We start from the raw sequence: 263,455 nt of genomic DNA on the forward strand, positions 1-263,455 counted from the left end.
TAAGCTTGTGATTCTTATGAACACGTCTTGTTTTAATTATTAGTGAAGCGCTGATGTACTTTATCACTTCACTTGAATTAATTCTGCTATACGTCAGCAAAGTAAGTCTTGTCTGTCGCCTCACTTGCCCTGGTCCATTTCAGACATGACAATCAGATGTCCCAAATCAGGAGTAGTTTGTGTTGGTCCTTTATTCCCTTAAAAAGCCAATCCATTTTCGCTCATGTCAATGTACGGCTACACTTCTTACGCCACCTCACAGAACAGAGCAGAGCAGAACTCCATCTGAGCCAGCGGTTTGCACTTAACACAATCAGTTAAGGCAGCCATCTTTACCACTTTTGAGGCTACTATTGAATAGATGTTACAGGTAAATGTTGAAATACTGAATTGCCGTGTATACTCGTGTTTAAGTTCTCCCGCGGATAAGCTGGGACTTGATTTTACCGTATAATTTCCAGTATTTTATAATGTCGGTCGTATAAGTCGAATGCAGAAAATTCATGCTATTTGTCCAAGAGATTACGATATGCCAACACCCACTTGAGAGAGTAACCACAGAGCACGTGGCCTTTTTTTTTATGGATTGTGCCTACATGACAACACAGTAATACCCGAACTATTCCGAAGCGACGTTTGCACGGTTTTGTGTATCTCACACCCTCATACACCTTTATTGTAAGAACTTCACTTATCTACGATGGAGCGTTCGATCAAAAGAAAATATAAAGCTGGTTTTAAATTAAACGCCATTGAAGTAGTAAAAGAAATTGGTAACTGCGCTGCTCCTACAAAATTTGATGCGTCTTGAGAAACCGATGAGAGACTGGAGGAGGCAAGAAGATGTAAAAAAAAAAAATAAATAAATTAAGTGTTGCATTTTTGAATGGGCGTATAAGTCGGGGTCTGATTTTATGATTGAGTTTTTGGATTTCAAGACCCGACTTGTACATAAGTATATACAGTAGGTTTGGAGAAATGGGTGCATATTATTCTTGGACATGCGTGGCTGCTGGAAGATGTAGTCATGGAGTATTACTGCCACCTAGTGGATTCAAATTATATGTTTCAGTCTAATGTTTATGAGATCCTTATTGTGTGTACAAACTACAGTGAAATTCCTACTTGCATGTGCGTGCGAGTGTCAAATCAGGTTACGCGTGTCTGTGACGTGTCAAACTGTGGCCTGCAAATTCTCTTACCCTCAGTACTGCTGGGGCAGCCTCCGGACTCTGACCTGGCTTGACAAATGAATGAAGGAGTGCTTTTTTTGTCAGTGTGGTTCACTTACTCTCTGCTCGTTCTCCACAGTGTAAACGCCATGCTTGATCTCGCCTCGTACTCCGGTGCTGACCTCCACGCTCCTGATATCCCGCTGCAGTTTGCCCAAGTCTCTCCGGTACATGCGCATTTTAGACATCATGGGGTTGCGGAAGGAAGAAGGGGCCGTCCGTAACTCCTGCTCCATGCCGTCAACCTGAGACAAACAAAACCATGGTCATTCAAGGCAGACACCATTTGTTATCCTCTCTTTAGGATTTACTAGTTCATACCTTCAATTATGAATTCATCACTTATCTACTGCTGTGCATCTCATTATTCTTTGCAGGACTGTGAGCCAAGCTACATTGACGAGGGCCCAAATTTTAACAGAAAGTGAAGTTTGCAAGATGGTGACCAAGGTAAGTGCAGCATTACACAGATGAACAAATCAAAAACTCGGCACCTGTAGTTTTCAAATTCAGTCCCGGAGGACATCATTTTGTTACAACCAGTTTCAGAATCACAGTGTCTTTCTTCATTTTAATTGATCTCGTGGTGTTGTTATCTGGCCTACAAACAGTTGTAAGAAATCCATAAATATTGATGTTCTTTGCATAATGTTAAATGCTTGCTGTAAGGATGCTAGGGGTCACTGTCACCTCTTTAAACCCAACAAACAGACACAGGTTAAAACCACTCTTAAGTATTTTAATTCTTCTTTTAAGCAGTGCCTCCAAAGCACCCCAGCCACAATAAACAGGCAATTGAATACACAATAATACTATCAAGTATTCTCTCCTCCACACCTCCCAGCAAACTCTGTCCTACACCTCCCAGCTCTGGCTCCCTTGCTGGGTCTCCAGCTGTCCTTTAAATAGTCCTTGACCCGGAAGTGCTTCTGTCCTTCTGCCCACGTGACTTGCTAGTACTTCTGGGTCAGATGGAGAATTGGCTTTTTCTTCAGCCCGGAAGTACTTTGGGGCTCCCGTCCTCTTGACTCGCGAGTACTTCCGAGCTGTGGATGAGGTATGGCTCCTCCGGTCCTCTCACAGTTCCTCCTGCCGGCACCCATGGTACCCAACAGGGTTGAAATACCTAACTCCAATTCCCAGGATGCCCTGCAGGAATCCAGGGCAACGTTACACTCCAGGGGAGCTGCCATCTAGCGTTTTGGGGGAGGCAGTGTCCTGGAAAAGCTGCCTTCCCCCATCCTTTCATCTCAGAGGTGTCCCAGCTGGGATGAGCTGCCAGCCATCCGCACCATTACATTTCTTTGGCTGTTTTCTTTTTAAAATTTTTACATTTCAGGAGTCACTATTTAACCTTTGTTGTAGATGTTAAGAGTTGTATTTAAATGCTGATGATTAGCAATGGGCAGTACAGACACGGGTGCAAACAACTCTGAGTGCTAAAGGGAAGCAAAGACTTGATTGTTCATTAAGAACCAATTCTTACAAATGAGCTGACAAGTGAATGTGGCACTGATATCATCACTGCCCATCAACATTCAGTGTTTTCAAAGAAGAGAGGAAAAAAAAAAGTACTTAAAACGCTGCCAAAAATGGCCAAAGGTTTTTGGACGAATGACCATTACAGCTCTATGAGCTTGTTGGACATCCTATTCTAAAACCAATGACATTAATTTGGATTTGGTCCCCACTCTTCCATTTCCACAAGATTTTGGAGTGTGTTTGTGGGAATTTGGGCCCATTCAGCCAAAAGAGCATTTGTGCAGTCAGATTCTAATGTTGGCTCAGAACTGGTGATCCATTTCATCCCAAAGATGTCAGGTAGGGTTGATATTAAGGATCGGTGTAGACCACTCGAGTTCCTCCATGTCTTTATGGATGTGGCTTTGTGCACAGGGGGCACACTCATAATGGAACACAAAAGGGCCTTCACAGACTGAGGTGCATAAATGTCAGCTTCACTAAAACCAAGGGTCCTAGCCCAAACCCTGCCATAACCCATCCTTCACGAACTTTAGAGTTGGCACCATGCAGTATACCACGAAGGTAGTGTTCTCCTGGAATCTGCCAAACCAGATTCATCCATCAGACTTCCAGATAGCAAAGTGTGACCCACTGCTCCAGAGTCCATTGGAGGTCACCGTGGTTTATACCACTCCAGCTGGCACATAATGACCTTCGGCTGGGCCACGGAAACCCATTTCATGCACAGTTCATGAGCTGATGTTGCTTCCATAAGCACTTCAGGAATGTTCACAGTGATGCGACCTAAACATGGCCTATCCTCTGTGATTCAGCATCTGGCGGTTTGTGTGGTGGTTGTCTTTGCAAAAGCTAATCTAATGGGAAACTGTTAACATTTTAATACGAATGGCATATCAAGATCTCCTTTGTTGTCTAATGTTATCCCCTGAAGATGTACTACATTACCTTTCCTGGATACATCCTTCTTAATACAGTAAATCAGCCGGTGGAAGACCAGACAGTGTTAATGGTTGTAAATATTCTACGGGATATTGTAAGTTGATGTTTTCATCTTCTGCACGATCACCACCAACTGTTTCAGCACAGTTTATTGATATGCATTTAACCAATTTGCCGTGCAACCGATCATTTTTGGTGTTAATTCATTTGACTTCATCATTTCTCAGTGCTAGGATTGCCCATGTACTCATTTCTTCTGTTGATAAGCCTTCATCATAAAATTCTTCAATAAGATTTGGACATAATAAGTCTTCTTTAATTGGGAACTTAAAGTGAGGAAAACGTGAAAAATTATAAGAACTGAAGGAGCAAGAACTGTGCCTGTCAAAAGCATTCACACCAATGAAAGGTGAGAGGACTGTGTGTGTAGTTGAATATGGTTGAGAGGAGGGCGGGACTTGAAAAAATCTCATGGCCAAAGTCTTGCCTCGTCTCAGGATATTTTTTTTATATAATAGAGAGACATACTGGTCTTGTGAGTTGGGCTGCTTGAGGACTACAACTAGGCCAGGACACACTTAACATTGGGCAGCATTCAGCCGTGTTTAATAAAGTCTCAGTGGACACTTTGTTTGTCAACCTTTTGGTTTGGTTTAGGTTTATTTGTCATATATAGGTTAACACAGGGTCATCATACAATGAAATGTGTATGACGAGAAAAACAAGTCACTCAGCCTAACTTTTTGCTGAGATGATTCGGAGCTCTCGTCGGTACAGCCATCTTACAGCGCAGCCAGGTGTTTGACTGCCTTACATATACAATTTAAAGTTTGTTTTGTATTTTGCTAAATGTTTGCGTGTTAAGTGTAGAAACAACCAGAAAAGTGAACTCAAATCACAGTCAGTTGCCACTTACCATCTCCACCGCTTCGTCTGCTTTCTCATCAAACTCTCGAATCAGCCTCTTCCTTTCCTCTGTAAGAAATGAAATCAGCACAGAATTTAGTGATTGGCACACTTGACACACAAATCCACACCCAAATACGTCCATCCACTGTTTCCATTGTAGGATCTGCTGCTTGATTTCATTATGAAAATTGTGGATATTGTCTACGCTTAGTTGACATTGCTTTTGTCTGCCGTGTCTCTCTGATGAGTACTGAAGGAGCACTGAATGATGGGATCAAACAGTCATAACCGTGACAGGACCATTCAGGCTATAACTTCATACTGCTGTCTTTTGTCTCAGAATTGGACCAGAGCAGTGGCTAAACAATCTGCTTAGCTTCTCCATTTTGTATACAGGGCATCAGCCTTCGTTCTTGTTTTAAATTAGCTGTAACTGTTTTGTATCTCTAACAGAGTCATCTTGAATCTATGTTTATTCAAGTACAACTTGAATAAACATAGACTGCTGTTCTCAACTGTGGATTTGTGAATCACCTCCACACTACGAGAGAGTGCACCAATGGCTTGGATGGACTGCCTGTGTAATGCAGGGTCACCCACTCTTCAGGCCAAGTTCACCTCTCTGACTGCACAATGAATGCCTGCATATCGCTTCAGAGCTCTTTGTGCAGCACTCAGGCCAAAAATAACAAGTAGAGTTTTCAGGTTTGTCAGATCAGGTTGTTTTGGAGATGCACACCTCTGGGGCTCCATCTGAACAGCCAATTGGATGGCACTTTATCATCACCTGGTGTACTGGAGGGTCGCCGTTATTCCAGTCAGGTAATGCTGCAGATGTCGGTGGTTGTCAGTACTCTCTTCTATGCTCTGGTGTGCCGGGGGGTTATCTTCAAGAAGAAGGATGCTGATTGTATTGATATACTGATCAGGCGAGCAAGATTTGTGGTTGGAATGGAAATGGACTCTCTGGTGACAGTTGCAGAGAGGAGGACACTATGCAGGCTGCTATCCATGATAGACAGGGAACATCACCCACTATACACCCCCACAATTATGCAGAGTTTGTTTAGAAGTATGCTGCTATCACAGAACTGCAATGTAAACAGATACAAGAGATCCTTTGTCCCCAGAGCCATTAGACTGTACAACAGGGGCCGGAGGTGGTGAAGCTCTGAACCTGATACTCCTCTGCTCATAAGCTATATGAGATGTACTAGCTATACACTACATACATCTGAGATCTCATGGCTTGGCCATTACTAGATAACCCTTGTTTTGTTCATTACTACGCTATCAGCATAAGCCTAGTCACTTTATTTTATTTTACTTTGACATTAAGTCACTTTAGTAGTAATATTATTTGCACAATTCTCACAGCACTGACATGTACCATCTAGGTACTGTGATTGTATTATTTGTACAGTATTTGTTACTTGTATAGCAAGTGTACTTAAACATTTGTATTTAACTTTTTATAACTAATTCTTGGCTACTGGTACTTCAAAGTATTTATCCATCTTCCCAAAACTCTAATCTTAATCATAGTGGAACAGGGCGTACCGCATAGCATCACTGACGTATCATTGAAAGCGACAACCGCATCAACGGAGCGGACCTCTACGGGTCAACAGCTCGAATCTGTATCTTGGGACTCGCAGGGCTGCCAGGTACCGGAAATATTTCCAGCCCAATAACAGCTGAAAATTCGCCTAACGGTGCTGCTGATGACCTGGGGACTGTTTTGTCGAAATCCAAGTCGCTAATATATCACCCCTGGAGTTTTATTCTCTATCTTAGTATTTGGTGTTCCCTAACTTTACTAATAAAAAAAACACCGCCGAATTAAACATTTAACAAAAACCGTACATTTCTGACGATCGTTTAAAAACTTCGTTTAGCGCTCTACCGTAAAAGTAAAGAGGAACTGAGAGTGCGACCAGAATGTGTGTCAACCCGAACTGTTTTTAGCTTTGGACCCAGTGTTACACAAATATCGGTTCTTGTATATATCGGAATTAAGTAAAGGGCAAATTTAATCTGTCTAAAAAGAAAGAAAGTTGCAAATCCTGAAGATTTTACTTATATGGCAATTTCAAAACTAATGCGGGTCGAACATTTCTTTAAATTAATAAACAGAGAATAAACCCTGATGCTTTCGTAATTGCACTTCCTTATGCCGTAGGTGCTAATCCTTTTACAATATGTTATTGCAGATGATTTGGGCAGATTAGATCAGCGGCGCACACGCCAAATGCGCCGGTGAATCCTGAGCCGCACGTACGGGCATCGGTGACACCGGAGCCGCGGTTTGGGGCGATTAACACTCACCTCCGTGACAGCGCGACGTGCGCTCCGGCAGTGATTTGAGCTCCTCGTACAAGCATGTGTACATTTCGTGCATTCTCTCAAACTCTTCCGATGACATCTTTATGGAAACGCCGATACTCCAACTCCGGCTTGGATTACCTCAGGTTATTTTATGAACGTTGACCTGTTTACTGCGCCAGTCCTTACATCCGAGTGAATCAAGGTAGTGTCCTTTTATTCCGTCTTTAATTCCAGTAAAAACAGACTTGGCGGAATAATCAGATTTAGATCAGGTTGCACTCCGAATTGAAATTCAAGTAGAAGTAGTTCAATATTGCACAGGCATTATATTAAGTGTGAGGCAGAGCGAGGACTGGCTAGGTTTGCGCCGCGGTGCACGATGGGAACTGAAGTCCTAGCGACGCAGCATACAAGAGAAAGACGGGCCAAGCCACAGCGGAGGCGACATGACAGCCGATTGTGACTTGCGGGAGACACAGTGACGCAGTAGTTGGTGCTACTGTTGTACAACTACCACTTCAAACCTGGATTTGCATGTACTTTCTGTGCTCAGGTATTTGAAATATAAAATTAAATGTAATCCAACCTGATAACTATCTTGAATGCAACACATTTTCAAATGGGCTATTTAATAGTTACTACGGTTTTATTGCACCTTATAGGCACAGCCGTCAGCAGTGTGCCTGTCTGCAAAGAGAGAGGTTTACTTACTCGTGACTCTTCCTATTAAGTCAGTAAACAGATTGGGAGAGCATGGGGGGTCATGAGGTCGCTTGAAAGGGTGGTGGGGCGCTCCTGATATCTTCTGTTATTGGACGAAGGCCCAAGTCTTTAGATTCCTTGTGCTCCTGTTTTGCTACTTGGTTGTGAGACATGGACGCTATACAGTGACCTGAGATGAAGACTGGACTCCTCTGGTATTTATTATGTCTCTTTGGAGAATCCATGAGTGCCGCTGGTTTGACTTTGTGTTGCTCACAGAGTCCTGAAAGAGGCACATTACCTGCATTGTGAGGGAACATTAGTTACAACACTATGGCCATGTGGCGTAATTCCCCAAGGGTGATCCGGCTTGTAGGACCCTCATTGTTAAAGACCCGAGTTGCTGGACCAGGCCAGGGGTTCGCCCATGGAACACCTGGCTGCAGCAGATAGACAGTCATTTCCAAAGGGTGGGACTGGACTGTGTGCCTGCCTGATGCCAACCAGGACCCTGAGGTGTTTTGTCGTGTGATGGGTGCGGCAATATGCTGTACCAGTACAAGCTCCCCAACCTGACCTGACCAGATAATTAAAACCAAATGAGCGATTGCTTTTCACTACAGCATGCAACCTTTGTGTCAGTTTAGAATTTGACTTTTAACTCCTGTCTATAGGTCGCATGTCATAGCTAAAAGAAGAGCAGATGTATTGTATTGCGCTTAGCGGTAGCTCTGCTGGGTCCTATCTCATGTCAGGTTGTATAGAAATGAAAGAGCTGATGTCATTTCAAAAAAGCACTTAAAATATTGAAGATGGGTATGGCAGTTGACTTGAGTAAAGAAGAGGTCAAATTCATAATTAAGAAGGTAGGAACTAGAAAATGACAGGATAAGTACACTTGGAAGGTGGCATTATAGGCTCTGTAAGTCTATTCAGGTTAGACACTTTACAAGAAGATCCAGAAAGCAAGAAGTGTGGATGGCACGACTCAGGTTTGGCCACACTGGTTTAATTTCTACAGTGAAAATAATTGGGAAACATGTGGATGGTGTCAGCGACCAGTGTATGGCTCCAGAGACAGCAGAATATATGTGATAGTGGAACATGTTAAGTAGGATGTTTAGGAAAATAAACCAGGAACACCAGGATCCAGGAGATGTTAATATTAGAGATATTCCAGAAGCAGAAAAGGGAAATCCTGTATAGCAATAGTTCAGTACAGTATATAATTAGCATGGTTTTTGATGGAAGAATCAAGATGTTTCCACCTGCAGAGCCACACCACCATCCATTATTGTCTACACCAGTAGTTCTAGGTCAGCAGTTTCAGGACAGAAGTTGCGTCACCACATGTCTACAGTACGTGATAATAATTAACCCCTAAGCATAAGTTACCCCTAATCTTAACCGTTTATACTTAATGCAAATTACACTAACCCCTATGCTTACCAACCATTCTAAAACTGCTGGTCTAGAATTGCTGGCCAAGATCTGTTGCTGTGGGGTTACGTATTATTGGAAGAATCTGATACTGTCTGGTCAGCTTCAAAGTCCTATGCAGTAGGGGAAATTTGCCATTAAATTGAAGAATTACAATCTATGATTGTTTGGAGTGAAGTTCAGTTTACTGTTCCATTGTCCGTGCCTGCTTGATCCGTACATGTGCACTATGTCTGCTACACTCGCGGATTGGACCGGAAGCATGAATCGAGTAGTGAACATAGACATATATAGATAGACGCCGCATTCATTGTGTTGCCCAGTCGACATGATAAGTCAGCACATATGCCATATTGCGAGTGGCAAAAGTGCCATTTAAACTAATACAGGTAGATGTCAAAACTGGGTTTTCTAATGAAAAAACAATAACGTTTAAAATGGTATTGTTTACATACAAGAGATTTTGGCAAATCTTTTAAATGCAATCAATTATTTATATCCATTTATACACTAATAATGGCAATTATTAAATAATAATAATAATTATTATTATTATTCAATAATTCCTCCCATATAGGTAACATTTCTCGGACTGCCTTCTTCCATCTCCAAAACATTTCTAGACTTCGTCCTGTTCTTAAACAACACAGTACTGAAGTATCGGTTAATGCCTGAGTCACCTCACGTATAGATTATTGTAATGCTATTCTATCTGGAATCCCACAGAAACGTATCCATTGCTTACAACATCTTCAAAATTCTGCTGCCAGGATAATAACCTGTTGTTCTAAATCCACTGAACATATTACACCTACTCTCTTTCAACTTCACTGGCTCCCTGTTAACTACAGAATACAATACAAAATACCGCTCTTAACATTTAAAGCTCTCCACATCCTCACTGATCTCCTCCAGACTTGCACTCTTCTCACTCACTCAGATCCTCATCTGCAGCTCGACTTTCTGTACCACACGTCAGACTCAGTGCTCTGGGAGCTCGAGCGTCTCTCCTAGTGCTCCTCAACTCGGGAATTCTCTTCCCTCTCATATTCGTCAGCTCAATTCAATAACACATTTTAAAACTGCCCTCAAAACTTATCTTTTCAAACTGGCATACCAATTGTGAATTTTGCACTGTTATTGCCAGTTATCTTTGTTTGTTTGCTAATTATTGATATTGATTTATCATTCGCTTGTTTTAATTTTACTAATGTTGTTTAATTTTATTGTAACCTTGTGACCTTCAGTGCTAAGAAACGTGCCTATTAAATAAAATGTATTATTATTATTATTAATTATTGAGACAAAAACTTGACCAATGTCTGAAAATCAAAATAGTAAGACTGCAACTGGCAGTCTGGTCTTTCTTTTAACAGTGAAATGATACACTCAATGACAAAAATAGACATTTTATTGTATACAGATTGGCTAATAATTTCTGAAAACATTTCACTCATTCCTCTCTCAATCTCTCTCTCACACACACGCACACACACACAATGTGGTTACTTAAATATATACAGGATAGGATCTAAAATCCTTGAAACAGAACTGTCTTACATAGCTTTTGTTGCCACTTTGTAATTTGGGAGTATTCAGTCTGGCAATATGGTGCAGCCTTAGTTTATGGAAGACAGACACAACTAAAGACATGAGCATAAAATGATGGTTGTCAATTTCAAACTGTGTTTCCTCAATGTGCTTCTTGAGAAAAAACACATCGTCTGAAACCAATCTCAGCCCGAACAAACTGATTGATCAAAGATACACTGACAGCTTGTCCTAATATCGACTGTCGGATAATATGCTCAGCTACTTTGACCACCTTGACTGTACCCTCAGAAGGAATCATCAAACCTCCTTTGTTTTTTAATGTGAGCAAGTGGTAGCTTTGATCATATGATGCTGGTAGAGCATCTGTTACCAAACTAGCACGGCACACATCACAAAATCCCGTCTAAGGGCTACCTCCCACTGGTGGATTTCTTTGGGAAACCTTCAAAGTTTGAGAAATGTTAACAGCTAACAACAATCTACATAGTTAGTGACTAAATATATTTAGCCAAAATGTTGTTTTGAGGCTCACTTGAGCACATAAATGCATAGCTTTGCTAGCTTAGCCTGCCTTAGCTAGAGTTAAGATTATAAAACGGGATTTTCTAATGGCCAAATATAAGCAAAATAATTGTTCAGCCTTAACTATGAAATGTAATCCCCCGTGATCTGGTTTGGATCGTACAGCGGTTTGTATAATCTCAAGCAGCACATGCGTCAGCCATCTTTATCCATTACTTCCCTCCACGGCAGTGCCACTCGCAATATGGCGGCGATGTTGACGTACGATGCTGCTGGTCATACGGCGTCTAGTAATTCTATGTCTATGGTAGTGACACTCTCTCGTCAGTATTACTCCAAATCCCAAGAGCCTTTGCGACACACCGCGGTTCACTCGCAGGAGTTTCGTCACCACCTACTCTAAATCCCACAGATCTTTGCGAGACTCCGTTGCTCGGCTCCTTTTTTTTTTCTTCATACTGAAGATGCCAGTGAGTGCTTCGCTGAGTATAGCCGCCGCATGCTCGCGGAGAAGAAGATGGACTTGGGCACGGTAGCCTTGGCAGCTGGTGTCATCGGTTTCCTGCGATACTGGATACTACCGCAAATCAGGTGTGTATGCAAAAAAACCAAAACAATATTTGTTATTTTTCACCCATACTCGTATGATTTAAGAACATTGTATAAGAATGTCATGGTAATTGAAAGAAGTAGTGTTTCAGCCTTCGTGTGTCGTTATGAAGTTGGGGGTTTATGCTGTTAGAGGTGATCGTGCGCATTTTTTGTAAGTTCGAGGAAAGGGCAGCAGCCACAAGCTTAGCATGTTAGAACTATACAGATTCATAACTCCGTTGTGCAGTATTTCACTTTTAGCCGTTGACAGACGTTGCACATAGGACTACGGCTCAGTGTGGCGTAATAACCGAAGCGGCGCATGAAAGGCTTCATCAGAGATCAAGGTTTGCGTGACAGGAGCTGACAGCGCAAAAGCGGGTGCATGAGTGGCTTTCTTCACTTTTGGTCGAGATAACCCGTTATGTTTCTGATTTATAATATTTATATCTAGTCAAATGTTCTCTGTGGGAAATTACAGACCTCAAAAGTATTACCAGCCTTGTGGTACCCGCTCTCAGCACGGTAGTTTATTTACTATGCTTACTGTATAAGTGGTGAGTCAGGTCATGGGGCGTGGCCAAGACGTACGCTTACTTTTATTGGTTCCCCACAGTTGCGGTGATCTCGAAACCCCTCCCATTTCAAGTCTTCCCACATTACATTATAGGTACAGTTTTTATGCAATTCGACAAGGAAAAAAAATTACTTATTTTGCTCACTCGTGCATTCCTCAACGTGATTGTTCCAAGTTAAGCTCTTTGAAATAAAGTCACATTCGTAAAATATAACACAAGATTCTGGGGTACCTTTGATCCGATTTAAGATGTTCATTGCGTGCTAGTTAGAAACCAGACCTAGATAGGAAGCCAGGCTCATGCAATATCCTCTCATGCACCCCGAATCTCTGGTTTAGCTCATCAAGTTGGCACTGGGTAGTTTGGTTTTTGCACTTTCTAGTATTTTTTACAGATATAGCTGTTTGATACTGACTATAGCAACTTTCCACACTCTACATAGTTGAAGCTCTATAGGGTGTACAGTAGTCTTAAAAGTGGTATATCTTAATCAAAAATGTAATTATAATAGCAATTTTTTATGAATTGAATCAAACAAATACTTCAAAATATCGCCATTCAAAGTCAAGGGGAGCTACATGCTGAAAAAAGTATGTTAAGTAAATGAATGGATATGTCCACAGTTGAGCAATAAATACTGGTTGGAGTCAACTGTACCTTTCTTAGCCACACGGCGCCCAGTTACACTCCCACACCCGCACATGCAGTGCAAGAATAAAGACAGTATTTTGCCTGTCCCATGTAGGATCAAACAGATAACCACAACAATATGGCATTGTTTAGCACTTTTACATACCAAGAGTACAGCAGAATGTGTTTTACAGCTAGTTGGAGACAAAGTATTATCTCTATATTATAAAAGGAAATCCTGAAACAAGACTTTTTCAAAGAGATCATTTCAAGTCCTGCGAGACAAGACTTTGGCCATGAGATTTTTCTATCCACATTCAACCACAATAATCTCGCCTCTCATGTGAATGCTTTTGACGGACACAGTTCCTGTGCTCTCAGCTCTTATAAATTTGATTTTTACATTTTCCTCACTTTAAGTTCCCAATAAAAGAAGACTTGTTATGTCCAAATCTTATTGAAGAATTTCATCACGAAGGGTTATCAACAGAAGAAATGAGTACAAGGGCAATCCTAGCACCGAAAAACGATGACGTCAAATGAATTAACGTGAAAGTTGTCGATCGGTTGCATGGCAAATTGGTTAAATGCGTATCAATAAACTATGCTGAAGCGGTTGGTGGTGATGGCACGGAAGAGGAAAACAACAACTTACAATATCACAAAGAATATCTACAACTGATAACACCATACAGTCTTCCACCAGCCGAATTGCTGTTGAAAGAAGGATGTATCCAAGAAAGTTATTGTAGTACATCTTCAGGGGATAACATTAGACAACAAAGGAGATCTTGACATGCCATTCATAATAAAATGTTAACAGTTTCCCGTTAGAATAGCTTTTGGAAAGACAATTAACAAATCTCAGAGCCAAACATTCGAAAAAGTAATTTAATTTATTAGAGAGAAAGAAATGAAATTCAATCACAGGCAGTTATATGTTGCGTTGTCACAATGAAAGTCCAAACACTGATTCAAAATTCAATGCGACATTGATGAAAATTTAATTAAAAAAATATTTTTTTCTTAAGTTTCACAGTAAAAGTGTAAGTTTAAAAAGTATTTGCGTGTTAATTGCAAACAATACCTCTAACACAACATGAGACCTAATTTACTCTCAAATTATTACGTTTTACTTTTTTAATATCATTAATTATTCCCTGTAATGTAAAATAGGTCTGTTATGCATATGTAACAATTCCCATGAAAATAATCTGTTTAAATTGTACAGCCACTTCACATACACGAGTGGCAGAACCGCAAAGAGGCTAGCGGGTAGGGAAGGCTCAGGGGTTAGCAAGCGAAGTGAGCAGGGGACAAAGCCCCCTAGTCTAGTTAAAAGAAAAACTACAACGACAAAAGTAAACAGAAAAATGGTCCTAACATATTATGAAATGAATTAAATTATCAGTGGATTTAGCCAGAAGCTTCTTCCAAGTGTTGACCATACTTTAGAAACACAGAAAAGTTACCACGAGTGGAATGTCTCAGTACAAGTCTAGTCCTTTTTTCTTTTTTTTTTTTGGTGCATAGAGGTGCCAGCCAGGATAACTTAGTATGTACCGGTGCTCCATAGGCTCATTTCAAATAGTTTTTTATGATATTTTTCATCTAAAAGGATTTAGGTAATTATGTTGACACACCACCCTCATCATCTAAGCAATGTGCAGAAGTGCACATTAAAAGTGCGCATTAAAAAGGCAAATAAAATGTTAGGTTATTGTAAAAACTGTTGAATATAAATCAAGGGATGTTATGCTCAGACTATATAAAGCACTAGTGAGACCACATCTGGAGTACTGTGTGCAGTTAAGGCCACCATGGCACAAGAAAGACTTAGCAGCACTTGAAGCTGTGCAGAGGAGAGCAACCAAGTGCATCATGGGACTTAAAAGACATGTCCTACTCTGACAGACTCAGAGAATCATACCTGTTTGGTCCTGAACAGAGGAGACTGTGTGGGGATCTAATTTAAGTCTTTAAAATTCATAAAGGCATTGATAAAGTAGAGCCACAAGAATTATTCCAGCTCAACTGTGAATCACGTACTTGAGGACATCAGTGGAAATTAAAGGAATTCTCCACCCAAAAAAAATATATATATATATATGTATATGTATATATATGTATATGTATATATATATATATATATATATATATATATGTGTGTGTGTTCTAATGTATGATCTCTAATATTATGGTTTTGTGGCATTGAAAATTAAACTGTTAATGGCTCATTCTTTGCATTAGAAGATAACATTTGCTACCAAATTAGCCTGATAATCTGTATAATTTGAGGACTGTAATAAACAATTATTATAACATTTTGTCTCTGTAGGAAATATGTTGCTGGGGGTGTGTGTAAATCGACAGCTAGACTCGATGGGAAAACTGTGGTGATTACTGGAGCAAACACCGGCATCGGCAAGGAGACGGCAAAAGACCTGGCATTGAGAGGTAAAACAAGGACGGGGTGCCAGGCGGTATAAAGAACAAAGGAGCCATTTACCGCTGCAGAGCTGCTGTTCCCACTGTTCGGCTTCTCTCATTTCCTAGGGTTTGTCTGTTCTGGTTTTTGCAACAGTAATAAAAATGCATCAAGGATCTTTATATTAAGATGTGTTAAGTTTAGTAACCCAGTGCCTGTAGTGCTCAGCCTATATTAGGGGTTTATATGTGAAGGCCGTACACTTCGGTAACATCTGTGAGTGATGTCATGTGTCCAGTCTTTTCAAAGTCGGTGCCATGATCTTCCCAGTGTCCAAGGTTGTGGATAATTCTTTATTTTTTTCCATTGTCAATACTCCATAGTTTTAGGGTTAATGGCTTTATGCTAGTTTTTCATGACTTAAGATTTGTGGTTTGTGATTAGGGTGTGGTGCATTAGTTTTGCTGATTTTTAACTGTGTATTCTCAGTAATGATTTATTCTGCCAATCATTTTTATAACCTGCCATTTGCTTTCATTTTTATTTTTGCCAAAGAGTCAGTTGTTTGTCTCCAGTTCTTCATCCTCACCGCATTACAGTCTCAGTCTATAAATTTAGAATAGGAATAATCTTGTGAAGGCGAATACCTAATCCAAAGCTGAGAACAGCAACTCAGACTTTAATTAGATTGTATATACAGCAGAGGGCTTTCAGAAATCTCAAAGGACACGAGAAAATAAAAGATCCTCCTTCACTTAGGCAACAGGAAATAGTTTGCTTATCTAATGGCTGAGGTCATTTTAATAAATGACTGCAAAATAAGAAGACAGTTCAGACTAATCTGACAGCCTCCAGGTCATATGAAGTTCGTAGTGCAGTGAAGTGGGTGTGTGGTGCGTTTAAGGACAGGCAGGCAGACAAAGGCCAGGGGCTCATGTATAACGCCGTGCGTAGAACTCGCACTATAACATGGCGTAAGCACAAAAGCCAAAATGTGCTTACGCACAGAAAAATCCAGATGCAGGAATCTGTGCGCACTCCAACTTCCACGTTCTTCTGCTACATAAATCCCGATCAGCGTGAAAACTAACGCTCGTTACCGCGCATTATGTAACGCCCCTACTCCTCCCAGAATTACGCCTCTTTGAATATGCAAATCAATATAAATCGCCCTTAAGCACAGCCTTCTGTGAAAAGACAATGGGAAAAGCACGGGGGAAAATATAAGAATTTCAGCGAATACCAAGTGGAGGCAAAGGAAAAACATATTATTTGTTCAAATAAACCGTAGTATAATCAACAAAAGGAAGTTGATCGAGTGACTTAGCATGTTGGAGAAACTTGAAAGCTCACATTCACAAAATCGCACAGTGCCGGAAATAAAAAAGAAGTCACATATAAAAGTCGCCGTGAAAAGCCGAGTTGTAGCCCACTGTCTGAGTGTCATATGAAAGCTTATTAGGGTACAGGGAAAAAAGTACGAAATGTCAACTTCAATCTCGACATTTCCACATTAATCACGTAGTTTATTTTGTCATTAAAGTAGAACATCATAAACTTCATCTTAAAATCGTTTAATTAACCAGTTTCTCAAATCACATCGTAATTAAAGTAACACGTTAAATGCTTTGTTTTGTATTTGATCTTCTACTCGTATGTGCTCTATGTGTGGGAATCACTACTTGCTTCTTAAACCGGCTCTCTTCCTCCAACTGGACACAGAGTCCATTACATTTGTGATATTACAGCTCTCTGAATAACTAAAATACTGAGATGTATACGTGATGTCATTTTCATGATGATAGGAGTTAAAGCACGTTATTAAACATGTGTTTCATGGCGCAGTGATTGTGCGCGACCTTCGATGAAATAATTTATTGCAGCAGTACTCAGGGGCGGCTCTAGGCTTGTGGTGGCACTGGGCAGAGGAAGATCGGTGGCTCCTTCCCGCCGTCAGTAAGGTAGCTTATGCACGGTGGATGGCCACGTCCATTGCAGACACTGCATAGCCGCCTCGTGCTCATGACACAAGCATTCAACTTTTGCCGAAATTTGTCGCTGCGTTTTAGCTGTGTTGTTATTTTCTCTTTCTGTTTTATATTCAATATATATTGGCGTAGCTGTCACTGCAGTCAGTGCTTTTCTTTCCCCAAGTAACCGATCGCCATACAATCAGCTCTGTAATAGACGTTAAGCCATCTGTAAGCTTAGCGCCGATTCTTCAAAACGTTTAAAGAACATTGAAATATCTTTGTAGTACATGTTTAATTATTCTATCCTTAACGACACTCCCAGTGAAGAATATAGATTATTTAAATGAAGTTAAAGTTTTATCTGTATAATTTAATAAACATATTTTGCTGCATTTCATATTAAAAATGATATTGTCATCATATGTAAATACACGCTTTATAAAGTGGCTCAGGTTGTGAGATATTATAACTGTAGTGCAAGTTTACAGTGGGGTGATTGTACTTATAAGTACAAACAGTTCTACAAGGTGCAATTGATTGAGTGCGTTTAAAGTTCTTGGGATGAAACTGTTTCTGAACCGCGAGGTCCGTACAGGAAATGCTTTAAAACGTTTTGCAGTGGCTGAGACAGCGTGTCCATGAAGCTGTATACCGATAATTCTCTTTCCGATCAGTTGCTGCTGTGATTCACACTCAGATACAGTGATATAAATACTCCGAGTCGTGCAGTGAGAGTAATATGGAAAAAGATGATCAGCTGTGGCAACTCCTAAAGGGAGCAGCTGAAAGAAGAAGAAGAAAAATAAGAAGAAGAGGAAGGTGCAGTGAGAGTAACAACGCTAAAGCAGTTATGGTATTTGGAATACTATGGCTGTTCCCTGGACCATTATATTGTTACAAGTTAATTACAATCAGATGCATTACACTAATAAACAATATGCAGTTAGTTTCGGTGTATTTATAAAGCCGCGTCATGAAAATAAAAAGTAACCACACAGGAACAGTAGCAGTGCTTTGACGCTGGGTGCCGCCAGTTTGCAAAACCGAGCGGAGAACTTGCGTACGACAAGGCATGAGGTACCGTGGAAAAGTGCGTGGCTTTACGCCAAGTGTAGGTTTTATACATCGCGACTTGAACGTGGAAAAGTTCTTACGCAACATTTCTGTGCGTACGCACCGTTTATACATGAGGCCCCAGGTCAGGTAACACTGGTAGTGACCACCTTTTCAAAATGTCATCAAAATTTATATTAAATTCAAGTGAAAAACAGGAAATGAAATAATGTAACCTGCTGACCATACCGGTCTGTGTTTCTCAATGACACTTCCCAGTCTTATATCGAGGAGGGCCTGAGAAGTTTCATTTCATATTTGGTTACCTTCCAAACCAAATATTCATGTGGAATATCATTTTCTAGATAGTGTTAAAAGTTTACTAGTAGACAGTCATTGGCATTTCATCAAGTATCAATTCCTTTTTTACATCTGATACTGCCAGATGGGTGCCAGCCATTGAGATGCTGCACTGAATTAGGCAGTTTTGTTACTTGATGGAAAGTTGTTTCTTTTTTCATACTCTGTAGTCGCACCCTTATCCTATGAAAGGCCAGGTGTGTCCGACTTTGGTAGGGTATCTGGTGGGCACAGTGCTTCACAAATGGTAAGCCTTAAAGTGCGAGTGGTTCATTTGAAGACACTGTTTAATCAAAAATGTGTGCTCCTTTTAAATAGGTCACACTCGATCTCAATGAACATGAAGCCAACAACAGGCACATGTCTGGTGCAGTGGGAGTTGGAGGGGATTTCAAACAAACCTCTAATTGTAGTGTTGGCACGCTGTGTAAACCCATGATCAAGCCATGCTTTAGCAGAAGGCATCAGGCATTTATTTGATGGGAGCTTTTTTCATACCAGATTCTTTTTTGGTTCACATATACTAATTGAAAATTTTACCAATATGCATCCAACCATGGATAAGAAGGTTTTGAGGGCCCAGACATTAAAATGAGTAATGAAAAGATTGAAGCTAAAAAGCACTTAGCACTCCATAGAGTTACTGTGGAAGATTAACAGGAAAATAAAATGACCTCTGGAATTTGAAAAAGCTGAATACACCTTATTTTTTATTAATTCTATTTAACATTTTAATTATATTGTTATGTGTAGAAGTGAAACAGGACAGTGAGGAGGGCCCAGCCCGGCTCCCTACTCCTAACGTCACGCTTCCCACTCCCCTCGGCCTGCAGCTTCTGTCTCAGATTTGCGTAAATAAATCGCTCCTGCAACTGATCTATGAGAGAAGTTGCAAAATTAATCCGAATGTTCCAGCAAGTTATAGAAAAAAAACCCCAATCTAAATCTGTTAAGTAGTTCTTTCGTTCATTATCTAAGTGGAGGTAAGGTACTCTCTGAAGCTAGTGTGTGAGTGAGGAGGGCTCCCCTCTCCTTGGTCCGCTGAGTCTCTCTCGGATTTGAGCAAATAAATTAGAACCGCAACCAAACTATGATACTTGGCACAATGACCGAAGTCGCAAAATCAATCGGAATGTTCACACAAATTATAGGAAAAAAACCCAATCTAAATCCGTTAAGTAGTCTACTCATGAAAGTGGACAGACAGACAGATGCTGGATTTTATATATTGTTTATATTAGAGATAATAATTTTTGAATTTATTTTCATGTAACACATAACACTTCTTCTGAAATCTCAGATCTTACAAAGCTATATATCATGTACGTATTTATAAAGTGTGGTGGAAGGCTGGGGTCCATGTCCTCCCACTGGACGCTAGATGGCCACCCCCCTGGGTTGGAGCGGTGTCTCGGTTTCCCGCAGGGCTCCATGGGAATTGGAGTTGGGTACAGCCCTGTTGGGTCCCACAGGTGTCGCCAGGGGGTGCCGCAGCTGGAATTCCTGAGCCCTTATGTGCAGCGTATTCACTACACCCGGAAATGCAGCCGGAACTCGGCAATCAAGCACCAGGAGTACTTCTGGGTGAACTATAAAAGGGGCCAGTAGCCACCACTCCTGGAGCCAGAATTGGGAGGAGGAGGACAAGGTTGCCTGAGAGGAGTGGTGGAGGAAGAAAAGAGTGCTTTGCGGTGCGTTTTACTTGGCGTGTTGTGCTTGGGACTGTGTACTGCCTGTGGGACACCGGGAAGACGTGCACCCACAGGCGAAGCAAAATAAAATAGTTTATTTATTTTACATGTGCCTCTGTGTCCAGTCTGTGTTGGGTCGGACGCCTATATAGCGCCTTTTCACAAAAGTGAAATATCAAACAATAACATAAAGATTAATGAATTAACAGAATTGTTTGATTCACTGCAAATCTAGGTAGTTAAAACTCTTTGGACAAACCCCGGCCTGTTATTGGAGGTTATATGTGCCATGAAATCCTCTCCTTATCTTTAAGTACATTGACTATAATATACTGTAGGTGGGTGCCAGTGGGTGGTTACCAATGAAAAACCAGTAAACAGTAATTTGTACAGTAGCTAAATTTTGCCATTTAGTTGCCACTCACCCTTGAATGACATCTTAGCCAATGCCACTGGTAGGTATGTTCATGCTAATGTTGGGTGATTGAACTTGTTGGGCATTCGTGTGTAAGAATGAAGCAATGAACAGTGCTTGGGTTTCATTGATTGGTGCCTCGGTTTCTTTGTGTTTTAGGCAGCACCATAATAGGCTGTGCTTTCAATTAATTGTGTGCTCAGAAAATAAAGTTATGCAAAGAGCTTTAAATATTATATTCCGATTTGGATAAGTGCTTAGAATTTTTTTAGAATTCAAAAATGTGCCTGACTTTATGTATTATCATTCCCAGGGGCCCGTGTCATTATTGCCTGCCGTGACTTTGCCAAGGGAGAAGCAGCTGCCAATGAGATTCGCCTGGAGACGGGAAACCAAGCTGTTTTGGTGAGAGGACTGGACCTTGCAAACACAGCATCCATTCGGCAGTTTGCAGAAGCGTTTTTGAAAGGTAAGCCATAAAGCAGACTAGAAATTGATACTTCTTTATTTTAAGCATTTGTTATAGCACCCTGTGACTCTGCATTGCATTAAGCAGGTCTGAGATTGTTATGTTTCATTTAAATTCAGTTTCAAGTGTTATTACATTGTTATATATAACAAAATGGTCCTAACCCGCTCTAAAATCTCACAGTAACATAAATACAGTGTGGTACTACTCTTGGGAATAGGAGTAATAGCATTTTATCAGTTTTCCTAAATTAGGAATCTACTCCTAACTTCACCTAGACTTGGGTGTGTTACAGGACCCTCCTAACTCACTAGAAAATACAAGCAAAGATCGGTATGTATATTCCAGGAAAGGTGGAATGTTATGGAAATTCTGGACAACAATGAATTTGTATGAAGGTATCAGTTTGACAGAGATCCTGGACATCAACGTGATCGCTTCTTCTATGCAGAGAAGCCATGTGTTGTCAGCCAAACATGAGGAAGATGTAGCCTTGCAGTAGCAATGATGTGGGTATGTCACAACCACATATTTTTTGAAGTTTGCACCAAACTTTGAATGCACTTACAATGCATGTGGTAATACAAGGTGAACCAAAAGGAAGTGCCACATTTCAAACATTTATTCTACAAAAACGCTACAAGATAAAATAAATTTCATTACAAGAAAGGGTATACAAAATGGAATTTTTTCACTGTGTTTTAAAAATGATGTCTTCAAGGTGTTGGCCATCATTAGCGATACACTCTATGAGACAGTTTCTGAATGCTTGCGTGACTCATTTGGCCATTTCAAGGGGAATATTGGCGATTTTGTGGCAAATAGCGTCCTTGAGGGCTTCAAGGTTTTGAGGTTGGTGTGTGTATACCTTTGACTTGAGATAGCCCCAACAAGAAGAACTTGCATAGAGCAAGATCAGGCGAATGTGAAGGCCACCTGACATCAGCTTCCCTGGAAACATCTCCTGTAAAACTTGCATGGGTCTCCGTGCCATATGAGCTGTTGCTCCATCCTGTTGACACCAGGCATCCACCACATCCATTTCTTCCAGTTAGGGCTGCAAAAAGTTCTCTAGCATTTCAATGTAACATTCTGAAGTGACAGTGACTGTTGCTTCCCCCCCTCCTCAAAAAAGTAAAGGCCTACAATGCCAAATTCTGCAACGGCACCCCAAACTGTAACACGCTAACTTTGCAGGGGTCTCTGATGAAGTTCATGAGGGTGGGTTTCAGCCCATTTCTGAAAGTTTTGCTTATTTATGCAACCATTCAAATGGAAATGTGCCTTGTTGTTGCACATGATGATGGCATCTCGATGAAGGTTGGCACACAACTCTCTACAGCTTTCCCAGTCTCTCTCAGTGAGTTCCTGCACTACCTTCATTTTGTATAAATGGAAATTAAGGTCCTCATGCAAAATCCTCCTCAAAGATGTGGCTGGAAATGCCTAAGGCAGAAGCACGATGAACGTCTAGGAGACAGGTTCTATTTAAGTGATCTCTTGATTCAACAGGCCTGGGTGTGGCTAGAGAAATTTCAAAAAATGTGATTAACCATAGTTACTTCATGGTTTAACTTTTTTACACAGGGGCTTGTAGGTTTGGATAATTTTTTTCCTTAATAAATAAAATCATCACTTAAAAACTGCATGTTGTGTACATGAGTAATCTTTGTCTAATATGTAAAGTTGTTTGATGATCTGAAACATTTAAGTGCCACAAACATACAAAAAAATAAGAAATCAGGAAAGGGGTAATTCTTTTTCATAGCACTGTATATATATATATATATATATTGTATATGTAAGCCACTTTCTATCCATCCTCCAGTTACATTCAATTGAGCACATTCATCATTAGTGTTTGTGATGCTCCATCTGTTGTGTCAATGTGTTTTGTAATTCACATAGCAATAATGAGCATTGCTTTTTTCATTCCAACAGATTTTGCACTGCTGAGAAGAATCATGTTGTAAATCGAACACTATAACTGAATAAAGAAACAATTAAATAGAAAACATAGGAAATAAAAAGAATGACATAATAAGTCACTCAAGTCCATTAAACATTATGGTCATCTGTCCTCATTAATAAAGCAAAAAGTAATACGGAATACATTGTGTAAATAAATAACTAATTCCATTGAAATCTATAAAGAGGGAATGCTGGCCTCCCAGGAGTTTAAGATCCTCGTGGTCACACCAAGAGCTACTTACAATATTGTGTGAAGTCAGTGGGCTCCAGTTAAAATGGCTCTACCTCTGTCAACCTTTTTTATTTTCTAATTATTTTTCAACTATGTAAAATTCCCTTTATTAGGCTATTATGTTTCAATATATGTGCCATCACTTGGAATGAAAATTGCAAAGCATTTTGGTATTACACACTACTAATGACTTGGAATTGACATGTAGAGGCTAATGCCATTTCAATTAAATGATGTTTCTGCACTTAGTTTTAGTTGTGAAACCAATAGTCCATGATTTATCATAGACTGATTCAGCTAATGAGGTAATGAATTAAATAGTTATCTAAGCTTTTTATTTATCATAACTAGGGGGCTTTGCCCTCTGCTTGCTTTGCTCGCCAACACCCCGGGCCGGCACTATGCACTAGCCTCTTTGCGTTTCTGCCATTTGTGTGTGGGGAAGTGGATGTACAATTTAAACAGTGTAACAATGTGCCTTCTTGCACCCGACCTGACACAGAATCACACAGAGGCACGTATAAAAATAACACAAATAGTTTATTCTTCTTCCCCGTGAGCCCCACAGGCACAACAAAATCCAAAATAAAGCACAAACCTCACAAGCACGCCCTTCTGGCACCACCACTCTTCTCTTGAAGCTTCGTCCTCTCCTCCCAACTCTGGCCTCTGCGGAGTGGGTGCTGGCCCATTTTATAGCCCACCCGGAAGTGCTCCAGGTGCTCGATCACTTTTTTCCGACTGCACTTCCGGGCGGGGCTGCAGAGTCATCCATGCAGGCTCAGGGACCCATGTAGTACCCCCTGGCGGCCACTCCAGATCCCAACAGGGCTGTGGAGAACTCCATCTCCCATAGAGCCCTGCGGGAAACTGAGGCACCCTTGTCAGCCAGGGAGGCTGCCACCAAGCGTCCCGGGGGAGGTACTGAGTAGCCCATGGTTGCTCCCCCGGAACATACGTTGAAGGGGCGGACCCGGCCACCTGCCACAAGAGATTGGTATTTTCATGGGAATTATTACATATGCATAATAGAACTAACTATTTTACATTACAGCAAGTAATTAACCTTATTAAAATATAGTAAAACATAATAATTTGAAAGTGAATTATGTTTCATCTTGTGTTAGAGTTTTTAGTTGCGTTACACAATTTCGTTCTGTTTGGCTTTGAAATTAATACACAAATATTTTTTAAACTTGCACTTTTACTGTAAAAACTATTTTTTTAATACATTTTTTGTGAATTTCACATTGAATTTTGATTCTGTGTTTGGACTTACATCGTGACAATGCAACGTATAACTGCCCGTGAGAGATGTTTGTTTCTCTCTCTAATAAATAAAATGACTTTTTCAAATCTTTGTTTCTGTGATTTGTTAATTGTCATATCAAAAGCTATTTTAATGGGAAACTGTTAACGTTTTAATACGAATGGTATATCAAGATCTCCTTTGTTGTCTAATGTTACCCCCGAAGATGTACTACATTACATTGAATATGGTTGTGAGGTGGGCGTAACCAGAAAACATCTCATGGCCAAAGTCTCGACTCACAGGACTTGAAAAAATCTTTTCAAAAAGTCTTGTTTCATCGCAGGATTTTTTTATTATAATGGAGAGGTGTGCAATAACTAGGTACTATTATTTAAAAGTGTATTTAGAGCCATGCCTAATGTGATGGCTGCCTCCAGTTTGGTAACTGCTGACTTTTCAGTTGTTTTAAGACATACTAAGTAGTTCTAAATCTATTATTCAATTTTTTTCTTCTTTAAACTGACAGAAGAGAAGAATCTCCATATTTTGATTAACAATGCTGGTGTGATGATGTGCCCCTACTCTAAGACAGCGGATGGCTTCGAGCTGCAGTTTGGTGTGAACCACTTAGGTATGTGCAGTGGCAGCAGATTGTGGGATTTTATTCAGCAATGTGCAGACCTGCATAAGAGAGAAGGCCATTTCGTCTAGCAACCTCGTTTGGTAACATCCTCCAAACATTTAAGCAAGTGTAACAATATACAACTTTTCCCATCAATTTTAGGTTGTAGCCCTCATTTTCTTAAACTTAGTCATGGAAAGTTGTAGTGCATGCTTATAAAAAGTAGTGTGACATCCCCAAGGACTCCATTATAGCTTATTAATGAGCTACGACAAAATCAACCCTAATTTATGGACTGACTTCTATGTGTGTCATTGCACAACTTGTGCTAAAGTACATACAATGCAATAGTAAAGAAGGAAGAACAGCAAGTGCTCTGAAATGCATAAATAGAAGAGAGCCTAATGCGCTCAGTGACTCATGTTTATTGGACCACGACAGAACTGAAAAACCAAAAAGATTAGGGCTGAACTCACCATAGCAGGAGAATGTTTGTGCAGCCGTCAGCACTACCAGGTTGTATATGAAATGGCTGTCAAAATGAGGCGAGCTTGGGGCACTTTGGAAATTTGAAACTCTGCTGAGAAGTCATGAGCAAGTCTCTGACTCTCCATGATAAGTCAAACAGGATTTTGTTTTTAGGCGCAGGGGTGTTCTCGTGTGTGCGTGAGTAGACAGTCAACAAGTGTTTACCTGGAAATAGAGTGGAGAAGACGCGCCAAGCAGGGCTTCTCTCTTTGGTGCCTAGATTGCTGCTGAACTTACCATATGTATCTGATGGCACGTTATTGGATGTCAGACTGTACCGAGCCTGGGATACTCTGGAAGTTTAAAGTTGTGCTGACAAGTGACACAGTTGTGTAATTTGTCATCCTCTGTGATTCACCTTCAAGGCCACAGAATCCAGCAACTGCAATTGTGTATTGCAGCATGCTGTCCAACTCAAAGTCATGTAGTGTGCTGTCAGTCTTAGATGTGGTGGGACAAAAAACAGGCATAAAAAAAGAATTACTGCAAACCTCCTGAAAATCGAAGCGGCAGAGTGTAAAAGCCCCACACAGCGAGCAAATGTCATTAACCTCAAGACACAAAACTGCAAGGACAGGCTATAAGAGGATCCATAATTTTTGTTTTGGGTAATTTTACTTGTAAGTTTGCACATTTTTTTATGGATTGTAGTGTAAAATTTAAATAAGGGAACTTATTGTGAAACAAAGCAATATTGTCTATAAATACAGTAACAGCAGATGTTTTACTTCTATTAGCTCTGGAAGATCGGGTCTAAGTCATGTTGTGTGGAATTCACACATTCTCATCTGTGTTGTGTTTTTATTCAAGTGTTCCCTTTTGTACCCCAGATATGTTAGAGTCAAGCTAATTAATAACTCTAAATTGGGAGTGCGTGATTTTGCATGTAGTGTGTTGACTTCTGCCTTATGTACGGTACTCCCAGGGTGGGTAGTAGATTGCAAACATTAATTCGACTGAAAATAAATGGATAGATGATTGGTTGTAAAGAAAACAAAAAAATAATCAAACAACGCAAAAATTGCTGTGACCTGATGTACTACCTCCTATCTTCCCCCATATTACTTTCACTAAATGATGGTTTAGGGATGTCCGCTTTCCAGGCCAAGACCTGGACAAACCTCTAACTCTTCAGCCGCTGAAGCCACAGACTCTTACAGTTGGTCGAGTACAACGATCTTCAGTTGGAATGGAGCCCTGATTAGACAAGAAGACCACCTCTGTCTGTCACCATGTCAAAGTATTGAAGCCCAGAGAAGTGAGATACATGAAAATGAAGGATGACCTTTTTTTTTTTCCTCTGTACCTTGATAAGTCTGAACATGAACTCTGTTCATAACTGCTCCGTTTCTCTTCCCATCCTGTCTGTGGTTCCCCTGGTGTGATTACTAAAAGCTCTGGCGACACTCTTTTATTTAAACAGCATAATCTGAGGTTTGTTAAACCAACTTAACTGAAATGTGGCCAGTGTTGCAACAGTCATATATGAGGCTTGTTTGGCATTCTTTAGCAAAAGGGTTACTTCAGTTTTAAGTACAGAATGCAGCTGAATGGGGGATGAAGTACAGAATTGCTGGCAGGATGGAGGACACACATTACATTGATTGCAAGTGTTGATATATTTATTAATTGTGTTTCCTGCAGGTCATTTCCTTCTCACATACCTACTCATTGAAGCCCTCAAAGAAGCTGCTCCCTCCCGGATAATCAATGTCTCCTCACTTGCTCATGTCTTTGGACGTATAAAATTCCATGATCTTCAGAGTGAACAGAGCTATGATGGAGGGCTGGCCTACTGCCAGAGCAAACTGGCTAATGTTCTTTGTACGCGAGAGATGGCAAAGCGCTTACAAGGTATTTTCAAATCTAAGTGCACCAGTTCTGCCAGTGCTGCTGGGCGCCGTAGAGTAAGCACGGACTGGGCCTTTCATGTTGTTGCCCAGAAGTGCAGAGGGTTGTTGTGTTTTCAAAGTAGATTGACATGCTGTACTAATTATACAATCAGGTATTGTTAAAGACTCAGAAATACTCTAGGACCTTGGTTAGACTTCCTCCTTTAAATAGCATACAGTATCATAGAGGCCATGTTGCTTTTGTCAAAAAGGAATATATTCAGTCAGTTAGTACTACTCAAAGCCTAAAGGTGATGACACAGCATGGAATTAAACAAATATCTCCTCTAGCAATCAAATCAGGAAAAGGCAGGTGCAGAAACTGGACAGCTGGATTGATAGGTGGTGTAGTTTAGTGGTTCCCAAGTTCAATCCTGAGGGCTCCCCCTATGGCTGCATATTTGTTCTGTTTCACATCTACTCATCCAGTTGTTTTCTCTCAATTTATAATCTCATTATTTAATTAGCAGTTTTTTGTTTCTCTTTTCTAATTCTGCATTCTTTTTTGTCGTTTTCCTATTTATTCACATTTTCTGCTGTCTTAATTATCTCATATATAAACGTCTAAGTGTGGAAGTGTGTGTGTGTGTCTGTCTGTCCGGCACAGAAGCTGAAAGAAAGCGACTCAGTCGCCAAAGTGAAACCACTGAGGAGAGAGATACTCGCTTAGCTTCTAATACACAAGTGAGGTGAGCACATCAGCAAAACGAAACCTCTGAGGAGAGAGGAACTCGCTTAGCTGCTAATACACAAGCGAGGCGAGCACATCAGCAAAATGAAACCGGCTAAGAAAGAGAAATGTGCTTAGCCGCTGATAGACAAGGGAGGCAAGCACATCGGCAAAACGAAACCAGCGAGAAATGAGAAACTCGCTTAGCTGCTAATACGCAAGCGAGGCAAGCACATCGGCAAAACGAAACCATCGAGGAAGGAGAAACTAACTTAGCCTTTAATGCACAAGCGATGTGAGTGTCTAGGAGCCCAGGCTTTTTATAGCACAGGCTTACACAGCTAGTAGCCTAATAATGATGATGACGAGTAAAGAAAAATGAAGACAAACGACACTGAATACTGATAGGCTGCAGCTCTCAGAGAGTTAGACACAGTTATTAGTAAATAACTTAAATAACCAGAACTCATGGAAAAGTGGAACGAACATGATGAAAACCTAAAAAATGAACATATAAAAAAATTGTCTCCATTGTGCCAGATGACTGGGGCAGTTACCCAGGCGGGACGCCTGGAGAAGGGAAGAACCAGGAGAGAAACAATATCTCTCCCGGGACACAAGAGGGCAGCCGCCCTGGTTTGCATCAAGGCCACAGAATCAGAGCTTGGAAGCTGAACCCTGTTAGGGCCCATGGCCACTGCCAGGAGGCACCTGGACATTTGTGGAGCCCAGGATGGCACTACTAACATCACACTGGGGAGTGCTGCCAGAAGGAGATCCTTCCAGGTGCCCATGCAGCATTTCCGCCAAACTCGGGAGTACAGCCAGAGGTTAATGGGGCAGCACTTGGACCACTAAGATGGCCGCCTCACTCCATTCGGAGAGCTAGAGTCAGGAGGTGGAGGACAGAGCTTGGGTGGAGGAGTGGAAGTGGTGAAGATAGAGAGAAAAGGAAAGGGACTGAGTCCTTGGCGATTTATGCACTGTATGCTAAAGAAAAAGAAAATAAAAAGTGTGCTTTTGAGACTTGTGTGGCACTGAGCCTGTCTGTGTCCAGGTTAGGGGGCTGCCCGACCCCTGATCTTCCACACCATGTAACATCCCATCAAAAAATGAGCCAACCCAGTTTTGTCAATTCAGAATTGACACCCAGGCAGACAAACTGTAAACTAACTGATTGCTTTCTTAAGGTACAGTGTGACTCCAGTTAAAAGCAGCAGCTGCTTGGGATGGAAAAACTGTAGCCACAGCGAGATTAATTTGGGCACGACTGATGTAGTTTATTGAAGTGAAGCCTATGCATTCACATGTTCAAGAGTAAATGTGAATTTTGGCACATTAAGATTTGTCACCATCCTCGTCAGCACCACTTCCTGCAGGTAGAAGGTCGGTAGCTTTTGTCCTGGCCCTCCATGCAGTCTTATCCCTAGATGTGTCCTCTAATTAGTCTGTTTTTGTCTGATCATTTCTGATGACTTCCCACCATGTCTTCTCTTTTGCTTACCTTCAGCCTTTAAACTAAACACATTCTTTATTCCAGAAATGTCATCTGTTCTCATAGGCCATATAACCCTAGTTCTTGGTACTTATCTATACTAATAAAAGGCAAAGCCCTCACTCACTCACTCACTCATCACTAATTCTCCAACTTCCCGTGTGGGTGGAAGGCTGAAATTTGGCAGGTTCATTCCTTACAGCTTCCTTACAAAAGTTGGGCAGGTTTTATATCGAAATTCTACGCGTAATGGTCATAACTGGAAGCTGTTTTTCTCCATTTACTGTAATGGAGATGAGCTTGAACGCCGTGGGGGCGGAGTTTCGTGTGACATCATCACGCCTCCCACGTAATCACGCAGTACATAGAAAACCAGGAAGACCTCCAAAAAGCGCTGAAGAAAACATGCATTATATAATTGAGAAGGCAGCGAAACAATAAGAAGCGAGCGAGTGACATATACAACCATGTTCATGAGTTCTGCTACTTCGGAAACAAAGCACGATGTAAACCTACACTTTAAATTAAGTTCATAGACAGGCTGCGCTGGCGCTTGTAATTTAGTGCCTGCCCATATAAGGCCGTCCGTCAGCGCAATCCAATAGCAAACTCCACTAAATATTCACGGGTGAAGGACTGTGTTTATGGAGAGGAAGATGAGATGGTCAGGGTGGTGTTTGACACAAACTCAGCGAAACTGCGAGAGAAAGTTTTAAGTGCCAGGACTAAGGTAACATTAAACACAGCCACGGACATAGCACGAGATGGCACCAGCACAGCTGGGAACCTTTGATGCATGTACACCGAGTGGCTCACGTGAACTGACGCAGTGCACAGATAAAAGCAACAGTTCCAAAGAGCTGAACAAAACCGAATTACACAATTGAAAAGGCAGCAAAAAATATGAAGCGTCTCATACATACAAGCATATTCATAAATCCAGCTACTGCGGAAACAAAGCACACGGTGGAAAAAGTCAATGTCCCACTAAAGGAAGACAGTGTTAAAAAAAAAACCTGTGCATGCAGTGTGTCACGTCTCAGATAAAGAGGAAGACGAGCTGTTTATTGATGCAGTAAGAAACGAATCAATGAATGAAACCTGTTATCTTTACAACGATTGACAAACACGGAATGTAACTTGAACACAACACATCCTACAAATACGAGCCTGATTGAAAGAAATAATGATAATCAAATCCTTGATGACAGCAACACTCAGTAACACTCACAAAACAAATACTGTATATTGACAGTCATGTTACGTTATTTTTAAAATGTTCCCTTTTCTTTTTCTAGCTTTTTTAACACACTACTTTTCTGCTGCGATACGCGGGTATATATATATGTATATATATATTCCGATCTACATACTCGAATAATGGATACTTTATTCGCCATCAATGATTGTTTTGGTAAAGCCATACTCAGTGCATTCATTAGATGAACGGTAAAAAAGTAAGAGTGAGGGGAGGATGACTCATTGAGGCATGCAGGCTGTAGTGCGCGTCAACTCTATCTGAATTGTGCGATCACATCTGAAAAAATATATCTTTTCAAGTTCTATTTAGTCCATATGTGTCAAACTCAAGGCCCACGGGCCACATCCAGCCCGGTCTGTAATTATATCCGGCCCGCGAGATCATTTTATATACTGTATTATTGTTATTAATGGCCCGGGGATATGAAGCGCTGGTAACACAATAAACTACAGATCCCATAATACAGCGCTTCAGCTGCCTTGCCGAACACTTGCCATGTCAATCAAGTCTAGCTTATGATGCTGCAAGTTATTGCGAAGCTAGCCCACACGATGCCAAAGAGAAAAGTTGATTCTGAAAATAGAGCCTTTAAAAACCGATGGGAGGCTGAGTATATGTTTCCTGACATATATTCCATCCTATATATATGACAGCAACACTCATCACTCACAACAGTGACAAAACAATTACATTGACAGTCATGTTACGTTATTTTCAAAATGTTTCCTTTTCTTTTTCATTACTTCTTTAACACACTACTTCTCCGCTGCAAAGCGCGGGTATTTTGCTAGTTATTTAGTAAATGTGAATCAGGTAGTGCTACTGGGGCTCCTTTAACACCAAGGTCTTCTTCTTTCGGCTGCTTAGGGGTTGCCATAGCAGATCATCTTTTTCCATATGTTTCTGTCCTCTGCATCTTGTTCTGTTACACCCGTCACCTGCATGTCCTCTCTCACCGCATCCATAAACCTTTTCTTGGGCCTTCCTTTTTTTCTCTTCCCTGGCAGCTCTATCCTTAGCATCCTTCTCCCAATATACTCAGCATCTTTCCTCTACACATGTCCAAACCAACACAATCTTGCCTCTCTTTGTCTCCCAATCGTCCAACTTGAGCTGACCCTCTAATGTCTTCATTTCTAATCTTATCCATCCTCGTCACACCCAATGTAAATCTTAGCATCTTTAACTCTGCTATTCCAGCTCTGTCTCCTGCTTTCTGGTCAGTGCCACCATCTCCAATTCATATAACAAAGCTGGTCTCACTACCGTCCTGTAGACCTTCCCTTTCACTCTTGCTGATATCCGTCTGTCACAAATCACTCCTGACACTCTTCTTCACCGATTCCACCCTGCCTGCAGTCTCTTTTCCACCTCTCTTCCACACTCCCTGTTACTCTGAATTGTTGATCACAAGTATTTAAACTCATCCACCTGAAGCAACTTAACTCTGTGCATCCTCACCATTTCACTGGAGACTTCAGAACAGACAGAAGAATTAAGTTTTATTGTGTGGCACACATACAGACTCATCTCAGATGGAACAATGAGCAAACAACTGAAAGCAATTCTTACATTTATTACAATTATTATCACACAAGTCATTATTCATCGTCATCTTACTCCTAGCACTCCATTGTGCTAGCCCTCCCTCTAATTGATTTCACCAGTAATTCTTAGTTGAGGGGGAGTCAGACCCCACTCTGTCTTATCTGTTTGATGAGGACCATTCCTGCTTGCTACTATAATTTCACATTCCCTCTCTGAGCGAGGGGCCCATCCTTCTCCAGTTCTCCTGCACGTCTAACCTTTGGCCTAATGAACTATTAGTGATTTCCACATTCTCTGCCTTGACACATTATGGAACCCGATTACTTAAATTCATATATTTGATTACGCTGCTTTCCAGTTCTGTTATTGATCACCATCATCTCTTGTCTGCCATCATTTTTCAGAGTTTTGGTTTCTTAGTCCAGCTACTGAGTTCCCCCTTTTCTAAACAGTTATGCTGTTTAATTATGTTCTGCAGCAATTTTCCTACCATCTTTGACATTATGACCAACTGCTTCACCCCAGTTGATGACACAGAATGTAATTAGAGCTGTACACATATGAATCTGGATTGTGTGTGCAAAATTAGATGTAAACCTGCATGCTATATACATTTGTGTCATGCATTTCATTTTAGTGTAAATTTGTTTCATGCCATAATTAAAATGAAAGCAATCAGATGATTAATTGCTTCTTAGTATGGCACACATTTCTTTCTATGACCATGCATCAGTCATGCCCAAAATTAAATCGAATCAAATAGCCAGTTATCATCAAGAAGTGGAGTAATGGGCATCAACAATAGGGGCAGGAGGTGTTCTGTTCATGACTATATGTTCCCAATCAGCATCAACAAACGAACTGAAATCAGAAAATGTTATCTCTCATACAGCACTGATAACAAAGCAGTTTGCTCCTGATGATGTGGGACTCCTGAATGCATTAGTACACAAGGCCAGCGCTTGAGCTTCATTTGCTGCTGGACTGCTGTCATCAGGTCCTCTGCTGCTCAACAACAACAACATTTATTTATATAGCACATTTTCATACAAATAATGTAGCTCAAAGTGCTTTACATGATGAAAAAAAGAGAAATCAAAGACAAAATAAGAATTAAAATAAGACAACACTAATTAACATAGAATGACAGTAAGGTCCAATGGCCAGGGAGGACAGAAAAAACAAAAAAAAAAACTCCAGATGGCTGGAGAGAAAAAATAAAATCTGCAGGGGTTCCAGGCCATGAGACCGACCAGCCCCCACTGGATATTCTACCTAACATAAATGAAACAGGACTTGATGATGATGGTCATGTAGACTTCTGGCTTTTAATCCATAAATGTAGGATCATCACGGTGCTTTGATTAGGTGGTGATGGTGCAGGTCGCCACCACAGAAAACTGGGGAAAGAAACAGAAGAGAGAGATGGGGTTAGTACAGATTTTAGAGCCACCATAAATAGTTATGATAATAAATTGAATATACAGAGTATCAGTATTAAATTAAAGTGAAGTTATGAAAAGGCCATGTTAAAGTAATGTGTTTTCAGCAGTGTTTTAAAGTGCTCTACTGTATCAGCCTGGCGAATTCCTATTGGCAGGCTATTCCAGATTTTAGGTGCATAGCAGCAGAAGGCCGCCTCACCACTTCTTTTAAGTTTCGCTCTTGGAATTCTAAGGAGACACTCATTTGAGGATCTAAGGTTATGATTTGGAATATAAGGTGTCAGACATTCCGATATATAAGATGCACCAGATTATTTAAGGCTTTATAAACCATAAGCAGTATTTTAAAGTCAATCCTGAATGACACAGGCAACCAGTGTAGTGACATCAAAACTGGAGAGATGTGCTCGGATTTTCTTTTGCTAGTTAGGATTCTAGCAGCTGCATTCTGCACTCGTTGCAAATGATTTATGTCTTTTTTGGGCAGTCCTGAGAGGAGTGCGCTACAGTAATCTAGTTGACTGAAAACAAAAGCGTGAATTAATTTCTCAGCATCTTTCAGTGATATAAGAGGTCTAACTTTTGCTATGTTTCTTAAGTGAAAAAATGCTGTCCTAGTGGTCTGATGAATATGCGATTTAAAATTCAGATTACAGTCAACGGTTACCCCTAAGTTTTTTACTTCCGTCTTAACCTTTAATCCTAATGCATCAAGTTTATTTCTGATAACCTCATTGAATCCATTATTGCCAATTACTAAAATTTCAGTTTTCTCTTTATTTAGTTTGAGAAAATTACTATTCATCCATTCAGAAATACCAGTAAGACATTGTGTTAGTGATTCGAGAGAGTCAGTGTCATAAGGTGCTATTGATAAGTACAGCTGTGTGTCATCAGCATAGCTGTGGTAGCTCACGTTGTAACTTGAGATAATCTGACCTAACGGAAGCATGTAGATTGAGAACAGCAGCAGACCCAGGATAGAGCCTTGTGGAACACCATATCGGATATCATGTGTCTTTGAGTTATGATTACCACGACTCACATAGAATTTTCTACCTGCAAGGTAGGATTCAAACCAATTTAAGACAGTGCCAGAGAGGCCCTCCCATTGACTACAGAGACTTCTAAGAATATTGTGATCAATGGTGTCAAATGCAGCACTCAGATCTAGGAGGATGAGAACAGATAAATGGCCTCTGTCTGCATTTATCCGCAAGTCATTTACTATTTTAATGAGTGCAGTTTCTGTCCTGTGATTTGTTATGAAACCTGACTGAAATTTATCAAGAATAGCAGGTTTATTGAGGTGGTCATTTAACTGCATAATGACTGCCTTCTCTAGAATTTTACTTAAGAAGGGGAGGTTAGAGATGGGTCTAAAATTTTCAAGAGCAGTGGGGTCGAGATTATTTTTCAAATTTCAAGGTCAGGTTGTTCTAATTACTACTGAAGGTGACGGAGTGTTGTTGCATGTTGATAAGCATATGCAAGTTAGAATTTCACTGTACTGTGCTCATGTGACAGTAATGACCCTCTAAACCTATAAACCTGTTTCATTTTGGTATGACTGACACATAGCTGTGGAAAGAAATGCAGTGCGGCTGAGCAGACTCTCAGTTCAATGTAATGAGTTGGCTTTGCTTTTAGTAAATGCATGTTTAATGCCTAATTGAATGGGCATGAATTAAAAGGCAATGTATTTTTTTATTTAATTATTGTATTGACTGATTTTTTAATTACTTATTCATTATTATTCGTGCCTAACTTAACTTGTTTTTCTTTTCTTGTAACTGTTTCCTTGTCATCTTGTAAAGCACTCTCAGCTACATTCTTTGTGTAAGAATGTGCTATTGAAATAAATGTTGTTCCAGTTGGCATAAATATTATGTGCCATATTGAAGAGCAATGAATATTTTAATTAATTTTACTTTTAATGATAACACAAAAAAAATCCGAACAAAATAAAAAACACCAAACACAAATATTCATTGGTTTTCGGATTGCATTTCATTTTGGCACAGCACATTCTCTATTCATGTAATTCTCAATAGTTAATTCAGTGTAAAGGAACTGAAATTATTTTCAGTTAGGGTGCACTTTATGTCGAAACCTATTATAATTATATAAGCATACAGCCTGTTGATCATATGACTCTCTCTCACTCCACAGGAACCAGAGTGACTGTGAATGCAGTGCACCCGGGCTCAGTCCGCTCAGAGCTGGTGAGACACTCCACTCTCCTGTCCCTCGTCTGGCGACTCTTTTCTTTCTTTATTAAGACCCCCAAAGAAGGAGCACAAACCAGCATCTTCTGTGCGGTGGCTGAGGAGCTGGATTCTGTCTCTGGGGTCTACTTCAGGTATAAGTCAATTTCTCCCTCCACAGTTTTTTTTTCGTGACCCATTTCTCAGTTTTATGTTGAACAAAGGTGACTAAAAATGTGATACGTGAGCATTTTGGACCCTTCATCCCAGCTGTACATGCTACAAACATCTGACATAAACTGGCCACTTTATTTATTAAAAATAATGGGAAACCCTAGTCTTTTACTAACTGAATGGGATTTGCGCCAATATCTTAAAGACCTAGGCACCTGTGAATCTTTAATGTGTTGTAAGTCAGACCTTTTTACATGTTAGGTATTCTAAATGGCACCATAAGTCGCTGACGGTGAGAAGCATCAACCTTTATTGCAGGTTTAAGGTGATGGAACTGCATCACTTCAGTCCCCACCTGTGTCTCTTGGTGAAGGAGACTGAGCTAGACAGACCTGGCCTTCCTATCCTCTACATCATTGTCTAGATAATTTTGGGGGATTCACCATTAACTTCTTCTCAGCTAAGAGATGAAATTCCTACAACAAATTTCCCCAGTGGGCCATGTATAGTCTGATACTCCTAATCTGTTTTCCAATAGTCTACTTTTAGAGCAGCACTGAGCACACACTTTCAGTTGTTACAGGTAACTCTTCATATAAAGTATTTATCTCTGCTGTCACCCAAAAATGCCTCAGATGACCACATTAAAACAGAATTGACTTCTCCTAACACTGTCCTAACCTGATCTGTGATTTTTTATGCAGTGACTGCCATCCAGCTTTTGTCGCACCTCAAGGACGAAATGACAAGACAGCAAGAGAGCTTTGGGACGTGAGTTGCAAGCTCCTGGGAATCCAGTGGACCTGAGTTTTTGTTAATGATGAGTTCTTGGACTGGATATGGAAAGGTTGCCAGTTCAAGACAGTTGCACAATTAAGATTTGTGATCTGTCCATTGTTTTGGATAAAGTGTTAGCTACATTCAGAAATGTAAATGCTACCCCTGTTTAATAAACATATTTGGTTTCTAATACTTCTTTTTGCTCCAACTGTTAATAGGTTTATATGCTAACCAATGGAAGATTGTGTGAAAGATTGTGCGTTCCATTATAGGTTTATAGGGCATTATTGTTTAGTCCATAGAGTGCAGTGAAATTGTAATTGTGTTTCATCTTCATTAAATCCAAGTTCATTACCGTATATACTCACGTATAAGTCGGGTCTTGAAACCCGAAAAATCCAACATAAAATCAGACCCCAACTCATATGCCGTTCAAAAATTACATCTTCTTGCCTCCTCCAATCTCACACCAGTTTCTCAGACACATTGAATTTTATTGCAGCAGTGCAGTTACCAATTTCTTTCGCTACTTCAACGACGTTTCATTTAAAACCAGCTTCATATTTTCTTCTGATCGAACGCTCCCTCGTAGATAAGGGATGCTCTTATGATAAAGGTGTATGAGGGTGTGAGATAGAAAAAACACAAATATGTGCAAACGTAGCTTCGGAATAGTTCAGGTATTACTGTGTGGTCACGTAGGGACAATACATAAAAAAAACGCCGTGTGCTCCATGGTTTCTCTCTCAGGTGGGCGTTAGCATATCACAATCTGTTGGACCAATATCGTGAGTGTTCCACATTCGACTTATACGAGCAACATTATGAAATACCAGAAATTATACAGTAAAATAAGTCCCGACTTATCCACGGAGAGAACATAAATGCGAGTATATACGGTATATATAAAGAAAAGTAGCAGTACTTAATGATTTGGTTTTGTGTTGCTTTAAGGAATTTGAATGCTGGGTGGTCAACCACAAAAGAAGTAATTACACCTTTTTTGGTAGTGGACTTTTTTTTTTTTTAAAGGAGAGTTCAACATGTCAGTTGAAAGATTGTATGCAGCTGAACAGTCTTGGGGTGCCAGATATTCCGTCTAGATGGCACTGTGCTGAATGTATGGATTTCACTTCCATTTTCTATTGTTCCTGCTAGGAATTGTCTAGGTGTGAAGGAGTGTGCACTGCAGCCAACTAGCATCCCTTCTAAGGATGAATTTTCTTAGGTGGTCAGGATCAGTTACATGGCAGCATTGCCAGTATTAAATGAACTCTAATAGCACTAAGGTTTAGAAACATTGTTTATCAAATAAACACTTCATGTTAAATTATCAGTGGTGGGCATTAATGATATATGTGGTAAGGCTTTGTATGTCATTCCTTACAGACACACCCTTTAGTTTTTCCATCAGTTGTAATGAAATAAATTGACTCAGAAGAACTCAAAAAGAGTTGAGGAATTGCCCCATATAATGTCCGTCAGATGTTGTAAGATTTGGATGAAAAAAATGATCAAAAAACCAAAGCATTTGACAAAATGCAGAGATGACATGAGGATTTATATACAAAATGGCTACAGGAAATGAGTTGGCAGGAAATGGCATCAATACAGTGAGACGGGAGTGATTTCATTTTGGCTTGGCCAGAATTGACGTCATCTATGGGAGCCGGAAGTGACATCATCATGATGGGAACAAAAAGTAGCATCGTCCTGGGGAGACAGAGTGGCCATTTTGTGAAACCACAAGTATTGGAGGTAAGTGTGTGTTTTCTTCTTTTGCTGTGTTGGAAGAGAGAGAGGCTTTAGTACTCAAAATCAACCTTTCATCTCATGCTATATCACTCACTTTAGGGCTTGTTGGTTGCCTCCTAAGCGCACGTGTGTGACACAGTGTTAATTCATCTGTTGTTGAAAGTTATTCATTTAATTGAAGGTCATGAAGGCCTGACCATGTCAAAGCAAATTTTGGTGCGATGTGTGGAGGAACTTTGACTCGGGTGTCTGTCCACCACAGAGTACACTCTCTCTTGAGTCTCCAGGTAAACTAGCTATACATCTAAGGCCTAACAGAATTAGGCTACAGAAAAGACGTAGTCCAGACAGTAGTGGCTCGGCTGATACCAGGGCTACAGGGGATGAATTATGAGGAAAGGTTAAAAGCCATATTAGGTTTAAGCAAAAGGAGCTTATTTAAGTGGAGATTTATTTGAAGTGTTTTAAATTATGAAGGGAATTAGTCCAGTGCAGTGGATCGAGACTCTGACGTTAAAATGAGTTCATCAACAACACAGGGACACAGTTGGAAACTTGTTAAAGGTACATTTTACACAAATGTAAAAAACAAAAAAAAGTTTTTCTTCATGCAAAGAAAACAAATTATAAAGTGATGTGGTGGACAGCGGGACTTTAGGGACCTTCAGATCTCGATTTGATGTTATTTTGGCCAATCTAGGTCAAGGATATCCAATCCAAGAGGGCCACAGTGGAAGCAGGTTTTCCTTTATTCCACTCGCTTAATCATTGAGCAGTGTCTGCTGTGAGTTTGTTTCCCTTAATTTTAATTGCCTTGTTTTACATGATTCAGATCTCTGAATTCTTTTTCTTAAATGGTAGCTAAACAAAAATGAGATGTGAAGTGAGATAACAGATGTCCAGCTAAGTTGGAGCCTCACACACCCAATTCTTATTGTTAATTGAACCCATTATTGAATTCCATGGCTTGTTGGTACTCTCATTCTGCCATGGCCGACATTTCCAAAACTGGTCATTTTCGTTTGCCTGAGAACACCATCAAAATGTTTTGTGAACCTGAGCAGGTCGGCAATAGTGAGACCTTCACCTTTTGTATGATGGATGCTGGTTGCAGCTCATGTGTTGGCTCATTTCGTTTCTCGTTATTGTTTGAGTGCTAATAAGAGAATGAAGAAACAAAGGGTCTGTGTCTTAAATAGCAAGTCAATTAAAATTAAGGCAAGAGACATTTAGAAGCAAAAACTGGTGGCTAGTTAGGAATATGGTTAGAATGAAAACCTGCAATCACTGCGGCACTGATGTTGATGAGTAAGATGGAGGAGTTTGTTGGCCGGAACGTAAGGTAAAAATTTAACATCTTATTATAGAAAGAAACCACCTCTAACAGGACAAATCAGTAATCGGGCAGGAGAAAAGCTGTTCGTGGTATCTTTTAATTACTCCTCAGCAAAATGCCTTAGAGCAGGGGTCCCCAACTCCGGTCCTGGAGGGCCACAGTGGCTGTAGGTTATCAATCTAACCCTTTACTTAATTAGTGACCTGTTTTTGCTGCTAATTAACTTCTTTTGAATTAATTATAATTGACTTTTTTAAAGATTTGTTCCCCTGAATTTCTTCATCTTGCCTTAAATGGCACCAAACAGAAATGAAATGTGAAGTGAGTGGGCCAACAGAAGACCAGCCAAGTCAGGGCCTCAAACTCCAACCAATTTCACTTCAACCAGCTACTTAATTAGGCGCCGATTCTTGTTGTTAATTAAACGCGTTCTTTAATTCTGTGGCTTGTTGCTGCTCCCATGTTGCAATAGCGTAAGGGTCGCTAACTCCGGTCCTGGTGGACCACTGTGGCTGCAGGTTTTCATTCTAACCCTTTTTTTAATGAGTGCTCTGTTTTTGCTGCTCATTAACTTCTTTTGAATTCTTCTTGAAGACTCAGACCCCTTAATTGTTTCTTTTTCCTTAATTAGCAGCCAAACAATAATGAGATATAAAATGAGTCAAAACAACGGGTGCCAATATTACAATGTCTGAAAATAAAAAAGGTGAAGGTCTCAGTAATGTAGATCTGCTCAGGTCCCTAAAACATTTTAACAGAGCTCTTAGAAAAGAGAAAATCAAAAGTTTCGGAAATGTCTGCTAATGCACCATGAGAGCAGCAACAAGCCACAGAATTAAAGAACGTGTTTAATTAACAACAAGAATCAGCACCTCATTAAGTAGCTGGTTGGAGTGAAATTGGTTGGAGTTTGAGGCCCTGACTTAGCTGGTCTTCTACTGGCTCCCTCACTTCACATTTCATTTCTCTGTGGGTGCCATTTAAGGAAAGAAATGAAGCAATTCAGAGGAATGAGGAAAAAATTCAGGGGAACAAATCATAAGAAAGCAATTCAATTAAAATGAATTCACAAGAAGTTAATTAGCAGCAAAAGCAGGGCCCTCATTAAAAAAAGGGTCAGAATGAAAATCTGCAGCCACAGTGGTCCTCCAGGACCGGAATTGGTGACCCCGTAATAGCAGACATTTACGAAATTGTTGATTTTCTCCTTTCTAAGAGCAAAGTTGAAATGTTTTGTGGATCTGAGCAGATCAACATTCCTGAGACCTTCACCATTCTTTATTTTCAGATATTGTATGATGGACACAGTTTGATGGTCATGTTTTGGTTCATTTTATATCTCATTTTTGTTCGGCTGTTAGTTAAGGAAAAAGAAACAATTGAGGAGTCTGAGTCTTCAAGAGCAAGTCAATTAAAATGAATGCAAAAGAAGTTAATTGGCAGCAAAAACATGTCACTAATTAAGAAAGGGTTAGAATGAAAACCTGCAGCCTGTGGGTCCCTCCAGGTCCGGATGTGGGAACCCCTGCCTTAGAGGGAGCATTCTTTAAAAGCAGTCTGTTACAGCAGGGTCAAAATGATCAGAATAGCAAAGAATAGAGGTTCGTTTTATAAACTGTTGAATTTACATAGAGTGTCAATCAATGCATACATTTTACTCGGGATGGTTTGTTGGTTTACACCCAAATGACTTATATGAAATACTAGCAAAATACCCGCGCTTCGCAGCGGAGAAGTAGTGTGTTAAAGAAGCAATGAAAAAGAAAAGGAAACATTTTGAAAATAACGTAACCTGATTGTCAATGTAATTGTTTTGTCACTGTTGTGAGTGATGAGTGTTGTTGTCATATATATATATATATATATATATATATATATATACATATATACACATACATATACACACACACACATAAATACATACACACATACATATATACATACACACACATATATACACACAAATACATATATATATACATACACACACACATATATAAACATATATATACATATACATACATATCTACATATATACACACACAGCTATTTCAGATCAGTGCAATACGCTGTTTGTTAAAACGGATGACACCCGCTCTTACGCAAGTCTGCGTGGATATTATGAACTATCGATTTGTTCAAGTTCTATTTAAATTTTAAATAGAAGGAATTTTTATTTAGTCGACAGAAATATCTTTGGTAGGAATGGTAAAACAGACAGGAATATTATTCGTGAATAAATCAACTCAAACCTTAAACAACTTATAATATTTTGCTCTCCATAAAAATATATCCTGTCTAAATTATACAAGTTAGAAATAAAGTAAACGTTAAAAGAACAAACATTCAAATTTCTTTACTCTTATGTAATTTTATATAAAAAATAAACTTAGATTTTAAATATCCCAAAAGATTTTGCTCTCCATAAAAATATATCCTGTCAAAATTATACAAATTCAAATATGAACATGCTGCATAACAAAACCTGGAAATATAAATAAAATGTGTTCCTTTCAGCAATAACAAATCAAATCATTCAGTTGTCTTTGCTCATATGTCATTTTAGAGCTGGACGCCTGGCATCTTTTTGGCAACAAGTTCGTTTTGTTTGTGTGAGGTTCTGTGTTGTGGAGATTCTCAGGATGGATTGCAGGTGCTCATCAGTGAGGCGACTCCTGTGTGCTGTTTTGTTAGTCTTTATCACTGAGAAGAGCTTCTCACACAGATATGTGCTACCAAACATGCACAAGGTTCGAGCCGCATGTAGACGGACTTTTTGTTCTTCAAAGTCACCAAAGCGCCGTGCAAACTCAGTGCGCCAGTTTATCAGCAAAGTGCGATTTGGGAACACCGTAGTGACGACTTGGTTTAACATTACTTGGCAACAGGGAAAGTGGGGCAATTGCACTGGTGCATTTGTGTCTCCCATAAAAGCAGCTTCACTTGAAATCACTTTGTGATTGTGCACGGGTAAAACGTCCGCTGAAGTGTCAGATTCTTATTTAATTCTTCTGCTTTCTGTATCTTCTGCATTGCATTCAGGTTACCCTGATGTTTTGTCTCATAGTGCCGCCTTAGATTAAATTCTGTAATTACAGCCACATTAGCTCCACAAATGAGACACACGGGTTCAGTAAACATATACTCAGCCTCCCATCGGTTTTAAAGGCTCTATTTTCAGAATCAACTTTTCTCTTCAGCATCGTGTGAGCTAGCTTCGCAATAACTTGCAGCATCATAAGCTAGACTTGATTAACGCGTAAGTGTTCGGCAAGGCAGCTGAAGCGCTGCATTATGGGATCTGTAGTTTATTGTGTTACCAGCGCTTCATATACCCGGCCATTAATAACAATAATACAGTATATAAAATGATCTCGGGCCGGATATAATTACACGCCGGCCGGATGTGGCCCGCGCCCTTGAGTTTGACACATATGGACTAAATAGAACTTGAAAAGATATATTTTTTCAAATGTGATCGCAATTCAGATAGAGTTGACGCAAGACTACAGCCTGCATGCCTCAATAAGTCATCCTCCCTCGCTCTTACTTTTTACCGCTCATCTAATGAATACACTGAGTATGGCTTTACCAAAACAATCATTGATGGCTAATAAAGTATCCATTATTCGAGTATGTAGATCGGGATATATATATATATATATATATATATACCCGCGTATAGCAGCGAGAAGTAGTGTGTTAAAAAGCTAGAAAAGAAAAGGGAACATTTTAAAAATAACGTAACATGACTGTCAATATACAGTATTTGTTTTGTGAGTGTTACTGAGTGTTGCTGTCATCAAGGATTTGATTATCATTATTTCTTTCAATCAGGTTCGTATTTGTAGGATGTGTTGTGTTCAAGTTACATTCCGTGTTTGTCAATCGCTGTAAAGATGACAGGTTTCATTCATCGATTCGCTTCTTACTGCATCAATAAACAGCTCGCCTTCTTCTTTATCTGAGACCTGACACACTGCATGCACGGGTTTTTTACACTGTCTTCCTTTAGCGGACATTGACTTTTTCCAACGTGTGCTTTGTTTCCGCAGTAGTTGGATTTATGAATATGCTTGTATGTATCAGACGCTTCATATTTTTGCTGCCTTTTCAATTGTGTAATTCGGTTTTGTTCAGCTTTTGGAACTGTTGCTTTTATCTGTGCACGCGCCAGTTCACGGAGCCGCTCGTGTACATGCATCGAAGGTTCCCAGCTGTGCTGGTGCCATCTCGTGCTATGTCCATGGCTGTATTTAATGTTACCTTAGTCCTGGCACTTAAAACTTTCTCTCGCAGTTTCGCTGAGTTTGTGTCAAACACCACCCTGACCATCTCATCTTCCTCTCAATAAGCACAGTCCTTCACCCGTGAATATTTAGTGGCAGTTTGCTATTGGATTGCCGCTGACGGACGGCCTTATATGGGCAGGCACTAAATTACAAACGCCAGCGGCAGCCTGTCTATGAACTTAATTTAAAGTGTAGGTTTACATCGTGCTTTGTTTCCGAAGTAGCAGAACTCATGAATATGGTTGTATATGTCACTCGCTCGCTTCTTATTGTTTTGCTGCCTTCTCAATTATATAATGCATGTTTTCTTCAGCGCTTTTGAGGTCTTCCTGGTTTTCTATGTACTGCGTGATTACGGGAGGCGTGATGATGTCACACTAAACTCCCCCCACGGCGTTGAAGCTCATCTCCATTACAGTAAATGGAGAAAAACTGCTTCCAGTTATGACCATTACGCGTAGAATTTCGATATAAAACCTGCCCAACTTTTGTAAGGAAGCTGTAAGGAATGAACCTGCCAAATTTCAGCCTTCCACCCACACGGGAAGTTGGAGAATTAGTGATGAGTCAGTGAGTGAGTGAGTCAGTCAGTGAGTGAATGAGTGAGTGAGTGAGTGAGGGCTTTGCCTTTTATTAGTATAGATTTAAATGATGTTAACATTTTATCTGTATAATTTAATAAATATTTTGCTGCATTTCATCTTAAAATGATATCATCATCATATATAAATATGTGCTAAAGGTTGCGCAATATTATAACTATCGCAAGTTTACAGTGAGGTAATTGTACTTATAAATACAAACAGTTCTACAAGGAGCACTTGATGGAGTGTGTTTATAGTTTTTGGGATGAAACTGTTTTTGAAACTGTTTTTGAACCGTGATGTCTGAAAGGCTCTGAAGTGTTTGTCGTATGGGGGTAGCTCACATAGACTGTGTGCATGGCTGAGGCAGTGTTTGCTTGATGCTCTATACCGATAATTCTCTTTCCGATCAGCTGCTGTAGGGCTGTGATTCCACACTTGGATATAGTAGGGTAAATACTCTTATGTGGTTCAGTGAGAGTAATATGGAAAAAGATGATCCGATGTGGCAACCCCTAACAGGAGCAGCTGAAAGAAGAAGAAGAAGAAGAAGGTGCAGTGAGAGTAACAATGCTAAAGCTGCTATGGTTTTTGGAATAGTTTGGCCATGCTTCTGTAACCAATAAGCAATATGCAGTTAATTTCAGTGTATTTGATAAAGCCGCGTCAGGGATGTGGATCTAAAAAAGAAAGGGAAACCACACTGGAACAATAGAACTGCTTTGACGCTGGGTGTCGCCAGTTTGCAAAACCGATCTGAGAATTTGCGTACGCCGGGGATTGAGTTGGCGTGAAAATGTGCGTGGTTTTACGGCAAGTTTAGTTTTTATACATTGTGATGTGAGCATGGAAATGGGCTTACGCAACATTTTTGTGCATATGCACCATTTATACATGAGGCCCCAGGACCAGATAATATTTACCCTCAAGTTTTTAAGGAGGTTAGCGAGTGTTTCATCTTGGTAGAGTAATATATATACAGGGTATATTGCTGTACTTTCCCCTATTGTATTATTAATATGTAGCCAAAGAATGTCTAATCTCACAGATTTACCACTGTTTATAAGGTATTATTCTATATAACATCCCCACCTTCCCTTCTATATCTATAACCTCAGGCAATTAGATGTAGTAAAAAGACCAGCAGGAGTTAAGTTACACATAAAATAATGTATTATTGATAATATTCATAAATAATAACAATATGCAAAGTACATTTGAATATTGGCAACCATACAACCTGATTAAATGGTGATGTGTAGCTCAGGTGGCACACAGACTTGTTAGTTACGTCTCTAGTTAAGGCATCATTGGTGCTCAGCTTTCAGCCAACTTGTCTGTTCAATATGGCTGCCAGGCTGTACTCTTCATTGTGTTGTCTTCTTCATCATATGTTGGTTAGCAAGCAAGAAAGACAGAGTGAGATAAAGCAAGCAAATTTATGGGTTTTCTGTCTGACCCCTACAGCTAATAGGACATCATGTTACTTAAAGGCCTCTGAGACAAGCCAGTTCCAAACAGCCATACCTCAGACCAACTGGTTTAAAACACATCCTCTCCCAACTCTGTCGTAAAATGTAAAGAGATTCACTCATAAAAGGGGGGTTGGGGGGGGGGCACTAAATTATGTTGCTTTGCCTAAATTACAAATAAAGATGTTCAAAATATTTATCAAGTTATATGTAAAATCTCACATCACAACAGCGAGTGCAAATATAAACCCATGTCACATATTTTTAGGAAGTCACTGCAGACTGGGGAGATTCCAAAGGACTGGAAAATGACAACTATCATCCCATTATATAAAAAGGGTGACAGGGCAAATCTAAGAAACTATAGGCCAGTAAGCCTAACATGAATCACAGGAAAGGTAATGGAAGGAATTATTAAGGATAAGATTTAGCAGCACATGGCAAGGAGTTTAACTGAGAAGTCAGCATGGGTTCAGAAGAGGGAGGTCGTGTTTTACGAACATGCTGGAATTGTATGAGGAGGCAACAAAAGGATACGATCAAAGTTGTGCTTACATTATTTATCTTGACTTTCAGAAAGCATTTCATAAGGTGTCACATGAGAGGTTAGGCATCAAACTAAAAGAAGTGGCAGTTCAGGGTGATGTTTTTAGATGGGTGCAGAATTGGCTCAGACACAGTAAGCAGAGGGTGATGTTATTAGGAACCTTATTAGAATTGGCTAATGTTAAGAGTGGTGTCCAGCAGGGGTCAGTGCTGGGGCCTTTGCTATTTTTAATATATATAAATGATTTAGATAGGAATATAAGTAACAAGATGGTTAAGTTTGTAGATGATACCAAGATAGGTGGATTAGCAGATAATCTGGAATCCATTATATCATTACAGGATAGCATACAGGGCTTGGACAGATTTGTGGCAGATGAAATTTAATTTCAGTAAATGTAAAGTATTACACATAGGAAGTAAAAATATTAGGTTTGAATACACAATGGGCGGTCGGAAAATCGAGAGTACACCTTATGAGAAGGATTTAGGATAGTAGTGGACTCTAAGCTATCAACTTTCAGACAGTGTTCAGAGGCCATTAAGAAGGCTAACGGAATGTGAGGTTATATGACACCTTGATATGTGGAGTACAAGTCACAGGAGGTTCTGCTCAATCTTTATGATGCATCCTCTGGAGTATTCTGCGCAGTTTTGGTCTTCAGGCTACAAAAAGGACATAACAGCACTAGAAAAGGTCCAGAGAAGAGCGACTAGGCTGATTCCAGGGCTACAGAGGCTGAATTGTGAAGAAAGATTAAAAGAGCTGAGCCTTTACAGTTTAAGCAAAAGAAAATTAAGAGGTGACCTAACTGAAGTGTTTAAAATTATGAAGGGAATCAGTCCAGTGGATCAAGACTGTTAGTCATCTTTCAGCATATTTGGTTGTTCACCTGACCTTTATCTGTTTTTCTGATGTGCCTGCAAAGGTTTCTGACATTCATTAACCTTTTATGCTATTTCTTTAAGATGAAAGATATGTTACCCTAAAATAATTCTTCCACACACATCCTTTTCTAGTCATAATTTTTCAAATGGCTGGTCCAGCGCAGGTGTTGTGATCAGACTCACTAGCAAACTTGGCACACTCTGAACATGTAAAGCATCTGACTGAATGTGGTATTTAATGGACACCATAAACTGTTACTTTACATTGTGACACCATTTGACAGAATCCTCTGTTGCCACGCCTGCCCATGAATTTTTGGCAAATCTGTTCTGCGATGTAACTGAGTGGCCCAACATGACTTTAGCGCCCATTAAACAGTACAGCTGCATGCATGACATTTGGGAGTGTGCCAAGTGTTCCAGTGAATTAGACCGGTGTACCTCCCTGGGGCCAGCTAAAATGTACATGCCATTAAAATGTGGATTATTTGTTTTTCAGAGTAGTACTCAATATTCAGTTTATATTGTGGTGCCAGTCCACCATAGGGCACACTCGCTCTCAAGTTTCCAAGTACCATATATATTCGCAGATAAGTTCTCCCGTGTATAAGATTAAAAAAATAAATAAATTAAGTGTCGCATTTTTGAACGGGCGATGAACAATTTTTTGAATTTCAAGACACAACTTATACGCGAGTATATACAGCGTACAGAACCTTATCAGTTTACGAAAATGGAGGTGAATAGAGGATAAGATTAAAGTGTTTAAAATTATGAAAGTAATTAACACAGTGGATCGAGCCTGTTGCTTTAAAAGAAATTCTGCAACAAAAACACGGGATAAGACTAGAAACTTGTTAGGAGTTGATTTTACATAAATGCTTAAAACATTTTTTCTCGCACAAAAACTACAGGAATAAATGACCCGGTAGTGTGGTGGAGGACAGGACGTTTGGAACTTTCAAATCTAGACCTGATTTTGTTTTGGACGATTCTGGTCAGCAGGATGGACGTGCTCAGTGAGCTAAATGGTCTGTTTTCGTCACATTTTAATTAATTAATGGGTACTGTAAACTGTTACCGTACATCGTGACACCATTTGACAGAGTCCTCTATTGACAAATTAGATTTTTGGCAAAACTCTCCTGAAGTTCAACAGAGGAATGTCTTGTGTCAAAGTTTGAGTGGTCCAGCATGACTTCAGTGTGGTTCTTTAATAATGCTTTACTGGGTTGTGGGGTTCCTTACAGAAAGATTGCTTGTTAAAGAACTATTTCATTCTGGGAAGGGTTCTTTGGGCTTTGAGAAAGTTCCTAATCCTGTGTGCGGACAGAATTGAGTGTATAGTAGGTGACCTAGTAGGTTACAGCAGATCAAGAAAACCTGATCCTGTGTTTATTGTAAGAAGCAAGAGTCCTTTTAACATTGGCAACTGTTGTCTATTCATGAGTGCTTATGGGAGCTGTTACAGATCTAAATAAACAAAGGACCTTTCTGGAACCTTCATGCAGATGGTTCTTTTGGGAACCATTGGCGTCACTTTGATGAACCAGATTGTGATCTTTATTTTTAAGAGTACAACTGCATGCCAGTGAAATTAACCAGCATGCCCAATTTGGCAGCCTAAAATGACCACACACTTAAAATACGGAATATCGTGTTCATGTCATAGAAAGTGGTGTGCCAGTAGGAACATGGAACTGAACGCAGCCAGGACAGTGGAAATGAGGGTTGATTTCTGTCACAGGCTCCTTAACTGCCTGGTCTTGGAAATCAGTGGCTGTGTTAGAGGTTGTGTCAGAGGTTGTGTCATTTAAATCCCTAGAGATCCCTGTCAGTCGCACGCTAGAATGGGCCATGCAGGTGTGGTCCCCGGCCGGGGCTGGAGTCCGGCTGGGACGCCCAGGAGGACCAGAGGAGGGCTTGTGCCTCCTCCAGACTGCCAGGGGGTGATCACACTGGTTGCATTGGGGGCCACGGGTAGAGGGCTTGGAAGCCCAACCCTGTAGGGGCCCGTGGCCACCACCAGGCGGCGCCCAGGTGCCTGAGGAACCCTGGAGCCCAGCACTTCCGCCACACCAGGAAGTGCTGGGGGGAAGAGAACAGGAGACACCCGGACGGCTCCCGGGTGCACAGCCGGCACTTCCGCCACACAGGGGTGTGTCCAAAGGAGAGTGCCGGGAAGCAGCTGGAGCCCATCCGGGTTCCCATTTAAGGGGCCGCCTCCCTCCAGTCATTAGTGGATGTTGGGTGGAAAAGGACAGAGCTGGAGAGGGGACTGGAGGCGGCCAAGAGAAAGGCACAGAGACTGTGAGGCCTGGACATTTGAGGGAACAGTGCTGGAGGCACGTGGAAGTGCACTGAGTTAAAATATTGTAAATATTGTAAATAAAAGTGTTTGTGGGTGAACTTACGATGTCCGTCTGCCTGTGTCCGGGTCCCAGTTCACACAGGTTACCCCCATCCCCAGAAAACACTGTTCTTCCCATGTCACCTTAAGAAGCTCAGCATCTCGCAAATGCATCATGGTGAACATCCGCTCAGCCATTATCGAGGGTCTTGTGACATCCTTCATCATCATCTGGTTCCCTGCTGCCTTGTCACTTTCCAGTTCCAGGCTGCAGCAAGTGGACTGCACAGCGGAAAAGATCATTGGATGTTCACTGCCAAGACCAAGAGGTGAGCAAGTAAGACTGCTGCTGTTTTCACCCACCAAATGGAGGAGGTACAAGTCCATCACCTCCCAGACCACATGTCATCTCCACAGCTTCTTTCCAGTAGACATCCAGCATCTTAATAAACTCTCATAGCATCTCATATAGACCACCCACACCCCCTACCCCTTGGCCCATCTCTTACCGGCCATGTCTGGACATTTCTCCTGTCTGTTTAGGAAATCTGAACTACAATCTATACTTAGATTTTACAACTAATATTTGCTTCCCATTTGTTATTGGTCTGTCATTTGCACATTTGGACTCTTTATCCAGCTGTCAGATTGCACTGCATCAGTAATGCCATTCCCAGTCAATAACTTGTTCTTTGCACTACACAAGATTTTCAGTCTGCTTTTGCTCTTCTGTATAGTCTTCACATTTCCAGGGCGTCATAGCTGTTTACTCTGTTGAACTGGATACCAGACAACGCTTAGAAATTGTGTGGTTGTCTGAAAATGTTTAGGCCCTGTGTGTCTGTAAACTGCTGATTCCTATTGCCGTTCTTCATTGTGTAGCGGGTGTATTGTCTACACTTTGACCAGTAATAATGTTGTCATTCCTTGTTGGGACGGTACCACAATCACTTTCTGACAGAACCCTTCAAAATCACTTCTGTTTTTTTTTTTTTTTATTGTCCAGCACCTGCTGAATCAGTGGTATGAGAAGACCCCTACATGTGACATACTGTTTGACTGTTTTTTTTTTTACTTCCTATTTTTTGGCTTTCTAGACCCAAAACTCACTCATTTTAGGCCATTTTGGACTAGCGGGAAATTACCCCATATGATAAGTAGTAAACCCCATAAGTGTCTTCGGCAAAAATGATCAGAAGGGCTTCAGGTTGTGCATGCCACATCAACCAACCTTAGGATATTTGAATTGTTAAAGTTACTCCTTTTCAGAAAACTCTGAAAGAATAAGGATCGGTAATATAGACGTGACGAGTGTCACTTTACGCTATTTCTAAGTCACGAATATGATCACATTTTTCATATTCGATTCTTTACTGGTGGTCCTAGCCCTCTAAAAGCCACTCGCAGAAGGTTAAAAATAACAAATTGCAGACATAAGCAAGTGGGGTATTGTTTTAGACGATTTCAAGGTCAGTCAGTCATTGTCCAACCTGCTATATCCTAACTACAGGTTCACGGGGGTCTACTGGAGCCAATCCCAGCCAACACAAGGTGCAAGGCAGGAACAAACCCCGGGCAGGACGCCAGCCCACCGAAGGGCACACACACACACACACACACACCAAGCACACACTAGGGACAATTTAGGATCGTGAATGCACCTAACCTGCATGTCTTTGGACTGTGAGAGGAAACCCACGCAGACACGGGGAGAACATGCAAACTCCACGCAGGGAGGTCCCAGGAATCGAACCCAGGTCTCCTCACAGCGCTACCACTGCGCCACCGTGCTGCTCAATTTCAAGGTCAGTGATTACAAATATGATGTTATTTTGGATTTTTGATTCTTTACCAAGAAAAAAAAAAATCTAAAATAAACTTGAGTGTTCAATAAACATAATTCAATCATGGACAGTGGTTCCAATCAATTATTTCTGAACAGTTTGAAAATGAAACGCTCATTTTAAGTTAATATGATCAGTTTGTATTCAGAACACATGACATAATGAAGGTAATTTAAATAAATGTCTTTGTGTAGAATTAAAGTAACTCAATCCCTGTTATTAAACTTAGATGATATATCTCTCTATTATATAAAAACATCCTGCGATGAGACAAGACTTTCTGGAAGATGTTTTGCGGTCCCGCAAGATGAGACTTTTGCCATGAGATTTTTTCAAGTCGCACCCTCCTCTCAACCCAGTTCAACCACGCCCATGGTCCTCTCACCTTTCATTTGTGTGAATGCTTTTGACAGACACAGTTCTTGCTCGCTCATCTCTTATACATTTTTTTTAAGTTTTCCTCACTTTAAGTTCCCAATTAAAGAAGACTTATTATGTCTAAATCTTATTGAAGAATTTCATCACGAAGGTTTATCAACAGAAAAAATGAGTATCCGAGCACAGAGAAAAGATGAAGTCCAACGAATTAACGCGAAAAATGAAGATCAGTTACACGACAAATTGGTTAAATGTGTATCAATAGACAATGCTGAAACAGTTGGTGGTGATCATGCAGAAGATGAAAACATCAACTTGCAATATCTCAAAGAATATCTACAACCGTTAACACCAACTGGTCTTCCACCGCTGAATTACTGTTAAAAGAAGGATGTATCCAAGAAAGGTAATGTAGTACATCTTCCGCGGATAACATTAGACAACAAAGGAGATCTTGACATGCCATTCATAATAAAATGTTAACAGTTTCCCGTTAGAATAGCTTTTGGAAAGACAATTAACAAATCTCAGAGCCAAACATTCAAAAAAGTAATTTTATTTAATAGAGAGAAAGAAACAAAATTCACTCACGGGAAGTTATACATTGCATTGTCATGATGACAGTCCAAACACAGAATCAAAATTCAATGCGATATTGACAAAATTTTAATTAAAAAAATTGTTTTACTTAAGTTTTACAGTAAAAGTGTTTGTGTGTTAATTTCAAAAGCCAAACAGAACGAAAACGTATAAAGCAACGAATACCCCTAACGCAACATGAAACAATTTACTTTTAATTTATTACGTTTTACTATTTTTTACTATGGTTAATTACTCGCTGTAATGTAAAATAGTTAGTTCTGTTTGCATGTGTAACAATTCCCATGAAAATAACAATCTGTTTAGGGCGACACGGTGGTGCAAGTGGGTAGCACTGCTGCCTCGCAGTAAGGAGACCCGGGTTCGCTTTCTGGGTTCTCACTGTGTGGAGTTTGCATGTTCTCCCCGTGTCTGTGTGGGTTTCCTCCCACAGTCCTAAGACATGCAGGTTAGGTGCATTGGGGATCCTAAATTGTCCCTAGTGTGTGCTTGGTGTGTGAGTGTGTGTGCCCTGCGGTGGGCTGGCGCCCTGCCCAGGGTTTGTTTCCTGCCTTGCACCCTGTATTGGTTGTGATTGGCTCCAGCAGACCACCGTGACCCTGTTGGTTGGATAGCGGGTTGGATAATGAATGAATGGATGGATGGATAATAATTTGTTTAAATTGTACATCCACTTCCCCATACATGAGTGGCAGAACTGCAAAGAGGCTAGCGCGTAGTGCCTGCCCGGGGGTTGGCGAGCGAAGTGTGTGTTGATTATACATAGAATTCTTAAGTCAATCCAATTTAATCTTATTTCAACACATATCGATTTTTTTTTTAAGTGCTTAGTGGTTCACACTTTAGTCCATACAGTAAACAAGTTCTATTGTGGTTGATTGAACATTTCATGTAATGTTAACATCATTACATTGTTGCATCAAAAATCAAGATTAAGCCGCTTTTCTGCTGTAGGTTAAATGATGTGTAGTCAACAAAAAAATGGCATTATGAAAAACAAATAATTTATTAAAAGTCTTTTAACTTTCTTACCGACTTTACAAAGTTGTGCGGGTAGCCTTGTGTTACCAAAGAAGGGGTGGGGCTTTATGAAAAAATAAAACACTTTATGCAAATAGGGGATAGTCCTTTACTGCACGTGAAACTTGATTATTTATGAAGTCAGTTGTGTATAGGGAAAATAACAACACCATGGTTCGAGGATTAAGAAATTGTTAATTCTGAATAATAAATAAAGTGAATAATGACACAATCCCTGAGACTGATTATGTCTTTTGAGAGAAAATAATATGATGGCTTTATTTGAACACAAATAAACTGTGTCAGAGTTGACATCTAACAAATCGAGCAAATTGAAGTCAAGGTAACTAGAAAAAGTTCAATAATGCCAGCAACGTAACTATTTCAAGTTAAAGTAACTTGAACTAATAAAAGTGACCATCCCCGTTGAGTTATCATAAGGTGAAAGTGACACGTATCTTATTACCATTGATAATATTTCAGACTTTAAACATTTAAATTGAAGCATCTATTTTAAAATTTCAAATATCTTCAAAGCTGACTCAACTATTCTTGTTGATTAGGAACTCCTGTTTCATGATATCAATCCTTACATTTCTTATAAACAGCCTTGTCTGTAGATGTCAATGAGGCAGCAGTACCCTCCTTCTTTTTAAGTCGTTTTTGTTATGAAATGCAGACTACTTCCCTCTTCATGTCAGCCCGCCTTCCTGCCGCCCGTGAAGTGCTCTTGTATTTGGCTACCCCTTCTGATTCTGCTACTCGGACAGCTCGGACTTCGGGAGGCTCCGAAACTACGGCGTCAGTGAACGATCTTCGTTAAAGTGACAGGCGCACTAGGCACGCAGCTAATCAGCCTGCTCACGGCGCTGCTTTGTGCCTACGTCTGCGTGCGCGCACATGTGAGACGAATCACGTGATAACAACGGTAGCCAGCTGACCAGAAGGAATACCGACGAGTACACTTTTTCGCCGTCGACACGCTCGTGTCAGGTTTTCCTCCTCCCTCGGCACCTGCTTGGTTATTTGTTTTATTTTATTTTTTTTAACGCTCTTTAGCCCCGTGATGTGAGCGGCGGCCGCCTGTCTCACAGCCACCGCGGCACGGAGCCGAAGAATAGACGCATCGGTTTCCTCAGCTCGGAGTTCCGGCGCTTTATTGACATTTCGGGACTGCAGCGATCGATCTACCGACCTACCGAGCGGCAAGGCCACCCAGCAGAGTGAGAAATGCACGACGCCTTCGAGCCGGTGCCCATCCTGGAGAAGCTCCCTCTGCAGATTGACTGCCTGGCGGCCTGGGGTAAGTGCAGGCGGACTTGACGGTGGGGTCAGGATGTGGCGTGGGCTCCTGAGATGGGCAGTTAGGGATGAAAGAGGGCGTGCTGATAGGAGGAAATGTTACTAGGCGCAGGGGCAGAACGTCAAGTTAAACACCACCGGGTCCATTACAGACAGGGAAAAACTATGGGCGAGCAGGGATTTCTTAGGAAGCTAACGTGGCCGTCATGATGAGGATGTGTCCATCACTTCATCTTTGTGCTTAGTTCTGGGTGAAGGTGACCAAATATTTTTGTGTAGAACACCAAAACCCACTAGTCCAGTTTACTTCATTTTTCCAAAATAACATCCAGTCACCCTTGTATTTACTGGTATTGAGTTGCATTGTTATTTCTATACGTTGCTATATAACCTTAACATTGAGGACACCATCCCCTTAATGTCAAGCCAGTCGATGTCCTTTAGGGCAGCTGAAAGTACGACACCTGATAACAGACTAAAGAAATAATTTTTCACCAGCCATCCATGCATCCATCCATTTTCTGCCGCTTATACTGGTCTGTGTTGTGGGGGCAGAAGTCTAAGCAAAGATCCCCAACATCTGTTTATTAACTGGCCACCTCCTCCAGCTCATTTGTGGTGGATGCCTAATATTTGTCTGCTCCTGGCAGTTTAGGATTTGCAGGGATCAGAGTCTCCGGCTCCTCTTTGATTGTCATGTGCTGTGCTACACATTCTTAATATAAAAGCTGGTGAGCGTTCCCCTTGTTGTTTGACTCAAGTCAAATGTTTATATATATAAAATTGGTGAGATTCCCCTTGGTGTTTCGAGATCATTCTAGTATTAGTAGTATTAAATTGTTCAAGTGATGTTTTGTATAGGATTGTCGAATAGACCAGAGGCTTAAGAGTTATTGATTCTGTGTATCCGGGACTGAAAGATCAGGGTTTGGCACCATAGCTTTGGGGCTTAAACCTCTGAAGTCCCCCTATTCAATCGCTACTGCCACATTGTAGAACATAACCAAACACCTGCCCATGTAGGTGACCATTCGGCATCTTAATCAGATGTCTGAACCACCCCAACTGGCTCTATTCAATGAGGAGGAAGCGCAGACTCCCAAATGTCTGCATTTCTCACCTTGTCTTGAAGGCAAAGCCCAGACATCCTGCGAAGGAAGCTCAATTCAAATGCTTGTATCCATGATCCAGTTCTATTGGCCACTGGCCAGTCCATGTGACTATAGGTGAGGGTAGGAACGTAGATCAACTGGCAAATCAAGAGCTTTTCCTTTGTGCTCTGGTCTCTCTATTCTCCCTAACTGTGGTCACTGCTCCAAACTGCCTGTCGATTTCCTGCACCCTTTTTCCCTCACTCATGAACAAGTTCCTGTGAAATTTAAACTTCTTTCTTTAAGGCGTCACCTCATCCCTAGCTTGGAGAGGGCACTCCACACTTTTCTGGCTGAAAACCATGACCTCAGACTTGGAGATGTTGAACATTCCCAGTGTGCACATTGAGCTCACCTATTGTTGAAGCCAACAGGTATCTACTGTAGTGTTTTGTGACCGAGACAAAGTCCCCATTGTATCTTCTGAATCTGCGGTTTGACGAACAGACAGACCTTCTTTTTTGGCAACCTGACATAGTCTTCCCCAGGAAGGCTGAGTAGTGTAATCCCCCTAAATTTGGTGCGCAACCTCTGGTCCTATCTGCCTGGGTTTATATTTTTTTAGGGTTGTGAAACTAATAATCTGTGGGAATGGGAATAATCTGTGTATAGTGAATAGCAGCAAAGTCCTGTGCTGAAAACACTCCTCCTAAATCATCCATCCCTGATTTCTCCACTCTGTGTTTTACACATTTTAAAGCTCTGCCAGTGTTTCAAAAGAGAGATTAAGCAAAAGGATACTGAACAGAAGACTTGATGCTGATAGAAAAAAAAAAGTAACATGGCTGTCATCCATTCAGGAGCTCAGTAGTGAGAGGTGACTGAAGTATAATAATTAAATTGTACATCGTAATGAGTGGTGTATCAATGGAAACAGACAAACCGCTGGACGCGTGGACCACTGCAGCTCCACATGTTTGAGAAGTGTTTCTGTTTGTTGCGATATCTTTCTTTCATTTTAACTATTTGATGAGCATTGTAGTCTGTGGATACACTATGTGTTAAAACGCTGTGGCTCTTGTTCTCCCGGCGTGTTTTCATTTCCAGTTAGACAGTCATGTTTCATTTCTTCATTTATGTGTTTAGATGTGCAGCCTCATCTGTGCTTCTGCTGTTGTCAGTGGGCTGATTTGTTGATTCCAGTATATATATATATATATATATATATATATATATATATATATATATATATATATATATATACAGTAATCCCTCGCTACTTTGCGCTTCGACTTTCGCGGCTTCACTCCATCGCGGATTTGAAATGTAAGCATATCTAAATATATAATAGATTTTTCGCTGGTTCGCGGATTTCTGCGGACAATGGGTCTTTTAATTTATGGTACTTGCTTCCTCAGTTTGTTTGCCCAGTTGATTTCATACAAGGGACGCTACTGGCGGATGGCTTAGAAGCTACCCAATCAGAGCATGTATTACATATTAACTAAAACTCCTCAATGATATACGATATGCTTTCCGCGCGGTGCTTGATTGTTTGCTTGTCTCTTTCTCTCACTCTCTCTGCCTGACGGAGGAGGTGTGAGCAGAGGGGCTATTTGCACAGAGGTTGTTTGTTTAGAAGATACTGACGATCCTCTAAAAAATGCCGCCTTATCATGGTGCTTCGGCATACTTAAAAGCCCATAAATCACGTATTGATTTTTTGATTGTCTGCTTTTCTGTCGTGCTCTCTCTCTCTCTCTCTGACATTCTCTGCTCCTGACACCCATTCTGTGAAGAAGAAGATATGTTTGCATTCTTTTAATTGTGAGAAAGAGCTCTCATCTCTGTCTTGTCGTGGAGCACAGTTTAAACTTTTGACTAAAATGTGTTATTTCATGTCTAGAGGGCTCTAATAATGTTAACAGTGTGTGAGAGTTTATAAGGGCTTAAAATATATAAAAATAACCATACAAACATATGGTTTCTACTTTGTGGACTTTCATCTATCGTGGGGGGTTCTGGAACTCCTAACTTCTATAATTTGCTTGAACATTCTGGTTGATTTTGCGACTTCTCTCATCGCACTAAGTATCATAGTTCACTTGCAGGAGCGATATATTCGCGCTGTTCTAAGACAGAGTCTGCGGGCCGAGGGGAGGGAAAGCGTGATGTCAAGAGTGGGGAGCCGGGCAGGGCCCTCCTCACTGTCCTGTTTTACTACTAAGTAGCCAGAGCCGCGGGGGACGGCTAGTTTCTAATAAAAACATTTTCCAGATGGCAGTTAGTTTTTAGTCTCTTGGAGCTGAAGTTTCATTCCCATCTGTGTGAAGTTTACCTGTTGCCTGTTCTCCTACATCCCACAGACTTGAATATTCAGTTGCTTTTCTTGGTAATATGATTCTGCAAAGCAAAATCACCTTTGCTAAGTTAGTTTAAATCCATATACACATCAAATGGTTTAAAGGGTGATTTAGACACTGTATGCGTCCAATTATCTTGAATTGCACCTGATCCTGCTTTGGCACCTTGTGTCACCATACTGGAAAATGAATGACTTCATTATCAGGGGATGGTAAATAAACTGTAAATGGCAAATGGTGTTACAGCTTTGGTAATCTCGGGTTTTCTGCAAACAGAGTATCTCTTGTGTCCGCCTAGTGTTTTTCATTCTATTAAGTGATTTGCTGACTTCTTCCACAAGTGTTTTTATTGCCTGGCCTTGGTATTGTGCTACCATCGCTAATCTGTGGGTCACCTGGACTGGACTGTATAGGGCCCTGTTGTCAACATGCCTTGTGGAGTGGGGCTTTGATTGGTTAATTGTGTGTGAAAAGCATGGATCTGTGGTTCTGTGCACTACTGCCCTGGCAAGGTTTGCCCCAGCTCTGTGTTCCTGTGACTCGAAGAAGAATTTCATAGCAACATGTGCTTGTGCTTCTATCTTTTGTTTCAATTTTATGGTCATTTGATTTGATAAGGAAATGGCTTCTAACTTCTTGTCCGTTCTTTTCAGTCCTTCACTTCCATTTTTCCCAAATGTCCCAGTTTGGATTTATAATGAAGAGATTCCATTTTATGGTCCTGCCAGTGTGCTGCAGTGATCCTCCGTAAAGAACACTGTATAGACTTTTATGTCCTAGAGAACTGAATTGCATCCATCCTGCTTGGACTTTTAAGGTTGATCTCCTGATGTTTGCGTGGGGTGTGAAGTGGGAATGTACAGGACTCCAGCACACTTTACAGAGAAACTGTTTTTTTGGGTTTGTTCAGGTGTCATCTCTGGCCCTTTCAGTCTATGATGAGTGTACAGCAAGAATGAAATGTGAAGAAAAGAGGAACCTAATGACGCATGTTTCCTCTTCAGCAACTGTCAGTCGGCTGAGTAGACTGAAAAAATTGAAGTGAGAACAAAATAACTCTTAACCTGTCTCGCACTTGTGATTTGCCAAACTAATTGAAGTTGGACCGTTGTTGTTTGTATATATGGAAGCCTGCTGTGTGTGTGCTGTGTATCTTTGTAAACAGACAGGCAGGGTTCTGCTTTATTTAGCCAAAACCCCCTAATCTCTTTTAAGGTGATGGCGGTGTGCTGTTGTAGCACTTGATAGCACATGGACGTGTATTCAGATTATGTCTGTGCCCCCTCCCTGTACCTGAGGATGCTGTGTGATTTCTTTAATGGGTGTCATTTCTGTCCATGAGCACAAAGGTCTGTAGGGTAAATGCAGGTAGATAGTGGGTTGCTCTTTCCATCTTGGACAGTTGCTGTTGAAAAGAGTGCAAGAGCTGAATGAAGATGGAAAGGTTTCCCCCGTACGTAGAAATGCTATGAGCCTAGCGATGACATGCCTTCTGATTTTCAAAGAGCGTGTGGATCAGGGCTGTCAGAATGAACTTCACCATTTGAATTAAATTTGAGTCTAAATAAAATAACATTTATTCAAAAACAAACAGTTGTAAAACAATGCCCCCATACCCCCCTGTTTTTTTTTGTAAAAGCCTTTCAGTAATTTTAGTATCCTGTTTTTTTACTCCTGAGACAATATTCTGCAATACTTCTGTATTTTGCATGTGTTTGGAACATCGTTCCACAATCAACATTTTTATCATTTTAAATTATCATTTTGTGTTGTCCTTTATAAAACAGACAGAATTTCCTATTGTGCTGCTCAGCGTTTTGGTTAACAAGTGTACTAACAACAGATTCTAAGACCTCTCCAGCACCCTGGGGGTATCGTTTTGCTCCCGATGCTGTTCATTTTCACTCTTGAAACTGAGAACTGTGCTTTACTGTGGTAAAACTGTTAAACCTTCATCAAAGCACATTATATGACATTCACAAATATCTGCATTTTTCTCAACATGCCTGTTTCCAGGTGTACCTCGTGCACCATTTTTTGTAGCACACCCCTTACCACTGTGCGATATTTCATTTAAGCTGGCGATCTTTCAACACACAAATGATAGCATTGCTAAAATTTGCTGTTGTGGAGTTGCTGAATTTTTCAGTGCTAATAACGGACCCCTGGAATGTTTTGAAATTCTGTTTTGGGAGTCAAACCATGTGACATTCATTGGTTGCAGGAAGTTAATGTGAGGAGCAGCCTACAGAAGGAGGACCCCCAGGTTAGATGTGTGGATATACACTCACCTAAAGGATTATTAGGAACACCATACTAATACGGTGTTTGACCCCCTTTCGCCTTCAGAACTGCCTTAATTCTACGTGGCATTGATTCAACAAGGTGCTGAAAGCATTCTTTAGAAATGTTGGTCCATATTGATAGGATAGCATCTTGCAGTTGATGGAGATTTGTGGGATGCTCATCCAGGGCACGAAGCTCCCGTTCCACCACATCCCAAAGATGCTCTATTGGGTTGAAATCTGGTGACTGTGGGGGCCATTTTAGTACAGTGAACTCATTGTCATGTTCAAGAAACCAATTTGAAATGATTCAAGCTTTGTGACATGGTGCATTATCCTGCTGGAAGTAGCCATCAGAGGATGGGTACATGGTGGTCATGAAGGGATGGACATGGTCAGAAACAATGCTCAGGTAGCCCATGGCATTTAAACGATGCCCAACTGGCACTAAGGGGCCTAAAGTGTGCCAAGAAAACATCCCCCACACCATTACACCACCACCACCAGCCTGCACAGTAGTAACAAGGCATGATGAATCCATGTTCTCATTCTGTTTACGCCAAATTCTGACTCTACCATTTGAATGTCTCAACAGAAATCGAGACTCATCAGACCAGGCAACATTTTTCCAGTCTTCAACTGTCCAATTTTGGTGAGCACGTGCAAATTGTAGCCTCTTTTTCCTATTTGTAGTGGAGATGAGTGGTCTTCTGCTGTTGTAGCCCATCCGCCTCAAGGTTGTGCGTGTTGTGGCTTCACAAATGCTTTGCTGCATACCTCGGTTGTAACGAGTGGTAATTTCGGTCAAAGTTGCTCTTCTATCAGCTTGAATCAGTCGGCCCATTCTCCTCTGACCTCTAGCATCAACAAGGCATTTTCACCACAGGACTGCCGCATACTGGATGTTTTTCCCTTTTCACACCATTCTTTGTAAACCCTAGAAATGGTTGTGCGTGAAAATCCCAGTAACTGAGCAGATTGTGAAATACTCAGACCGGCCCGTCTGGCACCAACAATCATGCCACGCTCAAAATTGCTTAAATCACCTTTCTTTCCCATTCTGACATTCAGTTTGGAGTTCAGGAGATTGTCTTGACCAGGACCACACCCCTAAATGCATTGAAGCAACTGCCATGTGATTGGTTGAGCAGATAATTGCATTAATGAGAAATTGAACAGGTGTTCCTAATAATCCTTTAGGTGAGTGTATATGTAGGAGCCAAAATACTGAGTGTGTGGTGAAGCTGCACGAGAAAAGGACAGAGGAGGTCTGAGAAGTCAAGTACAGGAGAGAAAATCTTGATGAGGGGGTCATGAGTTAGCAGGTGCCTGACTGAGTACCCCCCAGTGTTTATTCATGTATTGAGCTCATCATGTTCTGAGGTTTGATGACAATAAAGCGTCTCATCATCCGGTGTATGAGAATATAATACTAGCCGCACAGACCAGATTTAAAAAGTATTTGATGTCATTTGCCCAACATCTAACTTGAGCACTTTTCCTGTGTATCCTTGTGTGCCCAAACCTCTCTTGACTGGCATTCCCTCTGTTTGAGCACATTCCCATAAAGTCTGGTTCTCAGACTCTGTCATTATTTTCACGTTATTTTCCAGGCGCCTTGCTTGCCCCATGTCTGCTTTTATACTTCCTGTCTTTGATGGCAGCTCTCAGGGTGGCTTCTACCACTTTACTTCTCCTTGTGCATCTCACACTTGCACTTCCTTTTTTGATTGTGTTATCAAAGCCAAACTGACCAATCAGATTGCTTGCGAATTGGACACATGCAGAATTTATTGTATTATATGCTGGTCATGGTATCTGTTGAAGACAGATAATAGGGCAAGAGACAGCAAATATTTTTAAATTGTCCTATGTGCACTTTCAGTGCCCTTCCTTTAAATTCTCCTGTGTCTGAACCTCTCTTCACCAGTGCTCCCTTTCTTGAGCGCGTTCCCATAAAGCCTGCTTCTTACACTCTGCCACTTTCTTCAAGGAGTCCTGATCACCTCCTGTCTGCTTTTATACTTGCCATCTTTGAAGGTGACTCTCAGCATGCCTTCTACACCTTTAGGCTGGGTTTATACTTCACGCGACGCATGCTGCAGCGGACGCTCCTGCTACGCAAGTGTTGTACTGTTTATACTTGCGCGCATACTTGACGTAAATCTGGAGGAATCCAGCAAGTGGCAGTACGAGATACCATCACGGTGAGAACAGGTTCGGCTTCGTTGTGTTGTGAGTTGCCTGGAACACCCATTAAATTCCGATGACACCTTACCGCAATATCTCTGAAAAGAATGTTTAATGAGTAAATCCATCAATCCAAGGATGTGTCCATTCCAACAAGCATTGGACATAAGGCAGAAACAATTTCTGGATGGGACCTCAACTCATCGCAAGGTGAATACAAGCACACACATAAACTGTCGTCATTTTAGCGGCACCAAATCCCCAAATCTGCATATCTTTGGAAGGAAACTGGAGCACACTGTGGAAACCCAGCAGGAAAACATGCAAACTCCAGGCAGAGAATACCAGTGATGTGACTCCCTGCGAGACAGTAGTGCTACCGCTCCGCCGCCGTGTCACCTCCATGTGTGTAATTTTTAACAGTATTCATTATTTAAAAGAAATTAACAATTTATCTGTAAAATGTAACATACATACTTTAATGCATTTCATCATGAAAGTGATATCAAGTATAAATCTAAGGATTCTAAATGTGCAGAAAGTTGGAATATCATACATTTAATGTGTTCTGTGTGGTGATCTATTGCTGCTTGCCGCTGCTGTCAGGTCCAAGAAGCTCGTAGCGATTTAAAAACTGGGATGACATTTACGACAGTCTGCTTTAATGATAAAGTAAACTACAAGGTTAAAGTGGACATTTTGAGATTAAAGCCAAAATTTCCACTTTAATCACAAAATACACGATTTCATCATGTCCTTCAATTTTTTTCTCTGTGGCTCAAATACAGCGCTGTGCATTATGTTGCTGTTATGAAGTTGCAAAAAAAAAAAAAAAAAAATGGCACAAAAGATGGTATGTGAGGCTTTTAAAATGTATCGTGTCATTACGATTGGGAATATGCAACGCTTGAATATAAAAGCAACATGAATACATTTGTATGTCAGCATTTTGCTTCACCACATCAAACCATTCATCAAACATCGAAGCACGTACATTGATCCCGTAGGATCCTAAAAGCAGCTTTCTGTCACGTGTAGATAGCAAACAGAGACTCTGACGTCACATTCCAACTTTTAGTACACTGTGCCCCCCGATTTTTTGCTGGTACTGCAACTCGCGCATGTGTTGAGTTAATTTGAGAGGACCTGCTCAGAGGACGTGTCAAATGAATGCTTGGAACGTCTTGGCAGCCATGATGCGGGCGCGTTCACGTTCTGAGCGTGAAGTATAAACGAGTCCTTACTCCTCCTTGTGTCTCACACTCGCGCTTCCTCTTTCAACTGTGTCACCAAAGCCAAAATGACCAATCCTACCAAAGACAAACTGACCAATCGGATTGCTTGCAGGGACTGGACACACACAGACCTTTGTGTTTTATTACACAGTATATTAGATCACCAGATTTGTACTAGTTATTGTGACAAAAATTAATAATACAGTTACATGTTTGGTATTTTGGTTATTACTGTAACATTTACAGAGGCCTGTGAAGCACTGACTTGCATGTGCTGATTAAGATGTCATCTGTTTCCAGTGCCATGATTAGGTATAAACAGATGTGAAAAATACAATATAATAAACAGTAAGATAGACAGATGTGAAAGGTACTACGGTATATAAAATGTTATAGGATCCTTATTGTCGTGTGTACAGAATCCAATGAAATTCTTACTTGCATTTGTTAATCAACATTCAATGCGTCGCCACTCTATGACACCATGGTTTGTGGGTAGAATTGCTTCACCTTCAAAGTTTTGTCTTTTATCTATCCATTATCCAACCCGCTATATCCTAACTACAGAGTAATGGGGGTCTGCTGGATCCAATCCCAGCCAACACAGGGCGCAAGGCAGGAAACAAACCCCGGGCAGAGCTCCAGCCCACCGCAGGGCAAGTTTTGTCTTCCTTACCTGATAAATCTCAGAACACGTTTACATTTACTTATTTGGCCCGACGCCTTTATCCCAAACGACTTACAACATTTGTGATACAATTACTTGCATTTTATTTTGTTTTTCCAATTGGAGCACAGGCAGGTCAAGTGACTTGCTAATGGTCACAGAGTGTCAGTAGCGGAGTTTGAACTCACAACCTCAGGGTTTGAAGTCCAAAAAAAAAAAGAATTTTTGAAATTGTTGCAGATTTATTAAAAAAGAAAAACTGAAATATCACATGGTCCTAAGTATTCAGACCCTTTGCTCAGTATTTGGTAGAAACACCCTTTTGAGCTAATACAGCCATGAGTCGTCTTGGGAAAGATGCAACAAGATTTTCACACCTGGGGCCTCATGTATAACGCTGTGCGTAGAACTCGCACTATAACATGGTGTAAGCACAAAAGTCGAAATGTGCTTACGCACAGAAAAATCCAGATGCAGGAATCTGTGCGCATCCAACTTCCACGCTCTTCCGCTACATAAATCCCGATCAGCGTGAAAACTAACGCCGCACGCCAAGATTATGTAACGCCCAAATCCTCCCAGAATTACGCCTATTTGAATATGCAAATCAATATAAATCGCCCTTAAGCGCAGCCTTCTGTGAAAAGACAATGGGAAAAGCACGGGGGGAAACATAAGAATTTCCGCGAATACCAAGTGGAGGCAAAGGAAAAACATACTATTTGTTCAAATAAGCCGTGGTATAATCAACAAAAGGAAGTTGATCGAGTGATATAGCGTGTTGGAGAAACATGAAAGCTCACATCCACAAAATCGCACAGTGCCGGAAATAAAAAGAAGTCACATATCAAAGTCGCCGTGGAAAGCCGAAGTTGTAAGCCCACTGTCTGAGTGTCATATGAAAGCTTTTTAGGGTACAGAGAAAAAAGGCACACGGTGGGGAAAAAGCATGAAATGTCCACTACAATCTCGACATTTCCACTTTAATCACGTAGTTTATTTGTCATTGAAGTAGAACATCATAAACTTCATCTTAAAATCATTTAATTAACCAGTTTCTCAAATCACATCGTAATTAAAGTAGCACGTTAAATGCTTTGTTTTGTATTTAATTTTCTATTTGCTCTATGTGTGTGTAATTCACTACGTGCTTCTTAAACCGGCTCTCTTCCTCCAACTGGACACAGAATCCATTACATTCGTGATATTACAGCTCTCTGAATAATTAAAATACTGAGATGTATACGTGATGTCATTTTCATGATGATAGGAGTTAAAGCACGTTATTAAACATGTTTCACTTCGATGAAATAATTTATTGCAGCAGTACTCGGGGGCGGCTCTAAGCATGTGGTGGCACTGGGCAGAGGAAGAATTGGTGGCTGGCTCCTTCACCTGCCAATGTCAGTAAAGAATCTTATGCACGGTGGATGGCCACGTATGTTGCAGACACTGCATAGCCGCCTCGTGCTCATGACACAAGCATTTAACTTTTGCGAAATTTGTCGCTGCGTTTTTAGCTGTGTTGTTATTTTATCTTTCTGTTTTATATTCAATATATATTGGCGTAGCTGTCACTGCAGTCCTCGCTTTTTTTTCCCCAAGTAACCGATCGCCACACAATCGGCTCTGTAATAGAAGTTAAGCCATCTGTAAGCTTAGCGCCGATTCTTCAAAACATTTAAAGAACATTGAAATATCTTCGTAGTACATGTTTAATTATTCTATCCTTAAAGACACTCCCAGTGAAGAATATAGATTATTTAAATGAAGTTAAAGTTTTATCTGTATAATTTAACAAACATATTTTGCTGCATTTCACCTTAAAAATGATATCGTCATCATATGTAAATACGCGCTTTATAAAGTGGCTCAGGTTGTGCGATATTATAACTGTAGTGCAAGTTTACAGTGGGGTGATTGTACTTATAAGTACAAACAGTTCTACAAGGAGCACTTGATTGGCTGCATTTAAAGTTCTTGGGATTAAACTGTTTTGAACCGCGAGGTCCGTACAGGAAAGGCTTTGAAACGTTTTGCCGTGGCAGAGACAGTGTGTGCTTAATGCCGTATACCGATAATTCTCTTCCGATCAGCTGCTGCTGTGATTCACACTCAGATACAGTGATATAAATACTCCGAGTCGTGCAGTGAGAGTAATATGGAAAAAGATGATCCGCTGTGGCAACTCCTAACGGGAGGAGCTGAAAGAAGAAGAAGAAGTGAGAGTAACAACGCTAAAGCAGTTATGGTATTTGGAATACTATGGCTGTTCCCTGGACCATTATATTGTTACGAGTTAATTACAATCAGATGCATTACACTAATAAACAATATGCTGTTAGTTTCTGTGTATTTATAAAGCCATGTCATGAAAATAATGAGTAATCACACAAGAACAGTACCATTGCTTTGACGCTGGGTGCCGCCAGTTTGCAAAACCGAGCGGAGAACTTGCGTACGACAAGGCATGAGGTACCGTGGAAAAGTGCGTGGCTTTACGCCAAGTGTAGGTTTTATACATCGCGATTTGAACGTGGAAAAGTTCTTACACAACATTTCTGTGCGTATGCACCGTTTATACATGAGGCCCCTGGATTTGGGTATCCTCTGCCAATGCGTTGATGATGAAACGCATTAAAGTATATATGTTACATTTTACAGATAAAGTGTTAATTTTGTTTAAATAAACAATACTGTTAATAATTACACACATGGGGGTGACACGGTGGCAGAGCGTTAGCACTACTGTCTCGCAGGGAGTCACGTCGCTGGTATTCCCTGCCTGGAGTTTGCATGTTTTCCAGCAGGGTTTCCACAGTGTGCTCCGGTTTCCTTCCAAAGATATACAGATTTGGTGACACTACACTGTGTGCACAATTATTAGGCAAGTGAGTATTTTGACCATATCATCATTTTTAATGGATATATTCCAACTCCAAGCTGTATTAACTTGAATGCTTATTGGATTTAAGCACGTCAGGTGATGTGTATTTGTGTAATGAGGGAGGGTGTGGCCTAAGGAGATTAACACCCTATATCAGGGTGTGCAGAGTTATTAGGCAGCTAGTTTTCCTCAGGCAAAATGGGCCAAAAAAGAGATTTAACTGACTCTGAAAAGTCAAAAATTGTAAAAAGTCTTTCAGAGGGATGCAGCACTTTTGGAATTGCTAAGATATTGGTGTGTGATCACAGAACCATCAAACATTTTGTTGCAAATAGTCAACAGGGTCGCAAGAAACGTGTTGAGAACAAAAGACGCAAATTAGCTGCCAAAGATTTGAGAAGAATCAAACGTGAAGCTACCAGGAACCCATTATCCTCCAGTACTTTCATATTCCAGAGCTGCAACCTACCTGGAGTGCCCAGAAGTACAAGGTGTTCAGTGCTCAAAGACATGGCCAAGGTAAGGAGGGCTGAAACCCAACCACCACTGAACAAGAAACATAAGTTGAAACGTCAAAACTGGGCCAAGAAATATCTGAAGACAGATTTTTTTCAAAGGTTTTATGGACCGATGAGATGAGAGTGACTCTTGATGGACCAGATGGATGGACCTGTGGATCAGTAATGGGCACAGAGCTCCACTCCAATGTGGAGGTGGGGTACTGGTATGAGCTGGTATTTTTAAAGATGAGCTAGTTGGACCTTTTGCATTGAAGATGAACTCAAAATCAACTCCCAAACCTACTGCCAGTTTTTCGAAGACACTTTCTTTAAACAGTGATACAGGAAAAAGACCATGATTTTTATGCAGGCCAATGCTCCATCACTTGCATCGAAGTTCTCACTGCGGCCAGCCAGTAAAGGCCTTAAAGATGAAGGAATAATGACATGGCCCCCCTTCCTCATCTGCCCTAAACCCTATCGAGAACTTGTGGGCACTTCTTAAATGCTAGATTTACGGGGGAGAAAAACAATACACCTCTCTGAAGAGTGTCTGGGAGGCTGTAGTCACTGCTCCACAAAAAGCTGATCGTCAACAGATCAAGAAACTGACAGACTCCATGAATGGAAAGGCTTATGACTGTTATTGGAAAGAAGGGTGGCTATATTGGTCATTGATTGATTGATTGATTTTTTGAAATGTCAGAGATGTTTATTTGTAAATTTTGAGGTGTTTGTTTATTATTCTCACTATAACAGATGAAAATAAACAAGTGAGATGGGAAAATTTTCATTTTTCCTTTAGTTGCATAATAAATCTGCACACTAATAGTTGCCTAATAATTGTGCACATATGTATTCCCCTGATGATGTTCACACTCACATTTCCGCTAGAAACATTCAGGTTTCAGGTTTATTAACATTTTGGATTGACTGATAGCACTGTGTTTGTTCCATATTAAAATTAATCCTCAAAAATACAACTTGCCTAATAATTGTGCATACAGTGTATAATGATGCCAGTGTATGCGAGTGCTTGTATTCACCTTGTGATGAGCTGATGCCTCGTCCAGGAATTGTTTCTGCCTCATGCCCAGTGCTAGCTGGAATAGACACATCCCTGGATTGATGGATTTAATCATTAAACATCCTTTTCAGAGATATTGCAGTAAAGTGTCATCGGAATTTAATGGGTGTTTCAGGTAATTCACAACACAGAGAAGCTGAACCTGTTCTCACTGTGATAATATCTCGCACTGCCACCTGGTGGATTCCCCCAGATTTATGTAAAGTACGCATGCAAGTATAAATAGTATGCTTGTATAGCAGGATCGTCCGCTGCAGCATGCGTCGTGTGAAGTATAAACCCGGCCTTAATCTTTACTTAATTCAAATCTTAACTCAAAACAGCACAGTTATGAATAGGCTGGACATAAATGTCATTTAGCAATAATTTAAAAAAAAAAAAAAAAGTGAGCACATTACAACTAGAATGAAAATATGGGATTCAGACATTGAAATGCAGACTGAAATCGTCTGCATTACAGCCCAGAGAGCTAAGTTGCATCATCCTTGTTAATGCTTATCAACTCGGCAACAGAAATGATTCTATCCATTACCAAATGTCTAATGATGAATCATTCTGACTTAGAATACTGATGACTTTAACTAGGGGAGCTTTGAAAGGAACAAACTTCTGTCAGTATTATCTATTTGGGCACAACAAGCCAGACCTGCTATATTCAAATGTAAATGACTTTTACTGTAAACCTGTGGCACATGTGGGCAGATCGGACACCATGTTTCTGCCACCCGAAGCCTGTTATCGACAGCTGTATTTACACTTACGATCTTGTGTGAATTTTGGAAGGGTTGTGGTGTGCTATGATGTTTATATTTCCTTGAGCTTCTTTAAAGTTTTAATTTCCCCCTGGCAATAACTAAAGTGCGATCTGTCCATCAGTCTGTCCATTCACTCACTTAACTCTGGGTAGCAGGGAGTTGCAATTTACCTTGATGGCTCCAGACAGAGTGTAGTTCTACTACTGGGCACAATCACACAAGTCAGGGGTTTAATGGTTCACCACTACCTTTTTGGGTGATTATTTATGTATTTATTTATTTTTTTGGTTTGCTTCACAAATTTTTTGCATTGTGTACATCTCAGGACATTTTGTGATTTGGTTAGTCCTGTATCGTAACAAAAACAAGAGGAAGATTAGATTACTGTATATGTTCGTGTATAAGTCGGGTCTTGAAACCTGAAAAATCGATCATAAAATCAGACCCCAACTTATACACCCGTTCAAAAATGCGACACTTTATTTATTTTACATCTTCTTGCTTCTGCCAGTCTTGCACCAGTTTCTCAGATGCATTGAATTTTGTTGCAGTTACCAGTTTCTTTAAGTACTGCAACACCATCTAATTTAAAACCAGCTTCATATTTTCTTCTGATCAAACACTCCATCGTAGATAAGGGATGCTCTTAAATTAAAGGTGTATGAGGGTGTGAGATACAAAAACACAAAACCGTGCAAACATCGCTTCGGAATAGTTTGGGTATTACTGTGTGGTCACGTAGGGACAATACATAGAAAAATGGCTGTGTGCTCCATGGTTCCTCTCTCAGGTGGGTGTTAGCATATCATAATCACTTGGACCAATACCGTGAGTTTCCTGCATTCGACTTATATGACTGACATTATAAAATACCAGAATTTATACGGTAAAATCAAGTCCTGACTTATCTGCATGAAAACTTATCCACGATTATATACGGTAGATAGAATTTTTATTTTTTTTATAGAAGGTCATTAAATAAACAGATAAATATATACAAACCCATTATCTTCTGAACACACAACAGAATGACTACAAAGGAAAAGAAAGGAAATTTCAAGGGGGATATTTGGCTTTTTTCAGAAGCTCTTTAAATAAATAAATACATAAAAAGGTAAATAAATAATACACACATTGGTCTGAACATGCACCAGAATGACTACAAAGCAAGAAAATTAAAAGGAAAGAAAAGTTCTGAGATGGCAGACACAGTCTAAGTGAGTCATTACACAGGCACATGGAGTTCATTTAAAGGAGCTCCAGGAGCGTTTCTTGACACACTTCTGCTGAGTAATGTGTTGGCTGAAAGTCCTCAATGTTAGTGTGTCACTTAACGTCTCCTAAAGTGATGTTACCCGCCCAGCACACCACACTGGCCATCACAGAGTTGTAGAAGATATGAAGGACGTCTCTACCCACATTAAAGGAGCATAGTGTCCTAAGGAGGAGAAAAAAAAAAAAATCCCGGTCTGCCCTTTCTTATATACGGTAGCTCCTCTGCATTACGAGACCAGTCCTACCTGTCATTGATGTGGGCCATTAAATACTTGTAGGAGCGGACCACCTCTACATCCACTTCCTGAATAGTGACATTGTGTAGAGGCTGTTTGGTGCAGTGAAAATCAATAATTTTTTTTGGTTTAGCTGATGCAGACAATTCCTGAAGTTCTCCGCCTGAGTATCCCCAATCTCATTCCCCTTATCAACACACACCGTAAATCGTAAAGCGGAATCGTTTGAATATTTCTGCAAGAATTTCTTATATGACAAGAGAGTATATAATATATACTGGCATGAAGATGTGGCCTAACTGTTTACATTGCAGTAATGGAATAGCTCTGTACCAAAAGCTGATTCGCAGGCATTCCTGCATACAATTGGGGCATAAAGTAATAATTTTACTAGACAAACACATAATGTACGAAATGTTCAAATTTGAGGTCATCCTTTATCTACAAGGATGGGAAGATGGATTGTCTCAGTGTTACTGCTTGCCCAGGGAAAACAGATTAGTGGAGTTTTTTTCCTTGGGCTTATTCTCCAAGGCTGTCACTGCCCAAATGGTGCTGAAAAGTGTAAGAAGTATGTCAGGTAAGCTGATTAGTGCATTCTGTTTAATAAAAGAAAGTTCTGTTTCTTAATACATTTTCGTTTACCCTGGCCCTGGAGAGTGAAGATGTGTTCAATGTTGCTTGGGCATACATGAACATGAGAATTTCACTGTGGGGTGTGGTTGGTGTTCTCAGCTCAACTTTAGCATTATTATCCCATACAGTGACATTCATTTGGTTTGTGCATCAACAGTAAACTTACAAAGATACAAGTTTTACATTTAACAAGAGAAGGAAGTAGAAATACACTGTAATGAACCATGTATATCTGAACATCCACATGCATACATTTAATCTGACAATGTAAATGCTGTTTAAAATGTAATTGTAAAGGCCATTAAGAATAAGAAAAGGAAAATCAGAAATATGTCAGTTGTTTCCCATTATGTTTAAAGCATCATACATGCTATTTGTCATTAGGTCCAGACTCAACTGAATATTTCTAAATCTCTATGTTAAATGCCTGATTATAGGAGCAGTGGATCCACTGTCATGCACTTTTTGAACCTTAACAACCAAACAGAGCATCAACTATCACAAAATATGCCATGTTAATGGACTCCACACCCTGACCTGCCAGTGTGTTCACAGACAAATGCATTTCAAAAAATATATCACTGTGTATTGTGAAGTGTCTGCAAGACAGTAATGACTCCCATCATGCCACTTATTTTCTTTGGTTGCTTGCTTCTTGGAGCTGATGAGTAATAAATGAGTTGTTTGTTTAGTGAACTTCTGACTTCTAATGTGTGTAACTCATGACTGCTCATATGACCTGATATTCAGACATAACTTTCATTATTTGGCTTTTATAAGGGCCTCACAAGTAAAGGTCGTTTTTCTTCCTTTTTCAGTCTGTGTTTCTTCATCAGAACTAAACATTTCTCACTGCTCCAGGTCTATTTTCTTTGTATCTTCATGTTTTTTCTTATATTTTGCATAACCTACTATAAACATCAAGTTTTTCAACTTTTGCCCCTAAGTTTATCTATTTCCCTCATATTCAATACTCCTCTTGCATTTGTAGCCAAGGAGGAAGTCCCCATATTTGTGCCTTTATTGAATAGACAAACAAGGGGTGAGCAAGTTCCTTTCTACTGCAGCCACAGCTGCGACGCACATAAAAAACATCAATAATAACTCATAAACTTGCAATATTATTTAGGAAAATCTCAACATTTTACTCACCAAAAATTCGAATTATTTCTAAACAAAATCCATCCTCCTCTCTTTCCTCAAAAACAGTTCAATTACTCTGTCGTACGGATTATCCGTGCACTTCAGTTACATCAAAAAGTCCCTTTCTATCGCCATCGAAGCTAATGCTGGAAGTTGAACCTGCCCTGTTGTATTTTTGGCATAAGTTTGAATTCGCTTTAGGGCTGAAAATGTCCGCTCGACAGAAGCAGTGTACACGGGAATGGTCACCGCCAAATATACCAATGTGAACAGCTGCCCCATGCTCTCATTCAGATTCTTATGATGAAGGAAGTCAAGGAGATCAGTGGGAGATTTTCCTACAAAATCATCCATGGCATACATTACAGTCAGTTCTGTTTTTAGCCGAGACAAATGAAAAAGCGCTCCGTGGCTCTTGTGTTAAACTGGAGAAGGCTGCATGCATGAAATTTTTCTTGTATTCCTGAAACTTCTGGGGCTCGAGGAGCGTGACAAACATCAGGTTTTTGTGGTCTTGAAATCTGGTCTGTGTCTGGCAAATAATATTGTCCAGAATCCTGCCATGGAGTTGGCCGTAGTGCGCGCAAGGATCTTGCGCTTGGTGCGCTTGATGATGCGAGATGCAACTCCGCTTCCCTCGGCCATCGAGCTGCAGTCTATTATAGTATATGGACGAAAATAGGTTCCAGTAATGACCATTATGGGTAGAATTTCGAAATGAAACCTTCCCAACCTTTGTAAGTAAGCTGTAAAGAATGAGCCTGCCAAATTTCAGCCTTCTACCTACACGGGAAGTTGGAGAATTAGTGATGAGTGAGTCCGTCAGTCAGTCAGTGAGGGCTTTGCCTTTTATTAGTATAGATTATAGTATATAACTTACTTAAGTTACACTTTAAATAATGTATTATTGATAATATTCATAAATAATAACAATAAGTAAAGTACAAGTGAACACTGGCAACCATACAACCTAATAAATGGTGATGTGTGGTTTCAGATGGCAAACAGACTTGTTAGTTACTTTAAATATATCTAGTTAAGTCCTCATTTGTGGTCAGCTTTCGTCAGAACAGGCCACATGCTGTCTCAATATGGCTGCTGAGCTGTGCTCTTCATTGTGTTGTCCTTTTCAGGTCATGGTGTGTGAGATGCTCCTTCATGAGATGGGGGAAAAAGAGAGGCAGGGGTAAAACAACTGAATTTATTTATTCTTTGTCTAAACGCTTACACCATTAGGGTGTCGTGCTACAGAATGGCCTCTGATTCAGGCCTATCCCAAACAGCCATACTTCAGACCAATGGAGGCACACAATACCTTCAACACCTGCACCTAAAACCATTTGCTAAACTGATGCTTGCTAGCTAGGTAGTCTGGCTTTCTTGTGGGGGTTGACTGAGAGAGCCCTGCAGAGAATCACTGGGCAAACTGGTTTGATGCACTTCTCCCAACCCTGTGGTAAAATTACAAATACTCAGTCCTTAAAGGGTTTGGGTTGGGTAGTAGTTTGAGTTCTTGAACATCAAACCATTGCTGTTCTTATTAATGATAGACATTAGTGTTATAAGTTACAAATAAAGACATACAAAATGTATATCAACTTATATGCAAAATTTTACACCACAGCAATAGCAAAGCACTTGGCACATTTGTACCCCCCTCTCCTTGTGTGTGTGTCCACGGTATAAAGTCCACCCTCGGTACATGGTTGTCAATGTCCCATGTTCAAGTGTGTTTAATGCTAGCTGTGGCTAACCCAGGCATCACAGTAAGGTCAATGCATTTATAAAGAAATGAGCTCTTAAACAGGAAAGTGGTCTCTTTCTGCCCTCGTTCTCCCCCCCAAACACATTAGCTGACTGCACAGCATGACTGTCTCTCTCATATATTTGGTCCACTGACATTTAAATATTTTTTGCTTTGGTAATCTTTTCTGGAATTCCGTCATTTTAATACAGTGAAGAGCAAAAAGTAATGGTAAAAATTATTTGTAGGTTTATACAGCGATTAGCGGGTTAGAAAATGGATGGATGGATAAAGCCATGTATACAGATAATGATAATAAAATGAGCATAACTGACATTTAATTTAATTGTTCATTAATACTAGGCTGACCCGCCTTTTACGGCGACCGACTTTTAAGTTGACCACTTCTGAAGGCAATTCAATATGTAGATCAATTTGATATTTTATACAAACTCATTAATTTGGTTATATTGCATTTGAGCGGTATTACTTTAATACTCGTAGTTTCTGTTATTTTTGTGATGAAATTTAAACTTTTTTCTATATTGAGGTCGCCTTTTGAACCCCCCTGATATTTACTACGCGGTGAGGCATTTGTACTCCATCAACATTAATTATTTCCAGAGACATAATTTTGTCTATTTTTCCAGCGCATCGCGCACAAAAGCAAGGGAACGATGGGAGCACCAGAACTCTGCTCACATCATGTTGCTTCGTACCGCAAGCTGCAAGTAGTAAGTCTGTGATAAGCGGAATACCGCTACGCTTTCCACTCACGGGATGGAAGGACAATCCCGACCGCTTTTATATAGTAAGAAAAAGAAGAAGATATCGCACAGTCTGGAGTAGAAAATCATCTTTTACCTGGAAAAATGAAACTACAAATCCCATCGCATTGCAAAATGGACGGGCGTAGTGAAACTCCGCGCCTGCATAGCACTCACGGGACGGACGGAAGGACAATCCCGACCGCTTTTATATAGAAGGATTAATCAAGAGCAGATAGTTACTGTACTGCTACCCATTAAAATTGCAATACCAAGAAAGGCATGAAATATTAAAGTGATATTTATACTAGTAGAACACAGTGACTTCAGGTCCTCCAATAATAGGGTGTAAAAAACAGTCCGATTGACATGAGGCCTTAAAATGGATAGGTGTCAGGGTTTGTCTTTGTTGTTTTTTGGAGTGAATGATTATATCTGTTTGTGGTGACATTTGCAGGTTGGTTGTAGTGAAAATAGCAGCAATAGCATTTGATGTTTGAACATTATAATGTTCTTGGTCTTGTGTAAAATTAGTCTGGAAGTTCATTTTTTCTTCTTGAACCTTTCTGCAGTTGTGTGATCATGGAATTTGTGAGATTTACCAGGTGCATTTATTAAGTTCATCTATTCCTGCCCTTGAAAATGAACAGGCACAGATACACACACACACAGCAATCTTATCCAGGCAGTCTTCAGTGGTGCTGATTGCTAGTTGTGTTCCCCAATATTCTGCATAGGATTCTCCACATAGGAGACTCATAATCACCAGCGCTAAAAACACACAGGTGCCTTTGTGACGCACATAAAAAGCGCAACTCTTTAGGTTATATGTCATTTACCAATCAATGTCCTACATTTACTGCAGTCGTTCTAATTATTGAGGAAATGACCTTGCAGCATTAGTAAACCTGTTAAACGAGACAGCAGCAATCTTCCCCACATTTGCTCTCTTGTTCTTTTATCTAAAGTGATTGAAATAATAAGTATGAAAAATATAAAAGTAGCATGGTATTTATTAGCACATAACAATGCCAAATAGAAGAAAAAATAATAGAAAATAAACTAGATCGCTCAGGTCTGGATATAGTCTTTAGAAAGGTTGGGAGCATGCGCTGATTTTACAGCGCGTTGCTGCACCCACCACAAGAGTCTTGAAAAGCTTACTGAAAATCAGACATGTCAAAGAGTGGATGTTATTTTGGTGGGCTTTTGATTTAGAGAGAGGTGTTGTTCATAGATTATTTTCTCTCATATTACCTCTTTGGTCCCTCGGATGAGCTGTATTTATGTTAGAATGCGTGTGTGGGATTCTGGGACATGTGACAATATAAATATTTGATTGGCTATCTTGTCCTTCTTATGAACAACTCTGATTAGAGTGTTTGATCTTTTAAGTGCCATCGTACTTCTTCCATTCTCCAGTTATAAACTCATTCTGTCCTGTGTTCTCCATCCATTCCCAGATTTGTGATGTGTACTTGCCTTCTTTTCTCGCCACCATTTAATTGTAAACCAGTTAACAAAGAGGTGCTAAAATTCTAATTCATTTTTACAATACAGGAAGAATGTATGGGGAAGGATGTCTGTAATCAAAGTCCTGTCCATTCAGATCATCGTGGTTCAGTTGAGGCAAATAATTAAAACTTTTTTTTTTAATTTAACACTAGTTTTTACCAAAGCTTACGAGAATTTTCCATTCTGCATCTTTTGTGTTGTAAATGTGTCCCAAGCAGCCTGCTACACCATAAACCCCCCCCCCAACAGCCGGAGAAACTGCAAAAACCTCTCCCTTGTTTATCAAGGAGTCAGGTAGAGCTGCATAGGCTAAAAAAATAGTTATTTGGGATACATGCATGTCACATGTGTTCCGTGTCTACAAAGATCTATGTAACTGTAGGATGACAGAAATGTTGAACGCATACCTAAAAGACAAACTTTTTCCATGTTTTAGTACTAACGACAAAATGGAGACATGAAGTGTATAAAGTGTGAAGACTGAAGTCCAAATATCAAATAAACACTTTCACAAAAGGTACAAGTCTAACACAACAAGTATACTTTTATTCAAGAATATAACTGCAGAAAAAGGACCCACGTTAGGGTGTGACATTGACACCCCATTGATACGATTGCTTTGGTGGCACAATGGTATTAACTGTTGACTGGTAATCAAAACTTCATGGGTTCGAACCCAGACAAGCCCATTTTGAGAAGTGAGCTACTCTTATTTTTACAATTTTAGAATAAAAACATACATTTCATTTCAGTGTGTAACAGCTGGTGTAAATTTCTGATACTTGGAAAGGTTTTTTTTTTTTATTCAGATTTATGCTGTCAGTAGCGTTCACACTCGCCCTGATCTGACACTGGTGTTTTCAAATAAAGATGAGCTATAACAAAGGTGAACACAGATCGGAGAAAGAGAACACAAGCCCTCTCCGCAAGAAATGTCTTCTTGCATATAAGAACAACGCAGCTGCACCAGGCGTAAAGGTGAAAGATGGGACCATTTGGATAAAGGACGAAATCCGGCGTCATCATGCCAGTCAGTCTGCCTGTAATACTACATTTTTCTTTATGTCACTGTATCTGGACAATACTGTTATGAGTTTTATTCACATGTGCATGTTAACTGTGGCACACAGAGGCTCAGCAGTTAGAATTGCTGACCAAGCATTGGATTAGATAGCCAAAGACAACTGGAGGCTTGTATAGTCAGCTTAAACACAGGTTAGGGTATTTCTGTCCTCTATCAGCACAAACCTTCTTTCCTTCTTGGGAGAATGAGAATCGACATGTAAGCACTATGATATTTCTGTATTTTGTGGGAGAGGAATTCAGCCCTTGTTTGGAAACGAGAAGACCAGCAAATGAAGCAAGAACCATATAAAAGGTCTGGACAGTGGCCAGACCCTTCGAGGCTGTGCCAACAATAGGTGTTGGAAACCCTCCCAGCGTAGGGACGGAAAAAATGGCTGACTGTGTTGATCCAGATTCCCACCTGGATAAAGTCTGTCCATATGCCTCCCGCCTGTAACTGCGTAAAACGCCAGTAAATGTAAGCTAAAAGATATTTTGTCTCATGTGATTCTTGTACCGTAATCACTATGGGAGGGATATCGCCTTTTCTGGTATATTATGATATTGTTTAATTATTTAATAAGCCACAATATTAAAAGAACACATTTCCAAGAGAGCTAATGCCTCTGCAGGAAACATAATGGCGTAGTCGGCAGGATTGTGGCTACATTAATAATTATATTATTATATATTAATTATAATATTTTATATATATATTAAACATATGCTTACACTGATGAATGGGAGGCTCGGTAATAATATTTGATATATATATTTCGATTGGTTAGCGACGGTCATGGACTCCCGGCCGAGAATTAAAAACTGCCTTAACATGCCTGGCCTGATTAATTTATCCCATCAAAAGACAAGAGGCGGACTTGTCAAACTCGCACAGTGCATGAGGCTGGAAAGAAAGCCCGACATCTGTCGGCGAATCGTGGTAGCGTCTGCTACCTACGGTATGAGAGTGAACTTTAAGGTTGGACTTTTAAGTTTAACGCATAAGTGGGACTAAAATTGGACAAAATAAATGGAATACAACAAGATTGAAACTGATGGCACGAGACTGGCTGTCCAGTAAAATGAAACGGCACTCACAGGGGCAGCACAGATTAATTAATGGCCGTCGAAGCCCAAAATCTACCTAGAAAAGTAAATGCCGTGTTGGGAAACACGTATTTACAATAAATTACATCGCTAGCCTTTAGAAAACAATATTGAAGGCTATAAAGAACGGCGCGTTATTGTATATTAGTTGCGGCAGGCAGACAAGACATGCAGGCATTGCACTCACCTTGCCGCTTATGGTAATTCAGCGGAGCTGAAAAAAAAACTTAAAGATGAAATCAAAGCAACAGCGATAGAATCCATAACGTCTCAATCACGATCGCTAAAATAATTTGTAGAAATCTTTAATGGCATCCAAGCAGCTCGATGCAAAAATACAAGCTTCGTCCACGTGTTACAAGCAGTCTAAAAGACGCCAGCTGTTTCTATCAGTCTACCTACAAGGGTAAAGGTTAAAGGTTTTGGCAAAACCCCCACCTATTTTGGTACTTTTAAGAAATTGCCGTGTGTTTAAACACACAGAAATAATTAAATTACCTTTTAAATATAGCTTAAATAACGAACATACTTTATAAGCTAATGTTTAAAAAGAATTTGTAAAACGGTGTACACATATAGCTAAAATGCAAAAGAGCTCGAACAACAAAGTGGAAAAAGAATAAATACATTTGGGGTTAAAACTTACAATAAGAACAATTGGTTTAAAGCAAATCAAAAAGAATGTCTCCACTTTTGTTTAAAACTTATAAACGTAAAACATTTTTTCTTTTAAACCCTGATCAAGTTTAAAGGAAAAATACTCTTTTAATAATACTAAATAATAAGGGAGACAAGTTCTCACGGATATGTAGCATGTGCCCGATTGTGCATGAATGGAGGTTATGTATTTTGGGAACTCTTAAGGGAATGTATGGTGGCGCAGTGGTTAGCACACTTGCCCGGTGATATGAGATAAAGGTTCAAGCATGTATGTTTTCCTTGTTAAGTCAGAATATTCTTTGTGACCGCATAACTTTTTCTGGGAACACTTTCTTGTTGTGGAATTGTGCTGCGTGATTTCCTCGCGTGGATTTTCTTGTTGTCGCAGAATTTACGGATCGCCAACGGGTAATACGTTACCCTCGTTTGACGCTGAGTCGTGATGTTCGCCACGAAAATTCCATGATCTGGAAAATAGCGTATGAAACTGAGGTAAGAAGCATTCCTAATATTTTCAGTAATATCAGCTTGCGGCCTGAGATGTTGTTTGATTAATAATAAGCATGAAGGAAAAGACGTGCTTAAGTATGTTGCATGGTGAAACCCTATAGATAAACAAAAAAGCACAACCTCGAGTGAGTTTATAGCACGTGTGCTAGAAATCGAGAACTTTATTCTGTGAATGAAGTATTGTTGTAAAAGAGAACGTGAGTATGTGAATACATGTGAAAGAATGAAGCAATTGCCAAATACTGTGTGTAGAAATGACTGAAACGAGTGAAGGTTGATTGTCTGTTCTCTAGTGAACGAATTTCTGCTTTAGCTAAGTAATTCTACTTGGACATGAAGCAGAGTTTAGAATCTAGAAAAGAAAATAAAAGACGAATAAATTATTTTTATTCAGAGTCTGGGGTGGCAGATGCGTGTTTATGTCATTTGTACGTCTGTCTTTCTATGTTCGTCAGCTGACTAAGAATGTTAAACTGTAGAAATGGGAGACGTCCCATATAAGAATATTCAAAGTTAAATGTAATACATGTGAATATCAATAGTGATCATGACTGGTGATTGATAACACAATCTGTGCCTGGTCTGTGTTTTGAAGCCTGCAAACAGATGCAGAGTTTAAATAACGCCATGACTTATTGACCTCGACGAATCTCAGAATAGCTTGTAACATGGTCAGTTAAAGAGAAGAATTTTCAAATCTGAATTTCATGAAAAGTGTTATAAGCATAAAAGTTGCATTTAAAATCTATAGATGTTCTTGTTCTCCAGATTCAGCAAATCCAGTGACCAACGGATGGAAAACACAAACTATGTTTTATACAAGTTGCAAAAAATAGCTTAATAGCAAGTTTGGGCATAGCAATTAGAAATAATCTAATCGAAGGATAGTGAATATTTATCAATCATAAATTAATGAATAGCAGCTATTAGAATAATTTTCTTGCATGCTGATTTAGTGCAAGTGTTAAATGTTTTAATGAAAATGCAAACAAATGAACACTAGACTGATTTCATTCTTTGAAAAACAGTATAGAGGGTTTACATATTTTGATGTATGACAAATGATTATTATTATTATCACTTCAGTAATTACAGACTGTATTAGAATTGAAATACATTTATTGATTTGTCTCTGTAAGTGATTAATTTTAGGAAGAGTTGTTATTGCATCAATGTATTAGGTTAATGCTCAGTGATAATGCACATAGCAAAATGGATTATTCAGTTATACATTAGAACCATTGTATATAACATCCTGTTATAAGTTAAGACACTTGGATAACTGAGGCAATGTGTTAATTTTGTGTAATGTATGATCCTACTGAAGAAACATTGTCACTAGCATAGTTTAAATGTATTACTCTATTTCTTGCTGTTATTTTATGAGACTGAACTGCGGGTCTAGAATTGTCATTTATAATGCTGCATTTGTATGATACATATGATTGGGAAATAATTGCTTTATGTTATGTATTTGCTCTACCTTCCACCCTTCGCTAGTTTAGCATAGCAAGTAGCTTAATTAAGTTTAGCCATTAAATTTAGTGGTTAAAGCCTCTCCATTCAGTGGTAAAGTTTATGAATGAAGTAACAGGTGGTGTATATACAAACGAAGATTTACAGAGACTGTACTGCGCTAATGACTTTTAATCTGTTGCACATACCTGAGAATAGCTGGTGAAGAAACACTTGCTTTCCAGAGGGAACGGAGTAAAGAACTAAAGAAAGATTGCAAGTCCAGCTACTCAGATTTGATGCCATGAACTAAGACAAGTTTTATGGACTGTGGCAGGGACAGGCTGTGGCCACTGAGGTGATGTGACAGCTGTTGAAGGCTCCCATGAATGACCACTGAATACAGTGCAAGCTTAGAGGGAAGTGCACCTCTGCTAAAAGGGACAGTCACCATGTGTTCATCTTATGAGCTCCCTAATGGCAAAAGGACTGTTTACTTTCTGTTCCAGTAACAACAAACTTTAGTGCCTTGAAGCAGTCACACTTTGTTCAGACGGATCTGCAAAGTTACCAATCTGCAAAGCCACCAAGAAAGAGACTTTGTTAACAAACCACTGAGTTGGACAAGGCATATATATAGCAAGTCTAGGAATATACTTGAAACTATTATAAGAAGGGCTCAAAGGTATGAGGATATGCATGATTTATCAATGATGTGAACTTGTAAATTGGTAACTTGGAATAGAACATCTGATAGTGAAGTTGGGGAGGATAACAGATAGTGAATGAACAATTATGCAATAATACTAGTTAAGAACAATTAATAATCATAGCAATGAAGCTAGAATAGCATCTGAGTTATGTTACAACTATTGTAACTCATAAAGGGATCAGACATCAAAGGGTGGGCACATCTAGCAACATATTGAAGCTAGAAATGATAGAAGTGCCAAAGAATAGTGTAATCCATCAAGATGCTATATAGGATTGTAATATAATCTGATGCTATGACACCCACTGCATGAATTCAGTAATATGTAGACACAACACAGACTATGTAAGAAATAACAGGGCAAAAATCTCCACTAACACCATTGATGAGATATCACTACTTGATAACAGCATGTTAAATGTAACTGTTTGTCCATGTTTACGCTGGTTTTAGATGAATGGTACAGAAGCTATAGTGATACTACATCTCACATGTCCAAAATGACTTGAAATATTGACACTGTGATGGGGGATCAAGTACCTTTTGTTTTGTGGATATGACTTTCAAATATTGTTTTGTCACAGATCCAGTGACAAAGGGTGGCTTGTAATACTACATTTTTCTTTATGTCACTGTATCTGGACAATACTGTTATGAGTTTTATTCACATGTGCATGTTAACTGTGGCACACAGAGGCTCAGCAGTTAGAATTGCTGACCAAGCATTGGATTAGATAGCCAAAGACAACTGGAGGCTTGTATAGTCAGCTTAAACACAGGTTAGGTATTTCTGTCCTCTATCAGCACAAACCTTCTTTCCTTCTTGGGAGAATGAGAATCGACATGTAAGCACTATGATATTTCTGTATTTTGTGGGAGAGGAATTCAGCCCTTGTTTGGAAACGAGAAGACCAGCAAATGAAGCAAGAACCATATAAAAGGTCTGGACAGTGGCCAGACCCTTCGAGGCTGTGCCAACAATAGGTGTTGGAAACCCTCCCAGCGTAGGGACGGAAAAAATGGCTGACTGTGTTGATCCAGATTCCCACCTGGATAAAGTCTGTCCATATGCCTCCCGTCTGTAACTGCGTAAAACGCCAGTAAATGTAAGCTAAAAGATATTTTGTCTCATGTGATTCTTGTACCGCCGTAATCATTATGGGAGGGATATCGCCTTTTCTGGTATATTTTATGATATTGTCTAATTATTTAATAAGCCACAATATTAAAAGAACACATTTCCAAGAGAGCTAATGCCTCTGCAGGAAACACTGCCTCACACCCGTTCTTCAAAAAAAACAGCACGGCTTACAGAGCTCACCAACGTATTGTGCAAACTCCTGTTTGAGATTATGTTTTGTGATGGTGTTTACATAAAAAGCATTTACAGTGGAACCTCGGTTTGCGAGCATAATTCGTTCTGGAAACGTGCTGTCAATCCAAAGCACTCGTATATCAAAGCGAATTTCCCCATAAGAAATAATGGAAACTCAGATGATTCGTTCCACAACCCAAAACTATTCATATAAAAATGATGAATACAAAATATAAAGTAAAATACATAATACAAATTAACCTGCACTTTACCTTTAAAAAGAATCATGGATGGTGTGAGTTTCTAAACTCATGTGGGATTCCACCCAACAGGATGACACACGGAAGAGCGTCCCAAAGCAATCACAGTCTCCCAGCGCTGTAGCAGTTCGCCTTATAAGCGCATCCAAAAAGATCACAGACATGCTATAAGCACCTGTCGTCAATGGGTCATACAAGGAACATTATAAAGATCCCGCTACAATAAGTAACAGCGCTATTGCTGTTTCAAGCTGAATAAAGCTGGTGTTAAAGTACTGAGACTCAGCTTCGTGTTTTGGGGAACAAGATGGGGACTTGCACTTCACAGCGCACACACACACAGTCACAATGCTGTAGTAAACAGTATACGCTCGTACGGATGTTGACTATATGAGTGAGGCACACAGACTCAGACGTATTGCCAGAGAGAGAGAGAGAGAGACGCGCTGAGCGAGGGAGCGAGATAAGGAGAGAGAGAGAGAGAGAGACGCTGGGCGAGGGAGCGAGATAAGGAGAGAGAGAGACGCGCTGGGCGAGCGAGATAAGGAGGGAGAGAGAGACGCACTGGGCGAGGGAGCGAGATAAGGAGAGAGAGAGAGACGCGCTGGGCGAGCGAGTGAGCGAGATGAGAGAGCGAGAAGAACCATCAGCTCAGTTGTGATCACATGACGCTCAGCAGACAAAGTGTATCCATACTACTCGTATTGCAAGACATTGCTCGTTTATCAAGTCAAAATTTATTAAAAATTTTTGCTCGTCTTGCAAAACACTCGTAAACCAAGTTACTCGTAAACCGAGGTTCCATTGTACAGTAATCCCTCCTCGATCGCGGGGGTTGCGTTCCAGAACCCCCCACGATAGACGAAAATCCGCGAAGTAGAAACCATATGTTTGTGTAGTTATTTTTATGTATTTTAAGCCCTTATAAACTCTCCCACACTGTTAACATTATTAGAGCCCACTAGACATGAAATAACACCCTTTAGTCAAAAGTTTAAACTGTCCTCCATGACAAGACAGAGATGACAGTTCTTTCTCACAATTAAAAGAATGCAAATAGATCTTCTCTTCAGGAGCAGAGAATTTCAGAGAGAGAGAGCGATCGCAAAGAAAAGCAAACAATCAAAAAATCAATACATGTGCTTTTAAGTTTGCCGCGGCATTTTTTAGAGGAGCGTCAGTATCTTCTAAGCAAACAGCCTCTGTGCAAACAGCCCTCTGCTCACATCTCCTCCGTCAGGCGCAGAGAACGTCAGAGAGAGCGAGATTAAAGCAACAATCAAAAAATCAATACGTGTGCTTTTAAATATGCCGAGCACCGCAATAAAGCGGCATTTTTTTAGAGGAGCGTCAGTATCTTTTAAGCAAACAGCCTCTGTGCAAACAGCCCCTCCGTCAGGCGCAGAGAATGTCAGAGAGGGTGAGAGAGAGGCAGAGACAAGCAAACAATAAAGCTCCGCGCGGGATGCATATCTTATAGCATTGAGGAGTTTTAGTTAATATGTAATACATGCTCTGATTGGGTAGCTTCTAAGCCATCCGCCAATAGCGTCCCTTGTATGAAATCAACAGGGCAAACAAACTGAGGAAGCGTGTAGCATAAATTAAAAGACCCATTGTCTGCCGAAATCCGCGAACCAGCAAAAAATCTGTGATATATATTTAGATGTGCTTACATTTAAAATCCGCGATAGAGTGAAACCGCGAAAGTCGAAGCGCGATATAGCGAGGGATTACTTTATATGATACTTATACAAAAGCCAGGTCGAACGTTATCTACCTCGATGTAATTACTTATCTTCCTACTGTGTAAAATCTTAAGTAGACTGCAGAGCTTCCTCTGTTTGATCGGCAAGGGCATGCTCACAAATTACACGTGTAATGCCATGAAAAATGCCTGCTGACACTTTAGTACGCGAGCAATGGTACGAGAATGCAGTTAGACTTTTTTTGGGCACATGCACCGTCCAGATCTAAACACTAGAGAGTTGCTCGCGTTCTCCCGTTGAGCGACTGGGATCTTTTCCTGAATAAGATCAAACATAGCTGTGTAGGGTGAGACAGGAGCTTCCATGATATAGTATTTATAAAAGGTGTCATTTTGCTTGACTTCTCACTCTATACAACTTTAAGCAACTGACACTCAGGTAAACAGACTTTAGCTGAGAAAACTGTGCGGCGGTGGGGGGATGTGATAGCAGGCTGCTTGTAGCTTCTTGCTTATCAACACATTTACAGGACAAAAGACGCTGATAGAGAGGTGCGAAGTGATTTAGGGTGGGACGGATCTACGAATTTTTTCGTAGGCTTTGGTAATTCTAGTGTTAATCAGTCTACAAGTTCTTTCCACTTCAGGATCTCACCTAACCCATTAATTGATCATACATTGGGCTTTCCATATGGATACCAGCACAAGGCAGGAACTTATCCTGCACACGCAGAGCTGACTCTAGTGCAGTTCCTTTCAAACAGTAAACCTAAACTGCATGTCTTTGCACTTTTAAAAGAACCTGGGGAAAATCCATGTGGACACTGGGAGTACAGATAAACACGACATGCTCACGACATCCAAGCATGAGCTGTGAAGTGGGAGTTTTGGCCATAGTGTTATCCTTCAGTCTTTACTTGGTTGCTTTTCAGGTTTGGCCTTTGAGCACCAGCATAAAAATGTGCAATGTGGAGGCTAACACTGCCATCTATACATGAGAATGGACATAATGAGAGTCCTACAGATGCAAATGCCTACTTAAGTCATTTTCAGACCATGAATGTGTCTTAGCAGTTTTTCTTACTTGACTTTTCCTCCTTTCAGATGACTGGCTTCTTGTTGGAACGAAACCTGGACATCTTCTCCTATACAGAATCAAAAAAGATCAAGGTGAGTGTTCAGTCATGTCTGTGTTTCTGTACGTGGTAAGCTTATTTGTAGCTGTTTATTTTTTAATCTTTGTAATTGTTAAAAGTGTTGCCATATATGTTATATACAGTATAAGGATGCACAGTATAATAGTACTGAAGAACCCTATTTTTAAAACAGTACGGTACCAGCATTTCTTTAATTTCAGCACCAGAAGTAAATGGTGGTTCCCAAGCACCTCACACTCGGTCGTTTAGATGATTAGAACTTGGAGGACAAAACCTGCTCTTGGATTGTTTACTTGACTCTGCATATGACAACGTGGTTGAATCACCAAGGAAGGGGGTCATCTGTCATAGCTCTTTAAATGTATATATTAATATAAACGCGCTGGATGCTCAAAAGAAAGGAGCAACTGACAAATGCATCCCAGACTTTATTAAATTGCTATCCTTTATTTACTTTGGAAATAACTTGAAACTGAGTGAAGTAATAGGCCCCCATCCTTGTTTATTCTGTGTTTATGAACAATAAGACTTTGATTTAGAGGTTTGATTCCAGAGAGTTTTTCAAAGAATAACACAAATCAAAATAGCCTGGTCAAAAATAGTGGGACCCTTAACCTAATAGTTTGTTGCACAGCCTTTATAAGCCATCACTGAAAACAATCAATTCCTGGTGCTCTCAGTTAGACTTCTACACCTGTCCACTGGTATTTTGGCCCACTCGTCCTGAACAAACTGTTCACGCTCTGTCACGTTAGAAAGGGGTCTTCTCCAGACTCCATGTTTCAGTTGTTTCCATAGATGTTTGATGGGATTCAAATAAGATCTCACAGATGGCCACATCATAATAGTCCAATGTTGTGTTCTTAGCCACTCTTGGGTGCTTTTAGCTGTGTGTTTTAGGTTGTTATCCTTTTGGAGGATCCATGACCTGTGACTGAGACAGAGCTTTCAGACACTGAGCAAGATGTTTTGCTCCAGAGTATCTTGATATTCTTGAGATTTAATTTTTTCCTTTCACCGACTCCTGGCACCCTGTGCCAGATGCAGTAAACCAGCCCTTAAACATAACCGAGCCTTCTTGCATGCTTCATAGTAGGTATGGTGGGATTTTCTTTGAAAGCTACTATTTTTTTCATCTCTGGTCATAGAGCTGATGCAACTTGTCAGAAAGCTCCAGTTTTGTCTCATGTCCATGGGACATTCTCCAAGAAGCACTGTGGCATTTCAGTATGCATTTGGCTTTTTTATGTGGAGTCTTCCAGGGTCTTCTTCCGTTAAGCCCACTGTCACTCAAAAAGCAATTGATGCTGTGATTAGGCACTAATGCACCTTGACCTTGACATTCAGCTTATATGTCTTTGGAAGCTGTCCTTGGCTTTTTGTCTATCATTCTTGCTGTCCTTCTGGGGCCCATTAGCCTCTTGTGTCTGCCTCCAGTGAGGATTGCTACAGTCCCATAGACCTTAAACTTCTTAATAATATTTGCAGTTGTTGTGTGTCAACATGCTTGTCCATAGTTTTCTTTATAGTCTCCTCAGACAAATCTCTCCTTTGCTTTCTCTGGACCATGTTTGGTGTGGGATACTCGATTATACCAAATAGCAGAGTGAATGATTGCACAATTAGAAACGTGTGATACAAATAAAAGAACTATTTAAAAAGAAGTCACTCTAATCCAATCATTTAGGATCTTTTCTAGGGGTACCAACAAATATGTACAGGCATTTTTATAATCTCTTTGTAGAAAAAGCAATGCTTGATCTCTTTTCACACTTGCTTTGCTTTACTTGATTTACATGTAGTCACTTTTCAGGAGGCATAAACCACCTTTTCAATGAACTGTAAGGGGACCAACACATTTGTCCACATCTGTAAGCATTTTCCACACAAAGTCGCTCTCTAAAATTAAGTGTTTTCTATAAATTTAAAAATAAACACAGCTTTTCCTGGCATTTTATATTGGAACCTATGGGGCACAGGGCTCAACTGGAAATAAAAATAATTATAAAAGCTAATCAAATTTGTCAGTTATTGAGCATTAATTTGTGTTTTAAGATTAAACACACATAAAGTAGCTTATACATGTCATTTTCAAACAAGAAAACACCAAAATTATGAAATTCAGCCATTTTTAAAGAAGACCAGCTACATGCACTACCTCTGTGCTTGTCTTCGTCCACTATATCCTTTCATCCCCTGCATTTTGGTTTCCTCTCAAAAGACAGAATTGCACTATGCTGTTCCTGTCATATGCTTGGTATCGTGTTTGTTCTGTGTTTGTGTAAGATCTCTTCCCACAAAGGCCGCTGCGATCACACAAGCAATTTATTAAACGTACCCTTACCTTGAGAAAAATAGTACAAGGAATAAAATATAAGATAAAATACTTCCAGATCCCTTTTGCTGTCACAAACATTCAAAGGAAACACAGAAGATGCATTTTCTTATATTGAAAATTTTGTCACTTCAACTTGGACATATTCTGTAAGATTTTAGGCTTTTATTTCATAGGTTGCCCCATGGCTTCCATTATAAAATGCCAGGTCAGAAAATGTGTTTTTTTTGTTTTTTTTTTTTCCTAATTTATAGAAAGGACTTATCTTTGTAATGCAGTTTTGCCTGGCAAATACGTATGTACCATGATTGTGTAGAAATAAGTTTGACTTGAAAAATACCAAATTTATTCTTTAAGCTTCACATGTTGGAGAGGAGAGACTATGCAGGCTGCACAATGTCTTTGTCAGTGGTGTCCTCTTACTTTGAGTGACACACACGTCCTCATTCAAAACTTATTTACAATGTTCTTATATGTATCTGACTAGGAGCAGAGTGCAACACACTCCACATTTTATGTAAAAGCACACACTTCATGTCATCCAGACAATTTCTACTTGAGGTAGTGAAATAAATTGTTTACCATCAAAACTGAATTTTTCATTTTCCTCTAAGTCGATTACTGTTTTACACATAATGCTTCCACAATGCTTTGAAAAAGTGGGACCAGAAAATGACTGGATGAGTTATACTGTGTATTGAAGGGTTAGTATAATTGAATTTCTTTTTCCTTAAAGGCAGCAACAAGTTTGAAGTGACTCTGGAAAAGTCCAATAAAAATTTCTCCAAGAAAATTCAGCAGGTGAGCAAGAGCCCAGCTATCCTTCCACTTAGTTCTGTTACATGTATTTTTTTCTTATAACAGACACTAGTTAACTCATTAGTCATTTTTGCAATTAGTTGTAAATGTTAGTGGAAGTTTATTATTTAAAGCTGTTTTACTGTTTTTCATGTGTGGCCTGGTAAATTTTAAGGCCTTGATCACACTTAAGCCATGTTGTAAACACTGATTGTTATAAATCCCTTTACTGTTAGATGGAAATTTGGGAAAGAATGAACAAAATATATCATGAATTGATTTTGTTTGTTCCTGTTCTCTCCCTCTCTGTAGTTGTATGTTGTGTCCCAGTTCAAAATCCTGGTTAGCCTTCTTGGTAAGTAGTCTTGCTAATATATTAATATGTAGTGTGTTTCTGCTATTAGGTGTCACTTATTTAAGAAAACTTGTTTTCTTTGTTTTTTTGACAGAGAACAACATCTACGTCCATGACTTATTTACATTTCAACAGATTACTGTTGTCTCAAAAGCCAAAGGAGCAACTCTTTTTGCGTGTGACTTGCAGGTGTGTTGGTCCAGTTCTGTGTATCGCAAATAAAAAAAGTTTCTGTTCTCGTTATATGTTCAACATTTCTTGCCACTCATTTCCTGTCATCCTACATTTACACAGATTGTTATAGACACGGAACACACATGAAATGTATCTGTTCCAAATAACTATATATTAGTTACCCTATACAGCTGCAGGCACCTCACACCCAGATTAACAGACTTGAGCTGAGAGTTTTTGTCCGACTTGAGCTATGGCAGCTTCTGGGGGTTGGGGGGGATGAAGGTGGGGGTTAGCAGGCTGCTTATGCTGATTGGCACATTTACAAAACAAAGACGCTAATGGAGAGGTGCGAGGGTATTCAAGGTGACCTGGGATTTACGACTTTTTTTTCACAGGCTTCAGGGATTCTAGTGTTAAATGTCCAAAAAAGTTGATAGAGGGAAGATGATTTTAAGAAAGATGTGTGGCAGAATGTAGGATTGTGTCAAGCAGAGAGGTACTATTGTGTTTTGTTTGTAAAGGTAATGTGGCAGTAGTTGTTCCTTGTCATGTTCAGGCCCACATTGGGAATTTCGATTGGTTGCCCCCCCGATTTAGCAGTTTACAGTTCATTCTTAAATTATACCCTACACCTAGGAAACAAGTGTTGCACAATAATTAAGTTAGCAGTAGACCCATTTCAGACTGAATGTGTAAGGAGATTTCGAGTCAAGTAGATGGTCTCGGTGTTAGTGAGATCTTCAGAGCCTGAAATACTTAAGCAATCCATGAATTTGTCTTTAATACTTGTAATACATATGGACCAATCTGTAAGAGTCTTTTGTTGATCAGTGTCAAAAAAGCTGAATTAAATCCATTGGGTGGGTGGGGATTGGTTTGGACTGAATACTCTTTATTGGCACTGAAAGCATGTAGTGCATTTCTACACTTTAATATACAGTAGACTAAAATTAGTTTTGTTTTATCTGCAGTTTCTCTTAAAATAGGTAGAATTAATAGAAAGCTGATGGATGTGTGAATAAATAAAATGTAAATTTAAAGAGTCAAAGTGTTAAAGGTCTAAATTTGAGATAGTTACATATTTTTTATTTCATTACATGCCAAAATATGTGTGTGTTGAGATCTCATTAATTAGGTTAATTAAATAGGTTAGGCTCAGCATATCCACTACTATTGGAGATTTACTTTCCACATCAAACTTCACTACCTCACAACAAGGAGCAGATTCTGATCGAAATTTTTTACCGTATTTTGTAATACAAGTTAGATGCTATCATTAGCATTTGATATTTTTTTTTTTATCATTGTTTATGTGGCTGTTACTTTTCAGTCCAAATATTGAATATATTCATTTGTGTATTCTAGCATATTTTTACAAAACTTACTTCAAAAGTTTTATCTCTGCTTTAGGGTTTTTTTTACAGATTAAAGCTGTACATCAGCCTGTTAGCTTTGCAGGCATCAGTCCCTTATGATTCCAAGGAAAAGACTATTCACATTTCTCAATATCTTCTGCTGCCATCAGTGAAACAGGCAGGTTTCTGTCCTGGAGCATGGAGGCAATCCAAAGTGGATGGCCCAAGGTATTATGATGCTAGTGGTGGGCATTTGCTGGAGTGGTATCGAGTTGCGCCCAGCAGAGGTCTGAGGCCTCCCTGAAGGTGTCCATGGCCCTTTGATTTTTACTTTGAAAGTCATCAAATTGTAAATCTTTAGACTCTGGTTTTAAGCTTTCTAGGAGGTGGTACTTAGTCTCACCTTTATAAGCCCACTTTTTCATCTGTATTAGAAAGTGGCACCATTCTAGTAACATCCCTTTCTTTGAAATTTTCTTGGATGCTTTCTTTATGTAGTGTATGTTTTTATCCAACTCACAAAGATATTGTTTCACTTTCTGTGTTTACTTTATAGGTTACCTTTCTCTTTAGAATTGAATAACTTGCACAATGAACCCTTGGAACTGTCTGCTAATGTTTTAATGAGACATCCAACCAGACCTGGTTGGAATAAGTTTGTTTTTAATCGTGGCACGTTACATATCCCGAAACTATATAGATATGATATTAAAAGGCAGTATCCCTCCCTTAGTGATATGGTAGTAAGAAATCACATAAGAGAAAATAACTTAGCTTTCTTTAATGACAATTTACACGGCATAACAGACGAGGAAGCCATGACAAAACTATTACCGAAGTGGGAGCTCAGTGTATACAGTCTGCCATTTTTGTTGCTGTGCTGGAATAATTTTCAAGTTCGGATGATGTTATCTCCGATCTGTCCGTCAGCTTCAAATGTGTGGGGCAATGTTCTAAGGCTTTATACTCTTTCTCCATGCGCAGGCCCCCACTTCAGTAAATCATGCCATTCCAAACAAGGAAAAGAATATCCAATATCATGCTGACTCTAACACACAGAAATAGTGCACGTTGCCCATTTGCAGTTGTTTTTAACTTGTCTCGTCTTAAGATGGTTGCCTAGCAATTCTAAATGCTGGGCCCCTGTACTAAATATGACTTTGTGTTTTCTGTACATGTGAGAAGAAAAGAAAAGCAGATTTAAAATATTGGCACAGACCAGAGTGGCATATTAAAATTATATTCTGACTAGCAGAATACCCGCGCTTCGCAGCGGAGAAGTAGTGTGTTAAAGAAGTTATGAAAAAGAAAAGCAAACATTTTAAAAATAACGTAAGATGATTGTTAATGTAATTGTTTTGTCATTGATATGAGTGTTGTTGTCATATCTATCTATTTTTATATATATATATATATATATATATAGCAAAATACCTGTGATTGGCAGCGGAGAAGTAAAAAGAAAAGGAAACATTTTAATAATAACATAACATGATTGACAATGTAATTGTTTTATAATTGTCATGAGTGTTGCTGGCATATATATATATATATATATATATATATATATATATATATATATATATATATAGTGTGGCAGTAGGGGCAGTAGTGCACCCTTGAACCCTCAGGTACGACTCCTGACACCAGGTAATAGTCCACGACCTTTTATTATTTCTCGAGTGCACCAAGCACCTCCCACACTCCTCACAAATCTCTTTCCTCTAATAATAAACACACAATAACCTCTCCTCCTCGCCCAGACACTTTGCTCCTCTCCCACCCAGCACAGCTCAGTGTCTGGACTGAGGCAGCGTCCTTTTATAGCCCCTGACCCGGAGGTGTTCCTGTCCCAGCAGTCCACAGTTCCTTATTCCTTCCGGTCAGGGCAATCAGTCTATTACTTCAGCCCGGAGCACGCCATACCTTCCTGTCACGTGACCGTGGCGCACTCCCGGTCATAAGGCAGAACAGAGCCCATAAGTCCCCCACAGCGACTCCTGGTGGCCCAAGGTATCCAGCAGGGCTGTGTATAAACACCACAGAGTCCATAAGGCCCTGCTGGACCTCAGGGCACGATCCCGCTGTCGGGAGAGCTCCTCCTGTCGGCCTGGGGGTGCGGACCGGCCTCGGAAGCCGGCAGTCTTCCACAATATATATATATATATATACACACACACACAGACACATATATAATATATATATATATATATATATATACACATCTATATATATATATATATATATATATATATATATATATATATATATATAATACACATCTATATATATATATATATATATATATATATATATATATATATATACACATCTATATACATATATATATATATATAATACACATCTATACATATATATATATATATATAATACACACACACACACACACAGACACATATATATACATATAAACATATAATATATATATATATTAGGGGTGGGACTCGATTAAAAAAATTAATCCAATTAATTAGAGGCTGTGTAAGAATTAATCTTGATTAATCGTATGTAATCGCACACGTAAATTTGCCCCAAATCGCAAATGTTTTTTTTTTTATTTAAAACGGTTTTAGTGGGCTTACAGAATCAAATAATAGACATGGACATGAATATTGTAAACTGAAGCTGTTTTAATTTCTGAAAAAAGCTTTTAAACTGCATTTGAATTCTAAACAGAAACAAAAATATCATCCCTGGTTAAAATTGGGCAGACTTAAAAATAAAGTGGTAGTTTAAGTACTTTAAGTACATTTTCAGAATAGTATTGTCTTTAAATAATAATAACCAAAATTTCACCATAAAGTGCAGTTTTTCTTCTTAAAAAAATAAGTCAGAAACATAAAAGGTAATTTGACCAGCTTACTCTTTAAACTCTGAGTAACATTAGCCAAATTATTTTGTACATTAGGCTAAAACAGTGTGATCATTGAACATTTTGTAATTAGATGTATTTAGAATTACTAACGGTCACGGAAGTCCAATGATCCCCAGTAAGAGCCACAAAGTCCGCTTTCTGTAATGCATCTAATTTTGCTTGCTTTTCAGTGTGCACAAAACCATGCTTTTATCAAGGCTTCGCGGGTAGTCGAAATGATCAGTCGTAGGAACGCGCTTTATTCCGACTCTAACATTTTTGTAGCTGTGATGTGTGCATCAGTGTAATGGATGTACCAGGAAATCATGCATTGACAAAAGTTCCGTTTGCTTGGAATTGAAAGTGTGATTAAATGCGTTATTTTTAACGCGTTATGGAGTACATGCATCAAGCTTCTCAACTGTGCTTGTGCTAAGAAAGGGAAAATTTTAAAAATAACGTAACATGATTCTGCGTTAACCTAATATTTTTTCATACGTCCCAAACCAAGGAGATGCGAAGGTAAAATGAATCGGTAGCGCATACATAGTCAGTACATCCCTCTCGAATCGAACCTCGAATGTCGGCGTTAGAGGCTAAGACTCTACAATTAGCCACAGCGTGTGGCTTGTCTATGCTAAAGTATGTATTGTAGATCGGGTATATATATACATTTATATATATACCCGTGTATCAGTGGAGAAGTAGAAGTTATGAAAAGAAAAGGGAACATTTTAAAAATAACGTAACATGATTGTCAATATACAGTAATTGTTTTGTGAGTGTTATTGAATGTTGCTGTCATCAAGGATTTGATTATCATTATTTCTTTCAATCAGGCTCATATTTGTAGGATGTGTTCAAGTTACATTCCGTGTTTGTCAATCGTTGTAAAGATAAGAGGTTTCATTCATCGATTAGTTCCTTACTGCATCAATAAACAGCTTTTTTTTACGCTGTCTTCCTTTAGCGGGACATTCACTTTTTCCACCGTGTGCTTTGTTTCCGCAGTAGCTGCACTTATGAATATGATTGTATGTATAAGACGCTTCATATTTTTTTGCTGCCTTCTCAATTGTGTAATTCGGTTTTGTTCAGCACTCTTTGGAACTGTTGCTTTTTGTCTGCGCACTGCGTCAGTTCACGTGAGCCGCTTGGTGTTCTTGCATCGAAGGTTCCCAGCTGTACTGGTGCCATCTCATGTAATGTCAGCTAAGACCCGGCACTTAAAAGTTTCTCTCGCAGTTTCAATGAGTTTGTGCCAAACACCACCCTGACCATCTCATCTTCCTCTGCATAAGCACAGTCCTTCACACGTGAATATTTACCGGCAGTGTTTGTATTGGATTGCCGCTGATGGACGGCCTTATATGGGCAGGCACTAAATTACAAACGCTAGTGGCAGCCTGTCTATGAACTTAATTTAATATAAACTTACGGTTCACGCCGTGCTTTGTTTCCGCAGTAGCTGTACTTATGAATATGCTTGTATGCATCATTTGCTTCATAATGTTTTTCTGCCTTCTCAATTGTGAAATGGCGTTTTGTGCTCATCGCTGGAGTTCTTCCTTGTTCTCTACGTACTTACGTAGGAGGCGTGATGATGTCACATGAAACTCCGCCCCCGCGGCCATCTCCAACTCAAGACTCCATTACATTATATGGGAAAAAATAGCTTCCAGTTATGACCCTTATGCGTAGAATTTCGAAATGAAACCTGCCCAACTTTTGTAAGTAAGCTGTAAGGAATAAGCCTGCCAAATTTCAGCCTTCTACCTACATGGGAAGTTGGAGAATTAGTGATGAGTGAGTGAGTGAGTGAGTGAGGGCTTTGCCTTTTATTAGTATAGATTACACATCTGCATTTAAATCTTTTATGTGCTACTAGCCAACCCGAGGCGTACCATACGCCGCATAATCAGGCCGTTTTTTTAATGATTTTTAAGCACAGGGAGAAAATTTTACATCGGTAATGTAATAAATCAGCAAGAAAAGCAACATTGTAACAATGCACGGAACGAACTAACACACAATCGCCCGTGACTGAAAACTGGCGGACCGTCCTCACGCCTTCTCCTACCAGAAGGAGGGATGGGGGTGCACGGCGCGGAGTGTGGAACGGGAGGAGAGGAGAATGACGTCCATTCAGTTCCGTCCGTCATGCTAGTCTGCTGATTTCTTGTTCAGTATGCACTGCCCGCTCATGTGCCCACCTCCAACTCGTCACTTGAGTCGTCGTCTTTACACAGTCCAGATGTACCTGTGAGTGACGTAGACTTTTTACTGCTCTGTGTGGTTTTGGCTGCTTTTCTATATATAATCCACCAAGACACCCGACCACGGTAGTAGCGAGGTGGGAGGGGGGTGTGTACAAAGTGCAGGGGCATCTAAGAAGACGCATGCTTGTCGCGGATGCGAATCGCTGTATGTAGCATGTAAAACAGTTTGCTATGGTGCACGTGGTCGGTTTGCTATGGTGCACCCAGGGACTAACTGGGTGGTCGGTGAGTTTTTGTGTCCGGGCAAATGGGCAGGCAGTGTGAATGCCTAGAGAGCGAGGGTAGACGTCGGCCGGTGAAAAAGGAGTGTTGGTGGGCAAGAAAACGTCTTCTGTGTTCCTGCAGGAGCATCTATGAAGACGAATGTTTGTCGCGGATGCGAATAGCTGTACGTAGCGTGTAAAACAGTTTGCTACGGTGCATGTGATCGTGCGTCGTAACCGAAAAGTTGGTTTTTAAAGACTGCTTACTTCATTGTGCTTTAACCTCAGTTGTAAAGGATTGTTTTAAGGATCCCATGGGATACCCCTCGCAAACTGTTTCATACGCTGCGTATGGCGATTCACCTACGCGAGAAACATGCCTCTATGAACAGTCACGTAGCTCGGAGGTGCATGACATTAACCTGACCTGCACTGCATGTGGCCTCTACGACAGTCGAATATAAATGACGCCATTTTTTCGGTGTCATCGCGTCCGAGTTGGTGGGCATGGCCCTGCGAGTTGTTGTCGTGTCCAATGGTCTTGGAGTTGGTGGGCGTGGCTCCTTCTTGCGTGCGCCATAGGTGTCTCACTTCTCGGCGGTTTAGTGAATCCACGCCCCTTCCGGTGTGCTTTCCATGGTTGTCTTGCCTTTCCGGCGTGCTTTCCAAGTTTGTCTTGCCTTAGTGAATTATATTTATAGATATTTAATCATTTTGAACACCGTGTCCAATTTCAAATTTACCATAATATGATACTGTTTATATTATACACTAAGAAGATGACAAATTATAAACAGTCAACTTTTTTTTGTTCTGTTCATTATGGTGTTATTCACAGCATCTTGTGTTTTTATTTTTCTGCAACAGTCCAGCTCTGGTGAGGCATCACTGCGCATGTGTGTGGCAGTCAAGAAGAAATTGCAGCTTTATTACTGGAAGGATCGGGAGTTCTATGATCTACAGGTGTGTGTAAAATCAGTGATTCTCTGTGAGGTGTGGCTTTCAGGAGTCATTTACATCACTGGAACTTAAAAAGCAAATGAATTGAACCTCCAAAGGTAATCTGTGTAATTCTATGATCAAGCATGTTCTTTTGAATTACTTTTTGCTGGTCATTCATTCCATTTTCCTGCACTATTTCGAATGCATTTAGCCAAAGTTAAGTTCTTTATATAAATATTACATCTCAAAAATAATAATTCTTCACATCAGTGTTAAAACTTGTTTGTCATTTAGTAAATGTCTCCTGTTTTTGACTTACTCACCAACTGTATAATTGCAGTATTGATGTTTTCCTGGGGGCGGCACGGTGGCGCAGTGGTAGCGCTGCTGCCTCGCAGTTAGGAGACCGGGGTTTGCTTCCCGGGTCCTCCCTACGTGGAGTTTGCATGTTCTCCCTGTGTCTGCGTGGGTTTCCTCCCACAATCCAAAGACATGCAGGTTAGGTGGATTGGCGATTCTAAATTGTCCCTAGTGTGTGCTTGGTTTGTGGGTGTATTTGTGTGTGTGTGTGTCCTGCGGTGGGTTGGCACCCTACCCAGGATTGGTCCCTGCCTTGTGCCCTGTGTTGGCTGGGATTGGCTCCTGCAGACCCCTGTGACCCTGTGTTCGGATTCAGCGGGTTAGAAAATGGATGGATGGGTGGATGTTTTCCGGTGCATGTATTCTTGTCTGTTTTGTTTTTTTTTTTTTTTTACCATTGAGGAATTCCATTTCTTTTATTTTCCTTTTTTAATTTGTCATTTTCTTTAATGTTCTAGTTTTCTGATGACATAAAGGAAGCCACTGTATAATTACAGCAGTGATCGCAGTTTACGTTATCCCTGTGTGGATGGTAAAAACCATTTTGGTCTTCACATAGATGGTTAGCTTTCTTTCCAAGTAGCCCTAGCATTAGGGCTTTTCGTTTTGGCTGTCTGGGCTGTAACCCTCTTTTGTTCCTATTTTTGTTTTGCCCCTTTGTTTCTATGGGTGAAATGGTGATTCTGAGGCTAGCGATCTACACTGGCAATCGGAAGATTGCCGGTTCGAATCCAGTAAACGCCAAAAGTGACTCTATTCTGGCCCTTAACCTGCAATTGCTCTGTCATGGGTATGACATTAATCTGCATTCAGACCTATATGTAGGCCCTCTAACCCGCAGAGTTTTCAAACCAGAACTGGCGCACTAGCCACCATAAAAAAACCTCACACTGTTCCATTCCATCTGAACTAGTGTGGTGCTGAGGTGTCACCCGTTGCATGGCTACATGCGGGTCCTAATCTGGGATCCCGAGATGGTTTGTCATGTGGTGGGTGCGGCAGTGCATTGTATCAGTGCCTGCTCCTAACCTCTCTTTGATTCTAGCTACTGGTTCTTGCTTTGTATCCTCTGATATTCTAAAACTAAATGCCTTTAAAAGCAGTACGCTGTTTGCCATGTCTTCTGACTGTGGAAATTCAGTGAAGATTTTTTTTTTCTTTATTAAATTAAAGAGCCATTCAATTGTTGACCTACTTAATTAACCTGAAGCAGTGGCTACATCAGTGACTTGCAATGGGTTATACAGTGAACTAAAGTCTGAAGTTGCCAAGTCATCTCCTTAAACTTTAGGCTCGAGCAGTGTTTCTGAACTGGTACTGTGAGAGTGGGTTTCTTGTGTGTGACCCTGACTCACTTTGTCTGGTACACCGTTAGGGGACACACTTACATTATTTATGCTTTTTAGTCATGCTGCTTTTCAGAGTCATTGTATCGTTAACAAGCAATGCACTAATGATGTAAAAAATGTTTTTATTATGAAATCTTATGCCTTGTTTTCTTCCAACACAGGGAGATTTTGCAGCTCCTGATGTTCCTAAATCTATGGCGTGGTGTGGAAACTCAATTTGTGTGGGATTTAAACGGGATTACTATTTTATTCGAGTAAGTCCTCTCCATATTTTTCTGTTTTTATGTTCCCGTTGGCACAGAGGTAAGGCTAAAAGCTAAATAATGATTTAGGGGTTTAAGTAAAAACTAAAAAGCCATTGTATAGTGGTATAGAGATGTTATAAACCTGTGAAAGGCCTGAAATCCTGTATCCTGCTTTACAAGAAGTTTTCAGCAAAAAAAAAAGACACATGTACAGCCTGAGCTGCCGTAATAGTTCACATAATGGAGCACTACAACTAAATTACTTTAAAACTTACAATATGCAAGCTTTTGAGACAACTCAGGTCTGTTCTTAAGGCCTGAGTTGCCTCAAAGGCTTGCATATTGTAATCTTTTTAGTTAGCCGATAAAAGGGGCAATTTTTGCTTGACTGCTCACTAAATCCATAATGGCTAACACGGTACAACACCCTATTATTTAAAACTTAGAAAAGTAGATGGTGAAAAAAATACATTTTTTGATGTCTTTTTTGCTCGACGAGTCTTTTGCAGTGAAAATCATCTGATTGAGCATCATTTAGGGTCATTACATGAATGTAAAGTGTAACGTGTTACACTGCTTTATTATTGTGAAATATAATTTAAATGCATTAACATTTTTATTCAGTGTTACATTTAAGTCTGGCCATCACACTCCGCTCCTTAGTTTATGTCTCTCCATCTGTAAATCCCATAAACCAGTCCAACCAGTTTTCTAGATTTCCAGCACCATGTCTATTTATTAAAAAAGCCTTGTAAATGGTTGTTCTGCAACCATGCTAGACATTAAAGGAGAAGTAGCCAGTGGAAAAAGATTATAGGATGATGTGTTGTGTGCTGATAAGGGGACTGGTAGAACAGTAAGGTGTCTTAATTAATTTTGTGTACCCTGTTTTCTCCTTTTCTGGGAAAAGTGGGAAATGGGAATATGGATATCAAATGAAACATTCATGCAGATGGTAGCAAGAACAGCGCTTTAATTCTTTGTCACGTTAAGTTATCCTTTTATACACTAAGTAAGTGTATATTGCTTACCCTCAGCCACAGATTAAAGATGTTTCAGCTTCAATATCATTGAGATGTGTTAATGGTCACTCTAATAAGGATTTTTTTTTTATCAGATGGATGGCAGAGGCAGCTTTAAAGAACTTTTCCCCACTGGGAAACAACTGGAGCCTTTGGTTGCCCCATTGGCTGATGGGAAAGTGGCAGTCGGACAAGATGACTTAACAGTGGTGCTGAATGAAGAAGGCACATGCACGCAAAAGTGTGCCCTAAACTGGACTGATATCCCAATTGCAATGGGTAAGTCTTTTTTTTTTATACTGCTAGTTAAACAAACAGAAAGCAATACTCGTGCAAATGACCAAAGGTATACTTTTAAGTTTTATTTTGTGTAATCGTTTAATAATTGAAATCGGATTTTATCCATTTTTTTTTCTTTTCTATCACTGCGTACTTTGAAAGATACTCATTTTATTGCAGTTCACATCTATGACATTTGTTGTCTTGGAATTGTTTGCATTTATGACATGCACATTGTGGTTGGCCGTGGCAAGGACAGACTCGAAAGAGGTGAATTTTTGGGACACCAACCGTGTCGGCCCCTTAATTCATCCGAAGACGTTAGCAAAAAAACAAAAACAAAAAAAGTTCGTGTTGTGGGGTAAATATCAATTGAGAAGATTCCCGTTGGTAGTGTGCTTGAGTTCCATCTCATGGCTCTCTTGAGATGGGTGCCCTCATTGGGTGGTTTTTGGTACGGTAGAGGGAGACGAAGGAGACAACGTTAGTGGCAACACCCCCTCTCATCCAAGTGGTTTATTATATACCTCGACATAGCCCTAGAGGGAGTCCTCTGACTCACATGTGTGATAACATATACATCGCCATAGGGTAACCAGTCCTGGTAGAATATTTAAAGTGGTGGTCTAACAAGAACCACAAAAGGTTACATGAAGAAGATGAAGAGCAAGACAGTGATGGACACTAACTGGAGTGAGGTGTCACTAGAAAGGGATACAGTCATTTGTGGGTACTGTATAATTTGGAAGTGCCATGAGGAATTGGCCTGGATACTATCTGCGTACCTCTCTGCCTAGCAAAACATACTGGTTTCTGAAACTTTAAAAACTGACAAATGGCAAAAAAGAATCAATGGCTGTCACTTATCCTTGTGGCCTAATGTTTGTAAAACTTCATAATGAAGAGCTTGGTAAACAGTTCCAGGTAGTAAAGCACACATTTGAATACAAATGGCTGTTCTCTACCTTTTGCGAAGATTTATAAGGAAGTTAATAGTGGGCTTATCTTAAGAAGAATTGAGACCATAAGATAGAACTTCACAGTAGTCCTCTGGGCAATCTACCTAACATAAGTCAAACAGTCCTCTTTGTATTTAGGGTTTTCATGGAAGGACCTGATGATGATGGTCATGTAGACTTCTGGCTTTCAGTCCATCAATGTTGGTGCATCATGATGCTTTGAGTAGGTGGTGGTGGCGCAGGCCGTAAGTAATGTGTTTTCAGCAGTGTTTTAAAGTGCTCTACTGTATTTGCCTGGCGAATTCCTATTCACAGGCTATTCCAGATTTTAGGTGCATAACAGCAGAAGGCCGCCTCACCACTTCTTTTAAGTTTAGCTTTTGGAATTATAAGGAGACACTCATTTGAAGATCTAAGGCTATGATTTGGAATATAACGTGTCAGGCATTCCGATATACTGTATAAGATGGAGCGAGATTATTTAAGGCTTTATAAACCATAAGCAGTATTTTAAAGTCAATCCTGAAAGACACAGGCAACCAGTGTAGTGACATCAAAACTGGAGAAATGTGTTCGGATTTTCTTTTCCTAGTTAGGATTCTAGCAGCTGCATTCTGCACTTGTTGCAAACGATTTATGTCTTTTTTGGGTAGACCTGAGAGGAGTGCGTTACAGTAATCTAGTCTACTGAAAACAAAAGCGTGAATTAATTTCTCCGCATCTTTCAATGATATAAGAGGTCTAACTTTAGCTATGTTTCTTAAGTGAAAAAATGATGTCCTAGTGGTCTGATGAATATGCGATTTAAAATTCAGATTACAGTCAACGGTTACCCCTAAATTTTTTACTTCCGTCTTAACTGTTAACCCTAGTGCATCAAGTTTATTTCTGATAACCTCATTGAATCCATTATTGCCAAGTACTAAAATTTCAGTTTTCTGTGCCTGTCGTATCCCATTAGATGATGATTTGACATGCACAACTTCAAATCCATCTTATCGTTTTTGCTGAAAACTTTGCTGATTTTCTGTACCATAAGGGTGTAATTTCCAACACAAAAAATGGTATAAAACTGTCCTAAAACGGGATTTTTCGAGTCTAGAGGGCCAAAAACAGGGGTGATCCTAAAATCCTTGACATCTTACATAACAAGACATCAAGATGAGTCAAGTGGTATATCATATGAGAGGGTTTTCACATATTGGTGAGTCAGGAGGTGTCGGACAAAAAGAAACTGTGGTAATTACTAAATGTTCATAAGTAGTTTTCACAATCTCAATAATGACAAAAAAATGTAAAAAGTTAAGACAGACAATCATAACAGTTAATAGTAAAAAATACCTCCAATGTGCCATCATACCCAAAAGATTTGCTCTTTTGGCAGGGGTAAAAAGAAAATTGCCTGAGCAAAACCTAGGAAAGAAATGCAACCTGGATATTAGGCTCCATTGAGATATAATTTAGGAAGATAGCAGAAGAAAATGAAGGCCATCACAGGCCAGACACCTTAGCGGAAGCTGCACAGGCACCCACCTTTCTCTTACATATGAACCAGATGACTTACTGATCACTGCAGCTGATTTTCAGTGAAAGGCCAAAGGTGCTTTTGCAGCCTGTAGCTGGTCAGATGATGATCGAGAGAAAATTAGCAATAGACATCCAGGAAGAAAAGACTGGGGGGCACTTCCAAAAACGTATGCAAAACGTACCTAAGGAGCTTACCTGTTAGAGGAGGTCACGGGTATCAAAAAACAGACCGATGGCTTTTGGCATGTAAAATAAGTGCAATGAACTAAAATTCCTAAATTGAATGTTTTACAGATTAGGGCTGTAAGATGAATATAAAATATTAGTGGTAAAAACATTTCCAGGCAGTGTCAAGGGATGGACCCTCTGCCAAACAGGGAGATGCCTTGCACAGATGAGCTGTTGTTTTTGTATGGGTGAATAATAGGTGCATCAGCAACTCTGCCTTGCGATGAACTATCACACTGTCCAGATTTGGTTCCTACCAAATGTTGTAGGCGTTGGCAGGCTGATTTCTAAAAACAGATGCAAGTTCTTACTTTTCAAAAGTCTCCATTCTGGGAAACTATCCATAAAATTTGCTTATATTATGTAAACTGTCCTTTTGCATTCTTCTCCTTGTAGTAACCTGACAATGTTTGTGCTGGTTCAGGGCAGCCTGTGAAGTTATGGACTGTCCATGGCAGTGATAATGTCCATCTTAGGGGCTGAATTACAGAGAGAAGTTAAGGCATGTGTGAGATGATAAACTACTATTCAGTAAAAGGGCTGGTTTCTTGCTCCAGTGTTTTGCCATATTGCCATACTAATGTATATTTCATCACCTTTTTTCTGCAGATCACCAGCCACCTTATATAATTGCAGTGTTGCCACGCTACATTGAAATCCGCACATTTGAACCTCGATTGCTGGTCCAGAGTGTGGAGCTGCAGCGACCGCGGTTTATCTGCTCAGCAGGGTAAGGAAGAAGAAGACCATGAGTGTAACATAAGGCTGAAGTCTGTTCTTGAATATAATAGTTGATAGGGTAAGGAAGATTCTGTTAGATTTTAGAGTCAGAACAAGCTTTTTTGTAATTGAAATGACAGAGATGGCATGAGATTAGTAAGTAACCAGCTGCTGAAGTTACAGAGACAAACTGTAAAGTATCCTTTTATTTTTAAACTTTATTATACTGTTAATGTTTAGCACAATTGCATCCAGTATTGTAATTGAAATATTACTTTTAATGAAGAATTATGATTTTAATGAATTATGAATTTTAATGAAGAATTACATTATGAAGAATTAACTTTTATGATAATTTCTTACTTAGACAACTTGCCTTGCAAAAACAACCTTGTCAAGAGGTTTACTTACCTCGGCAGTGACATTCATGAGGTCGCTTGAAAGGGGTGTGTGGTGCTCCTGATATTTAAGCAAAAGGATGAAGGTCCATGTCTTTAGAGTCCTGGTGCTTCTTGTGTTGTGGTTGTGAGACGTGGATGCTATCCAGTGACCTGAAACGAAGACAGCTCCTTTGGTACTGTGTCTCTTTGGAAATCCTAGGTACCGCTGGTTTGACTTTGTGTTGCTAACGGAGTCCCGAATGAGGCACATTACCTGCATTGTGAGGGAGCGTCAGTTACAGCACTACGGCCATGTGGCGCGATTCCCCGAGCTTGACCCGGCTCACAGGATCCCCATTGTTGAGGGCCTGAGCAGCTGGACCAGGCCAAGGGGATGCCTACGTAACATCTGGCTGTGACAGATAGAGGGTCATTTCTGGAGGGTGGGACTGGACTGCGTGGCTGCCTGTGGGGTTACCACCAAGGATCCCAAATGTTGCGCCGTGTGGTGGGTGCACTAACATGCTATACCAGTGCATGCTTCCCAACCTGACCTGACATTGCAAACAGTGTTGTCAGAATAGATTTCAGCCTTCTTGAGGCCCATAGTTGGAATAAGCAGATCTACAAATTGATAACCACATGTTTTGTTACAAAGAAAGGCTTTTTTATTTTAAACTTATTTAATTTTTTAATGTAAATCCTCTTATTTTACTCTCTCCCTTTCAGTCTTAACATTGTGTATGTTGCAAGTAACCATTTTGTGTGGCGGCTGGTTCCTGTATCCATAGCAACCCAAATCCGTCAACTTTTACAGGACAAACAGTTTGAGCTGGCACTTCAGTTGGCGGTAAGTAAAGTGGTCTTTCAGTTGGACACAGAAGAACTTGAGACGTGGTTCATGTGGGTCCTGGATGCACAGTTTTTCAGCCATATCCACATTTTTTTCCCCCCATCAAGTGGTCCTGCATAGTTCACAAATTTCTGGGTGACGTTTATGGAACAATGTGCCTTCAAACATGCATTGTTCCTTTTCCTCATGTGCAGTGCACTGCAGAGCAAACAATTGTGGTTTGAAAAGGCTTATGAGAGACAATGTGGCTGCCTTTAATCAAAACATAATGTCTTCAGTTTATTTACGTGTATTTTAAATTTTATGTTGAAATTCTTTCGAATGCTTGTTTTTTTTTTATGTGTTTTTTTTTTAGTTTTACTACATTAAAATCCTACTCTGATGAATCAAAAACCCTTTTCATTTCAGTATGTAGGATATGTGATGCCATTTACTTTTAAGGCGTACTAATGTAGTAGAAATTTAATTAATGTAAATCATCACTCCAAAGAACCAGACCGGAGGAAGCTTGTCATCCGTTTTTTTTCTTTTTGCAAAAAGGGAGATCCCTGGACAATGCAGTATACAATTCATATATGATATAAAGTGCAAAAGACGGCAATGTATACTAAGAATTCTATTAGAGCTATTATGACTTGGCGTCCCAAGCCCTATAATAGCTTCAAAACACATAGTCCCAAAAATTTGCACTATACCAGGGTACTCTGCCAAATCCGAGCTAATAACAAAAGCAGACACCGTATCTTTTGTATGTATAATTTTATTCTTCACAAAAACTGCTCTGTTTTACTGTGAAGTTCCCAAATGTACAAAGGGCATGAAATGCCTATTCAAGGCAATTCTAAAAGCAAGTAAAGTCCTGATACAGAATCCAACGAGATGTTAAAAAGTCTAATACAGTAATCCCTCTTCCATCGCGGGGGTTGCGTTCCAGACCCCCCCGCGATAGGTGAAAATCCGCGAAGTAGAAACCATATGTTTGTATGGTTATTTTTATAATTTTTAAGCCCTTATAAACTCTCCCACACTGTTTATAAATATTCCCCGCAGAGTTATACAGCATAATCCCTTTGTATTCTCTTAGATATTAGGTAAGATTCATTGAAGTTATGTATATAAACACACTGTTTATATACAGTAAAACCTAAATATTATTTTAAAGATATTGAGTGTCTCCGATATCACATGTTACATCCATTACGATAGACATGCCACCAGCAAAAAATACGTACAATGCAACAAAAATAGTATACAGTAAATGTGTGTACAGTGACACTAAACGTACGTACATGTACTAAGTACTGTAAGTAGAAAATTAATTATGGTTACTCACCAACAATGACACAATGACTTGTCCGATAACAATGAGTTTTATTTTACTGCACAACAAAGGAGAGCGTTACAGTTCTTAAAAAGTAGCCACTTCAGGCGATTGTGTAGCACTGCCGTTGTTCTTCTTCTGGCAGTCTTCAATCCAAATCCCTAAAGCAGATTCCATCCAGACTACTGCCTTATTACATCCACTTACAACTCGTTTTGCACCCTGGTTAAAAGGACACTGCGGCCGTAGATCTTATATTCCTTTCCTACTTTTTAAATAAAAAGAATCGTAGCCTTCAACAAATCCAAAACGCTTTACCTTTTCGGAATCGTTAACATCTTCCGTTTGCGCTTGGGCACGGCCCCTGAAGCAGTAGCAGATCGTTTTGGAGCCATAATGAAGGGCTTGACTATGCACAAATAAAAAAAAAAAGCACAAAAGTTAACTCTTTACACAGCGAAACACGTTAGTGCTGAATGAGCGAGACGAGCCTTCCTGGTTAACACTACATTCAGCAAGCAGGAACTTAACTGCGTGCTCTGATTGGTAGGCTTCTCAGTCATCCGCCAATAGCGTCCCTTGTATGAAATCAACTGGGCAAACCAACTGAGGAAGCATGTACAGGAAGTAAAAAGACGCATCGTCTGCAGAACCCGCGAAAATCCGCGTTATATATTTAGTTATGCTTTCATATAAAATCCGCAATAGAGCGAAACCGCGAAAGTCAAAGCGCGATATAGCGAGGGATTACTGTAATGTTAAAAAAAAGCACTAAGCAGAACAAAACACCAGTAAACTCACCAACCCAGAGTGTTAACACAATGAACCAGGAACTGTAGGAGATCCTCTCTATTTATAGGGTGGAGGGCAGATCCTGGCAGTGATTGGCAGGTGGCCCTGCATCCGGGGGGTGGGGGGGTGAGGTTGGGTCACCCTCAAAATACATGGAAAATAACAAAGGGTTAAATACAGATACATAAAATTTTAAAAATACTGCAGATCATAAATGAAAGAAATAGTAACACACACAAATGAGCTACAAATGTATGACACACTGACACAAAACAATCATTTGAAGGAACCCTGGCTGAGATATAGCAAAAGGTCACTTATCCTTCTAATTAATTTAAACCGTGAGGAATCAAGAGTTAAACGCCATCAAACTGAAAAATGAGAAATAAAATTTTTAGCTGTTTCAATAATGAGCATGTGATACAGTTGCAATAAATGTGTTGTTGAGATTGGTGGACAAGCCTAATACTGAATCAGTTTTTGAAATGTGTTTAACTGTGGTTTTTAAAAACTCTCTTTGACCTCTTTGTGGACACTCAATAAGTAGAATCTAAATTTATGATACTTGCTTTTTACTAATAATGTTTTTGATTGTCCAAATGTAACAGTGAATAAAAGATTTTATAAACCTTAGGGTAGTTTGCTGTGGTTTTCATAAAGTATAAAATGATCTACCTACTTTATCTCTCCATTTGCACAAACTCAAAGTATTCAGTGACACTTCTGCTTGGAAAATGAGAGAGAAGTGTTTGCTTAAGCCAGTTCTATCCAGATCCAAACATTATATTAATGTGACATGTACTATTAAATACATTCAACATTCAGGATTTTTTCACCTACATCATTTCCAGAAATTATTTATAGCTGCTTTTGTAATTACATATTCTTTAAAATTAGATATTTCAGTTAGACATTTTGTCAGATTTATGATTTATATCAGTAGTTGGTTTGTAATTTAAACTTGAATTACAGTAATTCCCATGTGTGCTTTTACTGTGTTCATCACATTTTACTGCACTGACGAATGCTTCATTGTCCTTAAAATTCTTATAAGTGCCACAGCCACTAGAGCCGCTGTCTTAGGGATCAAATTCTGGCCCTGTTGCTGCTCATATAATTTTTTTTCCTCCGCATACTCTTAATTTTTCTACCACTTGCTAGATGCAATTCTAGAAATGCACATAATGGCCGTGTCTATTACCATGCTGGGCCTTGAATGAATGGTTTATAGGGCCCTTCTTGTCACGTGCACATAGTCAGTAAAGTTCTGGGCTGATCAACATAAAATGAGTCTCCACTTTCCTGGTGCTTGATTAGTAAATATAATTACCTTACTTTGAATCTTTTGTCCTTCTCACCTGAATGCAGGACATTCATCTTTTTTACCATGAGCTAGTCCAAAGTCACTTTGTCCATGTGGCTACAGCCATTGTCCTGCTAAAAGATCAACTTTTACACACGCTTTTTAGCAGACTAAAAAAGGCACCACTATTTACATGCACTTCTACCATTCAGCATGCCTTTTGTTTTAATCAGATTCATAGTCCCTTTTAATGAAAAGCAGCTTCACAGCATGAGACTATCACAACCATGGTCCACTGCAGATTTTAAGATTTTGATGGCGTAGCTAGTGTTACAGTTGTGCCAAACCTATCCCTTTGAGCTTTGGCTGGCAAGTGCCATCTGATCACAAAACCTTATCCCTCATCACCACTGGGTCATGCTTTGCTTTTTGAAAAATGCCAGATGTTCTCTTACAAGAAATGGCCTCTTTTGTGCCACCTACTTATGTGGATTACTTAATGTTAGATTGGATAAACTTTATTAATTTTATGGGGAAATTCAGATACATACAGCAGCAGACACATTAAAATCAAGGATGAAGACTCACAGGATAAATAATGCAACCAATCAATCAATCAATCAATCGTTAAATAAAAGATATTTTCAAAATGAACTTAAAAAGTACTTTGGCAGGAAACATAGAATTGCCTGATAGCAGTGGGCAGAAAAGAACCCCAGAGGCACTTCTTAGCACATGATGGTAGAATGAGCCTGTGGCTAAAAGTGCTGCAAAAAAGGACCTCCTGGAGGAGATTTTTTTTTTGATGTCATCCTCTTCTTTTCTATATCAGCTTCCAGTATGTCGAGGGTTCGCCCTGTAGTTGAGCAGGCTGTCCTGATAAGTTTGTTCAGGCATTGTGCTTCTTTTATGCTCCGGCTGTTTCCACAGGGGACTGGTAGAACATTTCCAGCAGCTTGCTGAACCCATTCAATGCCGTGAGTCTCCTTAGGAAGTCTGGTCTGTTCTGGCCCTTCTTGTCCAGTGCCACTGTGTTGTGAGACCAGTCCTGTTTGTTGTTTATGTAAACCTGAGGTTCTTTTGCCCCACTTCGATGTCCTTCCCATGGATGACGGCTGGTCTTAGAAACTTCATATTATGCTGAATGTCCACAACCACCTTTTTTGTCTTGCTGATGTTGAGTTGCAGGTTGTTGTCTCAGCACCACAAGACAGAGTCCTCCACAACCTTCCTGTACTCCAACTCGTCTCCATTATTAATGCATTGTGTGATGAAGGATTACTGTGAAATTTTTTGTAGATGGCAAGTTCTGGTATTGTGTTGAAAGTTTGTTGTGTAGAGGAGAAAACAGGACAGGGGGACAGGACAGTTCCCCGAGGTGCTCTAGTATTACACACCACCATTTCTGACACACAGTCCCTCAGCCTAACAAACTGCTGTCATTTGGTCAGGTAGTCCAAGATCCAGGAGTTAGTGGGAGCATCAAGAAGGAAGGCCATGAGCTTTTTTCTTCATTTGTTAAAGGCACTGGAAAAATTAAAGAACATCCTGATTGTGGTGTTGACTTGGCTTGAGCACACCTGAACACCTCTATGTGTCTATAGGGAAACTGGAAATGATCAGATATTCTGAAAATAGAGTTTGTAGCTGTTTTAGGACCAGTCTGTCAAAGGTCTTCATTATGTATGAAGCCAAAGCAACTGGCCTGAAGTCCTTGGGATCATAGGAATGCCCTTTCTTGGGTACTGAGACCACACGGGATGTTTTCCACAGCTAGGGAACATTCTGTATATTCATGGAAGGGAAGAACAGGTGCTGTAGAACCTAGCAGAGTATGCTTCTTTTTCTATCTGTCTTCCAATGGCCTTTCTGAATGGCCCATACATGGTGGAGATTCACTTAACTTTACTGACTTTAAAGAGAAATACTTTACACATATCCTGTGTTGTAAATCTGTAAACCTCTAGATTCATGGAAGGAGATGAACAGCAATATATTTTCAAGCGGTAGCACTTAGAGAATCGTGACTTGTTGCATGTCGATTACAACATGCAAGTACTTTGCACACATGACAATCAAGATCCTAATAATCTACATACTTCACTAATACACCTTTACTCCAGTCTCAGCTGTTGAACTCTAACTCCTCTGCAAAGTATGCAAAGTGTTTTAAGTTTGAGCCACTTTTGTCTATAAAATGTGGTTTATAATTAAATGTTGTCACTCGGAGCATCTTGAGGTGCTTTTAAGTAACTGCCCTTCAGCATTACATATCTAGCCTTAGGAGTGTGGATTTATCTAGGATGATCTAATCAGTCTTTGTTTAGTAAGGATACTTTAATGAATTTCCACTTTCACCATATTTATACATTTTGCACAAATATGATTTTATTTTATTTTCAGAGTTTTATTAAGGATAAAAAAATTATACAAAGGTAATAAAATAATAAACTTTGTTAAACATCCATTCTAATAGAGTGGGAATCTCCTCTCAAACCCCCCCCCTTTTTACATTACATTTTAAAGGTGGGAACACAGTATGTAATTCAGATAGTGCCAGTGCAGTGACATTGCTCAAACTGATTTTACATCATTCTGTATTTTGTGGTGATAAAAGTTTAAACTTAGAAATAACAAAGGGTTGGACAACTGTTGAATTTGCAGTTCTCCTCACCAATCTAATGGCTAAAACAGTACACTTAAAGCAAACGGGCCACTTAAACATAGTTTCCTGTTTGATTATTTTGCAGAAAATGAAAGACGATTCAGACGGAGACAAAAGACAACAAATACACCACATTCAGAACCTGTACGCATTCAACCTTTTCTGCCAGAAACGCTTTGATGACTCTATGCAGGTGTTTGCCAAATTGGGGACAGGTATGATGGTGGACAGAAGCCCCGGACTTTATTTGTGGGTATACAGAGCCATAAAATACGGCTTGAAAGATCTAGCAAGTGACTGGCAAGGCATTAAAATATACGAACGAGGGGTGCTTTGCTGACATATTAAAGAACACCAAGTCTTTAAAGTCAACATGGGTAGCGAAACAGGAAGCAAATGGATGGTCTTAAAGTGTTTTCATTTAAATGTCATCTGTGTACTCCTCAGACCCTACTCATGTGATCGGGCTGTATCCAGACTTGCTTCCCTCCGACTACAGAAAACAGCTGCATTACCCCAATCCTCTTCCAAGCTTGTCGGGGGCTGAGTTGGAAAGGGCACATTTAGCACTTATAGACTACCTGACACAGGTGAGTTATTTTAATAATAATAAAACTGTAGTAGACTTGGCAGTTAATACTTAAAGAGCTGTATTTTTAGTGACTTATTGTGAACCCTGCATAAGTTTCTGTATCAGTGCTTTCCACCATGTAGAAGTTCACGGGAAGGCAGGTAATCTTTTGGTCCTTGGGCAGACTATTACATGAACTATTAACTACACACATTATCGATGACTGTACTGGGCTGAAATATGCTAGAATGCCGTGTAGTGGTATAGAGTCCTCTGTAATTATGAGTCTTGCTTCTCCTTTGATGCAAATAACCATTTGACTTGGAAGTTGTGAATATACATGCACAATCAATGCAATTCAGACTATATTGTCAAACAGCACCCATCAGCAAAATGGGTGTCCTATTATGGGGCGACACCACCAAAACTAGATCTCCTCTGGTGCATACTTGACTTCATCATGGTTTTGTTTTGGATATATTATGCAATCTTTCTTACGTGGTGGTATATTTCAAACCAATAATGCTTAATCACACATGGCCACCAGGTCCCTAGAAATGCACATATGATCACCGCAGCCTTCCCTATATGTCGGAATGCCATGAAATTGCGCACTACCAGTAAAATTTGAGTCATTAAGTAGGGCAGGATCACCTTTACTAGTAGAGATCATGTCAAATTTAAAAACTGTACTTATTTGATCTTGTCACCTTTTATACTGTCTAATAACACAATAGGTATCCCAGGTGAAGGATTACATGACATCTTCACAACTTCTTCACACTGTTTCAAATTCCCAAAGTACTGTAGGCTTGCTTCATTTTAACAGCCATGTGATTTACTGACTGATGGTGTCATTGCCTGTGGAAGTGTTGTTATTCATGTCTGGTAAGCTCAGTTTTAGTCTTGTCTCATGCTTGTTGTACCATGACAGAAGGAAAAAATATGAGCCATCAGCCTCTCTTCTGTTTGTTTGGTCCAAAACACTAATGTTTCTTCTTTCATTACATCCACAATGTGTGCATTGTACTTTAGCTGAACACTCAGTGGTTGCTAACTCGCACGAAAACACAGGAGCCCACCCAATAATGGTTTGATTTTGTTGTTATAACATGAGACATCAGACATTCAAACCTCTTTTCTGTTTTTGTGAGCCCAGAACATTTGTTTTCGTCATTTCCTTGCTGCTGCATTCTATGAAAAGTGCATTGTGGTTGAGTGCTTACTTAGTGCACCACCCATGACATAAGACAGTATAATTTAATAATATACTGTACTATAATAATATACTATATATAAACATCTACGCGTGGAAGTGTGTGTGTCTGTCCGGCCCGGAAGTGGGAGGTGGAGTTGGGATAAGGTCTCCACCTCCGAGGATACACAAGCGAAGTGAGTACGTCAGCAAAAGGAAACCTCCGAAGAAAGACAGTCAATTAGCTGCTAATGCACAAACGATGCAAGCACATTGGGAACACGAAACCTCCTAGGAGAGAGATGCCCAAAGTAATTTCTTTCAATTACCTGACATCTTTACTTTTAATTTTTTTTCTGTGTTTTCTAATAGTTTCTAGGACCCCATGCTTTTTAGATTAGTGTTTCCTTATGTTAAGGTATCTCTGTTGTTACAATGTATTAAATACCACCCATCAAGTAAACTTAGGTATAGTATATGACTTTGAAGACTAACTTGCAGACTACCTTCCCCCTTTTGCACTCCTTACATGACTCACAGAGCACCATGGTACAGACTTGGATAGTTTTTTTTTTTTGTTTTTTTTTTTATTTAAACAGTAGTGCAGGTAGTCTCTAGAAAGGCCAGATCAGAAATTTGTAAAATGAACTAGGATGTGGATTTTTATGTACATGTTTGCTCTATCTAGTTAAATCTTTCCCTATTGGTTTCAAGGGTGTGGGTGTATATTTACAGCTTTGTTGCTTTAGTAGTAGGGGGCGCTCAACAGTTAACCATATTTGGTTGAATAACAGGTTTTGATGATTCTTAGAAATATGTTGCATCCAAGCCAGACCCCTCTTGATAAAAGTGTTTTAGGAGGTTCAGACATTGCAAGAAGCCAGTGATAGACATGTGATAACTCAAAAGTATCTCTTTTTACAGAAACGCAGCCACCTGGTAAAGCAGCTGAATGATTCGGATCCCTCTACCACATCTCCTCTAATGGAAGGCACTCCAACAATCAAATCCCGCAAAAAACTGCTTCAGATAATTGACACCACCCTGCTCAAGTGCTACCTGCATGCAAGTATACCGGTGACATAATTTCTGATTTATTGTGGGATAATTAGAAAAAGCTACAGGAAATAGGTCTTAGTCTGTCATTGACCAACGATCCTTAATTTGTCTGTATCAAATAAAGGAAGAAAGATGTTTTCAAAATTTATTATATGCTGAACAAAGCAGTTTGATTATATGCAGGTATGGAAAGAGTAAATTTACCTGATAATAATACCTGAAGTGGAGGTTCTTTAATGATCACATCCAAGCTGGTAACTTGATGAAAGTCGTCCTCTTTGGGTAGTCATTAGAGGATCTGAAAGCTGTTCCTTTAGTTGAATCATGAAATTTAGTTGTTCACTTGTCATAGGTTGGAGTTTGTGGTAATGTGATGACTTAGCAAATGTTGTGTTATATAGCTCCTGAACAGGTTTAGAGTTTTAGTAGTTGAAAATGAGATGTGTTCTTATATCTGCAAAAGTATTTAGGAAGCATTTGGTGCAATGTGTCGTGAACTAGTACAGTATTCCATTTACCTCGGAAGTCAGATATCAGAGCTGGGAATGACATCACACCCGAGTTAATTGTGTTCCTGTTAAAAGTTCAGAAAACCAACATGGATGCTTCCAACAAAACCTTTTGTTGTACTTTCTCGAATATGGTGCTGTGGCACTCCAAGTGGATGTTTCTTGTTCCAATGGAATAAGTAGCAAGTGATAACAATGTTTTGCACAGCATTTTGTGCCTTTGAACACAGTTCCACCATTTCCACAGATAGAAGTTGTGAAGTACTGTGTATACGACTGATTTAATGAGACCCAGATAGTCAGAAGTGCTAATAAACAGTATGATTCTATAGTTTTCACTAAAGTTTGCAGTGTACATTGCCACTTTGGATTGACAACAGGCAAACTCAGGCTTGACAGAATCAGATCATAGTTTCCAAGATGGAAATCCAACTTAAGGGGCCATTTCAGTTGAAAACTCTGACTTGGAACTCAAAAATTCTGACTTCCCAATTCACATGGAGTGCAACACTGGAGTTCCAAAGCACATAGTGCCAAACACTTCCAGTAATGCCGTCTCAAGGCGGCTATCACCGTCAAACACTGACTAGTAATAAAGGCGAGCACAGAATTTTTACAAGGTAGATGATTTATTCATCTCAGTATTCTAGTCACAATGAAGCTCCATGGAGCACAAAAGCAGTCCAAGTCAAACAAAGTCTCAGTACAAAGTCTAAATGGAGTGGTCGAAAAACAGCAAAAGGGTCAAACTTCCAAAATGTACCATTTGCATAAGCACAGCAAATACACAGTTAGCTCGTTGGCTCCCTGGAAGTTCATTGTAAATGCATACTAAACTTTGGAAAATCTCCAGATTTATAGGGCAGATGGTAGTTGCTGGCAGTGTTTGGCAGGTGGTCCTGCCTCTTTGGGGACCACACACAAGACACATGTAAGATAATAGTGGCTGCTTATATACATAGACAGAAAAAAATAATGATGTGCATAATCAACATAAATAAAAAAGTCAAAAATGAACAAAAGAACTATAAAACATGAATTTGAACCTCGCGTGACATAGGGAGGTCTATGCAAAATGGTTTCATCATCAGAAGTGGGTTCTCCTAGGTAAATATCTAATATTTATTCTGTGTTTGTCCATCAGGAATGCAGTGGATCAGTGAATGTGTTAAGTGGAGTATGTGGTTTTATAAATAACATGAGAGTCTGTCGTGAGAGGCGTGCTGATGTTTAACTTCAAGGTTGTGGTCGATTTTGGTGCAAGCAGTCTCAATGTCTCTAGCTAAGTTGGTCTATTGGTTAATGTTAAACTCACAGACAATCTGTCACCTTTATTTTCTCACTTGGCTGAGTCACTGACTTTGCACACTTGGGCATAGAACCCAAAGGACTTGCATTACACTTACATATGCACAGGGAGCTTGAAGAGTGAAAAAGACCAGTGAAACATCTAGTAGGATACTTGTGTGCATAGTGCCTCTCATTTTTTTCTGTACAGTGCAAAGCCATGAACCCAGAAAATGTGTGAGGTTCCTAGCATGAAAGTAAAACAAAAAAGGTTATACATCTAAAAAAAAAAAAAAACACAAAACAAAATGGGCATGAGTACTTGAAGTCATGAAAGTTAAACATGCAAATGTTGAGGAATTACTTTATGTGGCTTGTCAATGCTCTCATTCGTTCACTTCAGACTTTTCTGAATGTAAGTGTACTAGGTTAGATTATTACTTCTTAGTGTTTCCTTATTGTTCTATTTTCTCCCAAATTTTTTTTAATGAAACTGATTTTTTTTAAGATGAACAGACATAGGTACAAAAAGAAAAAATTGCAAATACAGATATGTAGCTTTAATAAGTTTAAAAAAAAAAAAAAAAAAGTATGAGTTGTTAATCGTAACTATTTAGCCAAAAATTAATATTCTATTAGAAGTAGTGATGAGTCAGTGACTCTTGCAGAACCGAAGTTGAGGCAAAAGTTAGAGTGGTTCGCCTTTCAAAAAAGTATGTGAAACCAGCAGAATTCACAGTATTGACGCTTTGAGAAAGATGTTTAGTTCCTGTCTTGAAGCATTCCCCTGTGCAAATTCTGTATCCATTTTGCCGTCTTTAAGTGTTTAATTAACACTGGAATCCCTGAAGCCTATGAAAAAAGTTCTTATTCAATGTATATGTTGCTGTTAATGTTTAAAAACTGAAGCCCAAATATCATTTGTCACAACCTAAACATGTCTACTTGGATGGTGTAGAGATGAGATTGGCTACTTCATAATCAAGAGATTGCTTGTTTGATCCCAGGTTGTCCCCGCATTTACTATTTTGAGTAGTAGGCTGTTATTATTATTACTATTATATAATAAAAACATACATTTAATTTGAGTTTGTTACACCTGGTGTAAATTTTGGCTACTTGTAAAATTTAGAGCTTGTTTTTTATTATTTACTTTTATTCTCTCAGTGAGGTTCAAGGTTTCTTGCCTTGCATTTCCTGTCATCCTAAATTTACTCAGATCATTGTAGACACAGAACACACATGAAATGTATGTATTCCAAGTAAAAATGTATTATTTACCCTATGCAATTCCAGACACCTCACACCCAGATAAACAGACTTGACCTCTAAAAATTTTGCATCTGATTTGACTTCAGCTGCCTCGGTGGGGAATGAGTGAGCTCGCTGCTTGCTGCTTGTGCCGATTGACGCATTTGCAAAGCAAAGATGCTGATGAAGAGGAATGAAGGAATGTAAGGTGGCCTGGTGTTACAATTTTTTTCATAGGCTTCAGTGATTCTAGTGTTTAAGTTTTCTAGTGAAAATCACCAGAATCACTTCCTTTCATGTTTTACTTTTTGTTGAGCAGTGAAACATGTGTTGTAGTTGTCGTAGAAATATGATGCCAACTTTGTCAGCTCTAATGACCGTTTTTGTGATTTCTTTAACAGAAATAGTATTGAGTACATTTCTCCACGTCTGTTTTCAACCTGCATCTTCTCATCTTTAGAAATCAAGAAGCAGGAAAGGACAGTTTGCTTGGATGCAAGGGGCCAGTTCCTGTGTAGTGCTGTGCACAAGAAAATAAGCAGCATGTCACATTTAAAAAAAAATAAATAAATAAAAATCCAGGATTCCTTGTTTTTCCACAAAAATAATTAGAAACCCCCTAAAAAAGCTCTTTTTAGTGAGTGTCATGTTTTCAATTGCAAAATTGCTTATGAAACAAACTTTAGCATTAACTTTCTGCAAAGTAAAACATGGCTGTGTTTCCTCATCATTCATTAGCAGCATTATTTGACTTATTATTTGAAAAAAAATCAAATAAAACAAACATACAGTCTATATGACCCTCATGAAACGGAGCTTGACATCCACGGCCCAAAGTTTACCCTTTGACAAACAGTTAAATCATAGATTGTCATAACTGTATAATAAGAAATTAATGTAAGCGCGTTTACATTTTCACATGTGAGGAGTTAAATGATTCCTCATATTTAACTAAATAAATGTTTGTTTGATTGTTTTGTTTCTTACTCCTAAGTATGTACGGCATTTTTAAAGCACCCAAATGCAAATGTGTCTGTTTCTGTTTCCTGCACCACAGACTAATGTTGCTCTGGTGGCACCTCTCCTTCGCCTTGAGAATAACCACTGTCACATTGAAGAGAGTGAATATGTCCTGAAGAAGGCTCACAAGTATAGCGAGCTCATCATCCTCTATGAGAAGAAAGGACTTCATCAAAAAGGTAATGGCACTGTCATGACCAGGCAGATGCTGCTGTTTTATATAGACAGAAATGTTTGAGATTACTCATCTAATCTCCTTTCTCTCAGAATTCTGTTAACTTACTTAGTAGAAAGATACGATGCACCTTTCAGGTATGGTCAGATATGGTTGAACAATACAGAAAAACTTGTGAAACCCTTTATTGCCTTTGTTAATTTATTAAACGAGCAGTGGTAGAGTATGGGCTTGAAATTAAAAAAAAAACAAAAACAAAAAAAGGTCTCATTCTAGCAGGTTTATCTTCTGATACTCATTTATAGGTTAAAGGTTAAAGACTGCACATAAATTATCTTGTAAGTTGCTGAAATGGCATACGAGTTGTGTTTTAGATATGGCACAACGTAATATATGAACTTTAGCAACCATACTGTTTACGGTAGTGTGGCTTGCCTTGCATTAAATCTGCAGTCACAGCTGCATCCACAGGATATGAATAAAGTGTAGTTGGACTCCCCTTTGTTGGACCGATCTGCCTAACCACTTGTATTATATTGTATGTTGTGACATGTCCAGTTATGCTCATTTTTGTTGACTCCATGCAAATGCTGGCAAAAACAGGGACATATCTGCACCTTAAGTGTTCACTGGTGTTAATTAACCAGTTAGTTGTTAAAGCATCCCTAGAAAGATAACTCTGCACTTTTTGTTTCAAGTCATCTCTTATATTGTGGAATATTGAACCTATCCTTTGACCTTGTACTCCATAAATGTGTTGGTCAGGTGTGTAGTTACAGCTTTTACGGAATGAGAGAAAAGTGTGGACATTGCCGCTCTGATAAATCCTTCTCTGCAGTGAGGTGAAATATCTTTCTTGGTAGGAAGCGAAAAGACACCAGTGCCTTATGTTTCATATGTTTCAATTTAAATTGCTCTATTGGAGTGTTTGGCCTATAGTAAGAGGTAAGACAGCAAAGTGCCCATTTATTAATTTTATTTAATCTTCACACATGCCAACTGCTTGGGGGTGGGGACACATGGGGTCCTTTTTTAACCAAATAGAGTGCTGTAAATTTGTACAAATAAAGAAAGGGGAAGTTTTTAACATAAAACTTTTTGTAAATGTTCCCTTCCTACTGCACTTTTTGAGTTTAAGCTTTGCAGGATCCAGCCCATTACTTGTTTATTTTGCCAGTTCTACATCGTCTGCCTTTATTTTGCCTCTCTCCTTGGTCTTTTGGAGCAGTAGCTCAGTTTAAACAAAAGTATTCATTTGCCAGATTCCTGAATTTCTTATTTCTCATGTGGCTGTCTGTCTTGAATAGGGCACAAATTCTTTCCATGTGATTCTCTGTCTCTTCTCACACACACACACACACACACACCCTTCCTACTGTGCTAATACAACAATGCGCGTCAATATAATTATATGAATAGCAACATAAAAATGGCATTGTAATGTACAAAACTGCTTTTTGTTTAAGAGAAGATTTAAAATCTAAAATGTCGTTACTGCATTTTTGAGATGTTCTCAAGCTGGCCTTTTGTTCAATCATAACGTACAAAAGAGTGTTCTTCTGAATGCAAGTTTTACTGCAGCAGTGTTTGCTTAATGGGGACAGAACAGAGCTTGGCTGTGTGTAGAGGTGCTGATGGCACTATTAAATTGAAACTTTCTCACTTTCCTGGTAGACAATTATTAAAAAAAACTTTCCATGTTTAAAATGGTTAGCAGACATTCAAGAGCTGAATTCACTTTTTGCAATTAATAATGTCTTTCACATTTAGCAATTATTTTGGCATCTCTAGACATCATTTCAGAAGGTGAATGACTGAGCCAAGATGTACACCTCACACTCTTCATTTTAACATTCTTGGTATAATAGCACTGGAGAGTGCTGATTTGCTACGAACTCATCAGTCAGTCATTTAAGTAAGAATTTGGCTTGTTCTGTACAGTGTGACTAATAAGTTTTTCTCCACTATTCTGTGAATTGATGTTTTTTTTTTGGTTTTTTTTTTTTAAATCCACAACATAGTGGAGTACTGAGCAACAGTTGGCATCACAAGTACACTAATGTTGCATCTCCGTCAGGTCAAGAGTGTGCTAATCATTGCTGGCCAGCACACCATATTGGGGTAACTTATTGGACTGGTAATTAAGTTTGAGCAATACAGATCAATAAAATTATGACACAGATTAAGAGTTTTAATATAGACACTCAGCAGGTATATTGACCTCTTAATTGTTTTAGTTTATGAAACAAGATTGATTAATGAATTATATCTGTCATTTATTTGTTTTGCAGCCTTACAGGTACTGCTAGATCAGTCAACCAAAGCCAACTCACCTCTGAAGGGACATGAGCGGACAGTGCAGTACCTACAGCGGCTGGGTAAGACAATATTAATATGTAAAGACAAAAAGTAAGCATCAGAGTGCTGGCTGAAAGCTTTTACATTTGGTGACAAACCACATCAGATCAGGTTACAAAGGGAGAAGAGCCTAGGCTCAGAAATTTTTATTGCTTCAGGTTTCCATTTTAATGCACAGACCGGTGGATGTACCGAAATAGACTCAACTTGTGACTTGATGAATGTGTGTATTACACACTGTCCTGTTGGCATCATTCAGTAATTCTGCAAACCCAAGATTAACTCGAAAAGCACTGTTAAGAAGCATTGTGTGGTATTTAAAAATCAATTATATGATTTCTTGAATTATTAAGGACCATAACTTTGTCACTGATATATTACATTTATCCTCTGAGCCTGATAACTTGCAATATGCCTGGAATCTTCTGATTGACATAAGACCAAAAAGTAAAAATATAAAAAAAAATGTTTGGTGTCTCTTTATTAGGGTTTTTCCCATATTAATAAAGCTATTACCAAGTTGCCTCATAATAAAAGTCTCTACTCTTTGTTCTGATCTTCTTTAAATAAGTTTAAGTTTTGAAATGTGAGGCATGCCAAGAGATAAGACAGTAAGCCCCAGCTTTCTATACTGTGTGCCACAATATAACTTTTAAACTTTGCAATTTCATTTAAACTTTCTATATAAAGAAAAACTATTTGACTATCTGATTAGCCCAAATTTCAGATTCAGTATCTTCTACTAATACTGGCACCCTTAGAATGTAAAAGCAAAATGGGCTGTGGAAAAAGTCTGAATTATGTTGATCTTTTATTCAAGACTAGCAAAATACCCGCGCTTCGCAGCGGAGAAGTACTGCCTTAAAATTTTTATTAAGAAGAAAATTAAACCTTTTTTAAACTGAGGGAAAATATACCAATAATTATTTGTTAAGGATCTCTTTGTATACCATATTATGAGTTCGCCCTCCGGTTGTAATATGACCAAGCTGTGCGCTGAGCTTACTCTTGAGCATGCAACGTACAGTTGGCCATGTGAACAGTAATCTTGTTTTAAATCTCACAGCTTGGATTGCTGCTGTCATAATCAGTTTAAGTTTCATGGTTTGTTTCAATTCCGACAGTATTTGTAGGACTTGTGTTGAAGAGACATTCGGCATCTGTCAAGCGTTGTAAGTATACAACCGATTTCATCGATAACTTCACATCCAGCTTTTGAGAGTTTAAACATTCATAAACATCAAAGTGTCCACTACTGAAATCATCACCTGTCAATCTAAGATGTTTAATAGGCATTGGCGGTTGTCGAAAGGTGTAAAATATTTGGCCATTTCGGTACACTTGAAAGCGACAAACGAACAATTCAGCGTCAGCCATCAACTCCCATGCAGATGCATAAGTGAAGGGCTTAAGCATTTCACTCTTATAGTGCTCCTGTGTAGTATAATTATCTCCTGTACCGTCATCAGTCCACACCTTGAACCTGTCCCAGTCATTCAATACATAAGACACAATGTTCCTCCGGATATCAAAAGTGAGCCTGATATGGCCGTGCAATATGTAACAAAGAGAATGGAAAAGGTAGGTGCCATCTCCGGGCATGGAAACCACTCGGTAAATGACAGTTCTTTGATCGATGGTGATCACCTCGATAGACATGTTAATGGGGGTACGGTTGGAATGATAAATAAATGGGTACCTGAACAATGTAAAGTAAGTCTAAAATACCTACACAATAACTATAATCGTAATAAATGAACAATAAAACGTCGGAGAAGCCGTGGATTAAATAAAAAGGCTGTATATATCAGCAGGGAGACTTTGAATCCCGTGGCGAAGCAAGGAAGGGAATGTAGAGACCGGAGCGACGGACGGCCTTATATAGGTAGGCAGCCAACAACGTGGGAGGCGTTGGGATGGGGGACCCAACGCCGCCTCACACGGTGACCGAGCTGCAGGCTATGGACGTATATACAGTATGTACGTAAGTAGGATTCAGTTAGCGTTGGGAACCCGCGTACCAAATTTCTTGAAGATGGGCCCATAAGTAACAAGTTCAATATGGAGGCCAACAGTGGCATCTTACCACCGAAATATGTACCAAATTTCAGCCTTCTAAAGTTCAAGATGGCGGACATTGTTGACCGTTATGACCGTTACGCGTAGAATTTCGAAATGAAACCTGCTTAACTTTTGTAACTAAGCTGTAAGGAATGAGCCTACCAAATTTCAGCCTTCTACCTACACGGGAAGTTGGAAAATTAGTGACGTTGGAAAGTTCAATATGGCGGCCGACAGTGGCGTCAAACCATCGAAATAAGTACGTACATCGGTTTCGGTTAGCGCAGGGAAGCCTACCAAATTTCGTGAAGATGGGGCCATAAATAAGAAAGTTCAACATGGCGGACGTTGTCGACCGTTATCGACCTTATGACTGTGTAGAATTTCGAAATGAAACCTGCTTAACTTTTGCAAGTAAGCTGTAAGGAATAAGCCTGCCAAATTTCAGCCTTCTACCTACATGGGAAGCTGGAGAATTAGTGAGTCAGTGAGGGCTTTGCCTTTTATTAGTATAGATAGCAACAAATTTACAAATAAAAGTTCTTACCATAAAAACAAATCATTTTTAAAATGTATCTGCAACAGTTTAATATTTTCTGCAACCCTCTTTTGGCAAAATACCAACTTATGAGTCATCTCCTGTAATTCTTAATGAGATTGGAGAAAACATGGCAAGGGATCGGAGGCCATTCATCCATAAAGCATCTGTCCAGATCCTTCAGATTTCAAGGTCATTGCTTGCAGCCTCTCCTCTTCAGCTCATTCCACACATTTCCATTGGGGTTTAGGTCAGGGGACTGGGATAGCCATGGCAAAGCCTTGATTTTTGTGGTCACAAAAGCAGTTTTGTATTGATTTTGAGGTGTGCTTTGGGTAATTTTCTACCTGGAAGATCCTACCATGGCTCAATTTAGGTTTCTGGCAGAGGCAGTCATGTTTTGATTCAATATCTGCAGATAGTTGATGAAATCCATGATACCATGTGGCCTACATTCTCCAGGGCCTTTAGGAAGAAGAAGCAGCCTCACAACATCAAAGATCCACAACCGTAATTCATAGCAGAGAGAGTTTTTTCTTGTCCATCATTCCCTCTATGCCAAATGTGTCTTGGGTGTTTGTTGCTAAAAATCTCTGTTTTTGTCTCATCTGAGCCTGGAACTTGGCACCATTGAAAGTTCTAGTAATATTTGGCTAACTGTAGACGCTCAGGTATGCTATTTGATAACTGCAGAGGTTTTTTCTGGCAACCCTTCCAAACAATTTGTGGTTTTGTAGGTGTAGTCTGATTTTTAGTATATCTGTAGTTCTCTATATGTGATTATTGGAAATTCTGAGGCCACTTGAACCATTCCTTCTTAATGTGTGTGGGGCCAGCATAAGAACACATCTCCTACCAGGCTATCTGTTAACATCTGCTGCTGCTTTAAACTTTTTTTCCAATTATTGCCTTGATAGCAGAATTGAGCATCCCTATGATCACCCCTATGACTAAAAACAAAAGTAAATGTGTTAGATTTTGTCGGAGCAAGTCATAGACTAGTTGGACTGTGTTGTTTGGCTTGTCACATTACGTAACCAGCCTTCAGAGGAGTGATCATAAGTGGGTGTTGTTTGACTTGTCTTCAAATTTAGAGTTGTCACCTTCTGTTAACTCTAGGTGTACTTGGTTCATTAACGAGTCCGTGATTAATCAGTTTGTTGATTTGTTTGTGGCATCTGATGCCGGCAGTAATGTTGCCAATGTTGAGTTAGCAGTTCAATGTTTTAATGACCATTGTACTGATATTTTGAATAAGATTACTCCTCTTAAAATCAGGCAGCGTTCTGTTACCCACTCAATTCCATGGATGAATGACTCCATTCGTAATCTCAGGTGTTCCTGTCGAAAAGCAGAGAACTTATGGAATTCTACTAATCTGGAAGTTCATCGTTCGTACTTAAAGGATTTACTTGCTTCTTTTAATTCTTTGGTTAGGAATGCTAGAACAGCTTATTTTTCTAATCTTATTCAGACTCAGAAGCATAATCCCAAAATGCTATTTGATACTATTTACAATATTATTTCTCCATCTCAATCTATTAGTCAGGTTTTTTCTGATAGTGACTGTAATAATTTTCGACCTGTTGCCAAAGTCATTAATGTTAAAATATTTGAGTTGTATACGCCCGTGCCTTTTGAATATCATAAATTGCTCCTTGAGATCTGGTGTGGTTCCATCGTATTTTAAACATGCTGTAATTCAACTGCTGTTGAAAAAACCTAATTCTGATCCCTCTATTTTGAGTAATTACAGGCCAATCTCAAAACTGCCTTTTATTGCCAAAGTTTTGGAAAAGGTGGTTGAACAGCAACTTTGTGCCTTTTTACAGGAGCAGGAGCAGCGGCTCTTTGATTCTTTTCAATCTGGTTTTTGGAGGCAACATTCTACAGAAACAGCTCTTCTAAAAGTTTTTAATGATCTTTAAATTGCTGCTGATGCAGGCTGGGGCTCTTTGCTTGTACTGTTAGATCTTACCATAGCTTTTGATACGATGGACCATCGGATCTTAATTAATAGGTTAGAGCTGTTAGTGTCTCTGGCTCTGCTTTGGACTGGTTCTCCTCTTACTTGTCGAATAGGAGTTTCTCAGTCGGTGTGGCTGGCTTTTCATCCGACTCTGCTCCTTTGACATGTGGAGTGCCACAGGGCTCGGTTCTTGGACCTGCACTTTTCTCTTTACACATTCTTCCCCTATCACAGATTCTTAACTCTTTTAAAGATATCTCATATCATGTATATGCAGATGATATACAGCTTTATTTTTCATTTAAGCCTAACCAAATTAATACTTTGGTCAGCTTGGTTGATTGTCTGTCTCAGATTAACGACTGGCTCAGTAGTAATTACCTGCAGTTGAATTCTGGAAATACTGAGGTACTAATTGTTGCTTCTCCTGTTCCTTATTCTGATATCAGTTTAAAATGATCTTCTATCTCTCCTGTTATTATATTAGCCCCCGATGCTTGATGAATATGTGGGATCGGTCAGCCGCTTGTGTTTCTTTCATTTAAGAAATCTTTCAAAACTAAGAAATGCTGTTTCAAAATCAGAATTGGAGATGCTTGTTCATTCTTTTATTTCCTCATGGCTTGATTAGTTTAATGCTCTCTTTACGGGTTTGAGCAAGTCCTCTCTCTCACGTCTTCAGTTAGTTCAAAATGCAGCTGCCAGGCTCCTAACTCGCGCTAGCCGGAGTAATCATATCACTCCCATTCTGCACACACTGCACGGGCTCCCAGTGTTTTACAGAATTCATTTTAAAGTTTTGGTACTTACTTTCAGAGCTTTGCCTGGACAAGCTCCTGAGTACCTAATCAGCCTGCTCCAACGCCAAACAGCTTGTCAGACTCTTAAGATCTGGGCAACAGGGCCTTCTAGTTGTTCCATGCACTTGGCTAAAAACCCGTGGGGATTGTGCCTTTCAGTCTGTGTCACCAAGACTATTGGAATAGCCTGCTTTGTGGTCTGTGTGGAGCCGACTCTGTTGATTCTTTTAAAAAACAACTAAAAACATTTCTTTTTAAACAAGCTTTTAATCAGTGCTGAATAGTTCCGTTTTTTTTATGTATTGTTTTTATTGGTTTTGTTTATGTTTTGTTTTAACTGTTGTATTTGTACTGTATTTACTGTTCAGCGCTCTGTGACCTTTTGTCTGTGAAGGGCGCTATATAAATAAACTACTACCGCCAACTGCCTCAGACTTGCATAGATTGCGTAAGTGGAAGGACATGACTGAAGGTATTAATGTTTGTGATGCACCATCTTTTGGAATAAAAAAATGCAATGCATTTTATTAAAAAAAATGTTTGTGAAGTACAGTCTGTTGGAATGGCAGAGAGATTGCAGCCAGACAGATACACACTAATCTAGAAGGGTGCTAATATTAGTAAAGGTCAGTGTATCAATACTTGTGTTTCTATTTGAATATACTATATTTGAACATGTTATTGGTTTTGAATAGACATTTGTACTATATGTGATTTTAAAAAATTATTATTATTCATTAAGCTTATGAATTGTGCACAGTTGCAGGTGAAAACAGCAGCCTTCAAAATAATATGAAAATTGAAAATGCAGTCCTTCATCAAAGCACATTGCATGTCAGACTCTATCAAAGCTGTGTCTTGTCACCACTTCTGTTTGTGGTCTCATGGACCAGGGTATCAAGGCATAGCTGAGAATGAGAGTTGTTACTGGTTCATATGACTGACTTTGGCATGCACTTGTGTGATGTGCTGCTGTGTGTGAAGTGGATGAAATGAGGATCAGCAAAGTCAGAAGATGCTGCTCTCTTTTAAAGTTTTAATGGATTTCTCTCTGTCTAAGTGAGGGGGAGCAATAGCCTTTAGTGGAGCAGTTTAAGTATCCCAGGATCTTATTCCTGAATTACAGCCAAACTACATCCTTGTCTTGTACCTGTGGTCATGAGCTGTGAGTAGTGACTGAAAGAATTAGATTACAAATACAAGCAGCAGAAATGAGGCTTGGTTGCAGAGTCTCTGGCCTGACATTCATAGGGTGAGAAGCTCAGTGATTCAGGAGACCATCAGGGTTGAGTCAAATCTCCTCCAGTACAACTCCTACATGTCGCCATCAAACAATAGGGATATTCCCCTGAAGCAGGCAAGTCCATGCTATCCAAGAAAGAGCTGCTTTAGTGGCCTGCGTTTATAAAGAGCTGTCACCGGGGTACTGCATGCAGCAGTTAGTATTAAATGGCAATCTGTGTGAAAGACCGTAATCTGTAGCTTGGCCCTGAGGTAACCCAAAAATGGGATTTAAAGGCTTTCAGACAGTAAGATGAGAGAATGCTTAGTGCAATGCTAGGAGATGGGTAAATGGAGAAGCCACCTCACCAGACAGCTAGGGCAAGGTCTTCTATAGCAAGATTTGAAATGACAGTTTGTATTCTTACATTATTCAGTTCTCTCCTAAGTGGTTTGAAAACAAACCAGTTTAATTTTTGAAGCACATCTTGGATTTTGTGTGAAGACACTAAACTTATTCTGTCCTCTTAGTTTGGTCATGAAACTGCTTATAAACAAAAGTGCAGCCATGAGAGCACATTAGCCAGTGTCATCGTTTTGAAGCCTCACAATGTCAGAAAAATATGTTCAGATTTGACCAACAACCTTCAATGGCACCAGATACGTCTCCATTGTCATGTGATCCTTTACTTGGGCTTTGTATGGAAGTCTAGGATTAAGTGCCTGCCATACAAGAGCGAGTGATAACAGTGATAACGTGAGAGATTGTGGATATTTATGCCTTTTCATATGCTTGCATATCATATGAAGTAGGATGACATTGTAGGTTGGCTTTATTGAATAAAAAGGTTTTTATTTAACTCATTTGTTTCTTTGACTTGTTTCAGGGAGTGAGAATTTGGGAATTATATTTGAGTTTGCTCCTTGGGTTCTCAAAACCTGCCCAGAAGACGGCTTAAAGGTAGGTTTAGGTAAAATTTTAATCTTTTTTTAATCAAAGTCCGTTTGCTTTCTGCATTTGACATGCTGGCAAAAGTTGTTAGAACAGTCTGTGTTCTCATTGATCCTCTTTGACCATGTTTACTTGACCTCAAATTAACAAAATACCAACACTGAAAAAATACCAAAAAAAACCCACAAATTAAACAACAGTATGCTTTCAGGATTTTCTGTTCTGGAAGAAAACAACAACTTTCCTCTCACCCCCAAGCCCCAAATCATCATTTTTTTATCGCAGTTATGGAAAAATGTCCATTTCACAGACTACACAAAATGAATACAACATGCTTCAAACAACTCTTATTGCTTTGATGCAATTGCGGCTTCACAGCTATTGAGAGGGAACTGGTTTGTAGTATGTTGCAGTGGCGCAGTGGCGCAGTGAAATGGCACTGTACATCAGGGAAGCCTGCAAATGTGCAGTGCACAAAGGAGGTTGGAGTAAGACGTGGGGTTTTGGAGTTATTTGTCATTTGCTTTGGAATCGTTTTGGTTTTAGGGCTGAGGTTCGAAAGCTGTTATTGATACCAAAGTAAAAGTTCTAGTACTGATCCAACACTGCTTCAAGTGCAGCCTTTCGTCCCATCATCGTTTATCATTCTAAAATTCTGCTTTGTGAAATCAAAACATTTAACTTCTTCATCATCCTTTTGATGAGTTTTTTGAGTTGCATTTGTAGATGATCTGTTTCTAAATAATTTAAGCAAGAAGACACTAATGCCATTCTAAGTTGGACTATTGCAGTAGGAGGTGTATACTACTCTCCATGTTGTCTTGGTCCCAATGTACATTGTGGCATAACTTTTTATTGTTGAGGGTACTTCAGTGTCCTTGAGGATTAAGGTAGCAATAGTCTAAGCCGGGATAAGCAAAGGTCACAATACAATGGAAGCAAAGCAAAACCAAAAAAACAGTAACCAAAAGGGCAGGGCAAGAAGAAAAGTCAAATGTAGAAAACAGAGTGAAACCCTCTAGGATTTAGTTGATTGAGAGTTAACTATCATTAGAATAATAAGAGTTTTGTATCCACTGGGGCATTAAGCAGTATGTAATCAGTGCCATTTTTTTATTGTAACACTGCAGACTAAATACTATACTGATTCGGATTCGCATTTGTTGATACCAAAGGATCAGAAATAACTGGATTTGAGTGATTTTCTTTCACACTAGCTGTTTTCTTTAATTAGTATCACACATGTCTCCAATTGCAGTCGTTCAGCCTATTTAAATGGAGAAGAGTAGTCCCCCTGTTGTTCATTATCATCATATGTCTCACACTGAACATGGACAAGAGAAAGCAAAGGAGACAGTTGTCTGAGGAGATCAGGAAGAATATGATAGACAAGCTTGTGAAAGGCAAAGGCTTAAATACCATCTCCAAACAGCTTGATGTGCCTGTGACAACAGTTGCAAATATTATAAAGAAGTTTAAGGTCCATGTACCTTAGAAAAGAAAGGATCACCATACCTACTGTGACACATGGAGGAGACTCGGTTATGTTTTGGGGCTGCTTTACTGCATCTGGCACGGGGTTCCTTCAGTCTGTGCATGAAATTTCCAGACGATCAAGACATTGCGGAGTGAAACGTACTGCCCAATGTCAGAAAGCTTTGTCTCAGTCGCAAGTCATGAATCCTCCAAAAGGATAATGAGCCAAAACACAGAGCTAAAAGCAGAGTGGCTAAGACCAAAGCATTAGACTATTGTGAAATGGCCTTCTATGAGCCCTAATTGGAATCCTATTGAACATCTATGGAAAGTAGTGAAACATGCGTCTGGAGAAGAGTCCTTCAAACCTGACGGCACTGAAGCAGTTTGCAGAGGAAGAGTGGGCCGAACTACCGGTTGACAGGTGTAAAAGTCTCATGGAGAACGCCAGGAATCGCTTGATTGTAGTGATTGCAAACTTTAAAGGTTAAGAAACAAAGTATTAGGTTAAGGAACCCATCATTTTTGTCCGTGCTATTTTCATTTGTGTTATTGTTAAAAATATTTTCTGGAATCCGATCTCTAAGGCAAAGTAAACAGAGAATGGTAAAAGAGCATTAATACACTTGTGTGTACAACTGGGGAAATTAGAGATTCTGCATAATAGTAATAAACGGAGTAGTGTGTGCAAGTTGTTTTGATTTTCTGTTAAAGTAGATTTGACCAGAAATGTTTTTGTTATATTATTTGTCCACACAGTGGCACTGTAATACTTTGGAATTGGATTTCCTGTGCTCTTAATTTGGGTCTTCTCTACATCACACGTGTTGTGCTCCACTCTGATGTCCTCTTAACATAGTAGTCTATATACAAACATATATCCATTTCATGAACCACATTCTATCATTTACGCATAGTTTAGTTTCACCAAATAGCCTCAACTACAAGCCTTGTGGGATTTTAGAACAAATTGAAGTGAGAAAATAGCATGGGCCTCATTGTCACCATGTAATCTTTTTGTCATTCTGGAACAATAAAGCAAGTGGATTTTTATATCATTCTAAAAAAGCAATCAAAGAAACTTAATCCATATTACAATGGGAATGTTAGGCAGGCCACAGATGTGTGGTGACATACTGTAGTTAGTAGTTTCTTCAGACACTTGTCTTTGATTATAAGCCCTGTTAAGAATTGGCACATTCTCCCTGTGCTCACAGGACGATTGTATGCTTTCCACATATAAAGTTAATTGTTGATTCGAATGCAGCATGATATCAACACATGAATACCCATAATGCACTGGTTCCTTGAGCACATGGCTTTAAGAGGATACCCCTGTACATTCATCAGTCCTACACTGGCATCATATGGCATGTTAAACATTACATGTAATGTATGGGCCTTAACTGCATGTCAGCTGGCAACTACCTGTTTGTACAATTCTGACCATACTCAACTAAATCCAAAACTGCCATTGAACTTTCATGTAATTTGTACCTTGTCCATCACGATAAGGCATTGGCTTAATTAGAAGTTTATAAGCTAATCTTATCTGCAACTTTGCAGTTAGCCTCAACATAAGTCACTGAATTATATAAAGTATGAACACACACACTGTGGACACAAAGTATTCAGAAACCATATTAAAAAAAAAAAATATCTCATTTTCTTCTGTCTCCACTCAACAACCCATAATGACAAACTGAAAACAAGTTTTCAGAAAGGTTTGCAAATTTATTGAAATCAAAAACTGAAATCTGTCTTTCATAGAAATATTTAGACCCTTAAATAAGTACTTTGTAGACCACACAGGATGCTATTCCAGCTATAACTCATCCTGTGTAAGTTTGCTTTTCACACTTTGATTTTGACATTTTTTCCCATTCCTTCTGGCAGATTCTCTTAGGTTCCATTAGATTTGATGGGGTGTGTCTGTAAACTGCCATCTTCAGGTGTTTTTTCACATAATTAGGCTTTAGCTGTGTCACTCAAAGACAGTTGTCCCAAATCCACGGCAGCATTTTTTTAGTACATAATTGATTCATTTTAAATTCCCTTTTGTCACTGTTAAAACCAGAGCTGTGGAGTCGATGCACAAAACCTTTGACTCCAGCTACTCAGTTTCTGGTACCACTGACTCCGAATCCTCTATTTGTAATTAGACTAATGTATTTGCCATGTTGATTGAAAGCACCCAACATACAAGATATGAGATACTTCATCACTATCTGTGTGAAACTTGAGGCTACTTTATAGCACTTTAACTTGTTGAAGCTTGTGTATAAAGCAATGTTGTGGCTTACAAACAATGAGCAACGTTAAACATAAATTTGCTAAACCCAGCTAACTCAAAGGAATGCCCCCTAAGTACTTCCAGTAAAACCTGTGAGGCTATCGCTGTATTTTTCAATCAAAAAATTAATGATATTAGAAATAACATAATATATCTCCCCAACACTAAGGATCCTCCTAAACCCCAGCATTCTGTTATAAACAAATTAAACTCTATCACTAGGTTCGTCGTCTGTATGGAAAAAATTAAACAAGACTTGCATAGATGGTCAACCCTTCATCTCACACTAGCTGGAAGAATTAACACTGTTAAGATGAATATGCTTCCTAAGCTCCTTTTTTATTTCAAAACATACCAATATACATTAATAAATCGTTCTTTAAGCAATTAGATTCAACAATAACCTCATTTATTTGGAATTCTAAACATCCACGCATCAAAAGAGCGACCCTACAAAGACAAAAGGCAGAAGGTGGCATGGCTCTACCTAACTTCCAGTTTTATTACTGGGCGGCAAATATACAGTCGATAAGAACCTGGACACAAATAGAAGAACATACACAGGCATGGACCGCAATAGAAGTAAAATCCTGCAGTACTTCTTTGTATTCCTTGCTTTGTGCTCCAATAAACACACGTTATCGGCAATACACTAATAACCCAATTGTGCTCCACTCACTTAGAATCTGGAACCAATGTAGAAAGCATTTTAAGACGGAGAAGCTTCTTTCTGTGGCACCCCTGCAAAAGAACCACCTCTTTCAACCCTCACAAACATATGCAGTTTTAATATCTGGAAAAATTTGGAATTAACTTGCTTAGAGATCTTTATATAGACAACGTCTTTGCATCCTATGAACAATTACATTCCAAATTTAACATTCCAGCTACAAATTTCTTTCACTATCTTCAAATCAGGAACTTTGTTAAACAGAACCTTCCAGATTTTCCTCATCTTGCACCCTCATCCACGCTGGAAAAATTATTGCTCAATTTCAAGGAGTTAGACTCCATCTCTACAATATATAAAATCCTTTTACAATCCCTTCCTTTCAAAGATCCAAGAGGACACTGGGAAAATGACCTCTCAATTAATATATCAGAAAAGGAGTGGAAAGTAGCAATGCAGAGAATTCACTCAAGCTCCATATGCAAAGCATACAATTATACAACTCAAAATTATATATCGAGCACATCTGTCTCACTAAAACTCTCAAAATGTTTCCAGGGCATGATCCAACCTGCGAACGTTGCAACCAAGTCCCAGCCTCACTGGGTCACATGTTCTGGGCCTGCTCCAAATTAACATTATTCTGGACAAAAATTTTTAATTACCTCTCAGACAGTCTTGGACTCACAATCCCTCCTAACCCATTAACAGCTGTGTTTGGGGTTCTTCCAGAGGGTCTTAAAGTGGAGAAAGACAAACAAATTGTGATTGCATTCACTACACTGTTGGCACGCAGACTTATTCTGATAAACTGGAAGAACCCAAACTCTCCTCTTTTAAGTCAGTGGGAAACTGATGTGTTATATTATTTAAAATTGGAAAAAATCAAATACTCAGTTAGAGGATCTGTGCAGACTTTTTCAAAACATGGCAGGATCTAATCAGTAATATTTTGAAATGATTTTATAAAGCACAGAGAATTTGTTGATTTAGGTATTTTTAAAAGCCTTAAATTTTACACCGTTTGGCTTGCTCTCTCTCTCAAGGGTGGGGATCGATCTGTTCTTAGCATAATTCTTTTTTTGTAAAAACTTGATTGCTATGTATTGATTGTAATAAAATTAATAAATAAATAAAAAAAAAAAAAAACTCTATCACTAGGATAGATTTACAAAAAATAATATCTCAATTAAAACCCTCCACCTGCGTCCTTGATCCAATACCAACAAATTATTTCAAAGAAGTACCAGGCGTGCTAATTGATAATGTTCTTGACATAGTAAATTCGTCATTAGATACGGGGGTCTTCCCAGACTGTCTTAAGACTGCTGTAGTTAAACCCCTACTTAAGAAACATATTGACCCCTCGGCTCTTAAAAATTTTAGACCCATCTCTAACCTGCCTTTCTTAAGTAAAGTTCTGGAGAAGGCAGTCATTATGCAGTTAAATGACCACCTAAATAAACATGCTATCTATACTAATAAAAGGCAAAGCCCTCACTCACTCACTCACTCTCCAACTTCCCGTGTAGGTAGAAGGCTGAAATTTGGCAGGCTCATTCCTTACAGCTTACTTACAAAAGTTGGGCAGGTTTCATTTCGAAATTCTATGCCTAATGGTCATAACTGGAAGGTATTTTTCTCCATTAACTGTAATGGAGTTGAGCTGGAATGACGTGGGGGGAGTTTGTGTGACATCATCACGCCTCCCACGTAATCACGTGAACTAACTGTCAACGCAGTGCGTAGAAAACCAGGAAGACCTCCAAAAAGCGCTTAAGAAAACATGCATTTTATAATTGAGAAAGCAGCGAAACAATAAGAAGTGAGCGAGTGACATATACTACCATATTCATGAGTGTTGCCAGCTCGGAAAGAAAGCAAGGTGTAAACCTAAACTTTAAATTAAGTTCATAGACAGGCTACCGCTGGCGTTTCACATACCCACAGGTAATGCGGGATACAAGTTTAATGAGAGGACGCAGGATATAAACGAGAGTTTTGATCACTTTGTAACTCAGTTAAAATTGTAGGTGAAGGGGTGTGCTTATGCAAATTCGAGACTGTGTTTGTGGGGATTGACAGTTAAGGCGGGTGGGGGAGTCACGTCATCATCTCCCCTCCCACCTCATTTTGCTCTGAGCTGAGCTCCGCGGCTAACGCTGTCTTCCGAAGCAACTTCGTCAGACTGCCACCAAATACTCACAGAAAAATCCACAAGTTAATACACACGCTGTCTCTAGAGTTTCTACACACTGAATCCTCCAGGCACTACTTACAAAAGGTCACATTGACAATCGTGTTACGTTATTTTTAAAATCTTTCCTTTTCTTAGCACAAGCACAGCTGAGAAGCTTGATGCATGTGCTCCATAACGCGTTAAAAATAATGCATTTAATCACACTTTGCATTACAAGCAAAGGGGAGCTTTTGTCAATGCATGATTTCCTGGTACACGGATTACATTGATCAGCGCATCCGATTCATTTTACCCTCGCACCACCTTAGTTTGAGAAGAAGTATGAAAAATATGAGGTTAACACAGAAAAACAGATCACCAATTCAAGCTTTATGAATAATCGATTAAGCCATCAATAATTGTTTTGGTAAAGCCATCCTCCTTCCATTTTATAATTTTTCCGCCACTAGCCATGATTAAATGAGCGGTAAAAAGTAAGAGCAAAGCGAGGGTGACTTATTTAGGCAGGCATATATATGACAGCAACACTCATGACAATGTCAATCATGTTACGTTATTATTAAAATGTTTCCTTTTCTTTTCATTACTTCTTTAACACACTACTTCTCCGCTGTAGGCGGGTATTATTTTATATATATATATATATATATATATATATATATATGAATGACCTCCAAAGAGCGCTGAGACTTTTGATATCATGAGCGTGTCTGCAAAAACTGTGGTCTCCTGCCCTGCAAAAGTCGAGCAGCCAGCGCAGCATAGCTGTGCCGGCCTTTGAGACGCTGACTGCGCTTCTGCCTTAAGTCAAAGTGAGCACTTTTAATTTTTTTCATCCTTCCCCTGCACAATAGCCCAGACAAGTGCAAACACGGGACCCCTTTTCTACACCACGGCAAAATAATATTAAGGCGATTCACACTTTCTTTTGCACGTATACGATTATGAGGTCCTCAACTCGGATTATTTTAATAACTTATAGACTATATTTTATTATTTCTCCCTTGCACTCAGTGACCAAAGCTATACACACACATATATAAAAGCTATACACACAAGTATATACATACATACATATATATAATTTGTGTGTATGTATGTATGTGTGTGTGTATGTATGTATGTATGTATGTATGTATGTATGTATGTATGTGTGTGTGTGTGTGTGTGTGTGTGTGTGTGTGTGTATATATATGACAGCAGCAATCCAAGCTGTGAGAAAACAGTAAAAGGAGGCGTGTCAGGCGTGGTGGTACATTTTCTGATGCAGCTAGACGAAAATAACTTCATGACGCTGCCACCAAATACACAAAACAATTACTTTGACAATCATGTTACATTATTTTAAAAATGTTTCCTTTAACTTCTTTAACACACTACTTCTCCGCTGCCAAGCGCGGGTGTGTATATATATATATATATATATATATTATAATATTATATATATATATATATATATATATTATAATATTATATATATATATAGATAGATATAGATATAGATATAGATATAGATATAGATATATATATAGATATAATATATAGATAGATATGAGAACAACACTCGTATCAATGACAAAACAATTACATTAACAATAATGTTACGTTATTTTTAAAAATTTTCCTTTTCTTTTTCGTACCTTCTTTAACACACTAATTCTCTGCTGCGAAGCGCGGGTATTCTGCTAGTGGTTTATAAAGCCTTAAATAATCTCGCCCTATCTTGTATATCGGAATGTCTGACATCTTATATTCCAAATCGTAACCTTAGATCCTCAAATGAGTATCTCCTTAGAATTCCAAGAACAAAACTTAAAAGAAGTGGTGAGGCGGCCTTCTGCTGCTATGCACCTAAAATCTGGAATAGCCTGCCAATAGGAATTCGCCAGGCTAATACAGTGGAGCAGTTTAAAACACTGCTGAAAACATATTACTTTAACATGGCCTTTTTATAACTTCAATTTAACTTAATCCTGATACTCTGTATGTTCAACTCATCATAATAACTATTCATGGTGGCTCTAAAATCCGTACCTACCCCTACTCTCTCTTCTGGTTTTTTTTTTCCGGTTTCTTTGTGGTGATGGCCTGTGCCACCCTCACCTACTCCAAGCATCATGATGCTCCAACATTGATGGGTGGATTAAAAGCCAGAAGTCTACGTGACCATCATCATCAAGTCCTTCTGTGAGAACCCTAAATCCAAAGAGGACTGTTTCATTTATGTTAGGTAGAATGCCCAGAGGGGACTGGGCAGTCTAATGGTCTGGAATCCCTACAGATTTTAATTTTTTCTCCAGCCGTCTGGAGTTTTTTTTTGTTTTTTCTGTCCACCCTGGCCATTGGACCTAACTCTTATTCTATGTTAATTAATGTTGACTTATTTTATTTTCTTACTGTGTCTTTTATTTTTCTATTCTTCATTATGTAAAGCACTTTGAGCTACTGTTTGTATGAAAATGTGCTATATAAATAAATGTTGTTGTTGTCGTCTACAAAGGACATGTCCATCAGGTTCAGGAGCTCCACAAAGTGTTCCTTCCATTGCCAGACAACATCCTCCATCCTTGTCAGCACCTCAACCCTTGCTTAGAACAGTCTGGGTGAAACCCTGCCTTCCTTTTCTGAGTTGCTTGATGGTTTTCCAGAACCTCTTTAAGCCCGATTGATAGTTTCTTTCCATAGTCTCACCAAATTCCTCCCATTACCCGGGTTTTTGTTTTTACCTGACCGGCAAGGTTGCAGCCCTTTTGGCCCTTCTGTAACTCTCCGCTGCTTCAGGGGTCTGTTGTGCTAACTATCCATGAGAAGCCTCCATTTTCAGCCTAATGGTATCCCTCATCTCTGGTGTCCATCACTGGGTCCTTGGGCCTCTATGGCCTTCAGGCCACAGCTCTTTGCACACACTTCCACAATAGAGGCTTTGAACAAGGCGTTCTCAGACTCATATGTCCCCAGTTTCCGCCGGGATGTTGGAAAAGCTCTTTCAGAGGTGGGAGTTGAAAGTATTCTGGGCAAGGGCCTCCCCAAGATGTTCCCAGGTCACCCTCACTACTCGCTTAGGCTTTCCAGGTCTGTCGAGGTGCCTTCCCTACCATGTGGTGATCAGTTGGTAGTTCTGCTAATCTCTTCAACTGAGTGTCCAGAACATATGGCCAGAAATCTGATGGTACAATTATGAAATCGATCATAGGTCTTTGGCCTAGGGTACTGTGGTACCAAGTACACCTACTGTATGAGCCACCTTATGGTCGAACGTGGTGTTCATTATGGACAAACCATACCTAGCACAGAACTCCAATAACAAAACACCACTTGGGTTTAGATCAGGGAGGCCATTCATCCTAATCATTCCTCTCCAGGTATCTCCATTGTTACCCATGTGGGCATTGAAGTCTCCCAGCAGAACTATTGATTCCCCAGCTGAGACCCTTTCCAGGATCCCACTCCAAGAGGGCCTAGTACTCCAAACTGACATTTGGTGCATAGCAGTCAGAGTCCTCCAGACCTTGACTTTCAGCCACACAGAGGCAGCCATCTTGTTCTCTGGGACAAACTTCAATGTGGCATCAACCAGGCAGAGATTCAAAAACAGCCAATTTATCCATTTAAAATTAAGTCTACAACACAATGAAGTGCACAGAAAGTGAAGGGGTCTGAAAACTTTCTTATTCCATTGTATATATAAAAGTAATACAATTTGAAGAATACTGCTGTTAGGTGTGTTTGCCATATTACTCTAGGCCCTTGAATGTAAATCCCAATTGGTCCAGTGGATTGTTGTATTTGGCACGTTCCTTTCTTTTGCAAATATGTTTTCTCCAAGTTCTCACAAGCTGTGTCTCTGTAAACTTGGCCCTGTTTAAGTGATTATGGCTGTATAAGTACAGTCATATGAAAAAGTTTGGGAACCCCTCTTAATTCTTTGGATTTTTGTTTATCATTGGCTGAGCTTTCAAAGTAGCAACTTCCTTTTAATATATGACATGCCTTATGGAAACAATAGTATTTCAGTAGTGACATTAAATTTATTGGATTAACAGAAAATATGCATATGCATCATAACAAAATTAAACAGGTGCATAAATTTGGGCACCCCAACAGAGATATTATATCAATACTTGAGTTGATATTGGGTTGAATTCATCTGACCCTCGACTTTAACATGGACCCCAGTCCTTGAACTAGCTACACAGCCCCACAGCATGATGGAACAGCTACCAAATTTGACAGTAGGTAGCAGCAGGTGTTTTTCTTGGAATGTATTGTTCTTCTTCCGCATTCATTTTGTCTCATCTGTTCCAAAATAAATCTGTCTCGTCTAAATGAGCATTTGCCTACAACAAGCGACTCTGTTTGTGGCATGAGTACAGAAAGGGCTTTTTTCTCATTACCCTGCCATAGAGATATTCTTTATGCACATTGCTCTGAATTGTAGAATGATGTACAGATACACCATCTGCAACAAAATGTTTTTGCAGATCTTTGGAGGTGATCTGTGGGTTGTCTGTAACAATTTACACAATACTGCGCATATGCCACTCCTGTATTTTTCTTGGCCTGCCAGACCTGGGTTTAACAGCAACTGTGCCTGTGACCTTCCATTTCCTGATTACGTTACTGACAGTTTAAACTTCTGAGATAGCTTTTTGTAGCCTTTCCCCTAAACAATGAAACTGAACAATCTTTGTTTTCAGATCTTTTGAGAGTTGCTTTGAGGATCCCATGCTGTCACTTTTCAGAGGAGAGTCAAAGGGAAGCGCAACTTGCAATTGACCACCTTAAACTAGAATTACCAAAGCTTATGAGAAAACTCGTAAATCTGGCCTACCTTAAATCCACTTGCACGTCTCCATTCAGTGTGTTTTGTCTTGTAAATGTGTCGATAATCCCAAGCAGCTATCAGCCTGCTATACTATCCCCAAATCCCAAAACCCCCACCCCCCCACCGCCGGAGAAACTGCAAAAATCTCTCCCAAATGAAGCCTGGTTTATCAGTGAGTCAGGTACCTAGGCTAAAAAAATATTGTTATTCGGAACACATGCATTTCACATGTGTTCAGTGTCCACAAAGATCTGTGTAAGTGTAGGATGACAGAAATGTTGAACACATAACTAAAAGACAAACTTTTTCCATGTTTTAATACTAATGACAAAATGTAGACATGAAGTGTATAATGTGTGAAGACTGAAGTTCAAATATCAAATAAGCACTTTCACAAAAGATTCCAGTTTAACAGAACAAATGAACTTTTTTTTCCCCCCCAAGACCAAAGAAAAAGAAATCCGGTTAATGTTGCTTGTCATCCTGACTTCTTTGGTAGTACAGCGGTTAGAGCTGCTGACTCCAATTTAGAAGGTTCTGGGTTTGAGTCTTAACGTCTCCCAAAATAAATGTTTTCAGCAGTGAGCTGTTCTTATTGTTACTATTATACAATAAAAGCATACATTTGATATTGAGTCTATAACAGATGGTGTAAATGTATAGTACATGTAAAGGTTTTATTCTCTCAGTTGCGTTCATGCTTGCCCTGATCTGACATGACTATTTTCAAAAAAAGATGCACTGTAACCGAGGTGAACTCATATCGGAGAAAGAGAACACCGTTTTGAGTAGAGAGCTGCTATTATTGTTACTATTATACAAAAAAAATACTGTACTTTGATTTGTGTCTGTAACAGCCGCTGTAAATTTATAGTGCTTGCCAAAATTTGCGTTTTTTTATTCAGTTTTATTCTCTCGGGCATGTTCATGCTCTCCATGATCTGACACACGCGCTATAACAGAGGTGAACTCAGATCGGAGAAACAGAACAGAAGCCCTCCCCGCAAGAAACGTCCACTCACATATAAGAACAACGCAGCTGCACCAGGTGTAAGAAATACCAACATGCAGCAACAAGATCAGAACAAAAAACCAAACGCGGTCACTAACTACAACCGCATGAAGGTATGCAAATAAATATAATGTTGCATTAGTGCAACAACGTTTTCCGAAATGTACAATACAGGTGGTAAAATGAATTATTTCAAGTGTCATATATACCTAAGTCTCTCTTTTTTGTCAGTGCAGCTTTGGCATCATGTATCAGAAGGTGCATACTAATTCAGCGTGAGCAGGAGCACTCAAGAATAAAACTGAATAAAAAAATTCACGTCCACAGTTATTCTCAGTCCCGCACACCACTCGCATCCACGGCCACAGTTTTCCCAGTCTCGTTCGCGCACAAGATCTGCCGCAGTTTTCAAATAAAGAAGGGGTATAACAAAATATGTTTGTTTGTTATACTACGTCTTTATCTGAAAACGGCGTCAGATCCAGGTTTGGGGTGTGGAAGCTTGAATGTGAGTGAGAGAATAAAACTGGGGGAAAAAAAAAAACGCTAACTTTAACTAGAAATTTACAGCCACAAATCAAATATATACTTCTATTGTATGATATTAACAATAAGAGCAGCTCACTACTGAAAATGGTAAATTTAGGAAGCAGCTGATATCGAAACCACGACCTCTTGATTGGAAGGCAGCAGTTCTTAGCATTGCACCACGCAAGCTGTCGTATCAACCGCCTGTCGTAACATACTTTCTTTCTTTTTTCCTCGGTTAAATTCTTGAATAAAAGTGCACTTGTTTTGTTATACTTGTACCTTTTGTTAAAGTGTTTATTTCATATTTGTATTTCAGGCTTCACACCTTATACATTTCATGTCTACATTTTTTCAATTATTACTAAAACGTGAAAAACGTTTCTGTGTTAACATAGATTGTTGTTGACACGAAACACACATGAAATATATGTATTCATAATGATGATGTACTATTTTACACTATAAAGCTCCAGCACTTCACTTGAAGATAAAAACTGAGTACTGAGAAACTTCTTTGTGAAATGAACTGCATAGGTGGGTGTGGGAACGGGATACCAGGCTGCTTGCTGCTTATCGGCACATTTACAGGACAAAAGATACTGACAGAGAGGGTGAGAATGGATTTAAGGTGGGCTGGATTTATCAGCTTTCTCGTAGGCTCTGGTAATTCAAGTGTTAAATACCTTTTCTCATGATTGGACACGCCTTTCTATGAAGTTCAAGGCTTAACAAGCTAATCCAACCAATTTTGTGTTGCAAGTAATCGGTATTGAACAGTTACATGCATTTAAATCAGAAAAATTACAAGGGTACCCAAATTTTTGCACAGCCAGTTTTTCACATTTGATTTAATTTCATACAACTAAATACTGCTTCACTAAAAATCTTTGTTCGGAAAACACCCCAGTACTCAGATATTCCTAGGAAATGAAAGACATACCAATGTTATCTTTTTTGTTGAAAGGAGAGTAAATTATTATGCAGACTGAGAGGGGTTCCAAAACTTTTTCATATGACTGTATGTATGGACCTTTCATTGGACTGACATGGTTTCCATTTTGGCTCCTGCCTGTGGCTCAGTCCCCGGTAACCCTGTGTTACAGTTAATATGTTTGAAAAATGAAATTTGTGCATTCATGTAAAGAATGTGTTTGGATTATTTTTTCCATGTAGCAGATGCCCTTGTTGTCACTTAATAATTCTAAGCTAATATACTGGGAGAAGGGTGATTGTATGCCAGCATCTTTCCAGTTGGGGCTTTATTTTGGGTAGCAGTCTCTCTGATTTCTTTAGCATTATTTTTGTGTGGGATCAGCTATAATGTTGATTTTGGAAAGTAATTCTTTCTGTTACTTCTTTCTTGTAGATCTTCACAGATGACCTTACAGAGGTGGAATCTCTTCCGCGGTATAATGTTCTCAGCTTCCTGAAAGATGGTTTTAAAGATCTTGCTATACCATATCTGGTAAGTGCACTTGACTTCGTGTAACCGCTTTTCTGGGTTTCTTGGAATGTACAGCTGTTTTCATAGCAATTTCCTTTTTGTGGAATTCTTGTTAATATCAGCTATTTGCAGTTTTTTTTTTTTTTAATCTGGCATCCTCTATCACACAACCTACCTCAAATCTAACCCCTGGGAACATTTTTTTAGTCTCTATGGTGATCTTATCTATGGGAAAGTAATTGGTTAGTACTAAAGTGTTTGTTCAGATAAATGAACAGTTTTGGTCTCTTGGATTATAGCCATTGGAGGCCCATACTTATTCCATTTTTACTTAATCTAGTGAAATGCTGCATGGAGTATATTTTCAGGCTTTCACAGGGCATTCCCAAGTAGAAATACACAGGCACACAGCTTGAAATTCTAAACTGGCCCTATGTAACTCATTTGTGATATGAAGTAAAACTAAAGTACCTGAGAAAATCCTGTGCAGACAAAGATAGAAGGTGCTTATTCCACACAGAAAGTGACCAGGTGTGGGACCTAAACCCAGGGTTTCAGATCTATAAAGCAATAGCCATGTTCAAATGATGCTCCATTGTAGGGTTTAAAGTTTTCCAGCATTATTCTGTATTTCCAGTGTATAGCCAGTTTAGATTAATAAAAATATTGACTGCGTGTCATGTAATTTTATTAAAGCAGAAACAACCATAAAAAAGGAACACACTGGATTTTAAAACATGTTAAACATTCATATACTGTAATAGTATTTTCCCAGTTACAAATGGGTTGTCTATAATCATCTGGCAGCTGTTTTCGGTCAGTCATTGGTATAATTTGAGTACAATTTAAAGCTGACATTCAAGATGTAGAAGGTCAAGTTGTTAAAAGTAAGTGGCAGTGGGCTTGGTTGTTAGAAAGGTGGTGAAGCACAGTGCTTTGGTGCTTGAGTGGGATCTGCCTCCCTGCAATATTCTTCATCCACCCAGCCCAAACATTCCTGGCTGGATTGTCTTATTACAAAAATTGATTAATGTGTTTGTTTAAAAAAGAGGATTAATTCGTCTATTGCCTGTGGAGAGTGCTACAGAAATTGTTGAATTATTTTTTGCATGTAGCAGTGTCTCCAGATAATTAGGTTAATGCCTATGAAACAGTGTTACTTAGACCTTCCTGTGTTTTGAGGTGCATAGGATAATACCACCTCTCCACTGTGTTCGGTCCCTTGTCACTTCAGTAGCTTCCTCCCAGGTCATCCTCCATTCCTTCTGCCAGCTCATTATTGGTCAGCTATGTCCTTTTCTTCCCTTAAATGGTACCCAAGAAACTGACTATAGGGGGGTCCTTTTGTTAACCTTTTGCTATACATGGCCCAACCATCTAAGTCTTCATTCCCAAACGATGTCTTCAAGCCTTTCTATCCCTTAACACCTCCTCGCTAGTCATCTTGTCTCGCATTATCACATGTAGCAGTTTCCTTTGCTATCTGAGATGCAGTGCTTCTAGTTTTTTCATACGTGTAGCCTTGTCTTTGAGCCATAAGTAAAGTTTGAAAGAAATGGCTCTTTAATTTAATGTTAAATTCTTTGCAGTCCCAATGTTGCTGAGCCTACTGAATGTGTAATTGGCCTTAGCCAGATGTTGCATGATTTCCTTATTGCATTTACAATTATTTGAAATGATACTGCTCAAGTAGCGGGCTTTGTCAGCTTTAACTAAGAGTTTACTAGCTACAGTAATCTTTTACTGCTCTGATTATTATGTTTTTTTATTTGATTTTTCTAGGTTAATCATTAGGCCCACAAGTATTGCTTCCTATTGCACATGCTGTGTCAGGTCTAGAAGTCCTTTCCTTTGAGTGTAGTAATATGAAGTTGTCAGAGAAGTCTAGATCATAGGATAGCATTTTCCCTAATGAGACCATCTGTGCTTTTCTATTTTGCCTGTCTCATGACCCAGTCCATTACAGTCAGTAAGATCGGTGGTGCCAGCAAACAGTCCTGTCTCACCCCCATCTAAACCTGAAACCAGTCACTCAGTTTGCGGTCAATTTGAACTGCATATCTACTGATGGCCTATAGATTGCATGTAATGTTTATGAATTGGTCAGGAAAGCCATAATGCTTCAGAATTTTCCACAAATGCCTTTTTAAAATTGATTACATTTATAGTAACATGATTTGTTTACTTTAATGTTTTGTATGATTTGTCTTAATGTAAAGATCTGGGGTCTCGTGTAAACGGTGCGTACGCACAGAAATGTTGCGTAAGAACATTTCCACGTTCAAATCGCGATGTATAAAGCCTAAACTTGGTGTAAAGCCATGCACATTTCCACAGTACCTCATACCCTGTCGTACGCAAGTTCTCCGCTCGGTTTTGCAGACTGGCGGCACCCAGCGTCAAAGCAGTGCTACTGTTCCTGTGTGGTTTATCTTTTTTTTTCAGGTCCACGTCCCTGACGTGGCTTTATAAATACACTGAAATTAACCGCATATTGTTTATTAGTTTAATGCATCTGATTGTAATTAACCTGCAACAATATAAACGTCCACAGAATGGTCAAACTATTCCAAATACCATAACTGCTTTAACGTTGTTACTCTCACTGCACCACTCGGAGCAGCTGATCGGAAAGAGAATTATCAGTATACAGCATCAAGCACACGCTGCCTCAGCCATGCTTCCTATTTGAACTGCTTCTCAAATGGCAAGCACTTTAAAACCTTTCCTGTACGAACCTCGCGGTTCAGAAAGAGTTTTATTCCAAGAGCTCTAAATGCACTCAATCAGTCCATCAAGTGCTCCCTGTAGAACTGTTAGTACTTATAAGTACAATCACCTCACTGTAAACTTGCACTGCAGTTATAATATTACACAACCTCAGCCACTTTATAAAGCATATATTTACATATGATGACGATATTATTTTTAAGATGAAATGCAGCAAAATATGTTTATTATATTATACAGATAAAACTTTAACTTCATTTAAATAATCTTTATTGTTAATAATTAAAGGACATGGTGTTGCTGCCCTAGCAAGGATCTAGCACTCCGCTCACGATTGTTCCAGCCTCGCACTGTATGCTTCACTGGGACTGGCGTGAAGGATAGTATAATTAAACATGTACTACGAAGATATTTCAGTGTTTGTGACGATGTGGGTTCAGGCTCCACACTCCCTTTGATATTGGAAGCACATGAACCCAACACCGTCGATAATGTTGCCGAGTGAGCTTGTCAATGGAGGCAAATTAAGCATCTGAGCAAAGGGAAGGTAAAAAGTGCAAAAGTGCTTTTATTTAAAACAGTCAACAAATCAAAAACAGTGTTCCAATAAATAGTGCAGTTTCAAACAATAAATAATCCACAAAATGAAAACGTGGAGTAAAACCAATAAATAGAAAAAACAATCCTTAAAATCGGAGGTTAAAATCTTCTCTTGGAAGCAGTTTTAAAACACTAACAAACAAATCCGGTGTTCTTTTGTTAGCGTCTCACCTGCTAATCCCGTTTGGGCATCGCTGCAGGCAAGACGCTCTCTGCAGCTGCCCTCCTGAAACACACGCACGAGACTGGAGACCTCCCGAACCCTGGCTCCGGTATGGCACTCATCCCAGTCCCGGAGAACTTGGTTTCCCACAACGGCCAGGTCGCTCACGTTGGGGATTCCCACCACCAAGTCTCCTGACTTCCGCTGCCTTTCAATGGCCTCTCCGCGGCCAGTCGCCTTCCCTGGTCACTCCCGCTACCTGATCGCCAGCGGAGCGACATCAACACAAACGCCTGGGTGTCGGCCTAACACCCAGCTTCAACGCAGCTGCCCACGGCTCATTCGCTCACCCGTCCGCTCGCTCTTCGCGGCTCTCTCTCTCTCACCGACCTGCTTCCTCTCCTGCTCCTGGTAACCTCCGTCCTCTCCTTTCCTTTCTCTCTCCGATCGTTTCTTTCTCCCCATCCACACCGACTCGCGCTTCTTTTTAAAACGTGAGGGGCCATTACAGCTGTAGCATTAGCCACGGGACAATCATGAATGTGGGCAGTTCCTCACCTGTGCACTAGGTGAGAAACGCCCACACCCTACGGATCGTCCCGCGGCTCACTATGGCCCAACGTCCCCTCACTAAGCCGCGAGCACATTGATTATTTATTTAAAAATGGCCTTTACTCAACGAGCTGTGGACCCATAACACCACAGTGTTCCTTAAAAGTTTTGAAGAACCGGCGTTATAAGCTTACAGATGGCTTAACGTCTATTACAGAGCTCATTGTGTGGCGATTGGTTACTTGGAGAAAGAAAAGGAAGGACAGGAATTGCAGGTTAGTACGTTTGAAAGAGACAGTACTGCAGGGGCGGCCTTAGGCATGTGCAAACTGTGCACCTGCACAGGGCTGCCACGCCAATATATATTGAATATAAAACAGAAAGAGAAAATAACGACACAGCTAAAACACAGCAGCAAATTTCTGCAAAAGTTAAACTCTTGTGTCATGAGCCCGAGGCGGCTATGCAGTGTCCGCAATGGATATGGCCATCCACCGTGCATAAGATACCATATTGACATTGGCGGGTGAAGGGGCCACCAATTCTTTCTCTGCCCAGGGCTGCCACGAGCCTAGCGCTGTCCCTGAGTACTGCTGCAATAAATTATTTCATCAAAGGTTGCGCACAATCACTGCGCCACCGTGAAAACCATGTTTAATAACGTGCTTTAACGCCTATCATCATGAAAATGATACCACATATACATCAGAGATTATTCAGAGAGCTGTAATATCACAAATGTAATGGATTCTGTGTCCTGTCGGAGGAAGAGAGCTGGTTTAAGAAGCACGTAGTGATTCACACAAATAGAGCACATAGAAGAACACATACTGTACAAAACAAAGCATTTAATGTGCTACTTTAATTACGATGTGATTTAAGAAACTGGTTAATTAAACAATTTTAAGATGAAGTTTATGATGTTCTACTTCAATGACAAAATAAACTACGTGATTAAAGTGGAAATTTTGAGATTGAAGTTGACATTTCGTGCTTTTTTCCCCCCACTGTGTGCCTTTTTTTTCTCTGTACCCCAATAAGCTTTCATACGACACTCGGATGGTGGGCTATGACTTACCTTTTTACGGTGACTTTGAGATCTGATAACTTTTTTTTTTATTTCGGGCAATGTGCGACTTTGTGAACTTGAGCTTTCAAGTTTCTCCGATACGCTATGTCACTCGATCAGCTTCCTTTTGTTGATTATACCACGGTTTAAATCAACAAATAGTATGTTTTTCCTTTGCCTCCACTTGGTATTCGCTGAAATTCTTATATTTTCCCCTGTGCTTTTACCATTGTCTTTTCACAGAAGGCTGAGCTTAAGGGCTATTTATATTGATTTGCATATTCAAAGAGGCGTAATTTTGGGAGGATTTGGGGCAGGACAGCAGGCGCGTGCACATGCGTTACTTTTCATGCTGACCAGGATTTATGTAGCGGGATAACGTGGAAGTTGGAGTACGCACAGATTTCTGCATAAGCACATTTCAGCTTTTGTGTTTACGTCATGTTATAGTGCGAGTTCTACGCACGGCGTTATGCATGAGGCCCCTGGTCTTTGCAGGATTGTTCCTTCCTAAAACCATGAAGTGAGGAGTTCATTTTTTCCCCTTTCTCTATTTCCTATAGGAGCACATTATTCTGGTTTGGGAGGAGGAAGGCTCAGAGTTCCATAATTGTCTGATCCAGCTGTACTTAGAAAAAGTGCAGACTCTGATGAAGGAGTACCTGAACTCACTCCCTGAAGGTGAGGGTGTGAGCTGTGAAGTACAGGCTTCTCTCACATTACTTACTTACTTTCAATGTATCTGTACTAAGTGCCATCCTCTCCTTAAATTTCAGTCACACTCAGCTTTGCATCCTTCTTCAGCTTGTTAGTGACAGATCTTAAGGTTCATTAGCTCTGTTGGATTAAGCCACATGTTGAATCATTTAAATTTGCCTAGGATTATTCTGGGATTTTGAAATTCAACAGGACTCAATCCTTGTAATAGACATTTTAGTTCTCTCTCTCCATCTTTGTGTTTACTGTACCATTTATCCCAACACTATACCATAAGATCCAAGAGGTATGCCCAGTGAAAATGTTTTAAAAGAAAAGAGTGATTTAACAGGCACCCTGTGCTGCCATAGCACAATCATCATTGATGTATAATATTGTTGACCACAACATAAACATTTTTTGGCATGCTTGCATTTTAGTTTTATCATGAACAGTATCTCGTGAGAAACAGTTTTGGTTTATTTGTACACTCCTTTGTTTGATGCACAGTAGCAGATGGTCAAAAGTAACATTTAATAAAGGGAATGTGTAGAAGTAGTATAAAGGCTGACAAGTTGCAGTGACAAAATTACTGGTACCCTTTTGAATGAATCGAATCAGTGTGATTAGAAGAACTTGATTCTCATTGTAGTGAAAGTTGACTCACATGTAATATATTGCCTTGCCAGTACTCGCATGACTTGAATTAACCAATGCTGCAGACGAGAGCTGTGAGAAATAATATCATAACCAAACATAAAAATGCAAGTGTTACAAGGCCATCTCCAGAGCCACGGTACTCCTGTTGCCTTGATTCACAATGCAGTTAAAAAGTTTTCTGGTCATGGACTGGCCAGGAACACCAATTGACGTTGTGAGAACAGTTTAATCGGAGAAATCTTAACAGGAAGTTGCAAATGTTTAAAAAAAAAAAATAATAATAAAATCCAGAGAGCTTAAAGAAAAATGGGTATGGAGAACAGAGAAAATAAGTTGGAGGCAGCAAAGTTAAAGATGCTAAGATTTGCATTGGGTTTGATGAGGATGGAAAGGATTAGAAATGTGGACATTAGAGGGTCAGCTCAAGTTGGACAGTGGGGAGACAAAGTCAGAGAGGCGAGATTGCGTTGGTTTGGACATGTGCAGTGAAGAGATGCTGAATATATTGGGAGAAGGATGCTAAGGATAGAGCTGCCAGGAAAGAAGAAAACAGGAAGACCTAAGAGGAGGTTTATGGATATGGCAAGAGAGGACATGCAGATGATGGGTGTGACAGAGCAAGAGGACGAAGGCAGGAAGATATGGTGATCTGCTGTGGCAGCCCCTAACGAGAGCTGCTGAAAGAAGAGAAAATTAAGTTTCTGATGGAATATCTCACAATATTCCGTTCTCTCTGAATGGGTTTCCAGTAAATGCACAATTCTGATTTCTGGGAGCTTTTATTTAATAATAATTTTGCAAAAAATGATGTTTTGCACATTGAGAGCAAACAGCTAAATGACTGACATTTGAAATATGCAACACGAATAATGTTGAAATTTTTTTTTTTTTTTTTGATGAATGTTTTTCACAGTGATTGCCAAATATTATTTATTTTAAAATAATACTGTGCACAAAGCACCCTACACTCCACAACACTCATACAAATAAACAATACTCCTACTATAATCAATTCCTCCAACTCTCAGACGTGTTGCCACCCTGCCATCCAGCTTAGCTCAACTCTGGGATCTTCCACAGTCCTTTAAATAGTCCTTGACCCGGAAGTGCTTCTGACCCCTCAGTCCATGTGACTATCCAGCAGTTCCGGGTCAGGTGAAAACTCCTTTTCTTCATCAGCCCGGAAGTACTTTATTTCTTCCAACCATGTGACTGGGATGTAATTCCGGTCTGTGTGGAAAATAAACGTCTCTGTGCCTCCCTACAGCGTCCCCTGGCGGCCCCTGACGTTCTCCTGCAGGGCTGTGTATTAAAACTCCAAAGTCCATGATGCCCTGCTGGAATTCAGGGCATCTCCACGTTGCAGGGAGGGCTCCATCTGGCAGCTTGGGGGTCTTGGCCGGGGTAAACTGTCGGCCATAGTCCACAAATAACAATTAGAAAAAATGCCTTGCTTTTGGTGTTGTGAGCCTACGATTGGATGACTAGACACGTGGATAATGTGACACAAGTAACTTGAGATTTTTTTCATTGGCATTTTTTATATTCTTTGCTGTTGTCTAATTTTGGTCTCCACTGATGAGAAATTGTATTGTAAATTTGTTAACTCCGATCTCAGTCAAAACAAGAGATAAAGCAACATCCATCCATCCATTTTCCAACCCGCTGAATCCGAATACAGGGTCACGGGGGTCTGCTGCAGCCAATCCCAGCCAACACAGGGCACAAGGCAGGAACCAATCCTGGGCAGGGTGCCAACCCACCGCAGGACACACACAAACACACCCACACACCAATCACACACTAGGGCCAATTGAGAATTGCCAAAGCACCTAACCGGCATGTCTTTGGATTGTGGGAGGAAACCGGAGCGCCCGGAGGAAACCCACGCAGACACGGGGAGAACATGCAAACTCCACGCAGGGAGGACCCGGGAAGCGAACCCGGATCTCCTAACTGCGAGGCAGCAGCGCTACCACTGCGCCACTGTGCCGCCCTTAAAGCAACATTAGAGAACTACACTGTTAATAGACAAATGTCAAGAGGCACAACTAATCTTTTCACAAACCTACCTAAAGAAACCAAATCTGTCTTGGGTAAGATGCCATAGACTGGTAAAACCAAAAGAATAAAGCAAAATGAAGTTTAGAAGCAAAAGAATATCCAATCTCCAGTTAAATATGGTGGAGTTTCCATAATGTTTTGGGGCTGCTTTGTTGTGCCAGGTACTGGACACCTTGAATTCACTAAGCAATCATGAAGTTAGAGGATTTGCAGGTCTCTAGTGGAATGGCGATACCAAAAGCCAAAACTAGGTATGGATCGAATATCAGGGTGACCTCCTGTAGGACAATAACCCAAAACACTCATCCAAAGCAGAGAAACAAGATGAAAAAAATAAACGATGAATTGTTACCAACTGGCCAGTCGATGAGTCCAGATCTCAATCTGAGTGAAATCTTTTGGAACAAGTTGAAGTCTGCTGTTTGGTAACATTAATTCTGGAAAGATTTAAGACCAACTGAAGAGTGGGAGAAATGACTGACAGAAAGGTGCAAGAAACTACTAAATGGCAACAAGAAACATTTTGAGGCTGTCATTATTGCCATGGATTGTACATCTGTGGGGAAAAACAATGGGATACAATTTGAACATACAATTTTTGGGCATATTAAAATATTTTGAAGATCGAAAGTTGGTATGTTTCTAACTGTTTCTGAAGGTACTATAAATGATAGACCTGAAATGCAAAGGTGACAATAACCTTAACTGTATCAGCAGATTTACATATTCATAGCTCAAGGAATCAGATATTTGTAAGTGTAGCCGCCAAAGTGTAAGGCAAGATCAAGCATGGGTAAAATGCATGCCGAAAGAAATCTCTCAGTCCAAAAGTTCGTTTAAAAATATTTAGTGAAAGTTAAAAGCAAATAATCCACACAAGAATAAAAAAAAAATACACACGTAGAATAAAAGGCAAAAAAAAGAAAAATGTATTTTCTCTAAACTTAGCTTTTCTTGAAAAACTTTAGTTATTTCTGTACTTAAAAGTTCTTTACTTCTTCTTTACTCAAAGATTCTTAACTTCTTATATACTTAAAGATTCTTAGCTTCTTCTTCTGTATGCTTTAGACGTATGGCTATGCACTTAAATGTACTGTTTTACATTGTTTCACACACTCAAAAGGCCAGTTGGCACGAGCACGTGCCCAGGCACAGTTTAAAACCATATGCCTTCCACACCTTACACGTGGCAAGGCTGGTCACTAACTGAAGAATAATATTTAGTCAGAGCTATTAGAAATGGCAAGAATATACCAATACAATTCTACTTATGGGGGTTTTGGGAACCTCCCATAGATTATGCTTTGTCATCTAGTAAAATATTCATGAATCTTATAGAACTAGGAAAATGGCTCTTACAGTAGGGATACCAATAAAACTATTTGGGTCTAAAGTTCTAATTTCTTACGTTCATCTTGTCATCAAAACAGACAATAAACATAAAAAGGGTTGAGGTACCAGCTGGTAATTCTGTTTAATTTCAAGAAATTTGGAACAAAGGGCAAACCAAATTGAACTCAAGGGTGCTGAAAGACTGGAATTCAGCCAGACAAAAAGAAAGCTAGGGTGTGGGATTGGTCTTTCCACCTCTACCAATGAACCTGAAATAAATTGCAACTTTTGGTGGCTTTGGGATTTTTTTTCTTTTTTTTTTTATTATCGACCTGGAAGGGGCTCGTTTCCAGCTATGAAATGGAAGCTGGGTCACTCGTCATCCAGTTAGCAAGCACTTGAGCTGTGGATGGAAAAGGAGAAAGAGTTGGTGACAGCGGCCCCTCTTTGCTTGGGTGAAGTATTAGGATTTTAGAGCCTTGAAGGTGTAGGCGTACATCTGTGACAATAACCATTACTGATGTGTGGGTACAGAAGTTATCATTGTGTCCTGGCTTATTTCTTTATATTTGTGTAGCAATGTTTTATGTTTGTATGTTCAAGTTGCAAGCACATTTCTCCATCTGTATTTTTTGGCATTTTCAATTGGTAATTTTCTTACTTCCTCATCAGTAATTTATCCACAATTTTGATTAGAGCTTTATATTCACATACAGTAAAGATCTAACGTAATTTGTATATAAAATGCTGATGAGGCTTTAAAAAAAGTTCAAGTTCCATTCTTTCACATGTCCTCTAAGCTGCTCTGTCCACTTCAAAGGAGTAATTGTTGAGCCTCTCCCAGCAGCCTTGATTGCAGAGCAGGAATTGGCAATGTTAAATGAACCTTTTGCTTATATTGCGTTTCATTTCAACTGGAAAATCAGAATTTCCAAGTTCGTAGTCATTCATTTTCAACTGGAATGCTTCCACAAATCAAATTTCCTACTTGGAAATTTGGGGTTGTTCTGTCAAGTCTGAGTCTTCATGACGTTAATCCTAAATGTTGACGTACAACATGAACTTGTTTGAAATCTGTACTCTTATACTGTTTATTTTTATTTCTATATATTTGTGTCTTTTTAAATCATTTGTACATATAATACTGTCCATCTTCTTTCTGTGGACCTGTTGCTCTGGTATTTGAATGTGCAAATTGCCATGAAGTGCATTGTTTAGTAATTGTCTGTATTCCAAAACAGCAAGCACAACAAAGGCTTTCCTGTAGCCATCCGTCATTTTTTTTCAGAATGTTTTACTGGAGTCTGGTCAACTTGGTTGTGATGTCATTCTCAACTCCGACATCCACGATAAATGAAACGCAGCATTAAAATTGAATTAAATAAACCTAGAATCCGAATGGTATGTTTTCAGGATGAAGTAAGCCGTGGTTTATTATCAGTGTTAAGACCGTCTAGTATCATCAGTTAGAACACAGTAAATAAAACTTAGACATGTTAGATATTCCCATTAAGTTTCGTTACTGTTTTTCAGTCTTTTGTTATACAGTATTTGTAGAAACTTCTATGTCTGTTTTTCCTACTTGTTTTGGAACTGCTGTGAAAGAAGGTAAAGATGTTAAGGATAATGAGAAACATAATCCTTGAAATCCATATTACAGTGTTCCAAAATATAATGGCATGTAAAAGCCTGTGTCAAAGCACACACGCAGCAGCTTGCACTAGGGACAGATCTCAGGGGGCTTCAGTTTGCCTCCGTTTGCCAAGCAGATCTGATACTATTAACTTTTATTGTCAAAATGTGAGCTAAAGCGAAACCACACTGTGTTGAGACTTGAGTCTGTTTTTTGAAAGGGAGTGCCAGTCACTATGCAGGGAACCCTCTGGTGATGTAAGCTCTGAAGTAAGAATACAATGTTATAGAAATTGGAAAAACATGAAAGAAAAACAACAGATAGCATTGCTAGTTAAATCTTACTTTTCTAGCAGTGGTTCCCATAAAGATTCTCAAAGTACTAACTTGCTTGTAAATGTTGGCACAGTCTTAATGGTAATTTTAGTTTTGGCCCCATTTTAGCAATACAAATAAAATCCCGGTTACAGGTTTCTTTAGACTTTTTGGGTGTTTTAGAAGCCCTCACAAGCTTAGCTAGCCTGTTGCTTTCTTTGTCACATTATCACTACCCACAACAAGGAATTTAGTACTATTACCCACTTTGAAAATTAAAATAGTTACACTAATACAACAAAACATCCAATAGTGTTTTGAAACCATACTTGTCTCTGATCAGCAGATCAATGGGACCATATTGGCATTTCCTCAGTTTTTAATATTGTGTAGAAGTAAATTATTATAACTAGGGGGCTTCGCCCCCTTCTCGCTTCGCTTGCCTGGGCCTATGCTATGCGCCTGCCAGTTCGCGTCTATGCCGCTTGCGTATGTGGATTTCAATTTCACCAAACAACAAATCTTTTAATTCTCGTGGATACGCTTCTTCATTGTGAAGAAACACTACTTTTCTCTGATGGCAACAGAAATTGGACAGTCTACAAATCTCTGACTTAAAGTTTAAATCTATAATATATTCAATCTCTTTTAGTTGTTCCTTTATTTCACAGAGTAATAATTTCCGTTAGTTTGCCCTAATGCGATCTTTATTATAATTTTTTTGAGACTTTCGAATTTTAGTACATTCATAACCTCTAACCTGCTGTGCATGTGTATCTCGCCAACGGTTTTGAACCTCTTTACAATGTTCTACTTTGTCATCTACCCTTTGTCTTTTATTTCCGGCCTCGGGCATGGTTAAATCTCTTGGCACAAAGTCTCGTCTCACGGGATGTGAAAGTATCTCTCTGAAAAAGTCTCGTCTCATCCCAGGCTAAAAAGTCTTGTCCCAGGATTTTATTTATTGTAATAGAGAGATATATCTTCTAGTTAGAAGAAAGTGCAATGTATGACACTCAGGAAATGTGCACTATGCAGAAAAGTTTGTATTGACGCCTTTATTGACATTTAATTTTGCATCTCTTCATTGTTGTGTGTCTTTGCATGTTCAAAATAAACACATAGCAATAAAAATGTATTTTATTGCTATGTATCTTCATCTCGTGAGTGGCTTAGATGTACAGTATAAACTTTACATTGCCCAAGGTTGGTATTTAAATTATATAACATTAAAGTCATTAACATGTTGATTTCTAATAAATTAATTTTGAATTTGTGCCTATATGTAAATTCTACAATATACCTCAATAAAATATCTGAAAAGAAGGTCTTAACAAATACTGCTTTGTTCTGCTCCCCAAGACACATCCATGGTGCTTCTAAAAAAAAAAAAGAAAATGAAATGCCTGGTGGGGCCGAATGGCAGCCCTAGGAGGACATAGACTTTAAATAATGTGGTTTATTTACTGCAAGAATTGGCCTCTCATTAAAAAAATTGTTTGGAGTGAAAGTGGTGTCCCTCCTGGAGACCTCTGATTTAGCTGGTCATCTGTTGGCAGCCTGTTAAGGTAATAAACATTTGAAGGTTGTGAGTCTTAATGAGCAAGTCAATGAAAATGTAACCAAAAATATCTATTTACTTAGACAGCCAAAAGTGCTCATTAATTAAGGAAGAAACTGAAGTGCAAACCTGTAGCCACTGCAGGATACCCCTGATAGACAGTATAGTGCATATATGCATTCACTAAGGGATTCATTCATTTTGCCATTTTTCCAAATATAGTTAGTGCATTATTATGTCACAAATAATCACCACTTTCAGATTTTATTATGTTGGTTTCGTTTTTCGACCTTTGAGGTTCTGCAGCTTCCTAAAGAAAGTACTACTAATTGATTTGAGCAGCCCAATGCCTTGTGTGTAGGGAACTTTGGAGTTGCCTGTTCATACATTGAAGCAGCTTTGCTTTTTATTTTTGTTTTACCCAGAGGGTCGCATGATAATTGTATTTTGCAGTGCAACTGTAGCAATGGTGATAGTTTAATTTCAGAGCTATAAATAGCATTTGTCTTTGGGAAACGTGATTTGTGCTCCTGTAATATAATTAAGAAATTTATGGGAACTGCAGTTGCATGGCAACAAAGAACAATCATTAAAGCTGGAGCCCTGCTAGGCTGCTGTCCTTTTCATCTTATTTCAAACTAATTTCTATAAATATGTAATGCATACTAACAAATATATATGAGTAATTGAATATTCGTTAGAAACTACTATTCAGGTAATAACAATTATTTACCCAAACCTTATTTGTTAAGCATTGTGGGAATCATTATTTGTTAGTTTAGTTAGAGATGATAGCAACTAGTATGTCCCATGACCTATAATTAAGACATTATTTTTGGTTCAAAATGTCCTTCCTTATAGGAATCATCAGTAGAAATATATTTGCTGAAATTCATGTCAAAATTCAGTCATGCACTGAGTTAAGGCTCGCTGGGCATGGTGTGGGTCACTAGTTCATATACTAGAATTGCCAGTATGGAGTAAAACAAACCAATATTCAAGTGTAAGTGGCCTTTTTTGAGGGTGCTGCACAGCACTTTTGAACTGCCACTCAGGTGTTGTCATCCCACTCATGCTCCCCTACTGCACACTACTTTTTAAGTGCCATGCAATTGTGCATCCAAAACTCCATGGGGTAACTGATCGTCATTCATGTGTTGGTGCTTCAGAGGAATCAATCGATACTTCAGGATGGAAGCTCACGTAGTGCAGTGGGATTGAAGAAGTTGGTTGTAAAAGAAAAGCATCAGCTAATCTATTATCTATACCTACTCATCAACTTAAAAAATAATAATAATTATTAGAGGGAACATTGGCGGCAAATGGCTACAGCTTTGTTGGCTGTAAATCAGTACATGACTGTATATATTTGCATTGAAGTGCAGTTGGATTACAGTTCTCCCTCATTAGCACGCTTTCTGGCACAGAGATGGAGTTTCAGTTGTCTGCTATCTTGCACAGATTTGGCAGACTGCCTACAGCATATTTATAAGCTGTGGCCATTTTTCTTTTGGGGATAAAAACAAGAAAGAATCACTACCTCAAATCGCAACAAATCATGAAGTTCCTGTGACCACGAGGGGGCACCAGAAAGCTCCAAACCACTGATGCAGTAAAGCACCACACATTAAATCAGGGGTGTCCAACTCCGGTCCGGTGGGCTGCAGTGGCTGCAGGTTTTCATTCAAACAATCTTCTAAATCAGTGAGAAGTTTTTGCTGCTGATTAACTTGTTTTGACTTTAGTTTCAATTGATGTGACTCAGACCCCTTAGTTGTTTCTTTTTCATTAATGAGCAGCCAAACAATAATGAGACACAAAACAAGCCACCACTTGAGCAGCTCACCTGTGACCATCATACAATATCTGAAAATAAAGAAGGTAAAGGTCTCAGTAAGGTTGATCTCTCAGCTCATCAAAACATTTTGAGGGTGTTATTAGAAAAAACAGAAAATCAAAAGTTTTGGAAACGTCTGCTATGGCAGAATGAGAGCAGCAACAAGTCATGATATTCAATTACACCTTTAATTAACAGCAAGAATTGGCTTCTCATTAAGAACCAGTTTCTATTGGTCCATCCATTATACTGGCCTGGTAAACAGTTATCTGACTTGACTTTTGTTCAGCTGGACAGTTCAGCTGTTGTTATTTTTGGGTCTCTCTTCCAGGTAATAAACTATGTTCCTCCTTGGATGGGATGCCTGTTCTTATCCCACAGTCCCTACTTCTTAAATTATTAAATTATCAGTCCCTAAAATACTCACAGCTAAAATGATAGCTAAGATATGGAGGAAGAGGAGCTTACTATGCACAATACAACATTTATTGAAATGGAATGTTTGCCTATCATTTATAATCAAAATTAAGATTGTGGGCTTTGCTAACCAAATGCAAATAAAAAAAAAAAACAAACACACTGTGGTTTCTGGCCTTCAACGTTTTTCCCCCCTTTTGTTGTGTTTTTATTTTACTTTATGAGATATATAGTGTAAGAGTTTGGCTAGTTGAGGGTGTCTTATTAACTGTTTCTGTCATGGACAAAAACTTTCCTCTGTCTTCAAAGAAGGCAGTCAGAAAAAAGCTGAGTCAGTAAATGAAGCTTAGTGAGTCATTTATGCTGTCATTTTCAGTATTTTACCACTACACAGTAATAACAGCAACCAAATGTTTACACAGAATTGTGGGGTCATTTGTTTTAACTGACATCATAGATTAAAAAAAAACTTTTTTTAAAAAAATAACTCTTTAAATAACAGGAAACATCACGTGAAAACTAAAGTGGTATGCAATGGGTCATCATAACTCGACCGTCAGCTAACTAAATCGCCTAAATGCAAACATTGGTGTTATGAATAGATAATTTTTTTAATAGTTTGTTCCTGTGAAAGAAAGTTTACTCAATCAAAAATAAAAACCACAACTTTCTTGATATTTTAGTTTATAATTTAAAAACAGAATAAGAATCTGAAAATCTAACAACATCACATTAAAGTTCGATAAATTCTGAAAAAAATGATACCAAATATATAAATGTAGGTTTAAAGCATGACATAATGTCTCACAAAATCATTTCACTTTTAGGCTTAGGATTTTATACATATATAAAATATATATATATATATTGTGTTTGTATATACAGTAGAGTCTCGCTTATCCAACATTCCGTATTATCTGACGTCCCACCGCAAACAAAAAAAAAATGCATCGATCGGCAACAAGAACTGCAAGTTGCGAGCGTAGTCTATTCTTTGTTGCTCCCGACTCCACCGCAGATAATTACAGTGGAACCTCGGTTTGCGAGCATAATTCGTTCTGGAAATGTGCTCACAGTCCAAAGCACTCATACAGTATATCAATGCGAATTTCCCCATAAAAAAATAATGGAAACTCAGATTATTTGTTCTACAACTCAAAACTATTCATATAAAAATGATTAATACAAAATATAAAGTAAAAATACATAAAGCAAATTAACCTGCACTTTACCTTTGAAAAGAATCATGGCTGGTGTGAGTGAGTTTCTAAACTCTTGTGGGAACATTATAAATGCGCAGGGCTCAGTATTACTTTCCCCCGACCCTGCCTGACTGCTGTGTCTGTGTATAGGAAAATGGCAGATCAAGCTACAATAGATCACTGCGCTGTTGCTGTTTCAGCTTCGAGTTTTCAGGTGCAAGATGGGGACTTGCAAGTCACAGCACAAACACACACACACACAGTCACAATGCTGTAGTAAACAGTATACGCTCGTATGGATGTTGACTACTGTATATTAGTGACAGAGTTAAGGCTAGAAACTGCAATTAATTACATTGAGCAACAAGAAGAAGCTACAGGAATCTACATAATGATGCTGCAAAGATGGCAAGACTTCACAGCGAAGAAACGGCACTCGTCAGGAAAGCAGACTACGATCAAAAATGTCTTTAAATCATCACAGGATTGAACTTTTTAAGTACAGTACATACTGTATTTAACATCAGACAATTCTGTAAGTGTTAATTAATTTTTCAGTTAATTTATTCTGTTTTGTTGTAAAACATGATTATTAGGTTCGTAATGTGTAAAATTATAAGAGAGTTTGACGTTTAATAGGCTTTTTCTAAACACCTGCCATTATCCAACATTTTTGCTTATCCGACGTTCAGCCGGCCCGTTTATGTCGGATAATTGAGACTCTACTGTATATACATTTGTATATGTTAGTGCTGGGATAGTTATTGTGTAAGATTTATATTTAAACTATTCTACTCCTATTTCATTATTTCTTTGACTGCATTAACTCTTGCATTATCACATGTGTTAATTCTGATATTCCGATAGGAAGTTGATAAGAGCAAAGATTTTCATAAATGCTTATAATATTACTCCCTGATTCTAAAAAGCACAACAGCTTTGGTTGTGATAAACCTTTAACTCACCGATAAAATCAAAACATTCGACCCACAGCAAAATTTGTGACAGGGAAAGGCAAGGGAATAGTGCTGCTTTCTTTAATTAGTTTTTAAAAAACTACCTGACTACTCAGAGGAAAAAGAATATTTCAATCTGCCATATTTGTGTGGCCGAATTCAAATATCACAGGAGCACTACATTGTTACCTTATCGCTTGAAGGTGAAACATGCTGGTGAAAAAAACAATCATTTGGAGTGGCAACGTGAAATAATCTACAGTTCACATATATGTGTCAAGTTGGACCATTTCTGATGCTAAGGCAGATGTCCTAACCAACGCAGTAGCAAAATAATTTGATTGAGACTGTAGACCTTTGGGCATTGTTGAGATGAAGGCTTTCTCAAAATAGACTGGCGAGCTTTGACGTTACAAAAACATTCCCATTGTGTTGGACAGTTGTTCATGAATCAAGGATTTACATGAGAATCTAAAATTAAGCAAGGTGGAGCAGCTTAGAACTACAAAAGCAATGCCATTGGCAGGTGACTACTGAACATTATTTAGCAACCACAACTACCTTGGTAAAACTAGTTGCTCAATACATAGACATTTTGTGTACATTTTCTCATGTCGCATTGCAGGTGGAAATTCATGGAAAAGTGTCAGTAGTAGGCACAGACAATGGATGATGGCTACAGCCAGACACGTGCCCTGTGAACACATACTGTACCTTGCATTGGGCACAGTACACAATGGTCCACCATAATTGTTTTTTGGTACTGTGGAGTTGATAATTGACTGGGAAAACGCAGTAAGTTGGTTGGACATTTGAAGCATAGCCCTGCTAATACCGTCAAACTAAGAAGACAGCAGCATGAGTAAGAACAAAAAGAAGAGCCATTTCATTCAGGATGTACCCACTCAATGGAATTCTATGTTAGGAAATATTTACCCAACTGATAAGAAATAAGGATGCCAAGAGAGACACCATCACCCACCAAAGAAACCCCCAGCAGTGCTGACCAATAGTGAGTTTAACAAAATTGAGTTGCTGGAAAAACTTCTTTAGCCTTCCAAGTAAAGAATGTCATATTTCCATAACTTGCTTCATTAATGCTGTCAGTTCCCTAAAAAATGTGCTGAGAATTTTAAGCAACTTAGTTATTTTAGTAAAAGGAATAGCACTACATTTCAGCTGCATAATGATAACCTATTTTACCGTTTTTATTAGCACAGTATACAGGAGGATTAAGGTGTTTGGAATATAAAACAATGTATACTGTATAATCTACTCTAATAAGGAATATACTATAAAATAAAATATAATGTCATTTTCTATGATTATAATTGCAATTGATCATGTGATTAATCACCAAAATGTGTAATTAATTGCACAATTAATAGCTAATGTGCGTGATTTATTGTGATTTAAAAAAAAAATTCTAAAATCTAATATATACTATATATCAAAAAGATGTTAAAATGCTGAGACCATATTCAGGTATGGGATGCTTGGCCTTTTCAAGTAGACATTTACATGTGTAGTGACACGCTGGGTAGTCTCAGCCTTGTCTGTGACTCTGCTGGAGTTATGTCTGTGTCATTAGGCACATTTACTCTTTCACATTGAAAGTGAAAACTCCTGTGGCTCTTCTTTAACATCAAGCTTAAAAGCAGTTCTTTTCACCTTCTTTTAGCAACATATGTGGGCAGACTGTTAAGTTCATTCATAATCTGCTTATTCAGGGCAGGGTCAAAGCACTGCTGGAGCCTTTCCCAGCAGTCATTAGGCACAAGGCAGGAACAACTCCTGAACAAGGCACCAGTCGCACCATTTTGCCTGAATGCATATTTTGCAGTTCATCACTTTATGGATATAGCTGCCATTTCATTTAATCCATCTATGAACAACAGACACAGCATACAGGCAGCAGCAGTTCACAGTTAACATTAGTCCAGTGATGTCTTTAAATGCCACAGTATAATCTGCTTTCGCAGAAAGGTTTTTGCTTTGCCACAGGTTATGTGTATTCATAACACGTGTGAAGTGTTCACCACAAACACAGTACTTATTTATACTATACAATGCTCTCCATACTGTTTGGGTCAAAGACACAATTTTCTAGGTTTCCCCCTCACCTGCACATTTTAAAATTACAAATCAAACAATTCAGCCTTGTGATTAAAGTGCACATTGCAAATTTTCGTTTAAGGGGATTTGCATACATTTCTGTCACACCATGTAGAAATGACAACACTTATTTGTGTTGGGCTGTGAGGCACAGGAGAGTTTGAGTACATCAGGCAAACAAGGGCACAGGAGGGGTTAAGACTTAAAAAAAAATACACAGCAGCCATGTTTGACTAAAATGGTGTAGCTTGTGTTTGCCTGCTGTTTAAATTATAAATGGATCTGAATTGTTTTAAGTTTAAGTGGTTGTAATGGAAAAAAGTTTGGAAATTAGATGAATGTTTTGGCTAATTGGCTCTGAAGCCCCTGTAATTTAAGTAGTTTGTTCCAGTTTGGGGAGTCAGGTATAAAGTAGTATTTCTTTACAGGAAATATGTAACAGTTTTAACAAGCAAGTAGATTTGTTTTATATTGTGTGGATAAATGAAATACTCTTCACTCCTCAAAAAAAAACATTTCATAAGGGTTTAATGAGCATTCATTTTAGACCCTAATACTATCTGATAGAAGGTTCTTTTGACAGCAAGAACGCTGATGACACAGCCTGGACTAAGCAGGCACTTGCCGTAAAAGGTTATTGTTGACCCCATTCATATTTTGAAGCATCACAGCTCACTATTAAGAATTCTGAGGCGTTCAGGAGCAGCATCCATAGAATAAAAGAAATCAATTGCAGAAGACAGTTTTATATCTTGTGTGCATTTATAGGAATAAAGATATGCAGTGCAGTATGTAGTCACATGCTGGTCTGCAGATACTGTCGTTATATTTTCACTAATCTGACAATTTTAACTTGTACACAATGAACAATCACAGCATTATGAAAGTTGCCAGATACAGGTCAGGAAGAAGGTAATATATCTGTTTGGCAACAACATATAATGCCTTTCTAACAGTCTTTGTCAGTCTCATTTCTTCCTCACTATCCTCCTTTGCCACCATTATCAACATTTCTGAATATATTCAAAGTAATACTTGTGTCCTCCAGTGTATTTATTTTGTGTCAAAACTGTTACTGTATGTTGTTACTCAAGAAGCTGCCAGGGATCTTCTACCACCCACATTTGTTCCTGTCTCAAAGCTGCTTTACTACAAAACTGTAGGCAGATGCCACTCAGTTCTATAGTGCTGCTGGACATCTGACTCACATTTTAATTTTAGGCCTTCCAAAGACTGAGACTGTGTTGATATTTTACATGGATGTAACTGAGGCCACATCTATAAAGCATCTCAGTGTATATAAGTAAATGCCAGGTCAGAATTGGACCATCTGTTTGCTTGATACAGATAGTAGACAGACCCTACATGCACAGGTAGTGGCAGCTCATTAGTCTGCAAAAGACAATGAAATTCAGATACAGTTGTGCTTGAAAGTTTGTGAACCCTTTAAAATGTTCTATATTTCTGCATAAATATGACCTAAAACATCAGTAGATTTTCACTCAAGTCCCAAAAGTAAATAAAGAGAAGCAAGTTAAACAAATGAGACAAAAATATTATACTTGGTCATTTATTTATTGAGGAAAATGATCGAATATTACATATTTGTGAGTGGCAAAAGTATATGAACCTTTGCTTTCAGTATCTGGTGTGATCCCCCTTCGCAGCAATAACTGCAACTAAACATTTCCGGTAACTTTTGATCATTCCTGCACACCGGCTTGGAGGAAGTTTAGCCCATTCCTCCGTACAGAACAGTTTCAACTCTGGGATGTTGGTGGGTTTCCTCACATTAACTGCATGCTTCCGGTCTTTGCACAATATTCCGATTGGAATAAAGGTCAGGACTTTGACTTGGCCATTCCAAAACATTAACTTTATTCTTCTTTAACCATTCTTTGGTAGAACGACTTGTGTGCTTAGGGTCGTTGTCTTGCTGCATGACCCACCTTCTCTTGAGATTCAGTTCATGGACAGATGTCCTGACATTTTCCTTTAGAATTCTCTGATATAATTCAGAATTCATTGTTCCATCAATGAATGCAAGCCGTCCTGGCCCAGATGCAGCAAAACCGGCCCAAACCATGATACTACCACCACCATGTTTCACAGATGGGATAAGTTTCTTAACCTGGAATGCAGTGTTTTCCTTTCTCCAAACATAACGCATGTCATTTAAACCAGAAAGTTCTATTTTGGTCTCATCCGTCCACAAAACATTCTTCCAATAGCCTTCTGGTTTGTCCACGTGATCTTTAGCAAACTGCAGATGAGCAGCAATGTTTTTTTTGGAGAGCAGCAGTGGCTTTCTCCTTGCAACCCTGTCATGCACACCATTGTTGTTCAGTGTTCTCCTGATGGTGGACTCATGAACATGAACATTAGCCAATGTGATAGAGGCCTTCATTTGCTTATAAGTTACCCTGGGGTCCTTTGTGACCTCGCCGACTATTACATGCCTTGCTCTTGGAGTGATCTTTGTTGGTCGACCACTCCTGGGGAGGGTAACAATGGTCTTGAATTTCCTCCATTTGTACACAATCTGTCTGACTGTGGATTGGTGGAGTCCAAACTCTTTAGAGATGGTTTTGTAACCTTTTCCAGCCTGATGAGCATCAACAACTCTTTTTCTGAGGTCCTCAGAAATCTCCTTTGTTCGTGTCATGATACACTTACACAAACATGTGTTATGAAGAGCAGACTTTGATAGATCCCTGTTCTTTAACTAACACAGGGTGCCCACTCACACCTGATTGCCATCCTATTGATTGAAAACACCTGACTCCAATTTCACCTTCAAACTAACTGCTAATCCTAGAGGTTCACGTATTTTTGCCACTCACAAATATGTAATATTCGATCATTTTCCTCAATAAATAAATGACCAAGTATAATATTTTTGTCTCATTTGTTTAAGTGGTTTCTCTTTATCTACTTTTAGGACTTGAGTGAAAATTTGATGATTTTTAGGTCATATTTATGCAGAAATATAGAAAATTCTAAAGGGTTCACAAACTTTCAAGCACAACTGTATGTACTTACCTGTAAACCAGCTTTAAGACTTGAATCACAACTAGGGGGAGTTTGACAAAGCTTAACACAGAACACCCGGATTAAAAGTCAAGTTGTGACTTGAAAGTTAAATCCACAGTTAATACCCAAAGCAGCTTCTCAAGTAAAGCTGTTGGCTCTTTGTGGTGTGACAGATGGCTGGCAGCTCAACCCAGCTGGGACGCCCTGAGAATGGAAAGATGGAGAGAGGCAGCAGCTTTTGGATGCTGCCTCCCCCAAAACGCTAGATGGCAGTTCCCCTGTGATATAACGGTGCTACGGATTCCTGCAGGGCATCCTGGGACTTAGAGTGTGTTTTCTCAGCCCTGTTGGGTACCGTGGGTGCCACCAGGTGGAGCTGTAACCGGACCAAAAGAGCTATGCCTCATTCATAGCCTGGAAGTAGTCACGAGGATGGGGAGCTACAATGTACTTCCGGTCTGAAGAAAACTCAAGCCCTCCATCTGACCCCTGCTGGCAAGTCGCGTGAGAGGAAGAACGGAAGCAATTCTGGGTCAAGGACTATATAAAGGACTGTTGGGAACCCAGCAAGTGAGCTGGTGTCAGGAGGAGTAGGACAGAGCTTGCTGGGAGGTGTGGAGGAGAGAATTGTAGTGATTTATTATTGATTTACTGGTGTTTATTGGTGGCTGTGGTGCTGAAGGAGCACTACTTAAAGAAGAAAAATATCAAATATCTTCTTAGTGCTTTTATCCTGTGGCTGCGTGTTTGTCTGTTGGGTTTAACGGGGCAACAGCTACGCCTAGCGTTCTTACAGTGGACACTAGACTTTGGTTTCTTCCTGATGGGGGAGAGAGTGACTAATGGAATCTAAGTTATCTGTTGTTCATAATACCCTTCTTAGGGCTTTCATCCGTGTTCCTGGAGGATAGAAAGCGGTTTGGTGCTGCACCACTGAAAGTGGGCATAAATACCAAACCTACTGTAACCACAATGGATGGGCGTCAGCCTGTGGAGCTCATTACTATGAAGCCAGTGTATCTGTGGAAGTACAGGTGAGATTTGTTTATGGTTTTGCATTTGTTACCCTGGCAGCATTATTACACATGTGCTGTATATCTCAGGGGGCAGAAAATAAGTAAAATAACTAGGGAAAGACGGGTAGAGAGAAAAAGAATCTGAACAAAAGGTTTGACACCGAGCGAAAATAGAAAGGAAGATTGCTATGATCAATTCAGGTTGTCCGTAACATAAAGTAACTGAAGTTCTGTTAAACCTTCAATTAGATGATGGATGCTGTACAGCCTTGTTGGTGCTTCTGTGGAAGAGGTGTCCGTGTCTTTAATTCATATTTCTTGATTCAGGTGTGTTGAGTACTGAAATCTGCATCTTGTGTGGCTCCACGTTATCCTTAACACCTCCTTTTGACAGGATGTTGCTTCAGATGTACATTTTGCATTTCATATTTTCTAAACATAGTTGCCACTACTTTCAGTCTTCCATCCAACACCATATTCTATAGTAAATGTCTATTTATTTATAGTACTAGGGTGTTGTACCGTGTTAGCCATTATGAATGTAGAGAAAAGCCAAGCAAAATGACACCTTTTTATTAGCTAACAAGATGTTGCCTGAAGAAGGGGTCTGAGTTGCCTCGAAAGCTTGCATATTGTAATCTTTTAGTTAGCCAATAAAAGGTGTCAATTTACTTGGCTTTTCTCTCTATTTATTTAATAATGTCTTTAATTTGATCTCAGTATGTGCATCGCACATTTATATGTGTTTTGGCTGTTATCAGTTTTTCATAATTGGAGGCTTGCTCTTTGTCAGACCAGGTTAACAAGAGCACCATTGCTCATTGCAGTTCAAAATCACCGCTGCTAGATTGAGTATTACTTTCTTGAGGCATTGGATTGTTAAGAATTGTGACACTCAGTGAGCTGTCTAATTGTTTCTGCCTATTTTAGGCAAAATTCACTCTGGACATATATTTTATAGGCCTAGCTATGCAAGACTAGGTTCTCCTAGGAGTATACACACAATTAATTTTTTTTTTTACTTTTCTAAGTAAGTGAATGTCCTGTTGTCTGATCACATAACGAAACACTGTGTGCCCAAAAGTAAGGCTTGTGAGACCTCATACAGAACCCTTAAGTGTTAGGCGAAATTCTGCAGGAGATATACTTTCAGTCATTATAGTAGAATGGAAGAAGAACCACCTTAAAACTAACTTAGGAAGACTTAGAAAGATAACATTCAGTAACTGATGTCTACCTATAGTACTGTAGCTGCATTTTCCCCATATTAACAAAGTTCAGCAGCTCTATTGTGCAAAATTAGATTCTGGCAAAAGCTTGATGCATTGAAATGATTCCACAGACAAAATATCTTTGTTTTAAAAAGCTTTAGTAAAAAATCAAAGTAAAACAATTCACACAAAAATAGAGAAAAGTTCAGTTTAAAGCTTAAAAATCTTGTTTCATTTATTTAAGTTTGCTTATAAAGTTGAATCATTTCTAAACGGTGAGAAAACTGTATGCTTACCCCATTTCTATGCTGTAAGTGGGTCTTTCAGTCCCTGCTAGCACTGGGATCTGCTCTAAACAGCAACTGACTCAATTAACACACTGTATCTTAGTTATAGCAAGAACATTCTATCTCTTATTAACTTACAGGGGATAAAAGGCTATATCATTGTCTGTGACTGTAACTAAGCAAACATTAATATGAATTTAACTTAAAGCATTAACTTTTAAATATTGACTCTTACAAGTACCTTGAAAAGGTTTTTCAGACCCGGTATATTTGTACAAAAACTAGGGGCCTCTGCCCCCTGCTCAATTAGCTTGTGTGAGCCCTACACGCTAGTCATTTCCTGGATCCGCTGCTTGTGACAAATCGTGCTGTGCTTTTGAATACAAATATCAACTCTGTCTTTGATATCTCTGTCTTTCGAAACTATTATCGCTGACAATTCTTCACATGTTAGTATATTATATATGCAACCATGATATTTTGGATTCATATAGAAATCCAAGAAAACTTCTTTGTGTTTTTCAGATAAGTTTTGTGTAAAGTGCACAATTGGACGTATGGATTTGTATCCATTATTGGCTGTGGAATTTCTAATGCATCCGATTGTTTAACTCTTTCGATTCTATGTTGCATCGCTTCTCCGTGATCATAAATATAAACCTGACCGAATTATGGTTTCTTTGAAATTAAACTTGTAGTACCTCTGCCATATCACCTATGTCCATATATTCAATTTCTATCTGCTGTTCCGTTATTTCACCGAGTAATTTCCGTTTCTTAGCACTCATTACTATCAGTTTTTGAGACTTTTGAATTTTAGTACTTTAATAATCTCTAACCTGCTTTGCATGTGTATCGCGCCAACGTTTCTTTGTTTTGTACTCTGTCTTTTCTTCTTTTTCTTTTATTTCTGCCCCCCACTTGGATCTGTTAGGTTTTCAGTTCATCTCTTGGCACAAAGTTTCATCTCAGGGGATTTGAAATTATCTCTCTGAAAAAGTCTTGTTTCGTCTCTTTCCAAGATTTTTTTATATAATAGAGAGATATTCTTAGGGGACCAACAAATTAGTGTCAAATTAAAGGGAGAAACTGAAAAACTTTTCAGCAGTTTTTTGAAAAGGAAAAATCTAAACTGTGAAGTTTAACACTAGAATTACCAGAGCCTACGAAAAAACTCGTAATTTCGTCCCACCTTAAATTGCTTCTTAAATCCCTTCACACCTCTCCGCCAGCGTCCTTTGTCCTCTAAATGTGCTGATAAAGAGAAGCTAGGAGCAGCCGGCTATTGCATCCCCCCACCAATTTAGAACGTGCACGAACTTCTCTCAGCTCATGCCTTGATTGAGTATCTGGGAGTGAAGTGGAGTTTTAGAGTGGAAATAATAGATCGTTATTTGGAACACACGCATTTCATGTCTGTTCCGTTTCTACAGTAATCTGTGTCAACACATTGTTAAAACAGAAACGTTTTTTATATTCTAGTAGTAGATGACAAAATGTAGGCATAAACTATATAATGTATGAAGCCTGAAGTCCAAATAGCAAAGAAACATTTTCACAAGAATAACACAATTGCGCTTTTATTCAAAAATATAACTGCAGAAACAAAAGCCGCTTTAACATGCGACATTGACAGCAGTTTATTATAACTGCCTCCGTGGTTCAATAGAATCAGTTCTCGCTTGGAATCAAAGGTCATGAGTTCGATCCTGCGCCCTCCGTTTTGAGAAGTAAACTGCTCTTAGTCTTACTGTTTTAGAATAAAAGCATACATTTGATTTCAGTCTGTAACAGCCGGTGCAATTTATGATCCTTGTAAAGGTTAGCTTTTTTTTTTTTAATTCACTTTTCATTCTCTCAGTCGCGTTCAGAATCAATCCATACAACCCCATCTGACACGGCTGTTTTCACTAAAGACGCGCTATAGCTCTGCAGTGTACCACGATGCATACTAACGCACCCCCCCAACCGGGTTCTGACACACAAACGCTGGCAAAGCTGCCTTCTTCGTATCTCACCGTCACTTGCTTTTCTTTTTTTCAGTTTTATTGAGTGTTCCTGCCAGTCCCCGCATGTTGCTGTATGCTGTTTCTTTTGTACTCCAGGACATGCAGAGGAAAGAATGGTAAAGAGCAGTAACTTCGGCGCTATATGCAATCATCAGACACTCCCCATCTGCCCGTGTCGCTCAAACACAGGAACATATATTGGTGTAAAGTATAACAAAAGTGCACTTTTATTCAAGTGCACTTTTTCCATCGCCTTTTCCTGTAAGAAGCAATGTACACACTTCTCTCTATGCTGTGGTTTCTATTACACACCTGAAAGAAAGAGACAATATATGTGAAAATATCATCGCACTAATGCAATATTATTTGAAAACGAACAGCGTCAGATCGGTGTGAATTTATGCAGGAACTGGAAATTCTCTGATGCAGGACCTTCCCCAGGGAAGAAAGTACAGTGTCAGGTGCTCATTCAGTGTAATAGGAACCATAGCACAGAGAGGTGTGTACACTGCAACAAGTACACGTGTCGTAAATGTAGGAAGGACGGTCCTTGGGTGTGTGGGAACTGTTAATATTTGAATGTGATGATTTTATATAGCACGGAATGAAAATCAGCACTTCTTAGCATTGCACCATGCAAGCTGTCATATCAATCGCCTACTGTAACTTGCTTTCTTTTTTCTTCGGTTATACAGGTAGTCTTGAATAAAAGTGCACTTGTTTTGTTTGCGAAATGAAGTGTCTGCGTGCACTTTTCGTGGCATTACACGTGTATTTTTTGAGCATGCCCGTTTGAGCATGTAAAAAGTAAGTTGTTGTAAAAGTATAACAAAACAACGGGCAGATGGGGAGTGTCTGATGATTGCATATAGCGCAGAAGTTACTGCTCTTTACCATTCTCTCCTCTGCATGCCCTGGAGTACAAAAGAAACAGAATACAGACGCTATAGCTCTGCGTTGTACCACGATGCATACTAACGCACCCCCAAAGGGTTCTGACACACAGGCGCTGGCGAAGCTGCCTTCTTGTATCTCACCGTCACTTGATTTTCTTTTTATTCAGTTTTATTGAGTGTTCCTGCCAGTCCCCGCATGTTGCTGTATGCGGTTTCTTTTGTACTCCAGGACATGCAGAGGAGAGAATGGTAAAGAGCAGTAACTTGGCTATATGCAATCATCAGACACTCCCCATCTGGCCGTTGTTTTGTTATACTTTTACACCAATATATGTTCCTGTGTTTGAACGACACGGGCAAATGGGGAGTGTCTGATGATTGCATATAGCGCCGAAGTTACTGCTCTTTACCATTCTTTCCTCTGCATGTCCTGGAGTACAAAAGAAACAGCATACAGCAACATGCGGGGACTGGCAGGAACTCTCAATAAAACTGAATAAAAAGAAAAGCAAGTGACGGTGAGATACGAAGAAGGCAGCTTCGCCAGCGTTTGTGTGTCAGAACCCGGTTGGGTGGGTGGGGCTTTAGTATGCATCGTGGTACACTGCAGAGCTATAGCGCGTCTTTAGTGAAAACAGCCGTGTCAGATGGGGTTGTATGGATTGATTCTGAACGCGACTGAGAGAATGAATAGTGAATAAAAAAAAAAAAAAATAGCTAACCTTCACAAGGATCATAAATTGCACCGGCTGTTACAGACTGAAATCAAATGTATGCTTTTATTCTAAAACAGTAAGACTAAGAGCAGTTTACTTCTCAAAACGGAGTAGTGCAGGATCGAACTCGCGACCTTTTGATTCCAAGGCGAGAACTGATTCTATTGCACCATGGAGGAAGTTATAATAACCTGCTGTCAATGTCGCATGTTAAGGCGGCTTTTTGTTTCTGCATTTATAATTTTGAATAAAAGCGCAATTGTTGTGTTATATTTGAACCTTTTATGAAAATGTTTCTTTGCTATTTGGACTTCAGGCTTCATACATTATATAGTTTATGCCTACATTTTGTCATCTACTACTAGAATATAAAAAAATGTTTCTGTTTTAACAATGTGTTGACACATTGTGTTGATTACTGTAGAAACGGAACAGACATGAAATGCGTGTGTTCCAAATAACAATCTATTATTTCCACTCTAAAACTCCACTTCACTCCCAGATACTCAATCAAGGCATGAGCTGAGAGAAGTTTGTGCACGTTCTAAATTGGTGGGGGGATGGAATAGCCGGCTGCTCCTAGCTTCTCTTTATCAGCACATTTAGAGGACAAAGGACGCTGGCGGAGAGGTGTGAAGGGATTTAAGAAGCAATTTAAGGTGGGACGGAATTATGAGTTTTTTCGTAGGCTCTGGTAATTCTAGTGTTAAAAAGTATCTACATCTCAAGCTGCTTTTGCTCAGGTGTGTTACCTGACCACCTCTCTGCAGTTACTTGATGGCCTCCACCTGGTGCCTCGCCTGCTCTCAGTTATGAGGATAAATCCCTCCTTCTTGCCTAGGTCCAAGAGAATGGTAGAGAGTTTCCATTATGCAAAACTCAGTAAAGACAGAAGAGCATTCAAAACAAGTTGGGGACAGAAATATATAGTAAGGGTACAAGAGCACCTCAAAGTCACTAAACATACTCAGTGGTGTGCAGTCCATCATGGAGAAAAAAAAATTGAAACTACATCCACACAGTCAAGATATGGGTGGTCACCGAACAAGCATGGCATTTGTCAGAGAGGCAACTGTGACATCAGTTGTCACTGTGATTGGAGGGAGTATGCATGGTTCAACAATCTTCCAGGCACTGCACAAACAGGGCCTATGTGGAAGAGTAGAAAGGAGGAAGCCCTGGCTGAAAAATGCGAAAAGTCCTTTCCCATAAAGCCCTTTCTGCATAAAACTGTTTCAAAATATCTAAAAATAGTATAACAATAATACGATTTCTGCTAAAAAAAAAAAAGTCAATAATAACTTGGTTGTTCATCATTTGTATTCATTTTATTTTCCTTTAGATGAAATCCCAGTTGCTGCAGGGCAGGAGGAAGGAGAACTTGGAGAATTTCGAACAAAGCTGTTGAATTTCCTTGAGATCTCGACTAATTATGAACCAGACCGACTGATAAGTGACTTTCCTTTTGATGGTAAGCAGTCCAGTGAATGCTGGGTTTACAGATCATTAGCCTTAGCCCCTCTGTATGGAGAAGTTAGAAAGAAAGGGCAGTGGAGTCTGACATTCTTGGGATAAGTATGGTAGACATTTCTGACACTGGAAAGTTCACACCTTCAGTTTGGCGCTCCAGTGTCACATACCGTTGTGTACAATAGGGGATTGTTTTGAATAGCACGATAAAAGTAAATGCAGGGCTTAGTTGGAATCTGGAGTCACACCATTGTGGTTTCTGTAGATTGCTAATGAAAGAAAACATTGTTTCAAATATATTTGTCAGTTTAGCATCTGTATCACCTTTGAACGGGTAATAACATGCTGCCATTTGACTTCATAAATTGACATAAAATAATGCTGCTCTTCACCGTATGCTTGTCCATGTTTATTGTCCGGTTCCATTTGCACAGTGGGTCCTTTCACCTCACAAAGAGACTCTCATTTTCCCCCTATGGTTGAAATCCAGCTGTCTGTACTATATAGTGCTGTGAAATGGTGTTTGACGGTTTCCAATTTTCCTCTATTTTTTTTCCATATTTTACCCAGTGAACGGCCTCAGGCCTGCTGATACGAAATCTGAGAGAAAAAGAACCCTAAGTGAACACACAATATAGTTTTGACATCATTACTGTCTTTATTCAAGGAGCAAAGTTGTCCAAAACCCAATCACCCATGTGAAAAAGTAATTGCCCCATATTTTGAATACTTGTTTGCAGCACCTTTAGCAGTAATAATCGCAACTAAAGTTTTCCTTAATTTGTTTCCTGTCTTTTACGTCTTTGTCTTTGTCCACCCTTTGTCTTTGTCCACCCTTCTTTGCCTAGAGCTGTTTCAATTCATACATGTTGGTAGGTTTGTGAGTGTGAACTGCTCGGTTCAGGTTTGATTACAACATCTATATTGGCTTCAAGTGTAGAGAGTTAGACTAAGACATTCCAACACTTGAGTTTTGTTTTTCTCAGCCATTCAGTTTAAGATTTGCTGTTGTGTTTTAGGTCATTAGTCTGCTGCATAACCCTTTTACACTTCCAGTTCAAGTCGCAGATAAATGAAAAATGGCAAAACTTACTGTTTCTTCAGGTGTTCTAGAGAAACGTTTCTCAATCTTGTTGGTGTTGTGAACCACTTTTTCTCCATGAACCCAGGGGGATCCCCTTTGAAGAATCAAAGACAATTATCAGAGTCATAGGGGCTATCTTTAAGTGGACTGAGTAGGTCAGAGCAGGAACTGGAAATAAATCACACAGCAACGCTGGTCACTTGAGCAACCAGTCCCAACCTTACCATCATTATAATATCAATAGAAACTCCCGACTCACAGGTGGCAGCCCACAACCCATCAAGAAACACTGTTATAAAGCATCCCCACACAGTCACTTTGCACTTCCATCTTTTGTTGTATTCTTGATTTTCTTACTGTTCAGCTCCAGACATAGTATCATCCGAAGTTCTCCTTTTGAGTTGTCTGTTCATAGCACATTATTCCAAAAGGCTTAGGAGTCATCCAGGTGTGTATTTGTAGATGCAAGACAAGCCTTTTGTATAGCAGACATTTACACTTTGTTTCTCTCCTATGAATCCCAATTTACTCCACCTTTGTCTTTATCTTGGAGTCATGAACACTGATCTTCACTTAACCTAGAGAGGCTTTGCAGAGATCTTTTGTGACTTCTTGTATAAGTCGGCAATATACCCTTGAGGGTCATTTAGGAAAATTCTCCACTGTTCTAAATGTTATGTTCTCCATTTGGCTGTCACCGTAAAGCACTTGAGTCCCTCAGCCTTAGAAATGGGCTTAGTAACCTTTTCCTGATTGTCCAGTTTCAACAAGTGTTCTCTTCATCTGTTTTGGAATTTCCTTTGCTTGAGACCAAGTGTTATTTTAGAGACTTTGTGGTGACCACTACACTCTCATGATGAGTGGCAATATGTGATTAGGTTTTGATTCAGCCGGGCTGACTGTGCTCACTCTACAGAGTCTAATGTAATCAATTAACTTTGGTCAGCTACTTGAGTGCTTAAGGGAGCTGTTACAAATTTAGAAATGGTGTTCTGTGCCTACTAGTTCTCTTTAGACAAATGTAATACTACATAAAGATGTGAAGCTATCAGTTGAGAGAAATATACAAAAGAAGAGGATATCGCGAAGGGTCAAACACTCTTTTGTAGCACCTTCTTTTGTCAGTTTGCAAGCTAGTTGACACAATTTCATAATTCATTAAATGACCCTTTAGTATGCTTGCCAATGACTTGATTGTCATATCAAAAAAACATGAACTTCATTTTGCCCTAAGCCTCTGTCTGGGGCTGCATGGTACATATGCCTGTTTGTTTGGTTCACAAGGGTCAGTGTTTTCTTCAATTTGCTTAGTTTTATGTGTCCCAATTGTATGTGTGCTGTTTGTCTAATTTGTAACTCTGTAACATCAGGACTTCTTGAAGAGCGGGCCCTCCTTCTTGGCAGGATGAGGAAGCACGAGCAAGCCCTGTTTATTTATGTGCACATACTAAAGGACATCAAAATGGCAGAGGAGTAAGTATATATTAGAAATGGGTCCAGCACTGGCAGAATTATTTTAAGCAGGATTTCTAAATGAGGTGTAATTTTTGTAGACACTGCAGTATCATAGGACCACTAATCTGTGCTTGGTTTATCATTTGGCCACTGTCTGTGTAGAGTTCTCCTCATATTGCCTTGGGATTTCTTCCACTTCCCAAAGTCACACATTTTAGGTTGACTTAGTGACAAGTTAGGGTTTAGTCTCCTGCAGCTTTGAGATTCTGCATAAAGATGAAGATGTGAGAAATGCTTGCTAACGTATGTCAGTCTTTTATTTGTGTCAACATAAATGGCACATTTTAGAGGAGGGGTTGCTGCCAGAGGTCACTCAGGCCATCTGTCTCAGAAAGGTTACCTTTTATTGATTATAACTTAAAGTGGAATGAAAAGATGCAGTTCATAGAAAGAGATCATCACTTCCATATGTGAATGCTTACCAGTCTTCCTGTTGCCGTTTACTCAGGTACTGCCACAAGCAATATGACCGACTGACTGATGGAAGCAAAGATGTGAGTAGTGTACTAAACCCATCTGTTTAAATCTTATTAAAAGAGAAAATGCCTGGCCCAATGTTTAGCTTTAATGCTGTTGTCTGAAATTCATTGCTATGCAAAGGCAGATTTATTTTTTTAAGGGATAAGTTTGATGTTTTTCGAGTCAAGTTATTTCTTCACAAACATGGTATATATGCATTTGCAACATGAAATTGTGTTCTGAAGTTGTGTTTCCTATAAAGTTGAAAAAAATACACAGCTTTTTATAAAGTGACCTTCTGATGCATGATACACAACTGGAAAGTAAAAGCCAAAAAACTTACTGATGAAATAGCAAATGTTTTATACAGGAAAACCTGCCTTCCGTGTTTCTGACCCATGTTTGTGACATCAAAATTGATATGAAAATAATCATTGTATTTCATATTCCTGGTATTATTTTTTTTTGAGGTATGGATATCTTTTCTGTTCACTTGTGTGAGTACTTGCATAAATACAGAAGTAAATCCAACCACATGGCAGGAAAGGTTTACTATGATTTTGTCTTTCAAGAACAAAACACATTTCAGGGAGTGAAAAGTCGTAGCAGAGGAAGACAAGCACTCCTGGTCATCTTTGAAAATAATTGGCTTTCATATTGGTGTGTTTTTGTTCAAAAATTACACATATGAGTTGTTTTATAATATGTGTGTAACCTTAAGACGTGCATCAATTATTAACAACTGCCTTGGCTTGAAAAATGGATGTATTTGGTAAGTTTTGTTTTCTGAGCCCCCTGTGTCCCATACGACTACTCTAAAAAACAGCAGGACTAGCTATGTATTTTTTTAAATTTATAGAAAACCCTTAACTTTAAAGCACACTTTTGTGCAGCAAATACATATATGTCATGTTTGTGAAGAATTAAGTTACATTTAAAAAAGTACCAAACTTATCCTTTTAACACTGATCTGTTCCTCTCATTGATTCACCAGTGAATAAACATGATTTGTAAGGGTGGTAGTGTGTAAGTTTTACCTGTTTTATCATGCCTGGCTAGTTCTGAACTATAATAGACATGTGATGTGTTTCTTTATTTTCTTACTTTCAGGTATATTTGTCGTTACTGAGGATGTACTTATCACCCCCTGATGTCCACTGTCTTGGACCAATCAAAATGGAGGTGTCTGAGCCACAGGCCAATCTACAAGCTGCTTTGCAAGTCTTGGAACTCCATCACAGCAAGCTCAATACCACCAAGGTAACTGAAATTAGCAAATTAGTTTTTTATCTGCATTGTGATCAGGTCAAGAAATATACAATATCGTACCTATCGTACCTTTACTACTCTCATTTATGACAGAAAGTCTAGCAGATTTAAACTGCAAATATCTACTTGATGAATTACCTGTAGGCAAGTTTTAACCACTTAGTGTTTTTAAGTAGATGAGACTGTTATCTTGTACGGTTGACTCGCCCTGAGTCTCTGCTGCCATGATTGGTGAATAGAACTAATTGAACTTGAAACTTCTGGCTTACTTACCTGGAAAAATCTCAGGTATTCCCATGGAAAAAAAAAAAAAGATTTGGTTACCATAGGTTGTTCCTTCAAAAAGTTGGAAAATATTAGATGGCAAAGCACCACAGTAAGCAAATAGGACCAATTCAGAAAAGGGTTACCTTAACTCTTTTTCGGCGGATGTCAACTTTTGTTGAAACAAGGAGTAGAGGGCGGATGTCAACCAAAGTCATCATCCAGGAGTAGAGGGCGATAAAAGCGGTAAACATTGATAAAACTCGCCATTATATTATAGGCAGACCCTCTTTGCTAGGAGGACTGTTATATCGCTGACTTGACGTCAGATCCCTGCATGTGCGTGAGTAGTGTAAACAGCGTCTAGAATGGACGCAACATCGGACAAGAGAGTGAAGCCAATGCACAAAGCAAAATATTCCATGCGTATTACATATTTATTGTTTGCGTATTATCGCTGAATTGGACTCTGACTTATCAAACTCCAATTTTGATGCAAGTGATTTCCAAAGAAATATACTCTGTGCATATTATTTATTTATGCGTATTATTGCTGAATTGGACTCTGATTTATCGAACTCCAATGTTTGAATGATCTGGAGATTGAAAATGAAAATCGGGTACCTGCATTAGCTGAATGTGCAGCTGACACGCCTACAGTAACATTTGCTTAGGAGGACTACACCGACATCGATCCATTGGGGTCAAGCATGCTACTGGACTTCATCAAAGGACACTGTGTGCTAGCGGACACTATGGATTACCAGCCACTGAACTACTTCAAGCTGTTTTTTTTTTCCAGAAAATGTGTTTCAGCTTATAAGTGATGATTCAAACAGTTATGTAGTAAGTATGTGAATTTACATATCATAGAGGCTCATAGAACAAATAAGTATTTTGTTGATTTATGTGTGAAACCTTTGCTTTTTGTGCTTTTTAAAAAAACTGAGTTTTCTTGGACAAAAGGAAAAAAAATAATTAGCCCTAAAAGAGATATGGTCCGACCCTTTCAAGAGCTAGAATCATTCCGAATGCCAGCTTGTGTTTCTTTTCGTGGTTATATAGCCCAGGTCACAGAAGAAATGGAGTAAATGTGGTCACTCCAGGATTAACGTCAGTTTTTCTTGCTGGTGTACCTTCAACTAAAGGTGGAAACAGACAAATGTTTTTTTTTCCTGTGTTACACCCTTAACCTTCCGCTCATTTCTATGATAACTGGGGCCCAAAAAGCACTCCCTGTGCTCACGCGCTTGAAAGCACCATCACTCTATAGTCATGGCCAAGCAAAGTATTGCCTGGCTGGGTACCATAGATACTCATGTATAAGTCGAAAAATGTATGCCTTAAAATTTATTCAAAAACACAAAATCGACTTATCCATGGGGCAACACTAATTTCATTAAATAATTCTTTAAACTGTGAAATACAGCACTTGAATTTGAGCATTAGCTTTTGCAGGTTTTGGATAACAAACATACCATTAGCTGCCAGTAGATGGCGGTAACCAGAAACGTACAGTATTTCGGACCATAAGGTGTACCGGATTTTAAAGCGCAATATCAATGAATAGGTCTCGATCCCGCTGTCATAAGTATCTTCGTTTGTTACATACGAAATAAATGGATTGGTACCGGAGGTGTGCGGTCGAATCGCCAAGTAATACTCTTCACAAAACAGTTCAGGCTTTATAGCGACCGAGTCTGCATGTTCTCGGAGTTCGGTCCACGCCGTCTGTACGAAAGGGTTACAATGGCGCTCACGTTTGCGTCCGACAATCCCATCCTCAACACTTTTATCCCAGCTTACTAGTGGAAAACAGTGGGACGTAGTTTTCACTTGCGTGGGCAATGTCCTAAAGGGGTTGGTGCTAATTGCGGTGGCTTTGGAAAACTCTGCTTCCAGGTCAGCGTCTATTTCTAGTTTTGTCGCCATTCACAGTTTCCTAGTTACACACTCCACTGAGAGAATGCACCAATTTTCTTTCAGTTTTACAAGCTTCGTGTCACTCACTAGTGCTGGCAGGAATAATCCCGGACGAGCCCCCAGTGTTACCTTTCCTGCCTGTCTCCGGACCGTGGTCGGGGTGACGCAAGGGAGCTTCTCCTTCTTCGTGTCCAGTGGTGTGAAGCTAAAGGGCCAGAGCAACGTGCTCTGGGGTAAAACCCTGTCCCTGAGTTCCCTTCTCCTAATTTACAGCAGGGAGTGACACACAAGGCTTGACTGCTCAATGGTTGACTTTATTATCTCCTTCTTTTTAAGGTGCCTGTTTTAGCTTAACAGAGACTGAAAACACAAGAGCCCCACCACGCCGTCAACAAACACTCAATCCCAAAACTCCATCCCCCAAAGCCCCGACAACTCCACCCACATCCCACATTCAGTATAATTGGGATGTCAGGCTGCTATTTTAAGCTCTGATCCCAACAAGAGTCAGACTTTGAAGGGTTTGAAGAAGACACTTAGGGGCACTTTATTATATGCGAGGGATTTGAATACGAATTTAATTGAAATATTATAACTGTAAGTAAATGAATAAAAATGTTTTTGGAGTTTTAATTTTGGCTTACTAAAATTCTTCAAAGATTAAAATGTTGAAAGTCTGGGCCCAGGTACATTGGGTATAATTATGAAATTTAAAGAATTTGATAGGCTGTCAAGCTTTACCCTCGACTTATACACGGGTCATAACAAATTTCATAATTTTCGGCTTAAACAATACACTCGACTTATCTGCGAGGTCGACTAATAGGCGAGTATCTATGGTATATGCCTTTTGAAGATTAGCAAATGTGTAATATAAGTCTTTACATCACTTTTAAATAAACGTTTTTCCAATTTGATGATTCCTAAAAGACACTAATTCGTGGTCAAAATGCTTGACCAACTGTTTATGATGTCCATGTGATAATGCAGTCTTAGGGTACTTGAGGATGGTGATGGGGTATGAAGTAAGAAATTCAGTTCAGTTTAATTCTGTATGGCGCAAATTAGAGTGTGGTAACAGATTCACAGTTTAATTCAGTTACAAACATGACAAATTACTAGCTGCATAATGAGCGCACAGTAAGGTATAGATTTGTTTTCTAAAATGGTCAACGATATGACGGGAATGCCTGCTAAACATCTTAGATTCACGAGTACCAATTTAAGTAGTGAGAACTTCGATGAATGAAACCTGTGTTCTTTACGGCGGTTGACAAACGCCGATTATAACTTGAACACAACATGTCCTCCAAATACGAACCTGATTGAAAGAAACAATGATAATCAAATCCTTGATGACAGCAACACTCATAACAGTCACAAAACATATATATATATGTATATGTATATGTATATGTGTATATATATGTAGATGTATATGTATCTGTGTGGTATGTATATACAGGTATATGTGTATGTATATATATGTGTATGTATATATGTATATATATATATCTATATATCTATCTATCTATAAATATTATAGATATATCTATAGATAGATATATCTATATATGTGTGTTTTATATATATATATATATATATATATATATATATATATATATATATATATATAACAGATACATAGATATATCTATATATGTGTATCTATCTATCTATAGATATATCTATATATGTGTGTTATATATCTATATATATATATATATATATGTATGTGTATGTGTGTATATAGATATGTATACAAATGTGGATGTGTGTGTGTGTGTATATATTATAATATGACAGCAACACTCATAACAGTGACAAAACAATAACAATTACATTGTCAATCACGTTACGTTATTTTTAAAATGTTTCCTTTTCTTTTTCATTACTTCTTTAACACATTACTTCTCTGTTGCGAAGCGCAGGTATTTTGCTAGTAAAAAATATAAATAACAAGCTTTCTGCCATAATAATAGATTAAGGTTGGAGCTGTGTCCTTGTTGATCATTGTTTAGAATGCAGTGGCACCTTTTTATACCTTCAGGAACGGAAGGTGTGGAGCCTTCACTGGTGTTTTTGGGTGTTCCTAGGCATCCCCTAGGGCAAAGGAGAAGATGCAGTTAGAGTCAGCATCCCTCTTGTCCTTGGGTGGTCTTCTTACCTCATCAGAATCAGGAAGGTGGTCTCTAGATGATCATGTGTGAGAAAATACATTTGTTGTTCTAGCATAAATCCATCTTCTGTTATCTTTGTTATAAATACATTTTATTCATCTCTTTATTTCAACAAGCATGTCTGGGTTATTTGTGAAAGTAAATCTTTAGTTATGTCTGAACCCCAACAAAGGGAAAGTGTTAATGTAGACTGTGGCTGATTTGTGAACCTTATTCTTAAACTGTGCAGATCTCTTTACTTTTCTGGCGTCCCAGCTGGAAAGTGAAACGGAGATCCCTCACTCAACCTATGTTTAACTTGATACCCTTTGACAGGGGTCTTGTTGATTATTTGAATTAATTACTAGCATTGTTGAAGATAAAGCAGATAATTAACTGAGTGATCATACAGCCCATACTACAGTGCTACCGAAAATAGCTTTCTATCTGACTTATATTCAGACAAAATAAGTATTGTTTTTATGGTATAACAGAGCTTTGAGAGTTGGCTTTTCTGAGCTGCTCTGTACTCCGGACACAAAATTTACATTGTTAAAGGTTTATAGGTACTTAGAGCAATTTTATGGGTTACCATAAAAATTCATACCTTATTCTATAATCTTATAAAAGATTTTTACCACTCTTTAGCATTTGGATTTAGTTTCAGACTTAAGATATTTTGGACTGTGTTTAAGCAAAAATTCTCAAGGAGCTTGTAAAGGGTTACTCACATAATCCTGATTTTTTGCACTTCTTTTTACATGGTGGTGTACATTAATGTAAACCATCAAAAGCTGAAAAAAGAGTATTTATGAACAACAATAAATACATGAGGAATAATGAAAACTAAAATAAGCCCTATTAGCCCTAAATCAGTGGAAGCCTGATGGCCATTTTGCTACTTACTCTGAAACTTTCTCTGAAACATTCAAGTCGCTGATTACCATTTTTAATTTTTTAAGGCCATTGACCTCCTGCCTGCTAACACCCAAATCCATGAAATCAGAGTGTTCCTCGAGAGCGTGCTGGAGGAGAATGCCAGAAAGAGGCGATATAACCAAGTTCTCAAGAGTCTACTGCATGCAGAATATCTCCGGGTAAGTAGGCGATATTAGATCTGACCAGCAATAAAACAGCCTGTTCTAAGTTTTTGTCTCTGTAAAGAAATTTACACTTGTATTCAGGTTAGCCCTTAACCAGCAATTATATAATATAGTATTTATATAGAAATTACTTAGGACTACACTCATTCTCCTTTGGGCTGTTGACCCCGAGACATGAGCTCATAATATTGGAATGACAAGCTGCCAGGTCTACTTCTTTAGTCTCCTTTAGCCAGTGTGTGATATGCCTTCTTACCCAGTCACCTTGTCCTGCGCAGTGGCTTTCAGTAGCTCCTGTTTGCTCCACCGGTCACATTCACTCCCTTGCTGAGTGATATTTGGAGATTGCCACAGTTGACTTCTGTATTGACTTGCATGAGACAGCAAAAGAAATTAAATGACCAGGAGATAACACAGTCAAAACAAAAAGTCAAAGTAATCCTTCTTCGAAGCAAAAAGGTAATTAAAAATCTACGGTAAGGAAAAATAGAGTGTTCATGAATCAAAGCAAAATTCTTTCAAAGTCATTTAAAGAGTTTTTCACTGTAGACTTTGTCCAACTTGCAGGGAAATCATGGGGATTGTTGGCAGGATTGGCACTCCAGCAACCGTAAAAACAAACTTCACAAAGCTCCAAGACTCCTTTTTGCTCTCCACGGGAGTAGCTCTGCTGCAGCCGTCCATAGGAAGGCTGCTCGCATCATGAAGGGGATGGGGGAAAGCCCTCGGGAGCCCCATCTCCGGAAGAGTCGAAACCGTTGGAGAGCCAATAGGGTCAGGTCTGTTGGGGATCAGAACTGGTGTGGTGCTGAGGCGTCACCCGCTGCACGGCAGCACTCGGGTCCCAGTTTGAGGGGGCCGATATTGGTGGGCACATGGAACGTCTTGTCTCTCCGGCAAGATGATCATCTTCCACTGCTGTCGGAGGAGCTGCGTAAGCTCCACATTTCAGTGGCGGCACTTTCTAAGGTATGTAGACTAGGGACTGGCCAGATCTCTGTAGGTGGATACACCTTTTATTGGTCTGGTCGGTCTGATGGCTGTCATACTTGGGGAGTAGTTGTTGCTGTAGTGGATTGGCTTCTTCCGATGGTGTCTGATGTCACTCCTTTCAACGAGCATTTTATGAGACTCAGATTATGGCACTCCATGTGTGCCTTGTCTGTTGTCTCAGTGTATGCTCCGACCACGATGAGTGATGTCTTGGCGAGAGACATTTTATTCACAGCTTTGCTCGGTAGTTGATGGGTGCCCATGAGGTGACACTCCTCTCGTCATGGGTGACTTCAATGTAGCCACTAGCACTGACAGGGCTGGCTATGAGGATTGTCTGGTGACCGTGGTGAAAGTGGCTCCATGTTCCTTGACTTTGCAAAAGGTCAGGGGCTGTGAATCGCTGGATCCTGGTTCCAACGCCCTGAACCACATCATTGCACTTGGTACTCCAATACTGGCGGTGCGGTGAAGGAGATTGATCACATCCTCGTGGGCAGAGGCAGGAGGCTCTTGCAAAACTGCAGGGTCTACAGAAGTTCCCAGTTTGTGAATTCTGACCTCAGACTTGTTGCTACTCTTAGGATCCAGCTTAGGTCCAGTAGGTTACCACCTACTAGGAAAATGAGCCTGGACTTGGCCAGACTCCAAGACCAGGCTGATTCTAATGAGTTTGCACACAGTTTGTGCGAGGAACTTTCAGATTTGGATACGACTGCTGATGCTAGTGTGATGTGGGAAACCCTCTGTGACAAGACTCTGAAGGTTGCTGAGGGTTAATAATAATAAATAATAATTCTTTGCATTTATATAGCGCTTTTCTCACTACTCAAAGTGCTCAGCAATTGCAGGTTAAGGGGCTTACTCAAGGGCCCACCAGAGCAGAGTCCCTTTTGGCATTTACGGGATTCGAAACGGCAACCTTCCAATTGGCAATGCAGATACCTAGCCTCAGAGCCACCGCTCCAGGTTGTTTTGGTGTTACCGGTGTTCCCAGAAGGAGGTGTTTCATCTCGCAGGGCACCCTGGATATCATCGAGAGGAGTCGCAGTTCACGGCTCAATGGCAACTCTGGTCTGTACCGGGAACTGAGAAGGACGGCTGCAAGGGCTCGGAGGGCAGATAAAGAGGTGTTTGTTATAGGAATCTGTGAGCAAGTGACACATCATCTGTGGTCTAATGACCAACGTCCTGCTTACAGAGGAATCAAAGCCTTACACACATCTAAATCGGTTCCTTGGAGAGTCGCAGTCAGGGCAGCTGATGGAACGGTCCTTACGGATGACAATGCAGTTGTGACCCGCTAGGCTGGCTACTTTGAGCAGCTGTTCAAAGCTGATCCTCTGGCTAGGATGTTGGATATATCGGGGTCCACGGTTCTTGAGGCTGATCCTCCTAGTAATAATAATAATAATAAAATACATTTTATTTATATAGCGCCTTTCCCATGCTCAAGGCATTTACAGAATATAAGAAAGAACGGCATTGTATACAGTATATAGCATTGTATAAACCAAATAAATAAATAAAGAAGATTTAAGACAGTAAATTCAGAAAAAGCCTAACAGACAACATAATTGATGGTCTAACACACACACACACACATACAGGTTACATGAGCATCTTGACACAGAGGTAAACTGAGAGAAGGGTAATAAAGTCAAGTAGAGCTAAAAGTTCCTGAACAGATGAGTTTTGAGTTGTTTTTTTAAAAGAATTCATGGAGTCAGCTGATCTGATTAATTTCGGTAGGTCATTCCAGAGTCTGGGTGCTATACAACTGAAGGCCCTGTCACCCATGGAGTGTAGATTAGTGTGAGGCACAACAAGATTTCCAGAATTAGAGGACCTTAGTAGGCGGGCAGGCACATAGTGATGGAGAAGGTCACTGATGTAGTTTGGTGCGAGGTTATTTAAGGCTTTGTAGTAGCTGTGAACCACCCAATTTCACTGTGATTGCATAGGTAGTGAACCAGCCCTGGGGTTGGCTGCAGGGATCTGGTGAACTTCTCCAGGCTGGTGGTAAGGCTGTCCTCCTGGCATTGCAAGCAATCTTTGCTTCCATTTGGGAGACTGGCATCATCCCAACTGACTGAAAAACGGGACTTGGCCCTATCTGAAAAGGGAAGGGTGATCGCCTGGATTGCAGAAACTACTGGGGGATAACACTGCTCTCGGTGCCGGGTAACGTCCTTGCTAGGGTCGTCCTCAATAGGATCTATGATCACTTGTTCATCTACCAGCAACCAGAACAGTCTGGTTTTACACTTCAGAAGTCTACCATCGACCGCAACCTGGCACTGAGGGTTCTCATTGAGTGCAAACGCGAATATCAGCAGAGTTTCTTTGCAGCCTTTGTCGATTTTCACAAAGCGTTCAACTCAGTTGATCGAGCTGCCCTGTGGGACATCCTGAAGGTTCGCGGGATCCCCTCGAGGTTGCTGGATATCATGGCCGGCCTGTACACTGGTACTGCGAGTGCTGTGCAGAGTGGAGGCAGGACCTCTGCGTTTTTCCCAGTTGATTCTGGATTTCGTCAGGGGTGTGTTCTTGCTCCTACTCTGTTCAATGCTTGTATGGACTGGGTATTGAGCAGGTTTGTGGGGTCCAGCAGCTGTGGGGCATCTGTTGGTGAAGAAAGATTCACAGATCTTTGCTGACAATGCTGTGATCTTCGCACAGTCAATGGAGGCTTTGATTGGGGTGCTCGAGAGACTGAGCAAGGAGTCTGAGTGTCTGGGCTTGCGAGTGTCCTGGATAAAAACCAAGATCCAGGCCTTTAATGACCTCTTGGGCACAGCCGTCAGCAGTGTGTCTGTTTGCGGAGAGAGCGTTGACCTTGTTGAGAGGTTTACTTACCCTGACAGTGACATTCATGTCTCCGGTGACTCTTCCTATGAAGTCAGTAGACAGATTGGAAGAGCATTGGGGGGGGTCATGAGGTCACTGGAAAGGGGTGTGTGGCGCTCCCAATGTCTGTGCAAAAGGAGGAAGGTTCAAGTCTTTAGAGTCCTGGTGCTTCCTGTCTTGCTATATGGTTGTGAGACATGGACGCTATCCAGTGACATGAGACGAAGACTGGGCTGCTTTGGTACTGTGTTTCTCTGGAAAATCCTTGGGTACTGTTGGTTTGACTTTGTGTCGAATGAGCAGTTGCTCATGGAGTCCCGAATGAGGCACATTACCAGCATTGTGAGGGAGCGTCAGTTACAGCACTATGGCCATGTGGCGCGTTTCTCCAAGGGTGATCCGGCTCGTAAGATCCTCATTGTTGGGGACCCAAGTGGCTGGACCAGGCCAAGTGGTCACCCACATAACACCTGGCTGCAGCAGATAAAGGGTAATTTCAGGAGGGTGGGGCTGAACAGCGTGTCTCTCTGGGGGTTTGCAAACCGGGATCCCGAGTTGTTTCGTCGTGTAGTGGGTACCAGTGCATGCTCCCCAACTTGACTTGACTGTACACTGACATCTCAGAAATTAAGTCACTCTGACCTTCGCGGCATCAAGCACTCCAAGGAGTTCTGGGAAGTGGAAATGGTAGCTGTAAAACTGAGTAAAATGGCTACAGCATCCAAAAGAAAAAACAAATGGCACTGAGCTAAAACGCTAATAAATAACAACATTATCAGAGGTGCCTTAAACCCAAAATTTGACCTTAAAATCAAAATCCTCAAGGTCCAAAATCCAAAGTAGGACAAAATGTTAGAATTCAAGCAGATAATCAAATAAATAATTAATGTCAATGACAAATCAGAACAGCTGCTTACCCTGTGAAGCAACTTTGTCTTGAGCAATGGCTTTGTCTGGCAACAAGCCTACTTCCATTACTCAATAAGTTATTTTCAAATGCTTTGTCTTATGACAGATATCACTGCATTCACAGTGCATTTGAAGCTGCTGTGTCTGCTCATTTGTCTTTCTGCTTGGCTTTTACAATTACGTATTCCAATAGTGTCCAATTAGGAACAGTAAAATAAGGCTAGACACACCCTAGTTTCACAGTAGACATCCTTCTGCCTGGGTCCCCTTACTTAAATCTTTTTTGTCTCATTTTATTTTTACTCTTCTGCTTCACTCACACTGAACATTCACCTTACACATAACTTGGCTTCTAAATCAACATTCACTGTTATTTATTTATTAACCTTCATTCTCCATTAGGTCAGTCACATGGATGCAGTATGGAACAGGCTAATTAAGCTGGCTTCTCATAGAACGGACACTGTGCACATGGTCACTCTAGAATGATACATCCACTGTATCCAGAAGTTGACATAACAACATATAACATTGCAGTGTCAAAATGATTCATCATTACGGTTTTGGTAGCAGAATGAATTATTTTTTGTTGTTCATTCCACATTTGCAGAGGGAGTACTATCAACGTTAATAAGGGTGATGTAACTTACCCCACTAGGCAGGTAAATATCACATCTAACTTCTAGCTGGAGGGGATGCCAGTTTAACTGCTCTCTCCCTCGCTCTGTCATTTAGCACATTTGACCATAATCCAGAGATGACTGGAACAAACAAAACAAATCATCCCTCTCAGTACTCATCTCAGGCATTAATACAACCATGGGGAAACCTTGTCAATTTCCCTTTGACACTCTGTTTACCTCTAATCACCAATATGCTGGAATGCTAGCGAAATCATGCCCCAGCACCTCCAATGGAGCAATGGTCTGCACCATCTTCTCCCTGGGTATGTGCATATATTAACTATTTACACTGTCATATATGTCATCAGGATCACCGTTAGTCTCACTAAAGGTAAGCACTACCACCCCAGGACATCAGAGGTTGAGACGGCTAACCGCATTAACTCTTTTCTACCTATAGCTCTGAGAAGATGCCCAATGAGGACAACTAACTCCACCCCTTATGGTCCAGGAGCTATAAAAACAGGGTGCTCCTAGGAGGAGGCATGTCATTTAGAAGACAAGCAACCTGCAAGTCTGAGCTCCAAACCATAATCCTGACCACTGTGTACAAGCATCCTTAACTTAGATAATAACTAGTTATATTTCAATTAATTTTTGCACAATCGAGTCCCTGTTCTTTTTGTTAAAAGCCTTTTCAAGTAAGCGGGATGGCCCAGTTGACACCCCAACATTTCATCTGAGCTACTGCCTTTACTATCATTCAAAGACAACATATCATATCTCCCTTACATTAATATTTCACTAAACCAACATTTAACTTCTGTCTGATGCAACTCATCACAGCTGAGGCATTTCAGTTTACATGATTAAAAATTGGTGGGCATGTCAAATTACGTGAATATTCGATGACTATGCATCCCAGTTTTACATTTACAAAGAAGTGCATGCTCTCCTCTTGTTCCACTGTCCACCATTGCAGACTATATAGCCTTTGAGTATACTGCTTTATAGGAGCAACTTGGCCTAAAATTCATGTTCATTACACACCATTTTTTTTGTAACATTCTGAAGATTTTCATTCTAAATCAAAGCCAATTTGGCTTAACCCAGACTTTGATTAGAATTTCAACTAAAAGTGATGAAGTTTACACTGCCCTCTCTTAGGAGGTACTAAGTTCCCTTCTCCAGGAAGACTGGACTATTGACAGCCATTAGGCAATCCTGTTCATACTGGATATGATTATTGTTTTAGGTTCAGGAGGAGAGAATATTTCACCAGCAAGTGAAGTGCATTATCACCGAAGAGAAAATGTGCAGAGTGTGCAGAAAGAAGATTGGAAATAGGTGAGCCCAATATCTTGGTTTGTGTATACAATGAAAACCCTTGGAAGGGTTGGAGGGAAGGATTTGGAGGATGGCTGCTTGAATTGATCTTATTACTTAATCTCTTATCAACAGATGGGCATTTTTTTATATACATTAATGTTTGTGTGTGTGTGTGTATGTATGTATGTGTATATATATATATATATATATATATATATATATATATATATAGTGGAACGGGACCCGGACAACAGTTTAGCACCCATCACACTCATTTATTCTGTTTAAAATATTTACAAAGTTACTTGTGCACACCCAGTGCCTCCAGCACCGATCCCCCAAAGTCCAGGCCTCACAGTCCTTTGTGCTTCTTCTTCTGGCCACCTCCAGTCCTCTCTCCAGCTCCGTCCTTCTTCCACCCTACTTCCGCTCTCGACTGTTGGGAGGCGGCCCCTTTTATCACACCCCGGATGAGCTCCAGCTGCTTCCCAGCATTTCTCCGTGGACACGCCCCAGTGTGGCGGAAGTGCTGGGCTCCGGGGTTCTGCAGGCACCGGGCGCTGCCTGCCGGTGGCCACGGGCCCCTACAGGGTTGGGCTTCCAAACCCCCTACCCGAGACCACCAACAAAACGAGGGCGGTCGCCCCCTCGTGGTCGGGAGGAGGCACCAGCTCTCTCGTCCCTCAGGCCCCGCTGGGCTCCACCCCAGCCGCCTGTGACAATATATATATATATATATATATATATATATATATATATATATATATATATATATATATATATATATACACACAAATTCTTTCAAGCCCATGTTGAAAAAATGAGTACACCCCAATTATAGTCTTAGGAGAAAAGCCACACTTATGACTACAAAATTCTAATTAACAGGCATTCAACCACAGGTGAGTCTAATGATTCATTTAAGAGGTGTCCAGCAGACAGGTGACTATAAAAGGGCATTACTTAACAAAGAAAAGCCCTTCCCATTTCATGCTGTCAGCAATGTCTCCCATGGAAGAGAAATGTCAAAAAATCTGATAAAGGAATGGCATGCATGGGTATCGTCCACAAAGGAAGCCTCTCCTAAAGCCCATGCACAAAAAAGCATGCCTAGAATTTGCTAGGGGCCATGCTGAAAAAGATGAAGACTACTGGGACTCTATACTCTGGAGTGATGAGACAAAGATCACTGTTTTTGGAACATAATGGTTTCAAAACTGTATGGCGTCGTAAAGGTGAGGATTTCAAAGAAAAATGCATGGTGCCTACAGTGAAACATGGTGGTGGCAGTGTCCTTATGTGGGGCTGCATGAGTGCTGCTGGTGTTGGGGAGCTGCATTTCATTGATGGTATCATGAACTCAACAATGTACTGCTTTATACTGAAGGAGAAGATGCTGTCATCACTCCATGCACTTGGTCGTTGTGGACTTTTCCAACATGACAATGATCCAAAACACACATCTAAAGCTACTGTTGCATTTCTGAAGAACAACAGGGTGAAGGTGATTGAATGGCCAAGTATGTCTCCTGATCTGAACCCAATCGAACACCTGTGGGGAATTCTGAAGTGACAACTTGAGCATCACTCTCCATCCAGCGTCCAGGCTCTAAAAGAGGTTATTCTTGAAGAATGGAAAAACATAGATGTTGCAATATGTCGCCAACTTGTTCGTTCCATGCCTAGAAGACTTGGTGCGGTCCTTAAAAATCACGGTGGTCATACAAAATACTAGATGTAGTTTTTGTTGCAGGGTGTATTCATTTTTGCTTCAACCAATTTGAGTAAAACTGAAGATTTTGTGATCTAAGTTATATTATTAACCTTAATTTTATGTTATGGAGTTAAACAAGTGTTCAATAAAATTCAGCCTTGTGAATATTTTGGAAATTGTTCTTTTGTTCATTGAGCTACTGATTAAATTCGTACTTTTTAAAGGGTGTGTACTCATTTATGCTGAGCACTGTATATATTGGTTTAAATCGATCGGTTTAGATATATACATCGGTTTGAATAGATCAGTTGGAATTTACGGGCAGGCACAGCGCGGCCACCTAAGTTTAGCATCTCCCCTTGGCTTCATTATTGCTTCAATATTGTTGTCATTATTGTATGTATTTTATACAAGTAGCATATGCCTGTCTGCCACGTTTTGTTTCGTACGCCGTCTTGGTTTGGGGTTCTCGATTTGAAAGCACTTTTTTTTCTTATTTAAAATACTCGCACAGATACCCGCCTCCTCACCCCGCTCCATCCCACCCCGGCTCAGTGCACCCGCCTCACTCGCTCCCTCTTGTCCCTCTCATGACAGATTCTTCTCAAAAGCTGAGTTACCAGGAAACATTGATAGCAACCGCAGTACCTCCCATTTTTTCACCTCAAGAGACACTGATTTATCATTGACCGAAAGCCGCCCGGTGATTTCTGTTATTCCGTATTGGCAGCATTCCATTAAAGGGCGATCTGTTTCAGCTAGGACATTAGTCCTGTTTGCTGAAAGGATGTTATGGAGGAAAACACTGGAATAGCGCTGTTTCTTCTGAATGTTTATCAGTGATCAGGGATCAGAATTTCCCTGCTTCACAAATAATGGGGGTTTAACTGTTTTTATAGTAAAACTGACAAAACCATGCACATGCACACGTATACACACACACACACACACACTCAGACTCGCAAATCGTGTGTCACACACACCACTGATTAAGTGTATCTGTCAGGGGCGATCATTTTTTTCACCCCATAAAACGTTAGTTCATCAAAGATAGAAAGCAGCGCGGTGATTTCTTTTATTCCTTATTGGCAGCATTTCATTTAAAGATGATTCACGTCAAGAAGGCAAAAGAGTCTCTTATTTTGATAGGGCGATCTTTTTTTTTTGGCATAAGCACTCGCACATGCATGAGCGCTGACACAAGAAGAGAATATGTAAACTGGCCTATCTGAACGGATTTATATATATCAGTGCCATTGTATATATATTTGAACCAGTGTATATATATGTAAACCAATGTGTGTGTATATATATATATATGTGTGTGTGTGTGTATGTATATAATATATATAATATATATATAATATAATATATATATATATATATATATATATATATATATATAATATATATATATAATATAATATATATATATATATATAATATAATATATATACACAGTGGAACCTCGGTTCATGAACGTCTTGGTACAAAAGTTGGCAGAAGGCGGCATGGCTGTATCTAACTTCCAGTTTTATTACTGGGCAGCAAATATACAGGCGATAAGAACCTGGATACAAACAGAAGAACATACACAGGCTTGGACCGCAATAGAAGTAAAATCCTGCAGTACTTCTTTGTATTCCTTGCTCTGCGCTCCAATAAACACACGTTTTCGGCAATATACAAATAACCCCAATTGTGCTCCACTCACTTAGAATCTGGAACCAATGTAGAAAGCATTTTAAGACGGAGAAGCTTCTATCTGTGGCACCTCTGCAAGAGAACCACCTCTTTCAACCTTCACAAACATATGCAGTTTTTAATATCTGGAAAAAATTGGAATTAACTTGCTTAGAGATCTTTATATAGACAACGTCTTTGCATCTTATGAACAATTACATTCCAAATTTAACATTCCAGCTACACATTTCTTTCAATATCTTCAAATCAGGAACTTTGTTAAACAGAACCTTCCAGATTTTCCTCATCTTACACCCTCATCCACGCTGGAAAGATTATTGCTCAATTTCAAGGAGTTAGACTCCATCTCTACAATATATAAAGTCATTTTACAATCCCTCCCTTTCAAAGATCCAAGAGGACACTGGGAAAAAAATCTCTCAATATATCAGAAAAGAAGTGGAAAGTAGCAATGCAGAGAATTCACTCGAGCTCCATATGCGCAAAGCATACAATTATACAACTTAAAATTATATATCGAGCACATCTGTCTCGACTAAAACTCTCCAAAATGTTTCCAGGGCATGCTCCAACCTGCGAACGTTGCAACCAAGTACCAGCCTCGCTGGGTCACATGTTCTGGGCCTGCACCAAATTAACATTATTCTGGACAAAACTTTTTAATTACCTTTCAGACAGACAGCCTTGGACTCACAATCCCTCCTAACCCATTAACAGCTGTGTTTGGGGTTCTTCCAGAGGGGCTTAAAGTGGAGAAAGACAAACAAATTGTGATTGGATTTACTACACTTTTGGCACGCAGACTTATTCTGATAAACTGGAAGAACCCAAACTCTCCTCTTTTAAGTCAGTGGGAAACCGATGTGTTATATTATTTGAAATTGGAAAAAATCAAATACTCAATTAGAGGATCCATGCAGACTTTTTTCAAAACATGGCAGGATCTGATCAGTAATATTTTAAAATAAGTTCATGAAGCACAGAGAATTTATTAATTTAGGTATGTTTACAAGCCTTAAATTTTACACCGTTTGGCTTGCTCTCTCTCTCTCAGGGGTGGGGATCGATCTGTTCTAAACTCAAATTTTCTTTTTGTAAAAACTTGATTGCTTTGTATGGATTGCAATAAAATTAATAAAAAATAAATAAAAAAAAAAGTTCACCAAACTTTTGCCTCGGTTCACGACCACACACTTGGTATACGAACAAGCCAGTTTCCCTTTCGGTTTGTACATGTTCAGTTTCTCCCTGTGCATTTCCTGTGCAGCGAGCACAACACACACACAGGCAGCGCGAGAGAGCGCGACAAACACACACACACACAGGCAGCGCAAGAGAGCGCGACAAACACACACACACACAGGCAGCGCGAGAGAGCACGACAAACACACACACACAGGCAGCGCGAGATGCAGACACACAGGCAGCGCGCGAGAGCACACACACACATACAGAGGCAGCACCAGAGAGGGCGCACCACACACACACACACACACACACACACACACACACACACACACAGAGGCAGCAGACACACAGGCAGCGCAAGAGAGAGCTGGATGCATTAAGGTAGGAAGGCAGTTAAAGAATGCACTGGGCTTGATTTTGTTTTCACTTCTGTTTCCAGCGATCAGTTTGTGCGTTGTTGCAATGTTATTTTTCTTGGTGGTTTATTAAATTACGGATTTTTTCAAATATTAATTTTTTTTCCCTGTGCTTAAAATTCATTAAAAAAAGTGCTTTTAGCCAGCGATTGGTAGCACTATAGCGTGAACTATTGCAGTGTTAGTTTTCTCTGTTGTTCAAGGTTTTCTCAGTGTTATTCAATGTTTTTACATTTAGTTTACTATTACGCTGTGCATTCTATAGTTTAACTATATTTGTGCTTAAAAACTTAAAAAATATATATATTCGCATATGGATTCGCCTATCGCCTACAGGGAACACTCATTTTAATGACTGGAGCAGATTCATGGGCTTGTGTGCACCCTGTCTGCTGCTTTCAAAATGAACCCTGGAAAAGTAGTAATATGTGAAATTCATGGTAAAAGATTGATGAAAGTCTTCAACATCATTTTCAAGTCTACTGTGTCCCATTGTCCTCTCCACTCAAAGGGACACTCACTTCTACAGCTGAGCTTTTGCTTCAGAGTTGTGAGCCCCAACTGTTGCTTGCAAAATGAACATTAGACATCTAAAATTCTATCTATCGTTAGATCGATCGATCTTATATGAGACTTTGAAAAATTAATATTTGTCAAATGAAGTACCAAATGTCCACGGATACACATTTGTATGACAAGTCAATTAAAGAGTCTGACAAACCGCAACTGAGATATTAAAACATATAATTGAATCTCTTCTGACAATTATAGTCTAATGATTATAATTATCAGAAAATGTAGCCATTTTAATGTCAGCATAAAACGAGGCCAGTAACATCTTTGTGAAATAATATCAGCAGTTTTATAAATTCCAGAATGTACACCGATAGCACTGGCATGAACTTCCTTACAAGTATCCTTTGTGTTCTAAACTCAAATAACTTTCATATTCCTCCTGTTGCCCTGCTTGTCTTTTTTGACAATAGTATTTTCATTGTTTAAGTTGACTTCTTCAATGGATCTAACACTTGTAACATGGTGCCCTACAACACACATACACAAATATCTTTTATTATTGTTGTAAATAGCCTTGAAAATTGTTAGTATCTGTCCTCTATCCAAGCCACCCATTTACAAAAGAGATTTACAGGCTTGGGCCAGAAGACAAAAAATGAGGTGGAAATAAATGCCAGTCTAGTGCTTGCCACACTGACACTCGCTCATACTACTATAGTTTAAAAGTGCCACCCAACCTGATGCCAACTCTTTCAGATGGGTAGTGAAACCCGGAAAATGTATTAATGGACACAGGAAAAAAGTTAAAAAAGACTGTATTCTGACAGTGACCAAGTTGGGGATTGTTGATCTGTGAAGTTGCAGTAAAAATTAAAAAAAAATTTTTTAAATATGATTACAAAATATATCAAGAAACCTCAAAAGGTATGTAATGATTAATTTATGAAAACTCCATAGAATAGATTCTAACACGTTTTTCCTTCAACAGTCATGCGAATGTCAGAATTTGTGTGTTTTATTACCTACTTTGTGCTCATATTGAAGCTGTTTTATGGAAAATGCAAGCACACGAGTAAATAATTGTCAGCGGTTACAATTTAAAAGTTTATTTACAGTATATACTGTATCCTGAAATGCCAAATTAGAAATGAGAGGATGATAAAAAGTTATTTTTTGCTTAATATACTTTAAACAAGCTGATCACAAAATTTCCTAATCAGTTTGACTTTGTTGGTACCCCAGAGTGGCACACATCTTGGAAGAAGTCCTATCAGGTTTATTTGGATTAAAAAAAAATAATAATAATAATATGTTATATTTATATAGCATTTTTCTGGCTACTCATAGCGATTTTCATAGACAGTTAAAAAAAAGACAGTGCAAGTGCTTGATGTTTTTTTATTTTAATTAAAAATGTTCAATATTGTAGCCTAATATTTAACTTTTCAAAGGGATTTTGAATAATTTTGCAATTCCAGTGTTCATGTTCATTTTAAAAGCAGCAGACAGGGGCCCATATTTGTACAGCTCTGCTCCAGCCGTAAAAATTAGTGTCCTCTCAATACAAGCTCAACAATTTAATTGTTTAGCGTTTATGTTGTAAGCAGTATTCAGGTGACACACATTTCTATGGCAAAGGCTCCACTGAGGAAATGAGGGTCCCCACCAGTGGATGAGTAAGGACATAGTAGACAAAAAAGTGATATAGAAGACTTCCTTCAATCTTTTTAAATAAATTGTGGACAGTTTTGTAATTCCAGTATTAATTTTGCAAGCAGAAGACCGGGGACACACATTTCTACAGCATATACCAAAGCTGTGGAGAGGAGTGTCTCCTCTGCTAGAAGGGATTAAGAGACACACTCGATATGAAAGTGCTATAAAAGACTGTCTGATAGGCTTATTAAAGAAACTGTGCACAATTTTAACTGCCTGGTGTTCATTTTGTAATGGACCACGGCAGATGAGGAATGTGACTGCTTCCTACAAGTTTTTAAAATACATTTGATGAGTTTTAATCTCCCATGAAAAACGGTGCACATAACTCCAATGGGTTTTATAGGATAATTGCACCTGCTGTGAAAATGAGATCCCTCTCCAATGTACAGGGGTGAAAGGGTGGGTGTGATAGGAAATGTATTTACAGTGGAACCTTGGTATACGTCCTTAATCCGTTCCAGACCCTTTGACTTATACCAAACAGGACGTATACCAAGCAAATTTTTCCCATAAGAAATAATGGGAAAATGATTAATCCGTTCCCATGAAAAAAAAAAAAATCCTATTGCTATTGGCATATTATACATTGATGGGGTTGTATAAAATAATTTAAACACTGCTTAATACTAAAATACATAAATACAAAAGCAATTAGATGAAATAAATGAAAATTTTACCTCACTTTACTTTTTAATATCTTTGTTTTTCACAATCGTAGATACCGTCGTTCTCGGCAAACGGTATGCAACAGCCATGTCCCAGATACGCATGCCACCTTCATACTTTTCAACAATCAATTCAAAGTTACATGAAAAAAACACAAAATCACGTTGTGACGATGCAGGTTTGCTGTTTGCTCCCATCTGCTTCCGGGTGAGCCCTTGAATCCTACACTGTCGGTAATGTGCCTCGCTGCTAACCTCATCGGTAACAACAAAGCAAGGGCATGGTGAAAAAGTGCAAAGTGCTTTTATTAAAACAATCAACAAAACAAGGTGTTCAAATTAAAGTGCAGTCTCCAAAGTTCCAATAAATAATCCATAAAATCAGAAGTGAAACGTGGAGGTTAAAAACAATAGAAAAAAGTCTTCTTAAAAACAATGAAGTTAAAAGCAGGAAGCATTCTTTAAAAAAAAAAAAAAAAGAAGCCTGGTGCCTGCTTCCCAACTGGGAAGTCGCCCAACTTGCAGCTGACCTTCGCTCTGCCTGCTTCAGCCACTTCATCCATTCGCGCTCTCTCGCTCTCTCTCTCGCTCCCGTTCTTTCTTTTTTCTCTAAACTATCCATGTTTTTTTTGTTGATGAGCCCCGTTGAAGAATTTTTTGGTAACAGAACAGTAAACACGCCAAAACGACTGAAAACACAACTGACGACTGTTATTTTTCGATATCATTTCAACAAAGTTTTCTGTCCGCCGTCAATCACAGAGCACCCCAGTAAAACGTCAGTAGCGTTTAATACACCTGCAGCCTTAGAACGCAGACATCAGGGCATCGCTGTGCGTGCATGTTTACTAACAGATATGACAGCATTTTGCACGGAGCATGCATTAAAACAAAAGACAAGCAGCGCGCAAAAGCATGCGAACAAGAGGAGTTCCGCTGCAATCACATTTCAGTGCACCTAAAATAAGGGACACAGATATTTTAGAGGACCTGAACAAATATTTATTGATCAATTAAGATCAGCGATTTTCAGCGGTTCAGAGGTGTGCTGTAAGATTTTTTTAAAGCAAACTAATTAAAGACTTCTTTGAAGAAATATGACACAAAATAAGTCTACGACGCAGATTCTATACCATTTTATATGATTTTTATATTATTTTAATAATATACATACACTATATGTGAACTATAAAGCAATACATGTATAATTTCGTCCATTTTAACCAGTTTACATCTCTCAACTTGTTAAAAATTTGTATATAATAAATTTATATGAAACTTCAATAATATACACATTGTTTGTATTGCGTGCGCACCTTGCTGTGTAATTATTTCAATGAACTTGTGGTATTGTCGAGCACCATAGTGTCCCCATTTATACCCCACTACACAGCGGCTGATTTTGATCACACATCCACATTTATAATAATAATAATAATAATTCCTTACGTTTTTATAGCACCTTTCTTACTACTATTCTTCTTACAACCCCAATTCCAATGAAGTTGGGATGTTGTGTAAAATGTAAATAAAAACAGAATACAATGATTTGCAAATCCTTTTCAACCTATATTCAATTGAATACACTACAAAGACAAGATATCAAATGTTCAAACTGATCAACTTTATTGTTGTTTTACAAATCTTCACTCATTTTGAATTTGATGCCTGCAACACGTTCCAAAAAAGCTAGGACAGGGGCATGTTTACCACTGTGTTATATCAGCTTTCCTTTTAACAACACTCAATAAGCATTTGGGAACTGAGGACACTAATTGTTGTAGGTGGAATTCTTTCCCATTCTTGCTTGATGTACAACTTCAGTTGCTCAGCAGTCCGGGGTCTCCGTTGTCGTATTTTGCGCTTCATAATGCACCACACATTTTCAATGGGAGACAGGTCTGGACTGCAGGCAGGCCAGTCTAGTATCCCCACTCTTTTACTACGGAGCCACGCTGTTGTAACACATGCAGAATGTGGCTTTGCACTGTCCTGCTGAAATAAACATGGATTTACCTGATAAAGACATCACTTGGGTGGCAGCATATGTTGCTCCTGCATGTACCTTTCAGCATTAATGGTGCCTTCACAGATGTGCAAGTTACCCATGCCATGGGCACTAACACACCCCCATAGCATCACAGTTGCTGGCTTTTGAACTTTGCGCCGATAACAATCCAGATGGTCCTTTTCCTCTTTGGCCCGGAGGACACAACGTCCATGATTTCCAAAAACAATTTGAAATGTGGGCTCGTCAGACCACAGCACACTTTTCTACTTTGCGTCAGTACATCTCAGATGAGCTCGCGCCCAGAGAAACCGGCGGCGTTTCTGGGTGTTGTTGACATATGGCTATCGCTTTGCTTGGTAGAGTTTTAACTTGCACTTGTAGATGTAGCGACGAACTGTGTTAACTGACAATGGTTTTATGAAGTATTCCTGAGCCCATGTGGTAATATCCTTTACAGAATGATGTCGGTTTTTAATGCAGTGCCGCCTGAGGGATCAAAGGTCACAGGCATCCAGTCTTGATATTCGGCCTTGCTGCTTATGTGCAGAGATTTCTCCAGCTTCTCTGAATCTTTTGTTGATATTAATAACAGTAGATGATGAAATCCCTAGATTCCTTGCAATTGTACATTGAGAAACGTTGTTCTTAAACTGCTGGACTATTTTCCCACGCAGTTGTTCACAAAGTGGTGAACCTCGCCCCATCCTTGCTTGTGAACGACTGAGCCTTTTGGGGATGTTCCTTTTATACTCAATCATGACAAACACCTGTTTAAAATTAACCTGTTCACCTGTGGAATGTTCAAAAAAGGGTTTTTTGAACATTCTTCAACTTTCCCAGTCTTTTTAAGCCCCTGTCCCAGCTCTTTTGGAACGTGTTGCAGGCATCAAATTCAAAATGAGTGAAGATTTGCAAAACAGCAATAAAGTTTATCAGTTTGAAAATTAGATATCTTTTCTTCGTAGTGTATTCAATTGAATATAGGTTGAAAGAGATTTGCAAATCATTGTAATGTTTTTAATCAGTTGCGAGAAGAAGATCATAGAATGTTACATAGTTTACTGTCAAATAATGCAAACGGTACACGACATGTGTTTCACCCTTATTTGGACTCATCAGGCGTACACACTCCATTGCACCCCTCGCGGGGATCGAACCTCAGACGTCAGCTTACTCTTGAGCATGCAACATACAGTTGGCCATGTGAGAAGCAATCTTGTGTCAAGTCAATACCGACCTTTTTTAGAGTCTGGCCCTGAGACTTATTTATTGTCATAGCAAAGCAGACCCTTACTGGAAATTGGAGGCATTTGAATTCGAATGGGTGGTCAGTGTATGAGAGGGATGCGAGGAATGAATAGTCTCCCCTGAGTCAGTTCCAGTGAAGATAGTTGCCTCAATGAGGTTCTTGTGCAGAGATTTGGTCTAAAGCCTGGTGCCATTACAAAGTTTTGATGGTTATAAGTTTCGTAGTAACATAATTGCTGCGCCGACCTTCAAAAGTAGAGTATGTGGAGGCATGCCTGGAGGATTAAGAGTGTGCAGAAACTCTACCGGATGGTACACCGCGCCCTCTAGCTCTACAACAGAGTCGACAAACGTATATGTTTTTGTTTCGGAAGTTAGTGAAATAAAATGGTGTTTATATGTGAAGTCATGTCATTTTTTGGTGTTATAATCCCTCAACCATGAGACCTCCTTTTCATGCAGATTTCGTACGTTGGGGTAAACATTTCAAGAAGGGTTTGTATGGTATTCACCAGGAGACAGAGATTGTTAGGAACATTGATTTTACAGTTCTGTTCAATTAAATTGTCATCACCTATTTTGATGAAGAGAGCAGTGAACTTTCTGGCTTTTTTGTCGCAGTTCAAGTAAACCTTCATGTTTATTCTTAAGGTAAGAATGTTGGTCTTAGACCATAGGTATGAAGACTTCAGACATGCTTTAACTTCATTGGTGCATGTTCCCCTCAGAACAACTGGTAAGGTATGCCGGAAGCCTCCAGCCAGCACGACTTCCAAGCCTCCCATCATTTTTGTCGTCTTTCTGATGTATTGTAGGGTCCTGTCTAAAGCCTCAACACCTGGTCTGTGTGCCATAGTGCATTCATCCCATATAATGAGCTTCCAATCGTGCAGCACTTGCACCATGGTGCTCTGCTTAGATATGTTACACATAGGGGAATCACTATGGGTGAGGTTTAGAGGTAGCCTGAAAGCAGAATGAGTAGTCTTTCCGCCCTAGAAGTGATGGAGTAAAGAAGAAGGGAGCAGTGAGCACGACAAACAGCTGAGGAAAGTAAGGAAGCGAGTGAGGCACATGAGTGCAGGATGTCGTTAATGTATATAAGTAGGGAGCCAACCATGTGGTAGGTGCGTGGACAGCTGCCATGCTGAAAAAGGAAGGGGGACCAGGGGCGGCCCTTGTGTGTTTCTGCAATGTGAAATAAATCCTCCGTTAACAGAGGTAAGGAATGAAACTGCCAACAGGAGAGGTCAGTTTCGAAAGTTCCTTATGGCATAATGGTGAGAACCACCAAAAAGAAGATGTTATTTTTGAAAGTTTGTTACAGGGCATGGGGCGAAATGAAACATACTTAACGTTTGTAAGTACAGTGTAAAGGATGCACATTTGAAATCTGGGCTTCCTACGTATACCGGAAGTCACAGAAATAGTGAGGAGGGGTTTCCCCTATCTATATATACAGTTTAGGGGTACACCTGTTTTCTCCCCCTTTGGTGCTGGAATAGGACATGAAACATACCTAACTTTTGTAAGTACACTGCAAGGAATGAGCATGTGAAATTTCAGCTTCCCATCTATATGGAAAGTAGGAGAATTAGTGATGAGTCAGTGAGGGCTTTTCCTTTTATATATACATATACCAGTAACGGCGTACTGCACGATAACATGCAGTGAATCCACTTGACTAGTTCACATTCCTAGTTTTCCTACTACCTGTGTACGTTTAGCATTCGTTTGTTCAGAGGTTGATGCGCTTGCTGCTTCGTGAGCAGTTCTTCTTTTCTCCACTCTAGCGGCCCGCTTCTTCTCTTCTTCTTCTTGTCGGCATCTTTTCGTGTTGAAACTGATTCACTTAAGCTGGTACTTAAGTCTTCAATCTGCCTCAAGAATAATTTAATATATGAAGAGGTAGGGAAGTGACAACGAAGTTAGTAGGGAATGAGAACGACGCCCGTATGCATGCGCTGCATGGCCACTCTGCTGTGCACTGCCGAGTGTTGATTCCACAATAAAATAACATGAAAATAAAAAGAGTAATATAAATCATCACCACAGAAGCGGATAGTAGACGTCACATAGTATATGTGTACCGAATTTCAGGCCAATAGGTGAAACAGTTTGCGAGCCACAAGGTGGTTTAAAATCCTTGACAGACAAACGAACAGCCACAGTAGCGTATTATATAAGAATAATTGTATATAGTTACACAATTATGTGCTGCACTGTTTCCAGGAGCTGTCTCCAGAATGCACTATGTGTTAAGTCTTGATCTCGATTTTAAATTTAAATTTTGAACAATAGTCTACTACTCCTGGTATTTTATGCTTTCTGCTTCTCAACTCATGGTGTTCCACTTCTTGACTTTGTTTACAGTTTTCATTTAGTTTGGTCTTGGTGATAACACTTCATTTTGTTAACAATTCCTGACAATTCTGGTTTCAGCTCCGCTTACAACTAGCTCTTCACTTTTTAGCAGTGACTTCTGATCTTATTACACACACCGATCCTATGGTTGCTTGCATCCACATATCCAGCAGGCAATTCAGGGAAGCTGGCTGAAATAAAAAAGTGGGTGGACTTAGCCTATGCATTGTTACAGCAGATCCTATTTGGATACCGGCATAACATTGACTAGCTTTCAGATTGCATAATTAGAGAGACAAAAGAGTAGTGTTTCAAGATTTACATTCATAGCAAATTTAGAAATATGCATTTTTTTTTATTTTTATTTTTTATTTTTTTTCATTTTACCATTTATCCACTTTTTTCTATGGAGTTTCTTCTCTTAATTGTATCTTATTAGCGACTCTTTCATAAATGAGTTTGCTACATTTTTATTGGAATGTACCAAGCATTTGTGTGGTACATGGAGATAATTTAGTGTGTTTTCTTAATTTTCATTCTGTTTTTCCATGTGTTCTGGTTATTTAAAGCTCCCATCACACTGCATGATTTTTGTAGCGATTTTCATTCGTACCCTTCATTTATTGTGGTGCAGTCCAGTGACTTAGACATATTGGTTTACGACTTGTTGCAGCACAATTCAGTAGATTTAATTTTGTCTTAAGACATAGGATTGTCGCAGGTAGAAGAGAGGCTTGTCTGTCTGATGTTTTATGTTTGTTCTATTATGACAGAATGGAAAAAGAAAGGTCCAAGATTGAAGCTCAACTTGCCAGACCTGGGAAGCAATTGAGCAGGCATTGGCGCTGTCAGGCAGCACATTATTGACTATTAGAATGTGATAAGCTCGCGGTAGTTTGGAAACTTGAAACTGTACTGAAAGTCATCACGGAATCCTATAATCCATCATCCTCTGCGTTTCCTAGTCCTATAATTTGACATCCTCAAGGCAATAAGATTTAATAACTACAGTTGTTAAATTCAACATGCTCTCCAACTAGAAACTGAAAAATATTCCACTTTAGTCATTATTTACTAATGACCACACTGGTGGGTCTGAGACTGAAGTAGCCATTGACATTCAGCATTCAGAGTTGCTTCTAAATGTCCTATGAATATTAATTTCATGCTCATGCAATGCAGAATAAAAGAATACTATAAACTTCCAATCTTGTTAATCAGTAAGATCAGTTAAAGGTAAAAATGACTGAATTTTTTTGGAACAAAAATGTGCTTTTACAGGTTTTAGTCTTTGAAACCCCTGGATGAGAGTAATGAGGCATGAATAAGACACCTAGTCATATGTCACTTTTTGAAATGGTAAATCTGAGATGTTTGGCTTACTGTTTCATTTTGATCACTTGATGTAAGCCAAGAGTTGGTTTAATTATATGATACGTCTTCCCTGAAGTGCCCAATGCTAGACTACACAAGTATGAAAATGAATGGTTGGGTGTTTTTTTTTTTTTTTACATTTTTGTTTAGATAATGTAAAATGTGTTTTTGATACGATGCTTCTTCTAGTAACCAATATGAATTAGAAAACTAAAAAAAAAATGTTGATGAAAACAGGCCATTCACCACAACAAACCCAAAAATATTTTATCATTTAAATTGTCCACAAGAACATCAAGCTGAAATTTCAAGGTCCCTAAAGTCCTATTTCCTACTACACTACTTGGTAATTTATTTCATGTGTTGTTGGTTCTCTGTGTGAAGAACACTTTTCGTAACATTTGTGCTAAGTTTATCTTTAACAAGTTTCTAACTGTGCATTCTTGTTATAGAATTTATTTTAAAAGAACAACTGGAATCCTCTATACTTAATCCCCTTAATAATTTGAAACACATCAGTCATGTCACCTTTTAATCTCAGTTTGCTTAAACTGAAAGGTTCTGCACATCTCTCCTCATAGTTCATACCTTTCAGACTAGTTTCTCTCCTCTTAAAAAGCAGGGCTGCTCTTCAATTTAAAAATGTAATCAGAATTAATTGAACGATTAAAATTTTAATCAAAATAATCTGCATTTTAATCACAATTTATCATATTTTCTTTAAGCATACTAATATCTATAAAGCAGGAATAACTCTCTGATTAATTTCTGACGTAAAAATGTTTTCATAATTGCTTGATTATGCAAACTGTTTCAGTTAGTTTATTGAACAGTTTTGTAACAAAAACAATGACCACCAAGCATCAACCCAGGAGGCTGCTAAAATTTTTGGGAAAGCCAGTACTTATGGTTGAAAGACGACGTACCAAAAGCAATAACTGTAAAAATGATTAAATATTAAAAAACAGAAACATCAGATCCTGGTTCTCTCAGAAGTGGACAAATTTGTTGGTACCCTTACATCTCTTTGAAAAAGTGCCATATGCCTCCTGAATAGTGATAAAATGAAAAGCAATTGTCCCTCGTATATGTGTATGATTTTGAAATGTCATCCAGTAAAGTAAAACAAGTGTGACAAGAGATCAAGTATTACTCATTCTATAAAAATATTGTAAACTGGCCTGGACACATTTGCTGGTACCTCTAGAAAAGATCCTAAATAATTGGATTTGAGTGATTTATTTTTTTTTCCAAACTCACTGTTTTGAAATTTTTTTTTTCCATATCTCACAAGTCATGCAATCAGTAATTTAGCCGATTTAAATTGAGAAAAGTCATCAATCTGCTGTTTGGCATCATCGTATGTCTCATACTGAACATGAACCAGAGAAAGCAAAGGAGAGATTTCACTGAGCAAATCAGAAAGCATGTGAAAGGCTAAGGCTGTAAGACCCTCTACAAGCAGCGTAATGTTCCTATGTTATTAAGAAGTTTAAGGTCCATGGGACTGTAGCCAACCTCCATCGACACGGCACCAAGTGGTATATCGACCCAAGAATGGGCAGAGGGATAGTGAGAATGATAGACAAAGAGCCAAGGACAACTTCCAAAGCGATGCAAGGTCAAGGTCCATCAATGTCTGATCACACCATTTGTCGCTTATTGAGTGACAGTTTCTTCAATGGCAAAGAATCAAGAAGACTCCACTGTTGGAAGATAAACATAAAAAAGCCATACTGGGATTTGCTAAAATGTGCTTCTGGGTGAATTGCCTTTGGACAGATGAGAGAAACCTGGAGCTTTTTGGCAGGTTGCATCAGTTCTATCTCCATGGGAAACAAACGATGTTTTCAAATAAAAGACCACCAAACCTACAAGAAACATTAAGGGTGGTTGGTTATGTTTTCAGGCTGCTTTGCTGCATAAGGCATGGGGTGCCTTAAGTCTGTGGAGAAAGCAATGAAATCTCAAGATCAGCAAAACATACAGCCTAGTGTCAGAAGGCCCTTTCTTAATCGTAAAACACACAGCTAAAAGCACCAAAGAAAATGAGCTCTGATATGAATCCTATCAAACATCTATGAAAAGAAGTGAAACGTGCAGTCTGGAGAAGACCTTTGCATTGGAAGAATGGGCCAGACTACCAGTGGACAGTGCAGAAGTCTCATTGAGAGGTCAGAGAATAGCTTGTTTGTAGTAAAAGGCCATGCAACAAAATATTATGTTAAGGGTCCCATCATTTTTGTCCAAGCCATTTTCATTTGTGTTATTATTTGAATACTCTATTGAATCAAAACTCTAAAGCAAATTCAGATATACAGAATAAACAACGATAAGGGCCAATTACTTTGGTCAGTTTCAAGTTATTTCAGAGACTACTGTGGTTTCTTCCTTTTCATCAAGGGGTATCCACAAGTTTGTCCATGTTTGTATCCATTATTGAAAGTGTGTAATCCAGTTCAAGATTGCAGGGAGTCTGAATCAACCCTGGGTCAGGACAGGAACTTAACTTGGCTTGATTGTTAGCCTTTAGCAGGACACACCCCCACACTCTAATGCTTCACTGATTTGATAAGCAGAGTGTGTAGAAACAAAGTGGACTGGGGAAAATGTAGAAACACCACACAGAAAGTGGTCCAGCCATGTACAGAAGCTTGTGTAGTATACTATGTATCTGAGAAATTAGCTTCTGTGCTATTTTACTGACTTAGCTTTTACCAAAGTGTTCATAAAGAAGTGCAGTATATTCTGCGCATGTGTTGCATTTCAGCTTCTGTCTGTCAGTGTTTTATAATATACTGTGAATGCTTCATCATCCTGTTGTAACTTGAATCTGCTGGATCTCTTCACACCTGGTGTGTTTTTTTGGCACCTTGCCTGAATGTTTATTTTCTCTTGTCAAAAATGAATTAAGATTGCAACCATAAAATCTTTCAGTATCTTTAGTCCTAGTTGTGTCACGTGTATAGAGTACAATGAAATTCTGACCAAGATGCAAAATGTCACCACACTCCATCACCATGATAAACACAAATATTGGAGACTAAAGGACTTTATTATAATTAATTGCAAAAACGATTCTTACTTATTTTTGAGGTTCTGGTTACTTGAAAAAAACTCTGCTTCTGTTTCAATCTGGTTTAGATCTGTGTTGTATTTAGTGCAAAAAGATATCAGAATGCATAAAAAATACCAATTAAAGCTTAAAATACAGACATTTTTCCATAAATCAAACATAGTGAGATTTGATGTCTGTAAATGAAGATGTGTTGTGTAGCCGATTTCTGGTGACATTCACTCAGTCGTCGGTGATGTGCAGTGTTGAATTTCAGCTGTCATCTTTCAAAGTAGATGGTTAATTTAAGCTCAAACATTAACATAATGTCCAAATGCGGCTGGAGTGACTTAATTATTGGCTGACCTCTGCATGTTGGGAGCATTGCCATTACTCGTTAAAACACAGTGAGCTAATTTTTTTTTTGTTTGTTTAGCTTGGCACAAAAGTCTTGAAAGCTTTGCGTCTGGCAGACATTATTTCATAAGTTTAAACACATGATGAATATGCAACACTAATGCTGGATAACAGGGAACACCTTTGTGGTGGTAATCAGCAACACCCACATCTTTTATTGTTGACTTAATTCAGAAACCAAAATCGCTGCCTAGCACAGAAAATATAAAATCCAAAAGAATATGCTCATTGGTGTGAACTGCAGTACTATTTTTGTTTTTGGCTTTCTGTTATTTTCATTTTTTTATTTAGATTACTGTTGTTCTACTATAATTACATTTTTTAAATATATATCAAATTTACTTTTTTCAGTTGTACTATTTCTGTAAACTAGACCTTAGTGAAACATCAGTTTTAAATTAATTTAAGTGCAACATCTTCAGTCTTGTCTGTCAAAAATAATTTTGCAAGGATGGAATCCCAGGTGTGAAGGTGATTGAACCACTAGGCTCAAGTAACCATAATGTTATACAGATCTGTGTTTTGGCAGAATACAAAGACTAAAACTGTTAAGTTTCACTATGGTAGGGAAAATTTGGAACAGATGCACCAAAGTTTGAAAGGGATCAGTTGGGATAAGTGTGAGGACAGTCAAGGAGCAGGTTTAAAACCATTGTGCATACGAGTTATCCAACATTTTGGATTTATAGTGAGAAAAAAACTATGCATTTGGTAATTTAGGAGATGAAAAGAAATTGTAAAGGAAAAAAAAACTGACAAAAAAATGCACGACTTAACTCTAGTGCTGACTGTAGGTCATATGAGAGCATGAAGGCCATGTAATGTGCATCAGGGATCTGTTTCACCTTCCAGCCAGGATGCTAAATATATGAAGAGATTCATACTATTTATGAACAGAGTTCTTAAATGGGCAAAGGTCTGCTTTAAATAACTTTCGCATTCTGCATTTGTGGTTTGAACGTAGTAATAACCTACTTTTCAACAAATAACCTAAACATGCCTTCTGCAATAAACCAATAAATACAATTTATTCACTAGGATAATAGAAGAATATTTGCAAGTATACAATCTGTATAATATATAGATGAACTACAATTAAAACCAAACACATACATTTATGTTTAGCTTAGTTGAACTATATAGAAAGGCACATCATTTATGAATTCTGATCTTGTAATTTATGTGGTCAAGATTGATAAATTCTTTAACTACCCCTTACATTTCTAGCATCTGCACCATGGTAATGGTGTTCATTTTCTCAGAACTAGTCTACACCGATTTCCACCGCCCTCTCACACACACATTTTATGCGTATGTAAGCAGGATGTTGCCTTGAACTTTCTTATTGCTTTTAGGAAGAAGAACTTATAATTGCTGTTGCTTTACTTTAGCTAGGTTTGGAATCGTGGCACCCTCTTCTATCTCCAATACAGATAAGTCTTCAACTCTTCCAGTCTAGTACCTGTTTACCATTTGAAGTATAAAGGATTGTTCCAGCTTTTGTTACAGGCAACAGGTCCCTGCAATGGAGCAGAGGTTATAGCCAGCGCAAGAGCACTAAGCATGTAGACAGAGCATGGATCTGGTATTTACAATGGGTTATAAAGGAAGGTGTGGATCTGTTGCCATTGGTTTCTTGGGTGCACAATAGGCCAAACATTTGTTTGACAATTTGTGCTAAGTTTTGTTCACCAGGGTTTCGAGTCATTGAGTTAGAACTCATTGTTCACTGACCTCGTGTTTAAAAGGTGCATCACAAAGTGCTTTACATGCACACAAATTAACGGGTTAAGGTGAATAACCCAGTTAAAGGCCGAAACCTACTTTGTTAAAAATCTATGTTTGCAGTGGCCCTTCATAAAGTTTTGGGACAGACACATTTTTTCCTTGATTTACCACTTTGATCCACAGTTTAAAATTACAAATCAAATAATTTAGATGTGATTAATGTGGATTTTGCCAACGTTAAATTAAAGGTATTTGCATATACTGTATTTCCGTTGCACACTTCTTATACTTGGTCATTCTATTTCAAGGCACTGTAAAGTTTGGTTTGTGATTACTCAGGTATGTTTCATTGCTTCATAAGATATCTTAGCTTGCTTCTACCCTTTGGAGTCTGTAGCTGCCAACATAAGGACAAGAGCTGCACCACTGAAAGTCAAAGAAGCCATTATGAGGCAGAAAAATAAAAATAAAATAATTTGAGACATTAGTAAGACCTTAGGATGACCTAAATCAGCTGTCTGGAATTTAATGAAGAAGAACACACAGGTGAGCTCAACAATCGCAAAGGGACTAGTAGGCCAAGAAAGACCTTCACTGCTGATGACAGAAGAATCCTCACTATGGTAAATAAAAAGCCAATGTATAAAACATTTTACATTTTCTGTGACCGAAATGAATACCCTTAAATTAAAGTCTACAATGTCCACTTTAATTATTTCTAAATTGTTTGAGTTGTCAAAGAAGCAGAAGTATTGCGTTAGATTACTTGTCAACTTTATGAAGTAATCTGACTGCATAACGCACGTAACATTTAATATGTTACCCTTCTGTTGTCGAGGTTGTGATGCTTAGCTTTGCACTGAACATTCAGTACATCAATGTAAATGTAGAGATTTCTGAAATATTCGGACAGATTATTTCAGCTAGTATACAATCGCCTGAAGATTTGACTCTGGAAATTTATTTTGTAGAGGCTTCCACCTGTGGCTGCTGAAAGAGTGAAAGAAGCAAATGCTTGTGCAGGCTGGCAGAGTGCAATGGAACATGCACAGACTACAAAATCCTTAGCGGTAACGTAGTGAAAGGTTTACTTGGGCACATAATCAGATTATTCACAGACAAGTGCACATGTCTTAACTCAGTTTCGCTAACTGAAATAATGGTTTACATGGCATTTTAGAAACCAGGTTTCTGTGAATAAATGGGTTATTCAGGCTGATTTAAGTGCATCTAGTGAGGCATCTCTGGATGTCACTTTTTTGGGAATTGATCTGTTTTATTATATAAGGCCCAGAAACTAGTGGAGAGAAATGACCATTTACTTAACGTCACCTCTTGGATAGCTGATAAGGGATATCCAACACTCTCGCCCTGTCCTTAAATTTTTCTCATGTGCCACAGGCCTTCTTTATCTTCCTGTGGCCTGGTCCCTCACAACACATTTTCCTCTTTAACTCATTACTACTTAAAAATGCTGGAAATAAATAAACTGTATTATAATCTTGTCTATATCTGCTGGGCAGACAAGTCACCTTAACTAAAATTCATCAGTGGTGTCTTAAGTTTCATCTTTCGCATATTCAATACAAAATGCACCTTAACCCAGTTATTCATAGATATTTGGTTTCAGAAATGGCCATGTAAACCTTAATTCTGGATAGAGAAATCGGGCTAACACATAGATTTGTCTGTGAATAACCCAGTTATTTGGCCATGTAAGCCCTTTACTGCATTAAAGTTAAGGTCTTGGTAGTCTATGCATGTCGGTTGTACTTTGTTCACCTTCTTTTAGAACATAACAATCTAGAAAAGAACAGGCCATTCAGGCCAACAAAGCTCACCAGTCCTATCCACTTAATTCTCCTAAAGAAACATAAAGTCGAGTTTTGAAAGTTCTTTAAGTGTTACTGTCAACCACACTACTTGGTAGCTTATTCCAAGTATCTATGGTTTTCTGTGTCCCCGTGTTCATGATGAACTCATTTTAAAATAACAGCCTTGATCCGCTGGAATAATTCACTTCATAATTTTAAATACTTTGGCACCTCTTAATATTCTTTTGCTCACATCTTTTCATCTTTCTTCATAATTCATTCTCTGTAGTCATGGAATTATTCTAGTTGCCCTTCTGTGGACCTTTTCTAGTGCTGCTATGTCCTTTTTGTGGCCTGATGACCAAAACTGCACACTACTCAGGATGTGGCCTCACCAGTGTGTTGTAAAGCTTCGGCAGAACCTCCTGTGACTAGTACTACACACATCAAGGTGCTATATAACCTGACATTCTGTTTGCCTTCTAAACACTGTCTGGAAGTTGATAGCTTAGAGTCCACTATGATTCCTAAATCCTTCTCATAAGGTGTGCTTTTGATTTTTAAACCTCCTATTATGTATGTGTATTGAAACTTCACATTTTTACTTCTTATGTGTAATACTTTACATTTACTGACATTAAATTTCATTTGCCACAAATCTACCTAAGCCTGTATGCTTTTTAAGTCCTGTAATGATTTAATAGGTTCCAAGTTATCTGCCAATCTACCTATCTTGGTATCATCTGCAAACTTAGAAATATAAGTAAGCTGGTTATCAAAATCATATACATATACATATACATATACATATACATATATATATACACATATATATACACACACACTTTCGGGGTGATGATTGACCTCCAAGTTTATTCCTCTTTTTATTTAATTGTAGAATCAACTCTCAGCAGCAGATAGCAGGGTGGCTGTTTTCACCCCTACCACCTTCACTGTCACTTCCCCTACTTCTTCATATCTTAAATCATTCTTGAGGCAGATTGAAGACTTAAGTGTCAGCTTAAGTGAAAAATTAAGGAAAACGTACTAAGTAATTGCAACACAAACACTGACTTAATCAGTTTTTACACGAAAAGAATCACATGAAAAAAGAGAAGAAGCGGGCCACTAAGGTGGAGAAAAGAAGAGCTTCTCAGGAAGCATCAAGCACATCAACTTCTGAGCAAACGAATGCTAAACGTACAAAGAAACAGTATGAAAACTATGCATGCTCAAGTCAAGTGAATTCACTGCACGTTATTGTGCAGTGTGCCGTTACTGGTGTGATGATATTTGCCACTTTCCAGTCATTCGGAATCTCTCCAGTGCGCAGTTATTTCCTAAAAATATGCGTCACGGGTTTATATATGTATTCACTAGCATCCTTAACACTAGAATTACCAAAACCTACGAAAAAACTCGTAACCCAGCTCACCTTAAATCCCTTCACACCTTTCCGTCTGCATCTTTCATCTTGTAAATGTGTTGAGAAGCACAAGCAGCAAACAGTCTGCTATACCATCCCCTCCACCGCCGCAGAACGGGCAAGAAGTTCTCCCAGTTCAAGCCTTGATTATGTGGGAGTGAGCCACCTCGTTAAAACAAAAACGTTTTTCATGATTTAATAGTAAATGACATAATACAAGTACAATACGACAGCTTCCGTGGTGCAGCGGTAAGAACTGCTGAGTTATAAGTCAGTGGATTTCAAAACCAACTCCCCGCAAATTTACTGTTTTGAGTAGTAAGCTGCTCTTATTGTTAATATTATACAATAAAAACATACATTTGATTTGTGTCTGTAGCAGCCAGTGTAAATTTATAGTACTTGTAAAAGGTAGCGTTTTTTTTTTTTTAAAACCTTTATTCTTTCAGCTACGATGCAACACCCACCCCCACCACCCCAGATCTGATGCTGTTAGTTTTTATCTGAAACTGGGAGTAACTGTAGATATGAGTGGTGTTTTAAGACAATGGAACTGGAAATTCTTTCATCTCAATGGATAAAGGCTGACACACAAATGCTGGTGAATCTGCCTTATTCGTATCTCATTGTCACTTTAATTTTGTTTTATTCAGTTTTATTGAGTGTTCCTGCTCATGCTGAATTAGTATGCTCCTTATGGTCCATGATGTCAAAGCTGCAGTGACAAAAAACAGAGACATAGGTATATATGATATTTGGAATAATTCATTTTATGACCTGTAATGTACATTTCAGCAAACTTTGTGGCACTGATGCAAAATATTATTCATATACATTTGCATGCCTTTTTGCGGTTGTAATCATTGACTGCGTTTTTTTACCCCCGTTCTTGGCCAATCTCCACATTTTGGTGCATGGTGGTGTTTCTTTTGTACTCCAGGACAAGCAGAGGAAAGAATAGTACAGAGAGGTCAGTTCTGCACTATATGCAATCATCAAATTCAAATGTTAACAGTTCCCACACACCCAAGGACTGTCCTTCCTACATTTACAACATGTGTACCTTTTGCAGTGTACACACTTCTCACTTCTGCTGTGGTTCCTATAACACTGAAGGGGTGCATGACACTGACTGACTGAGTTTGTTTTCCTGGGGGAAGCGGCGGTCTTGGAACAGAGGCTTATCGATGTTGCATCCTCTTTTGCTTTATCCATCACCTTTTCTTGTAAGAAATGACGACGAAATTCCTCTGAAAGTTGAGCAAGGAATACTCTTGTTTTCTCAGTGGACCACGTGAATGCCTTGCACAGTACATGTATGTTCATTGCTGCCAGGTCAAGCTTGTTATAGCATAAGCATCCAGCCACCCACGTGCTTCTGCTCGTACTGAATAATCTCACTCCTTCTGGTGCACGATGTCAACGCAGAACCGGGCAAAAAAAGAAAGAGACAAATATATGTGACATTTTGAAGAAATTATTTTATGATCTGAATAGTACCAATCAGAAAACATCATTGCACTAATGCAATGTTATTGGAAAATGAACAGCATCAGATCAGGTGTGAATTTATGCTGGTGCTGTTAGTTAAATCTGGGAGGGAGGGAAAGCGTGAACGTGACTCAGAGAATAAAATTGAATTAAAAGAGAAAAAAAGTTAACCTTTACAAGTACACAAATTTACACCGGCTGTTACAGACTCATATCAAATGTATGTTTTTATTCTAAAATAGTAAGAATAAGAGCAGTTCACTTCTCAAAACAGATGCGTCCAGGATCGAACTCATGACCATTTGATTGCCAGTCAGCAACTCTTACCACTGCGCCACAAAAGTGGTCACACTAAAAATGTGTCAATGTCACACCCTAACGCAAGTTCTTTTTCTGCAGTTATATTCTTGAATAAAAGTGTGCTTGTTTTGTTATACTTGTACCTTTTGTGAAAGTGTTTATTTGATATTTGGACTTCAGGGTTCACACATTATACGCTTCATGTCTACATTTTGTCAATTACTAAAACATGAAAAGCATTTCTGTTTTAACAAAGTGTTTACATAGATGATTGTAGACACGGAATACACATGAAATGCATGTGTTCTAAATAACGATATAGTATTTACTCTCTACAACTCTAAGCAACTGACACGCAGGTAAACGCTGAGCTGAGAAAACTTTGTGCGGTGGTGGGGGGGATATGATAGCAGGCTGCTTGCTGCTTATCGACAGATTTACAAGACAAAAGACGCTGACGGAGAAGTGCGAAGGGATTTAAGGTGGGACGGATTTACAGGTTTTTTGTAGGCTTTGGTAATTCTAGTGTTAATTCTTCTTTATTATTCCTGATGTACTTCACCCCCTCTTTCACTGTTCTTTTACTACTAACATAGAGCAGTTAAGTCAAAAGATAACCCTAATAGATTCTTTACTATTCCCCTCCAACTGTCTTTTAGGCTCCCTTATATCCTTCTTAATGTTTGCCCTCATGTTCTCATATGCCCTACGATTCATTTCGGATTTATTAGCCTTGCAACCCTTATAAAGCTGTTTTTTTCCTTTGCAGCTTCATTTTTTTAACTCTTTATTAATCCACTGTGGAGTTTTTTAAAGTTTCCTATTAATTCCAAATTGTGGTATGTTCCTGTCCTGCATTACATGTAAAACATTTTTAAACCTGCTCCACTGCTCCTCGACTGTCTCCATACTTATAAGCTTATCCCAGTCTATCCTCCTTAGACTTTGCCGCATCTGCTCAAAATTTGCCCCACCAAAGTTAAAGTTAACAGTTTTAGTCGTTGCATCCTCACTCTTATAAAACACTGAGAACTGTATTATATTATGGTCATGTAACCCTAGTGGTTCAAACACTTCTACACCCTCAATTCTATCCTGATTATTACAAAATACTAAATCCAGACAAGTTTCACCCTGCATTGGTGCTTTAAACATGCTGTGTTTAAAAACAGTCACTGATTACTTCTAAAAACATATGCTGTTGTGTTCCTCCATTTGCAAAGTTATCCCAGTTAATATTCGGATAATTAGTTCCCCCAAGACTATAACATCCCCTAAAAAGATGTGTGTTGAAATTACTGTCTACTTTGGACAGTCTATAACACACTCCTAAAATAAGACCTGTTTCCCTAATGCTTTCCAGGCAAAGCCACATGTCCTCACTAAGATGGGGCTCATTGTCCAATTGAAGAGGACTTGTTTTTAAATTCTGTTTGACATAAACAGCAACTCCATGTCCTTTTCTGTTCTGTCTATCCTTCCTAAAATATGTATCCCTCAATGTTACACTCATCCCTATCTTTGTTATATAGCCAGGTTTCCATTATTGCTATAATATTATAATTGTGCTCTACTACATGCAACTCCAATTCACTACTACATGCAACTCCAATTCACTTTCCTTATTGTTGATACTGCTAGCATTAAGGTAAGCTATTTTTAATATATTACTCCTTCTATATTTAAATGTTGTATTAGAATTTACATTACTACAGATTTTTATTTCTACATCATTGCTTGTTCCTCCACGTATAATTCTAAACCTGGCCTGTCCTAAACTCCCTGCCCTCCCAATTCCCTAGTATAAGAATTCCTCAACTAGCCTACTCATATGCCTTCCCAATACATTGATGCCCCTTCAGTTCAGATGTAACCCATTATGGCGAAACAGGTCCCATCTGTTCCAAAGGAGTCCCATTGCCCCATAAACCTATAACTTTCTACCCTGCACCAAGATTTGAGCCACGCGTTAAGCCTTCTAATCTCAATCTTAACTGGACTGGCTTTGTATACGCTGTCAGCAGCCACATGTAGAAGAGTCTAAAAGATACGTTTTCTGAGACAAATGCTGGGGCAATTGCATTGTGTTTTAAACTGAAAAATAAAAATCTGACTCAATTTCAGTTGAATGCACAGTGCTATTTTAGGCAGCACAATCTCAGGAACAGTAGTGTAATGCATTAAGTAGTCTGATTACTTTTTAAAGCCACGGGTAACCTAACGCAATACTTACTTTATTTATGTAAGAATACCTGCATTTTTACCTGCGCAGTTTAATGACGATAGAGCATTTTGCCAAAGGACAGCTCCAGAAATGTACTTGCACATATAAAGAGAGGTTTTTAAGAAACCAGGTTTTTGTCTACTAGGTCAATGACCTTTGTGATGATACATCTTTAAGTGTCTCCTTAAGTTAGCAAATCTAATATGATATGAAGTTACTTAACATGACCACCGTAATATGTCAAAAATAAATATGGTTTCAGCCAGCAGTTGTTTTATTGAGCAGTTCATGTGGTTTTGCAGAATACCATCATCTGGTTTTAATTAAAAGATCTTTTGAATTCTCACTAAGGAAAAATCTAAATAACAGAACAAAGAGAATGAAACAAAATGTAGCCATTCATTTTCTGAATCTGCTCGTTCTATTCAGGGAAGCTAAGGCCTCACTCTTGGTCAATAAAGTGACATACAGCACATGATACACAGAAATCTCTGAATAAATTGACAACTGTTTTCTTCATCAGTTATCCTCTACGACTTCAATCAGTTTTTGCAGCCCTAGTGTCGCGAAAAATATTTTGTGACTTATTTGTTGTTGTTTTTAATTATTGAATCATTTATTTATTTCAATGACATGCTACATGTAGTTTGAACTGTCACCCTTCAAGGATGTGAGAGTGGGCTCCAGTGATGACCGTTTTTTAATTGGTGTGTCCTCTTCTAGTTGAGTAAGTAGTTGGCAGAATGGATGGAGATGTTTGGCTGTCAAGTGCCACATTTACATCAGACACTGCAGATGCAGACTAAGGAGAAGATGGTGAACTCTGTGGTTCTTGCATTAAAGTAGCTGTCCTAATTCTGGGCATCTGTTACATGCATTTCTGTGCAGCACAAACACAATGTTGTGTGTGACCCTAATGCTAGTCACTCACAGGTGCACGCTGGTGGCTGCATATCGTTCACTTTAGAAATCCAGCTGCTCATTGCTCTTAATTATTAATGTGCATGTTAGTGCTTTAACAGTATTCAGTTTTAGTATGTGAAAAAAGAGTTCAGATCTTCCAGCTCTGCATGGTATGATCATTTTTTTTTTTTTAAGGAAGACCCAAGTGTTAAGATAAGGTAGCTCTACTCACTCATCACGGTGCCAGAGAGTGCTGACATGTTGTATGTTGCTTGGCCCATTCAAGTAAGAATTTGACTAGACTCTGTACACGTCGCAATAAGGACCCTATAAATCTGTAAAGACCAGATGCACATTAATTGAATTGGTCTCTTGTGATAACAGATGGCTAACACAGACTCATTCTTTGTCTTCACAGTGCATTTGCAAGATACCCCAATGGAGTGGTGGTTCATTACTTCTGCTGCAAAGACCGCAGTGTATGTCCGACTGAGCTCTGAACTTGGGACTGGCTGGCAGCTTCACTTCCTTGGATTACAGGCTGTTTTGCTCAACCTGATGCCTGGAAGAAGCCGTAAACATTAGACAGCAGATAATAAGGGGCAAGGATGAGCTTTCTCTCATGTGCTCCAGCTGTTGAATTTGGAAGAGGAAAAACAGAGAAAGGAGGACATTAACTGGATTAAGCAGTTTTGTTTCTATGCTGCTTGTTCTGTGGCTGTACATGCAAGCAGCTGGGACCTTCCCAATCTAACTTTTATACAAGGGGAGGTGCAGCCAAAGGAGGGATCATGACAGCCTGGTGGGAAACAGACAACTGGCATATAGGGACAACTGCAGACAGGATGGGAAAAGGAAAAAAAAAAAAATTCTGAGCTGGCGCAGGCCACAGGGGAGTGGGGATTTGTGTGCTTTGTTTGACCTCTCCTGCTTGGAGGATTGTCAATCCCTGTAGGGAAACATGATCTTATTGGAAAGGGTTTAATACCTCCACCCCATGTGCTGCCTTTTGCTTGAAGTGTTACTCATGGGCTAAACATGCAGCTTGAAAATAATCTTGAGCTAAAATGAAGTCAGAGAAAACCGAGGAACTGACTCGAATAAAAAAAAATCAGATAAGAAGAAACCAGGGGCTTAAGCACAATGGACAGCCCACAGCTGGGATCACTTCAAAAATAAAACGGTTTCTTCTTCAGACATGTGCCCACTTTATGTTAAAGAACCGACTACTGAGATGTAATTGAAACAGAGGACTACATTGACATAGTTGATAACTGAACTCCGGCCAGTTACTTCTCTGACACGTTCTAATGCTCCTCCAGTCTGCTGGTTTGCAACAGCGTCTACGAACTTGCACCTGTTCTTCAGTGTTTTTCTTTCACTTTTTAGAGCTGTGCCTACAGTCCATCTCTTTATTTTTTTGTCTTGGTTTGCCAAAAACACCCACTCTGATCTGAAATTGCTTTTATGCTTTTCTGTCAAAAAAACACAAGCTTTATTTTTCCATTTTTGGAGCAGAGTTACATATGTAGTGCTTGTTGGCCTTTAAAATGTGGGTTTTAGTGGGACCAGCTGCCTCTTATCGGTAAATTGTACTTTGATCGATTAGAAAGATGTGGCAAAAATCGCCTTATCGATTCACTGGTGTCTTACTGTGGCTGATACAATGTGATAAATAGCTGGAAATTATGGCTGAGATGACATATGGATGGTAGGTGAGGTGAAGAATTGAAAGGACAGGAGCTGGCAACATCACACACAGTCGTCTCCATGCCATTTCAAGATGCTACTTTTTATGCACCTAAAGCACTTTTATTCTTTTGATGGACAGCTGTACCAGAGTGCCTAATAATTGTTTCTTCTTATTAATGTCACATTGCGCTTGAGGGGATCTCTTTATGCTTGATCACTGACTTGTAGTGATGGGGATCCTGCTTGCTCACGCACTCTGGATTTTTTTCTTAGGTGACAAGGAAATATTAGGACAGAGGACATTCTAATGCATGCAAGTGAACTAAAATCGGTCAAAGTGGGGGGAAAAAAACTACATTTATTATAATGTGTCTTTCTAGCAGGAGGTTGAATTTGTGTGGTCACCACTGCATCCAGTCAGACGTTTGTACAGAAGCACTTGTATTATAGTTCCTCTTTTAGGCACCTTGTATGTAAAGTGTTTATAATTGCATATCCAGTCTCATTCTGTAAAGGACCTGATCCTATCACAGCTTTGGACAGCTTAATATGAACAAACTTAATAAAAACTATTAAAGATTTTAAAACACTTATTAATTTCTGTCATGGATATTTCAACACAGGAATTTTTTTTTTTAATTTCCAAATTGCAGTCCTGCGTATTTGAGTGCTTACAGTATTTGTTGTATGGAGCTGGACAGACGCGTTCCCTACATCTGGTCAGGTAGGACAGCATGCTTTAATTTCAATATTTTCCACCTTAAATACAAGATTTAAATAATTGATGCCTTTCTCAATTCAAACGTTGGGTTCTTTTGAACTCCAGTTCCAAATTTTGAGAGTTGCTGTTTGTTCATGCACTTTTGGTCATGCCCTGTTTTAGACTCAATTTCACACCACATTAAATGTGTGAAGAGCAAATAAAACTCCCTAAGCTGGAGTCAGGTCAGTTTTCTATTTCTGAGGTTTGATTTTTTTCTCTTGTGATTTGTTTGATTTAAGGTGACCAGAGGAGGTTCCATAGATAGACTGATTCTTTTGCATAGGATATAATCTGAAGGATACAGTATTAAAGACTGTAAAGTGGTGGCAGCAGAAAGTGTAGTTAGGCACCATGGGTTGGTGGTCTATAGGATGACATTGGAGATCAAGAAGAAGGGGAGGAGAGTGAGGGCAGAGCCAAGGATCAAATTGTGGAAATTGAAAAAGGAAGACTGCAAGGTTGAGTTTAGGGAGGAGATAAGACAGGCATTGGGTAGCAGTGAAGAGTTACCAGACAGCTGGGAAACTACAGCAGATGTAGTAAGGGTGACAGCAAGAAGGGTGCTTGGCGTGACATCTGGACAGAGGAAGGAGGAAAAGGAAACCTGGTGGTGGAATTTGGAAGTACAGGAGAGTTTACAGAGGAAGAGGATGGCAAAGAAGAAGTGGGATAGTCGGAGAGATGCAAAAAGTAGACAAGAGTACAAGGAGATAAGGCATAAGGTGAAGAAAGAGGTGGCGAAGGCTAAAGAAAAGGCGTATGATGAGTTGTATGAGAGTTTGGACACTAAGGATGGAGAAAAGGACCTGTACCGATTGGCTAGACAAAGGGACCGAGCTGGGAAAGATATCCAGCAGGTTAGGGTAATAAAGGATAAAGATAGAAATGTACTCCCAAGCGAGGAGAGTGTGTTGAGCAGATGGAAAGAGTATTTTGAAAGGCTAATGAATGAGAGAGAAAGAGAGAAGGTTGGATGATGTGGAGTTTGTGAATCCGTAAATGCAACGGATTAGCAAGGAGGAAGTAAGGACAGCTATGAAGAGGATAAAGAATGGAAAGGCCGTTGGTCCAGATGACATACCTATGGAAGCATGGAGGTGTTTAGGAGAGATGGCAGTGGAGTTTTTAACCAGATTGTTTAATGGAATCTTGGAAAGTGAGAGGATGCCTGAGGAGTGGAGAAAAAGTGTACTGGTGCCAATTTTTAAGAATAAGGGGGATGTGCAGGACTGTAGTAACTGCAGGGGAATAAAATTGATGAGCCACAGCATGAAGTTATGGGAAAGAGTAGTGGAAGCTCGATTAAGAAGTGAGGTGATGATTAGTGAGCAGCACTATGGTTTCATGCCAAGAAAGAGCACCACAGATGTGATGTTTAAGCATATGACAGGGTGCCTCGAGAGGAGATGTGGTATTGTAAGAGGCAGTCAGGAGTGGCAGAGAAGTATGTAAGGGTTGTACAGTGGTGAGAACTGCAGTTGGAGTGACGGATGCATTCAAGGTGGAGGTGGGATTACATCAGGGATCGGCTCTGAGCCCTTTCTTATTTGCAATGGTGATGGACAGGTTGACAGACAAGGTTAAACAAGAGTCCATGTGGGCTATGATGTTTGCTGATGACATTGTGAACTGTAGCGAGAGTAGGGATCAAGTCGAGGAGACCCTGGAGAAGATGGAGGTTTGCTCTGGATAGGAGAGGAATGAAGGTCAGTAGGAACAAGACAGAATACGTGTGGAAATGAGAGGGAAGTCAGTGGAATGTTGAGGATACAGGGTGTAGAGCTGGTGAAGGTGGATGAAGTTAAATACTTGGGATCAACAATTAACGGGGATTGTGGAAGAGAGGTGAAAAAGAGAGTGCAGGCAGGGTGGAATGAGTTAGGAAGTGTGTCAGGAGTAATTTGTGACAGACGGGTATCAGCAAGAGTGAAAGGGAAGGTCTACAGGATGATAGTGAGACCAGCTATGTTATATGGGTTGGAGACGGTGGCACTGACCAGAAAGCAGGAGACAGAGCTGGAGGTGGCAGAGTTAAAGATGTTAAGATTTGCACTGGCTGTGATGAGGATGTATAGGATTAGAAATTAGTACATTAGATGGTCAGCTTAAGTTGGATGGTTGGGAAACAAAGTCGGAGAGGCGGAGGAGATTATATTGGTTTGGACATGTGGAGAGGAGAGATGCTGAGTATATTGGGAGAAGGATGGTAAAGGTAGAGCTGCCAGGGAAGAGGAAAAGAGGAAGGTCTATGAGAAGGTTTATGGATGTGGTGAGAGAGGACATGCAGGTGATGGGTGTAACAGAACAAGATGCAGAGGACCGAAAGATATGGAAGAAGATGATCTGCTGTGGCAACCCCTAACGGCAGCAGCTGAAAAAAGAAGATGATTTTCCCTTTGTGTGTGTGTGGTTTTTTTCACATACTTCTCAAGAGGTATGCCGGTTAACACCTTGGTGACTCTGAATAAGCTAAGTGTCATCTGCAGGGTTGTCAAGTTCAACAACTCTAAATTTCCATTCAGCAGGTCCTGAAGGTGGAAGGTTGGGTGGACTTTTCAGCATTAGGGGGATTTAGCTTTCTCTGATGCTTGTAAACTACAGAGGGTGTTCTCAAGCAGCCCTAAACCTAATAAATGTCCTGACAACAGGTAACATTAAAAAAAAATTAAAATTCATTGAGGTCAGTAAAGGTGTCATTAACTAAGGGTGAACCAAGAGTGACAAATATACAGAATAGCAAACCAGCCTCACTTGAGCTTTGTTGAATTTAGCTTCCTGAACCCTTGCAGTCCTCACTTACCTCTTACTTATTACTTTATCATTGTCCTTGAACACCTCCCCTTTTTGATGCAAGCCCTTACATCATCTCCAGGCCAGAGATCAAAAGTCATTTTCAAGACAGACCTTCAGAAGACTTGTAGAGTAATGGCCATCCATCCAGAGCATACAGTATTTCTGGGCTGCGAAAAACCCTGTAGGAGGGCTAGTACTGTACCTTCAAAAGATCAAGCTGTCAATAACGGGCTGGGCCACAGCTGAAGCCACCTGCTGCTTCTCAGAGTGACCCAGAGGACTGACTGGCAGCTGGAGACCTTGTTTGGCTGCTGGCATGACTCCCTCAAATCCCTGGGCGACTTCCCCAGTGTCCAGATTGCAGTGTTACCAAGTCCAGTTGGGCTATTTTTGTGTTTTTTGTTTTTTTTTTTTTAATAAAAACAGTGCTTTGGGCTATATCTCAAGCCCTTTCCTTCGCTCTGTTAGCCTTCTGTTTACCCTTCCCTGTTCTTGAGAACTGACAAAAAGAAATCAGAGGAGTTGTTCTATGCAATTAGACAATTAGATGACAAGAAAAGCTACTTGAATGAATTCAGACCTTTTTATGATAGATGGTGTGGAAACCTGGGGCACATGCAGCTGCCCCATACCTGACACAGACAGGTAGAGACACTAGTTTGCCACACAACACACGTTTATTCACATGGGAAGAGCTTTTCCGTAACTCCCCACATCAGCACAGTACAAGCAACAATTGCACAGTCCAGCACAAAACCCTTTCCTCCTCCTTTCTCCTCCTCCTCCACTCTTCTCCCTGCATGCTGCATCCACCTTTTCCCAACTCTGGCTCTTTGAATGGAAGGAGGCAGTCTTTTTTATGTTGCTCCTGGGAGTGCTTCAGGTGGCTCATTAGTGTTACCTGGAATCACTCAAAGGTGTGATGGAAGTTCAAGGAAAAGGCTCTGCAGCTCCCCCTGGCGGCCCCCACAGAACCCAAATATGAGCTGCACCAAACTCCAACTCCCAGCATGCTCGGTGGAAATCTGTGGTGCCACATCACTGTAGCGTCCCAAGGTAGGCAGTGCCTTGCAGATGCTCTCTCCCCCACTCCTTCGTTCTGGAACACAGCCCCCTTGATAAAGGAGGGGTCACTGTGTATGTATATGTGTATATATGTGTGTTTTCCACAGTATATAATATATAATATAAAATATTGTGGCAGGCGGCCAGGGCCCATGCCCGACCGGGATGCCCCTGCTACATATGTTCCGGGGATAAGGCATGGGAAACCCAATACCTCCCCCTGGACGCTAGATGGCAGCCTCCTGGGTTCGGAGCGGTGCCTTGGTTTCCCGCAAGGCTCCATGGGAACTGGAGTTGGGTGCAGCCCTGTTGGGTCCTGCAGGGACCACCAGGGGGTGCTGCTGCTGGAATTCGGCGATCAACCACCTGGAGCACTTCTGGGTGGACTATAAAAGGGCCCAGCAACCACCACTCAATGGCCAGAGTCTGGAGAAGGAGGAGGACGAAGCTTAACGGAGAAGTGGTGGAGGAAAAGAGTGTTTAGAGAGCTTGTGTTTATTTGTACTGGGGACCGCGTTGTGCCTGTGGGGATTACGGGGAAAATAGTTTTATTTTAGGTGTGCCTCTGTGTCGGGTTGGGTGCCTTTATAGTGCCTTTTTACAATATATTATATAGTTGTTAGAGAGATGGTGAAAAATGACCTTTATTTAAAAATAAGCTTTGTTTTAGATAGGTACTTTACAGAAAAAAATAAACAATTGAACAAGAGAAGCATTTTAATTTTTTTTATTTTGTATGTATTATGGATACATATTTTCATACATATTAAAGTATGTAATTTAAGGAAATTTTATTTTAGTATTTTTATGGTCACTGAACAGTGTGCCTATGGAGTTTCATTTTGTTAATAAAAATGAACTGATAACACCTTTGCTCTACAGTTTGCTAATAAAAATAAAGTTTATTATACTGTAGGGGCAAGGCTGCCATGTATCTGGTTATGCAGGTGATTAGTGTAAAAAAAAATTTAAGGGATAAAAGAAAAACCCATTGGAATCGGCTGATGAAGTAACATGAAATCGGTGATGGGCATCAGCCATAATAAACCTGATCGGAGTGTCCGTAGTATGTACCTCAGATCTCCACGGGGGGTTCACGCCCTTGCTGATCGGTGAGTCAGTTTGTAAAGTCCGGTGCTACGGCTGTTTTCTTGTGCCACTGTGCAGGTTTGGAGCTATCCTTGGGCTGGCAGTTTTTTCATGACCTGACAACCCTGCCAGACCGGGTAGCGTTCTCGACCAACTCCCAGACAGCTTCTCAACAACCCATCAGCTCAGCGCTCTGGATTGGATGTTCTCCTCAGCCCCCCGCAGTAATTGAAAGACAAATGGACTTGGCTACATTTTGATTTTAATGATGAGCTGCAGAATTCTGTCACACTTTTCCTATCTTACACATTGTTGTAATCTTTATGATACTTCAGATCAGATACACAACAGCCTGTTTGGTGGGGTTGTTCATTAAGCTCAGCAGGTACTGAAGCCTTGTATGGCGCTTTTCCACTGCATAGTACGGCACAGCACGGTTCAGTACAGCTCACCTTGGTTCGGCTCAGTTCAGCTCGGTTTGCGTTTCGACTGCAGTTTAGTACCGCTTTAGAGTGGGCGGGATTATTCACGTGTCGTTATTGTTGCGCCGCCTCTACTGCCGTGACACCGTGGAACTTTTACAACAACACGCAGACAACGACAACACTTTAGCTCGACGACGCGCAAGGGTAAGCATTTAAAAAAAGCACATCACTAGCTAACTTTTATCACTGTTGCAAAGCATAAAATGAACTTAACTGCCAGTGTAACATTAAAATGCTGATTCTGTATATTACAGATCTTCCACATTTTGCCAAAAATTCGCCGCAACAGACCATCTGTTTGGACATTTAACCGTGCCTCAGAGTGATGTGATTGTTCCCGGTTTTACAAACACTCAGTGGCTGGAGAACTTTCGAATGTCTGAAGAAACATTCATCCACTTACAACAAACCGCGTCCAGCGATGGAGAGACGGGACACAAACTTCCGCGTGTGTGTACCTTTAAAGAAAAGTATAGCCAGTGACGCAGTAATGACGATTTTCTCCGGCCAATCAGTGACCAGCAGAGTTTGCATGTCACGTTTTGGTAACGGTTCGGCGCGCTTGGAACCTCGGCTGAGGTGGTACTAAAAAAAGGACCAGGTACCAGGTACTGTTCCCAGTGGAAAACCCCCCAAAAGTGAGCTGAACTGAACCGTGTCGTGCCGTACTATGCAGTGGAAAAGCGCCAGTAGTGTTACTGCTGTACTGTTTCATGGTACCCTAACCCATGGGCTCGATTCAGCCTGACTCGAACCTTTTGTGAGTTCATCAAACTGGTGGCAGAACTGAATTGTGGGACCAAGCTGGACTTCAAAAAGGAAATCCTCAGGAATGCTGGGAGTAATGTGCGCTCAAATGCTGACAATCGCACAGCATTTGAGTCCCCTAAGTGGATTTATTGTTAAGTCTTTACTGTTGCAGGAGTATTTGAACTGAGTGTGCTATTAGGCTGTTAATCCGTCTTCTTCCTTTGGAGAACAGAAAGTAAAAATGCTTTTTAATATCCTGCATACTGTTTATGAGATAGAATTAGTTGTTAATTTTTTATTGACTTTCAACTACTTTACTTTCATAATGTGATTGTTCATACTTTATTAGTCTATGATGGTTGATTTTGCCAGATTCCTTTTCAGCAGCAGTTTACCATCCTACCTGGGAAGACCTAGCAGGGGAAATTCTGGATGAAGGCAACCCATTTTATGACCTGAATTATTCCTTGAAGAAACAGTCAGAGATGCACAATAATTTGAGGAGTTTACAGAAAAGATATGAGGATTTCCAAAACTAAATAAAAATTTGAGCAGAGATGTCAAACTCAGATCCTGAATGGCTGCAATGGCTGCAGGTTTGCATTTGATGAGTTAGTAATCAATCACTGCAGCTAATACGGCCGGCGTCTTGCCTTCATTTGAACTGACTTGCTTTTTAAGATTCATAAGCCTTCATTGTTTCTTTTAGTCTTAACCAGCAATCAAACAGTAGTGAGATGCAAAGCAGATGACCCACTGACTCGGCGGTCTCAAATTCAGTTGCTCGAGGGCATCATTTTTGCTGCGACCAATTTCTCAATCAGAGGCCATTTCTCACTCCTAATGTAAGTCATTATTTTATTTATGGCTTCTCAGTGCTCTCATTATGCCACACAGGACAATGTCAATAGTTTCCTTTTTCCGAGAGCACCGTACAACTGATTTGTGGCCCAAAATTCTGTTGGCTTGCTTTTCAACTCGTAATGTTGTGGCTGCTGGAAACAATTAAGGTTTGTGAATCTTACAAAGCAAGTCCTTTAAACAAAATGCAAAAAGTAGGCCTCTGTTTGAAGCATGAATTGTTTTCTAATCAGAAAAGTGGATGGAAAGAAAAGCTGTGGCAACTGCAGCCCTTCAGGTTTTGAGTCTGACTCGAGCCATAGTTAGAATGGGTCTGTCCCAACCTAATCAGACTGATGCTGGCACAGGAACGTTTTGACTACAATACATTTAGGTGGATAATAAAAAGAGCATCCGTGAAGGTGAATACCAATAAAATCAATCAATAAAAAACTAGACACTAGCTGTGTTACCTGGCTTCACCCAGGATGTTTGGTGACACAGTGGGCCTGAGGTATGGTGCTGTGAGTTAATCGATGTGGCAGAAGTAACTAAAGTGCTTTTCTGTATACAACACCAGTAGAAGTACCAGTTGCTTCTTTGTATTTGGGTTAAAGAAAGAAAACAAAGGTTTATGTGTTTTTTTAAGTGGTGACCCTCTTATTATTGCTGGCTGCCCCATCCATCATGCACCCTGCCTCGCTACTCTTGTGAGTCGAAAATTTCCTTTCAAGTCCAATTGGATTCTCCCTGCTGAAATGTTGCCATGAACACTGTAATGTGCTGCTAGTTTTCGTAGTTCATGGTGGACCATTCGTAGTGCTTAAATTATGAAGAAAATTCAACAAAGCAGGAGTTCATTGTGTTCCTCAGCACTTCCATTCACAATCAAGCCTTCTTCATTGCCTCCCTGCAAAAGCACAGAATGTTCCATTTTATATGACAGTAAACAGAAGCATTGGTTGGGGTCCCCTCTCAAAGTCCACAGATGTGAAAGTTTACTGCAGTGGTGTAGCTTGTGGGGGATCCGTTAAGTTTAAACTGACATTGTCAGTCCAGCGGAGTTGCAGGTGTCACCATTATAGCCTCCTCTGGTTCTGTGACTGTCGATTGTGATCTTATATATGTAAAAAAATAAAAAAATCGTAGAACAAACAGGGGGCGCTGCTTTCGTACACATTCAAGTAATAGTGAAAACATTGATAAGGGGCTATATTGTATGTGATGGACAAATAGAGCAGGGGCTTAGCACTATTGATCATGTGTATAATGGAGAAAAAGTTTGGGGGCTTAACCTTCTGAGATCTATACCCCTATCCCAATGCCACTGCTTCACTCCTGGCTTGTCTTGAACCCGAGGATACCACTTGTACCTCAGCTTCTCTCTGTCCTAACACAGCCACAGCGTTTGGCACTGGCACTCAAGGTTTATAATGTGCATGCCAACTACTGAGCTCTGCATCATCTTTGCTCTTTGCCAAACTTTGTCCTTCCATTTCCTACCTGACTGTTCACACCAATCGTGATCCCATCTCTTTTTCCCTGTCCAGTACACCACCTGTTCTTCATCAGTTATCCATCCACCTGATTGGTTAGTGGTGCTGTTGACTTGGCCACTGAATCGCTTTTGCTCCATCCTAGGTTTGCATAAAGCATGCTCTCAGCAAAGAGATCATAAATGTTAGCACAATACTAATAAATATTGGCCAAAAAAAAGCTATTGACAAATAAAGAAAAATGGTTGGCTAATTTGATTTTTTTTTTTCTATGATGTCACAGAATTTAAATCAAATCGGTGAAAGCATTTCATTTTGCTGTGTTTTGTTTTTTTATTGAGTTGAGGGGGATTACCCCTAATTATTAATGTATCAAAATGTTGTTTCTTATCGGAAGTTTAGTGCCCTATATGTAAATTCCTGATAAAGTGTTGCTTTTTAACTAAATTGGAAATAGTGTTTTTTTGATGAGTGAGTCTGTCAGTCAACTTTGCATTATATTATCTACTAGCAAAATACCCCGCTTCACAGCGGCGAAGTACTGCCTTAAAATTTTTATTAAGAAGAAAATTAAAGCTTTTTAAACTGAGGGAAAATATACCAATAATTATTTGTTAAGGATCTCTTTGTATACCACATTATGAGTTCGGCCCTCCCGTTATAATATGACCAAGCTGTGCGCTGAGCTTACTCTTGAGCATGCAACGTACAGTTGGCCATGTGAACAGTAATCTTGTTTCAAATCTCACAGCTTGGATTGCTGCTGTCGTAATCGGTTTGAGTTTCATGGTTTGTTCCAATTATGACAGTATTTGCAGAATTTGTTGTGTGGAAGTGACATTCGGCATCTGTCAAGCGTTGTAAGCACACAACCGGTTTCATTGATAAAATCACATCCAGCTTTTGAGAGTTTAAACATTCATAAACATCAAAGTGTCCACTACTGAAATCATCACCTGTCAATCTAAGATGTTTAAGAGGCATTGGCGGTTGTCGAAAAGTGTAAAATATTTGCCCATTTCAGTACACTTGAAAGCGACAACCGAACAATTCAGCAGCAGCCATCAACTCACATGCAGAACCATAGGTGAAGGGCTTAAGCATTTCATTCTTATAGTACTCCTGTGTAGTATAATTATCTCCTGTATTGTCATCAGTCCACACCTTGAACCTGTCCCTGTCATTCAATACATAAGACACAATGTTCCTCCGGATATCAAGAGTGAGCCTGATATGGCGGTGCATTATGTAACAAAGAGAATGGAAAAGGTAGGTGCCATCTCCGGGTATGGAAACCACTCAGTAAGTGACAGTTCTTTTGATCGATGATGATCACCTCAATAGATATGGTAATAGGGGTTGGAATGATAAAGGAAATGGGTACCTGAGCAATGTAAAGTAAGTCTAAAATACCTATACAATAACTATAATTGTAATAAACAAACAATAAAACAGCGGAGAAGCCGTGGATTAAACAAAAAGGCTGTAGTTATCAGTAGGGAGATGTGAATCCCGTGGCGAAGCAAGGAAGGGAATGTAGAGACTGGAGCGATGGACGGCCTTATATAGGAAGGCAGCCAACAACGTGGGAGGCGTTGGGATCGGGACCGCGCCTCCTCACATGACCCAGCTGCAGGCTATGGACGATATATGTACGTAAGTAGGATTCAGTTAGCGATGGGAACCCGTGTACCACATTTCTTGAAGATGGGCCCAGAAGTAACAAAGACTGTTGAAAAGTTCAATATGGCGGCCGACAGTGGCATCATACCACCGAAATAAGTATGTACATCGGTTTCCGTTAAAAGCTCAATATGGCGGCCGACAGTAGCATCATACCACCGAAATAAGTACCAAATTTCAGCCTTCTACCTACATGGGAAGTTGGAGAATTAGTGACGTTGGAAAGTTCAATATGGCGGCTGACAATGGCGTCATACCACTGAAATAAGTATGTACATTGGTTTTGGTTAGCGCAGGGAAGCCGCCTACCAAATTTCGTGAAGATGGGGCCATGAATAAGAAAGTTCAATATGGCGGACGTTGTTGACCGTTATGACCATTACGCGTAGAATTTTGAAATGAAACCTGCTTAACTTTTGTAAGTAAGCTGTAAGGAATGGGCTTGCCAAATTTAGGCCTTCTACCTACACGGGAAGTTGGTGAATTAGTGACATTTGGAAAATTTAATATGGTGGACGACAGTGGCGTCAAACCACCGAAATAAGTACGTACATCGGTTTCGGTTAGCGCAGGGAAGCCACCTACCAAATTTCGTGAAGATGGGGCCATAAATAAGAAAGTTCAACATGGCGGACATTGTCAACCGTTATCGACCGTTATGACCGTTACGTGTAGAATTTCGAAATGAAACCTGCTTAACTTTTGTAAGTAAGCTGTAAGGAATGGGCTTGCCAAATTTAAGCCTTCTACCTACACGGGAAGTTGGAGAATTAGTGACGTTTGGGAAGTTCAATATGGCGGCCGACAGTGGCGTCATACCATCGAAATAAGTAAGTACATCGGTTTCGGTTAGCGCAGGGAAGCCACCTACCAAATTTCGTGAAGATGGGGCCATAAATAAGAAAGTTCAACATGGCGGACGTTGTAAACCATTATCGACCGTTATGACCCTTACGTGTAGAATTTCGAAATGAAACCTGCTTAACTTTTGTAAGTAAGCTGTAAGGAATAAGCCTGCCAAATTTCAGCCTTCTACCTACACGGGAAGTTGGAGAATTAGTGATGAGTCAGTGAGTCAGTGAGTCAGTCAGTCAGTCAGTCAGTGAGGGCTTTGCCTTTTATTAGTATAGATCTATCTGTCTGTCCATCTATTATAAAGTGCCTTTCACATCTATCTATCTATCTATCTATCTATCTATCTATCTATCTATCTATCTATCTATCTATCTATCTATCTATCTATCTATCTAGTGCAGTGGTCAGCGAACTCATTAGTCAAAAGAGCCAAAGAGAAGCAGTACAACAATTAAGATTTCTTTTGAGAGCCAAGTACCATGTTTTTAGGAGTCGGTTTAAACTAGCTACTAACATTAAATAAAACCAGATATCATAATAATAATAATCTTATTTATTGACAAAAAATATTTTTTACATTAAAATAAAAATATGACAAAACACGCATTTAATGTGAACAATAACCTTGCAGTTCTTTGAAAGTTTGGATACGTCAGGTTTGTATGTCGTTTTTAATTTCATCATTCTCATCAATTAAAACGATTTCTTGATGTACTTTTGATATGGTTCATGCTTGAAAAAGATTGTTCACATGAATATGTAGAGCCAAAGAGTGAACGAACAGCAAATGCTAGTTTTTTGAACTGATCATATGAGTCAGGAATACTATTCCAGCTGTTGAAAATTATCATGTCTTCCTTCTCCAGTTCTTTCAAAGCAGACCACTTGTACTGTGAACTAAAATCACATTTATTTTTCTCCAATTTTTCCAGATCAGCATTAAGATGTTCAAATTTCGAGGTCCATAATTCTTTGTTTTTTAACTCCAGTAATTGCATTTCAAAAGTGCCAATGTCAATATTAAAAAGAGAAAAATTAAATTCTGTTGCGTCAGAACTGAGAGGTTTTTTAACAAAGGCTAACGTAGCCATGCTATTTCTGAATTCCTGAAACCTCCGTAGAAAAGCTTCCCTCATATTTAAACTTGCTGTTTTGAAATAGTAAATGTCAATTGCCGAGTTCTTTTCTTGGCGATGTTTCAGCAGGCTTGGAAAATTAATTAATGTTTCTCTTTCAAAATGTTGAGCAAAAAGGAATAATTTGTTTTCGAATGAAATGACTTCTTCCAACATTGAAAAAATTGTGTTTCCTTTCTCCTGTAGTTTACGATTAAGATTATTTAGATAAGACGTAACGTCTACCATGAAATAAAATTTTTGGATCCATCGATCGTCTGTTAGTTCAGGATAGTCAACACCTTTCTCAAGGATAAATGCTTTAATTTCTAATAATAAGGAAGCGAAACATTTTAAAATGTTTCATCTTGAAGGCCAACGTACCTTATTATGCAGCAGAAGATCTGCGTATTCACTCTCCATTTCAACTAAAAGTTCTTTAAATTGCCGATGATAAAGAGCTTTAGCTGCAGTTGTGTTGACAATCTTGATCACCAATTCCATAACATTGCAAATTTCCTCTGGAAATGTCTGCTCACAAAGCGCTTCTTGATGAATGATGCAATGGTAAACAAGTATCTTGTGATTGATTTTTTCCTTCAAAATCGAAACAAAACCTTTTCTCACTCCGGTCATACTTTTTGCCCCATCTGTTGAAATTGAAACCGTTTTATCGAGTGGAATATGATGTTTCTCCATGCATTCAATGACAGCATTTGCAATATCCTCGCCACGTGTTTGACCTTTCAGTGGCAATAATCCTAAAAGTTCTTCTTTAGGACCCGTAGACGAAATAAATCGAACAAAAAGTGAAACTTGCGCTGTGTCATTTATGTCACAAGACTCGTCAATAGCTATTGATAAAGCTGAAACCAATTTAAGATCTTCAATTTGCTGATTGGTTATACTCGAAGACATTTTGACTGTCCTATCTTTTACTGTTTTAGCAGACAGTGGTAACTCTTTAATTTTTGTAAGAATTTCTGCCTTGTTCTTAAAATCCCGGAATAGCTCTTCAGATGCATTTATAAAGCAACTTTTAACGTACTCACCGTCTGTGTATGGTTTGCCTCTCTTAGCAATCTCTTGACTAACAATAAAGCTTGCAATATTAACATTGTTGGAAGATTGCACCCAATAATTAAATACAGAACTTGATTTTTCTTGACTCTTCTGAAGTTCCTCAACTGCTTTCTTCCTCGCATCACTGGCGGGATATTTACTGCCAAATGACGTGTGTTTAGTTGTAAAGTTTGATTTCTTGTTATGCGCCAGTTTTTCTTGACAAATAAGACAGGTCGGAAGGCCATTTGAGTTTTGTATAAACACGAAAGATTTGGTCCATTCAACTTTAAATTCACGGTTTTCATCTTTGCTTCTTCTTTGTAGCCATGTCAGATAGGTGGCACCTAAAAACATGTTTCGTTTTATAACAATAAAAGCAGCAACACAAAGTTAGAACAACTTATTAAATTGATGCCAAAAATACCTGTGAGATCTGCAGCTGGTTGAAAGATACAAGTAGCTTAATGCGCTTAAGGTGCTCTCGTCGCTCGCGTGAGACTTTTCGGCACGCCAGGCACTGACCACTGTACACACTGACAGACAAGCTGTGACTGACTCGCTCTCGCTCAACTCGTGCGTTAGTCGCGTGTGCCTCCTCCGCGCGGCATACCCCGCACCCGCTTGTGCTACGTCAACCCGACTGACACCCCGCTCACCCGCACGTAGTCGAAGTAGATTCGTGGCAGAGCCGCAGTTTGCCGACCACTGATCTAGTGTCACAACCACAGACATAAAAACGTTTGGGCCAGCCACCCGTATATTGTGCCTTGGCTGCAAATGAGTTTAAATTGATTGAGATGATCACAGGTTCGAGTCCAAAACAGAACTGAATGTAATAGGAAAAGATGGTGGCTTTAAAGCCCGGGACCAGAAGTGACATCATCACTGGCGCCGGAAACGGTTTTCCCGTGGATGGTCTGCAGAAGATTGAGTTAGTGCAGCTCGCCACCCACTGGTCTGGCATGGTGATACTATTCTTAAGGCCTTTCAGATGTCTCTCAATTGCATGTGTGTGAGAATATATACTGTATGTATGTATGTGTATATCTTATATATAAATATCTACCTTTGGAAGTGTGTGTCTGTCCAGCCCAGTAGTGAGCGGTGAAGTCGGGATAAGGGCTCCACCTCCGAGGAAACAGAAACTTGCTTAGCCACTAATAACACAAGTGAGGCCGTCACGCCAGCAAAATGAAACGTCAGAAGAAAGACAAAGTTGTTTAGCCGCGAACATCAGCAAAATGGTATCCCTTTACTTTTCCTCCTGTCGCTAATGCACAAGTGAGGCGAGCATGTCGGCAACACAAATACTCCTAGGAGAGAGATGCCCTTCCTTTAGTTCCTTTCAATTACCTGACATCTCTACATTTTGATTTTTTTCTGACTATTTCAATAGTGTATATATATATATATATATATAACATACTATTATACACATACACGTATACACACTCACTAGCCACTTTATTAGGTAGACCTATTCAACTGCTTGTTAACATAAATATCTAATCAGGCACTCAGATGCCAGCAACTCAATGCCTTTAGACCTGTAGTCATTGTCAAGATGACCTACTGAAGTGCAAGCCAGGCATCAGAATGGGGTAGAAAGGGGATTGAAGTGACTTTGAACGTGGCTGGGTTATTGGTGCCAGACGGGCTGGTCTGAGTATTTCAGAAACTGCTCATCTACTGTGAGTTTCAAGCACAATCATCTCTAGGGTTTACAGAGAATACTCTGAAAAATGGAAAATAACCAGTGAGTGGACGTTCTCTGGGTGAAAATGCGTTGTTGATGTTAGAGCTCAGAGGAGAATGGCCAGACTGATTCGAGCAGATAGAAAGGCAACAGTAACTCAAATAAGCACCAATTACAGCCGAGGTATGCAGAAAAGAGCAGCACGTCGAACCTTGAAACAGATGGGCTTACAGCTATATTGATACTTGTCATTGTTGGAAACAAAAAAAGAGAAAAATTGTTATTCACCACCGAAGAGTTGCTTTGTGTGCGCGTGTGTGTGTGTGTGAGATAGTAAGGACCATATAAGTCTGAATGTTACCTTCCACCACTGGAACTGAAGCCCTCTGGTGAGCGAGTTTATTTAAAATGATCTCCTCCTTCTGGGCTTTTTCTTGTATGCAACCTTCTTTGTAATTTGAATTGAGTTAATTGCACACATTGACTTCAAACAGTGTGTCTTATTGTGGAAGAACAATAATCTTATCTCTAATCTGTCATTTAGTGTATTTATATATAGTATGTTTCCCTGACTATGCTTGTTGTAGGGTAATTAATATTTGTTAACCAAATTTTTGTCTTCTGTTTGTTTTTCAAAAAGCTTCTTATTCTTACATTTGTAGGAATTTGGAATAGCATCATACATGATTTGCCTATTCAAAATAATATTTAAAAATAATTCAAATAAAAGCCAAAAATAAGTTTTAATAGAGTACTTTTTTCAACTTTCACAGGTAAGGCAGCCATAACAATTGGAACAAGGAGGTAAGTCATAATCAGAATGACAAAAGTCATAACCAGGACGTCGACCAATATTTGTAACAATTGTTGCAGTCAAATAACAGGGTACCAAGTTGAGGACCAGGGAGTTAACACGTAACCAAACATTAATCTTCTGTCCTACTCATAAACAGAGTTGATATTTCTATACTGGGCTGTCTGAAACCTAAAGGAAAAGAAAAACATCAGGACGACGTGTCCCAGTACATTGCACTGGTGACATCATGTGATGCAACTTCAGGATCACTCCCCCGACAAAACCAAAATGTCACGGCAGAACTTGGAATGAGAAATAAATGTAAATGAAAGGATTCCTCAAGTTATAAATTGCTAGTTTTTGAGTAAAGTTCTAGATGTTGGCCAGAAGACATTAAATTCGGCTTTAGAACGTAACCTCAGCCGTACGCAATTAATGGGTGATTCTAAGATCAGAATTTATAAGAGGTGCCTTTCATTTCTACCCATTAGGACCTCCAATATCCATCATCACGAACATCTTGTCTTGACAGCAGATCTGCACCCAAATAAACTGGGCCCACTAAATGCTGACATACGGCTGTTGTGAACTGATCAACGGGGCGCTCATTATGTCATGAGATTTTTTCGGGTAGGGCAAATGTATTCAAGGTAAGGTGGTAGTTCTTGGCCTTCGTGTCCCCAGATATGTTGTATGTTTATTAATGCAGCACTGGACTCGGTACATGCAACAATCAGGACCCTGTAAACTTCGAAAAACTTTATTTTCAGAGTATAAATGTCTTGCTGTGTTTAAAATCCTTTACCTGCATAGAGCTAGTTGGTTTACAGCAGGGGTTCTCGGCATCGGTCCTGGGGGCCCACTGTGGCTGCAGGTTTTTGTTCCAACCAGCTTCTATTTTTAATTGGACCCTGAGCTAATTAATTGAACTGTTATTTGCCAGATTCTGTGTTTTGGGGAAAAAATGTAGAAATTAGAAAACTAAGTTTGGTAAAATATATATACAGTATATATAGGGTGGTCCAGATCTAATTATGCAGATCCAGATCGTCTGGATGACTTTGATTTATTCTGGGACGATTCCAGTTCGGTGCAAAGACGATTCTTTATGTCGTCAGTTTGCACACTTCTTGATGGCCCGGGATTTTTCAGGTGATTTTTTATGTAATAAACTTAAGTTATAGCGTAATGAAAATTGCATAATTAGATCTGGACCACCAATAAAAAAATCTTGGGATGAGACAAGACTTTTTGAAGAGATTTTTTGGAAGGAAGTCCCGCAAGATGGAGACTTTTGGCATGAGATTTTTTCAAGCCACTCCCTACTTACTACTTATTTTCAAACAAGACCGCGGTCATCCGATACTTAACCTGGATAGACACCAATCCATTGAAGGGCTTACTTATAAACACACACACACTTATGGAGAGCAAATTGGTTAAATGTTTATCAATAGACTCTGCTGAAACAGTTGGTGGTGATCATGCAGAAGATAAAAACATCAGCTTACAATATCCCGTAGAATATCTACAAGCATTAACACCGTCTGGTCTCCCACCGCTCAAATTGCTGTTGAAAGAAGGATGTGTCGTAATGTTACTCTGTAGTTTATGTCTGAGTGATGGACTATGTGGAGGAACAGGATTAGTAGTATTGAAAATTGGGCGAACAATTCTGACATGTAAAATTTTAAAGGTAATGTAGTACATCTTCCGTGGATAACATTAGACAGCAAAGAGATCTTGATATGCCATTCGTATTAAAACGTTTACAGTTTCCAATTAGAATAGCTTTTTCTATAACAATTAACACATCACAGGGACAAACATTAGAAAAAGTTGGTCTATTTATTAGAGAGAAAGAAACGATATTCACTCACGGTTATACAGTGAGTTGTCACGATGAAATTCCAAACACGGAATCAAAATTCAATGTGATATTCACGAAAAGTTAATTCCAGATTTTGTTTTTGCTGAAGTTTTAAAGTAAAAGTGAAAATAATGCGTATGTAAAAATTCCCATGAAAATAACAATCTCTTTACAATTGTTTATCTGGTAAACCAAACACGGGGGTGGGCGAAAGCGAGCAGGGGGCAGAGTCCACTAGTATAGATATATTAAAATGTACCAAGCATTGATATGTTTTTCTTTTTAACAATGTTTTCATCTTGATTTTCATTCGATTTTTTTGCCGGGTGTTCTAATTGTTTTATTAATCCTTTATTTTCTAATTAGTGGGTCTGACGCTAAAGCAGTTGCAGCCTTTGATTATTCAGTGTTGTTTGCCTGGGTGTCTGCTCTGCTCGTTTTAAATTGTCATTACTAAGATATAATGAAGGGAGCAAACTGCACAGAGAAAGGGCAAAATACAGTATAATGAAATCAACAGAAGAGAGTTAAGCATTTAAATCGCTAGCAGAAATTGAAATATTTCTAAATGCCTTATAAATGTAAAAATCATGCTGCGGTGCTTTCTTAATGTAAAATAAGAGAAGAGAAAAAAAAACCACCCAGCAGCTAACTAATTGAGATCAGCGTTATCAGGTGATTATGTAGCTGGTTGGAGCAAAAACCTGAAGCCACAGTGGGCCCCCCAGGACCGACTTTGAGACCCCTGGCTTACAGCAAAGAATTAAGTTGCAAATTGACATTGGTTAATAATATACTGATATGCTAGCCCTTTTGCTGAAAAGCAAAGGTTCTGGTTTATTAACGTAAAATGTCATTATATGATGATAAGCTACAATGTTATAACTAAGATCGATGCTGTGACTTGTCATAGTGCTGGACTATTGTGTGCATGAGAGCTGACAGCCATGAGCGCCCTTCCTGAAGTACAGTGCTTATAATCCAGTGCCAGAAAATAAGGAACGCTGGTGAGTTGGACCTCACAAACAGAAGAGAAGCTGGTTTGTTGTGGTACTTTGAGATGTCTCATGTTTTCGGTACCACAACAGAATTGATAAAAGAATAAAAAAGGGGTGCAGAGATTGTGCGCTATACCCGTTAACCCTTCACACAGCCCATCAGAAAAAGGAGCAAGCACAACTGCAGGTGGGTTGTCAAGCAGTTGCTAAGTTTGACATGTCCAGTGAATTCATTTGTGGAAACTGACATGATCCGCCAATGAGACAGGCAGTTCTAAATTCTAAATTTCAGTAACATCCATTCATCCATTCTCTAACTTGCTGAATCTGAACACAGGGTCACGGGGGTCTGCTGGAGCCAATCCCAGCCAACGCAGGGTGCAAGGCAGGAGCCAATCCCAGGCAGGCCACCAAACCACCATGGGTGGCAGTAAGTTTGACATACACAACAACTAGAAGGTGAATAATACGGCATCAGCTTCAGTTATAACAGATAGAGCTGAAAGACTAAACCTGCTTTGATGGATTAAATGCAACATCAAGGTAACACTAACGATTACAAAAACATACTTTTATATTGCATGCCTACTCCTTTCCCGGCTCCACAAAGAGAACATCCGATCCACTACAAGATAAGCTTAAAATAAACCAATCTGCAAGTGGGGTTAGAGGAATCACAGCTGAGGCCTCATGATGTCGGTTCTAATAAGTACAGGGTGGAAAACAGTAAACAAATATGAACATGTCGAGCAAGAGAGTCAAAGCCAGTTTTTAGGGGGTGTAATGCAGAAAAACGACATTACAGGCAAATAATACAGTGCAGCGTACATGTCTGCCACACAGAGAGTTTAAGTCAACAAAGCACTTCAGCTATAAAAACAGGAATAAATATTGAGCGATTATAGCCCTGCATGGCTCCAGACATTCAGTTGTGTAGCATATCGGCCTAAAACTCGCAGCATGACTGCAATTCTCTAAAGTCGTCGTTAGTGCTGAAGCTTTCATCGTGAATGCCTCACAGTCAGAGCTCCATTGTTCCCATTATTCATCCATGACGGTCCATGCAGATCAAGTCGCTCGCTGAGGAGTTCTTACCGCTTTATCCCCTGGGCCCCCACCGTGAAGCTCTTCAGTCACAAGACACACTTGTTCACCAGGCCCTGAAAACAGAGGTCCCATTTCCGTGTGGGATTCAGCGTCAGCATGTTAATAGATTTTACCGCCACTACCTTGGCCTTTCCTGGAATTGCAGAGAATTTTTTTTTTTTTGCCACCAGGTCAGAAAACTGGAGGCATTCCTGCTGAACTGCTGACTGAGAAGTGACCTGGCACATGGGCTCCAAATACCTTGGACTGCTAGTTTAGCGATTCCACCGGCAGAATTTGAGAAAAGAAAACAAAAACAATTAGAAGAATTTGAGAAAGACGCATGAACAACCAGCATGTATTGTTGTTTTTCTCCAATATAACTTTTTCAGTTAATCAGAACTTGAGTGTATGAATTGTGCATGGCTGGCGGGTTGGACCAAAAGCATTAGCCAGAATAATTGGCAGGATGCCAGTCCATCACAGATCACTCCAGGCTACATAATCCAACGTGAGCATTCCTGGGCGGTGGAAAGAAACATGGGAACCTGTGAGGTCACATTGCTAATCTTGATGTGTTGGTGGTGCAGACTAGACACAGGCAGCGACTTCTCCAGGAACTGAAGACCAGTCCATGCTTGATGCCTGAATAGTTTAAAAATTTGGACAGAGTGGTGTGGTAAAGTGTGTTACGGGCAGTGGCTTGCATGATTTTAGCCACAAGACAGTGTGGGTCAAACTTGGTGCAGATGGAAAGCCGTGCAGCCACAGGGTGTTCATTACGGAAAATTGGACAACTGCTCATGTGCAAACACGATCGGCTCAGCCAGTTTCCTCACTGATATACACGGGTCATTAAGGAAAACCACCAACACCCACAAAGTTATAAAGAGTCTGAGAAGAGATCAGAAGATTAAGAGGAGGTGATCAAGAATGAAGAAAGAAAAAGAAAGCAAAGGGAAACGAGAATTGAATTGAGCTGTAGCCAGTGTTTGAGGAAGGTAGTGATACGGTCAGAAAAGCCCCACGGAGGAGCGCAGGCAGATTTGACCGCTCCTGTTGAACTTGGGAGCAGGACAATGGTGTGCTCCAAGGGTCCTATTGACATTGATGGGGGTGGTGGGACTAGGGAGTCTGGCTCAGAGCATCCTGATAGAAAGTGTCTGGGACAGAGGGTCATGTTGGACCACTTTCAATGGTGTCTCTGCCCTGCTGAGTATACCTGAAGAAATGAATGAGCAAGGCGAGATGAGAGAGAAGCGCTGGGGACTGAGCTGATTCTGACTCTGTTTTTATCATTGATTTTAAAACTTTTATTGCTTTATTTATTGATTAATTTTAACTAACTCACAAGCACCGTTTGTATGGTTTATTTGTCAAAGACCATTTCCCTGCAATTTAGACACTATGATTGTTTTATTAAAAAGTACTGTGCACGTTTTGCACCTTCCTTGTTGTTGTGGACACCCAGGGCATCACATAAGTGGTGCCATGTTGGTTAGATCTGCAGAAGTGTAGTAGTTTGAATGGTTTTGCTGCAGGTGCTTCAACGTTAGTAACTTGTCTGCATATAGTGGTTTGCCCTGTAATGTCATAATGCACCAACCGCTAAGTGGATAGATGGTTAAAACTGATATGTCTAAGTGGAATGGCGGTTCAGTGATTAGATGCGCTGCTTCCTCCCAGCTTTATGGGCTCAGATTAATGTCTAGAAAGACATATTGGAGCTCTGAGTAGGGTGGTAGGCTGGCTTTTTAAGGGCAATTTGGTCACATTTTATGGGTAATTGGATCTCAAGTTGGCCTGGAGTTTGTTGTGTGTGATTTGAGGTTGTTGGGATGCAAAGCATGTCCAAGCATTATTGTGAGAGGGCGACAAAGATGCCAAAAAAGGTGGTCGGTCAGAAACAAAATGTAGTCGTATTGAATAAAAGGTCAAAAATGTGAGATCAGAAAAAGTTGGGGAACTAACACAAAAGAGGCAGGGCGGTAAATCTGAAGTAAGGTGCAAACTAAAGTAGAAAGCAGAAGAGACCTGCTCAACACTAGAGTTTACCTGAACTAAGACACTGACAACAATATTGAAGGGTTTGATAGCAGTGTTCTCCACCAAAGAGACAATGCAAAGTGAGGGTGCTGGGATACACTCTGGCGACCCAGTAAACAGTACTCTAAATGGCTTCTGGTTTTGCCACACCCATCGGGCCTACAGCCCTGCAATCTCCGTAGGCAAATGCTGTCAGTAGAATGGGTCGGAATACGTTTTCAAGGACTTTGAACATGGCATGGCCATAGGATGCAGGTTTCCTACAAGTCAGATTTCTGCTACTGTGAGGTAGAAACACCTTGGCTGCAAACAGTTAAGCCATGAAAGCTGAACCAGTTACTGTAATTCATAGTCCTTTAACACTAGAATTCCAGAAGCCTTCAAAAAAACTCGTAATCCTGGCCCACCTTAAATCCCTTTGCACCTCTCCATTCAGCGTCTTTTGTCTTGTAAATGTGTCTTTCAGCACTAGCAGCAAGCTGCCTGCTATCCCATTACCCCCACTGCTGCAAAAAGCCCTCCTAGCTCAAGCTGTTGATTAAGTGGGAGTGAGGTACCTGGAACTGTATAGGGTAAATAATATATCGTTATTTGGAACAACCCTAATTCTCCGATGTAGAACCTTCATCCTCATCTGAGTTCACCACTACTATATCATGTCTTTATTTGACCTACTCAAGCTGTTGGCTGGAGGGGTGTCAGACTCCATCGCTGTTGGAGCAATGAAGGCACATTTTCTAGAGTGATGAGTCACTTTCACCATCTAGCAGATACCAGAAGAAAGTTTGGTAGAGGAGGAATACTGGACTGGGCCTCTTTGTCATGAAGTTTTGAAGAGGTCCCTTCGTTCTTAATGCTACAGCCATACAGTGACATTTCAGAGGACCATAACTTTCCAACACTGTCAATAGTAGGTGCTCTGCTGCTGTTTCAGCATGACAAAAAAGTCCATACTGAAATCGTGTGGAAGAACTTGACTGGATTGTTTGGAGTACTGAATTCAACCCCAACAGACACCTTTCAGATGAAAAGGAATGCCCACTGCAAACACAGAATTGGTGTCCAACCTTGCCAGGACTCTCATGGCTAAATAGAAGCATCTTGCCATTGCCGTGTTACCAAATGAAGTGCAAAGAAGAGTGGAAGTTGTGATTGCAACAAAGAGAAGGGCCAACTTCATACTAATACCCATTGGTTAGGAATTATATGTTTAGCAATCACATGAGGGTGCTTTTTGTCCATTTAGTGTTAAAGCCTAGACTGGGAGTAAAAAAGGTGTCAATGTCCACCTGGAATTTATGCCGAATCTGAGGAACCATCTTCACTGATTTGGTTTGCTCCTCCAATGGTTTCCTACATGTTCCTTGTTCTCTCCCTCTTTCTCCTTCTAATCCTTTTTCTTTTCCTTTTCTAGTGGCTTATACTGAATGTCTCCTCTGCCTTTACCATCCCCAGTGGAACCAAGCAGCCCAGAGATAAACAACATGACTGTTCCTTCCAACTTTCAGGTTATTTACAGCTACAAATGACACAATGCCAATTTTTGACTCATATGTTGTTATGTTTTTCATTGTCTGACTGTGCAAATGAATTTTTGCAAGTGGCTGAAATCCAATGAGAGCATTCAGACGCCTGAATGTGTCGGCTTGTGCAAAATTAATAAAGCCAAATGCATCAGACAGATTTGACTTAATAGACCAACATGAGTGCCAGCAGTATGGTTGTTGCACTAATTAGTAAAATTATTTTCAGTGGAAGCCTTTTACAAATTTGTCAGCTCTTGATGGTAAAGAGAAAAAAAGTCATTCACAGATGACCTGATTCTGGGCCGAGGTGTCGAACATCACAGAAGACCTAGTGCAAGTCAGCCTGTGAAGCACGGAGAACCCCGTGCTAAAAAGCAGAAGATGGTACTTGTTATTTTTGAGCATAATAATCACTGCTGGAGACGCAATGGGGGAGCCCAGACAGGTGGGAGTGAGATGTGGGGTGTCTTTATGACACTTTATGAGTGCCAAAGGGTGCTTCTGGGACTTTGCATTCGTGTCAGATGGTAGGACCCTCTTGAAAAAAATTCCCGATATCCATTATTGTTGAATAGTTTAATCAGTGAGTGGTCTCAGAACTTTAGGTGAAATGTAATACTAGAAAAAGAGACCCCGAAAACATTATACAATTTTTAAATCATTTCTTTGTTTATTTGAGGGAAGATCTTATCCAACATGTTACGTTTTTGCTCCCATTGTTTGAATACTTGCTTTAATTCCAACTTTACCCTCTCTATTTGATATCAGTCTTACACGTGTAGTCCACTCTTTCATTCAGAGACCTGGAGGTTAACGTGTGTGCGTTTCCGGTCCTGCTATTGAATTCAAGTCAGGACTTCAGCGAGACGTAAATTTTGTTTCTCCTAAACCATTCAGTGTTAGACTTGCTTTTGTCTTTTGGGCTATTGTCCTGCTGCATAACCAAATAATGGTTCATATTCAGGTTAAAGATAGATGGATGGTGTCCTTAAGAGAATTCTGGTATAGAATTTATAGTTCCTTCTGTAATGGTGAAGTCCATTACAAGAAGTCCATTAATGGTGAAGTCCAACTCCTGAGGCAGCATATAATCCCCACACTATCCCACGTCTGGGTATTCTTGGAGGTCTCCCGATCTTACTTTTGAACACTTGCTGTAAGTATAGTGGTGCCTGAGTCATCCAAACAGTTCCACGTTTGACACGCTTGTCCTTAGCACATTTTTCTATAAGGATTGGGGATTCTCCAAGGGTTTCTAGCAGTGATGCTACTCTTGTATAGCAGAGGTTCCTGCCTTGCTACTCCCATTTTTACTCCGTCTCTCTCTTATAATGGAGTAATGAATAAGGGACAGAGAGGCCTGCAGCTCTTTGGAAGACTTCTTGAATGGGTTGTCACTTTGTCCTTCGGCTAAAGGCCAGCCTTTCGTGGGAAGATTCCCCATTGTTCCAGATGTTTTGCTTTTGGAGATGATGGCTCTCGCTGTGGTGTACTGGAGTGCCAGAGCCTTCTAAACTTCATCCTGATCTCTTTTAAATATTCATTTGATTGAGGCCTATTGATCTTGGGGCTGGGGGAAACGTGTGGCGACAATTTCACTCATATGGTTGAGGGTCTGTATGTGGGGAGGTTCAGATTCAACAGGTCTGGCTGTGTTCAGTCAGCAGAGTTTAATTAGCAATAATCTTTGGTTAGGTGATTGAGTGAATAACTAAGAGGGCATTACAGGTATTGAAAAATTTTATTACATAACCTTCTTAGCATTATGTCTGCCCCCAGAAAAACGAGCCAAAAAGTAGAATGTTTTTTTTCAACAATAAAAAATGTTATTGCGGGTAACATAAACATGTAAATCCAAGAAGTCAACAAAAATCCTGTAAGAAAGACGTGTTTAGTGTCCACTACTGCACTGATTCAGATTTTTGAGGCATGAGAAGTGTGTTTCTTTGCCTTCTTTTCTTGTATTTTCTTTCTGTTCCTTGTGCATCAGGAGGTAGATTGTCACAAGGTTATTATAGTTAACGAAAACTAAAATAAAAACTGAAACTATCATTAAAAAAACATTTTTGTAAACTGCAATAAAATAATTAACAAAACCAAAATGAAAAACTAAAACTAAACGAAACTATTAAAGAAGCTGGAAAGACTAACTGAAATAAAATAATAATTTACAAAAATTTTTGAATGAATATCTTTGCCGTTAGTCTTTAACCCTTGTAAGTTTTAACTCTAAAACAGAAAGTCAGCCACCACAAGCCGCCCGCATCCAGTGATAGGCGGCTGGTGATGGAGGACGGCTGTTCACTCGGCATTTGCGGTGACAGATCAAGCTGAGTGCAGGTGCATAAAGCGTGAGAAATAGAAAGCGATTTGCATGCTGCCTTTCTTTGTGCTTGTTGTATATCAATATGTAATTCAAAAGGCTGAAATCAGAATGTGCTGGTCAACAACGTTTACCATATGGGCAGAAAATTCACGAGTGAGTAACATTTCAGTTTATTTCTCAGGTATCTGCTTTTTGTTGACAGTAATTCACCTGCCACTTTGCACAGGAGAAATCGTTTTTATTTTCTTATACAGTGATCCCTCGCTATATTGCGCTTCGACTTTCGTGGCTTCACTCCATCACGGATTTTAAATGTAAGCATATCTAAATATATATCATGGATTTTTCGCTGGTTAACAGATTTCTGTGGACAATGGGTCTTTTAATTTATGGTACATGCTTTCTCAGTTTGTTTGCCCAGTTGATTTCATACAAGGGCCGCTATTGGCCGATGGCTGAAAAGCTACCCAATCAGAGCACGTATTAAATAAAACTCCTCAATGATATATGATATGCTTCCCGCGTGGTGCTTCGCACACTTCAAACCTCAAACAGCCCATATTGATTTGTGATTGTTTGCTTGTTTCTGCCTCTCTCTCACTCTCTCTGACATTCTCTGCGCCTGACGGAGGGGGTGTGAGCAGAGGGGCTGTTTGCACAGAGGCTATTTGCTTAGAAGATATGGACGCTCCTCTAAAAAATGCTGAAAGGCTACCTTCACATTGATCTCTTCATTGCGGCCACTTTATCGTGGGTGCTTCGCATACATAAAAGCCCAACAGACCTATTGATTTTTGATTGTTTACTTTTCTCTCTCTCTCTCTGACATTCTCTGCTCCTGACGACACTCCTTTGAAGAGGAAGATATGTTTGCATTCTTTTAATTGTGAGAAAGAACTGTCATCTCTGTCTTGTCATGGAGAACAGTTTAAACTTTTGACTAAAGGGTGTTATTTCATGTCTAGAGGGTTCTAATAATGTTAAAAAACGTATTTAGAAGGTCGTAAACAGGTTTTCTATGCTCTAACTGCGAAAATATTAGATTTACAAATAAAGAATCCTACTTCGTGGAAATTCATTTACTGTATCTGTCTGGAGCGGATTAACCGCGATAAACGAGGGTTTACTGTATAAGTGTGTGGAGAATATTTATAAACAGTGTGGGAGAGTTTCTAAGGGCTTAAAATATATAAAAATAACCATACAAACAAATGGTTTCTACTTCGTGGATTTTCACCTATCGCGGGGGGTTCTGGAACGCAACCCCTGTGATCGAGGAGGGATTACTGTATACGAAGTGTAGAGAAAGTATAGTAATCATTAAAAATTACTAACCAGTGTCCAACAATACTGTTTTTTGGAATTTGCGTGTACGCCTGTGCATGTATGCGTGTGTGTGCATTTGTGTGTGTGTGTATTAACACTATAACTCAAAAATGCAACTAGATAGATGGATGAAATTCGGCATGTGTTTGTTACACCACAATTGTAGATCTGTATTAACTTTCAGGCCAAATACATCACCCGGAAGTGGTACTTTTACCTGTACACATACTCGATTTTTTTTTTTATTTATACAGCTGCAGAGTCCGATTTATTCAACTTTACTTTTATAATGATTATTCAATATATTATTTATTTGATTTATTGTTGATGGTTCCTTAATGTACGTAATATAAAAATATAATAATTGTCTTCCAGTTTCCTCCTCAAATATCCATCTCCATATCTGAGTATACAAGAAAGTCGATGGGAGACCACTCCCGGTTTTTGAAAATAAAATGCCACTGATCGAGAGATTGACTAAGTCATCATACAAGATCAGCATATTGTTGCTGACCAATCACTTTTGCTTTAAAAACATCATTTAACAACGAAGCAATACAAACAAAGGTTGAGAGTCTGACAAGTGATGAAAAACTACTAATGGGTTTTTGTATGTATTCCATATTTATTAATTTATCTTTTTTAGTTCATATTCACAACTCAAAAAACCTGATGTTGTGAAAGTAATCCATTAGCAGAATTATATTTTAAAATATTTGTCTCCCTTTTTTTAATGTTTCTCTCTCTCTCTCAAAATAGATAGTTATATGATAGGAATATCATATTCTTTTTGTTCTTAACATCGGCCTTATCAAACATATTGTATACCAGGGATTTTTCCTGCCTTGTATCCAAACCTGCTACGGTAGGCTCTAGGTTTCCTGCAGTCCTACTCTGGATTAACAGGTTTAGTTAATGTATATGTTGTTCTTAATCTCAGACACTGTCTCTGTTGTTTTGTGCCCTGCTCATTATGGGTTTACTGTTCTTATGGTGGGCTATTCAAGACTCGCCACCCCTAACCTTGACACTACATGCGTGCTGTTCTTTGTTTCCCTCAATACAGCCAGGTTGGGTTTGCACACTGATTCAAGTCTAAGAGTCCTGTTCTTCCTAAGCCCCTGTAATTTTCATGAGAAAATATTTTAAAAATTATAAAATTGTTCATATTCAGTGTCTAGTTTTGATTATTGCTTGTTTTTATCAGACAAAAACAAAACCAGATAGTAAACCAGACAGTATAGTAAGGTTTCACTAACATTAAACTCATATCCAAATCTGTTAAGTGTACAGTTCTGTCTGATTGTGACACAAAACTAACTCCGTAGGCGCTCCATACCATAATTACTAAAACTAAAACTGAAACTAATATATATAAAAATAAATTAGAAATGTCTGTGAAATAAAAACTAAACTAAAACTAAAAATACACGGTGAAGGAAAACTAAAACTAAACTGAATTTCCAAGTAATGTCAGAAAAAATATAGAAATAAAAACTAATATAAAAAAACAAAACTATAATAACCTTGGATTGTCAGTGCCTGATCAATGCATCTCTTAGGTTATTGCAGGCTACCACACAGCAAGGCTTAATGACGTCTACATTTCCCCAGTTGCTGCATTATAAACAGTGCTTAGGGGGCTAATGTCTTTTTTTTGCCCTTCCACTTGATTGCAAGTTGCACTTTTGCCACGCAGGTACTGCACGCAGCTGCAACGCTACCCAACTAAAATCACCAGACATGTCATGGCAGTTTAGTCCTACAGTGCCGTATGCATCAGTCAATGTCTGATGGCCAGTTCACGTTGTCGTCTCTATTGCGTGATTCAACTAATGGCTCCGTTTCATTGTACCAACACTGACTTTGCAGCTTCTTGTTTACAGGCAGTTGTGTGATTTTGTTTATTTTTAAGGCTCCACCCCAATCATGAATATTAATAAGTTACCATAGAGAGGCAAAATGCATTGAACTATTCATGGCCTTTTTTTGTGGCATGATGTTACTCGATCCACTAGATGGCAGTACAATACTGTCCCACACCTTATTCAGGCTTAAAAATGTAAAGGGGATCATTAAACATCACCTCGATTCTGACTTGGGAATAACCAGAATTGCATACAATTCCTTACCCGCGTCACTGTCAGGTTTAATGCCAAGGAGGTTAAATATATTAAATAGTAATTTAGAAATGATGTTCTATTCTTACTTTGGCTCTCTTTATATAAACTTACATTTTATGTAAATATCTCAATTCATTGTGACACATAGACAACAACAGAGAGGATTTAATTCTGCTCCAAATGTTAATCATGTGGACATAATGGTTGAGCCCCAGAGTCATAGTTGTGGCTTTGTAACCTGGTCCTTATTGCTAGGTTTCAACGGCTTTTTTATTTATTTTTTTTTAATTCCCAATCTTTTTTGGTACTTCCTCTAATCCAGGGGTGTTCAACTCCAGTCCTGGTGGGCTGCAGTGGCTGCAGGTTTTCATTCTAACCATCTTCTTAATCAGTAAGCTGTTTTTGTTGCTGATTCACTTGCTTTGCCTTTGTGGTAATTGACGTGACTCAGACCCCTTAGTTGTTTCTTTTTCCTTAATGAGCAGCCAGACAATAATGAGACACAAAACAAGACCAGCTAACCTGAAAATAAAGAAAAGTGAACATCTTGTCATGATGGTCTGCTCAGGTCACCAAAACATCTTGACGGTGGTCCTAGAAAAACCAGAAACTCAACAGTCTGCTGTGGCAAAACGAGAGCAGCAACAAGTCATGATATTCAATAACGGCTTTAATTAACAGCAAGAATCGGCTTCTCATTAAGAAACTGGTTGGAGTGAAATTGGCTGGAGTTTGAAAAACTAGTTTATCTGGTTGTCTTTTGGCTCGTTTCACATCTCATTTCTCTTTGGCTGCCATTTAATGAAGAAACAAATCAATTCAGAGGACTGAATCCTTAAACACAGGGCTATTAAAATGAAGGGAAAAGGAGTTCATTAGCAGTGAAACTGATTAGCAAAATTGTTAGAATGAAAACCTGCAGCCACTGCAGCCCACCAGGACAGGAGTTGGACACCCCTACTGTAATCGAAGCCTAGTGTTCTTCTAGACCTCGTGATGATGTCAACGTCACTTTCATGGGGAGGTTTAATGGGCTGGCAGAGGCTGTTTAAGTGAATGACTAAGGGAGCAATGACCTTCTCACACAGAGCGTATAGCTTTTGGTTAACTTTCTTACTTCAATATTTTATAGGAATGGAGGGCTATGCCTACTCTGGTTCCCTTTTTCTAATGTTCTGTCTGAAAATTCAAAGCCATTCACTGTGACAGATTTTGCAGAAATAGCGGATATCAGGAAGGGGACACAATACTTTTTCACAGCACTTTATGTCTTCCATTTGTAAGTTTGCTGACATACACATTGGAATTCATCATAAGTCCCCTTTCATTTGCTTGCTAGCGACTGAGAATGTTGAAACTTTGCTGGTGAACTCATGTCTGAGGTAGTGTTGCATGGTAAACCGGGACTCTGAAGTTTTTAAAAATGTTATAGAGTACCAGCATTGCTGTAATTTCGGCACCTAAAGTAAAAGGTAGTTTTCAAGCACCTCGCACTCGGTCTTTATTGGCGCTCCTTGTGGGGGGTCTCCCACTGCTGTTACATTTGTTATGTGTGTTAAATCTAGCTCTCGATCACAAAGTAAGACCACCGCCCACCTCTGCTCTTCGAACAAATTTTTTTTATATAAGCATGTGGACCTGGAGAAAGCATATGACAGTGTGCATCGAGAGGAGCTGTGGTATTGTATGAGGAAGTCGGGAGTGGCAGAGAAGTACGTAAGAGTTGTACAGGATATGTACGAGGGAAGTGTGACCGTGGTGAGGTCTGCAGTAGGAGTGACGGATGCATTCAACGTGGAGGTGGGATTACATCAGGGATCAGCTCTGAGCCCTTTCTTATTTGTAATGGTGAAGAACAGATTGACAGACGAGATTAGACAGGAGTCCCCGTGGACTATAATGTTTGCTGATGACATTGTGATGTGTAGCGAGAGTTGGGAGAAGGTTGAGGAGACCCTGGAGAGAAGGAGATATGCTCTAGAGAGGAGTGGAATGAAGGTCAGTAGGAACAAAACAGAATCCATGTGTGTGAATGAGAGGGAGGTCAGTGGAATGGTGAGGATGAAAGGAGTAGAGTTGGCGAAGGTGGATGAGTTTAAATACTTGGGATCAACAGTACAGAGTAGCAGGGATTGTGGAAGAGAGGTGAAAAAGAGAGTGCAGGCAGGGTGTAATGGGTGGAGAAGTGTCGGGAGTAATTTGTGACAGACGGTACCAGCAAGAGTGAAAGGGAAGGTCTACAGGACGGTAGTGAGACCAGCTATGTTATATGGGTTGGAGACGGTGGCACTGACCAGAAAGCAGGAGACAGAGCTGGAGGTGGCAGAGTTAAAGATGGTAAGATTTGCACTGGGTTTGACGAGGATGAATAGGATTAGAAATGAGGACATTAGAGGGTCAGCTCAAGTTGGATGGTTGGGAGACAAAGTCAGAGAGGCGAGATTATGTTGGTTTGGACATGTGGAGAGGAGAGATGCTGAGTATATTGGGAGAAGGATGCTAAGGATAGAGCTGCCAGGGAAGAGGAGAAGAGGAAAGCCTAAGAGATGGTTTATGGATGTTGTGAGAGAGGGCATGCAGGTAATGGGTGTGAAACAGCAAGATGACGAGGACAGAAAGATATGGAAGAAGATGATCCTCTGTGGCGACCCCTAACGGGAGCAGCTGAAAGAAGAAGAAGAAGCATGTTGGATACTCCAAGGGGCAGTTGCACTCTTGTGAATGATTTGCGGAGTACAGCCAAGCAGGGAGGCTCCCATTTTTGAGGGCTGGGGGAATGAAGCAGGGTGCTAGTTATCCATTATTTCTTTCAAAAGCGCTTTGGTACCGGTACTGAGATCCAAAAGTTCATATCGATACTGAAGCAAATTTTTTTTATTACTGATCCAACACTAGCCTGGGGTTTCAAATCAAAAAGCATGAACTTACTTTTTCCCCTAAGGCCTCTGTGTAGAGGATGCTGGGTGATGGGCTCATAATGGAGATTTTTAAATTTGCACAGTATTAAATGTACCAAGTGAATGTGCAAGTGTCTGTCTAATTGCCACCTCTGCATTTGTAAAGGGCAAATAGTTTTTGTAAGTACAGGGTGGCAGGTTGTATATAACTCAGAATTATCACATTATTGTTATTAAGTACTTGTAAATCACAGAGGGGTGGCGTTCCTAACAGAGGGGTGCTCAGTGTTCTGTTTCAACTTATTGTATAAAAAGCTGGATTGCTGCTCTCGGGGTTAACACCCTCTTAGATGCTTAATGCACAAATTAGACAATTGCAACATCTCAGCCATCTGGTGCAACAGCTAAAATGAAAGAATAACAAAATGATCAGGGCTCACGTATCGTTCCTGGGCCGCGGCTCACATTACAGGAGACACGCAGCCAACAGATGCCACATCTCGCCATCAGACAGCTTGGGCGGCGAGATACTTCCTTAATACAAAGGGAGGACAGCTGGGGTGGTTTGCTGCTCTTCATCATTTACATGAGTGCATTACATGTGTGTAAGCAGAGGAGCCGACAGCCACCGACCTTTAGTGAAATGTGTGATTACTGAAGAGACAGCTTGAGACACAAAGCTTGAAATCTACCACAGCCGTGCTGACTCCTCCTTGAAAAGATACATCTCTGAAGCCATCCAGTAGATTTTAGGTTCGTCTTTTAAAATGTGTCGTCTTTTACATGATGTTGTCTGGAAAAGGTTGTGGTGTTACGTCAAGCTGGGTGGGCCAAATGTGTCCCTCCATGGTGTCATCTCGACTGGCTTCTTTTCATCTGGAAGTCAAAGTTTGGGAAATCACAAAGAGCCACTAACCCTGCTGAGGAAAACCCCAATTCACGAAGTTTTTACAGAAAAAATGTGAGGTCCGTTTTAACAGCCTAGATTGGTACAGTGCTGTCCCAGTGTCACCTGTACTCTGCACTCTGCAATCACTCAGTCAAAAATTTTACAAAATTCTTATGACTAAATTAAGCCCGTGTTTTAATTCATTTGTTTTTTTTTTTCCTTTTTACGTTTAAACAGTAAATTCTTGAATGTGTAAAAGTGAAGATGTGATGGTGGCTAGTATTCATCTTTCAGAATCGAGAGTATTTTGAGAATTTGGAAGCCAGCCTGAGGCATGTCCTTTGTTTTGGGGGCCACATGGCATGACTCCATAGTAGACTGCAGCACTAAGCACTACGCCGCAGTAACACGTGTCCAGAGCTTATAGATTTCAGCATTGCCTCCATTTTCTGGGTAGGATGGCAGTCCATCTAAGGCCTGACATGCACATTAAACTACTACTACTGTTTACCCCTGGAAAAACGAGCCAAAAACAGTGATTTGTTTTTTATTTTTACCAACAATAAAAAATGTATTGCTTGTAGCAGAAATATATAAATACCAAAATGTCAACATAAATACAGTAGGAGACGTCTGTGGAGTGTCCACTGCTGTACTGACACAGATTTAGTACGTGGCCTCCGTGTGGTATGTTTTGAGACAGGAGCAGCGTGTGTGTCTGCACACTTTTCTTATATTTTTTCTGTTTGCACACAAGAGGGTAGAATTTCACTGCCTGGTTAGCATGACGGGGCGCGCCACTTGTATTATTGTGGGTTACCAAAGCGCAAGGCTTAGCGACTTCCTCATTTCCCCGTTACGAACGTCGACAGTTGTTGCATTGTAAACAGTGCTTAGGGAGCTAACGTTTTTTATTGTCTTTCCACTTGATTGCAATCATTTTGCACTTTTGCCATGTCGATGCTACTCCCTGCTGTAGCTTTACGCGACTGAATTCACCAGACACATCACGGTGGTTCAGTCGCACAGTGCCATATGCGCAGGGCCGTTTGAAGGAATTTGGGGGCCCCAAGCAAAATGGACATGGAGGCCCCCCGCGCACGCAAAGGAACCACAGTATAGCCATACATATTTCTGCTAGCCTACCTGCTGCAAAATTGCACCATTTGTACAAGACAAGTAGAGCTATTTTATGTGTGTAATTTATCACTTACCACTGTCTTCATTTTTCTTATCCTCCTCTTCCTTTCTCTTCTTTCTTTTTTGGCTTCCTGAAGCATAATTCCGCTTCATGACTGCCGAGGAGGAAGTTTTGTATTTTGCCGGCAGCAGAGATCACGTGGTTGGCTGGCTGCTGTCAGCGAGGGGGGCCCCCTTGAGGGGGATCCCGATAACAGTGTCATTGCACTTTACTGCATTCACTATCAATGGGGCGCTCACACAGTTTGCCGCTGCATTTTATTCTTAACCAGTCGTTGTCTTGGGGCCCCAGGCCAGCTCGGGGCCCCAAGCAATTGCTTGGTTTGCCTGCCTTGTCGCGACGGGCCTGCATATGCGCCACCTTTATTATCTGTGTCAGTGTCTGACTAATTCACTTTGTCTTCACCATCACTTGACTCAATTAATGGTCCAGTTTCTTTACAGGCTCCACCCCACTCATGAATATTGATGACTGTCCTTATAGCAGGGGTTCTCAACGTCGGTCCTGGGGACCCCCAGTCACTGCAGGTTTTTGTTTTAACCAGCTTCTGTTTTCAATTGAACTCCTGGGCTAATTAAGTGAGCTGATATTTACTAAGTTTGTTTAGGGAACAATATAGAAATTAGAAAACCAAGTTTGCTAAAAAGAAAAATATATATTAAAATGTATCAAGCAGTTATATAGGAATAATGTATTTTTTTCCTCTTTAACAGTATTTTCATCTTGATTTTCATTCTACTTTTCAAGGTGTTCTAATTGTTTAATTAATCCATTATTTACTAATCACTGGGTCTGACGCTAAAGTAGTTGCAGCTTTTGATTATTCAGTGATGTTTGCCTGCGTGTCTGCTCTGCTCGTTTTAAGTTGTCATTATTAAGATACAACGAAGGGGGAAAAACTGTACAGAGAAAGGGCAAAATATAATGAAATCACCAAAAGAAATCTCTAGCAAAAGCAGAAATATTTATAAATGTCTCATAAATGTAAAAATCATGCTGCTATGCTTTTCTGAATGTCATATAAAAAAAAAAAAAATACCAGCTAATTAAATAAGCTCAGTGTTATCAGATGTTGTCACTGATTAGGAATCTGGTTGGAACAAAAACCTGCAGCCACAGGGGGTCCTCAGGACCGAGTTTGAGAAACACTGCCTGATAGTGACAAAACAGATAGAAATATTCATGCCTGAATTTATTTGATCCACCAGAATACTACCCAAAGCACTATTTGAGATTAACACTTTACTGTAAAGCAGATCCCTACTCATCACCCTGAGTCTGACTTGAGCTTAACCGTATTTACCAAGAATTCTGAGCCCAAGAGACTCTGCGGGTTAACGCCAAGGAGGTTAAGAGTCACACATGAACAAAGTCTGTAAGTGTTTGAGATGGAGGGGAAAACAAGAGTGCCCAGAGAAACACTCTACCAGCAGGAGGAGAAGAGGCATGCATACTTGGAGCAGAACAGGAGAGCCACCGCCCCCATTTTCAGTATTCTCTTCATTTCTTTATTTATATTGCTTACCCTCTGCTGACAAGCTGAGAATGCTGTTCACAATTACTAATTTAAGTTATACAGAATTTACATCACTGGCAGCATGTTGCCAATCCAGAGCCTGTGCCCAGTTGTTGACTGCATGCTGGATTTTCTCCGGGTCTGCCATGCAGATGCTCAGGTGTGTTTGTGTGCGTTCAATTTTAGTTCATGGTGCCGTTTTCTAGAGCAATCTCTAAGCTAAAATGCATGTGTTTTGCATGTTGTGAGCACACACCTGGATAACTTAACATGTGGATTATGTGACGCGAGTAACATGAAATTTTTTTTTAATAGACATTTTGATAACTGCTGGTAACCATAGACTCCTTTCCTATCAGAAGCCCTTTTTAATTGCCGTTCTCCATGAAACATGAGACTAAGAATTCTTCACTGGGTTAAGTAACATAAGAATACAGTATACTGTAACCCTGATTATTCAAGGTAATGTGGACCAATACTACTTTGAATAAATGAAAACTCAGATATAATAGATTACACCTGCTATTTCTATGTCATAGAGATGATTTTCTCAACTGATATGGCACAGTATCATTTTTAAGCCTCTTTTCATCCCTTCAAATGCTAATGTTCCGCAGTTGCCTCGCCACCAAAAGGTCAGCAGGTTTATTGTCTTCCTGCTGTTCAGTATACAAAATTGCGGTGTCTGTATGAGAAACTGTGTGTGGATTTTCTGTGCAGTCCTCATCGTTGTAGAAATACAAAAATCCCAAGTGAATGAAACAGTAGTGCAGGAGAATACGACAGTAATGGCAGCACACTGACAGTAGCCAAGGGAAGGATGAGTGAGTCCCGCCCACATTCCCAGAGTCCCCGCCTCCTCGCCCGCTCACTCGGTACAGCTGAGGTTAACAGTATGCAGTACGGTATTTAGGGGCACAGTACAAAGCTTTGATAAATAATTAGTCAAGGAGTGTATTGCACGCTAGGTTCGCCTCGGATAAAGAGGGACTTTGTTAAATTGGGGTGTAGATAATCGGGATTCTACTCTAGATAGTTTTTGGCTGGAATGTTCGTTATAGGAACAGTCTTTTAAGAAAAATAGAGTGTACGAGTGTCCTCAGCCCTTTCTTCTATAGTCAAGAAGTGAAGAGATCCCACCATTGTTAGGGGGAGCTCGGCTGGTGGCGGGTCACCTGCATTGATGAAAGGACGCCAGCACAAAGAAGACCTCTGAGGACGTTTATTCTCAAGTGTCACCAGAGTGTCGAGGCATGCAGCGAGCCCTGGAGTTGCCCCGACTTTTACCTTGCAGACTAAATTCTGAAAGTCCTAATCTGACTTTATTAACAAAATGACAGCAAACTGAGATCTCAGCAAGAGGGTTCATTAAGAGGTCAAGGGTCAAAATGGCTTGCCGCACTGTAGGGCTTAGAAATTGCCACAGGCTAGAAGTTTGGGAACACAGACAGGAAGCCAATGAGCAGTTTTTCACCCACTGCTGGCTGTGAGGTAACATTTGCTGTTTCAGTTACCGTCTCATCTTGTTACTTTGAATTGCGTACTCGGGCAAAGGCGTCCTATCAAGTAAACATGTACTGTAGGCAGTGCACGCCTCACTTGCTCTTTTGTTCATGGACTGTATTGTTGAAAAATGGTTTCAATAAAAAAAAAACACCTCCACCCTAATTTGTTCCTCTAATGTGCTCTGATGAGCAGCTGCAGAGAAGTCTCCAAACTGTCGAAGCAGCCTGGGGGGATCTCCACCATAGAGAACAAATCTCTACTTGTTCAGCTGGTGGCGTGTACAAGTTGTGGAAGAGTTAGCGCTGGCATTTTAAAAATCTGTGTCTGTGGCTTGGATTTCCCAGCACTGCCAAACTCGCACGACTTCTCCAGGAGTTCTCGTCATGCCAGCAAACACAGACGGGGGCCCGGCCTCACAGTCTGCCAGGTCCTCCACAGCCGCATCTCCTGGATCTGTTAGCAATGTCAAGTCATGTTTGGCAGGCGACGTTCAAGAGTTAAATTCTCTCGCTCCACTTGGTAATGTCCGTCACACTGAAGAAACATTTCCGATATGCAGTGCTAGGGAGCACTTGAGAAGGTTGATGGCTGATCTGTGGTTCAGTTTGTGCCCTCTGTGTTCAACTCACTAAATATTAAGATGTGTATTTCACTCCATTCTTGTTTATCTTGGTATCGGAGAGGGACAATGTGTTTCAATTTAGTAGGACGTCAGTCAGTCATTTTCTGTCCCACTCATTCCTGAAGAGGGTCATATGGGGGTGCTGGAGCCTTTCCCAGCCAGCATACAGCGCAAGGCAGGAACAAACCCTGGACAGGGTGCCGGTTCATTGCAGGGTGAACGCACGCACACACACAGGCTGATTTAGGATCACCAGTTCACCTAAACCGTATGTCTTAGGAGTGTGGGAGGAAACCAGAGAACCTGCAGGAAACTCACACAAACACTGGAAGCACATACAGTACAATACAATACAATACTATTTATTTTTATACAGCCCAAAATCACACAAGAAGTCCCACAATGGGCTTTAGCAGGCCCTGCCTCTTGATAGCCCCCCAGCTTTGACTCTCTAAAAAGACAAGAAAAAATGGAAGAAACCTTGGGATAGACAGTTCAAAGAGAGACCCCTTTTCCAGATAGGCTGGGTGTGCAGTGGCTTTCAAAAAGAAGGGGGGTCACTACAATTACAATACACAGAACACAAGTACTCCTCAATACAATATAATAGTAAAGTAGAAATATTAAGTACAGTAATCCCTCCTCGATCGCGGGGGTTGTGTTCCAGACCCCCGATAGGTGAAAATCAGTAGTAAAACCATATGTTTGTATGGTTATTTTTATATATTTTAAGCCCTTATAAACTCTCCCACACTGTTTATAAATATTCCCCGCACAGTTATACAGCATAAACCCTTTGTATTCTCTTAGATATTAGGTAAGATTCATTGAAATTATGTATGTAAACACACTATTTATATACAGTAAAACCTAAATATTATTTTAAAGATATCGAGTGTCTCCGATATCACATATGTTACAGCCATTACGATAGACAGGCCACCAGCAATAAATACGTACAATGCAAGAAAAATTGTATACAGTAAATGTGTGTACAGTGACACTAAACGTACGTACATATACTAAGTACTGTAAGTAGAAAGTTAATTCTGGTTACTCACCAACAATGACACGATGACTTGTCCGATAACAATGAGTTTAGTTTTACAGCACAACAAAGGAGAGCGTTACAGTACAGCTCTTTTAAAGGAGCCACTTCAGGCGACTGTGTAGCACCGCCGTTGTTGTTCTTCAATCCAAATCCCTAAAGCAGATTCCATCCAGACTACTGCCTTATTACATCCACTTACATCTCGTTTTGCACCCTGGATAAAAGGACACTGCGGCTGTAGATCTTATATTCCTTTCCTACTTTTTAAATAAAAAGAATCATAGCCTCATTGAAGCAGTAGCAGGAGCAGATCATTTTGAAGCCATAATGAAGGGCTTGACTATGCACAAAAGTTAACTCTTTACACAACGAGACACGTTGATGCTGAATGAGCGAGACGAGACTTCCTGGTTAACACTGCATTCAGCACACAGGAACTTAACTGTGTGCTCTGATTGGTTAGCTTCTCAGTCAGGAGAACTAAACTGCGTGCTATGATTGGTTAGCTTCTCAGTCATCCGCCAATAGCGTCCCTTGTATGAAATCAACTGGGCAAACCAACTGAGGAAGCATGTACAGGAAGTAAAAGGACCCATTGTCTGCAGAACTCACGAAGCAGCGAAAAATCCGCGTTATATATTTAGTTATGCTTACATATAAAATCCGCAATAAAGTGAAGCCGCGAAAGTTGAAGCGCGATGTAGCGAGGGATTACTGTACACAGCAGAATTCAACAGTAGATGATATCACATAATAGGATTTGGATTTGTTGAGTCCTGGAGACCTCAGCCATCAAGCTGCCTCCCCCATTTGGCCATTCCACAGCTGAGTCAGTGTTGGACCAGCCAATCTGATGAAAGGACCCCTCTACCCCACGAGTCCTGCGATCCTCCATCAGGGATGACTTTACCTTAGGCAGGCAAAACCACTTGGCAGGTGGGCAGTGGCACCAAGTGCCACATTTGAGTACCGAGAAGAGAAACAGAATAGGTGAGACTTAGAAACAAATTCTAACTATCATGTTACTTATGTTTTAGTGCTAATGACTAAAAACAGAGATGCAGTCTGTACAGTTAATCAGCAGCTCTAGTCATGGTATGCTAAACTGAAGTAGTGAGTCTTCAGCCGGGATTTAAAGGCTGAGGCTGAAGGGACATCTCTTATAGTAGCAGGCAGACCATTCCACAGTTTAAGGGCCCTGTAACTAAAAGCTCGACCTCCCACTGTTATTTTATTAATCCTTGGAATCACAAGTCATGATAAATAAGCAGGACCTTGGCCATTTAAGGCTTTATATGTTAAAAGAAGGATTTTGAAATCTGCCCTAAACTTAACTGGGAGCAGGTGTAAGGCTTTAAGAACTGGAGTGATGTGTTCGTATTTTCTTGTTCTTGTAATAATTCTTGCAGCAGCATTTTGGATTACCTGGAGGCTGTGTAGAGAACAGTTTGAACATCCAGTGAAGACCACATTGCAGTAGTCAATCCTACGAGAAATAAATGCATGAATTAACATGCAAACTCCATACAGTTAGGACCAGAGACGCAAACCCTGCACTGTGCCGCCATTAGTGGGATGTGCCAGTGAAAATTTCACTGTACTCGGAGATTAAACGACCAGTAGGTATATGATATAAAAAAAAAAAGAATGTTAGGTCCAAAGAGCAAAAATGAAAACTCTTGGAGTCCTATACAGAACCATTTTGACATGAAGATTTCTTCTAAGTGTGCTGACATTAATTTACCTTGGTAATCCTGTCAGTTCACGCAACTTTTATGTCACAAAAACTAACAAAACAATGGGATGTAGTGCTGTGCCCGCTCTCTTTTGATTGCCATCAAGTTGTTGTCTTGATACCTTTGGACATCAGCATCATCTGTTAAAATACAGACCGAGAGATTTAAACATTAAATTTGGCTACAAAAAGTCTACTGGTGGGATTGAAACCACCAGTGCCTCAGGTTTAGAACAAGACTGTATGTTCTACACGGGTTTATGAACTTTCTTCAAATGTAGCTTTTTATACAGCATGCGCAATTATTAGGCCGTCGGTTTTCTGACCTTGTCATTATTTCTGTGCGTATTTTCCAAAGTATAAACTGTAATGCCTAGTTAGATGTGCTCATTTTCAGAAGATACACAGTTATTAATGAGAGATGGTGTGGCTTAAAGTGTTTAACACCGTC

The 263,455-nt window shown here is 39.6% G+C and overlaps 3 protein-coding genes across 3 annotated transcripts in view; 2 read left to right on the top strand and 1 right to left on the bottom strand.

Annotated features, from left to right (window-relative positions):
- Window positions 1-7,300, bottom strand: part of vti1b (vesicle transport through interaction with t-SNAREs 1B) — a 13,634-nt gene extending 6,334 nt beyond the window's left edge. Inside the window, exons 1-3 of the mRNA XM_039741220.1 lie at window positions 6,894-7,300; window positions 4,573-4,631; window positions 1,292-1,477 (exon numbers count right to left, since the gene is read on the bottom strand). Coding sequence (XP_039597154.1) covers window positions 1,292-1,477; window positions 4,573-4,631; window positions 6,894-6,990 — 342 coding nt within the window. The 5' untranslated portion in view covers window positions 6,991-7,300. The remainder of the gene's footprint in view (window positions 1-1,291; window positions 1,478-4,572; window positions 4,632-6,893) is intronic.
- A 4,228-nt stretch (window positions 7,301-11,528) lies between these two features.
- Window positions 11,529-37,568, top strand: rdh12 (retinol dehydrogenase 12). Its single transcript, XM_039741826.1, has 7 exons — window positions 11,529-11,702; window positions 15,249-15,367; window positions 21,144-21,299; window positions 25,281-25,385; window positions 27,549-27,758; window positions 36,388-36,577; window positions 37,301-37,568. The coding sequence occupies exons 1-7, from the start codon at window positions 11,611-11,613 to the stop codon at window positions 37,401-37,403; spliced, it is 975 nt and encodes a 324-aa protein (XP_039597760.1). The 5' UTR covers window positions 11,529-11,610; the 3' UTR covers window positions 37,404-37,568.
- A 17,774-nt stretch (window positions 37,569-55,342) lies between these two features.
- vps39 (VPS39 subunit of HOPS complex) lies at window positions 55,343-222,389 on the top strand. Its single transcript, XM_039741045.1, has 25 exons — window positions 55,343-55,744; window positions 88,016-88,081; window positions 91,140-91,204; window positions 91,514-91,556; window positions 91,651-91,745; window positions 99,313-99,408; window positions 101,258-101,350; window positions 102,459-102,642; window positions 105,966-106,086; window positions 107,186-107,306; window positions 113,476-113,605; window positions 113,838-113,980; window positions 116,081-116,221; window positions 120,320-120,461; window positions 122,749-122,835; window positions 130,292-130,365; window positions 144,730-144,828; window positions 150,485-150,602; window positions 175,219-175,347; window positions 177,801-177,903; window positions 178,394-178,439; window positions 179,515-179,664; window positions 184,982-185,116; window positions 191,753-191,844; window positions 220,522-222,389. Exons 1-25 carry the CDS (start codon window positions 55,672-55,674, stop codon window positions 220,601-220,603), a joined length of 2,628 nt encoding a protein of 875 aa, XP_039596979.1. The 5' UTR covers window positions 55,343-55,671; the 3' UTR covers window positions 220,604-222,389.
- Window positions 222,390-263,455: the final 41,066 nt, after the last annotated feature.

This window comes from Polypterus senegalus, chromosome 18, assembly GCF_016835505.1.
Source record: "Polypterus senegalus isolate Bchr_013 chromosome 18, ASM1683550v1, whole genome shotgun sequence".
NCBI lineage: Eukaryota > Metazoa > Chordata > Cladistia > Polypteriformes > Polypteridae > Polypterus > Polypterus senegalus.

Bases quoted from the DNA above. Each gene is read 5' to 3' on its own strand.
- rdh12 (XM_039741826.1), top strand. From the start codon at position 11,611: ATGCTCGCGGAGAAGAAGATGGACTTGGGCACGGTAGCCTTGGCAGCT. The intron at 25,386-27,548 runs GTATGTGCAGTG...TGTTTCCTGCAG, and splicing joins GTTTGGTGTGAACCACTTAG to GTCATTTCCTTCTCACATAC. The intron at 36,578-37,300 runs GTATAAGTCAAT...TTTTTTATGCAG, and splicing joins GTCTCTGGGGTCTACTTCAG to TGACTGCCATCCAGCTTTTG.
- vps39 (XM_039741045.1), top strand. From the start codon at position 55,672: ATGCACGACGCCTTCGAGCCGGTGCCCATCCTGGAGAAGCTCCCTCTG. The intron at 55,745-88,015 runs GTAAGTGCAGGC...TCCTCCTTTCAG, and splicing joins TGACTGCCTGGCGGCCTGGG to ATGACTGGCTTCTTGTTGGA. The intron at 185,117-191,752 runs GTAAGTAGGCGA...TTATTGTTTTAG, and splicing joins TGCATGCAGAATATCTCCGG to GTTCAGGAGGAGAGAATATT.